This window comes from Athene cunicularia, assembly GCF_003259725.1.
Source record: "Athene cunicularia isolate RWA chromosome 1 unlocalized genomic scaffold, athCun1 chr1_part2, whole genome shotgun sequence".
NCBI lineage: Eukaryota > Metazoa > Chordata > Aves > Strigiformes > Strigidae > Athene > Athene cunicularia.
Genome location: NW_020799092.1, coordinates 49,679,354 through 49,967,711, shown reverse-complemented (window position 1 = coordinate 49,967,711; position 288,358 = coordinate 49,679,354). Strand labels below are relative to the sequence as shown.

Here is a 288,358-nt window from a genome sequence, read left to right as displayed (position 1 = left end):
ACCCAAGTCTAACTTTCTTTGTTACAATTCTGCTGACCACAGCAGACTTAAAATACACAATTGCTTCTTAAAAAGGGAAATATTAAAATTAAAAGTTTCAATGGATTTGAATTAAAATTTATTATAAAATTTCATTTAATAAAAGGCACTCAGTAAGATGAGTCTAATCGTATCTTGGTCTCTTTCTATTGTTATTTTACATTACTTGAAATGAGAACTTGAAGTACTTTTTGAAATGGATAGAAAGATTGTTGAGTTTCACTTAAACTTTTGTAAGTACCTTTAAAACCTCCATTAAAAAGCTATTTTTGTAATTTCTTACAGTACTACGCTTCTCCAAATCACAAAAGAAATCACTGCCTCCTACACTGGCAGTAATAAAAAAGGTTTTGCATTTTGCAGACATTAGGGATTGATCTTTATAGCAACTTGTGGAGATAGGTATGCTAATATGCCCCTGGTTTACAATAGAGAACTGAAGCAAAGGAAAAGGAAAAAGATTAAGCTTTCTGAGGTCAAATTAATCAGGCGTTACCCACAGCTTCCAATGAAGTTACACTGACCTTTATATTAGTGTGAATGATGACAAAAAGATTTATTTTGGGCAGCAGATTCTCAGTCTCTATGTCTTGCAGTTGAAAATGCTTTCATGCTTCTCTGGATCATGTAATTGGTGATGGAGCTGAGACAAGAGCCTGCTCTCAGCTTCGTATTGGTCCCATCGACGTTTTCCTCAAATCTTTAAGTGAAAGTGCTTTCCCTGTCTTCATTGATGGCAGTGTTCCAATAAATCTAAAATGTATCTGTGTCTGCAAAAGATACTGAGTAATTTTTTTAATGGAAAATTTAAATGGCATGTATGTGCACTGGGGATACATAAAGGTAAGGAGCTGCTCTGGGTTTTTATTCTAGGTGGTGCTTAAAGCTTATTATCAGGTTTGTCCTCACCTGTAGGTATGTGAAGGAACACTTCCAAGTGGTTGATGCCCCACACTGTGCTTCCCATTTTCCTGTCTTCAGCTGTGTATGAACCACAAAATACATGTTTTCTTCTGTGAAGGTTTGTTCTGTGCCCATTTCTGGAGACCTCTGGTCTGTCTTCTCTTGTGCTTTTCATTCCTTTTGTGTTTGTGTAACTCTAACAAAGTGATGGAGTTTATACTAATGTCTGATTGTGGAGAATCAAGGAGTGTATTCCAGTTTTCTTAAACTGAAATTAGGTGGATCTTTGATTAAATTTTTGGCTCATCTTATGATGCCACAAAAATTAGTTTTACCACACAACACCCCAATTTTATAGCAAAGGAACAACCTAAGCAGTTATTAGACAACATAATCTACTTCATAAAGGACAGAGCTCTGCCAGAAGGATTATCAGAATGAGGACACATCAGTGTAGCTGGCAAAGGTCCAGCACTCATTGAAGGTACAGCTCAAGTTACAACACTTAAGTGTTGTATTAGGCAGGCCCATACTTTTCAGACTGCAGATATATTTTGTGCACACTTCTTTTTTTATCTCTCATAGGCCTTCAGAATAGTCACAGCAAACAACAATATTTGACCCAGAGAATAAAGGTAGGATTTGTGTGACCCAGTTGTGATTTGGTCATAGGAGTGGTATGATTTACATTCAGACAGCTACAGATTTTGACCTTTTAATCTGAGCTGATTTTCTGGGCTATCTTAATCAATTGAGAGAAAAAGGCCTGCTAAGTCATTGGTGTATAGTTGACATCTAAAATGATGCAAATTAATCACACTGTAAACTCACTTATTAGTCTCCAATAGTAATAAAGGAATTGTAGGGTGATTCAGATTTAGATGTTTACACCTGAGATATTAAAGTTTTATGTGTCTGGATACAAGGGATACAAAAATGCAAGAAGTTGTCCCACAGGCTAGCAGAGTGAAAGTATGGCAAAGTTTACTGTCAGACATCCTTTGGGAACTAAGGAAGGTAAAGGAATACTTCCATAGTGGCAAGGCTTTCCTGGTGAAACATTAAAAGAACTTCACATAAAGTCTTGAGACTCATGCAGCAGTAAATAAATTAAACCATAATGAAAATAGAACATAAAGAATTCACATACACAGTAGTGTGAAATCAAGGATTGCATGGATGCTAATGGGAACAAGCTTGGCTGTGTATCCTCCAGAACTTTAATTTTTTCCTTGCAGTTAGCAATACTGTTAAGAAGAAATGTTATTTAAGTTATCTAAATTTCAAGACTCATTTCAAAGGGGGTCTCTGGGCATTTATAGATGAAAACATATGTGCGTGTGTGTGTGTGCGCCCAGATTCAGCACTGTGTCTGAGACAGGGTTTTTTTTTTGTGTTCTTTCATTACTAATACAAAACAACCTTAATCTTTACAGGGCAACTGAATATTATTAATACCAAAGTGTCCTAACTAATAATGAAAAAAATACACCTTATTTATTACTAAGCTGACCTGTGACCACAGAAAGCTTTGGCTCATTCATTTCCCCTGAATTTCCTATACTGTGGTTATTTCCAGGCATCTTATTGGCATGCCCGAAGCCAGACTGAGCCCATAACATCTACAGTGTTTATTCATGCTTTGCTAACCTACTATTTATATTGATTTAACTAATTTCCAAGGTTATCTTATGCTCTTTAGTAGACTAAGGACTATTAAATGAATTGAGGTAGCATGGAAGGCCTGAATCAGCCACATGATACTACAAGCCAGATATTTGGGAATGACTTCAGAACATATGCAATCAGTGGTTGATTATTCCTCTGTGAGGGCATGCTTCTGGCTTCTTGTGACGTCAACTGTACATCTTTCACCATTGGAAAGGCATGGAGATTTGGGAGCTGAAGATCTGGTATGGTGAGTGCTGTGTGCCACTTTAATGTTGTTGAACATTAAGTGCTGCTTCACTGTTGGGTTATTGAAGGCTTGATCGGTACTCAGTGGAATGAAGCCTTGTATTGCTAGAATGAAACCCAAATTACTAACAAGTATTACAAAATTCCAGTTATTTGACAGGAAAGGATAACAAGGAGGGTACTGAGTTGGTAGCTGTAATGTATGTTTTGTATTAAAAGCTCTGAAATCTAGCCATTGAACAATGCTGTCATAATGTTACTGCAGAAATTAGCTTTTTCCTCTTAGGTTGCTTTTTATGAACTCATCCTCTGTCATTTATGTTAAACTGTAGCTGCAAAAAGATTGTCTTTTTCTACTTTTATTTCTGTGTGTCTGTATTCTGGGATATTCCTAGTGATTCCCAAATATCTTTTATTTCAAGTTCTGCCTGTCTCCTTTCCTACCATCTTCCTTTCTGTGCACCACATACTGATATCTTAAACTCTTCAGATTTCTTTCTTTGTCATTTGCTCATTCCAAGTCTCTTGCTGAGTAGTTTTAGACTGAACAGCCTCTCAGGACACATTGAACTCCAGCTCTTTCACATGGAATTAAAAATCTGCCCACTTAATTTATGATTTCATCTATTGTACTTCAGTGTTTTGTTTTCTCTGACACCTCTATGCTGTAAAAAAAAGGCACTGGCTGTATCTTTCACTGCCTGGGGTTTTTTTTGCAAGCTGTACAATGATAAGGGTATGCTATAGTAATTGTAAACATTAGCACAAGTTGAATTTTTTAGCATTAGTACAATTGCTTCACTCTCCTCTTGTATCATGGGCAATGGAGTAAGTCCTACACCCTTGTGCATGTTGCTGTCTCCTTTGCAATGATGTAGTTTGTTTTCATGATCAGAGGGGACAGTGTACAAGCTTACAGATCTCACTGGCACAGGAGGCCATGCTTACTGTGAAGTACATATCCTCTGACATCTATGTGCTCCTCCTCAGCCCAGGAGAGACCTCTCTGTCAAATGTGTCAATAAAATGTAAATGGTTGAATACTTTTATTGAGGTTTTAATCAAAGTGGCATGGAAGACTCTATAAAAGTAACTGAAATTGGGAGATTGACAGGAATACAGCAGGGACATGACCACAGCAATGCACTAGCCAGTTCTAATGGCTATAATTTCACAACACTACTAAAGGAAATTACAGAAGAGACAGTGGGCTGAAATAACCCTAGCTGTTTACTGTTGTTGCTTAAAGTTGCTTGAGGTGGGACCTGGTGAATATGGTCCTTTTTCTGCAATTAACCTACATCTTTACACCTGCTCTTAGTAATGATACACAGATGCTGGCTGAAACACAGTTGTCTTATCTGTACTTGACTGTAAGACTCTAATGTAGGGCAGACTTGTCAGAGAAAATCCAGACTGGCATTAGAAATTTTGATTCATGAAATAAAATTAATTACTAAAAGTACAATGCATTTAAAAATTAAGTTTACAATAGCTGCAAGTTCATTTTTTATAAGAGGAGCAGATTGAATCACTTGTATTTAAATAAAAAACAATTCTAAAATGCAGTAGCACAGGAAAAATGTACTCACTTCACTGCATTAGCTTGTGTACAACTCACAAATTACATTACCAGGCAGTGAAACAACGTCTGTCTTACAGAAGCACTTAATTGACATCCATGTGGCTACAGCTTTTGAACATCTGTGCAAAGTGTCCTATCAGCAATAGTACTGAAAGTTAGGAAAACCCTTTTATTGTAGCCACAGGTTAAAAGTACTATTGGTGAGAGCCGAAGTATTTTGAAAAGAAAAAAGCCTGAATCAGCACACATGTTTATACTAATACAACTACAGCCTTATCAAAATTGGTCTGACTACAGAAGAATGATCATCCCCTAACTGATACAGTTGTATTGATATTAAAAGTGTGTGTAGGTCAAGCCCACACACCATGGAATGAGGAGGAACCCCTTAAAAGTTTTAAGAGAGCTCCCACTCCTTCTAGGCTGTAGCACTAATACCAGTTTCAGTTCACTTACAGACATTGAATACAGCCCCCACCATCATTTCACTGAGGTCACTTCAGAGAGAAATTGAATTATTCATTGTGTTTTTAAAAGTTTTTGAACTTTAGATGTTGAAGAGTTCATGGTCTATTCTATATTAAATACTGAATGACTTCAGAGAGCAATGTTGATTTTGCTCTTGGGGCTCTGCTGCTGACCATAAAGCATTCAGGCAATGTTCTTGTAGTTTATGATGTCAGAAGTGTAATCCCTTAAGTGAATTATATATATTTGGATTCATGCCAGGTCATCTTATTACCCTAAGGGTTATAGACAGTCCAGTTGCTTCCATCAGCATACAAGTTTTTGAAGTCTGGTCAGCACTTTTCTTCAATAGCACCCATATCTCAGGTAAGGATAAAGTCCCAGGCCTTAAATGTGATGCCCTGATATTATGAGAAGAGTGTTAAAAGTTCAGGCCTGTTCCATCTGATCCTAATAAATGTTTATGATAGCCTGAGCTGTTTTTCTTTCAGATGCTAACAACTCTTATCAAAGTGGGTATAATTTTTCTGAGACTGAATCTTCTATCCTTTTTAAAAAATACTCAAGGGGAAATTTTTCTGTCCATCTCAAGCACTATGATGGTTTAAATACAGAACTTTTAAGCACACTGCTTTGAATTTCCTGTTACTGTTGAGCAGTTCATTAATGTAAAAGAAAAAACACTTTATGGGAGGAGGAGAGAGAAGTGTCTTTGCTGGTGGTAAGGATCATTGTCTTTCTAGAGAAAGAACTTAAATTGCTATTACCAATAATTCTAATTCAGTGAACAGGTAGTTGGGAAGAATGACTTGAAACTCAGTTTACAATTATTTACACTGATCTCATTATAAAGTACATTTGCAATGGAGTAAATAGTCTTTTAGACTTTTTTTCTAGTCTAGGAGCAACACAGTAAGAGCAATTATAAAAGTACATTGCTTATCTTACTATTTATGTCTATTTTGTACTTACATCTGGCAATGATTATACACAGATGGCTGGTATCCAATCCATCCATCCATTTTGCAGGGTTTGGTTGGGAGGGGAGAAAGCTTATTGGGCAAGGTAAGCTAAAGGTTGAGAATTGAAGCTGGTGAGATTTACTTAGTTACCTCTCTTCTGAGTGGTAGAGTTCTCGCTGAGATTTAGCTTCTGTAAAGTTAGGTCTTCTGCATTGCTGAGCTTCTTCCCTTGGCTGACAGTTTCATTGTTCCAAGGGAGCATAGCTGTCAGAAGGTCACCACTGCAGAGGGGATGGCAGTCTCTCAAGTACATAAGGCCAGTCCCGCAGAGAGTTTTTGAGAACTGTGGCAATGACCTTCACCCAGACTCCGAAATCATGGGAGAGTTTATGTGGAGACCAGAATGCCAGGATGATGTGTTCATAGTGGCTTGTGTTGCTAAGCAGACTGGCAGCTGCTTTTTGTCGCAGCAGGAGTTTTTTCAGGATATATGTTTTTCATTCTTGGATAAAATGAGATGCAGTAATCAAGCCTGGAGGTCATACACGTGTGGATCCTTGCTGCCAAGTCTGTGTCTAATAGATGCTGGAGGGAAGTATGTTTTTCAGTACTTCATCCAGCAAAGTGTTGATATTTACAAAGGTGCCAGATATTCCTCCATTTCTTCACTGTGAACGAAGAGGAAGTAGTGGTTTGGCAGGATGTAGGAGTAGTTCTTGTACCTTGTGCACCCCATACATCCTGAGGTTACACAGGTTGTATCCTCCATGCTGGCAGACTGATGTTTAACTGTTCCCCAGTTTGCTCATAGGGTGGCAGTTGTTGACTAGATGATTAAGAATGTCCTGTTAAGAACTACAGTTCAAATTTACCTCTATAATCATATCTGTGTACCTAAGGAACAACAATTTGTCTGTAGTCTGATTGCTTTCCTTGCTTCTCCAGCATTTTCTTTAGCTTCTTATTTGCTTAAAAATAGCAACACAAAAGTATTTCCATTGAACTAATTGGTGCTTTAAGAAAAAAATATGTGCATATCCCTTTCCTAAATGTAGAAAAAGGAGACTTGGTGCTCACAAGCATGTCTGACAGCTAGACTCACTATTCTGTATGAACAGTTTTCATGTCATTGTCTTGAAATATTTTTACATAGAGCTGGTAACAAGACCTTGAAGGATTACTCAAAGTCGTGTTTCTGTTGAGCATGTATTGCCACACACAGGCACTGAAAAAAAGGAAGAAAACCCACCACTATCACCCCTAACCTTACTGTAGTATTTTATGGGTGTTCCTGCACTGACTTATCTTGGTGGCAATAAGGAAATCACTTATTTCTAAGTATTTGTGCATCTTACTGACTTTTATAAGCAGCCTAGCAACCCCTCATTCATCATACTTGTTGAAAACCAGGAGAGAGAACTTTTTGTGAAGAATGCTGGTCAGAAAGGGCTTGAAAATTGGAAGCAAGGAATCTGTCTCCTGCTGCTGTGTTCAGCAACCCACCTTGCTAACTTAAACACTTAACAACAGCACTTATGTGCAAAGCATCACCACCTTTGTGCCCCTCTCTAGACACTGGAAAGAGACTGCTAACAGTCTCTCTTCAGAGAGCAGTTCAGTCTTTCCAAGAGCTGAGTGTCCTCTGAAGATGTCTGCCTTTTCGGTTATAGAGTTGTCAAACATGGGAGTTAAATTTCTGAAGGTATGTAAGGGAAATCAAGGCTCTTGTGTGCATTATTGGTAAGTAGGAAGACATTCAAGATATACCAAAGTCTATTATTTTCATTCTAAAAGAAGTGAATGCTGAACATGCCCAAGAGGAGAATTAGCATGCACATGCCCTCACACTGTCTGCCAGGGACTCTGGGTACTGTGGGACAGGGCTGAACCCAGAAAAAGCAACAGATGGTTTGTACTTTTTTCTTATGATGTTAATCTCAGTCATTGCATTCTGTTTGGCTTCTGAGGTTAATCTGTCAGAAGCTAAGTAATTAAAATGCATGTACTGAAGAGAAATTTTTTCTTTTTCACGTCATATATTCCTTGTGCTGAAACTGATTGTTATTAAATTATTTGAGGGCTTAAATGCCCCTTGTGCTGTACAGATGTTGTGGTTTATTAAGACATCTCCATGTTTTGGTAGAATTAAGGAATGCTCAGTTTTCACATGCTGATTTTTTTACACTAGCTAGACCAAGAATTATAATCTTTTTTGTTATACCATGGCAATTCTAGTTTAGTAATTTGCCTTGAGGTCACTAAGGAAAACAACACGGACTGTTTGAGAGTAGATACATGTCTGTTACAGTAGTAGGTGCCTACCTTCCCTTCCCTTCTTTCAGAGCTAGTACAATGAATCACAATGGCTACTTGTCCCTTCACCAGTAGCAAGGTATCTCTAAGCAAGTCAGTCCCATAATGGTCCCAAAGTCTACCGAGGACAGGAGTAGGCAACCAACTACCAGAAGTGATGCAAAGCAAAGGGGATTGCTCTGGTTCCACAGGGATTGTCAGACTGTCAAACTGGATCCATGATCAATTCTTTCTGTAAGAAAATAAATTTTTCTTTCTGCCTGTTGTCCTGATTGAGCAATGGGCACAGAGCAAGTCCTCCAACAGTGAAGCAACTTCTGTTAGTTCTCTGGTGGTGCAGAACAATAATGGGCATTTTTTTCCCCAGTTCTTTAAGTTCAATTATATGTTTCTATTTTAACATAAATGGAAACTTAGAAAGGAGTCCAAGATTTGGCTTCCATTGATAAGATGAACATAATTGCTGTACATATAATTTTACTGAATTTACAGGTCTGTACTTCTCAGAAAAAGTATTTCTCGATGAGGCCTAGCAGAGGTTGTCTGTGTTGGTCTTGGACAAATGCACAGTATTTTAATGTATTTAAAATGTCTGGGAAAATTGTTAGTCAGACAGGGAAGCTTCTAGGGTTGCTCCCAGGCTTAATTTAGGCAGAGAACAGCTTGGGGGGAAAAAAGCTATTATAAAACCTGAAATATAATGTTCATATTTAATCTGCTAGAAATTGTTACTATTTATTTAGAAACTGTTGAGATGAACTGTTTAATAGTACAGAAGAAACACAGTGGGTAGAGTGTTTTTTATCATTCAATACAGACACTTTAAAGGTAAAATACAATTTGAGATGTGAACCAAAACATTATTTTAATACTACTAATAATTACTGCCTGCCTTACTAACTAAAAGGTGTTACAAGTAATGCAGGTAGCATTTTTTCCTTTAATCCGGTAATGTGCCACAAGTATATTTTGAAAAACAGGAATATGGAAGTAAGAAAACCTAGCCAGAAAACAGCTGTGTTGAATAAGAGTTATCAAAGTCACCTCATTGCATCTTGGGATTGTGTTATATTTCTGCTGCATTGTCTTGGCTTGTCTAGAAAAGTAAAGCTCAGAGACAATTAGCTGCGACTACTGAGGAGTTCAGTAATAAGCCCAGAAGAATAATAAAACTGTATTTAAGTCAATAGCTTAAAGGAAACAGCTGTGCAAGAACAATGACTTTTGAAACAGTGTATTCTGACAGAAGCTCAGATCCCATATATTTCAGCCTTGTTCATTTGTCAACATAAAGGCAAGATAAAGTCTTATGGGATTAAGTAAACTCCATAGCTAAAAATATAGTTTGACACTTCTTGTAGACATGACAAGTCTACACAAAGAATATATTGGTATTCTTTTCAGCTATAAAAGAATATGTTTTTGAGAGGGTGAATACTTTTATTGAATTTAGTTTCAAGCTGTGTAGCATTTAGTACCTTTAAATAAATTTAACCAGATGTTGTTACATTTTTCTTCTTCCCAAGTTTTACAAATACAGATGGTAAGGAAATCATGTGTGAAATATTTCTAAATAGATCCCTTAATATTTAGAAACTATTTTGCAGTTGGTATAATTTCTAAAACTGTTAAGCTAATTTCTTAAACTGTATGCCATAATTAGAACTGAATCATTTTCTTAATTTCATTCAGTGAATGCAGAATTTTTGTCATTTTAAGTTCTGTATTTCCTATGTGCTTTCCAGCCACTTTATAGCATAACTGTTTCTAAATTGACCATACCATCCACACCGATAGTAATTGTGCTATATGCATTGCATATTGTTCATGAGGAACAAGTGACAGACACCAAGAGTGTCAGATGTGTAACTTACACCAAACAGTTCTGGTGAGAGTGTAATAAACTGTGACAGGGAAGTCTGACTGCCCTGTGAAGCACTGGAATGCTAGAAGAACAGGAAAGTCTTTAAGTTAAACTCTCTTTTTCAGCTGAGACTAAACAATAATCCTTCTTGCCATACATTCACATTGATGGACTTGTCCTAAAGTTTACAGCTGTGTAATGGAGAGCAGAATTTAGCCCTTCCATCTTTTTTCAAAGTAACTTTCCACTGATTTTGGCAAGACAAAGATCCTGAGTCAGAACTGCTGTTAACCTTCAGGAATGCGCAGAAGGTATTTTGGGATCCCTGGTGAATCGTAATCTCCTCCATCTTTGTTTTGGTTTGGCAAACCCATTTCTATTGCCATGTGTAGAATGGCTGATATTTTTCTTCCACATCAAATATCACAATGTAAACTTTGCAAAGGGCAGTTCCACAGAAATATATTATGCTTTTTGTTCATGGGCAGCCTCTTGGATTTTTGTGGGAAGTGTCTCACACCAGATCACCCTCCAGTAGATATCTGGATGATCCCAAGCTGTACTTTCATTAGGTACTGTATTTACAGCAACTTGTTATTAACATCCCAACAAACAGAAGAAAAGAAATAGTCCTTGGCAAGCCATAACTTCACCTCATCAGCCCAGGTGTGTGAACCTCACTGCTAAGAGTGAGGTATTGACAATGAAGTCTGCATGTTTACAGCTGGAGCTACCACTGTAACAGGTCACCCTTTGACTGATTGATGGGAAATTGGTATGATCATGATGCCTTGAGGAGGTGGGCAAACAACCTTGATATTTAACAGCTTAAATACTGAGCCGAGTCAAATTTGAAGAGCTTTAGGAGCACAAAGGTACCAATGTGGTTTGAAGCTTTTACTGTCTTCTCATGCCCAATTCTCAGACTGGGGATCTGGGCCAAGAAGTACTGTTATCTTAGAACTTATTTAAAATGCAAGTCACATTAGACTGTTTTACACATGGAAGACAAATGTCATGTGTCTGCAAAGACAACTCCAGAAAACATAAAGCATGTCCAAAATATGCCCATAACTTGATATTTGCTGTGATGAAAAAATGCTGAAGTCTCTAGTATAGCAGACAGGCACAGCTGTCTGAGTAAGTTCATTTGAAGTCAAATAGCTAAATTTAAATGGGTTTATTTGCTGTCCTTAACATTTTGGTGTGGTTGGTACGGTTTGTCTGGTTATTTTTTGGTATCCTACAGGAGCTACAAAGCAGCATGTTCTTATTTCCATGACAATGCTGGGGTCCAACAAAAGTGTGGAAATGAAGGCAGCCATGGCCATGCAGAGCTTCCTTAAGTGGCCTCTTTGGTCCTTTTCTACCATATTTCAGCTGGGTATTACGACCACACACAGAAATCAGCAGAATGGCTCATAAGAACCCTCTCCATGTGCTTCAGTGCAAAGTCATCAGGCTTAAAATGCTGCCAAAAGCTTCATTATTTTGATCTGAGAAAGCTAACTACAGATTTTAAACTCCCTAATTTTATTCATAAGTGGGAAAGCTCACAGAACAATATAAGCCACAGGAATCTGCTGCTAGTCATGTTCCAATTGACAACTTAATCTATTTCTAATCATTATGCCATAATATTTATTGGTAGGTTTCTAATTTATAGTGCAATTAATGAGAAAGGAGTGTAGTCAGAAACCACAGGACATATTTTCAAGCTGGAATTTTGTTGCTATCAGACTACTAACAAGGAAGAAATAAATCTTTGCAAGTTATCTATAAAACTAAAAAATTACTAAAATAATTATCATTAATGGGTTTTCTCTGAAGTGAAACATGTTTGTACAATGTATACTGATAAAAATACTGCAAAAATTAAAAAGTCAGAAACTTCTTGGATCAGAAAAATATAAAAAAATCTAGAACATGAAAGAAGAGATAGGCTGGAAAAAAGGTAATTTGGAGGTTCATTCATAGCACAGAATCGACTAGGCTGGAAAGAATCTTGAAGATCATCCAGTCCAACCATTAATCTAGCACTGACAGGTCCCAACTACACCATATCCCTAAGCACTAAATTGACCTGACTTATAAATACCTCTAGGGGTGGGGACTCCACCACCTCCCTGGGCAGCCCCTTCCAATGCCTAACAACCTGTTCTGTAAAAAAAAAAAAAAAAAAGCTTCCTGACATCTAGTCTAAACTTTCCCTGTGCATCTTGAGGCCATTGCATCTTGTCCTGTCACTTACTACTAGGTTAAAGAGACTCATCCCCAGCTCTCTGCACCTTCCTTTCAGGGAGCTGTAGAGGGCGATGAGGTCTCCCCTCAGCCTCCTCTTCTCCAGACTAAACACCCCCAGTTCCCTCAGCCGCTCCCCGTACGACCTGTGCTCCAGACCCTGCACCAGCTTCGTTGCCCTTCTCTGGACACGCTCGAGTCATTCAATGTCCTTTTTGTAGTGAAATTTAGCAATTTAAGTTTTTTCTCAAAAAATTAGAATAAAAAACTTCACACTCAAACTAATCAAATAGTTAAGCGACACGAAAACAAGAATGAGGAGAGGCAGGCTGTATTTTAACTCTCTGCTTTGGGAAGATACTGCAATAATGAGTATTGTAAAAGAATTTAGTAAGAGTAACCATACATATGCTGTCTGCATTGATTGCGCATTCTGCTGTAAAAGAGTATGGATGTGTACATACCATATATTTAGGTTGTCATGTAAGAATTTTGCCACATAAATACCCTACATAAATAGGATGCTTCAGAAATATCTTTTTCAGTGCTCAAATGAGATCTTTTGCGATGCTATAACTAAAACCACATCTGTAAATATGCCTTGTTTCGCTTGGGTATGCACTTGAACCTGATACTAATTCTTCCATTTGAAGTAGCTCATTCTTTGCTTCTGTAGCATCGTAGTGTCTTCAGCTCTGCTTCATTCTCCTTTCTAGAATCACTTTCTCACTGTCCATTTTTGTTTCCTAGCATTTTGAAATTATTTCATTACTAATAATTGCAGTGGAGTTGTGACAGTGTAGAGGTAATGCAGATCGCCAGAAAGTTCCCATACTTTGAGCTTTCTCATTGACTCCCAAAGAACACTTTTAAATCATTTTGCGTAACCAGAAGAATCAATGGAGAAAATCCCTCTGGAGTGATGGAGGACAAAATTAATTCCTGAGCTTGTACTCAAAAAGTCCTGAGCCTTTAAAACATTTTTTTTTAATTTATTATATAATATTATTTCATAACAGGAATGGGAAGATACCCAGTGAGACTAATTTGGCAAGCTATTAGATGGCATGTTATTGGGACACAGGTAGCAAGCAGGAGGGTCATTCAGTAAGAGAGTGGTAGATAGTCCAGTGTAATTGACTTCCCTGTCTCAGAGATGGGCAAGAGCTTGAGCTTGGCAATGTTGACTGCATTTGACTTTGCAGTCCTTAAACTGCTGCTCATACAAAAGTCTTTGTGGAACTGGGACCTAAATTCAGTTTTCAGGCAGTTAGTCTCTGCTAGTATGATCTTAAAGGGAGCACTCTGTTCAGGCCAAAAAGGCATATGGAATATTTAATTCTAAGTTTATGCATAGAATACATGCATAGACAAAAATCCATGCAAAAAATGCAAAACAAAGTGCAGATGTATCTGTCATTTGTGTATAAACTTATTTTCTTGTACTAACATGAAACTTGTGACTATTGCTTTTTAGTGCACTATTGAAAAATTCACCATTAAAAATAAACTAATCACTAATGTCTGTCACGGATGGAGTCATGCACTTCACTGGTAAGAGAGAAGCAACGATGTATTTTATTGATATAAAACATGAGTTAACAAAGTTCAATGGTAAATGAGGCAATGGTTTAACAAGATTCAATGGCAAGGTACACTTGAATATTTACAGCATAGAGAACAGGGTCAGACAAAACTGTCAGGGACATGCTCCCATTAAGTCATGAGGCTGAGAAAGGACCCCCTTGTGCTCTAAACTCCTTCTCAGAGGGAGTTTGGGTGTAGCTGGATCCAGACTTAGTCTAGGAATTGGTCAATGGTTTATGTCTAAATGATTGTATATGCACAAACAGTGCTTTTTATATCATGTGGCTTAGATTTCAAAGTTTCAGCACTCTTATTCCCAATTCACTTACTGTCTATCTGATGTGATAAGGATTCTCTGAACCTCGAGGAGTAACCTTGAGAGGCATCTCTACTCAAGCGGAGACCCTGGTGTGCAGCCTGCTGTTGTGCAGGAGAGCTCAATCCGCCCTGGGCTGTCCACTATTTATGGAATAAGATGATTGACTTACAGACGTATTTGCACACCAGCCGTATTTCAGTTGGTGCATGCTCAACCAGCACTCAGCTGTTGAGCAAGATTTATAGCCTTTATCTATTGTGTTGTTATCTGTCTCCCCATAGTCCATCTTAAACCAGATGCAGCTATCATGACCACCACTGGGGACTATTGCTTTAAGCAGAAAGCAGAGCAAGGAGAGGGGGAAGCACACCACCACAGTCATTTTACAAATGTTAATCCCTCAAGCTATTTTTTTTCCCAAAAAGCCTTTATCCCCTTTTTCTACTTGTAAGAGGGTTTAATATAAGTATCTCCATGACATAGGAAATCAAACAATCATTTGCTGGTTTTATGCTACATTGATTGTTATACTGAAACAGCTAGCAAATTGTTATTTTTCTGATAGTTTTCATCAGTTCTATCCACCAAATTGCAAGTAACAGCTCTAAATATGTCCTGTTTACCATCACTGGTAATTGCCATCATATTTTTGGTAATTGTGTAGTCAGAATTGGAAAAAATAATTTTACGAAAAATGGCAGAAATATTACTTTCCAATACTGACTGTGAGTGTTGTGCTGTCATTAAAGAACAGACTGAAGAATGTGATTCTGCAGTCAGTCTTTCCATTGCCTGATCACTAACTTGCCTGCAAATTCTCTGTGTAAATTGTTTGAAGGATTGTCCCAGATCTTTCACAGCCTTATTTTTGTAGTGGAAATGATTGACAGTAGACACATTTTTGTGGAAAGCCGGGGATAGGTAGCTTTACAATGCAGGAATCATGACCTGTTCAAATTTATGTCCTCGATTATTGGAACACAAAAGTTTCACAGTTGCTGGGGTGGGTCTGGGCTTGGTGAAGATGCAGTGTGGGAGGTATCTTGCACAGAGAACCTACATTCAACAGTGGTAATCATGTTCCCGTTTGTACTCCTACTACAGAAGCCCCAGCAAATCAACATTTGATAGATCATCAATCAAAGCAAAGAGAAAACTCAAGTCTTCTCATGATAAAAATTTAATTGCTGTCTGCTGAATACAGGATTACAACATAGTTTAACCTGTTAGCCTATTAACTGTACAGAAAAATTCACATCATGAATCAGTTTAACTTCATTACATTTCAGTTGTCATTAGGAGAAAAATAGCAAGTGTCCCTCCAAATTCCAAATCAGTATGTGCAAACCATAGGATAAGAAGCACAAGGATGTGCAATGGATAACTGTCAATCCTGGGTCATAAGAATGAAACCTGTGTTTTGTGGTAGGACATTAAAGTTAATATGCCTGCCTCTCAGAAGGTCAAGGCATTTTAGGTCAACTGCCTGTGAACCAAAGTTAAGTACATGCGGATGGTGTTGTGGTCCACCGAGAAGGTACACTGGCTTGTTTCGGTTCCAGTTGAGAGATTTCTTTGCTGCATTCCAGCATTGCTGCATTCCGGACCAAAGGTGCTCAGAGACTCATATAAAGTCTCTTCATGTATTTATCAATTGACATAGTAAAGCTTATAATTTAGTGTCCTGTTTTCGACCAGGATGGAGTTAATTTTCGCTGGAGTATTTCACACCGTGTGGTGTCTTGCCCAGGTGGGTGGGCGCTCAGTCCCTCTCGGCGCCCCCTGGGGTTCTGGGCACCCCCTCTGCCCTCGGCCGGGTTGTTGCGGGGGGCGCGGGGGTCGGTCGCCGCACTGGGCAAGCCACTGCTGCATTTTACCTGTTTTCTTTTTGAACTCACTATTGTTACTCTTGTTCCCTTGTTATATTTAGTAAATTCTTTCTTTTTACTCAACCCACTAATTCCCTTCTTTAGCCCCTCCCCTATCTTACCAGAGTGGGAGGTGAAGGGCCAGCCGCTGCCTCTGGCTGCTGGCTGAGCTCAAACCTCCGCAATTACTAAGCAATTATTCCATTGTGTCTATAGCAGACATCGAAGAGATTCACATGACAACTCTCAATTCTGCATGTTTTGAAGATACCTTGCTTACTCATGAAAGAGAAAACTCTAGAGACTACTCTAATTAGGAGTACTTCCATAATTAAGAACTTCAGGTAGTAACTATTTTCTGCCTGTCTCTCAAGCATGTGATAACACTGGGGTCTTAGACTTGAACTTTCTGTTCCCAGAATTTGTGTCTTCAGTCTGCCTTGGCTTAGTTCTTGTCCTGTATGTCGATCTCTTGTATTACTTGAACAGCTGTTTTGGATTCTCTTGTGATCAAATGGTCAATCTGAGACGTCCTAAGAAGTATTCTAGTATCTAGCTTAAAGCAGTAGCGTTCTCTAATCTAGGGATAAGACACCTGTCAGTATCAACCTTCATTTCTGTTGAAGGAAGTGTGAACAAATACTTTTAAATTCTGAACTAGCTCTGCATTCTTTTGCAACAATACATTAGGATGTCCATTTACTGAGCTTGTTTAAACCTCACAATCTCATTTTTAGTATTTTATCATTTCCACACCTCTCTCCCTTTCTTCCATCAAGGTCTCTCTAGAACTTGTTTCAGTCATCTCTATTTTTTTCTTTATTTTCCCATCAAAAATGATCAGATTTTTCAAAGCTGATAAGGGTCTTTATTAAACTTTGGGTTTCAGTGCATAGGATTTAGGAGGTCCTATTACAAATTAAAAATGCCTGTATATACTGTATTTTTCCATGAGAAATGCTTTATACTAGACCTAAGGTCATACCAATTCTAGCTAATCTAGATCTATAATCATATGTCATTCTTCATCTGTTATAAAATGTTTTTGCCAATATACACAGAGAAGCTGCTATTTGAATAGAAATGTTTACAGATATTACTGGTTTTCGAGCACATATATATTTATATTCTTATATAAATAAACCTAACAAATTCTGTTTCGGTTTTTCAGCCAACTGCCATGGACATTTTCCAGAGATTCCTATTTATGTGACAAAATAAATCAGGGTATCTATACTGCAGCTTTATGCATTATATGTATATCAAGCATCACCACTTATATTTGTCATTTATGCTTAAAGTTTTACCACACAACTCAGCTAGATAGTAGTTAAGACAGCAGTATGCCTCCTAGGTTAATATGTACCTAGGTTACAATGCAAGTGCATCAGCACTAGTTTAGTTTTCCACAGACTGTCTTTCAAACTGGAGGTGGAATGGAGTTGTCAGGTACAAAGTTACAGTGCTCTCATAAAATCAAGCTACTCATTCCTGGGCTGAGTAATTTTAAAAAACATTTTTCTGAGCAAGAACTTATGATTATAACAATGAGAATTCAGAGGCATTGAAACTGGAGTCTAGGGACTGGTTCAAAGATGACCTATCATAGTCAAGGCAGGGAGGATGAGACTTAGGTAAAGCAGAAAGTATTTATTTGATACAGAGGTGATATAATTTAAATGCAAAGTAAATTAACTGTAAATATGTATTTACCTATTGCAATAGTGGATATCCATAAAATGTAATATCTTTATCTTTTCCCAGATAAAGTTAATTTTGTCATTTCATACGTTTGAAAATATGCAGTTATTGTTTGAGAATGCTAATAATCGATACAGTTATAAGGCAAAGGTTGTAGGTATTTTAAAGTCCTTCTGTTCATTGGAGACCTTTTTGTTTATCATTTATCAATAAAAGTGTCTAGAAAATATTAAAACAATGTGATCTGGGCTCTGGAGGGGGGACTTACATTTCCCCAAAATACGGTGTTTCCCTCCCTGTGCTAAGAGAACAAGGCAAAGAACTGGAGCTCAGCCAAATGATCTGCTCAGAAAAGCCCAGATGATCATGCTCCTGGGGTATGCTAATATCATAAGGGAAACATATATAAACATAGAGGATGAATGAAATAAGGGTAACTTTAAATTGTACATTATAGCTAACTGAAGAACACAAATATAATCTGCATTCAATTCCCTGAGAATTCTGGGGGAAAAGGCAAAATTACTTTGTCCAATAAAACCCTCACCAAACACCTGATCTGGCTGAAGAAAGAGGGTGACTTAACAAAGCAGTCAGAAGGTAAGAGATAAATATAGTACTAAAACTAGTGGGTATTTTTTTTTAGGGGCTAAAAGGTCAAGGCTTAAGGCAAAATAAGGCGGTCTTGTTACATATTCTCCATGGCATTATGCTAAATGTAGAACAGCTTATTAGCTTAATTGGAAGCTGCTTACCAATGTTATTAGTACAGAATTCTACAGTTATTGGAGAACATTCATTATTGCTTTGTAAAGAAAGACAGAATTTAAGATACTGATTATAAACCCTTCAATAGTTACATTAGAAATTACCAAAGCTTAAGTAAGATGTTGAGAAGTCAACTGGTTTTCAACTAAATACCAGCCAGACAATTTTCAACAGAAGGTGCACAATCTTATGCAAAACACTGATTAAAATGCTTAATCAAGTAAGCCGAGATGACAAACAAGACCAGCTGTAGAGCAAAGATTGTACCGTATCAGCTGTGCACACAGTATGGCTCAGCCTTGAGAAATGTCCACATAGAAAGTAGTAATTGACCAAAAATTGTTGTTCAAAAGAGAATCTGACAAAAAAAATCTGCTTTATACTATGTTGATAAAGCAACATTTTTTAATTTGTAACATCTGAACTTTTAAGAAAAGCAACTTTCCACTTCATGTAAAGTTGGTCTCCTTGAGATTTTTCTCCTTTGTTCTCTTTTAAATAATATGTTGGTTTTCTCTATAGTATGTCTTATGAATATGTATAAGGTAAAAGTATGTTTTAATGAGTGACCATTAGTTGACTTCATATGGCTTTGTGTGTAGAGAGTAGATAAAGAATAAATGTGTCAAACAAATGGCAAATAACTGTGCAAATATGATCTAATGTTATTTACTTTCTTCTAAATGATATCAATCTTGCTTCCCTGTGGGATGAATGTTTGCAGACAGATAATGATGCATATGAAGCAAGGAAAGAAAACCTGAAAAAAAACTTCATTCTTTGTTTATGTGAAAGACTCAATTTCAAATGAAAATATATCATGGGCACAGATTTTATATTGTAGAAGGCTGAATAACAACTCTGTATTAACAATTGTGTTCTCAGATGTGCTTAAAAGTAGAACAAATTTCCTTCCATTCTCTTTGAATGTTCTGTTTGCCCGGAAGTCCTGGCATTCTTTCACTCCTTACTGAACTAAAGCAACAAAAATACAAAGTTCTGCCTGTGCTCAGGTAACTAAGCATTTTTGGTAAAGACTGCTACTTTCTATAGCCCGGGGATGTGAGAAAGCGATGTTACTACCAATCATTGCTATCCATCCTAGAATTCCCATCCTGCAAAACCTGGTGTCTACTTCCTATCAAATTGGCTGTGGAACATCTTTCAACACAAGTCCAGAAGTGAGTGTAAAATCCTGCCTCTAGAGTTACAGCAGTTTATCTCAGCTCTCATCTTGCTGTACCTCCTTTTCCAAAATTCCCTCTAGCAACCCAACTAGTACTTAAGGATTCCTCACAAACCATTATCCCCTGTGTGTCTTCAATATTCTTCCCAAACAAGGGTCAGTATGAAACCTTTTCAGTTGTATCTATTAATGTTTAATAAACAGATTTCCCCTTTGGTGTTTATTATACAAAAAGATAACAATATTCTCAGTTGTTAAAAGTTGTGATATTTTGTCTTGACTCTGCAGTAGCAGGAATTTTATCTGAATGCCAAAGTTTGGAGTTTTGTGTGACTATAAGAGTGTCTTATCTTCCACTTCATTACAAGGCATCATATTTGTTGAGAAGTCTTTGAAAACACAAACCTTAAAACCTGAATGCAAATAAAAGGAAACTTGTTTATATTATTTTTCTTAATTTGGTATATCTGAGATGAGCCAAGCACACCATTTTAAGGGAATAGCAATATCACTATGCTCGATACCTTAAAGGCCTCCAATATTATGATTCTTTAATAGAGACAACTTAAGTGATGAACTCAGTTTTCTGAATAATTAATCCCGAAAGTTCCCTATTCAGGCAATAGGGACATACTTCATTTTGTGTTCCTTTTTCAGCACGGAGAATACCTTTAACAATCCCAACACAGTTTAAAAGTAATCATTATTTCTCTGCTTTCTGAAAAGATACTACATTCCTTTTGTGTATTTTTGGATGGGTATTTTTTACATTTTAATTATAATTTGAGGTGTTAAAAAGTAGACTATCTGAATGCTCTTCAAGAACACAATCTGACAGAAGAAATAATTTCCTGACTTTTTCAAAGTAATGCATTTGTTATTCAGAGTAGCAAGTGACTGCAAAAGAGTCTAGAGATTTTTCTCTGTTGAAATGGAACCTCCTTCCACTGACTACATTCCATGTACAATCTTTATTCTGCAAGTAAGACCAGTGTCATTTTTTTCTAAAGGGGATTGGACAAACTGTGACCATGCTGGCACCTCAAGTGCAGAATTGCACAAGAAATGTGAACAAATAGAAGGATTTCTAAATTGATGTTGATTATGTTCTCAGTGTGGTTGTAGCTTCAGTATAAAAGGATAATTTAAAACAATTAGTGATGTTGCCTATAAATCTGACAAAGGACTAGGAGCTAAGCAGAAAATTCTTTTAGATGTGTGATCCCCTGTAGTATGATAAAGGAAATACTGTAAAAAGCCATGAGAAGGTTTTTTGGAAGTGGTTCGTGAATTTTTTTCAGTTTGTTTTCTGTTAACAGTTTTCATTTTCAAATTAATATTTCTAGAAACTATACGAAACTTGTTTTGTGCAGAATTGTTCTCATTCTCTTCTTAGAATGAAAATATAGTCATGTAGTAGCTGTGTTTGCTATGAATGCAGAACAGAAAAGGCCATGAAAAGGAAGTTTCAAGTTCCCATTTACTTATTCTGAAGCTACGGCTTCTCTGTGCCAGTCACTGTAAGGAAGTCAAATGGATTGAAACCACTCTGAGCTGTCAGTACATCACAGCTCTGAATCAACTGGAAAAGCAGCACTGTGTCAGCAGCATGGAGATGGATTTTCATTTAATTAGGCCCTTTGCTCTGGCAAGAGGAAGCAGGCAGCTGTCTCAGCAGTGGCCTGTGTGCCTCCCGCCCATCACTGGGGACCTCCCAGTGTCAGATGGTTCTACTGTGGCTTATGTGCCTGAGTGTGAGAGAGGGGTGGAAGACAGAGGGTAAACATCAGGGCTTAAAATCATACCCTTCAATTTTATTTTAACTGATTAGTTCATTTTTACTAGATTCTGCATGATGTAGACAGCAACAGAGATTTCTGAAAGATGTGCTTATGCTACTTATGCTTACTCTAGTTAATGTTTGCTCTTGATCTAGAACATATTGTGTAAAGTGAAAGCAATTCCCAACAGTCAAGTGACAAAACACTCCCATTATATATCTCACGTTTACTCAGCCTTCTCCACAAGAAGATGCTTCCTCAGTAGTCACCAAGTGGAAGTTAAATAGAGAAAACAGCAGCCTCCGAAATGATTCATTAGTCATATGCTATTGACACGAATTATTGTCACAAATGTTTCTAATTTTTTCATTCCCTCACCTGCAGTAGAATCACCCTATGTCCTCACTGCAAGTGTTGCCTATACATTTGTTGACATACTTCTGTCATTCATTAGCTCACCAAATGTAATTAAAAGCATTAGTGGGAAAGGGAAAGGCAGGTAGAAGTGGCATATGTGTTGTCATTCATGGACACCAGCTTTTTTCTGAAGAGCGAGAACCTCAAAACTACAGTTGTCAGAACAACAAATGATGGCCTTCTAGCATGTCAAAACAGACTACACAGAAGAAGCTGCATTGACGGTTTACAAGTCTAACTGTGAGTCTCTGAGGGCATCATGATACAAATAAACATGATTCCATGCCCAAGAGTAATAGTTAATGGCCCATGCAGAAAGTTGTCTGCATCTTATGGTACATGAATACATGCAAGTCTTACCAAGAAAATTGTTAAATGGAGATGTTGAAAGAAGACGGGGCTGAAATTAAATTAGATCAGTAGAAACCTTTGTCTTGTGAACATGCCTTGCATGGGACTTCATGTCTTGAGAACTGACATTTGATTTTCTTTAAATACATGCCTAAGCTGGTAGAATGCTCCACAGCAGGTACTCTGGTAAGCTTCCTGTCTGCAAAGTCCAGAAGAACTGTCTTTAGAGACATAATTACTCCTTGTTGATGTATCTGGAACTGTAGGCAATCTAGCCAGCTCAACATTTATGTTGTATTAAGACAAATCAAACCAGATTTTTTCCCAGTTTTTCATTGTTGCTCATCGTGACCTTCAGAGCTCTACGTACTTTATGAGATCAGTCAGTTGAACTTGTCTGTGACTTGCAGGCACATTTAGACATTAACATTTTGCTAAGGTTAAGACGGTCTCAGAGAATGAATCACACCTTAATTGCTATGTGCCACCATTTGGTGTAAAGTTTAATATATGCTAAAACAAAGACTCCTGTGTTTATGTGATGTGACTATACAGCTGGGAGCCTAGAACCAGTACGTTGCTGTACTTTGGATGTAAATGGGGAAATGCTCACACTCCTACAATATTCCTAGATATTATGGATCCACCCTAACTTAAAAACTATAACTTGCATTTTGCATAAAAATTCCCTTTCACCGTGAACACATTTTGAACCTTCTATCCTTTCCATCAAGGTAGTGGAGGCTACATATATGCTAATCACTTGTTGGCTCAATTATTTCTTCAGTGCTCTGCTTTATAGCTAGATGTACAAGATTCATAGACTGAAAGAAATTTTGAAAGAGTGTGATTCTGTAGCTACGGGAGATGGATAGTCCTGAAGGCTGATTCTTAGCTTAGGCATAGGTGTGCTTTTCGCATTAAAATGAATGGGTAAAGCCTATAACACCAGTTAAAGTTAAAGCACTTAAAAGCACTGGTTATACTTAAGGACCTGAGACTGAAAACGGGCATTCCCATTTGATTGCTTTAAGCAGTCTACTGTGGAAAAGTAAAACAACACATCTTTGGCATTGTTCCCTAGAGAGCTCTGCATTTTTAATCTCAAAAATACAGAAACATGTCCTGTGGAAACCTGAGTCAGGCACCAGGCAAGTACCTCTGTATCTGTTATTTACATTGGCTGACTCTGCTCACCAAATTGGAAAACTCTTTTGTGATATGACTTGTCCATTACCTACAGTCTTTTTCTTGCTCCCCTCCAGAACCTGCCTAAGGAATTTGGATTCTGTAAGTCTGTCTGATTTAGCCTGCTGAAGGCAAAAGCCTAATTTTTAGGCATAAGAGGTGTGCATAAGGCCCTCATCCCTTATAAGCCATCACGAATTTCATTAACTGAGTTAATGACACTTCGATCAGAAACTCTAAGAAATGTAGGAAACTAGGTTGGGATTCATGTTACCAGACTTCCAGTGTCAGCAGTGTGAACATCTGAGCAGGTCCTGTTTTAAAGTGATGAGAAATAGGTACATCTTTACAACAGAAACTATTTTGAGATTAATTGCGCCCAAGAGATGACTTTTTCTTTTTGCCGACTATAAAAAGAATCTACACTGGTCTAGATGAGTGTGGCATATGTGCACCAAACATGGCATGACTTCTGTCTCTGGCCTTTTACCAAAACCACTAAGCTTCCTAAATGCATAAAGCAAGCTCTCCTGCCATGTCAGCCTAAGATGGAACTGAGTTGAATGCCTTAAATAAGAATCATGGTCACGCTTTGTCTGTAATATGTGATATTACCCAGACCTCTGCTTCAGCATTTGTAACACTGATAAGGAAACAGTAAAGAATAAAAAGTCGTCTGAAATATGGTGTCAGTAGTTGTATAAACAGCAAATGCTTGTCACATGACCACGAATATGTTTTGTAGCACATAGTGATTTGTGTGCACAGTAGGGTTTTGAAACATATCAGGAAATTAGATGGTACAGCTTAGAATTTTTTTGCAGAAGCCCTACTTCAATTGTACAATTGTTCCTAAACAGTTATTTATATTTATGAAGTGCCAAGGAATTTCCAGTTAAAAGAAAATTATTATTATTTTTTGTTTTAGATTTTTTTTTAAAACTCAAATTTTATTCAGGAATTATTTCTGCTGATATTGAAATGCAAAGTGTAATTTCCAGAATAACTTGAATAGACCTAAAATAATTTCAGATCAGATTTTTCCCTAACTTACCTTTTGATATCTAAAGGATTTTTCACCACAAATTGATTGTGGGCTAGACATTGGCTTTATGGAGCATTCTGTCCTAACTCAATTTGAAACTGGCAGGGGTGATTCTCCTAAAGTTGAGCCTAAATTGTATGTGCTTTTAGTTTTTCTTGTCTTGTAGCTGAGTTTTTATCCCTTCATGGATTGTAACTGTAGCACAAACTGCTATGATAATATTCAAAACCCTAATCAAGATCTGCTGTCTGAAAAAGAAGAGGCTTTCTGCTTCTTCAATGGGCGGAGAAATAAATTTACACGGATCACTCAGTGTTTGTACCAAAGAAGTTCTTTAACTGGTTTTGGTGGGAATTCAGATGTAAGACAGTGCATGTGTGCAAATGCTGTGGATCAGGAGAATAATAGCTCATAAGAGCAACACTCTGGAAACATTTTATTGGTGTGAAATGTGCAGATGCACAAAATAATATTGGGAGCTGTTGCAGAAGCAACAAAAGTGAACCATAATATTATTTATCATTCGTATTGATAACTGAACTGTGACAGCAAATTAATGTTGTTTTTCAGGATTTACTTACTGTTAAAACAATACGTGTTGGTAAGACAAGAACAATGTGCCAGCTCTGGTTAAAATGAGAAAACAGTTAAAGAATAGATTGAAGGGGCCATATTTTGCCTTTCTGATTGCTGTTGCTTTGAAAATGCAAATAAGAAAATAATTTCTTACAATTAAATTGAAGGAGAAATAATCTTACACAAGCTTGATTGTTTTCAGGGTAGGAATGAAACTACATTAGAAATGTTTGAAAATGTAGAAAGCAGACAAAACTACTTTAAAATCTAGCAGTGTATTTACAGCTGACTATTAATATTTAGCTTGAAGAATATCATACCCCTAGAGATCAGTCAGCCAAAGTACAAATACTTGTTGCATTTGTTTTCAAACATTTACACATTTTGCATATTCCAAAATGCAGCAGAGTGGATTAAAAAAAAATAAGTTATTTCTGAAAGATGTGTAACAAAGTTTGCTCAACTGCCAAAACAATTTCATAATTAAAGGAGATTTTACATATTATCATTGTGTAAGCTATGAAAGTGTTGAGGAATGATTCACAGGAGACAGTTTTCTCCCTAACATCCAGATGAAAGAAGCATAAAAGCATTTTCCATACAGGTTACTTCTGTACATCAAGTGAACAGCTCTGCAGTTCTTAATTATTGCAAAGAAGATTAAGACAAAAATGATGGATAGAAGTTTTTAATGACTGATTAATAGATGTTTCCCTGGTTTAATATATGACTACCATGGTGTAGTATAGTACTTGAAGACTGAGATATTATAAAGGATGATGGGGAGCAGCTGAGGGAACTGGGGTTGTTTAGTCTGGAGAGGAGGAGGCTGAGGGGAGACCTCATCGCCCTCTACAGCTACCTGAAAGGAGGGTGCAGAGAGCTGGGGATGAGCCTCTTTAACCAAGTAACAAGCGATAGGACAAGAGGGAATGGCCTCAAGTTGCACCAGGGAAGGTTTAGACTGGATATTAGGAAGCATTTCTTTACAGAACGGGTTGTTGGGTGTTGGAATGGGCTGCCCAGGGAGGTGGTGGAGTCCCCATCCCTGGAGGGGTTGGAGTCAGGTTGACCCAGTGCTGAGGGATATGGTGGAGTTGAGAACAGTAAGTGTGAGGTTAGTGATTGGACTAGATGATCTTCAAAGGTCTTTTCCAACCAAGATGATTCTGTATAGTTAGTGGGACACCTATATGTAGCTCTTACCTATAGTAGTTTGTGGAATGCCTGTATATAGCTCTTACCTAAAAGCACATAGCAACAAAGCAAAGGGAGTGTATGCACTCGGTATACATTAGCTCTCATTGACTTCACACTCTGATTTCAGGAATCATAATTACTTTAACCTGATTTAGCCACACTCACTAGAAAAAAAAAAAAGTGTACTTTTGATAAACACATAAGCAGTGCTGAGTCTTTGCAAAAGGTATCAATGGGTTCTTTTGATGAAGAACGTGGTGCTGCATAAAATCAAGCAACATGCATGTACCTGCCCTGGGAAACTGCCCTTGGACCTGCCCTAACACTATGGCATCCTTAAATTTTCTGAAAACTTTTAGAATTTATGATACTCATTCTTATCAGTTAGATTCCTCAGCTGCAAGACTGAAAATAACATTTCTTCTGTAAAGAGTTTAGGGAGAATGGAAAAGTGCTACTTATGAACTATTTAAAGGCTGAGTTTCAAATTAAATTGATTTAGTGATACTTATGAAGAGGTTTATGGTTTAAAATAGGATATTTTGAAATTGTAAAATGATAAAAATAGAAAAAATTAACACTTATAATACTTGAGTCACATACTTGACAGTTGTCGATACATGTATTTTGCCAAATGCAGAGTTATTCAGGCTACTCCACTTTCCAGCAAGAGCACCATAATGTCTTGTCCTCCTGGATGACTAGTTGCATATGAACTTCTTTACTGATACAAGATGTTGGAGTCCTACAATCCATTAGACCTTTTACTGCTCATTACTGCATCAAAATAATAAAATATTTCAGAGTTCACCATTTCTTGTGCTTTTCTTGTGGATCTTGGATTCTACTTTCTGTTAAATTCTGGAGGGCTGCTCTTACCCTGTTTCGATGTTTTATCCAAGTGTGAATAAGCAATGAATATCCTTCACTGACAGTTGTTCTCCACTTAATGAATGTTACAGCATAGATACAGTGTCTGGAGAGCTTGCCCAGAGTCCATTTCTTTTTCAGGATACAGTTTCTGCAGTTGCTTATCTGGAGAAGTGTTACTACAAAATGATTTGATGTAGTTTTATACTTCTAGGTTTCTAAAATGCAATTTGGCAGGTGAAACAGCTTGGCCAACAGCCCATGCATTAGTTTACCAGGAATGATCTGTTTGCACTCTGCAGATGACAGCATAGTTCCTTCTAGTGAAGAATTTGGAAGATACTTTGAAAGCATAACCAAAGTATTCGGTCATTTTTTTTTTCTTTTTTTTACAGAAAGTTTCACTTGCAGTTAATTTATTAATAGAAAAGATACTTAGCCTTACCTGAAACTCCTGTTGCAGACATTGCCTCTGCTGAGAAAGGATCCTGTGATGTATAGCGTAGCGTTGTTTGACATGATGGCCTAAGGAGAAGAGATCTAAAGTATGTGCAGATTATCCTGAGCAATACGCTCAAAGAACAACTACATGGAAGGAACAAATGATCCTTAAGGTGTCTTACTGCTCCACTTAGTGTATCTTAGATAGCTTAGGTATCTTACTGTTTTGCTGGGGTTTTGTTTTTTTGAAGGTTTTATGATTTTGCTGTCTGCACTTATTATCTGTATAAGTTACTTGCTCTGAATATGACTTTAAATCTCAGGTTCTTTCTTCTATGTGATATTACATAATTTTTCAAATTATTTTAGTATATCAAATGGAACAATATAATTTTCTGTAACAAAAAAGGGGAATCATAACATTTTGCTATTAATTTAATGATAGCAATATTCCTTTTTAAAAGCATTATAAGTTATCTTCATAGTTAACATAAAGTGAATAATATGAATAGTTAATAAAGTCATATTTTTATACAGCAAAGTGAAATTTAAGATTCTGTAATACATACAAGGCATACTATTTTTTACTGAAAATATTTGCTGTGGTATTTATTTAACTTAAAAAATGTGTATAATGCAGTTTTGGTTCTGAACTTTAATACCGTGTAACCGTTTCTCTCATGAGCCAGTAAATAAAATGAAAGCCTATACAGTCATTCTATCTAGGGGCCATTCCTTTCTGAATTGAAGCACTGTAATCAATTGATTGAAGTATATTGCATCTCTTAGTTCAAGAAAAAAATGCATTGCTTAATTATAAGTGGCTTTTCCTATTTTACCTTTATTTTGTAAGATGCACGCATACAGAGAATTATTGAAGTTATTCCCGGGTATCATCAGCAGTGTTTTCAAATGTATTCTAGTAAAATAGAGAGAAATGCTTGCTGGCCAGAAATTTGTGAAATACAAAGAGGGAGAAAAAAATACACACTCACACATCTCTTTATACTAAGTTGTGCAAATTAAATTAAAATTTATACTTTTTTCTGGAAGCATCATACCAAGAGCAGCAATGAGTTTTTGATGTTCCTATCTAAAACTTATTTGCACTATGACAGTGTTGAGTGCTTCTCTCCTATGAGCTGTTTTCCACAGTGACTGTCCTTGACCAAACCAGAAAATGAATTTGATTTCTCTAATGCAAAAGGTAATTGGATTTCTCTTTATGGAATGCATCCCTTTAATGACTGTCTCTGCTTCAGCCAATTTAGCTTCCACGGACCTGACATTGATCTGGTGATATAACTTTAAACAAATGCCAAAGCTGGGAGATGAAAGACCAACTGTCTGGTATCAGAAAGAACATTTCCTTCCTCATATTGCCATTTTCCTCAGAAAATGTCTCCTTCTTGAATGTCATTCTTATGAAATGTGCTACTCTAATAATTGGTCATAGAGCAGCAGATTGCATCCTTCTACTAAATACAATAAGTATTACTTAGAAAGTGTCTGGGAGAAAATATTTTGAAAATGAAATAAAAACTCTTGAAATATCTGTTCATCTTGACAAATATTCATTACTATGTAGACTCTTCCTAAGAGGAAACAGTATTTTTAAAGTAATGGATTAAATCTTTACAGAAGTCTTGTTCAGCATTAAATATTTATGGAAATATTTATTTAGATAATAGGGATCTTTAAAAAGTGCCATAGCATCTGAGAAAAGGCTTACCTACATAAAACAATTAGTAAAGATGGTATTTTGGGACACAGTCTCTTATTTATTCAGGCTAGACTTAATGCAATCTTAAAATCCTCTAATATGTTTTTCTATTTATTTAACATATTCATTATCCTTTGGACCCAGCCCTTCAGGCTGATATGCTGAGTACTTTTAACCCCAAATGGACTTGGAATCAAAATTTAGAAGTTGAATGTAGTTTACATGTAGTTTTAATTTCATCATGGGCCATGTGTTCTTTTTGATAAACACTGTTAATATTGTTGATTGAAAGTGGTAGCTCACACTCTGGATGATAAACTGGATTATAGAAACTCTGTATATGAAAATAAGAGTGGTGGAAAATAAAAACAAGAAATCTAAGTTATTTTATTTGAAATCTTATTAAGAGTTATTTTCAGACTAATCAAAACAGTGAATGATTTTCCACTGTGTACTGATAACCAATGAAAGATAGTAAGAATTTGTTATACTTATCTGTATTTTGAAGCAGGTGCTCACCCTTATTTCCTTTATCTGTTCAATTATTTCTTAATCTTTATGTGTGGGTATGTTTTCCATGCTTCTGGATCTCTTGCACAAAGGAATTGATGAGTTTACTGTAATGTAATTTTTGGTGCTTTTTAGTACAGTTAACTTGAAGTAAATGGATATAAAAACAGTTTCCCAAAGGTGCAAGCGCCTGAGGAGTGTTCACCTCCCTCATTTAGCTGAAAGTAATTTTTAATACTTTTGTGTTCCACGCAGAAGTAGTGCATGTATATGAGTCTCTGGACAGGAAACAGATGGCCTCTTTAGATAGGAATTATGAAAATGAGAATAAATATTTCATACTTTATAAATTTCGTGCAAGTTTTAAGGGATTTTTGTGTGTCTATTCCCAAGTGTGCTTTTCTTACTGATAACAGAAGGGAAAGGAGTATATAAATGGCATATAGTGCTTAATTCACAGGATTGCACTCCCTGGCTGCAATTCTGATTTCAAAAGTGGGAATTTTGCTGATGCTGCTGTCAGGGAAGTGGGACCCCTCTCCCAGCCTGGACCAGAAATCTTTGTAGCCATCAGGGAATATAGTTTTATATACTGTAGATTGCTGTAACATTTCGACTAGTTCCTCTTCTTAACTTTGGTTCTCCACAGGTTTCCTTGTTTCTCAAGGAGTTGTGTGCACTTCTAGGGGCAGCATATGTAGGCCAATAACCTTTATCTTGATTACAGATAACACGAGAGATATTGTTTTTCTACTGTCTAACTAATAAAATTATCAGAACTGAAGCAGACATGTCATCCGTAAAAGAAAGTGTTTTTAAAGTCCGTGATAGTACTTTATTTTGTGATGCCAGTTTAACTGTATATTATTTCTTCTTTCCGTGTAGGTCACTGATATGATGCTTCAGGACAAACCCTACCCAGACTGGGGAAAGTCTGCCAGAGCATTCTGGAAGAAAGGAAACATAAGGATAATTTTATTCTGGTAGGAAAACAGAAAAATCAAATTATTGTAAATGAATATTTTATAGAACATCCAAAAATGTATCTTCTATTTGTCTGTGGCTCTAAGAAATATGGTTGGAAAAAAATTAAACTTGGTCTAGCAAAAAATTAATTACAAAAGCTATACTTGAGTGAACAATTCCTAATCAAAATAGTTGGTGTAAACATATAATCCTAAAATTGATTTATAATGTTTCTTTTATCTTTGATGCTGTTTATAACTGAATTGTAAAATTTTTCCTGTATATGATAATATTTAGATGTCCCATTGTGAGTCCTTGTAGTTAAGGTAAGTATGTATGTAAGTGCCTTTTTGTGACCTTGAAATTAATTGTAGCTATTTTGAAATAACACATGAATCAGATTTCAAATGGTGAGTCAGACTCAGATTATTAAGAAAAATATTTCAAAATCATTGGGAAAAATTATGAGGGGAAGGTGTTAATTTGACCCCAAATGTAGCCTCTTCCAGGTAAGTTGTAACTGTTAAAACAGAAAACAAATTGTAGCAGGAAAAATGGAAGATGGAAAATGTATAGTCTAGGAGGCACTCTGAAGATGTTATAGCTGAAGATGAAAGAAATGGGGGTTTTTCAGCTACATCAGAAGGAGAAAACATCATTAAAATATCAGCAGACCTGCTGTTTTTTAATAAGTAGATTTAGAAGGAATTGTTACAGAGAAGTAGAAAGATTTATTTACATGGATTCTGGACGGAAATGCACTGAAATATCAATAATTTTAAAGGAGTAAAAATGAGATGTTATATTAAATTGAGGCGATTAAAGGAAATAGAAATTTAAAGACTAAAAAGAAAGCAAAATCAGATGGTTGATTAGCTACAAACAAGGTCTGTAAGGAACTGAACGGGCTGAGCTGATGTAAATTTTACTAGCACTTAATTGCCTTTTGAAAAACTGAATGTTAAAGATTGGCTATTGTTTCGGTTTTGTTGCTTTTTTTCAACAAACAATAATTATTCTACTGTCCTGTGAGTTCAGTATTAGCTAAATGGATTGAATATATCATCAGTAATAGAATTATGAGCAGAACTCTAGATCAGATTTTGCTAAAAGAAGCCAGGGTAGCTTTGCTGAAAGAAAACCACCTCTGATCTGTTAGAACTCTTTGAACATGTCATCAAAATAATGGATGAGGAAGAAATGCTTGATCTAATTTATTTGGACTTTCAATAAGCTTTTGACAAAGTTCCTTATTGAAGGCAGTTAAGAAAACTAGTAAGCCCCATGGAGTGTGCTGAACATTTAGGAATAATCTCAGAAACGTCCAGTTAAAAGTATAAAATAAAATAATAATTTTCTTCTACATTGATAAGGCAGGGGAGTCCCATTATTTTATGTTAGAAGTATTCATTATTTATATACATCATGTATATTAGTGACATGATAAAATTTAAGGATGTTGTGAATAATTTGACAAATTATATCATGGAAGAGAGATCTTAGAAAGCTAGATGAAAAAAATAAAATGATTGAAAAGTCTGAGTTATGGAGGGATGGGGGTGGGGTTCAAACAGCTCCTTGTCATCATTGTGGCGTGTGCAGAGGAAGATTCTGACTCGGTGTGCTGGGGTGGGCAAAAATGTAATGCAAATGAATAAAAAAATGCTCAGATAGGTACCTAGTGGGCTAGCAATGATCACAGTGTCATTTGGTTAAGTCAGCAAAAGCTCAGGCTAGAACATTATTGATTTTTTTACCCTTGTCTGAAGTATAGCCTTGTCTGAAAGACTGGAAAGGAGATTAATTAAGAGTAAGAAAAAACTTAATTACACCAAAAGACCGGAAGAATGGAAAAAAGGATTAAAAGCAAAGTGACATGATAGGGAGAGTTTGAATTTATATGCCAGACAGGGAGAACAATAGAAGACTATTAAAAGTACTTAAATATTATTGTGAGAGATGTTTTGACTTCTTGGAGTCCACAATGTTATAAATCCATATTCTAAATAATCTTCACATTAACAAAGCCTTCCAAAAGTTTAACGTCAAGATAAACTAATACATTTTCTTTTCATGCATGATTCTTATACTAAAGAGTATGCTTAATGGGGATTTAAAAACCTAAAGGGTGACATAAATGCTTTTATTTTTAGCTTTAAGCAGCGAAATAAAATAGCCCTGGGCAACAGTCTACATTCTGTAGAGACATTATTTAAATAGTCCACGTTAGACGTCAGTAAAAGTAGACTTTTTTTTTTCCCCTAATAAGTAGGAAAAATAGAAGGGGGAGTTAAAGAACTGATAATGTTATGCACAATAGTGTGGAGTATTTGTATTTCTTTTATTGGTGCTCAAGCAGTGTGATGTGAGCAGTCTCATTTCTGAAATGTCCTAAATGAAGCATTCTCAATAGTATGTCCTACGCAGATATTGGTATACCAAAATCCATTAATTCAGGACATTTCCTAGTGGCACACCTGTTTAGCAGAGATAGCGTAATAGAGTGCGCTGTATTTTAACTATTCCAAATATAGATGTGATGCACAGTTTAAAGTGGCTGATGAAATGAAAATTTTAGATACACCCTGGGCTTGTTTTTCCATCAATGTCATTTTTATCTTCAGGATTACTTTGTAAAATAAGAAAATGTCTATAAACATAGCAAAGGCAGATGGATTGTTATGGGGATGAAGGCGCCATCCGCTTGTTTATGGCAGTTGATCATGTGACTGCTTTGTGTTTCTCACTTGTAAATGTTTTTAGCTCTCCAGTGCAACCAATTAGCAAAGGTTTTGGTTTAGCTTATCATCTCTTGGTTTAAATCATTCCCTGGAAATATTGTTAGCAACTGGTTGTTGGGTGCTCCTGAGCATTCTGTCTGACTTTTTAATGTCTTCACAATATAATTTTCCACAAACAACTGAGCTAGCTCAAAAATATCAATTTGCTGTTTGTCTAGCCCATAACTAAGTTCATTGAAGTGCCTTGTACTTTTTTTACAGTGAGGAGTTGTCTTTTTATATATATATATAAAAAGGTCTCCATTTCGATCATTTCCAGCTCTGTTCATGGCTAATGCCATAATTCAGAGGCACCTTTGTGTAACGCTGTTATGGACTGTGCTATATTTCATAGTGATACAATGCAAACACAAACACACTTTCTTACAGATTTAAGAAAACATATTGTGAAGATGGCTTTTAGGAAGTAGTGAAGTATCTGGAACCCTGGTGGAATTACTGGGATGGTGCAGACATGTTTGTTGATTACAAAAGAAAGATACCCACAGGGAGTAAAATATCCACAGCACCTGGCAATCAGATGAGGCTGCAGTAGAGAGACAACTGTCTCCAGTGGTCTGTGGCTATCGTCAGTGTTGTGAAGTTACAAGCATGAATTGAAACAGGATAATTTATATTTTTTTGATATGTTGATAATGTGGCTGTTTTGGGAGAGACAAATTATATATGACATGGGAGTACTGGCATTTGAAAGAAGCAACAAGAAAAAAAAGGTTGTTAAATTAAGCCAAATAAAGCTCTTGGACAAGACTGACAACAAGCCAATAGCAGTAGCTAGTGATAAGTTAAATAAATAAGACAATATAGAACAGTAGATATTTTTAAAGTGGGATATTAGAGAAAGCAGAAATAGAAATACAGTGTGAGAAGACTGATTATTTTGCAAGTAAGTTTTTATTCCCCTGTAACACAGAGTAAGTCCAATGTACACCAAAGGTGTCTTTTTATAAGGAAACCACTTGTTGAGACAGAGGAAAGACAAAGACATTAAAAATTAACTACAATTGGAAGAGAATAATGTTAAGAGAATTAATGAAAAATTATTTAAAACTAATTTAGTAAATAGTTATGGGATGATTGCTTTTATAGCATTTATAGTATTTTTCCAAGAAACCTGTGCAATATTCAGCTTTCTAGATGGTTTGCAGAGGGCATGATGCTCTTACACATCTGCACAGGAGCAAGGTCTCACAAGCAGTACAGGTGACATTATTAAAGCCAGTGCACACTAACACCACAGTATATGCTCAGATTATATAGTCGTCGCCAGTGTCACCAAGGCCTGCGGTTAACCTCTGCCTAGTTTGTGCCTGAAATCACCATCCCCTCATTACATTGTCTTCCGAAGTGGCCCACCACATCTTGTGAAGAATCGAGCATGGTAGTTAGAATAAAATCATGAGAACATTTCTGGGTTATGTGCAGTTTGGTTAATAGAGGCAAGACCCAAATATTCTCTTTTGACAAACTGTTCCAATATTAATTATCCTCAAACCTTTCCTAACAGAGGATGGGGGGGATTATACTGAACAAGACTTAAAGAGTTTTTCATGTGAACTTTTAGCTGTAGGGAAAAACAAAACACCAACGAAAAGAAACAAGTTTACTGGAAGAGAGGAAAAGAGCTGCTGAGATCTGTGTTACCAGGGAAGAGAAGATTGATATTTGAAGGTAGATTATCAATATGGAGGAGTGTAGAGCTAACAGTAGATTGTGCAGCTGAATATTGATTGAAGGCAAGGTGACAGAATAATATATAGAAGATGAACATTTGAATATGCAAGTAGTAGACTGGAATCCATTTCCTTGGTGTCCCTGGCTAGACATTCGTTGTACATGTACACAGTGATCAGTCTTCATTGGTGCAATAATGTGTCTTTGTCTTATGACTCTTTCCTGAAATAACACAAAGCGCATACCAACATGGAGAAGAAATAAAGTAATATGGAGAATTGTAAATTTGTCATTCTGTTTGTTTGCTGTGTTTGACTTTGCAAACTAAATAGTCTTATCTTAGTATGTATTTCCATAAGATCACTCCAGCTTTCTTTATGAAAAATAAAACTAACATGCTCTGAAGTGTATGTTAGTAATCACAGTACTTTGATTCAGCAAGTAATACAGGTTTAAAAGCTTTTATTCAAGTTAATTGTTCAGAATTGCTACAGAGTACTAATTCATGTACATATATTTATAGAGGATTGTGTTAAATATGGGTTTGTGTAGGATTCTTAATTGGGCAATATTTTGTACCTTAGAAGTAGAAGAAGCTTCCTTATGAGATAGATAGCCATGTCTCCCACACAGAAATAAAACATAGTATCTTCAAGAGATTATGAACCTATTTGAGTGTTTGGTTTGATAAATTATATTTCCATATTCTGTGCTTTCATAATCAAGATGATAAATGCATAACAGACAGTTACGTTCTTTTCACATATATTAATGTAGTTCATACATTTGTTTAAAAAGACAGCTTCTTAAAACATCCATTCTTTTCATTATAGGCTGCTGAGAAAAACTAATTAGACATTACAGATTTGTCAACCAAAATTATATATTAACCCAAACAAAACAAACCTTTCCTTAAGTTTGAGTAAAGGTTTTTGTGATGAAGTCCCACAAATACAACCACATGAAACAACAAAATGATTATATCTGTAATATACATATATAGAGATACACATACATTATTATTCTCTATTTTGGAGGTTTTTAATTTCATCTGTTCATTCTTTCATATTTAAGTATTTTATCTTGGAATCATCTAGAAGGTGAAGCAGATTTCCTGGTAAATAGTATAAATACTATAAAAGAACATAAAAATATTTGACAATATTATTACTCTCAGTGTATCTTTTATTCTTATGTTATAACAGAAGTCAATAACTTCAATTTGGATAAGCAAGACAATAAATAAGTTCCTTCCTATTTCCTTTTTGTCTCAATGGAAAATATTCAGTAAGGTCCTCCATAGAGGTTTTATATTGATTAATCTGTCTCCTAATCTGGTCAGACATTGTTAAATATATTCTGAGAGGATAAACTGTCCACAAACAGCCATTGTTATATTTAGTCTGGCAGTCAAGAAATATGATTACTATTTGTCAAGAGATGACTAAAATATTTTTGATAGCATTTATTTAATTTCTGTGCTGGGTATTATTGGTAAACTATGCTGTGAGATTGCAGTTGGTTTACATGAAAAAAGGTTGAAAATAAATCATCATAATTCTGACAACTGGACTTTCTTTCATACAAATGTTTTTTTGTCTGAAAAAAGTTTTCTACCTATTTTTAGTTTTCATTTAACCATCCTATACTATATTTGAAAATATTGTGTGTATATATTATAATATTGTATTATATAAAATATTCATACCTGAGTTTTTCATTCAAACCTGTTTGATCCTGTACAAACTCTGGTTCATGTCCTAAGGAATATTTTTCCATTTTGATAACAAAGTGCTTTTACAGTGTCTAGTATGGAAAAGTAACAGTGGTCAAGACTCACCAGAATGGTTGAAGCTTGACAACCACCTGAGTCCAGCCCATTTTTGGGACCTCATTCTCTGATGCCTTCCCGTGACTCTTCAGTGCATGAAGACCACAGTGTCAGTAATTGGGTGTTCTCCTATCAATTTGCTCTCCTCAGTGAGCACTGTTTTCAGCTGGAAGCATTACTCAGTCCTCCTCTAAGATGCTACTGCATCCCCACTGATTACTGGTACAAGCAATCACTCCAGTCCCTGGCAGAACACATCTGTTGTTTCCCTCCCTCCCTCCCTACACAGCAATAGCCCAAAATGCTGCCCGTGTGTGCAGAATCAAGAGGGAAAGGGCAAAGCAGACCTGAGACTCTTAAGCCAGCTGTGGTGTGGTTGACTTCCAAGATGGCATTCACCACTATAACATCATGGCCTGTCTCAGCCTTTCCCTGGCTTTTCTAGGGAAAGCCAAGGAGATAGGAGCATCTTGGGAAATGCAGTCAATCCACAGGCCACCCATGTGGACACATGGGGCATGTTATTCATGGACTTGTTGTTGAGATTCAAGAGGGCTTTCTGCGAGAGAATGGACATGTGAGCAATCCTGCGTGAGAACAAGACTGATAAGAGCCTCAGCCGAGCAAGAATGCGATAAGGATGTGACCCTGAATGAGGGGGGAGAAACTCGATGAGACAAACAACCCCCGGAAGGGGTTGGGACGGAAGAGGAAGTTACACCAGGCAGGTGCCTGGCAAGGCTGATGTGGCACTTTTTATCCAATCATAAGAAGGTTTAAAGCGCGGGCTAAGTTAACTGTCCAGTCTTGAGGACTTGTACTGCATGTTACTCACGTGTGCGGGAGAACATTATAAAAGGGCTTTCTTAGTTGTAATAAAGGGGCATTGCTTGATCACATTGGTCGTGTGCGTGCTCAGCTCTCCCGCAGACTTGTAATGCACTGCATGAGAGGTAGATGCTTTGCATGACCTTACTTATATACGAGCAGAGAGAACATATCCATATGTGAGGGAGTGCATGTGAAAGTCTCCCATCTGTCTCACCTTTCATGAGAAAAAATTCTTATCTTGCCTTTGCCAGTCTATACTTGGAAAGGCTGTATCATGCATTTTTCCCTGCTATATCTGTGATAGGAAGAATAGTGAGACAAATCATTCCTTATCTCACTTTTCTTCTCAGAAGGAAAAGCATTCAAGGGAGACAAAATCAAGTTTAGGAAGCTCTACCATCTCAGATTTTTAAAAAAGTACTGTAATTGTGAAATCACTTTAGCATGAAGATTAGGTTTGTTGTTTGTCTTGTTCAAGTTACATAAAGTGGTTTCATCCTATTTTTTTTTGTTCTGATGGAGACTCCTACAGATCAAACAAAAACATATGTTGCTTCCTACTTGTATTTGAATGAATAAGAGAAGGGTTGACAGAGGGTAAGAGTGAGTGTAGCGTGGCAGCTTTCCTTTCATATGAAGTAGGACACACATGTGCACATCCACATCCACACAGGCAGCCACACCCTTGAGACAGCAATAGAGGGAAGGAAGCAAGCTCCTAACACAGCATTCCCCTAGCAAGGTCTAGTATGGAAGCATTTAATATCCTGAGGTGTAAAATAAGATACATAGAGCAATCTGGCTGAAAGATAGTTATACTGAAGAGAAAAAAGGATCATCCATTAACTACTGTGAGGTTTTGGATTGGGCCCATAGATTTGAGTTTCACCTTTTTTTTGGCTTTAAATTCCTTGAATTGCTGTAGTACTTATATATTTTTTTAGCCTACCTTTTCAGTTCCTCAGCCTGTTTAAGCTTTTGGAGTTATATTTGGTATCTGCTTGCAATTCAATAGCTGATAGCCTGTTAGAAAAAAGGCTGGTTTTATTCCTACATAATTGCTAGATTCCTAAGTATAGCCCTCATAATTGGATGGATATGACAACCCATTTTCACCTCATTTTAAAAGTACATTTTATTCTATCCCTGTTAGTGAGCAAGAGGTATATCACGAACAATTACTAAAAATATTTTATCCAGTGTGTAGCTTTAATAAAACTTCTTAAAGTGCAGTGTCTGCAGTGTTTCAGTAATAACAGTACTTCCAAATGAAAATACACAAAATCACATTTTATGCCCAAAACTGAAAAGCTCTAATTCTTAGATTAAAATTTTCCTTAGCAGGTTTCAGAAGTTCTTTTGTTTGAAATTGGCAGTTGCAATCCTCATTACAGGGACAGTGTAGAAGGGATGTTGAAGCAAGTCCTCTTTTAGCACCTTCTCTCTGCTTTCCACAGAGTTTTTTCTGAGCCGTAGACAGCTCTGCCTTCACTCAGGGCCTGTGGAAAATTTTCAAGGAGAAGAGCAGAATCACTGATGTGGTTGCTTGTTCTGTCAGTGCCCTCTTTCTGCTTTAGTGCTTTCCTTTCCTTCCTCTTTGATGGTATAAATCCATTTGCTATAAGCAAAATCATCTTTTTCTATCATTAGATTTACAGCTAGCCTAGGCCTCATTCTAGGTCCACATTAAAAGTAAGATGAGTGTAGCTGTCGCATAATAGACATTATGTGATCGTGTAGGCAGAAAAAAATGCTGAAAGTTAAATTATAACAATATATTATTGGATAATTGTGACAGCCACCCCAAGACAGAAGTTCCAAGTATTGCAATCAGTTCAACATGCACACTGTGGACTATTATTCATACAGCAGAAGGATACAGTTTAGATTATCAGGGTCGAAAGTCACTGTCTTGCATTCTTACTTCAGTATGCAGAGGCCTGGCAAAATCATAGCCCAAAATGTGGTCACTTTGACTCAAACTCAAGTCTCTTTGGGGAAGCTTTAAAGAATCCATCACACAAAGACATGCTGCATAGAGAAGATGCAGCCTCAGACAGTGGTTTTGTGGAAGACATGGAATCTGAAAGCCCACGGAGTTCAATGGAGAACAGAAAATGAGTGCTGCAGCTTTGTGCTCACAGCCAGAGTTCATAGACTTTGTCATGGCTGGATTCCAAAAATCAATTCAGTTTCGTAAAATATATGCGATGATTAAAGCAATTAAATTATTTCCCTTCCTGGAATGCTGGAGTACTTTTTTAAAATTATATTTCTCCATAATGGCATGTTTAAATTTGTGCTTTAGAATTTGCTGGTGTATTTAGCTGAAGTCCTGACTCATCTTCTTTCTCATATTCCCGTATTTCCCATTCACATTCTGGACTGGAAAGCCCATAGGAATACACAAAACTGAAAACTTTTTTTATCATGACAAAGACTGCAAGAAATGCTGATCATATCAAATGTTCTTTGGCTTTCAGATCCATGTGAAGAAGCCATTCTGAAACTGATTTATGCCCTGTGAAAATCAGTTTGGAAACTATCTGGTTTTAGGGCCTGTTGATTTCGTGTGTAACTGGAAGCACTACCACAGTGAAACTGTTCCACCAATGATAATGGGATTATTTAACAGTGGGGACTGAGAATGCTCTCCCTGGGGAAACTTTGGATGAGTTTATTAGTCTTCCACTGATTTCAGGAGGATGTAGCAGTTGTCATCCATTGAGCATCTGATTTAAAAAGTTTTATTCCTCTTCGTTTCTCAGCAGTCCTTGATGACATGACTTCTCTTGTGTCTTGGGCATCAAGAGAATTTTGCAAATAGAATTTAGCAAAACTTGCCACCCTATCAACCCATTCTGCTGGTGCAAAAAAGGCAAACAAACAGCAATACAGCAACAACGGTTCCAATGAAATAACAACTTGAGGTTCAGAGCACTGCATAGGACTAGAATGTGGCTGTACTGATGCTGAGTTACTTTCTAACTGATGATCCTTTAAAAGAAGAAAGAAATAGCTTGTTACATCTGAATTCAGTTATTTAGGGCTAACAGAAAAATTATGAGACTGTCTTTTGCAAAGACTGGACTTAAAGGTGTAGCAGGAAATTATTATTTAAATGCTGCCTGACTTCATCCCCTATGCCATTCTGTCCCTTTCTGTCCCCTTCAGATTCTTACACCCCACGGCCACTATCAGAATAGAGCCATTTCAATATAAATGAAAGCTTCAAACTAGCATTTCAGGATGTGCTTAACACAACTATAAATATGAGTGTAAATATGATTAATTAGTCCTTGTATAAAACCTCCATTTAGATGTAAGGAGCATTTGTTTTGTTTCTTACTTGCTTTTCTACTTAAAAAAATAGTAGGGTTGTAAAATTAAAAGAATTTGCTGACAGCTATCTTAATCAAGACTTTCAACATGAAAGTTGTTGGTTTTTTTTTTAGACTGGATAACATAATGAGAAGATTGTGGGTATCTTTTTATTTTAAATAATTGCAGGTTTTCTGCCTGAGACAGTAGAAAAAGCGATGCCTAAAACAAAGGGTAGATTAAATTGTCAATGCAATCACAAAAAAAAAAAGTTGTTAGCAATAGGTGCCCGTCAGGGTTCTTGGTTTCCTAATGTATGTTTTCATACTTCAGTATCTTTTCTGGAATTTTCTTTAACAACAACAAAAAAATCATGTTTGCAGTTAAGTCCTTACAATAACAGATACCAGTTATATTTCAGACCACGCATATTTGAGGTACTTTGTCTAGCAGGGAGTTATGCTGATGAACCTAATTAATTTGTGATACTGACTAATCAGAGAAGAGCTTCAGTAAACAGTGTGTAAGCAAAGATACTATTAATACAGTACTAAACTTTTCCATCTTTTCAGAATCTTTATCTACTGAAATGAATGATCTTTTCCTTGAAGAAGAAACACCTTGACAGTGCAGTTTACTGTTTGCTTTGTATTCCTGATTGTGTTGGTACATTGGTGAGCTCAGTGCTGGATTTCATTGGAATAGGCATCAGCCCTTCTTGTCTGTGATGACTGAAGGGGTAAGGCAAAGCCGGCGACAACAGCTGGAAAAAAAATGTCTATTCAGCCTTGAGAAAGGCCCATAGTTTGGGAAGCTTTATTCCTCATACTTTGGTTCACTGCTTCCCCATTTCTTTTTTATACACCTTAACGGAATTCACTAGTTCTGCCATAGAGTGATTTGAATTTAGGTTCATTAAGTAAATATCTTACAATTGGGAAGGTAGAGGACAAAGGCCAAGAAATTGTCAAAGTACTACATTAAAATGGAGGAGGCTTTCATTTCAGCTTCATGACTTGCCATGGCAGTTTTAGTTTATTCAAAGATACGCTGAAAATAAAAAGAAGATATTTCTTATTTTAAAGACACTACATAAGGCTTTGTCCCAGTGCCGAACAAACGTTCTCTTTGAGACTGTGTTAGCTCCAGTGCAGGCTCCTGGGCCTTTCTGCTTTTTCATACATTGGGGAATTGCATGACATGTAAAATGCACAGGTGGTTTTTCTCTTTTTCTTTTCTTTCTTGTTCTGCTTGGTTGCTTACATTTCATTTACATGGGTTAGTTTTAATTTTTATGTCAATTTATACATAATTGTTGGAACTTTGAATAATGAAGTGCCCTAAGCTTTCTCTACTATAAACTGAAACAGGAAATAAATTTAGAACTCTTAGTAAATTGATTTCCTTTAAACAACCACCCATGGCCTTTGTTTCAAAACAAACAGCTATTAAAAATGCACACATTTGGGCCCTCTGTTGTGCCAGCATTGTGCAGACCAAGCATAAGTGAAGCTCTGCCCTCTGCCCCAAGAAGGTTACTGTTTCGAATTCCTACTTTAAAAAGAAACATGGCACAGAGATGTGCTAAATCTCTCATCTACAAATGCATATTTACTGCTCAAAAAAGCAGCATATCAGTAGAAAATGGCCTTTGACACATGCTCAACTTCCAGTTATTTGCATCCTTTGACCTGACCTCATTTACTGAATATTCAAGGCCCATTGGCATAGCTAAGAAAACATAGTTCTTGGGCAATGAAATAAAGGCATGTTTTCAACAACAGTAAACAAGCTGGTTATATCTTATTTGACTTTTAAATGATATATTGAGTTGAAAGAGTTGGAATTTAGGTGGGAGACAATCATCTTTAACTTGAATAAATTTCATATGAAGAATGTGAAGGAAGACAGCACATGCAACGACAATGTCATTTTTAGTGCATTAGTTATCAGGACGAAACTTCTTTCAAAAGGAGGCTCAGATTTCTTGTTTAAGCTTCTCTGCAGCATTCTGTCACATGAAGTCTAACATACTCCTGCTTCTAAACTTTATAAATAAAGTATAATATAAATTTAAGTGTTTCCCAGGGATTCTTCTTATATAAGCTTGACCAAGCTGCATGAACATACCTCTGTTCTCTGTTACAAGGAATTGTATTATGAATGTAGCCATTTTTCATTCAAACTGTGATACAACTGGGTTTAGTTTTAATGTCTTAAATACTAAAGGTTTAAGAAGCCAGGCAGTGCTTATGGACATCTTCAGGATTGTTTCCTCAGGGTGGCTTACTGAAGATTTGAGTTGCTGCAATTTAATCATACCTATCTTCAATAACATGAACAGAAGAAGTTTTGATTCGTAGTAGACTAATTTATGCTTTACAACATTATCTTGGTTGGAATAAGACGTTAAAAACATTTAGCTATTCCCCTTGTGTGCAGCTGAATTGATAAAATTATCTGAACTTCTTTAGGCTTATTTTTATGGAATGTAAAAAATTTATACTTTCTCCCAAAGCAAATTAGTTTACACGTTGCAAGCACAGATGAAAGCATCTGGTATGTGATAATAATATTTTAAAGAAAGTTTGTGCTGTGTTTCAAAAAGGTAGGGCTTTGTACTTAGAATTAAACTTCTGCTTAAAGTGTTGTTTAGCAGAATTTTTCAACCCATTGTGTAATTTCCAGCTCTTCCTACCTGAAATGTTTCTGTGAAGCAGTATTTTGGTCTCTTCAGTTGGAAGTACCACTTTCTTCTTGTGCCACAAGATATTTCAGTGACTGCAATATATTTTGGCTGGTTTCAAGAAGCATACACTCTCTTTTAATCTATACACAACCTCAATTAGTGTTCAGGTCAGTAAGAGGGAAGACATTTATGGAATCAATCATTTTGGGTTAAGGAGTACACATACTGCAAGTGTACTAATGGAATGGAAATAATGCCTGGAACATCTCCAGAACAGTCACAGTCTCAATGGAGCAATTAAATATGTATGAAGAATGTTTGCAGTGAAGTTCAAATACATCAGCCTGAGGCTTATATTTTTGGTTTAATTTATTCACAGCCTCTCTGTGTACTGCTGCTTGATGGTCCAAAACCACTTCTGCACACTTACTCGTGCATCGTCTGTGTATCCACTGACTGACAGATACAGTGACAGTTGTTATTTTTAATCACCATCTCAGGAGCAAGGATTAGACTCTGTAGTAGAAAAGTGCAGTGTTAGTATTCAGGTTAACAGTTTTTATTCATTAATAGATTTGACATCATTCATGGTATGGGAAGTAGTCTTTAGAATTAATTCAGACAGTGTTTGAGTATTTAGCAAAACCTTCTAGCCTGAATGTGCTGGCATTATTAGGTCTTCAAATTAGAGTATTACATGATATGGCCTGTAATCCATATCTTCCTATCACTGCTTTTATCCTTCAAGAAAGAGATGCTTGTACTATAGCTAGAGGCCTTTTCATAAGTAAGTACAAGCCTTTTCATATCATTATGAATGCTGGAGCTCTTAAAAAAGTTAGTGCTTATGTTTCCTGATAATTACTGGGTTTTGCAAAATGTATAAAAGAACACATGCTGTTTTCAGGGTCAGTAATTCTTTGCTCTCTCTACTATTTTCAGTAATAAATAAAACCAAACTTTAGGGCTTTGTAAAGAGAGTTTGTTTCCTTTGACGGGTCTCAGTTCTACAATTTGTCACTGATCAGAGAACACCAGCATATTAGCTAGTTCATCTGTTATCAATTCATACACTATGAGTAAGTGGGATTGTCATATAACCAAGCTTAGAGCTACTGGCAAAGCAACTGAGCAAAGACAGCCTTTTAAAAGGATTACTGGTAATGCAATTACTTGTGGAAGATGTATGGATATCTCCTGTATGAAAACACCAGCATCTTAATGTGTTCTTTAGTCAATAACATTAGTAGAATGAGAGCTTGTGTTCCAGTAATGGCATACAAAGCTGGTGGATAATGGCATGGTGAAGCAAAGGCATTTGTGTAAATAAATGAAGCTAAAGCTAGAAATGTGATTTTGTTTCTTTAACTAGTTTCAAGGCTGTTATTGAAGCCAAACTTACTTTAACTGACACCATAACTATTTTACTAAATGCAATGGAGCTTTGAGGTCTTAAAGCTCCCAATAGACTTTCTTCATTTCTGGATAAAAATATCTGTTTATATCCATAGTTTAATCTATAACTGCTAATAATATCAATAAAGTTTATGAAAAAAATGTGTTGTTAATATGACCCCTATTACTGGAGATGACAGCGATATGTCATGGAAGTGCCCCCAAATCATATAATTTTCTAGAGAAGCAGAATTAATTTAGGAGCTTCAATTAAGGCAGAGGGTAAGCAATCTTGGTGGTGTTGCAATATCAAGGAAACCTCTGTGCTTGTGAACAGCTGTGGTCGTTGGCTTTTGATGCCCACTTTAACCATCAAGATGATTGACTTTTCCTAATAAAAAAGAACATCTGCATAAGTATATTGAAGTAAGCATCTGACCTTCATCTTTTTGAAATCAGTGGTAAAAGCCCAGTAGTATTCAAGGAAACTTTAATACTCTTAGATACTGACAGCTTTTTTTTCAGTTAGTAGTAGGGGAGATTTTTCCCTGAAGTATTTAATAAGCTCCGTGGCATCCATACAAATAGATTTCTGAAGAATACAATGACAGGTATGCTGTTTGATTAGTTTAGTCTTCTACACTTTTCTTTCCTCACCTTTGATAATATTTCCCTCTTGCAACTTTTATATTTCTTTCTTCACGGTGTTGGTTCATATCTTCTCATTTTTCAATAAGCAAAATTCTGGTGCTTAGTGTATGTTTCTTCTGGCTTTTTGTTTCCACGTCATCAGGCTCCTTTTTCCATTAATTTATTGAGTTTTGCTGCTGGCTTGTTGTTTTTCTTAAAGGCTTATTTTTCTGATTTTGAGTAACAATAATATTCTTAAGATTTATAACCTTATAATTTTTTGTATCAAAAACCTGATTGGGTTATTTCTTATGATAGGTGGGCAAATAATCTGGCTTTATGAATGTCAGAAGAAGTTGCATGTTTACATTTTGTACCATGGCGTTCTAAACTGCAGTGTGTCTTGTGACAGCAGGTTATGCCTCATGGTAGCAAGATCAGATTAATAAAGGAAGCCAACACTAAGGTATGTGTACTTAGAAAGTGATGCATATAAAAAATGCTTTACCCTCCCAGGAAAATGAGTCATAGCCAAACTGTTCATACCTTAACCATCTGAATTGACTATCCTATGTTTGTATTTTTAGCATCTAAAAATATAAAAATGTCCATACAATTTGACCTACAAGAGATTTGTGGAACTTGTGGTACTTCAGAAAATCAGACCATTTAAGTATAGTTGCCTTGCTATTGATTTAGGGTCCTAGCTTAAGACACAAGATAAAGTTGTATCATAAGGTCTTTCCCTGGATCATGTGAAAATTTAATGAATTTTAACTATCTTTCCATCTCGTCAAGCCATCTTAGTCTGTTCTTTTTTGTGTTTTCTCATCAATTTGAAAATAGTGACAGGTTAAACAATTTTAAGAGACATGAACCATTACTTCGTGATGCCATTATTCAATTTACCTCCTCAGTTTTATCATCTGAGTTTTTAAGATTATTCATGCTATTCGGATATCAGCAGTGAGGTGACTTGCTGCAATTGAGGTAATTCCCAGCCCAAGGACAAAACCAGAGGCAGCATTCAACTGGTGTCTCTCTCTGAATGATCAGAAAGAAAAAAGAGATGCTATTATCCCATTTGCAAAGTCTGACTGTATGGTCATGGTATAGATGATGCCATCTGAGGTCTGGGCTTTGGATTGTTGCAGGAACCTTTTGGCTTTATGACACAGCTGTGCTCATTAGAACATCCACTGCCTATTAGGGCTCAGTTTTATCATTCTCTGCAACATGAGCAAATCAGATGAGCATTAATAAGACTTTGCTTTGGCAGCAGGTGTGACTGTATTATTAAACAACCCAAAAATGAAAGAAGCATTTCAATTTGCTACATTTTATTAAATTTTTCAGTAATAAATGAACTAAAATTAAACAATTATCAGCCAGGCTTTGGGTTACAAAAAGAACAAGCTTAACAAATCATTGCTCTGTAATACAAAGTGCAGTAACATAAGTAGAAAGCTCTTGGACATGTTTTTAAACATTTCAATTTTAAAGAGCTTCTAGGGCAGAACTATTTTGAATGAAATTGATGGCAAGGTCCAAGGTAGGACAATCTATCAACACAGCAGGAACACATCACCAGCATAGTATGTTAACCAGGAGCTGAGATTTTTAAGCAGCTTTCTCCTGTGATAAGGTAATAGTTCATTCCAAACTTCTTGACATTGTGAGCTGTTCTGTTAGCATCTTTCTAAAAGAAATTTGAGGACATCTGTCCATGTAGTAAGTCCAGCTAAAAACAGTCCTGATACTTAAAACTGAATGATGAAAAGCTTTTTTCTTTTTTTTTTTTTCTTTAAGAAACCGGTGAACTATACCCTGCCTTTGAATTCTGCCTTCAGAATTCAAAGTGTTCAGTTCTTTCTGTTTGAGTAAAGCAGCAGAGCCTTTGTTTGTGTCATTCCGTTGCAGAGCCACATGTCCCGTCTTTTAAACCAATTTGATGCAAATGTAATTCCAGAAACCTAAACAGAATTATACGTGTTTCGTCCCAGCATTTAGAGTTATGGAAATTCAGGGAAACTATCATTTGATTGACAGAAAAATTGTTAACAGCATTAATTAGTGGAAGCATTGTTCAGACTTATTCTATGATGCAGCATTTTTTTGTGGGCTGTAGAAGATCCCACACTGAATGCAGCTATGGACATCTTGCTTTGAGGGCAGCTGGCTACAGAGGAGATGTTGTGGCATTCTGTAATTACTGTCCATAGCACAACTGGTGGTTGCTCCAGTCCTGTATGATCCATCTCTGAAGCCAACTTTAAATGTCAAATGACATGCATATATAAACAATCATCTGTTATAGGGTTTGTGAACACTTTTCAAAGTCAAAAACCAGGTGGTCTCACATAGTATTTTGCAATATTTTTGATTTTTTAAGTGTAAAGTCTATTCCTCACTAAATACAGTATTAAAATACTCCCAGTCATCTGTTATAGGGTTTGTGGACACTTTTCAAACTCATAAACCAGTTGGTCTCTTATAATATTTTGCAACATTTGGGGAGTTTAAAGTATAAAGTATAAATACAGCATTAAAATACCCCCACTGCAAAGTGAGGACCTGCTTTAACTTAGTGAAGGTAGCCACTGCCTCGGATGAAATATATTTCCTTTTTTTAGTAGACATTGATGGGATTGTCAAGCCAGAAATCTCTGTGATAGATTGCCAGTAATGGTTGGAAAGGTCTGGTAATGAGTGTAAGTCAAATTCATCTTTCAAGGCCTCCTAGCTAGAAATGAGTTATTTTCAAGGCTCCCAGGAAGAACATAAAGCCAAAAAACTCAGTGAAGAACTAGCCAAATTAATTTAATGTTATCTCTGTACAGTGACTGAATGACCTAGGAGAAAACTGAAGACAATACTAACAAAGTTCATCAAAATGACTAAACAAAGCTTTCTGAGAGACTATATCCAGTCCCAAAAGCTGTCCTCAGTTTTACAGCCTTTGTGAAATGGGTGTAGTTATTTGCTCTGCAGAGGTCTAAAAATTTGGCTGATTCTAGTCTCTCCAGTGGTTGTTGATCAAAGAATCCAAGTGCATCCATCTATTCCAAATGCTGATTTTTTTTCAAAGTCTCATCAACAATACAAAGGTTCCCTGTTTTGAGAGAAAGTGAGGCACTGCAATATATAGCCCTTCCAAAAGTATTCTTCTAGCTGCTCTCTGTAGGTGCTTGCTGGAGACTGATTGAGCAATCATGTAAGTGATGGGGAGGCAGCCTGTAGGCTTTTATGCTTGTCAAACACATATGTTGAAGTATTTCTCAGGAAGAAAAGGATTGTATCGCTGTAAAACTAAAGGGGGCTCAATCAGCATTTAACAGAGTATTAAACACAGAATATATATTTAACAATATTTATTAATCTCAAGGTCTCTTCAGCACTGCCTAAACTATTTTGAGCTAATCATGGAGGCAAAGCAAAACTGTTGTGGTTTGTGGGTCTCTGGAAGGTAAACTGGGTGGATACCTAACCTGACCTAAATGTGGCCCCTTGTTCTGACAGCTCACCTATTCCCTAGGCAAGAGAAAAGGGCTGTCTATAACTTGTAGCCTGGCTCTGGTGAAAGAACTACCTTGTTGGGTAGGTGTAAGAAGTGGGATATTGATTACTGTGATGGTTTAGGCCCTGCCGGGACCCGAGACCATGCCACCGTTGTCCCTCCCTCACCCTCGGACCAGGCGGGGCAGGGAGTGAGATACAAACCATGGGGTTGAGATAAGGAAACATTTAATACAACAGTGTAACAACAACAAACCGAACAACAACAATAGCAACAACAACAACAATAAACAGTAATAACAGTAAACATGACAAAAGATATACAGAGATATACCGCAAAAGACACAGCAGTCCCGTCGCGCGTGCTCTCAGGGACAAAAGCAACAAACAAACTGTTCCTGCGCTTGGGCGCCCGGACCTGGCGTCAGCATGGTATTGAATAACCCAGCTAGAGCCCCCTCCCCATTGCTGGGGAAACAACCCTATCCTAGCTGAACCAGGGCAATTACCTATTCTTTAATACTTTCTGCAAGTTTATTATAACCCCAAAGGAGATACACAACAGAGACTGTGGGGAAAGCAACAAATGCCACTGGTTATACTCTAGAAGAAATTAAAATAGACACATTTTTCCACTTGCTGTTAATCCCCACTGCCTGAACTCTGTGGTGTCATCCAGCCCTGGGCTATGCCCCTACCTTAGATCCTGCTAAGGTGTCCTTAGTCATTGGCAGGAATCCTGGATCAACAAAACACTGTCAAATCTTAAGGCCAGGAAGGCCATATTGCTGGTTACGGACCACGTAAGAATTCATGCAGAACTGAAGTCAGGTCAAGTGAACAGTTCAAAAGGAAGAAGCAGACCGAACAGGGAAGAGACCGAAAATGACAACAAACTACAAGAGTACTAATTGCCAAGTAAGAACATCAGCTAAAAGCAAATGGTAACAGAATTGCACTTTTTTAATGTACAATTACATGGGACTGAGCTGGCAAATTCTGAACATCTTCACATCTGAATCTTACTCGTTAGGACATCAGAAGCTGAAGAGACCAAGTCTGGAAAGTAAGGGATGACAATTTCAGGAGGAGAGGGACCTTCACTTACACCTTGTTGTGAATTCTGCAACAAAAGTTTGGGGTTTGGGTTTGGGGTTTTTTTTTTTTTTTTAGAAAACTGAAATATTCAGAAATGCATCACTTTTGATTAAACTTTCATTGAGAAATGTTTCTCATCTGTGGGAAGGAATTTCTGATCAAAACTAGTGAGAGGCTCAGTCTCCTCAGAGTAGCCAGTAGCATGGTGAATAAATCCACATGGATGAATGTTAATCTGAGCCCCTGCACTTCTCAATGTGGGGGAAGTTGTGGGAGAGGCTGCAGTCTGGGTTTACTTCACCTTTTCTGAGTTCCATTAATATTGCTATTTCTTTCAGGATTTATCTGTTTTCTGATTTCTGTTTACCATAACAAGCAGGAAAAGAGTGCAAATTAGTCTCAGGATAGAACACATTTCTGAAATACTGAAAAGTTTCTGTTTGAGGGGGATAACCATTTCCTGACAAGCTCAAAGTTAAATGAAATATATATATGAGAATCTTAGTGAATTCAGCCATAACAATTCTCAAGTTCTCTTGTGCTCCTTGCTTCTCAGAAGTTCCTCACTTTCATCTCTAACTGCAAAAGTGACAAGATTCATATTGTCACGGCACTGGGCATATAATTATCAGAGTAGCACTGGCCTTCAGCATGTATTCTGGTGAGTGCCTTCTTTAGTTTCTTTTTGCTCATTCTTCTTTCTAATCCTGTTCTATTCTTAGAAAGGTTAACTTTCCAGGGGATCAAAATCACAGTAACTCATATGTGATTTTTCTTTTTCTTCTAAGAAGACATGTATCAGTGTTATACTAGAACTGGCTCAACTTGTGGAAAAATACACATATTAACTTTTTTTTCCTGAGTGACTTTTGAGTTGATATAAATTCTTCTTGAATGATCTGCAAAAAATATTATACTTTGCAATTACTCTAAATGTCAAGTGCAGTTCTGAGTGCTTGGATTTGTAAAGTCTTAGTTGGAGCAACAATGTCAGCTGAAATTCAGAAGTCCTATACACACAAAAAAATCCCTTCTGTTTTGATTGCATAGATTTTTTTTTTTCAGGAGGAATTGTAATACTTTTTTTGATTTGAGGCTAGTGTCATTGCTGTTCATATAGGCAAACAGGGTTGCTTGTTGAATGGTAAGGCCATGTTTCCTTCATAAATGTTAATGATGTGTAACTTACATGCTTGTCTACTAGGATTCTTTTATTGGAAGGTAAATATCATAGGAGTATAGGATCACAGGATAATTCAGGATCTCAGGACATCTCTAGCCTCCTACTCAAAGCAGGGTCAGCTCTGAGATGAGACTAGGTTTCTCAGAGCTTTATCCAGTTCAGGGTCTCAAAAACCTGTAGAGATCGAGACTGCACAGCATCTTTGGGCAGCCTCTTTTCACTGCCTGATGGGACTCATTAGAAATAGTTTTTCCTTATATCCAGTCTCAGTCTCTCTTGTTTCAACATTTGCATTGTCATTCACTGTTGTGAAGAGTTTGGCTCCATCTTCTTGCTAACCATCCCAGAGTTAGTGGGGAGCAGCTCTTAGATGCTCCCAAATCCACCTTTTCTCCATGATGAACTTGCCCACATCCCTCAGCCTCTCCTTCACAGGGCAAGTGTTTCAGCCCCCAACCAGCCTGGGGACCTCCACTTTAGTTTATCAGTGCTATTTATGTAGTGGGGGGTACCACTGGATATGGTCTAACAAGTGCAGAGTAGAGGGAAATAATAATTTACCTTAATCTACCAGCTGTGCTCCTGTTAGTACAGCCCCGGACACTGTTGGGAGATCTTTGCTGCTGTGCACATGCTCAGCCCATGCTCAGTTTTGTGTCTACTAATGCCTTTTTCTTAATAAGGTAATTTTTATATTCTTTGAAAGATTGTTGTCATAAAAATGCATTGCTCAGGAAACAGGATTGAAGCTTTTTGGATTTTTTTTTTTAGAGTTGTTTTGGAAATACATTTAATCAAAATATAATCAACTTGTTAGATGAAAGAGCCTACATTTATTCAATATGCTTTGGAAAAAAAAACATTAAAGAGCAGTTCAAAACAATTGTAATTATATTTTACTTTGATAGGGTTTGCACAAATGTAGTTCTAAAAGGCACGACATCTTGATGAATGAGAAGTTCTACCCCGTAGATACCGTGGTGTATGAAACCTAAAATAATGAGAAATTTCTTATTCCATCAAGCTACTATATAGCTAAAATATACAGCTAGTCTAGTCCAGAACATAGAAAGCTATTAAACTGTTATGATTAGCTTATTCTAAATTTGAAGTGTATTTTTACATTTTGGTTGTGGATATAATATGTTGTCTGTAAAGCCATGAGAATATAAGTGTATACTATACAGCCCTCCTATCTACTCTTACCATAAAGCTTTATTTAATAACAGCAACGTGACAGCATCTGTGCAAGGACAACATGTTCCATATGTTCTACATGGATAAAATCAGACTCTGTTTTTATCCTTAATGCTTTGTAACTCATGATCACAAATACAGTGGAAAATGTTATGGGGTTTGTTCTTTTTTTCTTCCAAGAAATTGCAAGGATAGTTTTAAGACTGCAACATCAAAATGCTTTGAGAAATCATCTCTGTTTTCTAAAATGTCTTTTAAAAAGCAAATAAACAACAAACTTTCAGTGGCATTTTTTTTATTTGACAGCTTCTAAATAGAACTTTTCCATTATTTTATACAAAGATGAGTTTTGACAGTTCCTAAATATATTTGTTTTCCAATTCAAGCAGGATTTTAATTATTTTCTTGAAAGAAATTAAAACATTGAAAACTGACCAGTTTTGAGATTCAGCTCTGGATTCAGGTGCCTGATATTTACATCTTGATTATGGCTATTGACATGCCAGCTCTTACTACAGCCAGTGAGCTCTGACCAATGCAGATGATGGTCATTCATTTCACCTCAAGTCAAAACTTGTATTTAGTCACCTGAATAATTCCCCAGACTCCACTGACTGAATAAAGCTGGGATTCAGGTGCCTAAATGTAGGTGTTGACTATGATTCGAAATGCTTTAGGATATTGAGAAAGTCCACAAGCCTGGCAGACATGAGACAGGGCTCAGAGGAGAGACCTTCAGTTGCAGGGTTGGAGGCCAACCAAGGTACTCCACAGTGCCCCAAATCACACTAAACACATATGTTTAGACAACCAAATCTCACACTACATTTATGTCAACTCTGATGAGAGATTAGATATATTAGCTTACATATAGATTTCTACAAATGCACATCTATGTGTTGGCTAAATCTGAATTACTTATAAAATGTTTTAATTGCACTGAACTAAACCATATGTAAAAATACTCCGTGTTAAAAAAATTATCAATCAGTTGTTCACTTGTCTCTAGCCAAATTTGTATCAGACTTCACATGTGGTTGGGGAAAAAAATGGAATAATTTAAATGCAGAAAACAAGTATGAGTCTATAATATCCTGAAGAAAACATTCAGAATGCTGTCTATAAAGTAAAACTTTGATCAGGGCTAAAATTTCATTAATTATGAAATAAACTGTGAATGCAAACAGTGCTGGTAAATTTAGTAATTAGGAAATAATGAATAAATTTTTTATTTATTAAAGAATTGGTTTATTAATTCATTGATTTTTACCACCTTTCTGACATACATGTTGTTAACTGGATCCTCTGAAAATCAATTACTTTGTCTTAAATCAACTATCTAGAAATCAAAATAGTTCAGATCATAGATAGGCTTGAAAATGTGGTGTTAAAGCCATACTTACACTCTTGCTTGTTTCTAAAACTAGAATTTAATAACATGTTTCAACGCAGGAAAATCAAGGAGGCTCCTGCTATAGATCTGAAGAGCCTAATATTATGCTCTTAGAGTAGCATTTCAATTACCATCTAAATGCATTTGAAATGGGAGTTGCCTTCATAAATGTAAAGACACGTGTTTTTTTTTTCCATTTCAAAAGCTTTTTCCCATTCTACACTGCAATGAATTTAAGACTTTACTGAATACTAAATGATGACTGAGAAAAGGAAGCCAAGAATGTTTTCTTCTCATAACCAGTTTCTGTGACAGTTACTGGGGATGCTGGAAACATGGCAAGCCAAATGGTTTGACATACGAACTCATGTCTTCCTACTATGGTGAACAGCAAGCCTTTGCCTCACTCTTACCAGAACCTGAGAATAATATAAAGATTCAATAACTAGCCACTAAGACACTCAGTTGGCTGTGGGAAATCTGTGTCTAGAGTTATACTAATGTTGACTTGCTTATACAAAGTAGAGCAGCTCCAACTAGAGAATCTAGTACTGCATAGCATCCAAAAGCCTGGTTATTGTGGCATTCAGCTGGTCTCTTTAGGACTGATACTCAAATACCTGTTCTGAATCACACAGAACAGGTCTTGACCCCTGGTCTCTGCCTCATCTCATGCAGCTGAAATGCTGCTCTAACTCCTGGCTCTACAACCACAGCAAGGTGCAGGAATTGTGCCCAGTTCTGACACAGCTTCCCTCACATTACAGAAATCAGCCCTTTCACAGGTAAATTCCATGTATTGATGAACTGCCCTTGTCTGAATATAAACCATGAAAACTTTTCAGGTTTCAATGAAAACTTGCCAGGCAGGTCTATCCTAAGGCACATTCAGTGCTCTGAAAACGTTTTTGAAAACATTCTGTTTCTGTTGTTTCTTGAGCCAGCTGTCTTCCATTCCCCATTGATAGAGTAAATGATGTATCCATCTGAAAGTAAACCAGAAGAATGGGTACTCTTTACCTTATATAGAATTGAGGTTTTTTTCAAAACACTTTCTCCTGAAGTTAAGTAATTAACTTTGGAAGTTGAACATGGAGTAGAGTTCCCTGGATATAACCCATGTGAGTCCTACACTACCTTGTGTATGATACGTGTTGATTGAAAATATTTTTTACAAGCAAGACCACGAACCTTCTTAAACTGTTTTTCCTTTTCTGTGTCACAGATAGGAAATGGCATTTGAAACTTAAAGCTTACGGCTGATGAGTTTAATTTAAATGAGCTGCTGTTTGAAATAGATAACACTTTCATTTTAGTAAATTAATGGTGTGGCAAAAGGAAACTCAAAGATGCTTCTACCTGTAATAAAAAAATGCTGCTCTCTAGAATTCTAATATTTCACCGTGTGATTACATTACCTAATCTTACTCATTTTAATACATGAAACATAGTAAAATGTTTCCTCTGTGCATTAACATAAATGTAATTTCAGACTTTATACAAATCTTTTGTACAAAAATCTCAAATAGCTCTGGAATCATATTGATATACTCTAATAAAATTGCAACTGTCACAGTCAAAGGCTAGAAGTAAAGCAAGGTTTGTGGGAGAGGTGATATCCTTTCTTTGACAAACTGATATAAGTAGAAAAAATAGACCAGTGCTGTTTACGTTCACACAAATGTTTTTAATTTTCCTAAGGAAAAACAATGTATAAAAATATAGAATAAACAATTCCAGTTTTGCCACACTCAGAGCATCCTTTATACTCTGTGGCATCCAGTTTCTTCAGCTCACCAGGCAGAATGACGACAGTCATAGACTAGAAGACTTAACTGGGAATGCAGGGTTCTCAAAACATGCAATATCTGCTATTGATAAGCATTTATGAGCTAGTCCCAACATAAAGTTCCCTTTGCTGTTCCCTATTTGAAACAGAGAGTATTTCAGAACTTGCAATTTCAGAACAGATATTTCAGAAATGGCAGTTACTGGCAAATGCTGAATTACTTACCCATTCCTTCCAACTGTGGGATAGAATTCAGAAATACATTGTTATGATGAAATGTTTTTTAAAAAGACAATGCAATTCACAGTTTGAATTAAATCACATTTTCTTCTAATTGGTATTTAACTTCAGATAATTAAGTCTTTTTGATGGTAATCTACATTAATACACTTTCTCCCACTTATGTTTCTGGAGCATGCCATAGGAGGTTTGGCACCCTGAAATCTGGCAGTAGTATAATTCCATATATCTACCACATATTTGTCTCCATCAGGGGAACAAGCACTGTATTTTAACAAAAGAGATCCAGTGCAATTAATTTTTCTAATATTTGGAAATTAAATTTCCAGTATTTGATGTGTGTGACTTCTAGGGTGTGTCTGTATGAGTGGTTCACTTCAGGAGCACACTTCTGAAACGGATCTTCCAGTCGTCTCTCCACCTGCCCTTTGGTTCACAGCATGGATTGATCTTGGGGTGCAAGTGGGATTTCTTCTGGGTGCAACTGAAGTGGAATTGCTATCTGGGATCTCACCTAGTGAGCTGCAGTTATGGATGGTTGTCAGTTCAGCCCACAAGGCACAAACACTGTGAATATGGGGTCCTCAGCACCTACTGTGTCACTCTATGGCACTGCACTACCCTGTTGCACTGTAGTGGCTGCTGAGAAAAGCAGAGCTCTCAAGTCCTTGCTCTCTCTCCTTTCAGAGCACTGTCCTGCTGGGGCAGAAGAGTGATGGCCAGCTGGAGGCTTGAAGCCATGCTCCAGAGAACCCAGATGCTTTTCACCAGCAGAGCATCTGTCCCTTACACTTGCTTAATTGCAGAAGTGGTGCTGACACTAAGCAACAGGCAGACTAAATATTTTATTTTAAATGGTTTTAGAGTTGCTATTTTTGACAGATTTAATAACAGAACCCTTCTTAATTAAAACAAGTGAAATAAAAAGTGTTGGCATTTGCATATGAGCATCTGCAGTAATGTTGTTCTTTATAGTTATTGTACACTGTGGGACAGTATGTTTGGCCAGTGCTGATTCTGGGATTAAAAATTATGGAGAGTATTTAACTTGATGGATGATCTTTCTTTCCTGAGGACTGGAAAGCATATTTAAATATCGAGAGCAGTAAAATTTGTTCCTCTCTTTCTGTATCTGTTTTCACAGGCTTTTTTAACTATTTTGACACATTAATGAAAAATTGACATTATAAACCACTTCAACTGATTGCCAAGGCGATCAGCTCTGGTGTAAGCACATTCTGCAGTGGAGCAGGGGATGGCGGCACACAGTGGGTAGTTCTGAGCCAGGGAAACACCAGGAAACTGTGGAGACCTGCGGTCATGGAGAACCACAGCTGGCATCTCTCATGAGATCAGTCTGCGGTGCAGGCCTCAGGCTGCAGGAAGGGCCTGGACCTTTCTCCTGGGGCAGGGACAGGAGGCAGACCTGCCTGCAAAAGGTGTGCCCAGGTGGGGGACCTCCTGCAGCAGGTGCTGAGCTGCTGGAGGCAGTGAGAAGGCTGGTAGCATCAGGGAGGCTGCGGAGGAGTTAGACGGCTGGTTCCAAGCGCAGTCTGCAGAAGCCTAAGTCATAGAAGGCAAAGGCAGGGACTGGGAGAATGAAGAGTAGGAGAAGATCAGGTTAGAGACCATCTGAGGAATCTGAAGGTGCACAAATCCATGGGACCTGATGAGATGCATCTGTGGGTCCTGAGGGAACTGGTGGATGAAGTGACTAAGCCACTATCCATCATATTTGAGGAGTTGTAGCAGTCTGGTGAAGTTCCCAGTGACTGGAAAAGGGGAAACATAGCCCCTATTTTTAAAAAGAGAAAGAAGGAAAACCTGGGGAACTACAGGCCAGTCAGTCTCACCTCTGTGCCTGGCACGATCATGGAGCGGATCCTCCTGGAAACTCTGCTAGGGCACTTGGAAAATAAGGAGGTGATTGGTGACAGCCAACATGGCTGCACTAAGGGCAGATTTGGTGGTCTTCTATGAGGGGGATTCTACAGCATTGATGGATAAGGGAAGAGCAACTGACATCATCTACCTGGACTTGTGCAAAGCATTCGACACTGTCCCACATGACATCCTTGTCTCTAAATTGGAGACATGGATTTGATGGATAGATGGATCACTCGGGAGATAAGGAATTGGCTGGATGGTCGCACTCAAAGAGTTGCAGTCAATGGCTCCTCATCCAGGTGGAGAGCAGTGATGAGTGGCATTCCTCAGGGGTCAGTATTGGGACTGGTGCTGTTTAACATCTTTGTCAGCAACATGGAGAGTGGGACTGAATGCACCCTCAACAAGTTTGCCAATGACACCAAGCTGTGTGTGTGGTCAACACGCTGGAGGGAAGGGATGCCATCCAGAGGGACCTTGAGAGGTGGGTCCGTGTGAACCTCATGAAGTTCAGCAAGGCCAAGCGCAAGGTCCTGCACATGGATCAAGGCAATACCATGCAAAAATACAAGCTGAGTGGAGAATAGATTGAGAGCAGCTCAATCTGGGTGTTGCTTTACAAGAAGCTCAACATGACCTGGCAATGTGCATTTGCAGCCCAGAAAGCCAACCATAGCCTGGGCTGCATCAAAAGAAGTGTGGCCAGCAGGTCAAGGGAGGTGATTCTGCCACTCTACTCTGATCTTGTGAGACCCCCACCTGGAGTACTGTGTTCAGCTCTGGGGCCCCCAACATAAAGAGGGCATGCACCTGCTTGAGTGGGTTCAGAGGAGGACACGAAGATGATCAGGGGGCTGGAGCAGCTCCCTAATAGAGACAGGATGAGAGAGTTGGGGTTGTTTAGCCTGGAGAAGAGAAGGCTCCAGGGAGACCATAGCAGCCTTACAGTGCTTAAAGGGGGCCTGCAGGAAAGATGAAGAGGGACTTTTTTACAAGGGCATGTAGTGATAGGACAAGAGGTAAAGTCTTTAATCTGAAAGAGGGTAGATTTAGATTAAGTACAAGGAAGAAATTCTTTACCGTGATGGTGATGAGACACTGGCACAGGTTGCCCAGAGAAGCTGTGGCTGCCCCCTCCCAGGCACTGTTCAAGGCCAGGTTGGACGGGGCTTTGAGCAACCTGGTCTAGTGGAAGGTGTCCCTGCCCATGGCAGGGGGGTTGGAAATAGATGACCTTTAAGGGTCCCTTCCAACCCAAACCATTCTATGGTTTTATGAAAACAAAAATAGTAATTTGTAAAACATTTATTAGAATTGCATTTCTGTTTTCTACAGCACTATCAGAAGCTGAAAGTTTTGATGGATGCTGATTAACTGCTAGGTGGTTTTATTTAGAGTTTAGATATACCTAGACTATATGCTAGCTAATTTTCTTTAGTTAGTAAGTTCATATATATATATTATATATTTTATTAATGCTCATTTATATGTATGCTCATTTCCTTAATGAACAATAATAGGAATACAGAATTTATGATCTTATTTCTTTATTAATGTGATCTTCTGTCCAAAAGGAAATAGTGTTAAGCAATACCTGGGATGCTTATTAGTGTTGTTTAATGGTTTTTAAATAACCTGGACTAGTCAATTATGTGTGAAAGTGTAATGAAAAGTTCTCAAAATGCTTTGTCATACAGACCTCAGAGCTGCTTTTGACTAAGCACAGGTAGGGTTTTTTTTCCTGGAAAAGCTGTCGTCAAAGGGCAAGATACTGCTTTTTGTCTCTTGGAAAAGACAAAATGAAGATGAGGAAAATAGCCAAAGTTTGTCTTTCATCTCTTCAGTCAATCTTAGCAGAACTCTTGCTATCTGATTGTCAAAGATGTAGCTTCATAAAAGATTTGGCTGAGGGTCATGCAAGACAAGAAAATTCTAAATAGCTCTAACAGTGAGTAGCTCAAAGTTGCTGGTAATTTGAAGGTAGTAGTATCTTCCCTTTATGTATGGCTGTGTAAAGAATTGTATTTGATATTTGAGCAGTGAAATGCTTCACTTCCAGTACGTGATGGTTTGAGAAATGAGGTCTCAGCACAGACCAGGATTTGTTTTCAGAACACTTTTCCCTGCTGATTTAGACATGAAGAATCAGGAGACTCAGATTGGAAACAGTTCATTCTCAACATTAAATGTTTTGTGAACTTGTATAATTTCTTAGCTTGTCTTTATCTTTCCAGGGACAAATTCTGTTTTGTTCAGTTTTCAACTCAGCACAGACAAATAACACAGAATGTTTCCTGAAGATGTGACTGGATGGAGTCAAAAGTACTTCTGGCAGAGGTCTGAAGGGGATATGCTACTGCACTGGGCCTACAAGAGATGAGTCAGGGCCTCATGGACTCTGCCTAGGGAATTCCTGATGTGGGAGGTAGGACACACAAAACAGCAGAAGAGGAGGTCTCCAAGCATTCAGAACCTAAGATCACTGCAGTACATTGTGTCTTCTCTCAGCCAAGACTTCTGAGAATGTCAGTAATCTCATGCTTGACATACTGTTTTAATGAAGTGGCATGGACAAGCCAGCCTTCCAGTTTGAACTGCCTTCGTCATGGCCCATAATGTTACTAAGCAATTACATGCACTTGCATGAGTGCTTTACAGATATAGGCAGAAAAATCTTGTATCAGGAGGGCTAGTGGCAGTGCTGTTATTTTGGAATTAAAACAAACCTAAATGATGTGGCCCTCCCTCCCCCTGAAATAAAGCCAGAAAGTCTTAGGTTTGCATCAACACTTGACATCAGTTGTAGTAGATTGCAAAGCATGGGTATTCCCTTCCTTTCTGGCTTAGTCTCTCACAGCTCTTCCTCTAGAGCCCAACTCTGTGTTTCAGAGAAGTCCATCTGCTGCTCTGGCACACAGTGCTCTCTCAAGGCAAGGACTGCACAGGCATGGGATGGTGCTAGTGACATTTCAGATGGCAGTGGTGGGATTTCCCTTTGGGCAGACAGACTGCAAACTCCAGTATGGCAGGCAATCTGCACACAAGCTGAACAGACTCAACTGTGACATTCCCTGCCATGCTCTTCAAAAAGGAGCTTTCAAATTTCTGGCTTCTGATGGGAGAAGGCCTTTATTCCTTGCTTGTTATGGATCTAGAGAGTTATTGATGTATCTGAATGCAGTTACACATTCAGAGAACAACTGTATTGCAGATCCCAGGAATAAGTGGCTTTTTATTTTCTCCACAGACAAATTTGGGCTCAGCCCATTCATAAAGAACTTGCAGTTCATAAGCTCAGGATTGTGTAAGACAAAGGCAGAAGAGTTACAGACCAGTCAGCCAGGGCAAGAACGATGTCTGCAGTAAGATGAGGGCACTGACTAAACAGCATTGTAAGGGAGTCTGCAGAGTCTTGAGAGTCTTCAGTGCCAGCTTGATCTTAAAAATCTTCTTTGGGAATTATCTTGTTAACGCAGTTATGTCCAGCATTCAGTGTGGCAACTCCTGCTCCTTGTATCCGAGGAAGTTGAGTATCATAGGTTGTCCCTACCATTTGGAAATAGAAGTAAGACAGGCTTGATTGGAGGCAATGGGAAAAGTCATCTTCTCTTTTGTCACTGTTGAGTGATGTCACCCATGAAGTAGCCCAGAGTGTAGAAATGGAAGCACCTACTGGGGAAAGATTCGGGGAAAAAAATGGTACCAAAAAAAAAAATAAAAATTAGGGCCTCACAAGACTGACTTTTGTGGTTTTTGCTTTCTTTCACTGAACATTTAGGATGTATCTTAGACTTCTGGAAAAGCTTTTTAGGAAATCCCACCCTATCCTCAATATTTTGGAGTGGATGAAGGCAGGTAACCCTTTCACTTTAGCTTTAGAGTATTGTCTGCTGAAGAAAGGCACACCTCTGCTCCCCGAAATACACAGTATTCTCATTTTATTTTTTAGGGAATATGTTGGCCTCAATAAGCCCTATTTTGCTTCTGTTACTTTTCCTTGCTGTGATGTTGCATTGGCTTTGTGTCCTTGTTGTTTGTTATTTTTCCATTTGCACTTTGTAAGTATGTCTTATTTATTTAATGTATCCATGTTTCTGATTTAAGTTTTCCCAGTTCTTGTTCATCATTTGGCCACAGCTGTGCCAGAGTGTGGCATGCAGGGCATCTGGAAGATTGTATCTAGGTGAACAAAGGAAGTCTTTGATCTCATAGCAAAGCAGCTCAGTGCAAGCTCCATGACCATGCTGTGAAATTTATGGGCATATAAAAAGATTTTATGGACCGGGGTTCCCCAGAAACAGCAGGGAATATGCAGCACTGCCTACAGTGCAGGTCAGTACCTGTATATTGGACTGCCACAAATCAAAAATGCCCTGTTTTCTAAACATTTCATGCAAACCTGTTATCCAGCAGGGTCTTCATTGTGCTGCAGTGACAGACTTTTTCTATTCACATAACTATGACCTCCACTGAGAAAACAGAAGATTCATATATGACCAGCATCTCAGACTTTTGCAAAGTTTAAGAGATCACACAGAGCACATGTAATGGGAGTGTGTGACTGGTGACATAACACACCAGATCTGATTTTCCCCACCTTTAAGTGCTTTCCAAGCAACTTGTCTACTGGTGGGTTGTCCAGACTTCAGAGGATGATGACTATGTCCTTGAAAGCTAGGATAGCAGTGTGGAGACATTGATGGCAGGTACATGGTAGTTTTTTGAAGATGGCCCATTGCACATGAATGCTCTGTACTTACTACTGATTGTAGTAGTGTAGAGGAAAATGAGGTGTCACAGCCTTTCTCCTCCAGAAATGGCATTTCTGCAAGGTCAAAGTTATGACCTTGTCTGCTATGAGGGATTGTCTGCGGCCATTACCAATGACAAAAACCTGCTCAAGCTTCTGGCCCATGTTCTGCATCACCTGTTGTAGTGTATAATATGCTGCGTGATAGATGCCAAGTGGTTGGTCAGCTTGGTCAAAGTTTATGGTTCAAGAAAGTGCTGTTATGGGAAGGTGCAGAAGCAAAAGAAATGTGTTTGGCCCCTGCTAAGTGTGTGAGGACAAAATGAATGTTCTGTTGACAAATGAGGGCCAGCAGTGTAGATTCAGTTTGGCTCAAGTAACTTAGCTTGACAAATTCAAGACCAAACTCAGTCCTGGCTATCAAAGATTATAAAGATGCAGTCTAAAAAATTACCCGCTTCTTGAAAGGTTCCTGGCAGTGAAAAATTCTTCAAGCTTTTCCTCAGTTCAGTGTAGAACTGGGTATTTTAGATCATCACTGGCAGTAATAAACACAGTACTGACTTTTCTGGACCTACCTAATGATTCTAACTTATTAGTATGCAACTGGCCTCAACAGTGTTTTTTTTGCAGACATTTAAAAAATTTTTATCCTTCATAGCAACCTTGTATCTTGAAGAGTATGGACTAGGTTTTGAAATATGTGTTATTGTAGCTGAATGGGTGCTCAGGGTATATAATCATTCAATACAGCAAGCTAGAATTAGACGTGAAACGTAAGTGTCTTCTGTGAAGTAGAGAAAGAAGTTACATTTCTTAATGTCTGGTACAGAGAAGAGTCAATCCTCTCTTGTCTTTCCCCTCATAGCCCTTCTCTAAGCAGAAGATGGAGAGGTCCTGCCAGCCATGCTGTGAATAGTTCTTTCTCAGTAATGTGCATTGGAGAATAAAGGACAAGCTACACTGGCCTAAATATTACAGGGTAGCTCATGTTGGTTCATCTGATATAAGTTATGTCAAGTTAAATTAAATTCTCAGCTGCTTCTCTTAATCCCCAAGACACTGGGTAAATGCTGTACTTTCACAAGAAATGTAGTGAACTCTAACCCAGACAAACTCAGTTTATAATAACTCCAAAATCATGTATTGAATATCTTGCTGTGTTCCAGTATCATAAGTCAAAAATGCAACTGCATGCTAATTATGCTGTTTAATGCAACCATTTCAAAGTCTATTTCTAACCCTTTTTTATTGGTTTCACATTTTCTTATTCTATTAGCAGCCCATCTTCTGCTCCCTTCCCTCTCTATTTGACATTTCAGAATGAATAACAAAGCAGTTCTTTAAGCGCATATGTACTTTTCCTCAAGGAAATCAGGGCTTGAGCACATACATTGGTCTTTGCATGCATGCCAGTGAAGCGTGCATACAAATATGTCTGTCTTTGCTTACATACATGCCAGAGTCTGACCTTCCATGCTTTGAACTCTTGCTCCAAAACACAAATGCATAATTCAAGGGGACTCAAGCAGAACACTGTTGAGCATAACTTCTGGGTACATAGTTCCCATAGCAAACTATGCATACTTGAATTACAGTTCTAAACTGCTGTGAACCAGGAGGCGTGAATTCCTCAGAAAGAAGAAAGGAAAACAAGTGCGCTCGCAGCCAAGGCAGTCAGCACCAGCAAGCAGACAAGCGCTGAGGACTGTGTTCTTTCTGGAGAACTTCTCAGCTGAAGTGAGAACATTTATCTCCATGTGAATTTCAGATACAAAGGTGAAAATGGTGGGAAAAAACACCTTTGTGGGTCTCAAGAGACTATATGCAAGAGAGAAGCACCATGATGAATTGCCTTTCTGAAGTAAACCATTCTGGGTATGTGCCGAAGTGGAGCTTATAGAAAAAAGTCAGTCAGGTTCAAGTACTGAGAGGTGAGACAGTAGCTAAGCAGATGTTTTGGGGATAAGAAGGCTTGAATATTGCTTAGGTCTAGTTAAGTCTAATATGACTCATTCTTTTTTTTTCTTGCCCAGATGCTTATAATATGGTCAAGGGATACAGTTACGGTGCTGACCATAGTGTTTAGTATAACTGAATTCATTTATTAAGAATAAAAACAAATGTTCAAAGCTAAAGGTGGTATCAATCAAGTAATTTCGTGTCTCATTATATTGTGAAGAAGCGCAGCCCATCATGCCACAGAAGAATGTTTAGGAGACCAAATGTGTATACTGCTGCTTGTGTACATATTTGTTTTCCCTTCCTACACAGACATAGCCAAAGCTGATATATAAAAAGAAACGTGTACAGACTGGTAGCCTGTGACTACTGGTATACAGATTTTTCCTTTACTGTGCTCAGTATTTATCCTGTTTGGAAGTGTCATGGGAAATATTCTTCACATTGTTTTACAGCCCTCAGTAGCTAAAGAAAATGAGACCTCATTGCTGTAGAAAAAAACTCCACCCTGCCACAATTATTTAGCTACATGCTTGCATTCAGATATGGATATGCCCTTATTATAGCACAGATTTACTGACAGCTATGGCTACTGGGAGAAGCCTTGCTCCCCCTCAAATTACCAGTCAAATTTGCCTGCTTCCATGAAACCAGGAATTCAGTCAGTAATCACTGCCAACTCTGAAGGATATCACCAAAGTACTACTGGAAATTATGCAGAACTATTTTTGGGGGGGGGGGGGAATATCTTAGAAAGATATTTTCTTAAATACCATATAGCACAATTGTATGAATTAGCCAAATGTGCCTTCTGGAATTCTCACATCATTCATATGGAGGCTTTATTACTTTTGTAATTCACTCTTCACTGACTTCTCAGTAATGCCGTAAGATGTGCTGAAAACTCGTACAAAGGACATCATAGGAAACACAAAGCAAAATCTTTCTACAACCCACAGAATTTACTAAAGATTAATTAGTGCATCATACAGATGTGTTTCTATATAAAATCTAGACTTCACAGTTAGTGTCCTATAGCTCCTACAGCTGAGAAAAGACTTTTCAAAGGTTCTGTCTTTGGTGCCTTAGAAAATGTTCTTTCAAATTGTTAATTTGAATTTGGCCTAGATCATATAGTCCTTTAGTACGTTATTATAATTTGCTTCTTATTTTACTTAATTGGTTTGTATCTTCAGAGAATAATAGGGAATGAAGAATAAGAGTTATACACTCCAGCTACTAAATTTATTTTTACTAAGGATACAGCTGACTGCTTTCCTATTTTGAATTAAATGATTTGTTTGTACACTTAATTTTCTTCAGTCTCTTTTCATCAGCAGAAGAGTACTGATCAAGCACTAGCTGACCATTAGAAGTCAGATAAAATAGAATGATGCATCTTCATTACTATCATATTCTCTCTGAATTGTTGTGGTTTTTTTTTTCCCTTGCAGGACAGTTCTGTTTACGCTGACCTCTGTAGTTGTGCTTGTCATCACTACTGACTGGATCAGCTGGGACAAGCTGAATCGTGGATTTCTGCCAAGTGACGAGGTCTCAAGAGCCTTCTTGGCTTCTTTCATCTTGGTGTTTGACCTTCTTATTGTCATGCAGGTACACTTTCCTAATGTTTCATTCGAACTGCTGAGGCTGTGTAGTCACTCAATTTCTTCTAGAGCAAATGGTGTTTAGGTAAGACTACATAAAGGTAAATAAATGTTTAATTTGCAATTGCTAATAGTAGAGGCATTTTATAACACCATTCTCAGTGACTTTGCAAAAAGCCTGCTGGCCTTTTATTGTGAAAACATTGCTGATTTCTGTTCTTAGAGTACCAGGTAAGAACTCCATGACTTTTGGAATTAGAAGGTGCTTTCTGCAAAAATGACATCAGAAAAAGAAACAGAAGCTAGTTGTTTGGTAAATTCAAAGCTTCTGTTAGGAAAATGAGAGAAATTTGGCTAAACAAGAAAGAAATACTTCGTATTTCAAGCATTTACAGTATTAGATATAGACAAAATATAACATTTTAATAGATGAAAATTAGTATTTGCTATTAAGATTCCAGTTTTCATTTTCACATGAAGATGTGAAGACCTTTGATGACAAATCCTTATACTGCAGTCTTATGCTAGTGAGGTTAACTGGGGGAGATGATTCCCTGTAGTCTGCCTGATGTCTGCTCCTTTCAATCTAGCTGGTAAGAAAGGAATCTGGGTCACAAGTATGTGGCCAGAAGCCTCCTTCATGTGATGCTGTGCACTACCCTTTGCATTTGCCTGTGGTTTGAGCCTTGTGTGAATAATTCACCCGATGCTCTGTGAAAAATCATTTGGGCTGAGGCAAGCAAAAGGAGCCTGAAAGACTTGAGTGACTTTTGCTTATTCCTAGACATGTTAGACTGTTGAACTAAAGTTAGCAAAGACCTGAAGAACTGATGGGTCATTTCTCTCCAATATATTACTAACTCTGCTAGCAAAGACTGTTTCTGAGACACTTAGTTCTCTTTAATGAGATATCTATTGCTTGAGTAATTATCATAGAGGTGACACTGTGTTGGCACTCAGAATTTATCACTGCTGTGCTAGGACATTAAAGCGGCATAAAGTCCTATAGTTCAGTTTTATCTTCCAATGTTCATCACTGTTCAGTACTCACTGAGGTTCATGGTTCGAACAAGGAGGGTAAGAAAGGGAATACTGCTTTCCTAGTAAGATGTCTGGTGCTTTCTTTTCTCTCCCTTTGCATTTTACATTTTGTTTGCTGTTTCAAAAGGATTCAAGGGAATGTATAATAAATGATTGTACTTCACAGGGCTGTAATGAAAGCATGAATGAATATACACAATAATACTACATATAGTATCAATCTATACTGAACTTGATGGTATGCAGGGTGGAGAAACAGAGTTGTCTTCACACCAAATAATTACTAAACCATTCTTTCAACTTTGAAAAATCAAGTTCTATTACTTTGACCTTGGAGTTGCCGAATATAGGGAAGAATTTTGTTTGAAACAGCATGTCCCAAGTACTATTTCATATTTTTAGAACACAAAGCAAGAGGCAGGCTCTTTTTAATTGCATTTTTGACTGATTGTGTGATGGAGTTATTTATTTATTTAAAGTTATTTATTTGGACTGTGCAACTAAGTTGGCATGTTTTATTTACAGTGTAGTTCTAGCACCATTGCATTGCTATGGCAATAAAGTCAAGTTGAGACACCAAAGTATTAAATCACAAGTGTAGACCATCAGGATCATGATCCTTTGACTGATGTATGCTTTAAAATTACATGTGTCTAGAAATTCTTTCTAAGAGTGTTGTCTGTTTCACAGATTTTTTTCTTTTGTAACTTAACAAGCTTTAGCAACAAAACGGTAAAATTAGTAAAAAAAAAATGTTTAGTATTAAGCAATTTCTCTTTGAGGCTGATGTTAACTAAGAGCACAGAAGAAGTCTCATCCAGTTTTTGAGTACAGGCATTTTCTGTCCCTCTGAGTGGTAGCATTAATACTGCAAATGTGGCTGTGTTTAGCAAGAGAAAACCAGTTGAGTTTGGAAATCCATTCTCAATGCTATGAAAAATAATCACATCATTGGAAAGGTTGGCTTTGCCTTCCTAGTATTATTACAATTTAACATTTATCTAAGCCCTATGTAGAGCATAAGAAAGAAATAAAGGCCTGAGCAGTCCCTGCCTTAAAGAGCCACCTTTATTCGATTAGACATAACCCTGGCAGACATGTGAGGAGAACACAGACTGCTGAACCTTATACAGACAGTTATATGTGAGTAATACTTAAGGGTATGTGCACTTTTTACTTTTGGTTTCCATCCTGCAACAAACTGGCTGTGTCCCAGGCCCACTCTCCTTCTAGTGTGCAAAGGCTCCCGCAGTCCACGCAATTCACTGGATATTCAGGGACGGGTCAGGGGGACAAGCACAGATGAGAGACAGCATAGGAGACAGAGGCATGTGAAAGTTATGACCACAAAAATATTAGGACAAACTAAGAAAACAAATCATGGAAAAGGTTGCAGGACTATGACATGACCTCATGAATAGTGTGACTGGCTTCTGGCTCAAGATTGTGTTTCTACCTCTTCTGCCAACCTCACTGTGACCCAGCACTTCACATCTGTCCTCCCTGGAGTGAAGGAAGGGGACCCTGAGTGCCTGTTTTAGATGGCTGCTGTGTATACATCTCCAACTGATTTTAATCACTGTATCTTTATAGTCAATGAAGAGATGGAGGTATAGTTGGGGTGCTTTTAAACATCTACAGTAGGATGAAATGCAGCAGGCCCTAGGGGTGCACATTTCTCTCCACTGAGGACGAACAGACCCAACATGATGACCTGAAAGAAACCATCCCTTAAGCTAGACCCAGAAAAAGGGTTATGAGGGTGGCATGGCTTGAGTCAAGAGCTGCAGCTCTCCAAGGATCCTGCTCAGGTATTTCCACAGCTGGTAAAAGAGCCAAAGTAGCATTTCTCTGCTAGTGTTTTATTACAGAGACTTCTTCAGAGCATGTCTGACTCTTGGGTGCAGGGCAATCACTTCTCCCTCTGCTGCCTGGCCACGGTTTGAAAGGAATTTGTTTCACTGAGTCTAGGACATCATATCAGAGATTACACCCATTTAGGCTGTTTGAGAGGCAGCAGAGAGGCCTCTATTCCAGTTCTGGTTGTCAGGACATTTTATCCAATGTAAATACAAACACTGATTTTTTTTAATACAGATACTGCATATTTTATCTTTGAAAAAGTCAAATTCAGTCCAGTGTAGGAGAGCATTAGTTCATCTTAAAGGTCATGTGCTTGCTTATAGTAAGAAAGTAAATACCCTACAAATTTGTTATTTTTTCCGTAGTATGGAAGTGATGAAGTTAGTTATTTTTGCAATGTGATTAATTATGTCTGCCCTGATAATTGAGATGGCAAGATACCAACATCCGTACATTTCTGGCACCCGTAGCATTCAATGCTGTACATGGACATCTTTATATTTTTTATCTTCAGTTTCAGACAGAGTGCAAGACCACACATATTAAAGCTGTATATAGAATAATGCACTTATGAAATAGAACTTTTTACTGTTTCAATGAAAAATTCACATTTAGTTCTCTTTCTCAAAGCTGTTAATTAAAGGTGTAAATATGAAAAATGAAACTATAATCCTACATTCTGAATACCTTTCTTTGAGCAACAAGTAGACATTAACTCATTCATTAGCCTATATACTGCCTCTTGGGTTTTTTTTAGTGTCATGTTCTTAGTGACTTTGTTAATGGGTAGGATCCTGTGGTGTCTGGATTATCAAACCTTATGTGTCCAGGAGAGATTAATTGTTTCACCTCTGTAGTGTCTTTTGTGAGCATTTACAGGTTTCTCCAGACTTCTGAAAGACCATGGAGTATTTCAGCATCACTGTGGAGTTACACACTGTAGGTACCTTGCTGAGTGCTTTGCAAGTCCTTGCAGCCCTTAGACTTTCTGCAACTTTTTGTCTCACAGTACAATCAGATACGATATCAGTGATTTAAGTTACCTGAAAATTCTATTTGATTCCAAAAGGAGAATTTATTCTTCAATAAAGTGAAGAAATTCTGTAGCAGCTGAGAACCCAGGCAGTGCTTATATCTAAGATTCTTTGAGAAAGCTCTTCTATCTGAATATATAACCAAACTAACAAAATAATCCCATTAATATCAAATGGGAATGCAGTTGTAAATAAGGAGAATATGATTTTGTCCTTCTGGGTGACTTGAAAGAAATGAAGGTCAAAGAGAATTAGATGAATAACAGCATTCCTTATGACTAGTGCAGGATCTCTGCCATGTAGGTATTAGGATATCAGCAGACAGGGTTTTTTTTAATAATAATTTTTCAGACCTATTTTTCATAATATTTTTGTATGTAATTTGCTTTTAACATATAGCTATAGATCTCTCCTTGCCACTGCAGATGAAAATCAAAATATTTAATGGATGGCCTGTCACTTCTTTTTTTGTCTTCTTTTCTGCAGAATGTCTGGTCTTCTGTCTTTGGTAAAATTTTAGTAAGAGAATTAGAATGTTAGTTAAGAGTTTGAAGCAAATCTGTATTTTGGCTCTCCTATGTTTTTTTCCTAGTTCTTTGTATTTTCCTGGAAAAAAAAATAGTTAATTTAACTCCTTTGTAATGTTAATTATGTTTTGTATATGTCATTGTTAAAGAGTAACACAGGAATGTTATCAGCAAAATGAAACAGACTGGTCTTGTTAACAAATACATAAAGCAGGCACAGTTCTATTTATTTTCAGTTTTACGCTGATGGAGAGTCTGTTTTGATTAAAATCTAATATGATGTGTTTGCACGTTAAAAACCACCACCATCAAGTGCATACAAGGAGATATAATTTACTTGAATAGGTAAAGTAAAAGATAGGAGTAGAAATATGGTCTTATCCACACAAAGTGGGTAAACACTTGATTTTTAGAGGGTTGGGTTTTTTTAGAAAATCTATTTTAAGTTTGCAAATGTAATTTGATTGGGACTTTTAACTGGATTTACACTGTAATCTGACAGAATTAATTTACATGTATACAAATGAGAGGAGAATCCTGATTTACACTTCAGGCAGAATACACTGGTAGTTTTCCTTTGAAACAGATAAGCAAGAAATGATTTTGTATTCATAGACAAAGCAGGATATAAGCAATGATTCGTCATTCCTGAGAGCAGATCCTCTCAGCCATACATTTCATTCAAGAGTGGTGTATACATTTTTTTGTTTCCTAATAAGCAGTAGCAAAAATTACCAATGTATAGTTTGTTTCCAAGGAAGTTACCAAACTTTAAATTAAAATGTCCTTCTAAAAACTTCCTTCAGCATAATTTCTGAAGAAGTGAGCACTTGAATATCAGGTACTTTCTGTCATACCTTTATGGGGTTTTGTAACATTTGAAAACACAATAATAAAATACAAGTCAAAACCCTTGAGAAACATCTCTTAGTGAAGTCAGCACAGAAGTTTAGTATCATCTCTGACATTCGGGATTTCTGTATGTGAGGCATTACTATTTTATTCATGTACTACTTGCCCTTTCAAGATGGGAACCTAGCCATTATGGCAGGTGACCAGTGACAGGTTTTTCAATGGTGTCAGGATAGATGGGAATTCACCTTTAATAAAACTGAAGGCAGATTCAGCTCCATTACAGGTGTCCCAACCATTACCATATGGCATGGTTTTACAGGGAGGAGCCATATACCCTAGACTACATTTTTCAGGTATGATGTGGAGTGTTTCATTCTGCTCAGAGTACATTGCTGTTCACTAGCAGATTTTAGACATGACTGTCAAACAGCATTACAAAACTGAATAAGCACATTAAACACACACTTGTACTCAGCTAATTGTGCAATGTTTTTCCGAAGAACCCTACTGTGAGTGTTGGCTCTGTGGTACTGTACCCCCGCCATGGCCTGCAGATCTCTGAAGGAGAAGGGAACAAGTTCAAATGAGGTAACTTTGGGAGAAACCTTTCTGTAGAAAGTAATATATTTTTCTTCATGCAAAGTCTCTCACATAGGAGACTTTATCCTCTTCTTTTGTCCTTTCTACATCCTCATCCTTCTGTGGATTGTAGAAATGTTCCTTATTAGCATTGATGTGAAAGATTCAAAAATAATCCTGAAAAATAAAAGTGAATTAGAAGGACTAGAAGGGAACAACTCTTGATCTACAGCTTCACTTTATTTGTACTTACTACAAATTCAAGTGACAGACCCAAGTACATTCCTAAACCAACAAAATGATAATGTTTCTCATGACATTATTGGCACCATGGCATTTCTTTCTATTCAGACACAGGTCTTTCTTGCCTGTCCTAGAATTGTTCTTTTTCTTGAATCTACTTCCACAGCTGCTACTCATGGATTTATATCCATGTTTAATTACTCAGTCCCAAAGCACTTTGTTTAACTTCCCTAAGAGTCACTGGTTTGAGGGGTATCGTGTCTTTCTCCTTTCTATTTTGAACACAGGACAGTAGCTCTCCTGAGATCCATTTTCAGCCATCCCATCAGACACTGGTTTTCTGTTAGCTTTCCTGTATTTTCTCTCTGTGACTGGTATCAAGGGAGTAGGTTATTTCTGGGCTATCATGTACTGAGACAGACAAGTTAGTATGGACACAGAAATGGCCCATTTGGTGGCTCAAGAACAAACAGCTGGAAATGGAGTCAGGGTCCCACAGAGTGAAATGTCCCTGTCCCTCTCTTGGCAGGGAAGTGAGGCTCTGAGGAACCAGGGCAGGGACCCTCCACGCCTCCTTCATGTTGTTTTCTGTGGACAAGGCAAAAACAATAGAAATGTGCTATACTTATAGATCAGAGAATAAAGCATTTGAAATCCACTGCTTTTATTTTGAAGAGAAACACTTTGAGTTTGGTGGAAGTCTATGTAGGGCTTATATAAAAGGATGATGGGGGGGGAAAGTACAGCATTGTTATGTGTAGTTAAAGTCTAGAAGTTTCTGTTGGAATATTTTCAAGATCCAGCTGGATGTTTAAATCCCTTCTGAAAATCCCTGAAATGTTCCTTTGCCCCCTTGCCAGAACCCCCTATAAAGTACAGTTTATTTCTTCAACTCTGCCAGTTATTTTATGACTAAGAAAATTAGAAGAAAAATAATTTTCCCCTGACAAAATGTGGGTGTATCTTGTCCCTTATTGCACATTATATGCCCTACCTGCTTAATGAGCTGTCTGGTTTATATTGCAGAGTTTTCATTCTGTGCTTGTCTAGTCTGATAACCAGAACCATCATATTATACTGTGGATTTCATAAAAAAAGACATGTGAAGTACCGTATTTTAAAGTACATTTTATCCTTTACACTGTTTGTGGATAGCTAAAGCTTACGTGGATACGTTATATTTACTAAGACATTCAGTTCCAGGTTTTGCTTTAGCTGCTGTAACTTAGTGTATTTGTGCTGACCTGAATCCTATTGTGCCAATTTATACTGGCTGAGGGCTGGGGCCTTTTTTTAGCTATGTAACTCAGTTCCTCATTTGCTGAAAAGGAACAGCTGTAGTTCTTTTCTTTCACTGGTTGTCTGATTGTCTGCTTAGCCCCTAAGGTGCTCAGAGAAGGATGCTGTCTGACTTGGTACACCTTCTAGCATAATCAGGCACTAGTCCCAGCTGGAGCCTCTTGGCTCTAAGATGACTACACACAAAATGAATTAGCTGAAAAAGCTTCTCATTTGTCACAGTCGTTGCCTTTTACTCTGACAATGGGTATCTGCTACACATGTGGCACTGAGGTCCTTCTTTTGCAGAGCAGGTATTTGCCTGACATAATGAAGCAATTCTCCAAAAGCAGACCTAGCATTTTCACACCCTGCCTCCTGAAACCACCATATCCAGTTCAAATGCACAAAACCCATGGAATTCTAGGAACAAGAAATGCTGGAAATTGTTTGCAAGTCTTTCACAGAACTGTTTTCATCTTCAGTTGCAGAGAGTTTTTTCACAGTCTTTTCACAGATTCTGCTATAATCAGTGTGTGATAGGTTTAGTTGTTGTGGGATGTATGTCTGATGAGTGTTGCATTGCTTAAGATTATATCGCAATGATATATGTTGATATAACACTTAATGGTGAGGTTCAGATAATTTCAACTCTCCACAGCAGTGCTCTGAAATATGTTATTTTATTGTAGAGATTTGCTTTGTAATGAGCGTTGTTACACAGGTTTGTATCTAAAAATGAAAAATCTGAGATGAGATTGAACTGGTTCAGCTGTTTTCTAAGTGATAGGATTGCATGCAATTTGTAAAAGCAACCATGTGAGTTAAAAAAAGAAAGATAAACCTCAGTTTGCCATCACAAGATAGAGTATTGCCTTAAGACAAGTTTTATTCCTATCTGTATCTTACATTTAGCTACATGGCATACTGAATTTACAGGACTTTTAGTGACAGGTCATATCTGGGCATACAGATCCTCCTAGCAACAATACTGAGTTCAAGTAAGTAGAAGGAGCAAAACCAAGTTAGTTGCTCTTAATTAAACCTTAGAGGAGAACAGAAACAAGAATATGCCTGATACTTAATGGTCCAACTACATTATTTCTGCAAAGCTGGTTGAGTGACAATTGTTTATACATCCTTAGAAAGTTTGAAGCCTGTTATATGAGACATTAACAAAAAGACATCATTTCTTTTATTTCCTTTGAGTTCTTCTAATGTACTATAAAGCTGCTTCTTTTCTTCATGTAACAAAAGGGACATATGTCGTTAATCACTGAGTTTCTTGACATACTGAGTACGTTAGATATTTTTGCATCTGTTAGAATCAGACTTTATTGAACCCATCAATAAGTAATTCATTCTCATATGTATAGAAAAGGGGAAGTATTTCCTAGTGGTTTTAGTTATTTGAAATTATATTTGCAATGGCTTCTGATTTTGAACTAACATTTAATTACTCAGTTGTAATGTATGTTTGGCATCATGTCCCTGTGGGTTATAGGTGTTGTGTAAGTGTGGCCTTAAGTCTACCAGGCTTCTAGTCTCCTACAGGTCAGAAGCTAAAAAGTTTCTTTTTTTCTGGAATCTGATCTTGTTTGCCTGCCCATCTTGTAATGTTCATTAGGGAGACAAGATTCCCCAGCACAACATTTACCAGATCTGACGGACAGATTGGGGACCAGCATTGCATGACACAGTGTGAATCTGTGTTTCCCACTGGAGCAGCAAAGCAACTAAATCAACAAGCCTACAGTGTCTCCCAAATAGTCTCAGTAGTGCGCTGCAGCTGACTTTGGACTGTACTATGTCTCAGCTAGTCCCCAAATAATTAACCTCTTCTCTGTCCCTTTTTAGTACCTAGATAGTATTTGCAATATAATTTTTCATTAAGACTCCTTAGAGCCCTGCATAAGCCAACGGGTGCTGTAGGTGCATTAACACATTGTCACTATTGTTGAAATTTTACAGAGAGAACACCCAATGTTAATCAAGCTGAGAACGAGCTGTTTTTTTCACCTCCCTCCCCCAACATTTGTTCGATTGCTGCAGTAGCCAGTAATACTGAACTTGTCTTGATACCTCTGGTGGCAGAATGACGCAGCCTCAGGTAGTATGTGATGTGTACAGCTGGCTCCATGTGCCTTCATTTCCCACTTCGTTAGCAGGGAAGAGCTGCAGGCATGGAGGGAACTATCCATCATCAACCAATGCAAGGTGGAGCTGTCAGGGCCTCTGAACTTGGTGACATCAGACACTGAATCCATTTCTCCCTGGATGAGGACGATAGGCAAGTTGAAGAGCCACTTTCAGGACTGGCTCTGAGCAAGGCAGTCCATGTCCTAGAGCAGCAGGTTGCTGGGGGTGGTTTGAAGCAATCACAAGGGGTGTAAGGGAGAGAGGGGCCCTGGCCCCACAGACACAGCTGCAGCTCCATGTCTGGCCACCTCCAGCTCTAGGCTGCCATTTGCAAGTAGTTCCCTGTCTCTGAAGAAGGACTATGGTGGTAGCTGGCTGGTCCTGCCATGCAGGGTAACATGGCAGCAGAGAGAAGGACTTGAAACTGGCTTGATCCCCTGAAATCCTCTCCCCCCACCCAGCAACAGTGTACAGTGCACCCGTGGCACAGAGGTAGGCACAGAGCAAAGGCAGATGCTAGTGGTAGCACCCCACTCCCAGGATGAAGTACTCACATGGTTCCAGTGACCCAGACATTTTAGAGCTGCTTTTCTGCTGCTGCCAGCAGAATTTGGCTTACACCTTTAAGAAACTTTTATTCTGTCCTAGCCAACTCTGTTTCCATTTCCTCTTCAACAACTGTAGAAGCCTGTGAAGAATTCAGTGCATTTATGGCTTGCACCCTCACCAGTATTAATTACGTGATACAGTAATCCAGAAGACTGTGCTGTAGCTGTTCTGGCTGGTACTGGTCATTTGGGGCTGTGATTTTATTTTATCTTTCAGGATAGGCATTGTAGCTCTTCCTTTCATACAAAACCAACTTCCATTTCACTCTCCATCAGTACTCGGTGAGCACTGCTATGATGTTGTTTCCCACATCAGGTACCACATGAGGAATTAAATGATGGAAATTTGTGGCTAGGTAATCCATTTTATTGCCTGTACATGAAAATGAGAAAACAGTGTACATCCCTTTCTAATGTACCTCGTCATGGATTTAAGGATATAATCCTTCTTGGATGGCTCTTTGCTTTTAGTTTCTCGCAGGTGGTCTTTGGGCTTGACTAGATGCAATGTGCAACACACATTAGGTTTATAAAGAAATTTCATTTCTGTTTCTGGACTGTGTGCCCAAGGTAGAGAAACAAACAATCCTCAACAGCAGCAGGGATCCCATGTACAGCACATGATCTGTTTAGGAGCAGGTGGCAAAAAAGAAGTGATTAAGTGATCTGCTTTATCAGGCAGCCAGAGTTAGAGGAAGCCAGAGGGAATGTTGTCCCATCTCAATTCCACAAGTGTACTTTCTGACGGCACTGATTCAGCCCGGTTTCTGCAGACTGTGTGTTGGAGAAGGCTGATCAGATTGTCCAGACTGTGCCTTGTAGCATTTCTGAAGACAGCCTGCTTGGTGCTGCACCAGCCACCTGAATCTGCTGCCTCCCAGGTGAGAGCTGCAGCCTATTCTCTTGGCTGCAAGTTGGTACTTTTGTCCAGACCTTAAGTTGCGAAGCAACAGCTACATCTTTTGAATGAATGTTAAATACCCTTGGGGATGTTTCTGGCATCTGGGCCAAACAATTACTGCACTAATCTAAATTATACAAACTCCTACTATTCCTCAAGGTCAGGCTGCAAAGATTTGCATATCTGGACAAAGTGTTCCAAATACAGGGGATTAGAGAAAGAAAAGCATCACACAAACAAGCTGTTGTGGCCTAACCCCAGCTGGCAACTAAGCACCATGCAGCTGCTCGCTTACTCCTCCCCCCCAGTGGGATGGGGATAAGAATCAGAAAAAAAAGCCGAACTTGTGGGTTGAGATAAGAACAGTTTAATGACTAAAATTAAATATGATGTAATAACAATAATAATAATAATTATGATGGTGATGAAAATTATAATAGCAAAAGAGAGAGAGAAATAAACCATAAGAAAGACAAATTATGCAAAATGCAATTGCTCCCTACCCACTGACTGATGCACAGCCAGTCCCCAAGCAGTGATCGGCCAACGTCCCCCAGTTTATATACCGAGCATGACACCCTATCACCGTGGCTAGTTCAGGTCAGCTGTCCTGGCCTTACTCCCTCCTAGCTTCTTGTGTACCTTCTCCCTGGCAGAGCATGGGAAACTGAAAAATCCTTAATTTAGGATAGGAACTACTCAACAGCAACGAAACCATCAGTGAGTTATCAGCATTATCCGCACACTAAATCCAAAACACAGCACTGTACAAGCTACTAGGAAGAAAATTAACTCTATCCCAGCTGAAATCAGGACACAAGCCTAAGATCAGAAATGAGCTGCTGATGATTTAAACACAAATAAAGTTACACATTAAAAAATGGTTTTAAAAAAATAACACTACTGAGGCTGCAGTCATGCCCTCGGAAGCTAGGAAATGCCAGAATTAAGGTCACTAGTATAAACTTTTCACCCCTGTTGTGTGTATGCATTATGATACAAACTTTATCTAGTCACATCCCATTTTTTCACAGGACCTCTGTCTCACTTGCTTCTCTGAATGAATGGTGTTCACTTGATGACAAGCTATTCAATATTTTGGTTTACACTTTCTGTGCAGTGTGTGGCCCCAGGCCTTACTTACTGCACACTATGGAAACCTTGATATGAAGATGAAATCATTCATTTCCTCATGGGCTTTTTTGTGACACTCATCACTGTACTTCCTAAGGGCTTTTCAAGCATTAATGTATTTATCTTTGCAATGGCCTTCACAATGGGAGTATTATTGTCCATTATTGTTCACATTTTATACTGAAGCACAAAGAAATTAAAGTCAAAGGGTCTCTAATTTGAGAAGTCTGAGGACATTCTTATGAAAATTTGTGTTATTACCCCTCTTTTAGCTGAGTGGCTACCTAATTGGGGGAGGAGGGTCTAGCACATTATTTCATTAGGAACAGACAGAGCCACATATTAACTTGATGTAATCTTATATATTAATATACCGACAGCCCTATTTCCCTTGTAGAATTCAAACGGTTGTAAAAGTAGTTTTGTTGCTTGTTTTAAATGATGATTATAACTGTGTCATATATTTAGCTCATAAAAAAAGACTGATTACTTTTTATGCTGATGTTAGAGTAGTACAGGGCAGTCCTATCTAGGTAGTGCTATTCACTGCAGGACTCTTGCTATCCCTATAGCTATTTTATCAGCCCTTCCTCTTCTCCTCAGAGATATAATCAGGTCCAGCTCTTCTTGATTTCAATACCAGCCATGGGCACTTGTCACTTGAACAAATCTAAGCTTAGGTGGGATGTGGAGGCAATCAAAAAAAAAAAAAAAAAAAAAAAAAACCAAACAAAAAACCCCCCACAACAACAAAAAAAAACCCACCAACCCCAAACCAAACAATTTATAACTGCTTGGGAATAGTTTGATTTTAGAAATTCACTTATTATCTTAGACATGTCACATCGGAGTTGGCCAAATTCAGTTCCTCCTAGCAGAAGTGGCCCCCCTAACAAGAGGCAAATGTTTTCACATCTTCTGCTGTCTTGAATTTACACCCTCCTTCCCACAAGCCTTCCAGCTTGTACAGCAGATGCAGAGTGCGGGAGAGCTGCAGGGGTCTCTGTCACTATAAATTCCCACCTCATGATCACAAGTTAGATCCTCTTTAATGAAAAAGGGTTGTGTCCTCTGGAACAAACAGTGTGTGATCATATAACTAAGGATAGTACCATGCATACACACATGGTACAGATAACCTTAGTCTGACATCAAGTTCAGTCATCGTCACTGAAACCTCCAGAAAGTTCCCTTAATGCAGGACTTTCTGTGTGCATATATCCTTTACTTTTTACAAAAAGATAGCAACCTCAAAATCAAAAGTTTGCCATATGAATCATGTGTCTTATCAGAGTACTGGAACTGTCAGCTTCCCTGCATGGATGTTTGCCATGTGAGCTACCTGCTAATAGCAGCATGTGTTTTTGCTTCCTATGAGCCACTTGAGAAGGAGCACAAACACCTGCTTTGCCTCTGGGCTTCATATCTGCATGTTCACAGCAGAGGGTGGTGATGTTGAGTCATGGTGACCAGTCCAAACTCCAGAGCCAAAGAAACACTGGCAATTTCAGACCATTTCCCTAAACTTACCTTTTACCTTCCTGTCACTTCCAAACCCTCTCTCCTTGGGACCTCCTCAGCCGTGGTTCTGTGACATATCCCATTACTTCTATGCAATTCCGGTTTTCAGTCTTTGAGTCTCTCATTTCTGGTCTCCACCACCAGTGAATGCTAATCATCCACTGCAAACCTGCTGTCCAAATCAAAATCTCTCCTTTTCTCTTTTTTCTATAGTCAGCCAGTCCCAACCTCCTGCTCCCATCCCCACCATCCTTTCTAACAACTCCACCCTCTTGTACTGATTCAAGTCTGTTCCTGCCTCCTGATCCTTTTGGGTAGCCTGTTTCAATTTTTCTATCAAACCCTTCTCTGTCTGATCTCATGCCTCTTCACAGCATGGCCCAGGTGGACACAGCCTTCATTTAACTGTGTGGCTGCACACAGATATGCCAAGCATTCTGCTTGGCCTCTTACAGAGGGCTGGTGGGGAGGGAGGAGGACAGGACTTGGACCACTGTGTCCCTGCTAGACAGGCCCAGAGCCAGGAGCCCTCCCGCCCCCATCTTCCCTCAGCTCCAGGTACCCGGATCCATCTGCACTCACAGTACTTGGGATCAGTAATTGGAGGAGAGCTGGCTCTCTGTTCCTCAGCGGCTGTGTGGGGCCAGCTCAGTCCCTGTTTGAGAACAGCACAGAGTCCTGCCAGCAGTAGCAATGGAAGTGGGAGGCTAAGGGAGAATGCAGGATGCTCTGTCTCTCTTCTGAGAGTGGCAGTTTCATAGGCTGAGGATCTCTAGGAGCTGAGACACTTTGGCATGCTGAATGATGAACAGTTTGTGAAGATACTTGTTTCTGAACCTATAGCTAATTTCTTGGAACTATGAAAATTACTGACTTTTCAAAGATACCTTAAAATCTTCCAGTTTGGGGCAGATAATCACAGGGAAGCAAAATGAACATCCTTGACACAAAGTTACTCGCTTGCTAAACTGTATGTCTCTACTTCAAAGCATGAGGCAATTCTATAAAGCAAAGCAGCTTATTTTCTCTTTGGTCTCACTCTCAGAAGTGTTTGAATGGCGCTGGTTGAAAATGTCAAACCCCTAAAACAGAAACAGAACCAAACAGAAAAAAAAAAAAAATACCAGCCTGAGGCAGACACCTGGCATGGACTGTGTTCAAACCATGCAGTTAAATTTGGAAAAGTTGTAAGCAAATTAAATCAGTATATTGTACACATGCACACTTGAACAGTAAGCAGCAGTGCTGTGATTTCTGTCTGTTCTATATGGCACCTGCTGTGGCGGTAACTGGGCGCCCTTGTGGTATGGGTTATATGAATTCCTCCAGTGCCATTTCCATAGCAAAATAATCCCCTAAAGGCTCTCTTTTCATAATGTAAACAGTTTGTGGCATTTCTTTCTTTTGCACTTGTAAAACTACACCTAAGGACTGAGAAGGACAAAAATCAGCAGGGCTTCCCATACAGAGTTTTCTTGCTCTGTCATTCTGCAGTTGATAGGGGTCCAGAAGGAAGTACAGCCTGTGCCACCTTCACCTGCTGAATATCAGATCAACAGTGGTGAGGCTCTTCCCGGCTCTACAGGACTGTGCTGCAGCATCCTGGCTCCATTTTTAGCCTTCACTCAGACAGTGGCTCCAACTTGACACAACTACATTAATTTGCAGGCAAAATGCCTAATTCATACTGGTGATGATCAGAGTCCAAGCAGAGTTATTCAGTAGCCACTTCCAGGTAATAATTTCTCAACCTCATTTTCACATTCATTTTTATAGCAATGATACTCTTGCTTTTCCTTTACATGGAGCTTGTAAGTATAAGCAACTTTGAACAGTGAAAAGATTTGAAAAATGTTTTCATTCCCCATACGGAGCTTGTCAGTAAATTTCCACTGTGTACCCCAATGCAAATATATACAGTTATGATGTTTCTTCTATAAAGAATGCCTCAATGAGTACTGCTGAAAGGACTACCTGCCAGGACAGTATTATCCATCAAATGCAATTATTTACTCTATCAATTACCAATATTCTTAATTTATAAGACACAGATTGATATTGGAAATGCAGAAAAATAGTGAGAGCCTTAAAAGATAACAGTCAAATTACAGATTATCTTGGGGATGGGATAACTATGTCTGTGTAGTCACACAGAACCATACTGGCATACCGGCTAGATGGGCCTCCGGGTTGTATAAGAAAATTAAATAAAAATATTAATATATTTTATGGGGAAATTATAAACTTGTATAACATCAAAGTCAGAATGGGAACATGAACTCGGTTTTCGTCAGTTACCTAGTTCTAAAAGCTAACACATTCTGGTAGAAATCCTTGTGCAGAATCATACTTGTAAAAAGAGGAATTCAGAAATCAGATATGTGATTGGTAATCAGAGAAAGCTTTTAGTGTTGTTTTCAGGGAAGTAGAATGTTGTCATTACTGCCAGTTAAGTATCAAGTCTTGTATAACTCTGTTTTCTGTTAAAGAAACTGTTTCATGAGATTTTGCTTTTTTTAATTGACATAAGGATTTCCATGTACCTAGTAAGGATTCATATGAAACAGTTAAGTTTTTAGAATTAGGTGTGAGACAGTATAAACTGGAATGTTTATCAAGAAGGAAGTAATACTGCTTGCTTCTTAAATGGTTGCTACAAAATATACAAGGGTGACATGAGTGATATTATCCTTGTATTTTGACTCAGCATTTAGAACAAGAAGTTTGACAGCTGACTGCAGGAAAACATGCAGCATAAAATGGGAGGGGGGAAGTCATGAACACTTTAGGAAGGAACAGTTAATTCCTACCTATTTAATAAATTTATTATTTCGATTTTCTTATGAAAGATTTGGATATTCTAAATAATTGGTGAGTAGTTGATACTTTGTATTGATCAAGATTACAAGAAGACATGGAAATATTACGATGAACTTTGTATCCTCAAGCCACATGGATCCCCTGTGCTATGTTACTATAGGAGCTTCTAATCTTCCACAATGCTCACCTGAGCCATAATTTAAAAAAAAATCTGTTCTGGTCAGTGTTTTTTGTAGCCCATATCAAGGGAGTCTGTCTTTTGTGAATATCTGTGATTTGCAGTGCAAAGACTAGAAGATGGAGATCTCAGACCATTTCAGCATCTGCAAGGTCTAGCAGGGTCTTTGCCAAAGTACATTAGCAAATGTTATTTTATTAATAACTCAGCTTTTGAATTTTTGCTTGTAGAAGCCAGCAAAATTGCTTTTAGTCCTGACCAGAACATTTGGCCAACCTCTGCTGTCAGGCATGCTGATGCAGCCCAGCAGTCTTTAATTCCTAAATAGTACATTGCTGTAATAATAACCTGTGGTGTGGTTCTAAATTGCTTATCTGCATTATACCTCTTCACCTCTGATTATAGATTCTTTGAAATACTTGTTATAATCTGGTTTGCTCATATTTCTTTCATACTTGAATGCTTTGTAGCCATGGTTTGTGCATGCAAACTGGATAAGCCTCAGTAAAAATGTACTGAGTCTGAGAAGACATGAACGCAATAGTCTCTGTTTTCTTTTAAAAACATGGCAGCAGGCATATTGCCCTCTGGGCTTTAAGTGTATTTACGTATTTAATAGCAGAAGCACATGGCCAATAGTCATCACATGGTAGGTAGCACTGCTACAGACCAGAATGCCCCTAGTTATATTTTGTAGTGTGTTTCTCATACACCTAAACTGCTACATATGTGTGGTTTTTATCTATTTGTTATTTTGGTAAATGTAGATTGCCCAGGACCCTCCAATGTATAATTATTTGTTTGAATGAGCACAGCAACTTCACTAGCAGACATTTGTTCTGTAGACATGCTAGGAGAATTATAATTGATGCCTTTTTCATCACTGAAAAGTGAAAAGATAAGTGCTGCTATAAACTGGAAGTTGAAATAAATTATGTAAAATACATAATTCGCATAATGACTGTCCCTTTATAAATGTTCGTATTAAGTAACCATATCATTTGGGATAATTCCTCCTTGAGGAATGCTGTGAAAGAACAGCTCATTCATTATCTTGACTTGGTGAATTGCTTTAAAACAGCTCCTCTGATGAGAAAATTGATTTAGCATTTCTTTAAACAATTGAAAATAATGCTTGAATTCTATATTTTCCTGTCCAGAAGGTTTCAGTAACTGTCTGCATTATATGGCTTTGAATAGTTTAACTGGAACTCCCCACAAAACACATGCATCTACCTCTCCTCAATATGCATACAGACATGTAGAACCTTGCTTTAAAACCCCACCTGGTCTGTTAATCACACTGAGAGAGTAGTCACTCAGCTGTTATGTAGCTCCGTTGATTCATTGATGCCAGTAATTAAAAGTTTTGGAATCATACTTGGAAGTTTGGAAGCTACACATTTATCTACACACAGCATACTGCATCTGCTTACTGCCTTCACAACAGCATCTCTGAGAGCAGGCAACATGTCATTTCCCAATGCTTTTGTCAGGAAAGTTCTTAAAATTAAAAATATGAACTACTAAATTAAGTCTCCCACTTTCAGATGTTAAGGTGTGAAATGCTGGGGTTTCAACCCCAAGCCCCAAATTAAGGCTGACATACGGGTGATTCCCACAGCCCTTCCCAAAGGGGGGGTGAGTTTGCCTTTAGGCTTCCCTCCAGGGTGGTGCCGGCCCTGCAGGGAGAGCCATTGGGTAAATGAGCCCCAGGTGTCCCACATTAAGTAACCAAAGGTCAGGTGTCCCACTTGGGGATAAAAGCTGGGACCCCTTGCAGGAAGGGGCAGTGTCTGTCTGTGAGGTGGATGCACTTTGCAGAGTTCCCTGTTGGGGAAGGACCTCCTGCCTCCCTGGGACTGGGCTCCAGTCAGGTCTGGCTTCTGTAAATGTGGGCTGTGTAGAGATTAAGTATGTGGCTTCCTTGGTCTTATGTGTTTGATTTGTTGACTCAGTTGTCTCCTGTCCCTTCTCTGGGAGACTGCATTTCACCATTTATTCCCCCCATTGTTGGTTGTGTGGTGGTGTTGTTGGGGTCAGTGGGGTTGATGTTGGTTATGTATAATCTGACTGACTTGTTTGTACCCCTGGTGCTCACCCCTGTACTGACCCTTTTGTATCAAATACAATTTGGTTATTGGTTCATCTTTATGCTGGCTGTGTCCTTTATGCTAGGCCTAATAATTGGCAAATCAAGGAGAAAATTATGGAAAAAATACAGTAAGGGGGAAAAGCATGTAAGTACTATTGTTAGTGATGAAGATTATGGAGATGTGAAGCTATGTGAATAGGTGAAAGCCAGGTTTCTGGAGCAACAGGTAGTGGAAGAGACCATCTTCCTCTCCAAAAAGAGGTGATTGTAAAACTGTACCCAAAGAAGATCATCTGTGGAAGGAAGTTAGCAAGTTGTCTTCCAAAAGTAACATTGGCAGTGAGGGGGGGAAAAGGGATTTCTTACAGATCAAAAGTAAAGACTGAATAGAAAAGTTGCAGGAGAGCATGATTCAGAAGGTTCTGTTAGTTTGGATAAGCTTCTGCCAAGTGCTGTATATGTGGTTTCTTATCTATGCTGAATTTACAAACCTTTTGAGGTTGTCTACCCTGTCTCATCTGTCTTTTTAAAAATGATCATTCAGTCTGTCTTTGTGATCAGCACAGTTGCTATATTTAGATTCAGATCTGACTAGGAGAAAAGTTTAATTCATTGTATACCACCAGCCTCTGATTTTGTCTTTGGGATTCAAAAAGACACCTTAACAACATCCTCTCTGCTCCTAAGCTTTCTGATGGCAACAGTTTTGAAATTCAAACCAAACTCTTGTGTTTGTCAAGACCAGGGTGAGTTTGTGCAATTAGAACTTGGTTCACTGTGTTTTTGACAAGCTCTCCCAGGAGGTTTCTAAACATTGAAAACCTTTTAGGATGAAGTTCATGTTTTCTGCGTGCTCTTGGCAAAGGCGGATATATTGCTCTGGTATAAAAAGCTGAAGTTGCATTTTTCCTCTCTCAGACTCAGGAAGTAAGCTTTTGCATTGGGGTCAGAGAGGAGGCTGTAGAGAAGAGTTATCTTCCCTAATTTTTATTTGCATTGGATGCTATATTTGGGGGTTTATGATTTTGTTCATTCTTTAAGGCATGTAATTTATGTGTGCATAATGTACAGAGAGCACTGCCAGCATTTCCCCAAGGGATAAGAAAATGAACGAATTTTTGGAGAGGAGAGGGCAGATGGGAAGGGGAGAGCTTAAGTAACTAATTGCTGTAGCTATTAAGTGACATACACTCTCTGTAATAAGAGGATGTTTCATGTCACTGAACTGCAGTGCATGCCTACTGTAATGCTGTGATCTATATGAAAGATACAGTATAATAATCCAAGCAGCCCACTTGCTTCATATAGCTTCTTATTACTGAAAATAATAAAACTAGTAAAACTATACTTACATAGGGAGACTATGGTTTTCTTATTTTTCTCAAAGTCCCTTTAGTCAAATAGTGTATAATACAATGAAATAAGAGTGTCTCATTACAAAGATCTTACTGTGGTTCTTAGAAGTGAAGTTGCTGTGTGTTGATGTAGAAGAGTATGTCCGGTGTCTGATTCAGTAAATTGTTTTGTAATTAAAGAATGTCTCTTAGAAAACTATTTAATATTATGGAATAATACAGCTAGAATTTAATACACTTATTAAAACACATTGCACATCGCTCAAAGGCCTTGATCCAGTGCTCAGTTCTGTACTCACCAGAAATCATCTGAGATGGGACTGCTATTAGTGTGACAACCTCTCATTTTATCTTTCAGTCTCTTGCATTAAACTGGAGGGGAGCACCTTTATGTCCATATCCCTTTTTCCTTATTTTGATGATTGGTGAAGACCCAGTTGCTGCTCAGCATCTCAGACTAAGGGAACACCGTAAGGCAGAAAAACTCTGGGCACTACAAGCTGTTGCAGTCTCTGAGCTGGCAGTTTTAGTTCTGTGGTCAAACATGGTTTCCTGGGTCTGTTACTGAATTTGACAGTCTGTATCTGATGCACCTGACTGAGCCTCTATTTCACACCAGCACAGTTAAGGCTCTTTTGTTTTCATGGATTTGTACTTTCCAGGAATTTCTCCATTCTGCTTCTATCAGAGTGGGCCTTCCCATTCAAATTCTGCTGAAATAGGTAATGATTTATACTGAATTTTAATTTCATGGAGTGAAGGGAGATGCTCCTATTTGATGAGGATGCAGAGCAGCTTGGGGAGTGTTCTGCTGTTTAGCTTCCTGACCTGGTGAGGGAATCAAGATAAACTGTTTCATGTGATTATTTAAATTACTATGATTCATAGAAAAAATAGGTAAATCATTGCAAACACAGAAAAGAGATTCAGAGGTCCATGGACCAGCCATCATTGCCAGTTAGGGCTTATGTATTCTGAAGAACTTCAGTGTGGGGAAGGACATGTGCTTTGTAGCATATACTAACAAGGTGTGAGTGGCTTATCAGGCTTCTGGAGTGGGACCCAGCTGAAGCACCCTGGATGTGATTCAGCTTGAAGCTCAGGATCCCTAAATATAAGTGGCTACAAGGGAGCTAGCTGTATGCTAGTTCCCATCCTGGTAAATGGCAGCTTAATCCACACAAAAAATGTTAGAGACTGATTTGGCAGCATGTGTAATGCAAATAAGAATGGACAAAACAAATGCCCATATAACATATATCCATTTTTCACTTGTATTCTAAATTGTTGATGACAGTTTGAAAACATGTTCCAGAGTAATATGCAAGCAAAGTTGATTTTATTTTTACATGCATGTCTTCTAAGATATCTGTATTTATTTATATCCTTTTTTTGCTACCCATTTGTGTTTACATAATAGCTATGCAAGCGTAATATATGCATTTCCTACAACCACCCCAACTGATACCAAACAAACTGCTGTTGCTTCTGGATTCTATGTGCCTAATGGCCACGCCACAGCATTTGAAGCTAAAACCAGGGATAGAGGAGGAGTCCAGGAACAGGATATGTTGCCTTCAGGAAATGAAGGCAACTCATTAGCAAGTACAGTATGCTGCCGCTGCTAAACCTATTAGCAGGCTAAAACTCAGGACAGAGAAAATTATTTTAACTGCTACTAAAAAAACGAGAGGGAGCTGGGAAGACCAAGTATATTCTGTATTTCTGTTATTCCTGAAACAAAGGCTTAAGTGTAGATAGCTGTGTTTTGCAGGCAGCCTTTTTTCTTTCAACATTTGCATAGTTTCCTTTATCTTTTCTTGTATGGTAAAACTGGTATATTAGCACAGATTATGAGGAGGAAAATAATTTGGGAAAAGGGTCATTACTGATTTTTTTTAAAGGAAAGGGAATCTGCACTGACTTGTTTGCAAACCCTGAATTTAAATTTACGAGACATTTTTCCCTGTGTTCCATATGCATCCAGTGTTTTTACTTTGTCATGTTCTTAAGCTCTATTAATGTTCTCAGTATCAGTTAAATGCAGCATATAATCCTGTTTTTTACTTCAATAGTAAATCAATATTACTGTTTTACGACCTTAATCACAGCAAATTGAAACCTGCACAAACACACGTGTAATTTAGTTACAGCTAAACCAAAACAAGTTGGATCAAAGTTTCAGACTGAGACCATTGGTCCAGACCTTCCACTGCCAATCGTGCTTAATACCAAAGGGCAAGTTCATAGTTTTGTTTGTAACTGGCCCCAAATTTTCTTGGAACAGGTGATGGTAAAACTCTTCAGAGCAAGTATGATCTGACGGAATTTTGTCCAGAACAGCTCCTCAGTCATCCATTTCTAATGTTGAAGCATCTGATTTTCTACCTACAGTGAGCAACATATAGTATTGCCCTTGCTGCAAATACTCTTCATTTCTATAACACCATTTTTATTATGCTGCAAAGCTCATAGTGAGGAAAATACCTGCTTGGGTATTTTACTGTAAATCTTTCTTCTTGGGTTTAGGAAACCCTAAAAAACACCATTAAGATTTGAGGATCAGGCAACAAGGAAATTCATATATGGGGTATTTGGAAAGAGAAGGGGACAATATGATTTTTAATGCAGCTGAAATTAGCTGGAGACAGCTGCCTTAATGCAAAATTACTTCAGAACTCTAAGTAGAGCTTACTGTTCTCAAATAGGTACAAATAGCACTAGCAGTCTTTACAAATCCTGAAATGCTCCAGATTTCATGTTACTGTTCAGCTGTGGGTATATTTTCCACAATTCAATGGTATGTGTATTAATGCATATACACTCATATTGTTGAAGATGATTACATAGCAACATATTTAAACTTCATTTTTATTCTCCACATCATAGTCTGATATTTGGTCTTCTAGGGTACCAGAAAGATTGACACTGTCATAAGTGATTTCCCTTGATAACAAGCTTTAGTCTCAGTAAATCTGTAAATGTAAGTATTGCATATTAGTGAATGTTCATTTCTCCTGTTCACCACAGCAATGGCTTTCATAAAGTGTGTCCCTGATGTAGTTAGAAAAACCATTATGACAGACTTGCTGGTGGTTTAGGGAAATTTCATGTAGGGAACAGGACATAGTTGCTTTGCAGGAGCTGATTTCTGTTTCTTACAGGTACACACTATTGCAACATTACCACTTTATTTAGCAGCCTATCAGATTCAAGAATTAACTGGAAAAGCTCACACTGGTGTTTCTCATCCAGATGAATTACCTGATAGCTATTTATCTCAACCAAGGACAGACATGAGTGAGACAGTAAAGCAGGAGTAAAACTACAGAAATTGGAGTCACTCAGAGGCAAAATAGAATATCTACTTTTGAGCAGTTCTATTTTTAATCAGCATTTTCAGCAGTTGTGAATAGCAAATCGACAGGCTAAAGTGAGTTAAAGAGGAACCTCACAGTGTCACTGGGATGTACAAGACCTCATGTTTGCCTGATGGAGAAACTGGTGGACTTCCTCCTAGGACATCCTGAGTGTGCACAGAGACTGTACTTAAAGGTGTCTGCTGCATGTCTGGCATGGATAAAGTTGTTTCACCTTGCTCCTCTTTGACTCTTATGAATAGCTAAAACTTAAAGGGTAGCTGTAAGAAAGAACAGTCCTTGCCCTCAGTGGCAAATGGTAATTACGATTGTTCCTGATCACTGCACATCTCCACATGTGAGACTTTCTAGTGTCTGTCCTTCCTTGTGCAGTGGCTTGTTTTCAAACACAATTTGTTCCTAATGTAACAGAAGGAATGGATAGCCATTAATTCTTCACACTACTAGCAATATTTGTCTTGTCACAGAACTAGCAATAGTCAGTAAGGACTGGGGTGGTATTGTGCTAGATGACACTCAAGGTCAACCAAAATACAGCTCATTCCTAGAGCATTTCATTTCTAAAGAAAAGCTGAGTTATACCCACCTGTCTAACCAACCATAAGCAACAGTGACTTCACTGGTCAGGATTACAGGTAATCCAAGATACATAATGTGTGACATCCTTATGTTTTCTCATAACAAAGAAGTATTATAAAGGAGAATGAGGGAGGAGAAAGCTCTGCAGCTGGCAGGGAACTGCACAGGGAGAAGTTTCTTTAAATAGAGAAAAGATTCATAGTCTGGATTTATAGACTGATTGAAGGAGTAGCTGTCATAGATGGTTTGTACCTAGGATAGTGAAGGGATTTGAATATGAAAGTGGCCTGTATTTTTATTTGATCAAAGAAAAAGTGACATGGTCAAAGAAACAGGCTAGGAGATTGATCTTTGCAGCAGCATTTCTATATTGGTGGAGAGCAACTGCATTTGAGAAGGCCAGAGGGAAAGATGCTGATGTAAGTGAACAGCAGATGATGAGAGCCTTGATAAAAATTTTAGCTGTGAGGTTTGATAGGGATTGTCATATCTGTGATAAGTTATGCAGAACAGATCTGCAGTATCAAGACACTGCCAGGTTGTGAGGAGTGAATAGAAGATGATACCCAAGCTATAGTCACAGGGGAGAGAGGAGGAGTGCTGTCTATCACAAATCAGACATCTGCCAGTGAGTATAGGCATGGATACAGGTCTTTCAGTGAAATGCAGGCATTTCTTATTTGAGGTGGTCTGAAAGCTTGAGATTACTTTGAGCTTGCTCTGGAAAAGCTAATACCAATTTGGACATTTCAGTAACAGGAGTCACTGTTTTGTGGACACTGGAATACAGAGTTTTGTCTAGACTCAAAATGCATTAATGTGTAAATTCAAAGTGCAGAGACCTAGGGCTTGTTTGGGACCTGTGTGGCCTGGGAATTGTTACCTTTAAGCAGAAATGGATAATAGACTAAAGGATTCTGTAATGATTTTTTTTTTAATGGAAGAGGTCATTCAAGGCCAAGTACACACATAAAAAGAGACTGCATTGCTGCTTTAATTCTCAAGGAGGGAGTTATTGCTGTCTTATTATCATTTTCTCCAATAAGGGAGAAAATGAGACTTGCAGTGATAGTTCTAGAGAAATACCAGGAACTTGAAGATAAGCAAAGACTGAGGAGGAAAACAGCACAAAGATGATTTAGAACAACAAGCAAAGTGGTGGGTATGTCTATGTGTTACATTGTCATATAGTGCAGGGATAGCCTTTGTATACCCATGTCTGATCCTGGAAGCTGTCTTCAGTCTTACGTCTCAGCAGCTTAGAGCCCAATTGAAGCAGTGACTCCAGTGTTATATCAGATTTCCCATATTTTGAATTCTTTAAACCAAGACTAAGAGATAAAGGGTGTAGCTGTGTCTGCAATTAGGGACTTTGTGCTACGGTTCCTGGTGGAGTTTTGTGATTGTTATTGCCAATAATAATCCAGGCAAGTGAAACCAAAACAGATGAGCAGATAGAATAAAACTTTCTGGACTTGAAAAGTATGAATAGATTAGCACTGATAGTACCGACATGAAGCAGGAGGTCTTTTGAAGAATAATGTGTCATCTTTCACAGGGGGAGCTAAGTAGCTGCACTGAAGACATACATGTATACAGGTGCTCATGTTAAGAGTAGATGTATATTTTTTCATTTAGTGAGGGCTAAAAACCTCAGTCTGTCAAACTTTCTATTTAAGTAAAGGTGTTGGCAAGAAACAGAAGGCCAGAAACTGAGCAGTAGATTTGATCTCATAGGCATGAAAGTGCGTTCTAGTCACAGCTGCTGACTTCACCTCTTCTGTATGAATGAAATATTAAAATGATGTTTGTACTTTAGCAGCTCACAGCTGCAGAGATCTCAGCTGCAGAGATCACTGCAAGTTGCAGAACTGCAGTGAAGTTAGAGATAACCACAGAGGAGTTGGGCCTTTGTCTCTGAATTCCAACTGTTCATTCCTTACTTCAAACACTAGCAAAAATATATAGTCATTGCCTCTCATTAAATTTTCTCTAGCTGTCTTCCATGTTCTGAGAGCTGAAACAAAGCTGTCTAAGAAGTGCAAAGATACTGAAAATAAACATTCTTCTATCTTGTAAATTAAAAGGATTTTAATAAGTAAAAGAAAAGTTGCTATAGGCAGTTTCTGGAACAAGCACACATTCATATATGCATTTTCTCCATTCCTTCCCTCTATTTTTTTTGTTTATTACTGAGGTGTTTAAAGTACAAATGTGTTCCTAGCATTAGATATGGCATAATCATCACTACTTAAAGCAGAAATATTCAGTGTGCGTTTGTCATCTTTCATTATTATATCTGAACAGTATTTATATTATCTTTACTGTTTCATATTTACTGTGTTCCAAGCACCCTAATGAGATACAGACCAGAGGAGAGATGGAAGCATGGCATATTTATTTGCTGTTAATCATTACTGGTTTTTAATCCTGGTCCCACCTTCTCTGTGGCAGTTTTCCCTGGGTGGAAAGAGGCTGGTGACTGAGGGACGTGGGGTTGTGTGTGCATGAAATATGGGATGTGGTCTGATGAGGGCTAGCGTTGCTCTCCCAGACAGCTTATGACCCTTGCTGAATGCTGCCAACACCTGGTCCTGATCCTCTGGGATTGGGAGACACAGCCAAGAGCCTGCAATAAAAAACACCAAGCAGTAAGGAGCAATCCTGCAGCCAGCCAGGGCGCTGGGTGTTGCCAGTGTGCCCCTGGGCTGCCTCAATGGCAGCAAGCCAGCAGACCCAAGGGCAGCTGCATGTCCTGGCTCAGGGGCAGGACAAGGCTTCCCCAGGCAATGCCTTCTCCTTCAGGTGATGGCAGAGAAGGGCCAGATCATGTCAAAAGTAACTGAGCATCAAAGTCACACAATTACTAAAAATATCTTTACTTTAAAGAGAACCAAATCAGTGCTCCCAGCTCCACTGTAGGGTCTTAAACCAATACATGCCATTGCAGCATAGGATTTTGTGGATTTTTTTGGCATGGGGAACTAGAAGCATCCAGTTTCATCTGTACTTCTGGATTTAATGAGGAGGCTGATGGTACTCCCTTTGCCCATCACAACACCAGGATGAACTCCTCAGTGACTTTAAATCCATCCTCTGGATGCCCTTTCCTCATGACTAGAGTGAAATGAGGCAATAATCTCATGTGACTTGCATATCACACAAAACTTGCCGGTGAGGTTAGAGACCTCTGCAGCTGATTTAAGCCTGTTGGTTCTGGGTTGTTTCTTCTTCGTACACTGCATAGAGGTATGCTGCAGACTCACAGGGTTGGAAACTGCTGAAGTAGGTGAATATTGGAATATTGATGCTGATTTGAAGAAGAAACAGTCTGCTCATGCACTATGAGAGATACAAATATGAGCAAACAGAATGGTTGTATGACTTTATTTTTCAAACTCTGCTAGTAGTGATACATTCTAAATATGGTATTTTGGGCTCAGTTCCTAATGAGATCCCAGATATGGCAGGCATCTCAGCAATAAGAACTAAAGCTGATCAAGTGAATTTTGCATAATTATGAACTGAGATCTCAAAGAACATAGTGCATGTCACTTATGTCCCACAGGTCAGTACAAACTGATAACACAGGCAGATATCGGAGACCACAGAGAAAATATCATGTATGAAAAAGCGTGATGCAGAGCTGAGCTGTGTTCCAGAGAAGGAAGCAGTTAGATTTATGGGCTTGTACATTTGTGCTGTTAGTGTACCTATTAACAAATGAGGTAGATTATTCCTACTAGGCATCTTAAATTTCTTGGAAAAATGGTTCTCTGGATATCTGCGAAATTAAGTTGTCTTTTCCTTATCAGTAAGGAAAAATAACACAATCAAAATATTTTGGACAACACTTCTGTAGAATCTAGATAGCAAAATGGCCACTTTGAGTTTGGATTTGACAGCCTGATATTGGCATTAGCCCAGAAAGTTAAGTCATCTGCTCTTCTCCTGCTCAATACTACAGCTATGTGTCTGCACGTAATGTCCCTACAAGGACAGTAAGCACTCACACTTACGAAGCTGTGAGCCAAATGAAGCCCCAAAGGCTATTTAATTACCTAAATTCTTAAGTGCTGTGACTGATTTTCATGGAAGTCAGTAGGTTTAATTCATTATTTTAGTTTCCTTTTTTAATATTGCTTTAAACACATTTTATTGTGTTTTGTTCTATTTTCTTGATGTTTATTTCTGTATTTCCAGTTGAACTGTCCTTAAATAACAGATTTAATTCACTTAACAGATTTGATCACACCAATAAAGGTGTTACATTCAAAATGTTATTTATGGGTGAAGAAGAAACACCTTATAAAAGTCAATAATTTATTATTAGGATCATTTAATTTATATCAGTGTAATCCAGTAATCATTATTAGTTGATCTAATAATTACAAAAAATATTTCTGTGCAGAAAAATTTCAGTAGTAATAAGTGTCAAAACTGTTATACACACACTTTCTAACTTCCACTGCTTTTTTCTGGTGTTTTACCCACCCTCCTCCTGCAGGTCCTGAAATGGGCAGTTTCAGTCTGTTGGGAGTCAGTGGGGGCATTATGGCATGTCATTGGCATCTGGAGTCCTTTGAGAAGGTTATGATAGCCATAATTTTTCCTCACTCTAGGATCTACTTGGGGACACTTATGTTTAAAACACACTTTTAAACCTTGCTATTTCTTCATTGATCTGAAGCTCCACGTTGCAGCCAGGTTTACTATACATAGTGACTTTCACTTATGTTAGATACTTTGTTACCCCTAAAAGCAGTTTTGTCCAGCCCCAGATCTGCATTCCTTTAGGTGTGCACTGGTGACTTGTTTATAACTCTCTTGCAATGGCAATACCTTTTTGTGGGGCTACAGGGTAACAGAGGTCATGATACAATTCAGGCATGCTTCATACGGTATGGGGTATATATGTAGAAAATATGAAATGATGTACAACTGAAAGGTAATCATAGTTTGGAGTGTCCAATAGGTCTTTCTAGTAGGCTCTCTGCTCACTGTCTGTTATAATGTAAACAGTAGAACACTGAGGTTGGATTTCTGTTTTGCTTTTGTTTTATGAAATATTTTCCAGTTTCAGTAGTTGTTTGCTGAGACAATACAGTAAATTGCACATCTGATGGAGTTGGCATTCTAGTTCCTCAATATAAGGTAATATTCATACAGATCAGAAAAAATTATCAACTTCCTTATAAAACTCTCTTGCAAGGACACAGTCCAATACAAAATTCTGTACAGTGGAATTTTATCTGTAAATCAGGAAAAGGCACAGTAGGAGCACTGGGGCCAACAAGGCAAGGAGGCTGGATTTATAGTCTCATGTTTACTTATTTCTAATGCAGAGGCCACAGCTCACTATTTGTTTATCTTCAGGAATATGTAATGCATTTCTTCCTATCGATTGCTGGGTGAGAGTATGTATGACTTAACATGAGACACCAGTCCAGAGATGTATATTAGATACTGTGAACTGAGAGCGTAAACCATAAAATTTTTATCTTTGAGCATTTTTTGAATGTCTGCTGCCTGCAAGGGGATGGTTGCAGGTGCAGTGTAAGGGATCGTGCAGCTGGGCACTTATTACCATACCTCATGACTGGGAGTGCATGCATCACATTAGTGATAAGGCAGAGGAGAGCATCCTTATTTCCCTTATCTTCTGCATCTGTAAACAGGCACTTTCTGTATCAATGTGAACGCTGAGAACCAGGTAGGGAGGTTCAGGTTTTCCCCTTGCTTGTACTCCTGTTAATCCATTTAACTCGGTATCACAAAGAGTTAGCATAAATCAGCTGCTGTTGGTGTTTGGACCATGCTATTCCCTGCTGATAAAACTCTTCAGTTTCCCTTCTGCTGTAGAAAATGCTGGAGCACCTAGCAATTCTTGGAAGTTCTATATAGTGATTTATCTTTCAGAGATGATTCTTAGTTTTAAATAACTTCTTTTCATTACCCTGGCAGGAAACTTTCCAGCCTTACACAGCTGAAAAAAACAAATGAAACTGGTTCTCTTGGAGAGATGGCTGCGCTGGAATAATTTTTGTGTGAAGGAAGCATAAGTCACTCAGAGTTCCTCACATTTCAGATTCCTTTATCTTACTTTCAGTAATTCAAGTGCTTGTTGCACTAACCTGTGAGCTACAAATCCAGGAGTATGCATGGGAACAGGGTCAGTATGTTTTTAAGAGCAGATCACCAACAGTCTGCAGTGCACAGAGTAAGCACTCTGTCAGTAATCATACTGGTTCTAGCACTATTGCTAGACTTTCAGTTTTTGCTCTAATGAGCCATGCTATTATACCCATTTTCAAGTGGCTGATGGTGGGTGCAGATAACCAAGCAAAAAATTCCTTTAAATGCAACTCCTCCTCAGCTGGGTTATCACATGCTACCAAAATATGCGTAATGATAGGTAAAAGCTTCCACGTTTCCAGCATTACCTTGTCAGCTGAAATACTCTAGTGGAGAAAACTGCTTGGATTGATTCAGGCATATTATACTGAAGGACCTGTACTTGAAGGGTGTGTTTGTTTAAATATATTAAGGCCAAATATAGAAAACACTCTAGAATACATATATATGAAGTATTTGAAAGGGTCCAGTCGTCTTTGGCAATTTTGTACCTGTAAACTGTTTGCCAAATTAGTAACAGAAGTTGAAACTAGTATTGCAACATAGGTATTGATATGCTTAAACTATTTTGTATTATCAGCTGGTACAGTGGGTTTAATATTATCATTCTGAAGTGAACTTTTAAACACAATTATGTGGAGCAGAGTAGAAATCTTATTGTACTATGTAATATAAACAAGATACTCAATTTCAAGTGGTTTGGTCAAATTTAAAAGTAAGAAAACCCAATAATTGGAGGCTTAAAAAGAGAACTGTCCCCTTTTTTAACTTAGGCCATTTTACAAGGGAAAAAATATACTATGAAAGCTTGTATTTAGGATCTTAGTTTTCTTTTTTTAACAGGACTGGGAGTTTCCACATTTTATGGGTGATGTTGAAGTGAATCTTCCAGGCTTGCCATCTGCACATATGCAGTTCAAAGTACCTTATTTCCAAAAGATCTTCAAAGAGGAATATCACATACATATCACAGGTATGTAATCTTACAGACTGTGACACAGTCACACAGTTAACTGCTTCTGTGTAATAAATGTATGCTAACATGTTCTTAACCAATACTTTGTGTGTGTCCCAGATTACTAATTTTTTCTATCCTTTTATCTGTCCATATACATATCATCCATCCATAAACATCTCAGGGAAATGAGGAACCTGTATCTTACAAATCAGAGACCTGCTGTTTTTCATGGATTTCAGCAACTTCTTGTGACACTAAGTAATACCTAATGTAGTTTCAGAGATCTTTCATCTAAAATTACTCTCCAGGGGAATTAGCATCTTATTTCATTTTCAAATCTCTTATGCTTTCAGATGCCTTTGCTGTGATTTATGCTAATATCTTTTCATAACTTCAGTCATTCTCATCTGGCAAAGGCCACTCATAACCATACTTCCATCAGTCATCTAACCAGAAGCAGACAGTTAAATAACCTCAAATAAAATAGAATTACAGTTATCCAAATGGATGGTACATATAGATAAAAAGTACCTGATCCTTGCATACTGTGAGGTAGTAGTTTAATAACAGCAGGGAATGAAAAAGAGAAGAAGGTTAAATAGGGATAAATATTTTGGTTTTACCTTCAAGCTATGCAGAAGGAGCACAGCTCCTCTCTCCCTACATCCGGAAGAGTTGGATAATAATGGAAAGCAAAAGAATGGTGTGAATTGACAGGGGTCTTTAACTGCTAATATAAACAATCACAGCACATGATACTGTACAGGAATAAGATAGATGAGGGTATCCAGTGAGACAGCCATATGAAACTCCTGCAGAGCAGGGGCAAAAGGAGCATTCAGCAATGATACAAAGATAAGGCCAAGAGCTAGTAGGTGAGTCACAAGCTCACCAGGCAGCAAAAGGCAAGGGAAAGAAATGTGCAGAGGAAAGCATGATGAACCTAGGACTCAGTTGAGATAGGCTGAATGAGGCCTCAGAAAAGGCATTGTTAGCAGAGAATGTAGAAATGCGAGTGATCAGATTAAAAGACAGAAAAGAAGAGAAAACTACCTGCTGGATATTGAATGAGGGAAGGCAAATGGGCCAATAAGTACAGATGGAGGGATGGAAAGCTTTCTTCAAAATCGGATGTAGGTGCCCTGCTGGAATACTGAGAGAGAACAGCCAGCCAGCAAGAAGAAAGAAGTGCTGAGACAGGACTGACTGAGACTATTTGAGCCACTAGTGGTTTGTGGAAGAGGATGAAGTAAACGATCTCATGGTCAATCACTAGAAGGTGTAGGGTGAGAGAGGATAGGATGTGTACACAATGAACACATTTTTCTCTCCCAAGTGAACAAAAAGGGAAAGGGGGGGGGGGGGAAACCAGAGTATAAGCATCAAATATTTGATGTGACTTACAGGCATGGTATTCAAGGGTAGTGGAAAAAAACCCTTTTTTTCTACTTCTCAAGGTTAGAGCATGAATTTGGAGGGGCTCAGTCCCACAAGGCTCCCAGATGCCCTGTAGTTATTCCATTGTATAAGGAGAAGTAGTGAATGGGTGCACAGAGGAACTTGAACAATAGCTGAGGTGTGGTAGGGTGGGCTGCAACATCAGGTACAGAAACTCAGGGTATAATTGATGTAGATGAAAAACAATGGGTACTAAAAGGGGGACTGAAGAACAAAGAAGAGTTTTGCATTGTAGAAGAGGCAGGGATATTGCTGATAATCAGGCAAGAGCAAAGAATAATCAATATCAAAGTACATAAATTAAGGATCAGAAATACAACTGCTAGCAGTGCTGCTGTTTGAAAACAGACTAACCGAGAGAAACCAATATTTATGCATTGAGGAGTGTTCTGCAGAGAGGACTGGAGGCCTTTCTAATTTTCTGGCAAGAAGGCATTCTTTTAATGAGGGTGAGCTAATGAATAGGGGCTGAGGAATATTTTTCCCTGCTCAGCATTAACAAGATCCATTTATTAGATTCACTAGACAAATCAATCCATTTGACTGCACGTCACGTACTCTATCTACTGAGTGCCTGTTTTATCTCAGTGCTACACCACCCTTTAGGAGATCTAATAAACAGCCATAACACATGGCACAAGCACCTCCCTTTGGGTAAGTCTTGCTTGAACCATCTGTTCTTACCATCAGTTCTTGTCTTAGGTTAGGGTATCATCTTGGATCATTTTCAAGCTCCAGTTTTTGTGTGGATGTGTAGGTAACTTGTAATTTTCTATTCAAATCAAGGAGCTAATAAAAGTGGTTCAATATATATAAAACAAGATTAATGTAATCCAGTCTAAAATTAGGGTAGAGTGATGCACAGGAATGCAACTGCAGGAGATGACATGGGGGCAGGACACTGATAATGGCAGGACACCTACTGTATTTAAGCCCTGTTTAATACATGGGATCCACAAGGTTGAATTTAACCATGGGACTTCTTTTTAGTAACAAGTAGGAAAAGAAGACTAAGGCCTGAGTATCTTTCATCTTAGTACTTGCTATAGGGATAAAGGTAGGCTGTAAATCTGACCTGTGCCTTGATTTTTTTGTAGAAACTGGAAACCCTTTTCTCCCTAGTAACAAGGAGAAAGAAAGCACAGCTGAAATAACATTTACCATCTTTTTCCTGACAATTTTTTTTCTTCATAAATTCTTTTACAGTTTGTTTTGGTCACTGTTGATTATAAGAGCAGTACTAGGACTCCCCTGAGCAGCCATGTTTGGTGCTGGGTTGCTCTAATGAGCCACGGTCCCACAAAGAAGCAGCTTAAGTAAAGGGACATTCAGAGGAATAAAGGACTTTAAACTACCTTTCTGTTAGTGTGTGCTTCATGCAAGTTCTGTACAGATGAAAGATTTCAGTTACATGCTCTGTGTTGTCTTAAGACTTGAAATTAAAAACTTCCCTTTTTTTTGGGGGGGGGAGATATTTTGTCTTAAAGTCTTAGCTCCTGAATTCAATGACTACATGAGAATTTCAGCTTTCATTCAGCTTTCACAGGAATAAAGCTTATAAATGCAGAGAAAAAAAATTCCTTCTGCATAACTCCATGGCTAAAAAAGCAGATAAATAAAACAGTACTAAGCGTATTATTTTTAACCCATCTTGCCACTTTAAACTAACATGCTTTCTTCGGCCTGACTTGTGATTTCTGAATGTTGTAAGTTGGCAGTAATATTGAAATAACATCTTCAGCCTGTAGCTGATATGTTTCAATGTAATTTTAAATTTACTATCAAAAGCATATCTTATTTTTACTGGTAACTGAGTACCTCATTTTGCTCAAATTTCTTTGCATCTAGGAACTGCTAGTGAGCATCTACTCAGTATTAAATATTTTTATTCTGTTTTGATAGCTGCTTTTATCTATGAACATCAAAAATAACTTGAATTCCTGCATCTGCTTAACTCATCTGTATTTCCCTTGACAGACGGTTCATTGCAAAGTGTGTGTTTTCCTCCTTGGACTGCTGTTTATGAAAATACATAGTCTATCCCAGTTTTATAATACCCAGGGAAATCTGTAAAACTTCAAAGTAAATTTTGTTACTTCAGATTCTTTCATGGTTAAAAGGCACTAGGGGGCCTGGCTGGTACCTTTAATAGCAGCACTGGAGATCCAAGAACATCTGTCAAGTATGTGGATAAGTTCCAAATAAGAAATGTTGAGTATCAAAAGAGATGGGAGATTTTTCTGGCTGTTTATAAATATGCTTCTGTGTGTTGATCTAGCCAGAGTGCCCTTCCACCCAAAAGAAAAATCTTCAACTTCATGGCTGGTGAGTGCCTAGCATGTCTGGCTTGTGGAGTTAAACCCAAAGTGTATCTAAATTCAGGCCTAGCATCACCTACACAGGGAAGCCTGAGGGAGCCCGTGGGCAAAAATAAAAAGGTTAGAGGTAAAAACAAAGCTGTCAGTGCACACAGATGTGAAAACCTCAGAGGAATTGTAACTTAGTTCAGCTGTGTGCATGTCTGTATGCATGTGTGTACCTAATAACATGAACATGACAGAAGATAAGAAGAATGTTTTGAAGATACCAGAATGTTTTACAGAGGTGTCTGAATGCTTTTGGATGAAAATCGCAATTGAGATAAGAGTAAAGTCAACATTTCCTGCTCTAGCCTTTTGGCTGTGGTTGCACAGCATGAAGCCACTTGAGTCTAGGCTTGAGTGGAATTTTCACATTTTCTCTTGACTTCAGGAGAGAAGCTGAGGACTGGCTTCTACACAAGATCTTTCTTTTAGGACATGACTGTTCTGTTACAGAGTGGACATACAAAAAGAAAATGCTCCAGAATCAGCAGCTGATTTGGAATATTTGGACCTGCAGGATCCGCCTCAGTTGCCCAGTATATCAGTTGCATGTGGGATCGTGTACGTGTTGCTGATCTTATATACCTTATCAGCCTCTAAAAATGGCTACTGCCCAAACATTTTATTCAGCTAGGGAAGAAAGGTGCCTTTCTGAAAAAAGGGGAAAGAAAAATCCGTACTACTTTCACCATAAAAATGCCCCTGGCATTCACATATAGTGCACAGCTGTTCAGTTTCAGTAGGAAAGGGAGTGTTTCTAAGCAGAGGCCTGTGTAGGCTGGTGTTCAGAGCATGGTCCTATGATGCCATAAATGGAGATTGTTCTTGGGTCAAGGTGTCCTTTCTGGTGAGTGCCCTAGCTGTGAGGATGCAATCCTCCTCAACATCCATGCTTTCTCAGAAAACAGGGGTCAAGTTTTCATCCCCAAATAGTAGTTGTAGGCTACGATGCCTAGAAAAACATTTCCCATTTTGCATCACAGTCTCACAAGGACACCTAGTGCATGCTCTTGGCTAGCCACATACCTCCACTTTATCTTTCGGGAGATCTTTATTGCACCAAATTTCAATATTGTACCATGTTTCCAAATACACCAAACCAGATTCCTGACTCTCCAGATGTCATGTATAGCATATAAGGATGTCAGTGCTATGAAAACCAGTTATTAACCAGGTCTTTGAGACGGTGCTTTGCTGAATGATATAGCCTATTTTACCACCTGATTTTCTTCATTGTAACTTCACTGAAAAGTGTTGGTATAATTCTCTACAGTTTGCTTAAATGATTGACTAGCCTTCCAGTCTCAAGAGCTGACCTTACTACATCCTTCCATTTTAAATTCTATCTGTGAAAAATCCACCTGCTCCAAGAAGGGCTAAATAGTGCCAGATATATGCCAGTATTCTTGGCCACACACCTCACTGGAGTAGAGCTAACTCTAGAGCAGTAGTGGTACTGATCCTACAAAAATTAGTTAAGAGACAAATTAAGTTTCTTCATAGTGTGGGGGTCCATTTTTCCTTACCACTTTTTATCTCAAATGAAATTTGAAGCACTGTAAAAGAAATTACAAATATATTTTTAAAGAAAGTTAATATCCATAGCTTTATAATGTATTTATTCTGACCCTTTGCAAAACTATAAACCTGAGCTTGTTTATGCGCAAGGTGAGAGTTCAGGAGTGAATTCTAATTTACCAAGCTTATTTCCTATATGAGACTGATATATGACTTAAAGTTTGCTATAAAAAGCATTATGCTAAAATTAAGTTGCAGTAGACAATCATTTCATATACATAGATTATACACATGTATAATGTTAAAGGTTGGTCAGTATAGTAAGTCTCAAAAATTACTTGTCATGGGGAATTATCATCAAATAGATGTTTCTGAGTGGAGACTGTCAGGCCTCTTGGTTAAGTTTGCTTCAACACATTTATCACTGACCTAGAAGGGTTGCTTAGTAAAATGGACTTACTTGGCTATCACATCTGCTAGTACAACAGCAAAGTACATGTCTTGGAACTGGGATAGACAGCAGAGGACACTATATTCTAGGAAGAGGTAAATACTTTCTCTAAGTAACCAGGACAGTTCTGACTCCCAGTCATTTTGTGCCTAAGGAGATGAATGCAGCCCTTGGCTACAGGGAATACTGAGTAGGAGTAGGAAGATGTCACTGTGTTCACATATGCTTATAGCAAGGCTGTTACTCATATACAGTGTTTGGTTCTGATGACAACAGTTTTAAAAAGAAAAGGAAAAATCATAGAGCTCATCAAGCGTGACAGTGATGCAGAGGATGGAAAAATTGTCTAGAAATGAGAAATTTAAGGAGTTTTAAGAAGATCCACTATAGAACAGAACCAGGTCTCAGGCAACTAGCTGCCACTTAGACTTACAAGTTCCAGTTCATCTTAATTATCTGGGGTGTCTGCATCTAAGCTGTTTGTCTAAGCACCCTTTATAGTCCACACTGACCGAGGGATACTAGCAGCAGAGCTTAGGGCTGTGCTCCTTCCTGCCTAGCTCTGTCTAGGAGCTGAGTGAAGGAGTTTCAAGTTCATGCCTTTTATAAAACAGGAATAATTGATATGTATATCTCTCTTAGATCTGGTGAGCACTCAAATTCTTAACATAAGAGGGGGGGAGCCTTTTTTAGACAGATCCATCTGAGAAGCAATTCACCATTATGAAACCGCAGTGTAAGACAGATGCTACATGAAGCCTGAGATCAAGCACCTGGCTACCTCTATTCAGCATTTTTATTGTTTTCTGCTAGCTTCTTAGACAGCTTCTTCACCAGCAACAGGCTGCCATCTCAAGGCTTGCCCCTTAGGTGACTTGCTCTACATGTGTCACATTTAGGATAATGTGGTCACACGCAGGTGAAATCCAATTGCTGTAAAATCCACAGGGTGCCATCATGCCTAAAGAGCGGGGAGGTCATACCTCAACATTGCAATGTCTGTTTGCTCAAACCTACAATCAAGAAAACCATATTTTGGCCTTTATAAAGGCCATCTCAGTAACACCCCCATTTCATTATGCTTGGTATTTTGATCTTTCAGTTGTTTGTTTTCTCCCTACACATATTCACTCTTGCCATGTCCAGCTGAGGGGAAAGAACATTATTGGCCCTGCATGAGTTTTTCCCCTTCCTACCATCCCTAGATTCTAGCAGATCTCTCTAGAAAGTCACCTGTCTTGGCTCTACAGAAACACAAAGTACCACTGATAATATTTTGATGAAACCAATAACAGTAGAAGTGGAAGGGTTTTTTGGATGGGCTTATGATGCATTTTCCTGGGAAAAGAATATGGCTTGAGGAATTAACTTTGGGGCAATGCAGAAAGGGGTTGCTTTCAAGATGAAACACAAAGTATAATTTGATTACAAATCATTGTTTAAAAAAGTATCCAAGTGAACTACCAACACAAAGAAAGGAAGTTTAGCATGAAGTATGTGATATTCTCTCCCAAACTGACCATAGATAAACATATTTCTATATATTCTAATATTTGTTTCATTGTAGTTTGTGTTCAGCCTCCTTTCCCAAGGAAATGAGAAATGTGATCATGTTTTCAGTGTGGGTTGATCTCTCTCTATCCAACACTCAGCATCAAATAATTTCTGAACCTACGGCCAGTTTCATAAACATTTTTCAGAGGGTGGGAATCTGAAAAATAGTCACATTATCATTGTGTCCTAAAAAATGGTGGTTAGATAAAGGAGAATCATCTAAGTTAGTGCCCACCTGAGGAGAAAGCAGGGAGAAGTCAGCCATTATATATTCTGTTTGACAGCAGCCAACTGATCAGTATGTGTGTCCCAGCCAGCCCATCAACACACACTATGCAGAATATATTCTGTCCCTGTCTGTTGAAAGGCCATACATAATGGGGAAACTAGGGTTATTCTGATGAAAACACATGAAATACAGGGCAAAAATCTGCAGCAAACAGCATCAAGCTAGATTGTGTTGCTTGTTACTGTATTTCATCTTTTAGCATCACTCAGTGTCTCGGGGTTGACTTAAGAACTTTAAATATTATAAAATGTGTGGTAATCTTCTAAAACCATAATTTTCCTTAACAGGTCAATTATAATATTGATGAAAGCCTAGAAAAAAAGATAGAGTTATTCAGGAATTATGTGAACAAGACTGGCTGCAAGATCTTTTCAGTGCAGTTTGATTTCTGGATGGTGATAATAACATGAGAGAATGAACATTCCTGTTCATTTTCAGTCTTAAGTATAATCTAGACTGAAAAGGACTATTAAACACAGTTGCTGAAATACAAGGAGTTACCCTCCTTACCTTCACAGAGAATTCTGGTCTTACAATTCAAACATTTGACTTTCAGGAACTGGAATCCATTTATTCTTTACAAGCCAACAGCATAAGTAATTTGATAGATGCTCTGATGCATCCATTTTCTTTTTCACTTGAAACATACTTAAATACAATTCTAGCACAGGCCGGTATTATTCATCAACATCAGGAACATTCCTCCATGAATGTTCTTTCAGATAATGCTGACACGTAGATTCGATGGGTTCTTTGGTAGTGCCAGTCACCACTGCACAGGTAAGACCTTAACATGTATCCAGCTAGAATGTTAGAGATGTTTTGAGTATGAAAATAGTGTAATTTCTTTTGTGTATCCATAGAATAATTCAGGTTTGAAGGGACACATGGAATTCATCTGTTCCAACACCCTACTCAAAGCAGGGCCAACTTTGAAATTGCATAAGGTTATCTTTAATATCTTTTGGATGCCTGGAGGAAGCATGCAAAAGACCAATTTTAAATAATAAAAGGAGAAAGGTTTCCTCCTCCAGTATTGCAGGAGCTTAATGTTAGACTATGAGTCGCTCCTTGGAGGAGTTTCTCACTTCATGGACTGTAGGAAAAGCTAAGCTGACTAGACTCCCAAGACTACAAGCAGTCCTTGCTGTTTCTGGAGGGTATAATATCTAAATCACAGTTTATCCAGTTGCCCCCACCTGAATATGACAATGCACCATGGTTAGTATATCAAACAATATCTCTCTCTATATATATGTACTCTTTAAATTAACATAATTGCCAACCCTAAAAACTTCAGCCACTTCAGTCATTCCTAGAATATAAATAATTCCATTAAATATGGCCTTTTTGTGACAAACTTCCATGTGAATATTTTTTAATGAAATTAATACGTTTTTAGGATTATTGATCTATGCCACATCACCTGGTGGCCTGATCAACAGGCCACCTACAAATTGCAATGTGAATTCAGTTGATACACTGCTGTGGTTGTGTTAGAAATTTATTTATTATATACTATGTACCCAGACCTAATTGTGAAATGCTAGAAGATATTCAACATAAATCTGACTGTAGTGGAAGTTTTATTACAACTTTGCTTTACAGATTAATAAAAAAAAGGTGGAGGGGTTTTTTTTTCTGAGTAGCTTTTACATATAACTGCATTGGTACTATTTCTGAAATGGATGTATCAGATGACAGAACTTTCTTTTTCCAAACAGGCAAATGGTTTAACTATGGAATTATCTTCCTTGTTTTAATCTTGGATCTGAATATGTGGAAGAACCAAATATTTTACAAACCTCATGAATATGGTCAATATATCGGTCCTGGACAGAAGATCTACACAGTGAAGGACTCAGAAAGCTTGAAAGACCTTAACAGAACTAAGTTATCTTGGGAGTGGAGATCCAATAACACTAATCCGTTGACCAACCGGACCTATGCTGAAGGAGACATGTTCTTGCACAGCAGATTCACAGGCTCTAGCCTTGATGTCAAATGCCTGGCTTTTATTCCAAGTTTGTTGGCTTTTGCTTTGTTTGGTTTCTTTATCTGGTTCTTTGGGCGATTTCAGAAAACTGACCAAGGCATGGAGAATTTAGACAAATCATACACAAGAATGAAACGAAAGTCACCATCAGATATGGGAATGACACGAGAAAATACACAGGTGTTAGTAGAAGAACCATTAAGTTTTCAAGAACCACATCTCGTATCCATAAAGTCAGACTTAAGTGAAATAGTTTTTAATTCTTCTCTCCTTACTTCTGAAAACTTGAACGCACAACTGAATGAACAAGATAGCCCTTTACAGCCAGTACCAGAGTCCTCTGTCCCTAAGAGCAATCCTGTGACATAGAGGCAAATACCCAGGAAAATCAATTTAAATAAGCAGTTGCTATAAGATTTCAGTTTTACTTTTTGTAAGTTAAGATTTACATAGTGTTTAGAATAAGAAACTCAACCTATACCAGAAGGTGCTCAGCATGCTTTTTCTAGGAATTTTGGGTTTTATTTGTATTATAGTATGTGCCTACTGTATATCTAACATTCCTTTATAGATTGCTTCCCAAAATTGCTATTTATTAATACATTACTTTAACTGTATAATAGTGTATTAGATCATTACTTGCAGGTATAAAATTCTACCGTGGTGGTGCCTTGAGACATTAAACTGTTTTTTAACTCAACACCAGATGTATAGCACAGTTCTTCTAATCTCTTTTGCAAAGCTTTTTGTATATGGTTATTTCAAGTATCATTTGATGACTTGATAGAGGACATAAATATAGTTATTCCTAAAGAACGGTTTCTGTTAGGACATCACAATTTGACTTTGGTATTTACTCATTTGTGAAGCCAGTGACTTTGATGACCTGACTGCAGAGAAGCATGTTGATTACCTTTTAATTTTTACTGGCTAGCTGCGAAACACGAATACAGATTCATTATGCAGTAAACAGCAGCGTGATAATACAGCATGGGTCACTACTTGTGAAAATATGACTTTCTCCATCAGTAATAGCAATTAGGTGATAATGCCTAATTATATTTTTCCTAATTAAAGATAAACTGCTACTTGATTAAAAGTTTTACCCTTCACCTTTTAGAAACAGAGGTGAAAATGCATGGTCAAAGCAACTCTTTCCATCATCACACCAAACTTATGCAACATCAAAGAGCCAATGGAGTGATTACAGTAAAGGACAAAAAGCCCATTAAATCCAGTATTTGTGTAGTTCAGTGCAGATATGGTCTGGCCATATGTGAAACATGCATAGAAGCACACCACATATAGAAAGTCAAACTTCTCCAAATACTGAAGAAACGTTTAGGGGTTTTAATTAAAATAGTTTAATCACGGAATTTTATTTTTCCCTTTTTTCCCCTTCATTCATTATCCATGAATAAGTGTAATCTGAAACAGAAACAGAGAAACTAGGTTTTGCTTTCTTAAAGGGGTCTTTGTAATGTGAATTCTTCTGCTGTATGATCAAACTATATGCATTAGAGAAACTGCCTATCTAAAACATCAGTAAGACTCTGATTTGTCTCTAATTTATTTCTATAAATTGTTGTTACGAGTTACTAAATAATAAGTCATTTTTAAGTCTAAATTATTTCCCTGTCATTTACTGGTGTTGCTGTATTATGTCTTTGTGACTTTTTTATCTCATCTGTTTTGATCTATCTGCTTTTAAGTTTTTGGAATGCCGAATTTAGCATGCATAATAGAACTATGCATTTGTTAACTGTCACTTGAGAGCCGATTTTAATAAACATCATTCAACAATTTTTTATCATGAGGCAGGAACATATTCTGTTAGTTTTGCAATATTTTTAAACATTTTACCCATGCATTGTCCTATTTGAAATCATAAATATTTCTAACACTAAAAAAGACAGGCAGTATCACAGTAATGTCAAAATCAAATATTTTTCCTATGGAACATTTGATATTTCATCAGCAGAAAGTTCATTTATAATCAGACTAAATTTTTATCCATTAAAAATTATGACTAAAAATAAATCTATTAGCTTTTGTCTACTGCAGCCTATTTAATTGACTTAAGATATAGTCAAAGCCAAGGCATTAATTACTAATGGTAAAATGCTGTGAGATCGTGCTTTTACTGTATAAGAGGTGACTATATTGATGTTTGACTTTCAAACAGCATTTGATTTCTTAAGTAGTTACAGAAATAGCTGATTAATTTTGCAGATACATGCTTCTCTGTATGTCTTGGACACTGTAAACCCAAGTATTGAAAATCTACCGTTAACTCATTTCTCCTTTCTGTGCATAGGAGTGGTTAAATCCATTAACATGTAGGCAGAAAATGAAAGAATTACTTGAGCCTTACAGCCTGCATGATTACATGACTCTGAGAAAACTGTTATTAAGCAACTGATCCGCAGCTAAAATAATTCTGTGACCTCACATTGAGTTAATGCTTTTAAGGTCATTATAAGCCTGCATGAAAGAGAGAAAAGCATCAAATAATCCTAGATTTTGCATGAGTATTTAAATTAATGGTCAAGCAGAGAGACTGTTTATATCATATATTCAGAAGAAGTTAAAAGATAGCCACTCACCATGGTCAACTCATCAATTTAATTAAAGGAGGAAGGACTCCTCAGTCGTGTGGGAGTCTTATTTGTAAACACAGATGCAGAGGGGAGAAGGGAGGAGTATTTCCACTCTCCACTTTCAGTGTCAACTTTGAGAAACCTCAGGTGGCCAGGCTTACTCTCAGCTCCTTCTGAAGCAGGCAGAGACTTGGGAGCTGAACACCCTAAAGGTATTTCTGTACCTAACTTAGTCATTTATCTCTGCATTAGTCAGTAGTGCAACTCAGCAGGAATGGGTTTGTGTAGTGAAACAGTTGGTGCTGAGGACCCAGTGCCCACATTTTGTGCTTTTCAGGGTTTTACTTCGGTTTAGCTCTTATCTGATCCTTATAAACTGAATGCATGGTAGTGGCTGGAGGAGGTTTCAGGCAAATCTCGTACATGTGCAGAGGCGATGCAGTTTGAATTAGGGGAGAATAAGTGGGCACAATCTAAATGGAGTTCCTGAGCTGAGCTACTAATGCAGAGTCATTCTCATCTTCTCCTGAACGAACTTGCCTTCCTCCATCGAGTGTGGAAGGGTCCATGGGAGACTGGGGGGCTAAGTAGGAGGCCTAGAATTAGTTACTCAAAATGAAAATATTCCTCATCTAGGCACATTTATTGTTTTCAACTGAAGTTCATTATTAATATTCTGAAACGCTTTCTAGGCTAGTACCCATCACTGGGACCTTGATATGGATGATTGACCTTTTCCTGAAAGCCTAACTATTACACAATTTTTTTTTGTAATTTTTTCTTTTCCTAAAGAAGTTGAAGAATCCATAGAAGGGAAGAAGCTCGAGCAAGTGTCAGTTTCTTTGCACACATCTAGCAGCTGCCATCACTACAGGACTGGCCTGTGTCTGCTTTGTCAGAGTTCAGATTTGGTGCAATAGTTCTTTTTTTACCATAGATACACTGTGCAGTGATGGATGATAGATACTGCCTAAAATAGCATACATAGAAGAGACATCTCTAGGATAAGCACATAAGATCTATGAGCCCACAGGTGCCTATAAATTGCCATAGCATCCTCAACAATTACCTTTGCTGAAATGACATGAAGCAAATAGAAGGTAAAAATGTTTGTAGAAAATATGAAAATGTATATTTATGTCTAAAATCCAATTGTATAAGACATGTATATGTATGTATGTATGGAGCCTAGGGATTAGTTGATTCTGTTGGGGGAAACTGCTGAGTCTCTTAAGCAGACAATTTACTACTGCCCTCTTTAGTCTAGATTACTCCATGAGTTACTTAATCCATGTTGCTTCATCTCCTCTGCCTTTACTTCCATTGCCTAGAAAATATAAATCCCAAAAAGAATATTTATTATAATTGCATTAACTTCTTCCCCAAATAATGTTTTTGTCTAATTTATTCAGAAAGCATATTTGTTCTAAAAGATTTCTGTCCTCTCCAGCTAGTATCGTCATAGTCTGGACTACTGCACTGTATTACATTATCTGTTAAATTATTGCTTTTCCTGTGGTGAATAGCCTCCATCATGATAACCACCTGGAAGTAAAGAGCAGAGACCTCTCAAAGACTGGAAAGGCAGCAATTCAGGTACTTACTAGGCTGGCAAGCTCATTTTCCCACAAGTGAATAGGTTATGACTCACTAGTAAAAGATGTAACAGATTTTTAATACACTGTCCTTAATTTTAACAACCTCCTAGGAGGGGCTCAGTGGGAGAGGACTTTTTATCTCAGGCCATAAAGTTGAAGTAGTTATGGTCCTGCAAGCAGAGTGTTTCAGCTTTTTAGGTTACATTTAAAAGTAACCAGCTTAAACTTTGAACAGATAACAAGAACCATAAAATTAGACAGACCAAACTGTGAATAAGAGCATGGAGCTGATTCACTTGCAGCTGTCTGATGCAGGATATAGACAAAACATTTATCAGATGTTAAACTGACCCTGTGATTGAAATTATGGACAGTGACATGCAAAGATTCAAACTCGATGTTTTAACAAACAGTTGCAGTCCCTTTATCAGCAGAGATGCCACTGTAGGCACCACCAGACAGACCAGCTCTTCTGCCATACTGTCTCTCTCCTGTCCATCCATTCTAAGTTGCAAATAACAAAGGGGTTGTTCATTTCCCCATGCACTTAAAACTGTCCTGTGGGGAGCCTGGGCTCCCTGAATGTGATGTGGCATGTCACTGTGGTGCCTAATACACAAACTCCCAAGTAGGACAACCAAGGGCAGGCAAAAGGAGGAAGTCCCTGTGAGTTCCACAGCCGTGCGTTGAAGAAGAATGGCTTATGTGACCATTTCAGAAGCAAATCAATATAAATGGAAGTCCTATTTTATAGGAACATGAGAGGACAAATTAAGAGACAGCAAATCACTAGAGATCCTTTCCATACCTTTCAGATATTCAAACAGAAGCATCAAGTTCCTATTCGCAAATGCTCACAAACAATTCTCGACTTTCTGGGTGAGTAGCTCTTCTGGGTGACTAGGTTTTAACACCATCTTATTTCCCTCCTAAAACTTCCTCTACACAGGGGATATCAGCAGCTTTTCACTGTTTGGGGGAAGGGGGTAGTTTTCTGAATGAGAAGTAGGGAAGAAACTTATGAAGGAGAAACCCTATGAGGCTGTTCTCTTCACAGCAGACTCCTTATTGGAGAAAGAAAAAGCATGAATCCAGCTGTTTTGTAAGGAGGAGTGAAGTAGCATCAAATTCTTTCAGAAATATATGTTACAGCAGCAGCATAGTCACAGAGATACTTCTAATCTCATGCTTCTCCTTTGATGTGTAGTAATTGGGGTCTGCAGAAGATCATCTTATCTGATTCTTGCAGGCAGGTTATAGATCTGGGTCTCATGCTGCTTTGTGACATCTGGGGCACTTCTCTGCATATTGAATTTGTTCTACTCTTCCTTTTTTTTTTTTTTTTTTTTTTTTTTTAAAGCCTGTTTCACTCTTCTGTTTTTATTTCCAACAAATTTTTATTGTTAGTGACCTAAACCACAAATCACCCACCAAAGGCCCATAATTGCTGTTATTGATGCAGTACCATCTGCACACAGTCTCTGCCCAGCCAAGAAGATTCTGCCAAAGCAGCAACAGGTACCAGGGCTCGATCACAATCTAGGGACAGACCTAGTGTGAACATGGTTCATTACAATACTATATGGTACACCCAGAAAGGCTTTGGGTCCTTCTAACCAGTTCCCTCCATGCAACATTACAAACGAATGTTTACAGACAGTTATTTTATGACTCGATGTATTTATTCAAGAAGACACGTAACTCCTACTTCTTTAAAACAACGAGAATCCTGTCTCTCCTGTTGCAAGTAATCTGCCTGCTCTCAGCTACATTTGAAGGAGATATGAGCCACGTAAACATAATAGATGCTTTCCTCAAGTCTGCCTTCATTCTAGCTCTTCCTTCCCTGCGGACAAAGGGCTTTCAGCCTGCTCAGTGTGTCCTGTCTGGCATAGCGTCAAGGCTGAGGATTTTAAGAAAGAGTAGGCTCCTTTCTTCTCTTCAGACAGACAAGTACTGTTGGTTGTGGCTGGCTGTGGTGTAATTTCTTTCTATTGTCAGGGAAATGAGAAAGACAAGCAGAAAGGAGTCGTAGTAGCCAAAACTGAAATGCAGTATTTGTTTCTAAAAAGTCAATGCTGTCTGCTTGTTTGCTCCCTGCATTTTGCCATCTTTCCGAGAGGCAGTTTGAGATGGATCAGAATATTTCCTCAGCTATCAACCACTTTTTTTTTTTTTTTTTGTGGTTTCTTTTTCCCACTGGACCCTTTCCTGGCTGTCCCCACTTTTTAGAACTCTTTGTTTCTCGACATCCTCAGAATCATTCTGCAGTTTCCATTCAGGCTCTTCCTTTACTCTCTGCTTACCGCCCCTTCACTTTCATAGGTTCATAGGATAATTCAGGTTGGAAGGGGTTTCTAGCCAAGCTCTTGCACAAATCCAGTCAGCTCTGACCTCAAACCAGGTTGCTCAGGTCTTGAAAATATACAAGGATGGAGACTGCACAACCCCCCTGAGCAACTTGTTCCAAAACCTTCTCAGTATTGCTGTATAAATGTTGCCACTGGTAGAAATCTTCAAAAGAGATTCCCAGTAGTAGTAAGTGGGAATGATCAAACTGTGTGAAAACCATGACAAGTGACACAGAGTGAAGCCAAAGCTATCAAGATGTATGCATGACTCTGGTCAGGTACACTCTGCCCTGTGGGAGTGAATTTATGCCAGGTCTCACTAAATGCAACACAGGCATAACTGAAAGCAAAAAATGGCATGCAATCATTGAAGAAAATCAAGACAGTTTCTTTGTGATGCTGAAGTTAATTGTAATTATATTTCATACTGATGTAACTGGTATCTGTTTATTGCCTGGTACTATATTTGCATATTGAAGAAGTCAATTATCTCTTCAATTTGCAATCCTTGGCTCATGTTATCAATTACCCTGAGTGAATGTTTAAAATTACTCATGAAAGACTCATACTTTATTTTGTTTCATCTAGAAGAAGCAGTAGCACCCATTAATAGAATGATTATTAAATTTTTGGAAAACCTATTTTGGAGTGGCCAGTAGGAAACAAATTGAATAGCTGAATTTATGCATTGCCTATGTCATTAATCTATACAACCATACTGTGATCATTATTAACTGAAAAATCATTTAGATTAACAGAAGAAAATACTTCTTTCTTCTCAGACTTCCATTCATATTGACTTTCTATTACTGGCCCCGTGTATGTCTGCACACACAAGAGTGTTAGAAGTGGTCTTCAAAAAGAAAAACAAATTAGAAACCAGTGCTTGCATGTAATGTGGATAAAGGCTAGGCTGGTCAGGGGGGTTGTTTTGTTTTAATTAAGGTTTACCTAAGTGCAACTAAGGAGCCCTTCCCTCCCAGCAAGTCTAGCAGAGGCAATCAGAAGAAGGCTGGCCCCATTCAAGTTATTGTCTGGGAAAGTGGCAGATTACTTAAAGAAATGTGAAAGGGATACTGACAGCTTTGCAGAGAAGCAAGCAGTTTAAGTAGAAAAGGAGAGGATGAATGTGCAAAGATCAAACAAATCAATACCATTTAATCTACATTTGTGTCTTAAAGAAGTAGTTTATCTGAAGAGCCTGTATAATTTTAAAGGATAAAAATACAAAGGCAAAGGAGCTAGGTAATAAGAGACTATCTTCTTTAAAAATAGCTTTTAAAAAAGTATTGAAGGACTCTCCCTCCCTTTAAATAGAGATAAATGTCAATGGTGACTGCTTCTGAGACATGGTGTGCCTTACTGACCTTTCCTTTGAGAGATTTAAGGGGACATAAAGGGAGTTGATGTGCTGGTGGCTACTGTCTTTTGGACTACAAAACGCATACTCAGACATGGTCACAGTTTCATAAAATCATTTGCTGAGAGCAGGTATAGCTTGAGCCAACAGCAGCTAAAGTTATGTATTCCAGAACTGCAGCAGCTCCAACTGCTCCAAATATTTGAGGACCTTTGTGAGGTTCATTCCATATTGACTGTGGCGGCCTTGCCAGGTAACACTGCTGAGGATGCACGTATGGCTTCTTCTGTGTCAACCAGCGATAACACAAACCTGATCCCACAAGTACAGATAATTTCCAGTAATTGTTGTTTCTATGTTTCCATGGTTACTAGAAAGAGAAAAAATTTCTATTTTTGCCTCATGAAACTATACAAAACCGGAACATTTTCCAAAATCTTTGCAAGGCTAAAATTAAATTGTAAGGAAACAATTATCCATTTTCCCACTGTGTGTGCCATCTCTCTTTCCACCCCTTCCATCACTTCTGACCTGCACAAGTCCCACCAGCTCCACAGTAAAGCTACTGCTCAGAAATAAACCCAAAGAGGGCAGAGATCAAGCTCTTTCCTACGGTGTTCTGGAGAGACTTAAGGCATCATTCATTCAAAAAGAAAAAAATACATTGATTCCAAGGTCTAAAGAGTTTGTTATTTATGTCAAAACAGCTAGAGCAGATGCGGCAGAAGTTGACAGTAACCTGCTGCTCCATTTTCACAGTAAGTCTGCCTACGAGGGCAAATATAATTATTTGTTGAACCTATCAACTACGGGTAGACTTAATGTGTCATATCTAATGAAACCCCCATAGAAATACGTGCAAATGTGTGCTGTTGCACCTAAAAGAGAGGGTTTTTTCAGTCTTCATGCCCAGGCAATGCCTGTATCACGTAAGGGAGCACAGCGACGGGTCCTTAGCAACCAACCTGTGCAGGGCCATCCAAAGGTATAAGCTCAGGTCCCTGTGAGCTCTATGGCTGTCTCAGGTCACTGCACCTGAACAGTTAGCCCTGTTGTTCTGAAGGGTGTTACAAAGACACAGTGTAATACTGGTCTGACTAGACTTCAGAGGCATCTAGTACATTTGGGTGTATTTTAGTGCCTTGCAAAAGGCACATGAAGGAATAAACACAGATAGCCCAAATGTCCCTCCTGGTGTTTTGATGGATCCAACTTTACATCACAAAAATATCCACCATCTCTTTGGAGAAGTGAACCAGACAGTTGACAAGACCTTTCCTAGAGACTTTGCTGCTCCATCTTCTGTTGCCTGATGGAAAGATGTACTTTACTCAAACTACCTACTCATCATATTGCTCTTGTTACTATTTATATCACAGTAGCATGTAAACACCTTAATCAAATAAGACTAAAAAGATTGGAAAGGAACTGCTTGAAGAATTTGCAATAAAAAAGACATACAAAAGTAGAAAGTAATTAAAATGCTAAAACATGAAGTCACTTGCTGCCCAAGTTCCCAGAAGTCAGTTATCCCACTGCTTGTCTATTTTATTAGGACTTTGGCTTTTCAAGTTTGTTGCTGTCAAATATTTTCTTTTCTTCATGAGATTCATACACACACACACGGCATAAAACATCCCAGGAACAGGATTAGAAAACATCCCAGGATTAGACATATTTCACCCTGGCATACATTCCATCTGGAGAAATGAAGTTTTTGAAATCAGAAGACAGTTTTGCTAGCATCAGACACCGATTTTCTTCTGCCATGAAAATGCCTGCAGGGTGACTGTAATGAGAAGGAAATAGCTCACTTCTTTCTCAACTGCCTTCCAGAGTTTGCTGATCTCAGTCTGGGTTTAGACATTGTGAGTCTGGGAAACAGACTTCAACAGTGCTTCAGATCCAGTGAGTAACATGCAGAGAAGTTACAAAGCTGTTCTTTGTTGACATCCTATTGTTTCTTTGCAAGTGATATTTTGCAAAAAAGAAGTAGTTAAAATCCTTTTCATAGTAAATGCAAGGACAACCAGTGTTTATGTGATGGCAGCTTCAAAATTTATATGGGGTTGTGTTTTTCCTCCAGCTGTATCAGGTACCACTGAGAATCAGGGCTGGAAGTTCCAAAGACAAGCAGTGAAAAATATTCTGTTCCTGTCATATGTGTTGTGAATGCATTAATTTTTTCTTGAATGATGAAACAAGGAGACCTGTAAAACAACAATCTATTTGTAATGGGATTCTGGACATAGCATCCTGATATACAATCTCATCTGAGATCTGAAAGAGCTCTGCCAGTGTCAGTGTGATAAATGCTATTTTTAGGGACAAGATGAGGGGAAACATTACCCTGGTGAGAGCACGTGTGAGCAGCAGAACATGGCAAGTGCTGTGCCGTGTCTCAGCCTGGGCACAGCCAGGATGGGTGTTCTGTCAATCAAGGCCAATCTGTGCACACACAGGTATGGTAAAGGCAGGCGGTGGGGAAAAACGCTGCATGCCCTCGATGTGTCATGCCACATGGTGCTGGCCACGCACCTGGGCAGCTACGGAGATAGCTGTGGACATGCAAAACCCTGGGCTGCGGCTGCCTGGCAATTTGCTGCTGAAAGCATATGGGAAGTCACCACTAACAGACCTGCTGCTGCTGTAAATTGAAGTTGGACAGCGTAATTTCATTTCTAAGCAGTCCCCATGAATGGGAGGAGAAAGCCAGGGCTCTCTGCGAGCAGGGGGCCTGGTTGCAGAGCAGCACGATGTCTCTCCCAAGAGTGAGCACCTGTCACCAGGAGAAGTGACATCACCCCCATGTCTCTGCCCTGGTCTGGTGATGGGGCAAGAAGGTGGAGCAAAGCTGCACTCTGCATCTTCTATCCCATTACTTTATGAGGCACAGACAGAAAAGTTTCTTTTTCCTGTGCATTTCACCTGTGAAAACTCTGTCTCATGCCAGTGTAAGCACACTTCAGCAAGGGCAAGACACAGCATCCCCCAGCATAGGGCCTCAGTTCTGCAGGAGTAGGATGCTGGCACAGATCCTTTGCTCCCAGCCTGTCTGGTGATGGCTATTTTGGTCTGGAGACCAGGAAAGGCTTTTGGCTCTTGCCAAAAATAGCATGTCAGAAGGCAATTGTGCAAAAGTGCAGCAGGTGGGCTGGAGGTGGGGGACACTGAGATGCATACAGGTGTTTAGTGGGGCCAAGCCACAGAGGTGAATGGTGGTTTCTTGGTCCTATAAGGGCTGCTGGGTATAGGAACAGATGTAAGGAAGGTGACCCAGGGGCACCCACTGGTCTTCAGCTCATCTTCCCCACTCCTCACTGTCCTTTCTGTGGAACAAAATGTAGAGACACGGGGGTGTGGGACAAGGAGGTTCTGCTTGCGTGCAAGCGTTAGTCAAGGCCACAGCTGCACAGTTAGGTGAGACCCACCAGATGACTGCCGCAAAAGCCCTGCTGTGGGATTGAGGTTGTGCCAAGGGGTGATGGAGGCCAGCTGCCCTGCCCATGCCCCCTGGAGAGCCTGGGGACACGTGGGAGCCCTCAGGGGGCATGGGCAGGGCAGTCCTCCTTGAGTAGCACCCAATGGGACAAATCACAGCAGCAGCCTGCTGCAGGGCAAAGCTGCTCAGCTCACATGGATTAAATCACATCAGGATCAATGATTTATTCAATTAACAACACCTAACTGACCAGCAATCAGTGGGCTATACATTCAGTTTTGATACCAACAGTACAGCAGATAAACCACAGTAGTAGACACCTAGCAAAAGTTTATAAACATCCTTCTAACCCCAAAACCATCTGGTAGTTCACACTGACACACATGTGTGCATGGTTGCAGTGGGGGCTACACACACATCATGTCCCCAGGACCAGATGCTTTCGCAGCTTGCCCGGTCCCTCTGCATGGCAGGACGATTGCCTGCTGTCCCAGCCTCCCCCAGCACCACAACACCCCCCTGCTCACTGAGGGTGTGCTCTGCGTGGAGCTGTTTTCCCATGGGCAGGAGCAGGGCCACCCCTTGGGCCTGAAAAATATCCCCTCTCTGCCTGGGGCACTGCTGAGTCTCCTGCTCTTCCTTATCCAGTTATCAGGTGTAAGTTTAACAGAATTATGGGCTCCCCTTATGTGCCTTCCTGACCTTGGGCTTTGGCTTGTTCCCTTCTTGTTTTGGGAATCGCTGGAGCGTTACTGCAAAAGCAGGCTCCTCCTGTGAAAGCATACAGCGTGTGTGTGTGCAGAAAAACCTTTTATTCCATGGATCTGCTGGCAATGGCTCCTGAGTCAATCTCAGAAATGTCTCTGTGAAGACTCACCCCCTTTGAGATGGCACCTCATTTCATACAGGGTCATTGTGTTCTGCTCTGCAGAGAAATGCTCTGATGTGGCTGCTATGATGATGGGCACCCTGCCCATGATGGTGGATGTGGTACAAGAAAGGTCAGAGGCGCCTACCAGCTCATACCTGAATGCCATGATTTTATTTTCCATGAGAGGGCGGGTGACAGGCCTAGGTTTTGGCAGAACCAGCACAGCGGTAACTCTCATGGCCTCAAAAGGAGCTGTGTCTGTCTGGAACTCCAACCTTGTCACTTCACTTTGGTCTTCCAAGTAGTGGTGCTCTCCCCTGCTGCTGAAGCCACGATACAGGACAATGCAGTGTACATCAAAAACAATGTTTCTAATGTCCTGTTGGCAATATCTGTCATGAGGACAATGGTTTCTCCAGGGCAAAATATGCCCTTCTCCAGGGAAATCTGAAGGATCACAGCGCCATGGCTGAAGCAGCAGAAATAAACTACATCCTTTCTAGCTTCCACCACCACTGAGGCCTGCATGGAGAAGATGATTGGAGAGCAAAGCATGGTGAGTTCTTGTTGCTGGATACCAGGTGATTCCCAAACTCCTAACATGTGCAAACTCCTAATGCACAACAGCTGAGGCTGTTCAACTCTCCCTACAAGCCCCACCATTAACCCAGAGGACAGTCTTCCTCGCTGCACCAAACATGATATGGCTGAACTATCACAATCCTCCTGAGCATCTGTGGAAAAAATTCATCTGTACACATGTAAATATTGTCACATCTAGCTATCCATACCCAAATTTAGAGGAAGGCCACAAATTTGTTAGAATCATCATGTTCTGGCTCTATTGATGACCTTTGACTGACTGTCCCAGCCTAGGTAGTGTTCAGTGAAAAAGGCATCTCTTATTTGGTGATGCTTGCCCAAGGCTTAGACTTCAAAACAAGAGAATAACCTCCTTTTTCCCTCATCCTGGATCTCAAAGCATTCCCTGTATGTCACTCTTGAAGTCTTACAATGCAACTTGTACGCTAGAAAAGATACACCTTTGTGCAAGCACTAGGACAAAGATGACAGAATATACTGAAGTGTCATTTGGATGCTAAAAAGAGGAGGCTCAGAGCTAAAAGTTTGTGGACACTCAGTAGTGAGCAGTTACAGATCTGCATGAGAACAGGGTAAGTCTGTGTCTCCAACTCAGATAGCTTGTTCCCCTTACCTTGTCTTTCACATGCCCTCTGTGGTCACCAGCAGTTCCTTGCGACAATAAACATCTCTTTAGCTAAGACAATTTGGCGGCTGCAGCAAGTCCCTTGAAGAAAGCAGGAGATGCAGCCAATTTTGCTGGTGAATGTGGAAGGAATACTTGGAGGCAAGCAGAAGTGGAAGTCAAAGGTGTGGACCCCAGGCAGATATCTGAAAGTCAAACAACACGCTGCTATCAGAAGCCTTTTAAACATTGAGGATTTTGTACCTTATGGTAACCTTGATGTTTTGCCCAGAATGCAAGGTGTTCTCACCATCTGGTATTGCACCCAAAGTGCCATAAAGGCATGGTATAAGGTGGATTTTGCAGGTCAGAAGGCGGTATGGACCCCTACCAGTCAGAACTGAGAACTTCTAATCTGCCTCATTTTAACACAAGGTCAGCAAACCCGCAGTTCCTTGCAAACCGTTTAGGATTTTCACCTATCAAAATGGAGTGCCACAGGCGTTTAACTTTGCAGATGAGCACTAATAGGCTTTGAGGGAGTAAAGTGGTGTAATACCTCTCCTCTTATCATTGTCTACAATACTTGTGCATATGATCTGAAACTTTTGTTTCACCTGTGTAAAAGACCCCACTCACAATATTTGGCACCTTTTCTGCACAGCTGTGAGACAGGAAAGTTACGATCCACTCCTTCTAATGGTCTTTGCTTCTGTGCCACTTCCTCTTAATCAAATTTAGTTTTGTGTGGGTGAGGTCCCACTGACTGTAATGAAAGACTGTTCCACCTATGCAAGGATAAGTTTGGCCCCTTCTGACCAGACAAGACCAGCTCTAGACTCTTTTCTTCATCAAAGACCTATTTCTCTTAAACACGTTTATCTGTTGGCAGCTTTATCATCCAGACTTAAGCTTTCCTTCCTCCTATTAGATTGTGCCAAAACTTCACTTTGAACAACAATATTGGGGGATGTGAGACCGATAGAATTTTGTCCTGCTGACTGTATCCTTTTGCAGATTAATTCCACTATGCCTCAAGTTTTAATAATCTAAACTGGATGTTCTTGTTGTCAGAAGAGCCTGGACATTGTTTCCTCACAGCATGGGAGATTTACCAGATGGCGTAACAGCATTTTCAATCAGAGTTGTAACTCTGAAGAAAAGAAGAGCCTAAAACAATCTGAAAGGGAGGAAACTAAAATTCACCTGCATCTTAGATAACTGCAATATAAGAAAGTCATGTTCTTTATTCTGACAGTTTGTAGAAACCTGATATTCCCAGAGCCTTACCTCATATGATGTTGTCTTTAAGTTATTTTGGCAATGTTCCTGTTCTGTTAGAAGGAAGGACTTTGAACTGTGAGCAGATCTGCAATTTAATCTTGAAAGAAATCACTGTTCACCTCCTGGAATGATCTGCAGTTGGGCACTGGCCTGAGTGGTCTCTTTCTCAGCCCCAGCAGTGTGGGGAACTACTGAAAGAGTTCACATTTCTTAATCCCTGAAGAAGGTATGGCCTGAGAGCCTGACTTTGTGTGTAGGGCTGAAATAGGCCCTGTGGTGCAAACCTTTGCTTGCAGATACTTATTTCATTCTATATACAGATTTAACCTCACTTACTTTGACTTGTTTTGCATCACTTCTAAAGAGACCTCTTTGAACTCTGCCCACTTGCTAAACTGTGCTTAACTTTCCACACAGGTCAAAAGGACAGCAGCCTTAAACCTTGGAAGTGAGGGTGCACTCACTTTACCTTGCTCCCCATGGCTGCTGAATGTGAGCCCCATTGCACAGGAGCACCAACCTTCTCCAAAAACCTTATTCTTCTGAAACCAGGCAACAGAATTAATTCCACTGGAGAAAGTTTCCCAGCAGCTGCAGGGGTGGGAGGGTGCTCCCAAGAGTTAGCTTCCTGGAGGCACCCAGGGATACCACACACTTGGTTTTCAGCAGAACTTGGGAACTTCGGTCCCACTGAATAAAGTAACTCAATTCCAGACAATTTATTGTGTTACCTAATTCAAAAAGTGTTCCATCTTGTACTTCCCAGCAAGGGAGATGATACCTGCAGCTGTGGGGAAAGTGCGAAGAGGCTGCTGTAGGAGTGACTTGAGTGGTGGCCTTTCTATGAGGGACACAAGGGATTTCCTGGGCTGTGACTGACGGTACATAGCAGTGCTTAAGGAGTTTCAGACTGCCCATGGTGTTGTGAGTTCCTGCCTCTGGTTTGCTCGGACTGGGGGGTTTCTGTTGGTGATGAGGATAGTTATCCCTAGTAGCACTGAAACTCATCTTTTTTTTTTTTTTTTTTTTTTTTTTTTTTTCTGGATCTAATTATCCCACAGGTGTTACCAGTCACTTTCAATGAGTGCCAGGAGTCAGTTCCTCCAGCAGGCTTCCTCTCACAGAGAGATAATACTGAGTTTCTTGTGCAGTGGCAGGGCTTACCAGGGTTAAAAAGAAATATGCCAGCAGGCATCTGGATCCATGTATATACACTTCTTACACATGACCCAAGTAGGGCAAGTAAGATCAAATACCAGATAGTAACATGTTATCAAGAGCATATTAGCAGCTGAGTGTCAAAAGCTGCCACAGGCAGCAATCTGTTCAAACATACACTCCTTGTATGCCAACAGCAGTGGGGGGTACGGAGTATTCAGGGTAAGAAGGGTCAGGTCTGTATCTTCTTTCATGTTTTAAAATGGCTTTCTTGGACTTGTTAAAGCACTTCTACAGGGATGTAATCAATGCTGGAAAACGAGGAAAAAGACTGAGTTGCAGTAGTAAAAATCTGTTATTAAACTGCATTGGCAAGTCTTGATGGATGTGGGTGTTCAGCTCTTTTGAAAGATACGTGTAGGTGGCAGAACATGGATTCAAGTGTGTCTTTAAGCAACACCAAATTGAACTTTAGCCAAAAAGATCCAGAACCAAGGTGCTTTACAGGTACTTGTTCTTATAATGGCAAAAATATCTTTTCCAACACTCAGCTTTTCTCCCTCTTTTCCATCAGGGATGTAACATCTGGTAACCTACAGGAAGCATTGACATGCTGCAGTACATCAAGGCTAACAGTCTAATGCATGTGTAACTGGGAAATGACCTTTGGGTGAAACAGAGCCTTTAAGTCTGAGAGGAAATGAAGCCTGACTACTGCAGGTGGTAGCTCAGAAACACAATTTCCACACATTGGCGTACTCTAACTTCAGTACTAAACTAATATAGGGCATCAACCACCGATGATTTGTAGACTAAATTTTCGGGATTCCCGACAGACCCTAAGATAAAGGAGGTGAGAACGGGGAGTGCACCTCCTAGGAGACTTCTGTTTGCTTTCAGTATCCCCTGGAATAATTCACTGTCTGAGGTGGTCATTACATCCCACTGACTTTACTCTTTTTAATAAATTTGTATATTTTAATAATTAGCTCTGCATTTATGTGTGTGCATGTTGGGATGTATGATATCTGAAGAGAAGGTGCAAAGAAGATAGAGCCAAGCTCTTTTCAGTGACAAGAGGCAACGGGCACAAACTGAAACACAGGAGGTTTCCCTCTGAACATCAGAAAATAATTTTTCTCTGTGAAACAGGTTGCCCGGGGAGGTTGTGGTGTCTCCTTCGAGACATTGAAAAGCCATCTGGGTATTGTCTGGGGCAACAGGCTCTAGGTGGTCTTGCTTGAGCAGGGGAGGTTGGACTAGATGACGTCCAGAGTTCCCTTCCAACCTCAACAATTCTGTGATTCACTGAAATAATAACACATTTTAGTAGGTGTTTTCAGCGTATGTCTCAATGTTTTCTTGTCTCTCAGTAAAGATATAGCAGTAACTCTTAATAATACTTCAACTATAGTTGCAAATATAACAAAGCCTTTATACGCAGTGGATACTTGCTGACATATAAGTCAACAAGAACACTGTAGGCAAGCATTTTAGATGACCAAATACTACTTCAATTATGTGCTTGTAACTAAAGTTTTCCTACCTGCTGCTACACAGGTTGTGATAGATTTCTTTGTGACAAACATTCACTTCACAGATATAGCCACCAACTAATGGGGGACTGCTCACGCTCACAAATACTGCTTTCTGTGCAACACAATCATCGCAAAGCCCTGGTTGCCATATGTTGTAGTGACAGGGTGTATGCCATGGGATGGAAACAGTGCGCATGGACACTGGCAAAAGGAAGACTTCCTCCCCACTTGAAAAGATCTGAACCCACATTCCCTAGCCCAACACTAAGATGCTGTTCAGCTAACCAGTGCCTAGTTCCAGTGTTTTACCCTCTATGTAGAAAGTGATCTTTGGAGACATGGACAGCCTGGTTAGTGTAAGCCATGCTGGTGTTGTAGTCCAGTTCAGGATCATCCTCCTCAAGCCACCTCAGAAAACCTCTTCCCACAAGTTCCACCTTCTCAACAGGGTTCACCAGAGTACTCCTGAGGTTCAGAACCAATTGGCCATCTGTGTTGGAGCTGGCCAAATACACCTCAATCTCAGGCAGCACCAGGTTAATTGCTCTCACTGTTGACATGGGGGGAGAGCAGAAACTGGGTGCTGCTGGGGTCCAAAGGCTGGATTGCAAGGTTATCTTCTCCAACCATGGAAAACTTCAGGCTTAGTGAGGTCATGGCATGGGAGATGGGCACAGGGTGTCCCACAGGGAGACAGCTCAGCTCTGCAAGTTATGCCAGAGGGGATAGGAGACATTTGTCTGATTATTAGCAGCACCTAACCGGTAAGCATTCAACTACACATTTAGGATCAGTATCAACCACACAGCAGATAAACCACAATTCACAACACTTTAGCAAATATTGATAAACACATAGAAATTTCTAAGAGGCTTTCCAGGACTAATCCCCAAAACTTCTAAGCATGCACACACACGCATGCATGGTTAGGTGCAACCCCCTCCTGTGGGGTGCTGGTTACCCAACTCATGCACCTCTCCTTGGGGAGATGTGCGTGCTCTGCATGCACCCTACCCACTAATCCATCCACCAGTGAGAACACACCCCACAAGCCCCCCCCACTCCATCAATGTCAGCATGTTGGCTGCGTGCAAGCTGCTCACACCCCCGGCAGCAGTAGGCTGCTGCCGGCAGCACAAGCTCTGGGTTTGGTGGCTGATGTTTCCCTCATCCCACTCCTAGGTCTTGTCCTGGTCACAACCTTTCAAACTTCCTTGAGATTTCTTTCCAGGGTGACTCTTTCTACCCTCATAAATCTCCTGGTAATCTCCTGCCTACTGTTTAATTCAGCTGATCGTTGTCTTACAGTTCCTACTTTCCTCATGGTGTTACCACCAGTTTTGGTAAGACTGGTAACACCATGAGGAAAGACAGAATGAACAGTTTTGTGTATTGTCTTCACACCTGCTGTGCACACTCACCTCACAACTACATTAGCCATTGTTATCTGGGAATGCTAGCAAGAGAGGGCTGTGCAAACTCCCCCACAACGGACTACTAGCAGAGGGTCATAGATGTGGCAGATATAGACAGCATAAGCAGTGGCCAGAAGACTACAGCACGTGCCAGTAAGATCTGAGGACAGCAGGGCAGACAAAGAGCCACCACATCACCCCTCTTGGGATCGAGCTCCTGCAGGTCTGGCTGAACCCAGCAGGGTCTTGTTCACCAATGTAGGGTGATTGACAAGATTTCATTGTAATGTAGGAGGCTCCAGTGAACATGGCTAAAGGCAAGGGACTGAGATGAAACTCAGCCCGTTTTGTGTCCTGAGCTAATCTTTGTCATATCAGAGCAATTCCAGCTAGCTGGAGCTGCTGCATCTTGATCATAGCATTAACGGGAAAGACAAATTCCTTCCAAAAAAAACCCAAACCAAACCAAAACAAACAAAAAAACCCACCCCACTGTAAGGCTGATCTGAGATAGAACTGAAATGCTGTTGGACACTTGGACCAAACAGGTATGCCATGCTCTGACCCACATATATGTGAGAAAGGAAGAAAAAGGATGCATGGGAGGTGAGCAAGACTTCTTCAACCAGGGAAACAGGGATGAAGACAGCTACAACAAGGGCTGCAGTGAGGACAGGTCTGTGAGCACAGAGTGAAATCACTGGCACCTGCTTTTCAGAACCCAACTCCAGAGGAGCTATTCTCAGCTGCAGGTTGAGGATGAGGGCATGTACTGAGAAATACTGAAAATTAACTGATCGAGAAAGCCAACAGTTTAGGAAACAAGTCACAGCAACACACTGAATTTTAAGCCTTTCCTCCTCTGTATTAATCACTCTCTTTTTCCAGCATTGTCAAGATTCTCCCTCACAGCCTCTGTACCCCATTCTTGCTTACAGTATTTTCAGGTGTTTCTTTTTTAAGGAAAAAAGTGTTGAATTAGAATGCTGACTGCAAACTGTCACTCAGTCTTGATTCTTGACTGCTGCATCTCGTTCTCTGAGCCTCTGTTTGCCTTGCCTTGTTAAACATCTTGGGAAAAGAACTGTTCAATGCCCTGGGTTGTAGTAGAAGGAACAGTTTCTCAACTGGGCACAGAATTTCCAATAACAAAAATATCTTTCTTCTTATTTATGCTTGGCAGTTTTCAGCAGTCATCGCCTTGTGCACAAGTTGTGTGGTTTTGGGTGGAATAAATAGCTTATAGCTGCTTGCATGAGTGATGATATACCGTCAAGTAAAAAATTATAATTAGTGATAATATATGAATTGATTTCTAGTCTCCCATGGTTTGGTGCTCAGGCACTGATTTATGCTCTACAAAAATAGCTTATATCTATGATCTACATGCTGCCGTTTCACCAAACCAATATTTCATATCAATCTGTAAATCCCCTGAGAATTTTAAGTGCAATCTGGACATGCAATCGTCCAGAAAAGGAGGAAGCATTGCTTTAATGTCATGGTTTGTGCTTCTTCCTTAACTCCAATTTCTTGCTTGAAGTTAGACCAGCTACAAATGAGTTCTGCAAATATTGTTTCTTTGCACTTTGTGACATCTCTGACAAAATGATCTTTAAATTCCATTTCCAGAGGAGTAGTACAGTGTACTTTTAACAAAAGTAGGCTTCCAAAAGTACAGTGGGGAACATTATACTCTCTCTGTCTATGTTGATGCGTGATGTCATTGATTTTGAGCTTTCAATTGATACCAGCCAAACCAGAACTTTTTGTGTGAATCAGCTACACTTCAGAAGTTGCGAATGGAAGGAAAAGGGAACCATGCCTTGCTATATTTAATTCTGCAAACCAAAACCTGGCTTCAATAGCTTCCCCTCAGTCATTTAAAAAGCTTTTTGCAGTACCACTATATTTCATAGTTTTGTGCAGGCATCAGGGAAAACTGTGTCATTGCTCCTGCTTTCATTCTCTGAGACTCACATGAACATTGCCTTAGGTTTGAGCCTCCTGGTTCCAGCTGAAAATTTTGAACCTGAAAACTCAAGGGGAAATGAAGGGCCAAGCCCTTGAGCTTACAGAGTTGCACTGTACTAGAACACATTGATATAGGGTTGTGCTGACGAGGCCCCAGAGTAGCCAAACTCAGCCCAGGGGTGGGCCGTTGTCACTCTGGGTCTGCACAAGGACTGGCTTCCCCAGAGACTTTGAGGTCTGAAGGAACTGGATGTGCCAAAGCAGCGGGAAGACCCAGGCTTTTGGGTTCATCATAGAACTTGGACTGGTTTGCACTTTAAGAGGATTTAATATAAAATGTTGCACAGATCTCGTTTGTATTCTGCTGCTTTCCACCACTATACGAAGGGCCTGCATTTGCACACAAATTCCTTTTGTGAGTTGAGCTGCCTCTGTAGCTCTCCTGACGGTGACATGAGGAAAATGGAGTACCTGCATTTGAATTTTAAATTTATTGTGTTACAGGGGAATTAAGCCGTACTGATAGTGCTTTAGATGCACTAAATTCTTGAAGCCAACTTCACAACCATCTCATAGGCAGTGACACAGCTATGAAGAAACTGTTATGGAGGACTCTTCATACACTCAGCCCCCATCAATACAGAGGTCTTTCAAGAGAGCATGAATCAGGCAAATGACTGCAACTTCTTTTGGCCAAGCAATGTCTCTCTATGGAAAAAATAATGTGTAATAAGCACTGTGAGTGGGATGGCCAAGCAGAGCTAAATAGATAATTCTTCTTTGGCATTCCCTTACAATGACTGATTCACTTGGCAATCACAAGGGCCAATTATCTTTTAATACTCTTTTTGGATGTGTTTATGATATATTGTGCATACAAGTAGAAAATCAATGCTTTCACTAACAATGCTTTTAATTTTATTAGGGAGTGCATTGAAAAATACAAATTTTTTCAGCTCTCTTCTAAGTTTGAAGATGTTTTTATATCAATATTAGTATTCTCCCTAATCCTGATATCAACAATTACCTGTTATTTTAATGTGTTCCATGACATCCACAGAGCAGAATAACACATTGTTTCTACTGCCACTTGGTTCTCCACCAAAAGATATAAAGAGCTGTGCCATACAGCCATACAGGGAAACTAATTTTGTCAGAGGGAACGGAAGTGTAGTTGCCAGGTTTTTGTAAGCCAAAATCCCATGATGCTTTTTTTTTTTTTGTGAGGATCAGCATAAGTCAAGCTGACCATAAATTCAGAACATCTCCTTTATTCCTTCACTAATCTCAATATTTAGCAAGCACATGCAAAAGAACCACTTTAAGAATTTATAACTGTACTTGGCAAGTGAGGTGGAGTAAGAAATACAGCAGAGCCAGCAAGGCTTTAAAGGTCTACCATGATAGATCTTACCTGGAAAAAGTACTGCAAAGCTGTCGATAGCTGCTTGTAAACAGTAGAGCTTCAAATAGGGAAAACATGTTTCTTCCCTGTCAGAATGGCACAAGGTCTTGGCTGAAGCCCTTGCCTGGCCTATCTATCTGGTTGATGTGAGAAATGAGATATCGATTTTTCATATACCATATGATCGGAAACTTAGAGGAGCCACAAAGCTAGCAAACAACATACAGTTTATTACACGCTAAGTGAGATGTTGGAAAAATCTTGCAATACACATCTTTCTATTTACCAAATGCAACTTAATTCACATTATTAACTGAAGAAATATAGAACACACACTGCTAGATTTGCTTCTAGTGAGAATTGATGTAGCCAGGAACTGGCTTATGTGCAGCAGCTTTCCATGTTACAGATGATTTGTTCACTAAAAGGAAATAATTCCTTTCTTAAAAATAAGCTGTAAATCTGCAATTTTTCAGAATCACCACATTAAATTAGAAACACAGTTGCCACTCATTTCAAGGAAATGTGTGCATCCAAATCCATTCTGTATCCTTGGGATTATCAATCTAAACTCCCAGAATGATCTCTTGTCTAGAAAATACATGAGGAAATCACAGTGGAAAATTTTATATATTATATATTGTATAATATATATATTAAAAGAAATTACAAGGTAAAGTCAAGAGTACCTGTAGGTACTCACATGAAATTAAGTTCTCTGTATACAACAACATAAGATACTGATTTTTTTCTACGCAAAGTCACTTACCTACAAGAGCCAAAATGGAGAAGTCTGAAGATCCAGAAACATTAGTGGAAATGAGAAAGACAGGCTGCTGGCTACCATATTTGGCATCAATAGCAAGTTTGCATTATTTTACCCCTGCTAGAGAGACACAGTAATTCAAAACTTTTTTAATAAGCCAGAAAGTCCCAGAGGGCTGCAGTTTCCCATAGGAGGTCTTTTAATTATAGACCAGCACTCATATCCTAAGCATCTGTTCTGCTGACTGCCATTACTGTAAACAGCCACTGCATTAATCTGTCTGCATTTAAATAAGCAAGGGGATAAATAGGCCTATTTCGATTTCAGAGTGTTACTAGTGAGGTGGACAAAACACCAGCGGGTCAGCCACGGTGAAAAGCATGGGCGCAGGCCCACAGACCTTGCTCACCTCGTGGGCTGCATGCTGTGAGCAGCTTTGTTAGGAGCGCAGACGAAAACGTGGTGCTGTTCCTGACGAGTGGCTTGCTGGGGTTTGTTTCAAAGCAAGCCAGTTCAGAAGTTGGGAATGTTCCACAATACTCCCCATAAAAACCAAACAGAACCATAGAGTGAACCTGACTCTGCAATCATGAGAGGAGATATGAAAATCCCAAGCCCTGCAATTAACATAAACAACCTTCATAACAAAAGCACAAAAAACGAGCCTCTTCATCTACACAGGTATCTAATGTGAGGAAAACATAAAAGAGAGAGTCCAACTCTTGACTAGCACTAAGGTGAGCCTGCAGAGTGTCTGCAACCCCCTTCTCCATGCCCCAGAGGCTTTTGGTCAGGGCTGCGTACCTCATCCTGCAGCCTATGCTTCCTAACCAGGGCCTGTGGGTACCTCCCGGGCACATCATGCAAAGAGCTTCCCTCCCCTGCGATGTCGTCGGAAAGCCCACTGTCCCTGCAGAGTTACTGTGCCTTTTTGTGCTGGATGTCACAGGTATGTGCCCCACGAACGCAGATGGGGACTCCCCATGCCTGTACTGCTCTGGGAATATCCACTCATCTCTGCAGCGGTTCACAGGCAGGCGTGGGGGCTGAGGTACCTCTTCTTAGCTGGATTGCACAGTTAGAGTGGATTTTTTGGAGGTAGGTCCTCCTGTCAAAGCCAATGAAGACCAAGGGCGTTCCCAGGAAAAGGGGAATAGAGTTGCTCTGGTTTTTACCTGAAATAGTGTGTCCAAAACACTTGCTGAATTGATGAATGCCCCTTCTACTCTGTTTTTCTGTTCAGGAGAGTATAACTGTTTAGCTACAACTTTCTCTGTCCTGGAAAGCTCTTCCTTCTACAGAAGCATTTCCATTCTGCTTTAAATACTCATTTCATCAATGAGACGTACATAAGAATGTCTTGTCTGGCTAATTGTCAGTGCTATTGGTTGTCAATACAGAGTTTTTTACAACTGACTCCCAGTGAGAGCTCTTTGCTCCAGAATCCCCACTGGAAGTCCCTCTGAGCCAACAGTCACCTAGCATGCTCTTGGATAGTGGAGGGTAGGAAGTGTTGGATTGCATGACAAAATCTGCACACACACCTCCAAAAAACACCAGAGCTGGGGGAACCCCAGTGCTCCACTGCCCAGCTCTTCCTGGGACCTCATGGGGGCCACCAGCCCATGAAAGGCTCATCCCTACAGACCCAGGCATGATGGAAGGGGGGAATCCAGTGTCCCAGTCAGAGACAGGAGCCCTGGATGTGCCAGGGCCATCCTAGGGCAGCCCCAGCACCAGGAGTCAGTGGGGACATTCTCTGAGTCACCCCAAAGACCGGGGACACTGCCCAGGGATACAGGGCTTGCTGTGGTGCGCAGGGAAGAGAATTTTAGGACTGCACAGGACTTACTGTGGGATATTTAGGGGAGGTAAGGGAAAGGAGGGATCATGGTGGTTTGGGGAGGAATAATTGTGGCAAAACAGAGGGAGCAGGGGGGGAAAGGAGTGGTCCTGCGCAAAGAGGCACTGACCAAGATGCAGTCAGTCCTGAGTTCTGATTAAACTCCATATCTAGTGACTTTCCCAGGTGCAGGGCTCTCTGGGCTATGTGTATGTGTGTATGGGGATTCTGAATGCCAGTGTTGGACCAGGGGTGGGAGTCCTGTGTGCCCACGGTGCCAGCATGGGGCACAATAAGAGTTAGTTGTCAGTGCATGACCCTAGACATTTTCCAAGCATATCATCAAACATAACTGATGAGTTGTTTGTTTTGGCTCCCATCAAGGCTTCAGCAGGAGCAAGGTGCTGAGGTGTCTAGCACATCTAGTCCAACACAAGTTAACCCAGTCTATTTGTTTGGGAGGTATGCATGTGTTTGTGTGTGTCTTAGCATCCAAACAGTATATTAAAAAATACATCAGGATGGTGTAGTTTCAAATGAACATTTCAAATAATGTAAAGAAAACAAATGCCTTGCAACTCTATGACTTGTGGTCCAATTAAGGCCTGCCAGGAAGATTTCTTGGTATTTAAGGGAGCCTGTATTCCCTAGACTGTTGTTGCCTGCTTTTATTGATTTGTGATGCCATTTTTTCTCTTTTAGCTTTCAGATTTAGGCCTAGAAGTATATTTGTTCAACTAGGTTTAGGGTCATAAATAATTGAAATGCACTAAGAAGTGGTAGTTTTGGTTGGCTGATTTATATAGTGAGGAGAGAAAAGTGTCTGTGACCTTCTGGGTCTACCTTTGACAAGCATATAATTGGAAGACAAGAAAGAGGCTCAAAAACATGCCACTACATGGAAAACAAGCCACTTCTCCTGATGAAGACATGAGGTTGTTCTTCTAAAGTGCCTCTCGTTTATGCAATGCATGGTTTATATATTTGTCTTTTAACAGCCCTGTTGGCTTTTCCAGAGGTGCTGCATATTTCTGAGTGTCTTGTTTGTTTACATTTGGTTTTAGTGGTCAGAGAATACAAAAACAATGCAAGCCTAATGAGAGAAATCATCGAACCAGGAACCTCAGGAACACAGAAAAGCAAGAGCAAGGAAAGGAAAAGGGAGGAGGAAAAATGCCCAAGCTGAACCTTTGTTTTGTTTTTCTGTCTCACTAATGAAAGAAGAAAGGCAAGAAATTGTTCACACGGAAGTGAAGGGAATACCTTCCTTTGGTTTAAATATGGTGCAGAATCAGTTCCGTTCTTGGTCACTTGTGTTGCCTGTGTGTGTTCATGCCCTCTGCAGGGTTCACTGGCTTTAATTCTTCCATGACAATGTAAATCACTTGTGATCAGAAAAGGAGGACCAGGTTCCTTACCTATCTGTTATCACCTAAACACGGGAGGGACTCTACTGTACCATAATACACTGTTTCTGCTCATCTGCACTGATCTAATGCTTTCAAACAGTTCATTATTTATGGAGACAATTTTAAGTCTAGTGTAAAATACGTTGTACTTTTTGAAAAATCAAACCACAGTATATTAAGCATGAATTGTATGGAATTTTTTATATTGTTAGCTCTTGATGCATACAAGGAAGTGCACTTTGCATCAGTTCTTGCAGTCCTTAGTGTCATTTTTTTATTAATGCTTCCCTTGTATTTCTGTATTTGTTACTAGTGTAGAGGGGGATAAAATGGGAGCTCTCCAGTGACTAATATGACATTTTTGAATTTTCATGGATGTTAACAAAAGACTGTGCAGTCCAATGAATAAAAGCTACTTAGTAAGTTAAAAATGACAGTGAGATTATAACCCATGTGGATAATTGTTTTTATTAAAATAATTAAAATATTTTATTAAAATAATTAAAAGCTTGTTATTTTCCTGTAAGGCAATATTTCCAAAAAAGATTTAGCAGTCCATAAATGAAATGGGCAAGTTCATGATCAGTTGTCATTCTGTTATTTGATTAGCTCTAAATCTGTGTGGGTTATGAGCACTGACAACCTGTTATCGCCAGGCCCTTGGTCTGTAACATTCAGCTTTCTATCTCCTAAGAGGCACTCACCAAAGGACTGCAGGGCTTGGGAGCACATTGATGGTGGGTCCTTCTTCTCGCCCATCCCATGCCTTGTGGTAACTGGCCATCCAGGAATGCAAGGGTCCTGGGAAAGAATAGAGACCAAGCTAAAGACAGCATGGTAAGGCTCAAGGCTACAGCACTCAGCTAGGAAGATGGATGGCTTTTTTAGTTGGATTAAAAAGAAGCATAGGGAAAAGGTGGGGGTGAGACCAAAAAGGTGCAGAGGGTAAAGGCACTTGCTTCCTGTGCAAACGAAGAGGCAAAAAGAAAAGGGTCATACAGTCCAGGCTCCTCCATCCCAGAAGAACACTGAGACATGCCACTGCAATGAAACTCAGTTGAGTACAGCTTTTATTTAGGGAATTAATTCTTGCTTGTCCCAAGGAGCCCTTGAAATCAAGCATTCACCTGATTCATTACTGCTCTCTGAAAATTTACAGTGTTGAAGCAAACATTTCAGCAAAAATTTCTCAATTTCTATTCATTTCTTTGGGCTAAACTTTTTCTGATATATACCTTACAAATTCAGGACGTGATAAATGGCGTTCTTTAAAGACAGGCTTTGGTTTGACATACTATGTCATCATCCCCTGTCAAAAACATCACCAGTTCTAACAATACACGTTATCTAGTGAGCTTCTATGTTTTCAGTAAATACATTGAAAATATATTTGTTGCTTTAATAGTGTACATATGTAAAACTATAGCATAGGCCAAGTATGAAAGAAATACAGATTTGAGGCATTGCTACTGTGCAGAACTAAAGGTTAAAGTGATTAAGAAGAAGAAATTATATTGAGAGCTAAAAAGCAGTTTTGTCTCAGAATAAATACAAATGAGCTTTCCACTGCCTTAGGGTTTTTGTTTTTTTGTCTGGGTTTGAAGCTACTATTCTGACCATAAAGGAGGGAGGGAAATTATATGCAGTTGTACAAACAGGATCAAAAATCTGTTCCATTTGAACTTTAGCCTACGAACTAACTACATAGGGTGTGGATTATCTCAGGCTGCAAATCTGAGCAGCATTAGGAAATGTCAGCTATGTTAATGAGCAAGCGGACATTTATCAGGGAACCACTGTGAAAGTAATTTTCTTGCTAAGCCGTTGAAGATACGCCAACAAGTTGCATCTGTAATTGGGGGCACAAAGGCGCACAACTGGACAGACTGGATCCCTCTTTTCACAGCTGTGATGTTTCAGTTACACATCTGCAGGTCTTTCTTGTTCTTTGTGTCTATATTTTTTTGCATCGCTGCCTCTAATTGTTCACCCTTTGAAAAGCTGCCCTGTATTGAATGGATCGTTTCCTTTGCAGCTCTCCAAGGGACACAGCCAGGGCCTTCCTGATGTTACCAACCCAAGCTCCCTCTCAGAAACCAGAGTAACTTTAAAACAGATTTGACTTTTTTTTCTCTTTGCCTCAGTCAAATAAAATAGACTAACTTTATTTCTAGTTGACATAGTTTTCAGGTTCATATATATTTATAGCCTCTTTGAACTTCATCCCTGTGGAGAAAGGGATGGAAGAGCACATCTGCACTGTGTCAGATATGATGAGTAAGTGCTCCAACGCTACCAAAAACCATGGGTTAATAGCACTCTTTCATTTAACATGTGCATAAATATTTCAGGGCCTGAGTCCTAAGATGAAGGAAAATCTCTGCTGACTTCCCTGGGCCTATGATCCACTCCGTGATGTCTGTTTGGTGTCTTCTTGGCCAGAGGTCATCCCCCCTCAAGACAGCAAGCTAATGGTTGGCAGCGTCTTTGCCAGCTCTCCTGTGGCTGTGATGTCTCCATAACAGGAGGTTTCTTTCAAAACTGGCTGCATTTAACCTGAACTGGCACTAAAAGTATGGCTAGACAGCCATGAGTAATGACAGTAATAGGAGTTGACCACCAGCACAGTAGCTGTAATGTGCCTGCTCCTAACCCACTGTAAGGAGAGCTACAGAGGAGTCAGCTCTACCACAGCAGAGAGGAGGTGACAGCAGCATACCTAAACTTCTCCATCATCATCTCATCATGTGTTCAGGAGGCTTTAATCAGTTGTGCAACATAGATCTAAAGCACAGCACTTCTCAGTCCAGGACACCTTTTCTTCCCAGGGAAGTTTTTTAACAGCTGACCAATATCTGCACTATTCATCCAGTGCCGTCTTGTGTAGAGCAGTACAGCACTCAGTAAATACTCTATAAATTCACATCTAAGATTTCCTCTGATCTTGCTCTCACTAAACCTGGGGAAAAATTTATTACCTAATTCACTTTAAGCCATTCTGTATATTTATTTTTGTACATGAAAAGCATTTTGGTTACGGTGAAATCTCTGCTTTTCTATATTGTTACAAATGTCCATGTGTCTCAAGTTTTGATTCACACCATGCAGGCAATGGCTGCTGTTGACCTTGTACTGATTGATTGTTCAGAAATCCAGGTTTATACTTATAGACTAGATTAATGCAAAACTGCTGCAACACAGCTGAAGAATGTAATAAACCACAGAAACTATTTCAAATACTAAATCAAACAGAAGTTTGCCTTCACTATTATGTGTACTGGGCCAAAATCTTCTCTCTGTAGGATTTGGTTCTGTTGACCAGGTGTACACAAGGATATATTTCATACATGAACTTTAAATTCTAATAGCTCAAGAAAGTCAAATGCAATAGCTGAGGAAGAGTTATGTGCAAATGGATATTACCCACAAGAAGCAATTCAAATACATGAAGCATGCAAAAATCATTTGAAAGCTACACAAATGATGAAAACTTGCTATATAACAAATAAAATGATCACTTCAATGGGCTATATAAATGTCTGAATATCTATAGCTTTGCTGGGAATTGATGAAGCATTTTAAATTTTTGTGTGATTCAAGAATTTGCACCTGTGAGCATCGTGGTGCAAACTGGCCTTCTGGGCTGCAGATTTTGGAAGCTGTTAAAAAAAAAACCAAACAAAAAACAAACTGGATCCTTGGTTTGCTTTAATCCTCATTCAGAAGAAAACTAAAGATAATTAGGGTTTCAGCAATCACTTTGTCAGTCTGGTTCAAGTCCCAGAGCAATATGAAATACAGATGAGTCTGAACAATGAAAATCAGGACTAAAGTAAGAATTTGATTCCAAATTTACCTAAATTCAGTGATGATAATTTTACACCTTCCTGGGAACATATAAAATGGGAATGCATATATTTTAGATTTTACACAGAGATGGTTAACACCGGCTGAAACCTCTAAAGCAACACGAGTGATCTCTAGGAGTAGCAAATGAATAAAATACCAAGCAGAGGGTAACATATTTTAAAAACCCAGTATGTTGTCCTGCCCCCAATCTATTTTCAGCCAGAGAAAGCTAACCCAATAGTTTTGTGATGAAGGAGTGAATTTCTTATGACAGGGATGTTAAAAATAAGTGCTCTTGCTGTTGAGGCTGGAGGGCTGACCCCAGAGCAGGCAGGGACTGGTCTAGATGCCATGTGTGTTTCTGCGTAGTTGTGCTGGTTTTGGTGGGCTCACAGGCTCAGTGGGTTGCATCTCTCCTTCCTTTGAAGGCAGCAGCATCTGAGCAGCCTCTCAAGTTTACCAAGTGAGGAAAGAATTATTTCTTTCTCATCCACTGTTCTTCAGAGGAGCATCAGGACCCATCAAATGTAATTATTACCCAATGGAAACCTGAAATGGCAAAACAAAGTAATTAAAAAAAGACCATTTAAGCAATATCAATATTACCCCTCACCTTGCCACTAGCAATGTCTGCAAGGCCAAATTTTCACACCATCTGCATTACCTGGGCTTTGACATCCATTTGTCACCAGCCCGACGTGACTGGGCAAGGGAAGAGGGGCTGCCCGGTCCAGGCCATGCAGGCCCCAGCTGCACAGCGACATCCACAGGCATCTCCCTGAAATGCTGGGGTTTCAACCCCAAGCCCCAAATCAAGGTTGACATACGGGTGATTCCCACAGCCCTTCCCAAAGGGGGGGTGAGTTTGCCTTTAGGCTTCCCTCCAGGGTGGTGCCGGCCCTGCAGGGAGAGCCATTGGGTAAATGAGCCCCAGGTGTCCCACATTAAGTAACCAAAGGTCAGGTGTCCCACTTGGGGATAAAAGCTGGGACCCCTTGCAGGAAGGGGCAGTGTCTGTCTGTGAGGTGGAGGCACTTTGCAGAGTTCCCTGTTGGGGAAGGACCTCCTGCCTCCCTGGGACTGGGCTCCAGTCAGGTCTGGCTTTTGTAGATGTGGGCTGTGTAGAGATTCAGTATGTGGCTTCCTTGGTCTTATGTGTTTGATTTGTTGACTCAGTTGTCTCCTGTCCCTTCTCTGGGAGACTGCATTTCACCATTTATTCCCCCCATTGTTGGTTGTGTGGTGGTGGTGTTGGGGTCAGTGGGGTTGATGTTGATTATGCATAATCTGATGGACTTGTTTGTACCCCCAGTGCTCACCCATGTACTGACCCTTTTGTAGCAAATACAATTTGGTTATTGGTTCATCTTTATGCTGGCTGTGTCCTTTATGCTAGGCCTAATAATTGGCAAAACACTCCCCAAAAAGGTCCTTCAGAGGGAAAGATGGCTGTGGGAGGGGGCTCGCTCTTAATTGACTAGGGTAACCTCTGCAGAGCTGTATGACCACAGAACACCAAAGTGTTGGGAAGCCTGCAATTTGAGGGGTGTTTGTGAGCTCTCATGTTTTGTCAGTGGTGATGAAGTGAACACAGTACTTTTGCCTTAGAAAGCAAATAAAGGGCCTGGCTTCTTGTTTCTTCCCAGGAAAAAAATATTTTTCAGACAATAAGACCCTTTTGTTTCTGACTTGAAAGCAGACCTTACCTTTCCTGGGCTGTGGGCTGCATGCCTTGGGGTGATATGGGAGCTCCTGGGACAGTTCCAGTCCTACCCCTGCATCCCTCTGCACTGACAAACCACTTGACTTGCAAAATCCATGTAAGGCAGGCAAAAGGGGAGGTTTTGCCTTGCAAGGTTGCAAGAGGAACCTGCTGAACTGGGTCATTCTAGTCACAGCTTATGGAGGACCCCACAACACACAGCTCATAAAACAGCAGGAGTGCACACAGATACCTTCAGCTAGGGTGCTGTTCCTGCCAGGTGTGGAAGTGGTGCCTGCAGCTTGCCTGAGGGTGCAGTGCCTAGCTTCTTTGGAGTGGGCTAGTCCCAACCTTGGAAAAAAAACTGCTTGCATTGTGGTAGTCCTAAGCATTTTTTACATTTTTATCACGAACCTTAAGAACATAAACAGGAAAGGGCTGTGGCCTACTCAGTCAGATGAAATACTCAAAAGTAGCATCAATTGAGGAGCTTCTTGTAAGAACTAAGGTAGCCATGCAAAAGGCTGTATCTACCTTTTTGTTCAGACCAGAAGTCATTAAAAGAGGGACAGGACCGAGTTAACAACAATAGCATTGCTGGTTTTGAGTTTTATTCCCCTCAATGAAATAGCCCTCCCGGCCACAAAATTGCACTTGAGTCAGTACTTGGTTCTGCTGTTCTATTTAGATGGATGCTCTCTACCTGTGGTGATGCAGTTCTAGGTTTTTTTGGTTTTCAAATACAAGTCAGTCCTAAAATAAGCCCTTAAACAATTTTGGTTTATGGTTCCAAGCAATACTGCTGATACATAAATGACATCCTGGGAGTTACATTTGAAATCTAAAACAGTAAAATGAGATTACAGATAAAAACAGATTTTAAGATGAAGCATAGTTATTGAGTTTGGCTCTTTTATGGATGAAAGATTATGTGATCAGTAGATTATTATGATTTGTATTAGTTAAAGTTTCATGTTATAGAAATAATCTAGGAATAGGTTAGTAGAATATGGGTTGCAAATCCCCTGTTATAGTAAACACTGCCTGTTTGGCATTTTACAGACTGTGTAAACTCTGGCAATAAGAGAATACTGATTAGTGCAGACCTAAATGAGTAATTGATTTTAACAACTGATTTTTTTTATTTTTATCATTTTACATTAGCACCATACTGCAAAACCAAAAAAAAATTAAATACACTGATGTGCTAGTGGCCACTCACATGGCTGACGAACAGACAGAGAGATCTGCGAAGCAGGGTTTTTAACACCGTCTTTTCAGGCCCTCTCTAAGCATTTCTTACTCAAAAATCCAGTGGTATGCTTTGTATTTTCTCCGAGGACAGAGATTTGGCCACCTAAAGCAACAGGTTTTAAACTTTTAATTAGAAATTAAAATAGCAACAGAAAAGATGGCCAGGATTGTGACTTGGCAAATACAGTTGTGACTTGGGTTGAAGACATGACTGCAGTGGGCTTTACTGGTGCATTGAAGAAGAGATGCTTCTCCATGGGGTCACCCACTCAGGAGATGCCGGAGCTGCTCCCGTCTTCTTACTTGTATTACTCTGAAACATTTTCTTTATATAGTTGGCAAAAGCTATCTGATGATTTTTAAGTTATTAACTAGTTTGAGGACAAGATAAACTGCATTTGCCTGTAAGTAACTTTCACTATTAAAAAACTGATAACTGAGCCCTCCTTTAAAGCTGCTTTTTTTTTTTTTTTTTTTTTTTTTTTTTTTTTTTTTTTAAATTGCAGAAACCAAGGGAGTCCCTGCCTGTTGAGAGGCCATGTAAGCTGAGCACCATCACTGTGCTGCAGCAGGAGTCTTATCCACTGTGGTGGTGACCCATGAGTGCTGGCCCATGCAACCTACTCCACAGCTGAGCACTTCCCCACAGCAGAGACACAGGTGACCCATTCAAGGTGAGACTCACTGTGTCTGTGGAGGAGGACATGCCACCCCAGACATATCCTGCATTTGAAGTCAGTAGGATCTGAGATCTGGGCTCTCTGGTTGTGCTTCTCTGATGTGCCCCAGGGTGAATCTGCTGCAGCGCAGTTAATGGCAAAACCTCATGCTGGCACTGAAGGAGTGCAGTTTTACAGCACTCCCTGCATAAATACCCACTTTTACACATTATAGAAAAAAATAATGGCTAGTATTTCAGCTATGACTTAATGACCCTATTTCACCTGTTGCACTGTTAAAGGTGGAGCTCTCACAGAAGGCAAAGATGTCCTTAGACATAAGGAGGACTGAGGCAGCCAGCCCCCTGTACTTGTAAATTTGGGAGCACCAGAATGTGCAGCTGCACAGTTAGCTCCCTTTTCAGTACTTTACTTTTTGTAGATTTGTTTCACCATAGCACTGAATTCAGAATTGTAACTGAAGACATCTCTGCTTTTACATCTGTAAGTCTATTAATGTAGGGTAATTACTCTGCAGAGAGGTGACAATTCCTTTATGGAAGTTATTGAATTCTGCTACTGCAAACAGTGCGTCAGTAATGAAAGGCCAGTACGAGAGCACAGACGTACCTGCACCATTCAGAAATATGTATTTTTTTTTTATGGACTATACAATCTGACAGATAATTTAAGTCTGAAAATTAGACATCAATTTTTAATGTTTTTAATTTTCCTTGAAAAATAAATATTATGAGCCACAAATTACTGGATTGACTGAACAGAATGAAGATGGGGAAGAGGAGGTAAAAGGGAATGAAAACAAGGGTCATCAAGATGTCTCAATTGGAGTTTGCTGACCTTTAGAATAACTTGCAACTGATTAGTAACATTGAACATTGATAAATCAGATAATATTCAACCCATTCTTGTTTTTTATTTAGCAGAGAATTCTGGCTTTGTTCAGCAGTATGACTTCTGCTCTTTACATACATGTAACACTGACTGTCTCTTCCAAGGATTTGATTCAAGGCTTGGCTATCACGTTCTGTCTCAATTCCTGGCTTTTTAGCCTGTTTTATAGTCTATTGTACTGTGCTTCGCGAACCTACAATAGCAGAAAGATTCTATGACACTCAGTTCTGAGTAGGCAACAAAAGGAAAGACATGCTGGTTTTCCATCTATAGGCCATATTAGTTTTGATTAAAAACTGGGATTAAACACCAATATTACTCTGCCTTTGAGAAAGGATTGAGGAAAAAAGATCATTTTCCTTCCAGTTCTCATATTTGTTATAGGTCTAAATCTGATGCCAGTGGATGCACTGAACCAGATTAAGAGCAGGGACATTTACTGAACACTTATCTCTCCATGGACCCAAAATAGGGGTGCTTACCACTGTTCTGTAGATATCTGCCCTTCTCTCTATCAGTTCCATTACTTTAATTCAGCGCTTTCTACAGCCCCTGCCAGAGCCTGAGGATTCTGCCCTTAAAAAATTTTTGCTCTTTTCAAAAAAAAGAAGCCTGGTCTTCAGGTATTTCCTGTGTCTATTTTATACCTATTCTAGAATGAAATTGAAGTACAATTCTTAAATGGCAACACCTTCTGCTAAACCTTCTAGAAATAGGTATGCAGCTCCCACTGAAATCCACAGGAGATGTGCCTCTGTGTCCAAGGGGAAAACATGACCTCCTGATAATTAATAGCAGGCAAGAAAACACTATAGAGAAAGCAGCTTCTTTTTCAAGGAGCTAACACTCTTCTTTAAAAACTTTTGATTGCTCTTGCCAGGGACTAGACAATGCAGTAAAACCCTTGAGTACCTGTTATTTATGGACTTGGTGAGGGAAAAGTTTTATTTGGTCTGAAAATCTTCATAGCTTTAATGGTCCAGTGTAGCCTAGTGGTTTGGGGCATTTTGCATTTTCTTCAGATTTTTAGTTTCTTGGGTTTTTTTGTATTATTGGCGTTCAGTGGCCTGGCATGTTTTGCATTCCCTACTCCATAAATATGCCATACTCAAGCAGGCACTAGGGCTCAAGGGAATACCTACCAGATATATGCAGTTGCAGGGCATTCCTTTGATCTCCTGCTCTAAATCAAACACTGTGAAGTAACATCTGTTTGCAGGAAAATAATTCTGTTTTGTAAAAAACATATACATGGACTTCCTTATAACTTAAAAATACACAGGAGTAATATTAATGGAAGTTTAGACTATCCAGGTTGCATGATAATCTACTGAACTGGTAAGAGAGATGCTGAAGAGCAGCAAGGCACTTTGAAAAGAACATGAGTACAAAGCAGTTTTTAAAGGATGCTGTCATCTTGGGCAGTTTCCTCATCTCCTGTTTTGCCTCCACTCTTCATGATGCATTCCTTAGAAATTCAGCCTTTTCAGCCCATAATTTGCAAGTACTACTTTATTCTTTATTTCTCCTCCAGAATAACAGCTTCGGTCATGTAGCCTCTTTTATTTATTGTCCCAACACTACAGTAGTGAAACCAGGGTTTGCATACTGAAGTGATACCCATGCATTAAGATAGTTAACATAAAGAGCAAAGCAGTGGAGCTTATAGAAAGACAAACCAACCCGGGGCAGCTGGAGAGAGGAGGAATCTAGAGAAGATCCCCTGTCAATCTGAACAGATGCAAGTCACACACAAATGGCCCATACCCACTCTGAGTGACAACACCCTGCTGGCACATAGGGTCTGATCTTTAGGCACATAAATTCTCTGTTCAATCAGCTGTAATGACTCAAGATGTATGAAGTTAGTTATGTCGCAGAAGAATAACACAGGTAAGACATGATAGGCATATGTCTGCGATGGTCAGAAGCTCCCATACAGTAGAAGAGCTGGACAGACGATACTCCACCTGCCCAGCACATGGTGAAGAAGAAACAGTAACAATACACATGAAAATTACATCCTTGAAAAGGAAAGATAGCACAAACAGAAACTTAAGGTAAGAGAAATATTTATTTAAATTTGCACAATAACGAGCTTATACTGAACAAATTCAATCAAGAAATAATAGTAAGTGCAGTAAAACAAGGAAATATTGATGACTTTTCCTATCAGAAAACATTAAGAAGCCATGCCTGTGCATCACGGTTTTACGGTTTTTCTTTTTGGTTTTTTTTTTTTACAATAACTTCTATCTTTTTTTAGCGCACATACTGTACATATCACATCTTAGCTGCTAGGTTCTTTATTCCTGAAGTCTTCATCCTTTTATTCAAATATCTGCTAAATTCTGCAGTGAGCAATCAAACGCATTTTTGCAGTTCCAAATATGATTAGGTAAAAATCTCTGCATCTGGTCAAGTGTTGGGACTTTCAAAGCTTCGGAAGACCCTGTAAGAGCTCCTAGCTGATTTTGGATCTTGACATCGTTATGTACAGCATTACAATGTGTCACTTTACACTAACCTAAATATTCTGCATAATGATGTCAGACAAATAGCCAGAAGATTTGGGCCTAACCTCATATGAAGGTTTACGTATCTGAGCTTGTCTTGTGTCCCATAAATTTCACTCTGATTCAGATAACTGAGTTCATCCTATACCTGCACTTCAGATGGACAAAACCAATCTAATTTTAGTTTCAAATTTGAACAATTTTTGGTCTAAAGGGTTTTTTTTTGTGAAGGAGAATTCTTTAACCAGAAACTGCTTGTGGGAGATGGCTGTTGGTGTCACAGTTCCTGAAGGCACTGTGGGTCCACTGAGCAACAGACGTGGCCATTCTAAAGGAAGGAAAAACACAAAGGAGAATTGAAACAATTAGCATTTTGTACAAACAAAATAAATTTAACAGCCATTTGCAAACACCCATCAGATCTGAACATACAGATTTGTAAAATACATGACATGTACAGATTTTGATCGGATTTATGACATTGTCAACATCTCCTTCCTTTGTCAAAGGGAACATGCTATTACAATCCCACTAATTGCTCGGTTTGCTGTAGTCTGTATCCCAAAGCTACAAGAGTCAAACTCCAAGAAGTTGGTATCAGTGGAAGAAAAGCCCCTGACATAAAGGTATCAGGCATCTGCTCAAGTACACAAAGCTGTTGAACAAGATAAGACACTTGGGAGTTTTATTCATATCAGGCAGAAGGGACTCTGGGTTTTATTTAGCCCTGATTGCTTCAAGTTAATACGTCCTGGCAAACACCCCAGCAAACATTAATCCATAAAGTTCTTCCTAATAGTCCAGACGTTCTTCTGAGATTATCAGCAATTAAGGGAACAGATTGCCTGTGGACATCATTAAAGTACTGTAGAAATTGTTTTCTGCATCTCTACTACTTCTTAAGTCTGATTCTTACAGTGCAATTAAAAGGTGTGTATTATTTATAATAATTACTCCAAATACATTCAGTTGGCTAAACTGCCAGGATTGATTAAAGACCAAGGTCTGAATCATTCAAACATTTTCTTTCACTCTTCCTGTTACAGAGGGTTAGATAATCCTACTGTCAACCTTTTTCACTTGTGACGTGAAATGGTTTTGTGGCTAAGTCTGCTTTAGGTTTCTGAATTCTTAAAGGATTTGTGTAAACTTATTTTACTATAGCTTGCTTTGACCTTCCATGTGATGTTCTGCAAGAAAAGAGTGGGGTGACACAGGATGAATGAGGTGGAGAACTATATAAATTGAGCACAGCATTAACCTGATTGGGAGGGAGCAGGCTGCTTGTATGCAGTACTACAATATTAGAATGCTGCCAATATGAACAGATAGTGTATTTCAAACAGATAACCACTCTATAAAGAGAACTGAGTAAGATCTGGCTTGCTGAAGGATAAAGTGGTACCTCTTCACTGTAACACAGATTCACACCTGAGCCATATTAAATCTATGGGGTTTGGCAGAGTATCTGTTTTAATCTTACATACATTCACAATGCAGCAATGGATTTTATTCATCTGTGTATGTGTTTACAATGAATACAAATTAGTTGACACTTAAGGTTTAAACTTTGCTTAAGAGAAAAGGGCAGATGGGAGCAGCACACAGGTGGCCATCAGCAGAACTGATGCATAGCTTCTTCATTGCCATTGATTAGCAGTACAACAATGTGAACACATTTTCCATCACTGAATCCCAAAAGTGCTTTAGAGAAGAATCACACATAACTATTTGTTTTACAGATTGGAAAGGTGAGGCACATAAACCTCAGCAACTTGCCCAAGCAGAAAGTAACTTCTAGCATTGGAATTGCTGTATGCCACCAGCTATGGGCCCCAGAAGTACAGGTTTCTGCATGTTTCAACATCCTTTGGGCAGCAGCTGACTTTCTAACTATTATCCACTCTGTCAGGTCACACCATTTTCTTCTAATCACCAACCTGTTTTGACATCAAGACAAGTGCCTATGCTTACACAGCACATATCACTTCCCTTGTAGAAGAACTATGCCTCGATAGCAGCAACTGCTGTTGCACACAGTATTGTGTCAGGCAAAGTGGAGGATGAAGGTGGTTCTTGACAGCTTCTGCTATGTGATCTGCTATTCCCCATCTCTCCCAGAAGGAGGTGTTGAAGTTAGATTATTTTTTAGAAGCACCTTTTCAAAGTAGCTAATTGTAACATGTACTAGCGTTTGAGAAGTATCTTCCTTGAGAAGTACATAGGATAAAGATCAGAATTGACTGTGAATTTCAGTAATAATTAAAGATCTCTGGATGAATCCTGCTGTCTCTCTCTCCCTGGCTACTGCAAAAACACTCTTTGTCATTCTTCAGTACTGGATGATAGAAAATACAATTCCCCATACAGGCTTATTTTGAATGGAAAAACTTATTTCAAGGTCCTTTTCTTCTGCATCTTTAAAAAGAGATGCCAGAATTCACATAAGCCCATAGTCATTATTTTTTCTCCTCAGACAATTAATTCCTTTAACTACAAAAAATATTAATTATTCTAAACACTGTACTGTGGCATTATAAATAAGCATTGTATTAATTTTAAAGAAAGCAAGCTATGTAACCATGTAACTAGTCCTTTAATTTTCAAAACAATTGCTATTCTCAAAAAGCAATTCAAACAGTTCTGATAAAACCATAGTATCACACAAAACAAATTCCTTGAGTGATGTCTATTTGTACATACCTATTCATTACTGCATATGTTTCCAAGATAGCATGGAGCTATATAGAAAAAACTGTGATCAAAATTCAATTGAGCTATCCTGGTGGAAAAGCAAAGCCTGCTACCATACCCACAGCACACTGAGCAAGGGCTGTTGTCCTGTTTCTGCTCTGCTAGCACATTAAACCATCCTTCTAGCACATGCAAGAATAAAGTTAACTAAACTGAACACTTTTACTGTTTTAGAACAAGTGTAGACACCTACTATCCACTGACTGGAATATTTATGTGCCACACAACAAGCTGGGAAAGAAGCATCTCAGCTTAATTTTTATGCTCTTTACCTTGCACTGGCAGAGGGTGCACTCTGTGCCATGCTTAATCCAAGAAGATCCAGTGAAGCGAACAACATTGGTTTCATCCAAACAGGTTTTAGTGATGTCATTGCGAACAGTGTCTGCTTGGCAAGGGTCAGTGACACAGCGTGGGCAGCACTCGTTTTCGGGAAGGATGCTGAATTCACAATCCACCTCTGGGCATGGCAAGGGCCAGCAGTCAACTTCGCCTTGCTGTTTACAAATATGACAAGAACGACAAGAACAAAAGAAGATTATTAGCTCTTATTTTCTTCCATTACCCATTCTTCTGACTCAGCATTACATTTCTTAGCTGGCTAGTTTTATCCATCTGGTCCTATCCAGATGTCAGGGGAGAGAACACTGATATTCACTGCCTGTGGAAGACACAGCAAGTTGGACTTTTTTTTGCTTGCAATTCGGGAAGTGTATTAGATTTAACTTATTTCAACACATTCTGCATCAAGCTGCAGCTGAAAATTCTCCATAAATGTCATGCAATACAGACTATGGACATATCCTTGTGAGGTCCTACTTCTGCAAGTGACAGAAGCCATAACAGGGTTGTACTGCAAAAAATCTCTGGTTTCACCTAGTTCTTACTTCTATTTGTACTGTTGGTTCACCACAGAAAGCTTCCAGATTAGCTCTGGATGGGCTAAAGTTTCTCTTTGCCACAGTTACAAATGCACTGGCTGCACTAAAGGTATCAAGCTACCAGCGGCCCAATCCAGCAGGGAACACCAGTACACTTTCAGTGAGAGGACCTCCACTCATTCACCCTACATTTAGATGGTACAGTCAGAATACATGAACTTCCAAACTCAATCACACTTTCTGCATCATAGGTTCAGTACAGTCAGGGTATGAAAAGGTTAAAAGAGAGACTTGTCTTGGCCCAGAATATTCTTAGGAGAAGTTACTGTATGCCTGTACACAAATCTAAAGTTGTCTAATTATTTGTGTCAGTTACGAGAAGCTGGGGTCAGCTTCCCTTCAACTCTGGATAAGGCCCAAAGTTTCAGATCTATCGGTCAAAGAAAAGACTTCACGCATGTCTCTTATGGAGCAAGTCCACCTCTGACCTCCAACTTCTTCAGCTCATTTGAGTACAGACTGAGTAGTCTGGATTTAAGGAAGAAAATGAGAATAGCATTTGGCCCTAGAAAAGAAGTTTTTTCACAAATATCTGTATCTAAGGCTTTGAGAATTATTTCAATATCTCCAAAGCAAAAGCTGAAAAAAAATTCCCAAGGATTTTCCACAGCTGAAAATTTACTCCTCTTGTTATAGAAAGTATTGTGAAGTTACTTTTTTACAAAATTCTCATCTGGGTCAATTTTTGCCTTTTTCATTCACATGAGATAATAATAAAAACAATCTAAAAACCAGCCACTGATCCTGATATTTCAATTTATTTTTTGTAGTGATGGACAGTATAAGGAGTAGAAAGTATGCTGTCACCCAGAAAAATCCCTGACAACTGAAAAAAAGCAGGCTTTAGTTACAGAAGTAGCATCTTGAAAAACTGACATCTATTGAGATCCCGAGCTACAGTGGTTTTGGTTTGGTTTGAAGACTTTTAATGAAATACCTGGGAATCTGTTTCACTGGATTTTAGCAGTGGTAACACTGAAAGCACAGTGTCTACAGAAACTGGTTTCTGGCTGTTATTTCATGATACTCTGACAAGGGAAAGCTGCTAGATGGACTAGACTTTACACTTGGAGATAACCTGTGATAAAAGTTAGTTGTTTTTATCTTGGGATTTTTTTCTGTCACAGAAATTTCCTGAGTGGCATTATGCAGAATAGTTTTTTCTCAGACTCTGAAAGACATGCCTAGGAAGAAGGTCACAAGTTTTAACAGATTTTTTTTTTTCAAATCTCATTTCACTATTATGAACAATGCATCGTCTTATGATATTTTCTGTTACTTGAATGTCTGAATGAATAGACAAATTTTAGTCTATCGGCATCTTTGAAATTATCAACTGTGATAACAAATACATATTTAGAATTTCCTTATACAACTTCATCAGTCTTTGAATGCGTAAACACATGAGTGTTACTGTGTAGGTGCCATATCCAAATGACCTCCACTCTTTGCTAAAACTATCTTCATGATTAAATAATTTCTATTATGTCTATTGTGTCAAAATGCATTTTTGACTGGAACTTGACAATACTGACAAATACCCATGAAAAACAGATTTCAATTATATACATACTCCAGGGGAAATTAAATGGATGCTAATGCATGAAAATTAACTATTCATAGATCAGAGTATCTCATATCCTTTTCCCCTCCTGATTCTGCTGCTGTAATCAGAAGCTTTACCAAACAGCGACACTGCTGACAGTTCTGTATCCAGGAGTCACCACTGCTGTAGGAGAGCTCGCCGCTCTGATGTAAACATTGACTGCTGAGCCTTGGGTCACATTCAGGACAGCAAAACAGGTCAACGGTGGGATTTTCACAGTCACAGACCATTCGCCGGCACATCACATATCCACTCTGTTGTTGGAAGACAGGCATAGAGCAATGGCAGAAATGTGACCAAATCCAGCAGTACTTGTACCCAAATTTATTTTTTTGGCATGATTCTAAGCCACTAGCAGCTCACAAGCTTTTCCACTAAACAAAATCTTCTTCAAAATACAATTCAAACAGAGGCAGAAACCATACACACTCAGTAACTACCAGAAAGTTCCCCTGCTGTCTTATATACATCCTTCATACAACCAACCTTCAGACAGCTCTCACCTAAGCTGATGAGACCCAAGGGTGTCTTTTCCCAAGGGTCAATTTTTAATGGATTGCACTAAGTTTATGTCATTCTCATAAGGATGCTAGTCGAGTCTTGCTTTAAACTTCCAGATCAATCCCTCTCTTCTGTAATTGTTCACATAAGGAAGATGATAGGTAATCTGAAATTAAATTCATGCCCATTAAACTTGAGCTGCTGGAGTGCTCAGGACTTTGTCGGTAGTGTCTTGGCCTTCAATCTCCATCAGTATTTAGCTTGGGATCAAGCTTCCCACAGCAACATTTGAGAAAGTTAAGATTAATTACTCTGCAGATACATAACATACTTCTATTTACAGCCATCTGCTAGAGACACTGCTGTCAGTCACCAACCCCAATATCTGTCTAGACAGACAGTTTCTTAGCATGAAAATGCTTTTTACTCCCACCCGGAAAACATAGGTGGTATCTCTGCTAGCAAAACGGTACTATCATCCTTCTCCCAGTATCATATAATAAACATACCACAGAAGTTCTGCTCACGCAAGTTGGAGAGACAAACTCTCCCCCAAAACTCTATAGAATATGTAATTCCATTTTTCTGTAGCACCGCACGCACACCTGAGAAGGCAGCTAAAATGGGAATTTCACTTGAATCACAATGCTCTTCTCTTCATCCCTACCACCGTCTTGCAGAAGCAGCTACTTCTACTGACCTGACACGAGCAGACAGAGCATCTGTCATTCTCCAGCACCCAAATCTGACCGTTGTGCTTGATTTTGTTTTCATGGATACAGTCTCCTGTGCAGTTCTTGCCATGGGGACATCGACAGTCATACCCACCATCCAAGTTAAAGCAAACAGTGTCATTGGCACAGCTATGCCTTCCAGTTCCACATTCATCAATGTCTGCAAAAACATGCCATGTAATGCTCTTAGACCACATTCAATTAACAAAAATGTTCTTGTGGCAGTCAATATAAATGATTCTTGGCCATTACAGCCTTCAGCTGAAAATTAATTTGCAGAACAGGGAGAAATACAACTTCCAAGTTCACAAAAAATATTTTTCAAGTCACATCAACTTTTAAAACGTTATTTTGAGTTTTCTTGTACATCTTTCTAAATGAATGCTTCTATGTAATTAGAATGAAGAAATCACAGGAAACATAAGAACAAAGATAATTCTCAACTCTCTAAAGAGCATGAGTTTGTGGCAGCCATTCATGAGACATATTCAGTGAAACAAGAAAAGTTGCAGAATCTTGTTTTGAAAATGCTTGCTGTCTCTTAAATGTGCTCATTTGAGTTCACTTGCTGAGAAGTTAATGTGAAAGGTAACATCTGACCTGTAAACTCATTTAAGCAAGCACACCATGCTTTAAGTTGCATCATTTACTAGTGTGCAAACTAGAATATTTTAGTTATACAAGTTGCAGTGACAACCATAGCCCTTGTGTCTAGCACAGAAAATAAAGAAAAATTATTAACGTCTACAGTGAATAAAGGTAAATGACTTCATAACAATCATACCTCAAACAATCAAGGGTATCTTTAAAGGTCTGCTTCACCAAGGTACACACAATTATTTTGCAAGGGCAAACTAGGAGCACACACTGCCTTCTACTTGAATAGCCTTTATTTAGCTTTTTCAGCTGTCCACATGGAGGAAAGTTATCTGGGAAAAAAAGCTTTGAAAGGGCATGAAGTAAACAGCAATATGAGGTAAAATGTGGAAGACACTAGAAGAGTGAAGACTAGTTCTATGGTGATTGTAAATATCTATACACTGAGTTCAGCTCTAAATACAATTTCATAATTGTCTGGCCCAAGCTCTTAATTAGAGTTCATTAAAATGTAGTGTTGTGATATTTGACTGTCCAACAGATCAGTGTAAGACAAAATAGGCAATATGGTCATGCATGTATCTTTCACCATCAGCATAAAAATTTAATAAAACACTCAGCTTTGGGTTCAATAAGGGAAACTAAACCTCAAGCACATTTAGTTTAAAGCAAAATAACTCAATTATCATTTCAATTCCAAGTGTGGCTGCCATTCAAAAAAAGTAAACTAGTTGCTAACATGAATATGAATTGGGATGAAAACCAGCAGGGAAATTAATTGAATTCCATTGTATAAAGCAGCATTGTGGATTTCCTTCAAATACTGTACACAACAACAGTGGCACCATCTCAAAAAAAAAAAAAAAAAGGAGTATGGGAAGGATAAGGAAAATGTCATTTAAGAAGAACTGAAAAGAAATGGATTGCTCATCTCTAAAAGAACATCAGCAAGAAGGGATATAACAAAAAAATAGAATACTCCAGAGGAGACATGTTGAGAGCTTTTGTTGCCTAACACACAAGATGGGACAGTCAATGAAACTGAAAGACAACAAATTTAAGCCTGACAAAAGGAAAATAGCTTCTTCAACAATGCATAAACAAACTATGACACTCACTTCCACAGAATGTTAAGAGGGGGAAAAAAAAATGCACAGCCGGAAGTGTATAAGGCTAGCAAGAATATTCAATTTGCAATGTTAACGGATTTTGGAAGAGAGATTACATTTCATGCATAGTGTCTATGGTGCCTTTATTTATATATCAGATAATCCAGAACAGGTGAATCATCTCCATGTCTTCTACCTCAATATCTTCTGAAGCATCTGAAATCAGGCACTGTTGCAATGGGGGCAGAAGATAACTGGGATCATGAACCTAATTCAGTGTGGCTGTTCTCATGGACCTGAACAGCTGTAACGTCACAGGCACATCAGACAGGGAAACCCACCTGATGGGAAGGATACATAATTAGCAGAGCAGACAGCCCTGCAGAGGCTGTCCAGTTTCTAGCCTTGAAGGTTTTTAGATGAGTAGGTATTAGGAATGGTTTGAGGAATGCTGGTCTGGGCAGAGCAGAGGGATGTAAGAACTGCTCTCTATTTTCTCTTAAATCCATAATGAAAGTAATAAAATCTGGCAATTTAAAATTAAGATCTCCATATACTCAGTCTAACCAGTTTGAAGTTATGCAATAAAGAGAACAAAATCAAATTCTGTTTAAATATAATTATTCAGATTAACAGCAGGATTCTTTTTATCATTGAAGTAATTTTTAATAAATTATCTCTACCACTTGGGTTCATTTGTTTAAAACATTCTTTCAGAGAGCTAGTGTCATAAATGAATAATATCACTTCTCAACAACCTGACCATTTAACTGAAAGCAGCCATATTTAATGAGATACTTGGACAAAGCTCAGCTGTCATGCACGTAAGAATAGGTTCCTTTAAACAAATGGCAATCCTATAAACATTGTCTGCCTTTGGCACTTATGCACAAGTGTTATTTCACAATTTTCCCACAAGAAAAAGGCTTCTGTGGTTTGTTTTTCAACATGGAAACAGTGCACCATTACTGAAAATAAGTGAGGTTTCATCATTGACTCTGGTATTGAGCTGAGCTTATCCAACATTGAGAACTTATGAAAAATCCCAACCTTGTTTTTTTCAGTTGTTTCATTCCATTCATGCAAATAAATGTTCTGGATAGGGCAATTTAAATTATCACTGGTCAAAGCATGAAATTCCCATCTACATTATACATCCACATCCAACTTCAGGCATTATCTGCAAAGAACTTGCACACAAATCATCCATAGCAAGCAATACTTTGTTCGGCTTTTTTACTTTGGATTTGTAATGGATGGTGAATTATGTTACTGACATTTTGGTTACAGCCATAACCAGCTCTCCATTTCTATAACCATATGTAGAGGGTACACTGGCCCCTGCATCATTTGTGTCTGAAAAAGGGAGAAGATTACAGGTTGCATATTTCCAGTATATCCAGTCATAGAGGCATGTTATTATCGCTCTCATATTGGTGTTTTGAAAACAGACAACAAATAAGTCACTTTAGGCTATTTACAACACACTGCTTAGGAATCAAGCAGCATGAATGTTATAACATTCAAACATTAAGTCTCAAAAGACTTGGAGGTTTGCCTCAGAAAAAAACAGAAACAAAATGTAACTACTTATCTAGTTCTAAATTGAGGATCTGTTCTTATTTATCTAACACACACTAGTAATTACAGCAACTTTGGTATGTCACACTTTTAAGGATTTTCCTTTTCTTATCATCACCCCTGGGTACAACTTAATGTGCAAGGACAGCGGTTGAAGAAGCAGTGATACATGTTACAGAAAGCTAGGAGTTAATTGTATCACAAGAAATTTCATGTCTACACAGGAAAAATACTGGACTAAAGTCATACAAAATGGTGACTGTACCTGGAATGACTAAACTTAATTTATAATATTTGAGACACTGCAAAGGCAGAAAACTCCATAAAAATGGGAATTTCAATTACTCCACCAGGTTGTGACCAAGGCTGTATTTAACAGATTTACTGACTGTTCTTGCAACAGATAGTGAAAGAATCCCAACGAGACAAAGCATCATTTGACTTGGCCCTGAGCAGTGCGCAGGCTGGGATTCAACATGTGTCAACTGACTAAGTACTCTGTATTGGTGACCATCAGTAATCACAACGTATGAGAGTTTAATATCCTTAAAGGAATTTAAAAGGCTGCAAAAAATCTCTGTGGTAGTGCTTAGTTTCAAAGAGGGAATAATGTTAAAATGAAGTTTTAAAGATGAATTAAACCTAGCAACCAAAAGGATAAAACGTCTTCACATAGAAAGAAGATTGTTTAAAGATACTATATTATAGATTCAGAATAAATGTACACTATGCTAATTAAAAAGACTTTAAAGGGAGGATACATTTCATATGCTGTACTACTTTCATTGAAAAACTGCATGAGCTCCCTTGCATGATACATGCTCTTAAAGCAACTATGTGCCGTGAAATAAAAGAGGTCATTGACTCACAGATTAAGAGCAGGTTAATTAGTAAGTAATAAAAGGCAGCAACAAATGGTCAGGTTGTCACAATGAAGACTTGTCACAGGGAAGTCCTCAAGAATCTGTGCCAGAATGTGTGCTGCCCAATATACTTAGTCACCTGGGGGAATGGATGAACAGTGAGATCAAAAAGACTGTTGAAAGAAGTATTAAAACCCAAAAATTGACAGTGAAATATAGACTTGTTTCATGCTATTGACTGAGTAAACAATAATATGTCAGATGAGATTCAATTGTAAGGTGCATGGGGAAATACGCATTCAAAAATCGAATCAGTCTTTTAGATCTATTCTGGAAAGAGATCTTGGAGCTACTGTGGATAGCTCTAAAAAAATGACAGGTCAATAATATTTTGGACAAAAACCCACAAATACAATATTGATAATGACAGATGAGAAAGCTCCTATAAACTCACAAGGAACATGAACAAGGCACAGTTAGAAGAAAACACCCATGTACACCTTGTTAGGAAATGACAAAGGGCTCAGAGACCATTCTGATATAGCTGATGGCAAGCTGCAACTTTCCCTCCTCTGATGACTATCCAGACTTAAAGCAGGACATTCAGATAATGCCCCAAAGGTCTTCCTCAGACATGATTTCCAACCAAAATCATTCTGATACCAGTTAAGAGTGTCATCTACATAAAGAAAAGATGAATATTTGTATCGCTGAGAAATACACTGCTGAAGAGATGGGTTGGGAGGGTGGACAGTTCCTTTGCTCCGAAGCAACTGAAGTTTCTCAGTTACCTTAGCTCTGAGGAGTAGCATTAGCTCAGCAAGGTGACAGCATCAGGACACCTGAGTACTTTTGCTTAAGGCAAAAAAAGAAGGATAGCATTGATAGGGAGCCCAAGCTCTTCTGAGCAGAGTCTGGTTTCTGTTCTTCTTTGTCCTAAGGAAATCTATTGGCTGATGTAATCATTCTTCAAAGAGCAAGTGAATTGTGAATAATTTATTCGTGACTTCATGCAAGCCAGCTGTGCTTTAGCAGATGTGGAAGATGAAGAGCTTAGACTTCAGATGCCGGCAAACCAGCTTCACAAAAAAGTTGTTTCCTGATACAGTAAATGTGTTCAAATCACTGTCTTATAAAGTGTAGCAGTTGAGTTTCTGTTTTAGTTGTCCTTTTATAAAAGATGAGAAACTCTGCCAATTTGTACTCTGCCCACACTCCATAATATTTAAATACTAAAGTGTCTCCATATCTGCCTTCTGTTTGGTGATGCTTAAGTTGGGTTCCCAAACTCAATAATGAAGCCTTAATGACTATATCTCTGTTTGGAATGGATGGAAAAAAAGTCACTTTATTTGTTGACCTTTTATGATGATGAATAAAAGCAAAAGGATTTTGATGGAGCTTTGTGAGTGCTAGTAAGATTTCCTGCTGGAGAAGTGATTCTTTATTTCCTGTCTCCTTAAGTGCTATCAATAACAAAGCTTCTGTTAAACATTACCAGCACTGTAGAAAGATCTAAGTGTAGGACTCCAAACTGACAGCAGTTCTTCAACTACGAGAAATTTCATGTACTGGTTAAAATACAGGATGTACTGTGAGATAAATTCAGACAACCTGACAGCCAGCAATTCCTCTGCCTTCCAGACCCAGAGACATGGATGCTGAAGTGACCATTTTGGACGTTGTTCATTCATTAGGGCTGTGGAGGCTTGTAATATTCCTCCATCCCTCATTATCTTGGATTGTGGAAAATACTGTTCAAGTAGAAACCCAGCACTCTGTGTTGTCAGGCAGCCTGCTCTATCACACAGAGAGGGAAGCAATTCTACTTCTTGGAAGCAGGATGTCAGAAGAAAAATACAAGACATTTCAAAACATAAATCCTAAACTGTGAGTCCACATACAGATAAATCTTCCCAACCAAAAAAGATCCTGTTTGAAATGGGCATTCCAGACTGATGCTTACCAATCCTTCCATTTGCATGTCTCATTTAAAGAATATGGTACCTGCTGAGAGTGAAGGTATGTTGAGCTCATACTCTTATCAACAACAGCTGGTACCTGACAGATAGATACTCTTGGTAAGTCCTAAAGGAGCATATTAATTAGGTGAGCTATTCTTTGGACGTGGAGGTATGCAAAATGTCTAACAACTGATGAGGTATAACCTGCACTATTCTGGTACAGACCAATACAGCCTCTCTCTTCAACTGATTTTGGAAGCTTTTAAACGAAGCTTTTAAACATTGTAGGGGACAAATTCAAAGGAATCAGGATCTTACACAGAACTGCAGACCAGGTATTAACTGGGTCTGAATATTCTTATTTTAAAATTTTACCCTCAGAGGTTCCAGTTTTCTAACACAATGAAGCTTGAGACTGCGAAATCTGCTATCTTAGCCTATCTCTCTTTTATGAAATGGTACATGAGAGACAACCTTCAGAGAACCAATAAGACTGTGTAAAGAAACGATAAAGAAAAGCTGTAGGGGAACAAAGAGGAAGGTACCAGGTAATACACCATGCTGAATGATGTATTTACATATATATAAAATGTAAGACTTCCCAAATCCATGCAGTTCTCAAAGACTAAGGAGCTGGTCTTTCACTACTTTTCTGGAAATATGATGATGCATATAATAATACTATTTCCAAGGGAAAAGCAGCAAGTGCTGGTAAAAGGTTGAAGCCCTACAGCTGCATTTCTCATCATTATTCTCGGTTAATTGTTACAGAGGCCACAGGTCTACCCAGCAGTATAATGTGCAGCAAAACTAATAGCAAAAGAATCTCTAGATCTTCTATTGCTTGTAGGTACAATAATATGGGATTACGAATTTCTGTGTTCAAATACATTAGTCAAAATACTCAATATTCTCTGTCATGCCGAAGAAGCAGCAGTAACTAAGGTCAATATATGTGTAGAAGAGGCAATTCGGCAACTATTCTTTTATTACCAAGCACTGACAAAGTCTAAAGATACCAAGGAGTCCATCTCTAGCTAGGAATACTTAGTACAACATCGTAATGGGACCATTTTCTGCAAAAGGGGTAGATTCAGATTTGGTATTCTGTTAAAATAAGGTTTTTAAGGAAATGCTCCTGCGCCTCTGTGATCTTAACAGAGGTGTCTCCACCTGAATTTTTAGAATTGAAGGCTTTGCTGAAGAAAACAAGGAACTGACTAACACCGATCACGGAAGTGCTCTCTGTCGTACTATCAGCACGTGTCCAGGGGACACAGACCCAGATTTGAGGCAGACCATATATAACTGTCAAGAAAGAAAAGATTTAACCCACAATTCCTTGGATTTTAAAGGTTTTCTCCACTGAAAGAGGGAACTTTCTTGAAAGCAACTAAAACTTACAAAAGATGAGCCAAAGACAAGCCTAGTGTGCTCTCTCTATAAAACACTACTTTGAAGTAGTCCTCTTAGAAAGCAAAATGGACAAGCCCTTGAAGAACGTTTCCTTATTCTCATGAGGTTTAAATTCTTTGTTCCACTAAGACCTAAGTCAGGGCCAGTTTCTCTTCTGTGCAATTCTTCACTGTTCCTTCTACAGCTCTGCAAGCTGTAGCACTTGCACAAGCCAGAAAGCTTCAGAGCACGCTGGTCCTGAATACAGCAAGAAGCTCATACAGATGAAGGGAAGAAGTGAAGAACTAAGATTTGAAATCTGAGATTAGTATAGCCTGGAAGCTGCTTCCCCATTACAGTGAGTATCTAAAAGACTATCCACCAACAGCTCAATATAATTACATCCAACTAAGGGATACTGAAGAAGTGGCAAAAGAAATAAATTTTCTTACGTCTTTAAAACCAGTAGGTGAATCACTCACAGTGGAAAGATATGACAGCAGAGAAGCCAATTGCTTTTGTGCTACTGGAAGTTCAACTTTCCATACTGCAATGGATTTTAGGCTGTTTCTTCATACCTTTTTGGGTTTTATTTTCTGCCTGAGACACAATGTCACAGGCTTTAATCCAATAAAAAATGATGTAGTAAGACTAATAAAATATCTGACCTTCCTCACCATCTCAATTTGCTATGCATTCCAAAATTTGGAGCTGCAATCAATCAAACTGAAAATGTTCCCCTGTTAGTGACTAGGGTTATCAGCAATGAAGATAAAGTTTCCTGGCATCTGTGATTTAATTCTAATTACTTGTTATCCTCTGTGTGTGTTTAATAAAGAGCTGCCGGTGCTTTGTGGAAAAGGTCAAAACATTCTAATAATTGCCACTTCTGCATACATGTAGCAATCCTCATATTTCTTCTTCCTTTGCTTTTCACTTGCTTAGAAATTACTGCCTAATTGTTGCTTGTTTGCACACATCTTAACAGCGTCACTTTGTATCACCTCTATCTCTTGAGATACCATGTGGCAAACCACTATCTTCAACCCACGAGACAAATGTTATACTGACATTGAAGATAAAACTTGGGATATTGAGAGTATTTCCATAAATGCCTGTCTAAAGTATTACCTGTGCTGAAAGTGACAGAAGGACAGCATTATAATCAGAGATCACAACTTCTTCTTTGCACCTTCTTGTCCTAACACCTGGCCAGCTAACACTGACATTTAGTTAGTTCTTGACAAAGAAAGCTTGACTTATGAAAGCAGTGGCTGACTCAAAATGCTCATTCCTCCTGGGAATACAGGCTTTCAGCTGTGGTGAAAATGTGTTGAACTAAAGTATTGATGATGGGGATACCGAAAAGGTCATTCTTGTTCCTGGAGAACTGTCTGTGTGTCTGCCTTAGTGAAATTAATTCAATTGCTTCCCTTTGGGACCAATGCAGCCCACCAGTGTGAGTTTAAACAGCAAGGTAGGAAAGCTTACACTGTCTGAGCACTGAATATTTCAGCACTCAGAGACAGAAGGGAGAAAGACTCCTAATTTTGCCCTGAGTAGTTCATGGTGAAACAGACTGGTTTGTTCTCTTATTTAAGAGCAACAGCATGCAATATCTTAAGAGCTGAATAACATTCCATACTAAGAGGTCTGCATCTGAAAATAACTGTGCTCTTACTAACCTGCTGCTCCCTCTAACATAATTCATAAACAAAGAAAAGCTTCCCATCTCCTTGTCCACTCTGTCACTCTTTTGTCCCCTGCACCTTTCCCCAGCCCTAAACTCACTGAGCTTCCTAGTTTGTAAGGTTGTTCTTCAAACTGAAACTTTCTACAATCAGTTAGCCTATGCACAGGAGAAGCACCACAGTATTAACCCAGCTGTGGGTAAGGGTGTCAGGGTCTCATAATCATTCTTTGCAATGGGAAATATTTTAATCACAGAATATTTCAGTGTACGAGAAATTAAGTGGAGGAACTGAGGTCTGGATTGAGGCCCATTTCTACATATAAAGAATCTGACATACAAACAGGTTACTGTGGAGTGACAGATTACAGTGCATCCTATCAGCCCACAGGAAATCACTTATGCAAGGGCCATGAAAAGAAACAGATAGAGGGGCAGAGAAACTGCACTTTAAGCACCATGCCTGACTTCACATATTGTCTTAGCAAATCATAGAAATGGCCACTAATGCTCCATCCATACGTTAGGAATACCCACACTTTATTTTGCCTTTTGTTTACAATTGCTTTTGGTCAAAGTTTAACTTTCATTGATACAGTGTCCAAGACAATACTTGACCAGTACAGTCAGAGATACTAGACATTATTGCAATGCGAGTCATAACACTACCCCACCTTTTTTAGATACTGACCTTCGCAGGATTCTCCACTTGGTGAAAACATCCCATTGTCATGGTAGCCATCTCTGCATTCACAGTGGTACCAACCAGGCAGGTTAATGCAATTAGCACGGCTGTCGCACTGAACAAAGCCATCTGAGCATTCATCAATGTCTGTTTAGTGAGAACAACAAAAAAGAAGGAGAAAGTTCACACAGAGGAAACTGATATATTAATCTGATGGAAAAACAGTGTCTCTGGTATTCCTGAGTTGGGCAGAAGTATTTTTGTTACTGACACTGGAATTTCCAGAATCATTTGCAGTAAGGTTTTGAAGCATTTCCATAGAAGGACTTGGCTAACAGTGTTGGCCCTGCCAATAGTAGAAGCTATGCTGATCCCAATTTACTGTTTACATATTAGCAACTCATTCTGTCACAATACATGATAGGTAAGCTGACATCTGTGTAAGTTGCCCACAGTACAAAGAAAGGAATTGGATCCCAGTTCAAATAAGATGTTAACCCTCTGAGTAGTGCAGGCTGACTGATAAACAGAGATTGTTTCTAGGGGCATATCAAAATGTTACTCACTCTGGTCCTTGCTTATGTTCTTGGTGACACCGATTTTAGGTTAGTAGGGCTTCCCTATCTTGTGGAGTTCCTACTGACTTAAACCAGTGCCTCTGACTCTCAACATAACTGACAGCAGTCTTCTTTCTCACCACCAAAGAGAACATCTGGATTCCAAACACATGCTTAGACCCTGAAGAAGAAATACAACACATTCTCTGCCTCCTGTTAATCCCTTTGGGATGTGTGTTTCTTAAAAGATCAACTTCCACTGACTAAACTTTACAGTAACAACACACCATGGAATGGATTTCTGGATGCACTTGCTAGATCCAAAATCCACCAAAGCGTGTCCTGCAGACACCTGAACCCATGAACTTAGCAGAGATACAGAGAACTTTGTGACATGTTCACTTCCAGTGCCTTCAGTTATGCAGTAAGCAGTATTAAAGAATAGGTCCAAGAGTATAAGTGTTGTTAACAGTTAGGGAATACCGGGAGTATGGAGAAAAACAGGGTTAAAAATGTGTCCTTCCTTATCAGATTCCTCTCATTATCACTGTGTTTTATAGCAGAGGTAGCATACCTACTTGACCTGCAAAACTGACTGAGGGGTGACTATGGAATTGGCATAGAGGGAGACATAACATGTGCAAACTGTCTTCAGAAACACAAAGCTCTAAATCTCCCCACCATGAGTTTGAATAATGAATAGACCCTCAATGTACTGGCCATTCTTGCCAAAGTAGGGATTCAACCTTTCTTTAAAAGGTTGAATCTTTAAAACTAAGAATTAAACCAACAAGTTAAGACTCAAGACTCTTAAAAGTACCTCAGCAGTTGACCTAATATCCTCGAGAAGGCAGATATGAAGTACAGGTGTACCACTGAGACAAATGTAAAATATGTCAAAATTCTGACCATAGACCCTGTTAGCTCCCATTTATGTCATCTGTTATTTTCATAGGAGAAAGTAGTAACTAACTCAGAAAATCAATTGTGAGCTGCAGTAAGGTAACAAACCTCTTTTCTGAGAATACTAATGTGTGCATAAGGATATACTCACTCTAGTCTCTTATGAAATCTATTCAAACACAAACATTAAAAAAACCCAAGGCTTCCTTATCCATCGAAAACACTTTGTTCCACATTTGAAGTTAAGAAAATTATTAAGTACGTAGGGGACATCTATATACAGTATAAGGTATTGCTCAGTCACCCACATTTGGTTTTGAGTTGCATTTTTCTTATAAATGCCAGGGAGTAGGTGGAATGTGCTCTGGGTATTTTATTTACATGCCAAATAACATGACTTAGGAATCTCTTTGGAATAACCATACAACCATATCATGAATATATTTGTTTTTAAAAGCTTTACAGATACTTAATGACATTTCATTAGAAATTTTCTAATCTCTCAGTCTGATTTTCTATCAATAGTCTCTCTAACCAGGCATGCCTGGTGTACATTACCAGGATTTATGATGATGCAAATTACCATACATCACTGCTGGAATACTGCACCAAGCATGTATTTTGCCGTTTTGTGTAGCACAAATTAAGCCGTAAGTCTCTACTGGTTTAAAACACAGGATTTTCAACTCCACTATGAATTCCAGGATAATCATCTAAGTAGCCCTGCTGCAGGACAGAGAAATGAGAAACCTTTACAATCTTCTGCTGTTCAGTGTATCTCTCTCTAAATCAGTATAAACTCTGGCCTTTTTCTTGTGAGCAGCCAGGAGCCAGTGGGACCTCAGAGGTGTTTGAGAGATCAGAGGAAGATCAATGAAAATTATGTTGCTGTAGTGAGAAAAGGTTGGTTTGCAGTCTGTGCCTTATCTACTGCTATTCGCTCACATACCTGCAGATTACTTACGAAAAAGGAAAGGAAAAGAAGAAAGGTCTGCAATCTAGAAGTTCCCTTACCACTGGGGAATGTGCTGCCTGGGAGAAAGCATGCCTGGCAGAACAGAATCTAAGTGACCGTGCTAAGCACTTGGGATCGTCTGGTCAGTACAGAACAACAGCTTGGGGTTGGCCAAAGCTACAGGTCTCAGGCAATCCATGAAGCATGTAAACTCAAGAGTCTGAAAGAGAAGAGCTGTTGTTCAGCCTCAGTATGAATCTTCATACTGGCTACTTAATAATGTGCATTAAGATACTGGATGGCATATATTTCTTCTCTGGGAAAGCAGAATGTATTTATTGCTGATGAGGTGAAGAAAAGCGTTATTTAGGTCAAACTAACAGATATGAATTAAAGAAAGCCTGCGTTCCCCTCTTCAGAACAACTTATTTCTGAATCTGTAAGTCTTATTGCAGTATTGCAGGCACAGGCTGAATGCATTCTGATGAACTCAATGATTATTCAGGAAAAACAAGCCTTGAATGTCACATCAGCATTGGTAAACTGAGAACAAAAGCAGCTTTTTATTTGCAAACTAGCTGACAAACCTACATCACAAGAAATATTACTTAGCATTATATGCTTTTACAGATGCCAATAAACAAAGAAATACATTCTTCTGGTTTTGTTATGGCTGTACGCAAAGTTGAGTGGAGTTATGTAAGAAAGCCTATCATAACAAGCATGGATAGAAGCATGCTGCTGGTCTTTAAGAAGCATCTTATTCTTGACAGATTGTCTTGCCTGAAACCATTGCATTGGAACCACTGCTGCATCAATGCTGAATAACCCATCACTTCTTACATGATTTTGCAGCAAACTAAAGGAAACCAAAACAATTCTCACCACTAAGTTTTTAGGCAAACAACATTTTACAGCATGTGCCAGTGGGTTTCAAAATACAGGTATTGCTTAAGCACAGAATTCTGTGGTACATCTCCCAGCTAATGCTGTTCATTAATTTTAGTAGAGACTTGCTCTGTAACGGGACAAAATACAACTGTTGCAACTCTGTTAAACAAGAAAACACAGCGGCAATGTGTCTTGTGGAGCCAAAGCAATGATTTTATGGAAAAATTTCTTGGATAAAAGGACTTCTATTTTCAAATAGGCATAGCATGGCTCAGGAAGTGCTGCAAAATATCTACAACTGAAATTATCTTGGTATGGGAAAAGCAGCCAGAAATAATTTTTCTCTGTCCTTTGGTGAAGCCTTCTCTGATGAATCATCTTGCAGTTTCTCAGTCAGAGGTGTGAGCTGACAAGAGAAGAAAAACTGATTGAAGTTTTGCTTGGCCAGTGGCTATGGTATATCAGTGGCCTATATGGAACATTAACAGCACTAATGAAGTCCTGTTTGATGCTGCACTAGAAAGGCATAAAAAAATGAAATATTACTCTATAGAAGGAAGTTACTGAAAGACTTTATATTTTCACTTATGAAAAAATTAAACAAATGTTTAAGTACAAGGAAAGGAGGTAATGTGGATTTTTCAATAGCGGGTGATGACATTTTTAAACAAATAGACCAAACACACATTCTGAATATGCAAGTTCCACTCTTTAACAGCTATAAGAATGTGTGGCAAAATGGGGCAAGAATGAAAAAAAAAAAAAAAGAAAAAGAAAAAAAAGAAAGGATCCACATCCAAGAAATAAAATGAGTCACATACGTGTGATGGACCACAGCCAACGGTCTCAGACTGGCCTTGCTCCCATTTATGGCAGAAATCCCACTGACTATCATCACAAAGGTGACATTTTATATTTTTCCTTTTCAAAAAAAAAGAGCACAATCGTACATACCAAATCTGCCACCCCACTGATACGAGCAGCCAGGCCTGGACCAGAAAGCAATACCAAGACAGACACTGGAAGTAACCTTCACCCTAAGCTGGAGAACAGCTGCACCACTGTACTGCAGCACTTCAGCACTGCCTCCTCTGGGTGTGCTTCCATCCTAGGGCATTTGCGTGGCAAGAAGATTTGTGATTTGGGCTCTTGAAACCCTGTGGCTGCAGAACACATAAACACCTGTGAGACTGGTGAGCCCACAAAACACTAGGAACACAGGGACTCTCTCTACCCTATGTAATTCATGGATGTGCTCATGGCAATACTGTACACACCCTCCTGCCACAAAACAGGTGAAACCAGGACAACACAATCACTGATTATTACACACTTATGTTGCACATAATTTGGTTTTCAAATATTCAGGTTTTCTCCTGTGCATTTTTCTTAAACTGATATTATTCATCCTGCTTATTTCCATATTTTGGCACCCATTTTCCAAATGGAAAAAAAAATGTTGGTTTTGCTAACTGAAGCCTCACTAATAAAGTAGACATACAGTCACAGGCATTTTGAAAGTAAGTACTGTATACATCTAGCTCCCCTTGACATGAAAAATCCTCGCTCGTCCAAATCAACTTCTTTATACCTCAGAATCACTCATTTCATGAACTGTGGCAATAGTTTTAGCTATTATACCCCTTGCTCTTGGGGAGACTGAGAAAACTCTGCTCCTTGAAAAGTAAAATAAGATCATTAGCAAATTATCCTCTGGTACAGTAAGAAAAAAGGAAAGCTAGCTGTCTGATGAATATTATTAAGAGAATTTCTGTATAATAAGAGCTTTTGAAGATTGAAAGTGGGATAAAATTGTCAATTTGAAAGATAGCAGTGCTCTTTCATCCAGCAGTAGGACCAAGGTCTCTAATGTGGTCAAGCTGCACTCAACAAAGAACCATGGTGTGGGGAGAGGGGAGGTTTTCCTCCATTTTACATTACTCACTTCAAGACTGAAATATCAATCATCAAATCCTCCTCTCAGAAAAGCCTGTATGCCACTATTATGCACAAAGTTACAGAGACATAGAGTACACCTTACTCCAAAAAGCCCTTTATAAACTGCTTTATCCAGGTCAATACAAGCCAAAGCCCCAGGAGCCCTCTCCTGTCAAGAAGGGAACACCACAGATTGGCAGCTGTGAATACCTGGAATTTAGTTATTTACATCCTGAAAGTTTTTCTGGGACAGTATACTACATGGCACTCAGCTAAGACTGCCCAATTGCAATAATCTGTCCTAGTGCTAATTGTGTCATTATCACCAGATATATTTATAAAGATAATGAGAAGCCAGTAACTTCCATAATGTCCAGTCACTGCTACTGACTTAGTCTAAATTTGAGCTCTCATTTCAAAGGCAACAGCCTTTCCAGCCTAATGCTAACCTCCAGGGCCACCCACATCCCAGCTCCATATACATTATAAATAAAGGGCAAACACTGAAAGAAAAATAATTTCAGAAACAGAAAGAAATGGTTTATGGGACTATGTTTAAAAAGAAAAATCTTCCATGTTTTTTTTCATGGATACATTTGGGTCAGACTCTAATATGGCTTTGCATATGTCAATACATTTTCAAGGATATCATGTCTGGGTTGGATATAAAAGACCATGTCCCAGCTATTCAGACTTATGCTCAGATAACAGAATGCCCAGTAGGATTAAGATGATGTCTGGGTTATCTGATTTTAGTAAATACAGATGCAAGGGGGAAAAGGCCTCCTTCATTAGAACAAAACGGAAGTTCACTGTACTGCTTAAGTATCTGCTGTTAAAACTCAATTTTATGGAGTAGTTTTGAAAAGGGTTCGATATCTCTAGTGCAAGTTCTAGAGTCCCATCTCTTGAATTTAAGAAGAGAAAAGTGTTTGTGTTGGTTTCGTGTGACAGCACATTTCTAATATGATGATGCTTGAGAAGACCCTGCTCTTCAATCAGACCTTTGATTTGAGATCTCTAAAAACAGGTCCAGTGGAGAAATGTAAGAGCCTGAAACTAGTTCAATATGCTGGAGCTATCTTGTTAAAACAAAGTATCAGCTTTTGGGATTTCCATTCCACTGCATTCCCATATACCAGATGCATGTAAGTATCATACAAAGGAAGAAAAAAACCCCAAGAATACGGAAGCTGAAACTGCTGAAATAATCCAGGAAGATACCAGTTATGACAGAAAACCAAAGTTGTTTGGAATGCCTTTTAGACCTGTTCTGTAAAGTCTGATCAGCATCTTTTTTCTCAACACTGCTGCTGATTCCCAAAGGAACTTTCTTCCTTGGTCAATAAAAGTCCTAGAGCCTGGTTTTGTTTACAATCCCTGATTTGTTCAGCCTCCAGTAACTCTTCAAAGATACGATATCACTTTCTGAGTACTAGGACATGCTTTTCCACTGTATGGGTTCTCACATCAAAGTCTCCATTAAACCACAGAATATTCTTGATTTTAACTGTATTCGTGTTCCAACATCTCGTTCAGTTACAAGTTTAAGTCTGACGGGCCAGATTACAGCTGGCCTGCGGGGCAGACCAAAAAGAGTCACCCACAATTTTATCCTAGCATAACACAGTTTCATGAGCAAAAGGACTTAATCTACACAGCATTAGAAACATCAGCTATCTCAGATACAGCCTTCAGAGAAGAGTGAAGATCATGGCCTTTCCTCTCCCCGCTCCCCTGGATAATGAATTAAGCCTATGTTGGAAAAAATGCATTTTGAATGCATTTGGAGTTGCTGTTTCAATCTCCACACCTACTAGATCTAGCAGAAATTCTGGCTGAGTCACTTTAAAACCATAATCCAGCTCAAAGGGCAGGAAACTGGAGCTGGCACTATAAATGTCATGTTAAAAATTGCTTCAACAGGTTGAGTCAGTGCTGCAGAGACGTTCTTCTCTGAAAATTTCAAACTGTCATGTTGCATGAAAAAATAACTGTTGTTAAAACTGGTCTCCTTTTTGTTTTTTTTTTAAATCCTAGCAAGAGCATGATTGCATTTTTTAAAGTACCTTGTCCATGGAAAACTAATTTAGTTCCATTAATGAAAAGGAAGCAAAATGTGATTGAAGATGTAATATGGAATTATACTTCATTAATTCTTCAAGTATGTAATTTTCCAGACTCCTGATCCCCCATTGATTTCTGCACACCCCCATAGGTCCTGCTAAATGCCAGCAAAAAGAAATTCAATCGTGTTGTTATTTCATGTGTGGCAGTGGCGGTGCTCCAAAATTAGATAGAAATGTTCTGAAAGGGATTTTTCCACTGACTGCTTCACCATGCAGCCCTGTTAACAATTCTTTGTTGTCAACGACTGATCAATCACAGACCCCACCAATAACTGACACGATGACAGTCTCTCATTACACACCCAATATCATCAAAGGATGTGGTATTTGTAACAATTGAAGATGATAATTCAAAACACCTAATTAGCCATGATGAACCATGAATACTGTAAAAAAAAGATAATATTTTTTTCAACAAGATTCGGTGAAACTGATTGTGCCAATCTCCATTAGAAAGACTAATTGGGAGGTATTTGGCTTCTATTTCTAGTTGTTGACAAAGATGTGGTTTTGATTTCACTCTGTCCATCATTCTCAGTACAGCACCTCATCTTAACTGTAACACATGCTTCTGTTTCCTTGTTATCCCTATTTTGAAAAAGTAATTCTTTTCTGCAAGATAACAAAAGCACTTTTATACCTTGAAATACACTACCAAACCCATCTTAGATACCTACCAGTGTTTGAAAGTTACAGAGCTCCATTTGCACGTGTCAGAAATAGGATTAACACACTAGCGCTACTCACTAAAGGTGTCAGTTGTTGGGTAAGAGTAGCCAAGTCCTAAACAAGAGAACTAATTTGTCTGAAAAGAGCTAGTTTGGCCAGCTGTTATCTCTTTTCTAACAGGTGGGAAGGAAGGCTTTACTTGCACAATGTATTGACCAAAGATCTTGAGTTTCCTCAAGTGAGGAGTCAAGTCAGTCATAACCATGAGTTACGACTTTTACATGTATCAACCAACAATGCAACCAGCAAATTCTAGCTTAGTTTGGGTTCAGCTTTGCAAAAAGTTCTTAAAGATCAGCTCTGATATGAATTACAGTAAATTTCCAAGTCTTTAGTTCAGAGGCTATTTAAGGAAAACAACAAAAGAACCCACAAAGCAACTCAAACAAAGCTTTGGCTAGGAATTGATTTGACAGCCTGATTTGAACTTGGTCTTCTGCTGTGGTCTTCTACCCTTTCATCAGGGTATCACACATATTATACATGTGCTTAAGTTTAAAATACTCTTACCCACATTTTCTTGCCAGTGGCTTGTTACCATGACTCTCAGTCCATCGACCAGTGACCATTAATTTACACTGCTGCTCCTGAAGTGTAAAGTCATGTAGAGATTTTTACAAAATTGCTGAAGCACAAAAAAGGAAGAAAACCACACTATTCTTTTGCTTGGTCTGTAAACATATCATCGACATATATCTGAAGAGACTGCAGATTTCCTTATGTTGACAGCAAGAGGAAGGGCTCCATAGGGATATGGGGCAATGATTGGCAGTATTATAGATTTTAATTCCACTAATAGTTGAACGGCTCGTAATTCATAAAAGAGCTTACAGTGAGTGATGGAGGTCATCCCTATCTCCCTTATATAACAGAAGGAAATTCTATTATAATGCTGCCCAGATGCACTATTCACATTCTATTTATAGCCCACTGTATTTTAAGAACCTAATTGAAATTTTAGTTTTCATATTTAGTAAAAGAGGTTCTTTCCTGTAGGAAATAATAGCTAAGTAGTGGATGAATTTTGATGTTTATAACAAGTAACAAAAACCCCCTGTCTTCTCAAAGCTCTTTTGTAGCCCTCTCTCTTCCCTGGTTTCTCTCTTTTTTTCTTTTTTTTTTAAGCTGCTACATATAGGATTGTAGTGTTGCAACGAGCTAAAGAAAATATAAAGAGAAAAGGATAAGTACTAGTATGTGGCTCTTCAGCAGAGAAAAAAATCTTTTTGTTATTTAAAATTGACAAGGACACTGAGGGAGGAAAGTAATAATATGCACCCAAGAAACTGTCTCAGGCAAGGAAAATGAAGGGAGAAAAAGACACAGAAGGATGAAGCAGCAAAGTATCTTAAGCTACAAAACACGAAGAATGAGGTAAGTAGGGTTCATGCCTAAATCCAGAATGCTCACCAAACTCAGTATGGGCATTTTTTGCTTGATTTCTGTCAAAGATTTACTTTATGAATAAATATAAGTAAAAAAGTAAAGCAAAGTAAAACATTCCAAGCTTCTAAAGTCACCAGCCCTTGTCTCACTGCTCATTTTTGAGCTTATTTTTCATATATGAGAAAAATTCAGATGATAATGTGGATTAAGGTCACCTCCCTTCCAGACACTGCAGCCAAGCAAAAAGCATCTCATCTTCAGAATCCCAGCTTTCTTTTTGGCTTGCTGCAGATCTCATTTGTTTACTTTCATAGACAACTTTTAAACATTCTTCTGCAATTTAATGAGCTAGCCATTTTAGAATATGCCCTTTTTGAAAGTCAAAGGAAAAGTATTTTCTTAGGTTTTATGAATTGGCTGCACTTCCCACTCAGAAAAAATATGATATAAACCCCATCATGTCTTCTCTCAGCTACTGATGTATTTGAAGAGATGAGCAATGAGAGCAGAAATGAGATGACCTATTCCTTATCTGGACTTTTGCCACTGCCTTCTTATGTAAACCTTGTCACCTGCTAAACTTTTCCCAAGTGTTGAATTCCACACCTGTAAAATGGGGAGAAAGTAATTCTACCAGCTCTCATTTTTTTTGTAATTAAACAACTCTAGGTGAAAAAGTTTAAATAACATCTCTGATTTGGTAAATACCACATGTGATGATGCCAAGACATGATTTTGGAAACGGTAACACACTGAGAAACAGAACTACAGAGGCCAACATGTTTTGGGGAGAGGTGAAAGGAAGAGCATTTTGCTGTAGAGGTGGATGCTCCCTTGCCCTTTCTCCCTCGCCTGCTTTATTTGGTAGCACAGACAGATCATAGAAGTGACAAGGACACTCACTGATAGTAATTTAAGTCTTGCATTATTTGTTTCAAACAGATCTCACCATGCAGAACGTGAGTGTTGCTTTTTGCAAAAATATAATAGTTTCCTGTACAGTTCTTCTGCACTCTAAGGATCTTTAATTTTTATGGATATTTAAAGGACTGGTTGGATGTAACACCATCACATGTAATTCACTTCATGTGATTATACGTGTTCAGAGAAAATATTTGGAGAAAGGGAGGAGCAGGAAGCTATTTTGTACACTGGCACACTGAATTTCAGAATTTCACTTATAGCTTATCTATATTATATATGCCATGTTTGTAACCCATCTGCTGGTTGCATATGTCTATTTTTCTGTAGCCTGAATCAGCACTTGGAGCATTGTTAAAACAGAGCATTCCTTGCAGGAAAGGCTCGTTCTCCAGGGGTTAGTCAAACACATCTCTACTGCAGTTTCTGAGACTGCCAATCATGTTTTCTTTCTCTGGTATGAACTTCCTTGTAATAGTAAATGTGAAGACTTGGATTTTACTGGCACATGGTTAGCTGAAGTTTGCTGAAATTATTAATTACAATCACAATTCAAATGACAGTCATTATTTTTTTGATAGATTTTTATTGGTTTTGTGGAATATGCAGTATTATTTCTCTTCTCGGCAACAGTCCATTCTGAATCTAAAGTTATTCTTGGACTGTAAATATCACATGCCCAAGCTTCCTAAGCTTATTTATGACTACAGTTCTTCAAATCCATTGATTTTTTTCCTGGGAAAAAAACCTTATGCAGATGTTTTTGGAGAAGTTTCAGCAGAAACTCTGTACTAGAGTTTCTTGTTCTCTCTGAAAAGGATCTTCCAAATTCTTTTGGGCTGGGGAACGACAAATAAACATTAACAACTTTATACCCTTTATACAAATGAATGGAGAAATCTCAGACAAGACAAAGGCATCCAGCCAGGGTCAACCCACCACAGATGTGAGGGCAGCCTGAACAACCTGCATTTGTAACCCAGTTCCTACCAGATTATTCCTCAGATTCTACACAGGGTTTCTAGTTCATCACTTTCCCAACTGATTAAGATCCCCATCAAATCTGGGTTGTTCCTCCCACAGAATGTAAAAATTCATGAGCTTTCATCTTGTGTCTGGATGAATTGTCCTCTTCCTTCAACCTTCACCTTTTCGTTTGAGCATATTTGTTTTAGATGGAGTGAGGGACATGCCCTTTGCCACCTAGAATCTCTGGGAGCAAAGATGCTACAGCATCATGCATTCCACACAGTGCTCTCTCTCCCTTGCCTCCAGAGGACTTCAGCATTAAAGGAGAGGCCAGTTAAAAGAGAGGTACAATCAGGAGAGAGTTAAAATCTTCTGTTGGTGTTGCTCTCATCTGTCTGCCTATGTTCATAAGAGCAACTGAAGCCCAATTAAAAAAGTGGAGATTGCAGTATTTGCCTCTTTAGTGCTCAGTGTTCCTTAAGATGTAATATATCAAATGTTTTGCAATGACTTTAGACTTAGGCAAAGTCAACATATTTTTCATTAACTCATTTAAATAGCCTAGAAATATGCATCACACTTGAGATCATTCTGCATGTCCTCTTTTGAAATCAACCTGTCTTGACTTCTTCAAACCATGGTACGCCGATTACTTCCAAAGGTACACACATTAGTAGCAACTTGTTTTATTTTTACAGATGTTGGACTAGGCAGGTATTCAGCTAGAATACTAACTAGTTGTGGGGGAGGCAGATGATTTATGAATAAAGCTATGAACACATTGCATTATAGTTCCTTCAGCTGGACTCTAAGTTAATGGGATTCCTGCTCACCCAAGGCCTGACTTCAGAAATGCATTGAAGAGTGAGACTACAACAACATGGTTCATGGTTCTTGTTTTCCTTAGGGTTGGTCAGAGATACCAAAATGGTCTTGACCATCAGTGGCAGAGACATTTTTGCATCAGTACAAATGGACATTTGTGAGAGACGAAAAACCAGGCCTGCGAGAAACTAAGAAAAACAGCCTGGGAAAGCAAAAGTTGAGGCTGATCGAAGAAATGCCTCAAACACTCACAAGACAAAACTGTGAGTCACAGGGTGCACTCTGGGGGTCGAAGCTGACAACACTGCTTGAATAACACAAGATGCATCTGGAGGAGGGAGTCCTGTCAAGACAGGACAGATCTGCTCTGGGGCACCTGGGAAAATTTCAAGGGCCATCTGTCCAGTTAATGAACTTGGCTTCATTATCAACAAAATGCATATTAAAGTTAACACCCCTCAATATGCTAACGAAGGCTAACATGATCATGCTAATTACATCATCCTATGGAACACCTTACCCCTCCCCGTACATGGGATACATAGGTATGTGGGTTGACCTAGGGGATGGACCCAAGGAAAGTGGGTATAAACCAAGGTGGGGATGAAAGGGTTCTGTATCAATTTATTGAAAAATTATCATAATGACATATTAGTCTTTTTAAGTTGAATTAGCTTTTATGTTTAAAGAAGAAATAGAAGTTGACATTGTAGGATGCTTCCCATAAGTTTGCCCACAATTCTACTATCTGCTTTTCCTACATCAAGACAGCATTTAAACTGAAATAATAGAGAACAAGATGCAGCATCACTAAACATCCTAGTTATATGCATTACCTCAGTAAACTAAGGCTAGCTTAAACAGCACTGGTCTTGCCTCTGAAATCAGTAAGTGAGATGCAAAAGAGCCATCTTTGAGAAGGCCAAGACTGACACAGAATGCTCATTACTCAGCTTCTGCAAGCTGAGTAGTGACTTCACATAGCAAAGCTGCAAGTTATAACGATGTTTCAGCATACTCAGCAAAATCATTACATTATTTTTAGCAGCTGGGTCCTGTCTCTTTCTGCTGAAATGGAAACCACAGAAAATATTAATTAAATGCAGGTGCATGCAGTAATTCAGAAGTGTTCTCATTTCACAGATTCAGCTCCCGAGAATCGAAAGTAGAATTAGATATTTACTGTTAAAAGTTTAAGTTAAACCTGTTTAAACATGATACTGAGAACTCTGTCTCCACCTACATTCGAGCTATGGCTGGAAAGGCCAAACATATGAACCCAACATGTCACACTCAAACTTCCATAGGGCAGGAAGCCAGGAGAATTGACAAGTAAATGGAGAGCACTTGGAAGAACTCAGAGAGAAGAAATGACTGTGGTTCCCCAAGGCTAAGGGAGCTAAGTCCAGGGATGACCTGAGCCTGTCAACTCCAGCATCCATGCCACATCTCAACTGCTTGCAAGCCACAATTTAGCTTCTTTGGGTTTTGTTCTGGGTGATTTCTTTTTTGCTTGCACCAAGGGAAAAGTTTTGAATAGCCTACAAACTTTTGAAGTTACTAATGTTGAAATGCCAGACTCCAGTGATTCTGAAAGGCCTGTCTTTCAGAAGATGATTAATTCCTACTACACACTGGGATCTATTAAAATGTTTTACACTGCAAGTCATGCTCAAGTACTATTTGTTTGTAAAAATTTTATCCAGGCTCTCAATATTTTCTTATTTCTGTGAATTGAAGTCAGCCCTCTAATGTAATTAAAACATCTCCTGCTGAAAGTATCCTCTAAGTCTCAAACTTGGGACCCTCCCCAAAAACGGGAGCCTGAATTCTCAGGACACCAGGATCCAAGCAAGTTAGGTAGGCTGTGAAAACTAATGACCTATGGGAGTCATCCCTTCTTCCTACAGCTATTACTCTGGACAGTCCATAGCTATGTTGCCTTCATGTTTGCTCCACTTTTCTCTTGCTCCCTTCTTTTAGTTCCACCTTCACTAAAAGGCCCAGAAACCTCTTAAGGATTTCAGAATATAAAATTATTAACCCTAATACGCTCTCTGCCTAAGGAGTTTGTGTGTTATATTACTCATTTATCTCCGTACACAACCAGCTTCCCCAGGTTAGATTACAAGTACTTACTCCGTTAAGTACTTGCAACACACTATTTTTGTTTGAGCTTCCCATATGTGGGAATAAAAAAAAGGGGGAAAATACAGAGAAGAGCCAAATAGTATATTTCCCTTGCATTTGGCTATTTCTGATAAGAGATCAGATAAGAGAGGGTAATCTCACATACCTGATGTTCACCTTTTTTTCATAAATTCAGTTACACATTTAATTAAGCCAACTGTTAGTACTAATGTATGGCTGAATTAATGTAGAATCTGTAAGCTAACGTTCTTTTCAGCAGTACCTTTCAAAAGTAACAGCTTTGTGTATCAGCTATTTTCAGCAGTTTGCCACAGATTTTTTAATAACAGGTGGACATGATTCCCATGATATCAAAGGAAAGTTCATTATCAGGAAATGCAAGTTACAGCCAATCATCCATAAAAAAGCCATATACTTCCAGCCAACCTGTTAACAAGAACTACATCAAAACACTACTAGTAGCAAAACTCTGCTATTTGATCTCATGCATAATTAAAAGCGGTCCAGGGGAATAGTCAAAGCACAAAATGAGTGTGGGAACTCAAAAAAGAAGCTGACAAGCAGCAAAAATGCAGTAACCTTTTACACATGCACTAGCAGATATGCATATACAGCAGGAGAACAAATCCACTCTTCAAGCTCTGTCATCAAATTAAAGGAGATCTAACATCGAGGAGATCTAACAAAGTCATCGAGTGTGTTGGATTCTAAAATAAACCACTTTTCAAACACAATTTAAGATAGCATTTAAAAATACCCATTGAAGGATTCATGATTTTGCAAATAAGACAGTTTTAAGTCAGGTATTTGTAAAAAGTTTAACAGGTCCAAATATATTTAGATTGTCTTGACAGTCTCAGGTCTCTACATTGCAGGAGGCTGCTCTACTGGGTTAACTACTACTGTGCCTTGTAAGACCTGAAAATCTTTTCACACATAAACCCCACCTCCCTAAGACAAAAAATGCACCCCCAACATTAATAATGCCTCAATCCACATCCTTTGGGAAGAGAAATAGGGATTCTCCCACGTGTCATTTTTTGTCCTATTACCAATTTTTTTAAAAAGGTGCTGAAGGTTGATATATCTGCATTCTTAGATCTGCTTCCTCATTCCACTGATCCATTTCCACAGGGCACGGGCTATCATTAATCTAAAAGGCTTCCAACAGACCATTCTAAAATGCTGCAATAGCTCTGTTACCTGCAAGGCACTCCACAGGAAATACCTGACTAGCAGGAGCAGTTGATTCTCCTTAAGTTTCTGTGGCTCCTACTGCCAGCCCAGAAGCACCCATTTGGAGGCAAAAAATTTTATGAAAGACACAGGGCTTCGCTCTCTCTGCAAAAGCTGCCTATTTTGTTTAGGAATCTGACATAGCCTTTCCATGGCAGCTGACAGGAGTTATAGCTGTGCCCATAAATGCATGGAAGTTTCTAGTGCTAAACCATCAGAACCAGGAAAGCCACTTTTGAGTTCTGCCTGAATGGGTTTGCCCTGAAACCACGTTTCAATTTCAGGATAATTTTATCAGAAGACTTCTGACCAATCCCATCAGTAGCAGGCCGTCTGCTTCCTACTCAGCAATGCCTTATCAGTCACTGTTTCCACTCATTCCTATTCCATTGAAAGGACTGAAGAAGCTGTTAGTCCCATCACATGGAACGGCACATCTCCCCAACCAACCAAGGAAACAGTCAAAGGTCTTTGCCACACAGTAGACAGCCTCATCAAAAATTTAGGGGGATGCTCTGGACACCAACAATCCCAGCTATTTCTGCTCCGGTTTATTCTCATTCTTGGTCAATAGCTTGTTCTACAGCATGAGCCTGGCTCCACTGGCAGGACTTATGCATGGACAACATCATCCCTCTCAGGTTTTGGGAGGAATATGGCGACACCGATCACATGTGCAGGAAAGGACATGGAAAACAGTGAGGTATGCAATGCCTTCTTCATCTTGGTCTTTACTGGTAAGATTTGCCTTCAGGAGTCCCAGGTTGCCAAGACTAATGGGAAAGTCTGGAGCAAGAAAAATGTACCCTTGGTGGAGGAGAATCAATATCTAAATAAATTGGAAAAAACACAGGTCAATCAAACTTGATGGGATGCACCCAGGAGAGCTGAGGGAGCTGGCTGATGTCATTGTGAGGCCAACCTCAATTATCTTTGAAAGGTCATGATGACTGAGAGAAACTCCTGAGAACTGGAAGAAAGCAAATGTCTCTCCTATCTTTCAGAAGGGCAAGGATCCAGGGAACTACAGATCAGTCAGCCTCACCTCCATTCCTGGGAAACTGATAGTATTGTCCTGAATACCATTTCCAAACATATTAAGGACAAGAAGGTGATTTGGAATAGTCAACACTGATTTATTAAGAGGAAATCATGCCTGACCAGCCTGAGAACCTTCTAAAACAAGATAACTGTGTTGGTGAACAGGAGGAGAGCAGTGAATGTGGTTTATCCTGACTTAGTAAGGCTTTTGTTTATAGGCTCGCAACATCCTGAGACAAGCTAAAAAGTGCAGGCTAAATAAATGCACAGTGGTGTGGATTGAAAACTTACTGAACAGCTGGGCTTGGAGGACTGTGATCAGCCATACAATGTCCAGTTGGAGGCTAGACACTTAGTGGTGTATGCCTGGGTAAATTCTGGACACTGGGCCAGTATTGTTTAACACCTGGACAATAAGGCAGAGCGTACCCTCAGCATGTTGGCAGACGATACAAAATTTGGAGGAGGGATTGCTACACCAGGTAGTTGTGCTGTCATTCAGAGGAATCTCAATAGGCTGGAGAAATGGACCAATGGGAATTTCCTCAAGTGCGGAGGGAAATGCCAAGTCTTACACCTTTTAAAGAACAACTCATGCACCAGTACAGGTTAGGGACCAGCCAGTGGGAAAGTAGCTTTGCAGAAAAGGATCCAGAGGTCTTGGTGGACACCAAATTGAACATGAGCCAGCAATGTGCCCTTGCAGCAAAGGCGGCCAACAACCTCCAGGGCTGCTTTAGGAAGAACATTGCCAGCAGGTCAAGGGAGGTGATCCTTCTCCTCTATTTCATACTGTTGAAATCACATCTGGGGTTCTGGGACCAGTGCTGGGTTTCCTCGTATGAGAGAGACACGGAGCAAATCCAGTGCTGTGCTGTGAAGACGATCAAGGGACCGGAGCATCTGTCATATGAGGAGAAGCTGGTAGAGCTGAGATGTTCAGCCTGGAAATAAAAAGGCTGAGGGGGATCTTATCAATGTGTATAACCTGACGGTGTTAGGGGAAGCCAGACACTTCTCAGCCATGCCCAGGAAAGGGACTAGGGGTGTGGAAAACTGTAGTTGAACATAATTAAGTTTTTTTTACTGTGAGGGGGATTGAATACTGGAACTGATTGCCCAGAGAGCTTGTGTAGTCTCCAACCCTGAAAACACTGAAAATCTAACTGGGCACAGTCCTGAGAAACCAGCTGTATTTGACCCTGCTCTGATCAGGGGGATTAGGCAAAATGATATCCAGAAGTCCCTTCCAACCTCATCCTCTGTATGATTCTGAGAAATTATTTTAACGGAACTATTAAACCACCTTTTACAGAACAAACCAGTAAGAACTGGTGATTGTATTTTCTAGGTTATTACTGGGGTTTGGATTCAATCTCCTGTTAATTAATTCATAGGTTCAGCAGCTGCTGACAATTTCTATACAACTGTATGTTTCATTTTAACTTAAAAATGCCAAAGTTCTTCAATAAGCAGTTTTTAACTATGTGTAGCATAAACAGAAATAAGTAACATGTGACTTAAAAATAGATTTGGCATCTTTACATCAATCCTCCTCCTTCCTTGTATGTGATTGTAACTAAAAATGTCTGCCTAGAAAATATTACACCACCTCTGTAGATAGAGTGACTGTTCAAAAAGGGACACTTCCAGCATAAATTATCTGTAGTATGAATGTCCTGAATCACTTCAAGCCTAACAAGAAATACCCTCAGGAAACTGTTGCATTCACTGGGAGTGAATATGTGCTGTCTGAAACTCAGGTTTTCTTTTACGGCTGCATGCAGCACCATTTTTCTGACAATGCAGTCTCAGAATGAACCAGCTTATGCTCTTTACCGGCAGGATAGCTCTTCCATTTGCCACTCTGACAGTATTTCAGACTATGTTTCAAAGCCATGTGCAAGTAGATGACAATCCTACTCTTGCACATTAATATCCAAATGAGGTTACCAGACTTGTACCCCTGTGGCTGATCTCTAGGATTACTTATTTCAACAGTAAGAAGTGGTATGATGTCCGGTGGAGGTCCACCAGGACAGAGGGGCTGCTTCTTGCAAAGCTGACCTAGGAAATGGTTTGAGCCTGGCAAACTGGCTTCAAATCATAACAGCAATATCACTAGCTATGAGATATCAGGTCACTACTGTACTAAGCTTAAATATTAAGATTGGATATTCAGAAAGGCATCAGATCTGGTCCAAGTCTCTGTCTGCCCTCCCATATATTTCCTGAAGGGCAGGAAGGACAGGCCGTTGGGCCAGCAGTCTGGCTGCTTTCAAAGGACGTTTGGGGCTGAATGTACTTAAGCTAACTTAGTTTAAAATGTCTGAACTTTCTAAATTGGGAACAGAGTGTCCCTGGGTTCTCCTCTTAGGAAGGAAGCAGAGGCAGGACTTTGAGGGGCAATTCAGAAAAACTCTCTCTGATAGCGGCTATTAATACTGACTATACATGGAGACTAAAGCAAATATGCTTCTAGACTACACACTTCAGATAGAAGTACAAAGCTGGAAAATATGAATGTGGGCCTTGAAACGACACATGTTATATGTAGTTAATAACATCAGAATGCTGCAAGGGGTATGTAAGATAGATATTACTAAAACAAAGTAACTGGTTTAGTATTTGAACGTTATCTTAGCACACAATTTGTTCCAAGCAAAAACACAACAGTGTTACATTGAAGAGACCTTGGTATCCTGTACCATGTTATTTGCAGTCTGTGAAACAGTGAGGAATACTTGAAAACTCGCTCTTTTGACATTTTTCTAGAAGCAGATGAACAATCAGCATACTACTTTTCACACAGCATCCCTCTTGTGCACTGTGGTAATAACTGTGCAAACACAGAAGAATGAAAACAATCACATTTCTTCTCTCTCAAATGGTCCAGATAATACAGAATTCAGATCAGTCTGTGTTTTTCATTAAACTGGACATGTTTACAAGTCAGATGAAAGCAATACTTGCTCAAATGACCTCCTTTCCTCTGTTTGGAAGATTTATTGAAGGCAATATAGAACAGCAACGACAGTCAATCATAGGTGGCAGACTGCCCTTTTATTAGGCATACTGAAGCCAATTAATTTAAGCGAGCTTTCGCCCTTTACCTCCTGGAGGCATGTACGGTTATAGAATGCATTTAAGAATTCTGCAGCAATAAATAAAGGTGCTGAAGCTATTCATTTGAACTTTGAAAAATTATTTACAGGTATGTGAGATGCTAAATATTAACATTCTGCATACTCTACTCAGCAATATAATTTGGCTAGATCCAAGACTTAAAAAATAAAGTTCTAAAGCAAGGCTTTGTGGTACTGTCATCCTCAGGGGTAGCAGGAAGAGAATGGAATGCCTGTGAAAGGAGGTAGAAGCCATAGGTAGGAAGACTGAAACCTACCTTAACATTGAGTAAAGAAAGCTGAATTAAACCTAAGTCTTCAAATAAGGTTGCAAGGGAAGCTGGGCTACTGAACCTGTGACACATTTACAGCACAGAAGTAATCAATTATTGGAATTTATTTATAGATGTCAGATTATCTTCAATCTATAGGCGATACCAAAGGCCATTTGAGGTGAAAAGCAAGTCTATAATAATCTTAATAATTATGAAACATCAAAACCCAAGATGTCTTAATTCACGTTCTCATTTTTGCAGTGCATGTGCGTCTAATTAGAACTGCTGTAATATATTCTCTTGGGAGGCATATAAGAAAAGTGAGTAACTTTTTAGTAGCAGCTTTCTCTTTCAGGGTACACACTTAAATAATCCTTTATTCTTGGATACCTCAGATATCTTCCTTGGACTACCTTCATCGTAAATCAAGTTATAATCTTACCAGTTTCACAGCTGGGCCCAGTGAAGCCTTGTGGGCAGGCACACACGTTGGAAGCAATACAGGCTCCTCCGTTCCTACACCCATCTTTGCAAAATGCTGCAAAATGCAAAATCACAATATATGGGTAACAGAACTATACATTCAGCAACCACACAGGTGGCCACGGGCTGCTGGCAGGCTGATATGAAATGCAGTCCCTGCAACACTGAGTGCAGAGATTGCCTTCTGCTAAGGATAGAGGTCACAAAGAGATGGTTTATGGCCCCCCTACCTCACTGGCCAGACGGGCTGACAAGCTACAGAAGGAGATTAGAGTAAATCATCTGAAGACAACAGGTCACAAATGTGCTCCTTCACATGCACTGGGAAGCAGTGAAAGGCAGCATCTTCCCTGGGAAAAAACTTCCTAGGGCAGTGCTGGTTTTCTCTGCTGCCCAAATAAAGGCCTGGACATAACAGACACAACTGAATACTAAATTGTCTGGCTACCTTATTTAAGCAATTAGATCAAAACAATAAATATAGTAATTTTGTCTCAAGGGATTCTGAAGAACTTAAAAGCTTTTAGCATTTACAGTTTGAAGCCAATCCCTGGATTTGTTCTTTGGTACGCTGCAATCTGAGAAGCTATGCTGACATATTTCAGTGCAGAATTCTCCAGGTACAGTTGTGAATATGTGTATAGTTTAAAGAGTCACTTCTGTGGACACAGAAATGTAACCAGCTCTGGTAGAAAACACAGCAGCTATTAATTGCTTTGATTTGCATCTGCAATATGGAATCAGAAATGCTCTGGTCACAAGAAACTGTACATGAAACTAGACAGATGGAAGTTATCACCAACATAAAGAGTTGCTCCAGGGCACTCGTCTAGCCCTGCACTTGTAACCAGCCACCAGAGATGCCAGGCTTTGGTTTGCAGCTGCTCTGTGTAACAGCACCACTGATGAGGTCTTAAGGCTCATCTGAAAGAGAACATGAGTGTTATTGATTTGAGCTTTTCAGCTCTCAGTTTCCAGGCACCAGCCTTGTGGCATGAGACCCCTAGCACTGAGTGAGACATCTAAGCTTCCCAGTGCAGGATGACACCGTGCAGAGGAGCACAGCTGGCAGCACAGTGAAAGAAAAGCTGCCAAAGGCATTGGGACAAGAGGTGCATCCAGTTCTCTCTCAAGGACACTGGCATCCAAGCCAGGGTTGCAGAGAAATACATTTCTCAGACGGATACACAGGCTCAGAGCCTTCTCCTGCATACTGTCTTTTCAGTACTGAAAAGGGACGGAAGGAGGGATGTACTTTTCTTTCACAGTGGGGCTAGGTGGCCTCTGAAATATCAGATCTGCAGTCAGAGCTCTTATTCAGTGAACAGAAGAGCTGAATGCAGTGCTCTAGGGTTATGCACCTTCCCTTTGACCCAAAGAGATCTCAATTACCTTTTTTTAAGCTGAACCACCTCCAGCAGAAGTACTGGGGAATATTCCCAAGCACAGAAGAGGAGTGAGCTGTGTAGACAGAGCTTGCTTCTAAGAGGAGTGGCTCTGGGTTTGAACCTCCTCAGGATAAGACTTCTTTCCCATTCCCCAGAAGAGGGAGTCCAACATAAAAGGGTATATTTGCTGACATCTCTCCCTCTATCCATGCGTATGACTGGAAATGGACTAGGCTGCCGTGTTTTACAAAGAGCTTGTTCATGTTAGGAATATTTAGAAAAATTGTCCTGTGACACAGGTGAAGGAATAACCAGTGCTAAGGTCTTAATCAGGCTTAGCAATTAAAGAAATTCTGGGTTGCCTGGCCTTAATAATACACAGCAGCAGAACTTACAGTATAGAAGGTATAGCACAAGTGTAGTGAAGACAGGGTGGAGCGTCTTTGTGTTAGAATCAGGGGGAAGGCCAACAGGGCTGATGTCGTAGTGGGAGTCTACTATAGGCCACCCACCCAGGACAGAGAGGTGGATGAAATATTCTGTAGCCACATAGAAGAAATCTCACAATCGCTTGCCCTTGTTCTTGTGGGAGACTTTAACTTCCCAGACATCTGCTGGCAATACAGCAGAACGGGACCAGTCCCAGAGATTCCTGGAATGTGTGGGAGACAACTTCCTGATGCAGCTGGTGAGCGAACCAACCAGAGAAGGTGCCCTGCTGGATCTTCTTTTTCTGAACAGAAAAGGACTGGTAGATGATGTGGCAGTCGGAGGCCGACTAGGACACAACAATCATGAAATAATAGATTTGTCTATTCTTAGAGAGGCCAGGAGAGGGGGAAGCAGAACTGACATCCTGGACTTCCAAAGGGCTGACTTTCACTTGTTTAGGCAACTGCTTGACAGAATCCCTTAGGAGATGATCCTGAAGGGTACAGGGGTCCAGGAAGGCTGGACACTTTTTAAGAAGGAAGTGTTATTGGCTCAGGAACAGGCCATCCCCAGGTGCTGTAAGAGAAGCCAGCAGCAGAGAAGACCACCCTGGCTTAACAGGGAGCTTTGGCTGGAACTCAGGGAGAAAAGGAGAGTTTACAGCCTTTGGAAGAAGGGGCTAGCGACTCACAATGATTACAAAGATGCTGTGAGGCTATGCGGGGTGGAAATCAGGGCCTCTTGAAGTCCAGCTAGAAATTAATCTGTCTTCAGCAGTCAAAGATTACAATAAATTGTAGTCAAAGATTACAGCAAAAGAAAGACCAGGGAGAGCCTCCATCCCCTGCTAAACACGGAAAGAAACATGATAACAAGCTACAAGGAAAAGGCTGAGGTGCTTAATGCCTTTTTGCCTCAGTCTTTAAGAACAATGCTAGTTGTACTGAGGGAATCCAGCCTCCTTATCCAGAAGACAGAGACTGGGAGAACAAGCCCCCCGCAATCCAGGAGGAGACAGTCAATGACCTACTGCATCACATAGACATACACAAGTCTATGGGACCAGATGGGATACACCCGAGGGTGCTGAAGGAGCTGGCTGGGGTGCTCGTCAAACCGCTTTCCATCATTTACCAGCAGTCCTGGCTGACCGGGGAGGTCCTGACAGATTGGAAATTGGTCAATGGGACACCCATCTATAAGAAAGGTCAGAAGGATGATCTGGGAAATTACAGGCCTGTCAGCATGACTTTGGTGCCCGGGAAGCTGATGGAGCAGCTCATCCTGAGTACCATCACACAACACCTGCAGGACAACCAGATGCTCAGGCCCAGTCAGCATGGGTTTATGAAAGGCAGGTCCTGCCTGACAAACCTGATCTTTTTCTGTGACAGAGTGACCTGCTTATTAGATGAGGGAAAGGCTGCGGATATTGTCTACCTTGACTTCAGTAAGGTCTTTGACACCGTTTCTCACAGCATTCTCCTGGTGAAATCAACTGATCGTGACATGAATGGGCACACGCTTCGCTGGGTAAAAAACTGTCTGGATGGCCAGGCCCAAAGAGTTGTGGTGAACGGAGTTAAATCCAGTTGGTGGCTGGTCACGAGTGGTGTCCCCCAGGGCTCGGTGTTGAGGCCACTCCTGTTTAACATCTTTATTGATGATCTAGACAACGGGATCGAGTGCACCCTCAGTCAGTTTGCAGAGGACACCCAGTTGGGTGGGAGTGTTGATCTGCTCGAGGGTAGGGAGGCTCTGCAGAGAGACCTGGACAGGCTGGAGCCATGGGCTGAGGCCAACTGGGGGAGTTTCCATAAGGCCAAATGCCGGGGGCTGCCCTTGGGCCACAACAACCCCCAGCAGGCATTGGAATGGGCTGCCCAGGACAGTGGTAGACCTCCCCATCCCCGGAGGTGTTTAAGAGTCACACTGACATACCATTTAGGCATATGGTATAGTTGGGAGCTGTCAGTGTTAAGTTAATGGCTGGACGGATGATCTTCAAGGTCTATTCCAACATAGATGATTCTGTGATTCTGTGTCTATGGTATATTCCCAGTGTTAACTCCAGCCCCTTAGATCCTGACATGTAACAGATCAGGAGGTCTGAGGCACAATTTCAAGGAATGCTGGGTATGCTATTGCTGCAGCTGGACCACTTCTCTTGTTTGAGCCAGTTCCCCTAGAGCTATACTACTTTTATTTTCAAACGTCCTCTAAATCCCATGCTCAGAGCCTGAGGTGCTCCAAGAATTTGGGCCCAAGTACCAAGTATCATCTCCTCTGATGTGAAATGCAACAGGAAAAAAAGCAGCATTGTATCTCTGGGAAAGCATCTTTCTAAGATGAGATGTGTAACCTAATGTTTACTAGTGAATGTTAAAAAACAAGGCATCACTTCACATGCAGCAAAGGTTTTGTACATGCATATCTACTGTTCTTCTCATTTACAATAGAAAGACACAGCATACCAAACAACTTCCAGTTAATTCAAGCATAATAACAAGTGATTGACCGTGAACAATGTAGATCTGGCAACATTTTCACATCTGTAGCTGTTGGTACCTGTGAGCTTCCCTGAATAGTGTAGCATGTATAGAAACTGTTAACTTAACACAAAAATGAAACATAACTATTACAAATTTTAGAGCATGCTATCTATGCATACATCATCCTCAAATTACTGTGAACTCTGTAAAGTCAGTGTATATCTGCCTATGAAAATCTTCTTCTAGGTGTAGGACCCAGATGCCTAGCCTAGCATTTCATATGTCATCCTCAAGGCACATGACCAGATTTGCATCAACTATGACAAAGCATCTCACCCAATCCAAAGACTGCCAAACTCCAGGGTTTTCATGGCTTACCTTTGCAGATGGTACCATTTCCCGTGTAACCTGGTTTACAGACACAGTTGTGCCCACCCACAGTGTTGAAACAGAGAGCATTTTCATCACAGTTGTGCTGGTTCGTTATACATTCGTCATGCTCTGAAAAGGGAAACAAGAATGAGATAAAAGCTTTATATATGTTTCCAGATTAAAAAGAGATAAACACAATAGTAGTTACTGACAATAGAGCTATGTGAACATGTAACCACGGGATAGTCAGGGTATATATTTTTAGCATACCAGTGTATGTGATAACCGTGCTGCAGCATAATTCCACTTTCATTAACAGAGAGCCACAATCATTACACTTTCGATGTAGGCTACAGTGTTCTCATAAACGTTTGCCAAAAAGCTGGCTAGCATACAGAAAATCCATATGCTAGTTCTACTGTATAATTTATTCATGCAGGTTTATCTTGTGAGGGATTTATAGGGTTTCCTTTACAAAGATGACTAATAGTGTGAGACACATGCTTCAAACTGCAAAAGATACAGTTAGCAGAAGGCAGGACTTCAAAACATAGCCCTTCAGTGTGTACGCAGCACTTTATACAGATGAAACAAATAATCCAAAAAGAAAGGTCTGCCTGCTGTTCAAGGGACTTTTGGCATGGCACTTCCTAGCACTGGAGTGCAATGGATGAGACTCCCCAGTCTGGTGACCTGATGTAGATATACTGGGAAATACTCCTTTTGAGAATAAATGAAAAGTCTGGACAATATGATTTTGTGTTAACTTGCAATGCACTGTTTAATCTGAAACAAAAAAGTATTGTATAAATGTTTAGGTTACTGAACATTTTAATTGTTTAGTTTGTGATTTTTAATAAATAGAAAATGCAATTGCAGAATAAAATGCTCTAAAGTATAATTTCAAAATGCTACATGAAATGCTTTGCATTTTCAAAATGCAAGATCTTAGTCTGTAGGCATCAAAATGAAATGATTCTGTCTTCTGGAAATATTCCTTGCATTTTATTTAAATCAACAGTATTCATCTATCCATAAATCATTTCAGACCCCTGAAATGTTAATTTCAGGAAAACCAACTGTTTAAGGAACATGAAGGCACCTAATTTCAATCAGCACACATGGACTAACCTGCACATGAGCTTTTCACCATCATTCTGTGCAGGTTTTAGCAAAATTTATTAGGGCAGCTTATGCCAGTTCTGGCTGACACAAACCTTAAATCTGGAATTGAATGCTCTTTCTTCCCCAGATTTGCGTATGTCATACTGCTCTGAATCTTCCCCTTTATAAATAAAGAGCTGAAGTCTGCACATACCCCACAGAGTTGTCAGGAAAATTAATTTCTTAACATTTGCAAACCACTATGGATACGTTCAACTTGCTATTTCAATACTGGCCATAAACTGTAGGAGTATAAAACTGACAGAATGGCACATCTCTAAACCATCAGTAGATGTAAATTGTCCTCAAGTAATGGCAAGTACCTGGTGTTTAAAAGGGGAAAAAAAGTCACTGCAACATAACTAATCAATTTTAAACACTACACAGGTTTAGATTCTTTTTTTGGTGGGTTTGTTGCTGTTGTTATTTGTTTTTTAATAACATTAATCTAATATCCCTCTTCTAAGTAAGCACTTACGTGTCTCTCACATCACCAACAATGCTCTCAATCCGAGGCACCGAGGCACCAGCATTTACTGAGCTGGGTCTCTCACTGGATACAGCAGAATATGGGCTGCAGGCCTCTGCCCTGAAGCACGAGATTTAATTACTTTGCTCTCAGCATGAATAACTAAAATTATTATTGTACACCAAATGATCCAGCCCCTCTAAAATCCTATTACAATATTTGACTCTGACCTCCTAACATAGTGAAATCTCTTACGCTGGCTGAAACAGTATTTATGCTAAATCAGTTCATGAAATAAAAGAAAAATAATGACCATGCAAATTAGGTAAAAAATGTTATCTGTACTGTAACAATAGCCTAGCTTTCTTAGTTTGTGTTAATATTATGATATTGTTTAAATATAGTATGCTATTTAAATATTAAATATAAATTATTTTCTCATTTTTAAAGGTTCTGTATAACATACAACAGGAAAATAACTATGGAAGTGTGTAACATTATGCATTTCCCAGGACAAAATATCTTGCAGTCATTATCTTGGTATCTCAGGAGGTCTGTGCAACAATACATCACACTGGTAAACTCAGCTCAAATAACTGAATTTAACAAATTAAGCATCATCCTCAATGAGGGAGTGTAGCCATCCACCCCATGCCTTAGGAATGCAAAAGCATCCCTGGCATGTACGGCAGCTCTTTGTTAGGGCCAAGAGTACATTAGAGGAAAGCAGGTGATCACAGACTGTCACAATAAAAGGAACGGCTCTATGGATGCAGCTGGAGCAGCTCTGAAAGCCCACCAAGGCACCCACTGGCAGGGCAAGTGCTGTGGCCTCTATGCCAAGCAAACTTGCTATCAGTATTCTGCTACAACAAGGTATTAAACGTATTTCTAACACTTGCAGTACTAGGGCCTTGAAGACCATTTGCACAGATGTATGTCCTTCTTATAAAAAGATGACTGTCACACTTGAGTGTGCCTTCCTAACATTTACTCTCTGGGCTACTGAGTCTTTTGGATTTTTCTTAAAGTGTACAGTATCAATAAATTTCCATCAGCTAAGTAATGGAGCTTGGATTCAAAGATAATATGCCTGGTTTCTTACCCTACGTAAGAAAATTCAGTGTTTCTTATCATCCTGCAGGAAAGTTCATGGAGGATGCCTGCTAACATTTCAGGAAGAGGGTCCAGCACATAACCCAAACTGTCTCAAAACAGCCAGCACTTCTACTTCTGTGGTTATCTGCTCAAACTTCAGGTCTATTTTTATTTAAATCAAATATTAGTGACTCACGAGATACTCGCAGGTCTGATAAATGATTCTTGGACTGAAGTTTACATGTCATTTTTTAGGAGGAAAATGTCAGATTAAAAGGAAATTTTGATTCAGTTAAAGAAGCAGAGATTTTTAAACAATAGGGATGGAAAAAATCTACAAGAAAAGAATCAGGATGTTTTACAATCCGTCTAGATTTTTTGCTCTGCATCATCTGATCTTGGCTTCAGTAACACAATTAAAATCATTGAAACATAGTACTTCTTCGTATTCCTTCTTACAGTGGCACTTAACAGAGCAGTCAGCCTATACTTCAGGACTAGCTCTTTTATGGACTGATTACAAATGGGTTAAACTACATCCAAAAAAATGCTGTACATAAAGCATCTTACTCATTCGCTCTTCCAGCACATGGCACACTATCCACACCAACTTACAGAGACCACCAGAAACAGCTTCTTCCAGAATTCTCTATTAATAACAAGATAGACTGTCCAGCTTTGTTAAATATAGAAATATTTATTTGTAATAAAAAGGGTGGTGCTCTGTTGGTAATTCTTCATTAATTCATGCTTATCATTTTGGTTTCTTATTTTAATCAAACACTTGGAAAGTCACCTTAAATAAGGAAGACATTGCAGAGACTGAGTTCAGCAATCTTAAATATCAAACCAGGAACTGTAGAAGCAGACAGGACCGTGCATTACAAAGATGCAAAAAGGCAATTTATAAAAGAATCATTTAAAGAGACCCATTAACATGGTTTTTAAGTTCAAAAAACAGTATAGAAACATTATTTGCATATTTACAAATGTCAGTACTGCCTAAATATATTTCTGATGCTGCAAGAAGCAACACTGATTGCATTTATTTCAAGCACCTTTAGAAATCATGTGACAGACATTTATCAAAAGTTTTATACTTATTTCAATGCACACCATAATGACGATGGGGGACAGGCCAGGTACAACAGTATTACAGAGACAAAGAAATAAAAATTACTTTTGCAAAGAGATTTTAATATGTTTAACAAACCTGGATTTGCATAAACATATATAAAGACCAAATGCACTGGTTTCAATGATTACTTCTAAAGCTTTATTATCTAATACATCTGAATTTCATATTGCACTGTTCAGGACTCTATGCTCAACAGTGTTAAAATTCATAAAACCTCTGTTCTGGGAAACAACTTAAGTTTTAAACATAGTATTTATGTTGACTCAACTATCTCTGGATTAAGGTCTTTTTAGATAGAAAATAATTTTTAACTTCAAAATTTGCTATTGTTCCGTGGTAATAACAACAGTAACAGTAAGTGCTTAAATCATTATTTTGACACAGATGACTTAGAGATGCAAGAAATTATGTAACAGTGCAATTAATTCACTTATGCATATTTGTGTGTGCAGCAAATAGATTAAATACACACAAATATATATACACATACGTACACATATATATATGCACATACAGTAAGGGTGATGTACTTTATCTTACTTTGGTTCATTTTGAAATACTATTCTAGAATATTCCATATGATTTGCTTGACAAAAACGTTGTTACTTCAGAGGGCTATCTAGGGTGAAGTAGTGCATTTTAGAGAGACTGACAGTATAAACTGATCAGGACCCACTACACCCTGTGATGTACCTCAATGTAATGACAGCTGGGGATCTGTCTTATCAAGTTTATTATCTGTGCAGAGATTCTTGCAGAACTTAGTAAAATTTAACATGCTGTCCACAAGGTGTGTCACCTGCCTCACCGTCATCGTCCTAGCACTATGTAACATCAGTCCCTATCCTTCCTACTGTGTATTTCATGATTAAAAATAAACAGAAGTCCGTACATTTCCTACTTGCATACTTCAAGCCTTCCCAATATTTGCCGTGCACATCTAAATTCTGCAAATTACTAAGAAATAAACCAAATAACAGAATCCAATCCAACAGCAAAAAGGAATGATGACTGGGTTGCATCACTTACTTATGGGTAAAAGAATATTATGCGAATAGTTTTCCTCAACTATCCATTACCAACACTGGAAGGTAAGAGCTGAGATCACACTTGAGGCACAGGAATGCATAAAAGTTCACAAAACTGTAAATAAAATACACCCCTTCAATTGTAATCTTGTAACACAATGCAACAGATATCCATTTCTGAATGAGAAACTTGTGGACCGGAATTAAATTAAAATATATTAGGTATTTTCTTCTTTCGATGACTCTGCATTCTTGAACTCAAACTACTTTCAGCCTCCTGTCTCCTTCCTATTGATATGGTATAGAACTGTGGTGACCAGATAGCCATCTGATGTGGCAGTGACAACAGGTAAGAAATACTTAAATTATCAACAGATGACATACTGAAATGCCCACTTACAGTTTATTTTAATTACAAGCTTTTTTCCCCTCATATTGTTCATGTACAAGACAAACATTAGTAGTAATTATATGGGTAGTTTGGAAGACTTATTCCATTAAGATCATTTGGGAAATGACAGATGGTTAATTTCTTTAAGACTTCATATTAACTAGTTTAAACTCTAATTGGCAGGGTTACTTAAAGTCTCATTATAGGCACACTATTTCTGAATAGCGAACACTGTAAATTTATTGACTTATACTATTTGCTGGAGCATGTCCAAAGAAGGGCAACAAAGCTGGTGAAGGATCTAGAGAACAAGTCTTATGAGGAGCAGCAGAGGGAACTGGGGTTGTTTAGCCTGGAGAAAAGGATGCTCAAGGGAGACCTTATTGCTCTCTACAACTACCTGAAAGGAGGCTGTAGCAAGGTGGGTGTCAGTCTCTTCTTCCAAGTAAAAAGCAATAGGACAAATGGAAACGGACTCGAGTTGTGCCAGAGGAGGTTTAGATTGGGTATTAGGAAAAATTTCTTCCCTGAAAGGGTTATCAAGCATTTGAACAGGCTGCCCAGGGAAGTGGTAGAGTCACCATCTCTGGAGATATTTAAAAGATGTGTAGATGTGAGATGTGGTGCTTAGGGACATGGTTTAGTGGTGGACTTGGCAGTATTAGGTTAATGGTTGGACTCAATGATCTTAAAGGTCTTTTCCAACCTAAACAATTCTACGATTCTAAGTTTTCCATATATTTATGTTTAATTTGTGGATTGATATTCCCCAATTCATGTATATCCCAATTAATGTTTCAACAGATATTCCTTAATTCAAATGCAAAATGGAACCCATGTTTTAATTACTCATAGAGTTACCACCACACAGTTTACCATTAGTTAACGCTTAAGTCATTACTCACTAATTAATGACCACCAGCAGCTGTCCTCAGTTCAAAGCTGGGGATATGAAAAGCCAGGTCTCCCTAGAACAGTCCATTCACTGCTAATACTGCTACTTAATTGATTTTCACCTTCATCCATTCCCATATATACATGCCGCTCTTGGTCTTCATTTTCTAATTCTTTCTTCAGTGCAGCCATAAACAATTTCTGTAGAACTATGTCCAGAATTTTCCTGCTTTTTTCTCTTCATTATGTTGATGATAAAAATAGCTCTGGCATCTGCATTTTCTATTTTCAAGATCTGTTTAGAGACAATCCTGCTTTCTGAAATGCTGTTTCTGTCTATACTTTTTTAGTCCATTGTTGTTCTTTAGGGAGAACAGCTGTTATCATCTTCTCTTCCAGATGTTTACTTCTCTTTTTTATCTATTAGTTTATTTATTTATTCTATATTTGGTGTTAATATGATACAAAAGGAAAACCAATAAAACCTTAGGAAGAAAATCCACTTGGGGATATGACAAAAATCCAGTGTTCCTTCTCAAACTTATTATAAGAAAGCTCCAAGACTGTATCTTAGTTATACTACTAATAAAATATAACAGGAAATTTATATTACTGGCAATTATTGATGCAGGATTAAAAGCAGCTGAAAAAACCACTTGATCAAGAGAAGGAACAAGCACTCACTCTCCTTGCATCTGCCTGTAAGGCTGGGAGAGCTTTGGAGAAAGCACTGAGGTGGCTGTAGCTCTGATGAGACTCTAGACAGTCATGGACTGAGTTGGACTTTTGGAACCGATATAATTTTACAAGACAAATCCTGACACTGAATGTGATGATGAAATCCATTCCTAAAACACCTCCTATTTCCAATTGCGAAGTTATTTTCTCTCATGGAGAGCCAAAACTTTTAATGTGTGCATGTTCTTTACCAATGTGGAGAGCACAAGAAAGAACCTGGGACCAAAAATGCCTAGAAAAATACTGCATATTTATATGCAAATATAACTTCCAAAAGTACGGGAGATTGTAATCCTAGTAAACACTAGATTATCAAAAGTTTGTTCTAAGAAGATTTTCAATTTTACATTTCATTTCACAACAGACTTCCATCTAAAGAAAACTATTTCACATGCCAAAGCCAGAGAGACATATACTTTTTTTTTCTACTCTTTAATTTTAAGACTTTTGTCTTTGCACAAAATCTCTTTTCTTTATTTTTGGGTTATTCCTGATCTGGGTTTTTTCTCCTAGATTAAAGGGATACATAATTCTTAGCTGAATTGTTCACTAGTAATTCCAAATTCTGTAGCTCTAATAATGGATTTTATGGCAGGGTACACTCTCCTCAGCTTGAAAAGCTGAACACTCAATTTGAATGTTGACTGGTCCACACTTCCTGTGGTACCTGCTCACCAAGAAGCCTGTGCCAAGATCTCCTGGAACTCAGGGAAGACAAAGATATTCTCAGTCTCCATGACAACAAACAAGTTGATGGATAAAATACATATTTCAAGGCAGGCCTATCATTACTCCCTCCATCTTCCTTCACAGCACTTCAGCAAATGATTTAAACTTTCTTAAACCTACCTAAGTTTCTCATCTTAAAAAGGTATTGTAATTGTGATTTCCAATTTCATGGAACAAGACATTTTTGTAAAATACTCACACTCATCTCGTGGAGGCTTCTATTGTCATTTTAATCACTGTTACTTCATCTAACATCCTGCAAAATTTTACACTTTTAAAACAGTTAGGCAGAGGAAATATATTGAAGAATATTTAGTATGACATCTAAAGTTAAAAAAGCTTCAATTTATCCCCACTTTCCTTCATGTCTGCCATTTTCTATATTCCTTCTTGAACAGAAAAGTTTAAGGGAAGGATTTTCTAAAGCACTTAACACAGGCCTAAATGTTTCCCCTAAAGAAAATCTGTAACTCCCACTGATTTCAATGGCAGGACTGTAATGCAAATGCAAAATGATTTTGAAAATCCCACCTTAAGAGATTTCAATCTAGACATAAGGTCTATGACCTTGTCACCTACTTCTTTCTTGCCTTAATACAAACTGATCTCTTAGTATCTTGTCTCTTTTACCATTAACATTTTAAAACAAGGTTTCTATCTTTTAAAAGGTATTTCATTATGTAGACTTTCTCCAAAATTAATCTTTTTTAAAATCTTGCCAGATGCATTATTTGTTCCTAGGTAAATCTTTTTAAATTTCAACTTGCATTGTGCACAAAATCTCACAGGCACTTACTATAAACTCATGCTTTCAAAATCTTCTATTATGTTGTCAAAAGTGGCAATGATAGCAAATTCTATATCTATAGTAGTGCTCCCTACTTTATTGCTAGTAGAATTGCCAGACTAGAGTTGTATCTATGCTACTCCCATTTCCTCAGCCAAGTAAAAAGTGTTTATTTTACTACTTCTCCTAATGCAAACCCTTTTAATTTACTGCTTCCTCACTAAAAGGCTCCGTGTTATACAAGTCTGCCACCAGCAACAGATATATGCTGGATATATGGCCTCCATCCTACACACACTTCTGTCATACAAAGAAAGCAGGAAGGTGGCTCTCCAACTGCTGCTGAGGCTCTTAATTTGCTGCGTGTTCTCATATTTCACTCGTAACAACTTACAGACCATCTACATAACCAGAGGGCTACATAAAAACACCTCTGAACAACACTTTTTCAGCACAAGAGTTAACAAGACAGATATACAATGGGACAGCAGAAAGATGTCTCAGCAATCAAGTACTGGCCAAAGTTGGTTTGATTAAACATAGACGTATTCAAAGCTCTCTAGAGACAGCTGGTGCCTCTGCTATTTTGGGGGGAAAGCATTATGACCAGGGTTTGCCAACTCATTCCAGGGCCTCCTAGGAAATCACAGTACAACATGCAGCAACATTATCAAGGACACTGCTTGTCAGGTGAAGAAAACAAGAAACACCACAATGATAGATGAAATTATGCTGTTGCTTTGATCTTGGTCTTGTCTGCAGGAGTCTGGAGCAACTTACCTAATCCTAAGTATTAAGAAACAAATGGTTTTCTGTCCTCTTATGCAGCAGAGAGATTTCTTAATGCATGAGATTGTTCCTCCTATTTCCCTGGCAGTACTGTGACACAGGCACTCAGATGACTTACTGGATATCAAGTAAGACAGTACTATTTTTGATAAGACAATTGTAATGCTTGAGCTCTATGGAGCAAGGAGTCCTTCCTTCAGTGTTGCTCACCTGATTCTGAACAGGGCTCTCTACTTGAAAATGGGGACCAAAATACGTTTCCATGATGGTAAAGCAGAACAACATTGTTGCTTTGCCCTTAGGTCAGCCTTGATACCATCTCTAGTGATGCTCCAAATTTTCCCTAGGGTGCATCCTCCCTGATAGTTTATGGAGGCACACCAAAACAGCACAGCAAACGTATCCTTCACAAACCCTGCACCTAAGCTGCCTGCCCTGGAAACAAAGCACTTGAGGAGAATGGTACAGACCGTTCACACCACAGCATAGTGTCAGGGAAGAGCTAACACACATACATTGACTTGGAAGCCAGGAAGTGCTCCTGGCTTACGCAGTTCAGACATGGTACTTGATGCCACGAGATAACCTGCAGAGTTGTCTGCACTGCTTCTAACACAAAACAACACAGCACAGTAATGGAGATGCAATGAAACTAGCTTTCACCCTTCCTTTCCCACCTTGCAATGGTACGAAACTTGGCCCTGGCTAAGTTACTTGTTTCACAGGTAGATTTTCTAGCTCACACTATGCTTTTGTTGCCACAGTCCAACTGCTAGGGCAAATCAAGCCTTCAAATAATTATTTCTGTGCTTACATATATGGATAATTATGTGCAATTTATACTGATAAATAAATATTTGCATAAGCCCATCTTAGCAAACTTTACATATCTGAAAAATTCTGCCATGAAATTCGCTGTCTTATTTAAGAACACCATGAATTGCTCTAATAAGCAGAACCACGGATAACATTGTCTTCAGTATTGTTCAGGTCTCAAATACTCAAAATATGAATTTAGAATCAAACTACAGAGTTAAGAAAAAAGCAAGCCTTGAACAGATATTCAATCTTCCTAATACTACTGTTCATGAGTGTAATTCTACTTCAGAATCACAGAACCATCTAGTTTGGAAAAGACCTTGTAGTTCATCTAGTCCAACCATTAACCTAACACTGACAGTTCTCAACTACACCATATCCCTAAGCACTATTTAAGTTGAGATGCTGAGACGGAGGACTTCAAACTAAGATGAAGCCCACTCCATGGAAGGTGTACTAAGTGAATAAACACAGGGTATTTAAAGCAGATTGGAATATCTGTTCAGGCTAGCACCAACCACAGTCTTTATTTACATCCCAGACATTAAAGTGATGTCGACAGAAGTTAAGCTGAATTCTACATCCATTTTCAACTTCTGAAGACTAGGAATAAGGTAATAAATTCTTCTCACCAAGCATGTGCACACTCCAGACTTGTTAAAAACATGGGAAAAAATTAAAAGAGATTACTTTTGATGGACCCTTACTTACCCAGATATCAAGCCTCTTATCTTCAAAAGAATTGGTCATTTATGCCTGCTTTGAACAGTGTGACTGTCATTAGAAGATTCTACTACAGGTTTCTAAACCCTGAATATCAAAGTTAACACTGTGTGACAGCTGGTATGTTCCAAACTCATCGTATTTACTGGTCTGTAACAGGGTAAATGACACAATTACCTCCTGTAATTACTGTTGCTGACAATATATTCTCCCTAGTGATTGATCTGTGTGACTCAGAGCTGCTTATCTTTGTCACTCCAGTCCAAATCTCCATTTCCATGTGACTTGGACATTAACTTAGGAAGTATTTACAAATTAGCTCCAATATCTGCCAAGACAGATATTTGGGATAGCATAAATTCATCTTTTATTGCTTGATTAAACAGTCTACCACTCTAATATTCTTTTGCATTAGGAATGAAGTCTTCACAATGAAATTCTGTTCCCCATTTAAATCAAATACACATTTATTTTATTAATATATTGGAAGGGAAACACACTGAAACAGATAAATCAAATGAAGGAATAAAATGCAAATAAATAAGCACATTTTCACAAAATGCTCGTTCCCAAACCAAAACATGAGATAAAAAATATTAAGTGATAAAACATCAAGATACTTAATTCTCATTGCCTTGTTGTGACAATTTTAAAGAACACCTACAGAAGACAACAGTGACTTTTGATTTAGAACAATGTGAGTTACAGACCAATCAAGCTAGCTGACTGCAAGTGTTTCCCTGAAATATCTTTTACTTTTAAAACATAAAATAGATACAACTCCTTGCACCATTTCTCCTAAGAAAATACTTAAGATTATGTGAAAAGATTACAGCATTTAACAACAGTAGGAAACAGCTACAGCCATTTTAAGATGATTTGGAAGCTTGTCAGAAAGAAAAAATACTCCTAGAATAACTCCTACAAACCATTTAGGTAGAGCAGCCTCCTATTTTATTGCTAAGGTTGTTGACAGAGTTCTTGGTTCTCAAGAGAAACATTGAGATTTTCACAGTTTTTTGTTATTTGATGGGGATGGCCTCAATTTTTGCACATCTGACTACATAAATTGTAAAGGGTACTGCTTTCAAGAAAGTAAATTGATTACCATTTCTGAAAATAATTTCTGTTTTCAGTTTTCTACTTCAGCCTTGAAGATGCCTCAAAACCACTAGTGTTTTCTTAAAAAAAAAAAAAAAAAAAAAAAAAGGACAAGACAGAACAGTTCTGTATATTGAGAATGTCCTCAGGAAAAATATCAAGTATCTTTTATAGACACAGTAGTTTCAGAAACACTCTCACAATATGTAACCACTAAGAAAAGTGAAATTTCACCCAAGAACCTTAGGATTATGTTGTACAGGAGCGCAACACAGACAGCAATGCTGCCCTTTGTATCCGTGTGACTTTTCAAATTAATGATGATGATTTGGCCAGTCCTCCTTGGGGCATCAGCAGAACAAAACCCTAAGGATGGGTTCCAATATTTTCCCAGTAGGTAGTATTTGTTACTTCTTGTTGGCCTGCTCTTTCTGAATGCTGTAGAGAGGTCCTGCCACTCTGTCTTCTTTATTTATTTAGATGAGCTGGCAAACACACACAGAGCAAATTTGGGAACTGAAACTAGTTTTAGACAAAATTAGAAAGGCAGAAAAAGTGTGAGTTTAGCTTCCACGCTACGCATTCATGCAGGACCAGACACAGCCTGGTTGCAGAATTGTCAGCACATTTCAGCGTGAATCAGAAGTTACATGCAGAACTAAAAATATAACCCTTTCTTTGGGATAACACATAGGAACACAGACACCAGATGAGTCAGTGAAGCGGATAAGCTCAATATATTTACTTTGTGCACCAATGCATTCCAGGGTATATTTCATATATCTATGAGCAAAGAAGGACTAGCAAGGATGCAACTCCTGCTGTGGTTGAGGGGTCTGTACCACAAGGCCACTACTCAAGAAGAGTACTTGGAAGAGAGGGTTGTAACCCAAAAGGCCACTTCTAAATCATTCTGGCTGTAGAAATGAATTTCTTATTTGAAGAAGCAGTTTGATGCAGTGAAGTACATATGGTTTTGTAAATCAGTAATCATAAGTCCAAAAGACTGACAAAGGGGAGTAATATTGATAAAGATTTATCACACAGACAAACCCAGGAAGGAAGGATTTGTCAATTAAGATGACAAATACTAAATTATAGTAACTGACAGTATAAAACAGAAGTTAAGGAAACAGTCTGTCATTTAACATAAAGCAGGTTTATCTCTTATAAACATTTCATGAGAAACAAAGGACACTTCTAAGTTGTTTCAGGAGTCAACGATTATCGGACATGCCATTTGGCATGCAGTGGGAATCAATTTATAAAGAATTAAAAGTTTCCATGCTCACAGATTGTCTGAACAGAAATAATTCAGGGATTTCTATCTGTCTAAACGGGAAACTTCCATATTCATTCAAAGAAAAAACTCGCTGCTATAAAATTAAAAGGCTTCTGAAGCCCTGGACAAAATTTTAAAACATTATGTCTCCTCTTACGAGCCTTGACAGACAGCTATCTTTCTTACCATCTGCCTTTTCTTAAAACTGTGTTATCTTAAGATTGGAAATGTTTTCCAACAGTAGAATGATGATAGACAGATATTATATCCATATACTGCCAGCTGTATTCACTACCCTTAAAACCTTGCTATATTGTGCCCATAGTCACCTTGATTTTACTGTGAATGTGTAGAAAACTGCTGACTTCAATATTGCATGACCACATAACCTTAAATAACTCCACTATTCCTTTTTTAAAAACTGTCTCGCTTCATACAGTAGCTCCAGTTTCTCACTGACCTTGGCTGCAGTCCCTCGGAAAACAGGCTATGCTCTCCTGGCATGGGACAAACACCAGCTGGCGCGGACATGATAGATGTGAGCTATCCAACTTCCTTCACTTCTGGCTTGCTCAATGAAACAGCAGCAGATTCCCATCTCCTGAGCCAGAAAGATCCTTACAACTTCAAATAAACTGTTCTCAAGGCTACCTACTGTGTTTCCTGATCTTTGCAGTCTATCTTTTACAGTCTGTGATCATCCACAGAAGGATGGTCCACGGGAGGCCCAGCTGTGAAAGGATGTCATGTTGCAGTTAATTAATACCAGCCATCCTCTTGCTACCATCATCCTAATTCACACAGTCCACAACTAACATCCAGTATTGGGATGAACAGATGAAGTTTCAACCAGATAATACCCCATGTACTCTACAGTCTTTTGTACTTAAACTCTTCTAAAGAAAAAATGCAGCTGTTTGGTTTCTGGTAGTTCTGGGTGCAATTCAGCTCCAGATTACGTATCTAAATTCAGGTGTCTATGTGCACACTACTGGGCAAGATTCCACTGCATAAACATATAGCTAACTAACAAGTCACATCTGACCTGGCACCTCACGGATATCCAAGACATCAGCAAAGGTTCTAACACAGGGCTCTACAGGAAGCCTGTAACAGCAGTTGGAAAGCAAGCAGGACACACCACAGAATCTAAAAAGGGACTAGACCTATAATTAGGCAACCAGATCTTGCTATAGATATCTAAATTCCCGCTTTCATCAGTGTAACCTGCAAAACTCCGTAAGTGTAAAATAAATACCTAACATGGGATTCAGTTGCTCACAGATAAGGGGCTCAAACCTGTGGAAAGAGGTAACTTACTCCACTTCCATCTGGCAGAACTCAAAAAGTGCAAGACCCACAGCATAGGTCTTGCGTCGGATCTGCTAATTCCACAATGACAACTGCCTAGAACCTGTAAACAGACAACCGAGTTGGGTCCAGCCGAATCCTTGACCTCTGCTGATTACAATGTGAGCTTAGATGAAGACATCTACATTGGGGTGTCCCAATTGCAAATTGAATTCCACCTCCTGTGTAAAATTCTAACTTGAAGAGTCAATGTAATTAGCTATGGAAATGAATAACTCATTCAATGCTGTATGGTTTGTTAGATTGTCTACTTTTACAATATATTCAGTTAATTTTGCTTTACCCCCACCTCTCTAATTTCCAATCATATTGTACTGATACAGCACCTAACTGCACTGTAGAAGCTGTCAAGGGATGCTCCATGCTTGAAAGCCGCCCAGGGTTTCAGAACACTGAGAAATAGGAGGTACACTGGATGTCTGTCATAATACTTTAAGATAAACACTAAGCAATGCAAATGTTTGAAAGTGAAAGTACTGTAATTTCAGATTTTTTACATGAAAGAAAAATCTCGCTCTCTTCTGAGCTATTGTTTCAAACTGAGTATATTCTCAAGTTGATAACTGTACCTCTTTTATATATTGAAAAATTCCTCATCACACTAAGAATGAAAAATATATTGCTTGTAAAACAAAGTAATTCTGATATCTGCTTCTGCAGAAAAACAGACTTTAAACAGTACACAGAAACTGGAGAAATGCAAAATAGTTAGAGACTTGCCTTTGATATAATACCTTTTACCATCCTCAGGACTAAGGCCAATAAGGGAATCCAACTACGTAATGTATTCATAGATAGAGCTACACAGATACATATATACCAAATATATATACACTTAGTAAAATAATTATTTCTGCAAGAGAATTAAGCATCCAGTACTTAAGAGAGCATACATTCATGTTTGTGTCAAGGGAATACATTCCCTCTTTAACAACTCAAATCATATTGTGTCAGGGACTCTTTAAAAATGTGTTGGATTTTGATCAGCTGAGAAATCAATCTTGCTATAATTGCATATCCAGGTGAACAGTTGTTATGAACTGGGTCAGTAACCAAGGAGGAAATGGGACCTAAAAAGTATCCTCTAGAAAGTAAAAAAAAACCAAAACAAGTCTCATTCCAATTTGAAACTGCCTCAAAACTAAGTTGTCAACAATAACCCCCTTCAATTCAAATAAAGCGTAAATGAGTTCCACTGTATAAGATACAGCAGATAGATAAAAATGACTTGTGTTGTTATCTTAGTAATGCGGTCACATAGCAACAAGCTCAGTTTGAATGATCATTCCTTTATTAGCTTTGTGAATTATCTTACAGCTAGAAAGTGGATATTGAAGAGAATTTATGAAAGAGGATTGAGAGCTTCATGTAGGCTGACATACTATAAAGCAGAATGGAAACTGGGCCAAGTGATGGAAATCAGAATCAAATAGGTTTTGAGTTTAAAATGCTCTGTGCATACAAACTGACTTCTAGAGCGTTTATTCCTAACAGCAACCCTGACAGTATAGCTGGACACCACTGCCTCAGTGGAGCTAGGATTAGACTGTGTGATAATGCAGGTGCATGCATGTTACTGTTAATATAGCTGAGAGGAGATCACCAAAATCAGAGATGGAAGACACATGGTTCACCTTGCCCACATCATTACAAATCCAGAACTGAATGTTTTCTCTGGTGGTTTGCTGACTAAAACATTTCCCTTTTCAAGCCATGGTATGTCACTCCAGGGATGTCAGAACAAGCTCCTGTCAGTATGCTTGTTTATTGCTCTGTCCCTTGCACCATCCTGAATGATTATTCTGTCTTTATTCAAGCAGATTCAATGAGCTCAGCTATTCAACAAGCTGCAGAACTTGAGGAAAACTTGAAATGTTCCTAAATTCATCAAAATAAGTCAAGGGAAATAAACAGGAAGAAATTAGCTTTTTTATTGTCATAATGTCTCACATTACTGTATTTTCAAGTAACAAAGCTGGTATACTATAAGCATATGACAAATCTGAGGTCACAGACTTTTTTTTTTAACTTCTTTGCAGCAGTGAAGGGTAAACGGTATATAGCAGTGCTGAATAAAGTTGTATCTTGTGGCCATATTTAGTCACTTACTAAAATGTGGCCTCATTTACCATTGTACCAAGTACTATCAGCTCTTACAATCTTCAGGATGACTTGTGGATGCTCCCGTGTGTCTGAAAAAGCAGGCCAATTGTATACTGTTAATTAAAATGAGGACAAGCATGCAGCTTTAAACAAAGAAGCCGGATGGTTTCATTCAACTCTGGATTACATCAGCTTTACAGTAGCTTTCCTTCATGAAAACTCGGGCAACTATACCACTCTTAAAGAGGTTGGTGCAGGTGCTAAAACACAGCCCACATCCCTCACATGTAAACTAGATTTTATTCTTAATTTTAAAAAAGGAGAAGAATTCCCTTTCAGTTCTCAGAACTCATTTGTGGGAACTGAAATGTACAGTTGGAACAAAAATAACTACTATTACATGATAATGCAAAATACCCACACATCACAGCTAGCTGGAATCCTACCAATGTACACTGGTGCAAACCCATTTCCTGCCCCACATCAGAACCTATCAATGAAATTTTCCAATGAAAGGATGTACTGAAAGTCTGGAATTTTACAGAGCTTGTGCCCTAGGGATTAAAGACGGATTTTACCTTCAGCATCCTCACAAGCAACTCAGCAAAACTTTTTCTCAAGAATCCCTGCCATTAAATGTCACTTCTGCTGCACAGTATAGAAAAAGAGACTTCTTAGACTATTGATGTCCCAAACAATGGATGGATTTACAAGTCAGAAATCAACCAGTGAAATCACAGAAGCCAACAGGCAGACACACTTTTATGAACTTGAGTTTCTAGAAGTCAAGAGGAATCATTTATCGAAAGTGTGTCAGAGTACTATATTAATAAATAAAACGTGACAGGAATGTATTCCCCTGTCAAAAATATCTGTATCTTAAAGAAGCAAAGGGTAAAAACTGTGCAGCCAGCAAACCCCCTGAAAATCTGGAGATATGAATCATAAAATATCAAAGTATATGAGCTAAAATTTCAACAAAATTGCATGGCATTTCAAGTCCATCCAGATACCAGACTGGTGATTCTCACAGTGGGGGCATCTGTGCTTGAGGGATAAGGATGGGCTGCATTAGGATTGCAAAAATGCTGCCTCTGTTACTTCATAAGCATCCTCAGAAGACTTACACTAAAGAAGGAAAAAGAGGCAAGATGTGGCAAAAAGGCTGGCAAATATAACACCCATCTACAAGAAAGGAAACTATAGACCTGTCACTCTGACCTCCGTGCCAGGTAAGGTCATGAAGCAGACCATCTCAGGTGCCATTAAAAGTTATATAATGGACAACCAGATGATCAGGCCCAGTCAGTGTGGGTTTATGAAAGGCAGGTCCTGCCTGACAAACCTGATCTCCTTCTACAACAGGGTGACCTGCTTATTGGATGAGGGAAAGGCTGTGGATGTTGTCTACCTTGACTTCAGTAAGGCCTTTGACACCATTTCCCACAGCATTCTCCTGACAAAACTGCTGCTCGTGGCTTGGATGGGCACACGCTTTGCTGGGTAAAAAACTGTCTGGATGGCCGGGCCCAAAGAGTTGTGGTGAACGGAGTTAAATCCAGTTGGTGGCCGGTCACGAGTGGTGTCCCCCAGGGCTTGGCTTTGGGGCCACTCCTGTTTAACATCTTTATTGATGATCTAGACAACGGGATCGAGTGCACCCTCAGTCAGTTTGCAGAGGACACCCAGTTGGGTGGGAGTGTTGATCTGCTCGAGGGTAGGGAGGCTCTGCAGAGAGACCTGGACAGGCTGGAGCCATGGGCTGAGGCCAACTGGGGGAGTTTCCATAAGGCCAAATGCTGGGGGCTGCCCTTGGGCCACAACAACCCCCAGCAGCGCTACAGGCTTGGGGAGGAGTGGCTGGAGAGCTGCCAGTCAGAGAGGGACCTGGGGGGGTTGATTGACAGCCAGCTGAACAGGAGCCAGCAGTGTGCCCAGGGGGCCAAGAAGGCCAATGGCATCCTGGCTTGTGTCAGCAATAGCGTGGCCAGCACAGACAGGGAAGGGATCTGACCCCTGTACTCGGCACTGGTGAGGCCGCCCCTCGATTCCTGTGTTCAGTTTTGGGCCCCTCACTACAAAAAGGACATTGAATGACTCGAGCGTGTCCAGAGAAGGGCAACGGAGCTGGTGCAGGGTCTGGAGCACAGGTCGTATGGGGAGCGGCTGAGGGAACTGGGGGTGTTTAGTCTGGAGAAGAGGAGGCTGAGGGGAGACCTCATCGCCCTCTACAGCTCCCTGAAAGGAGGGTGCAGAGAGCTGGGGATGAGTCTCTTTAACCAAGTAACAAGCGATAGGACAAGAGGTAATTGCCTCAAGTTGTGCCAGGGAAGGTTTAGACTGGCTATTAGGAAGCATTTCTTTACAGAACGGGTTGTCAGGCATTGGAATGTGCTGCCCAGGGAGGTGGTGGAGTCCCCATCCCTGGAGGTGTTCAAGAGTAGAGTTGACATAGTGCTGAGGGATATGGTGTAGTTGGGAACTGTCAGTGTTAGGTTAATGGTTGGACTGTCTTTTCCAACCTAGATGATTCTGTGATTCTGTGAAGACTCAACCTTTGGCTATAGACCATACCAAAAATCACAGATGTGAGTTTATTTCCTAAGCTGATAGGATAGTGAAAACTGGGCACTAGCATATATAAGGCAGATTTTCTTATCGCAACTAATACTGAGGCTTCCAAAGATGGGGACAAAAGAGAAAGAAGCCTCTAAAGGTAACTTTATTTTCTACTGAGGACTATAACTATACTTCTAACACTTCACGTTCAAAAGCAGTGGAAGAGGTTTGGCAATTCTAAAAGAAAACAGTCCATCATTCTCTGGAGAACATCATTAGCCTGTCATCTCCTGACCCAGCACGAGCATGGATATAGAAACATTCCAGAGATGTTTCTTGAAAATCCTTCTTCATACACACACACATAAACACACACTCAAAATCCCCACCATGTATCAAAGTTTAGCAATATACCAAACTAACAGGTATCTTTCTTAAGTGGGGACCACTTCAGTGACATTAGCTGAAATTTAAGCAGGTGTGTAGTTTGTTTGGTTATCCACAAGAATGGAACCAACCAGAGGGCCTAGTAAGGACATCAGTTTGACCAAAGCAAATGTAAAATAAATCATAAAGAAATGGCCTGTTGGGAAATCAAAGTGAGAAAACATGAATGGCTGCATGGGAGTAAAAGCACAAAGATAGGTGAGAGAGTATCAGAGGCATGAGTGCTGAATGGTCTAAAGGTGACAATCAGTCTTCTATGCACTATGTTGAGGTGGATTTGTTTTGGTGACCTCACAGTATCATTAAAGATCAAAGAACATGGGTCAGACATGAAACACTAATGTCAAAAAGTACTGGCCTGAAGTGACTCAGGCCTTTCCCCTGCATTTTCCCCTTTACTATCAACGCCCCCCCCCCTCCACAAGTAATTCTTAGTTAGTCTTATTGTTATAATAATTTCTAGTTTTTGCACATTCATCATCATTATGTAGATAAATGTGTCTTTTTCTCCTTAAATCTTTAACCCACATGTCCAGTCAATCTTCCCAGACCCTTAATTATTTTAATATTGGTCTTGGAATTCCTTCCAATTTGCAGCAGATTTGTGATTTAATTTGATTTGAAAAATATGCAGATCTGCCAGTATTCCAAAGAATTAACATTTCAGGTGTCACTCAACTTGCTACCTCCACATTTCTTGGTAATTTGTGTGGAAACAATTATTAGACTTCAGTTTAGTGTGAAAGACTATTGCAGAAAAAAAAAAAATAAATGCTGCTGAATGCATTGACACCATTTTCAGAAAAATGTTGTTAGAAAAATCTCTGAGACTTAGGCTGGAGTGGAGGAGGAGGGAGGCCTAGCAAGGTCCTGTTGGATACACCTAAAGCCCAAGGAGTTCAACCCATCTCTCATTGCTTTGAGTAGGCCTTCCATACAGCCAAGTCAAAAAGTCCAAAGACCAAAGCCATTTATCTATTCCACTCAGTCCTTTTATTTCTGAAGAAGTACTCTGTATCCCTTCCATTTCTTTAGTCTCTGAAGAAAAAAACGTGCAAATGTTCCCACCAGTCATGTTGTGTTATATAAAAGTCCTTCACAATTTTATTTAGAAGTCAGAAAACAAACCCAGGAGCACGAACATGACAGTACCAGGCTGGAATGCAAAATCACAGCCTCACAAACATAGAATCTATACCTATTTTGCCATCTCCTTTGGCTTCTAAGCTATTTCTTTCTAAAAATAAGCAGCAGCAAAAAATCAGCATGACTTGGAAATGAAAAGGAAAGACAAAATTTTCTGTAATGTATTTAGCAAAATGGTTATGAAAAAAGTTACAAGGTTGGCATGCATTTAAAACATGTATGCGTGTGCCTAACTCCGCATGAGGGAGCGGCCCCACACAGTTGCAAACATTGCAGCTCACGTGGCTGGACCACCACACTTGGAAGAAGTAGGCCATGATTTGCAACATGACTGATATGCTTTTAATAATTAATCAGTTAAGAGTTCACATGTATTTTCTGCTGAAGTACAGCACAATTGTAAAACCTCACTGGTGTCAGGGTACAAAGTTGTAGATTACTCACTTCTCTCAAAACAAAAATTAAATAAAAAAAATTTTAAAAAGAAACAAATAATAGATAATTTACTAAACCCCATAGGTGACAGTGTGTACAAACATTAATTCAGAGTCTGGCTTACACACTAACACAGTTCATACTTAATATGTCTGTCTTACATTCGGTCATTTATCATCTTACCCAGACCACATGTACAGGGAGAGTCAACTGAAGACACCATCCTAGGGTACCCATGGAGAGCCCCAAGACCTCCTTCTCTAATAGCACTAAGTGTGAAACATGAAACAGCTCCCAGGGAGGAGTTCTCTGTGAGGGTAACATCAGGTGTGTTACCTTCCCCGCATCATCTTGTGGATTCCCACCCACAAGAGCAGCAGAGCACACCACTAGCATTTCCATGTCACTCCCTTTTATGCTGACTGGAAAACGAGAGAAGGTGGCCCATGAGACTGCACAGAAACAGATCTTTAAACATCATCTGGGGGTCAGAAAATCCATGGCTTCTCCAGATCATGGCATGCATCTTCCTCTGCCTTAATACAATCTAGGGAGGAAGCACTAAATCTCACAGGGTCTTCTTTCTTTTGTTCCATTTTTGATGGGTTACGTAGATAAGTGAGTGGTCCCAATGCAGGAAACTAAAGGCATCTGCTCAGACTAAACTTGATTAACCATCCACTGTGGCTAGGCACAACTCCTCAGTGTTAGAGTCAAGCATGAAAAAGAGAGAGCTCTCATCTCTCATTTCCTAACTTCTCCCTTTTCCGTTTAAAAAAAAGAAAAAAATGAATGGTGCAGGGAAGAGTATGTATTGTGCTGTTCAGAGCACAGCTACCAGCTGCAATCACACAGCAGCCCAAAAGACTGAAGGTGACACTGGTTGCATCCTTGTTCCTAGAAGGAAATATGTTTTCCAGCCAAGAAAACAGCCCATGCATTTTTTTAATCCCAAGTATTGTAAGGATGTAAGTGTTACTATCCAGAAAAATAATAAGACATTCAGATTTAATCATATCTAACAGTGATGGTGCAACATACTGCTACAACATATAAACTACCCCAGCAGAGACTCATGCCATTTTCTGCTTTCCTTCCCCCAGCGTAACACCATTACATTTCAGGTTCTGTGAAGCAAAGTGTAAGGGGAATGAGACAATACCAGTGTAGGGAAAACATGGTACCCCAGGGCATATTTTTTATGCCTTTAATTTGCAGTTTGTGCACCCATTTGGCATATGGGTGCATCTTAGGACTCATTTCTCCCCTTCTCATAGCTATGATTGATTTCTGAAGATAAAATCAGTCACGAACAACAGATTTTTGTGTAAATACGGTTGTGACTAACTCAATCTAACCCTGTGAATCTTGCTTCTAAGATGAATACAAATAACAAAATCTAAAATTGATGTCTTCATTACATCTTTTGTTGAGAAAATCAAAATGTAATTCAGATCTATTGTAAAACTTGCAATAAACATGCCAAGGAAGAAAGAGGCTGGAGCTGTTCTGGAAGCAGCTATATGCTGTCTAAATCAGTCTTTTGTGCTCAGGACTCTGACAGAGGTAGATAGCACAGATTTCTTTTCAAATGTCTCATGCAGGAGAAAAACCTTTCAATGTCACTGATTTTATGTCTCTTCTCTATCAATGACTGCTAAATTATATATGTGTGTGCAGAATGGAACAGTAAGGCATTTTATGTTACTCTGCCAGCAAGTTGCGTGGACATCACTCACATCATAACCTGCCTAATCAAGGTTCAGGTATAATTTTTCAACATCTCCTTCCTGTGCTTCAGCTATCCTGTGTAAACAATGACATATTGCACATGACATATGTAGCCATGCTACAGAACATCTTCCTCCTGCTTAGTAACATTCCCAAGGATGTGCTACCAGCTTCTGCTCCAGTTTACACTAATCAGCTATTTTATGCAAAGCTACAGTTCCATAACTGGATTCAATTATACAGCATTACAAGTACAGTGCAACCTGAAATATATTTTTAAAATTTAACATTTAGTAACACATGAGGTCAGTTGTTGATTGTTTGTCCTATTCTTGTTATTCCTGAACTGGTTTAAAAGTCTGACTCCTTTTCAGTTTCACTGATATTTCAGCCAGCGAGTTAAACACAGGATTGTCAATGAGGAGATCTGCCAAGAAATTTAAATTCTTCAATAGGCAAAAGAGGATTAAATGACTACATTTAGACGCAAACATTGGCAAAAAAACAAGTGCATCGGACTCTCTGTACATGAGTACTGAGAGGTTTGAACAGAATTGAATACCATACAATCACACCAACGTAAATCCTGGAGTCTTTGGTAGTTTTTGTACTAAGCTTGCAGTACTAAGGTGCCCCTAAAATACTCAGGATTGCCTTTGCACACAAGAGATGTGTATGAGGCTTCCACAGTCTGGCTCTTGCGAGTAGTTGGCAAGAGGTATCTTTATAATACCCTTCTGCAGTAGATGAGAACTGATACTATCAAAGCTGATGAATCCAGCTATCTCAAGGAAAATAGAAAAGAGCAATGCAGAAGTTATGTCCTACAATACCCTCTTTTCACATGATTTACATAAAAGAGAGACTATTCAATGTCATGAATGTAAACATATTTTGCATATCAGTCTTTGAATTAGTTCTAAAATACCATTCTTTTTACAGACATCTTTCCCACTTTTCATTTTTGCCAGATGTAAACATCAGGTTTTTGTACAGACTATGGAATACATCAAATATTCTGTGCAGCTTCTACAATAAATCTAGTTATTAGATCAGAAAAGAAATATGGAAAACCCTGAAAATTCTGTTAAGGACAGTGCACAGCCTTAATTTCACAGACATGCCAAGTTAAACAGGGTAATCTTCACAAAACCTTTCAAAAATATCCTTAATTTGCAGAGTTCTGTCTCTTTGGTCTACCATGACTGGTTTTCTCCTACCGTCCTGCTTTTCTGCCAGATAAAAAGGCTTGGTTTATGCCCTTGACTTCAAGAACTAGGACCGTCATGACAAGAAAATTGAGCTTAACCAAAATAAATCCCAGCTGCAGTGAATGGGCCATGAGCTTGTGATACACAGTGAGGTGTGCTGGGCACGGACAAGGTGGTATCTTGATTCTCAAAGCACAAAGATTTTTAGTTGCTGCTTTCTACAATCATAAAAGGCAGATTACATTGGTGGACTTAAATAGATCAGATGCAAGATTGGCTGAGACAGCTTGAGCTCCCTAACACACTTTACTGCCTTGATTCTCTAAACAAAACATATTTGGAAAATACTTTTCCTTCTCAAGTCCTAGAGATCATTTGTTTAGTTGAATGTCATTAAGGCATCACTTAAATTAAAAACAAACAAACACACCAAAAAAAGACAATAAATGGAAGTATAATGAGTTCCCTTGTAAACTACTTGCTTTAAAATATTGCAGTATGCTGTAAGACAAAATCATGCTTATGAAAAGTCAGCTATACTCAAGCATAACAGCCTAGACTAAAGCTCTTGGTCTGTCTGCAGGATGGAAAAGTACTGTCATTAGCATCATGAACCCCTTCCCACTGTTATTTTGCACTGATTTATTACCATACACATCTTTCACCAATGTCCTGAAAACACAGTCTCTATTTCTACTACACCAAGCTTCTGCTGGTTCTCAGAACAGAGCACACTTCTTAAGGAGAGACAACACTAAGCTATCTAGTAGCTCAAAACTTCCACAGACTCCATATTAAAGACACATCAACATGCCCTCTCTACTTGTGTTCACTTTACCTCTTAGATTTATTTCTGGGCAAACAGGTAGACATGAAAGTCTCCAAAATCAGGAGCTTTAATAGATGGCAAAACCAGCAAAGAGCAAATAATATGCTGAGGGACAGTCTCATGTACAAATATATACGCTTGCCACCTGTTTATTATTAATACAGTACTATAATGTAAATGTTCTCAATGTCACTCATATAGACTAAAACTAGCATGAAATTCCATTTACTGATCAAAGCACGTGACTTTGAATGTATCTTGTGTTTCCATCTGTTTTTACAACATAATTAAGCTTTCACTCACTAGTTGTTTGATGGAAATATCATGCAAGAGTCTCATAAGTCTATGCACTTCAGTAACTGACCAGTGCCTCCAATGGAGGTGCCTCACACTAGTTGTGGAACCAGAACAAAAATGCAACTGTTTTGTAACTAAATTATGTTATGTTGCCATTCATAGAAATTCTATCACCCAACAGGCACTGCATCCTTCTGGTTGCCTCTCAGTACCCAAAATTCACCATAGTTTTAACTTCAGAAAAACTCCAGGTCCCAAATAACAGTGAGTGGCATCACTCAGACATACAGAAAGTCACTGCATGACTTACAGTTCATCTGGCCTAGCGAGTCTTAAGATTTGAAATCTTACAAAACGATTTCACCTACTTCACTTCTTTTTCCATTAACTTTTCCCAGCTTGAACAAGAGAATGTGGAAAAGAAATAATTCATTTTGTCACCCATCAGGCTGATTTCACAGGAAACTACTATTTACAAATGTGGAGTCAAACTCAGTTTGGAATTTGACATCTGTAATGGATTTCCAGCAAGTTTTACACCAGTTTGACTGTCCAGAGCTCTTGAACTACACTGAACTTCACAACAGTACATACATCAGCAAATAGAAGGAATGCACTGTGTGGAGTGTCGAGAAATACCTTTATTACATTATAGGCACTGAATTACCATTTGCAGAGTTCAGTCAGAACAGCAAGTTAAGGGAAGCAAAGCAGAAAAAGTATCACAGTGATTTAGATAAAGCCAATCCTAAAATAATCCCAACATTCACACTCAGTAGGTAGTGAAACAATTGCTTTACTCAGCTGAGAGTGTGGGAAACATGAGAGAGTGATCAGAAACATACTGGTTGCTTCAGAAAGGACGTGCTGCAAGCAGCCTATAACTTGATGCTTCAAGAACTGGCTTACTGCAGTAAAATAGTGCTTGCCAGTGTATGTGAGGGGAATGTCAAGTACAGGTAAGACAGTATACACAAAAACCACACATATGTGGTTTCAAATCCATGCCCCTTAGTGCTGTGCATGTTTGGGCAAGCAAATTATGGCAGTTTGTGAAGACGCTGTTTCTGTACCAAGACATATCATTGATGCTCAAAAATGCCAAGACATAACGGACAGAATTAAATAAATTTAGAAGTGAACTTCTCAGTGCTGTCTCCACATTCTGAATACTCTCATCCATTTAAGCCAGCCTTACTGTTAGATAACATGAACTCCATATTTTAGTGAAGAAATATACCCTCTTATAGAAAGCTAATGCGTTCCCCTGTGCACACAAAATAGTGGTACTATTTTGTTTACACATGTTTTTCTTCACTGAGAGAATGTGCCACATCTTTGAATCCTATTTGACGTATCTGTCTAGTAGGAAAAAATACATTCCTCCCAGGAACATTTACAGTCAGTCTGGCTCTGACACAGAAGGCTGTTTTAAATGTTCAGTTTTCATTCCATAACCCTGAAGTAGTTTACAATAAAAGATGACTAGAAGACAGAAAGTCAGTATGAACCCAACTCCTCCTCTAGAGCATCCACTGGCAGTAGAGCAAAATGGAAGATATAGAGATAAGACCGCTGTTGTCCAGTGGCTCAGGGCAGGCAGAGCTCCTGCCCTCTGAACTCAGGATTCAGTTGAGGAACCTCCCTGATGCAGGAGAATTCAAAGTGAGGAAACAGTCACTTCTAATATGCAGCAAATTTAACTCCATCAAAAGTCTGCAAAAGAATCATTATACTTCAAGTGAAGTTGTATTGGTTTGCCATGTGGAAACCAAATAACCCATCGCACTATTTTTGCTCTCTTATTTTTCCCTTCAGCCTCCTCCCTTCACCTTTTTGATCAGCTCCCAAAACCAAGCAGACCTATGAGACAACCAAGACTGCCTTACAATTTCAGGCAAACAATACAACATACCCATAATCTGTAAAATGCATTGGCTTTTCTGCACTGTATTCTTGTAACTATTTTGGTGTTTATTCTGTTTAACATTTCACGTAGACGTTCTGTGACTCTAACAAAGATGAACTTTAGAAGAATCATACCAGGTGCTCCTAAATACCATCGTCCTGTTATCCCCTTTCACAAATATACAGCTCTTACCTGTACATGAATAATCATCAATTCGTATATATCCTGTTTTGCAGATGCACATAAAGGATCCTGGTGTATTTACACACATGGTATTCTCACGACAGTAATGCCGTCCTTCAGCACACTCATCAATATCTGTGAATAAAGAAAAAAGGAACACAAATCAAATTCAGCGGTGTTCTTTGCAGTCTCTCATTACGCCACTATTCACTCCCATCAGTAGTTAGACAAGTTACTTGAACAACAATGCATTTTGTAAAGTTTTTTTTGGCTTTCTCCTTTAAAAAACCTGCTTTAAGTGTTCAAACAAGAGAAGCAGCATGAGCTTTCTGTGAACAGCTGTTAGTGGAGTTACAAAGAAGATTACATTGGCTTACATCTTTCTTTTTGAAGTGCCTATGATGTTATTCCTATGACTTAAATAATAATTTAAAAAAATAACCGGGGTTCCAAATATCAGACCAACTGCCTCAGCACTGCAATTTTACCTATACAGTCACTGCAGTCATCAGTATACAAACACATTACCATATGCATACTGTATGCCTTTGATCTAACAGGTATTGCTGTTTGGGAAGAAACTGTAAGGAACATGGTAAGATCTGAAAAGACACCAAACTTATAAGTTTCTCTTAGAAATATAAAGTAGTCAATCAGTAATTTTAATAAAAACATATCTCTATATCTATGCATATCTACATACATATATATATAGATACATATACATGCATCATATCTGAAAGGAACCTGAAAATCTGATTTATATAAAGGCCTGCTCTGACAGACAAAAATTGCAACTTGATAAAATACTTGTTGGGTTGGAATACCTCCTGCAGTATAAAGTCTTAGAGCAAATTCCAGACATAAATCACTGTAAGCATGGACTTCAAAACTTGATTGGTTTTGGTACTCCCTTGGGCTGCAAAATTAGACCTATTTCTTGTAGCAGGTTGTACTTCAATGGTAAGACTGAAAAAACACCACAAGTAACAAAAAAACTTCTGCACACTATTATTATGCCACAAAGAAGGAAAGCTAATTTGGAAGTGCTTAGTAGCACACTGTTCCTGTAATACTAATGATAAAGACAGCATTACTGAGATGCTCTGTACACCTAGTTATATTGTCATCCAATGTGTCACTGAACCTTGCTACAAAAGTACGTTAAAAAACAAAAAAGGTGGATCATTGGCTTGTTTTTTCTCTGCTCATCAGTTTTGATTTCCTCTCTGTTTTTAATGATGTTTACAGCTTTCGGAGTTGAAAACAGAATCTGGATGGAAAACAGTGTTGTGTTCCAGAGTCTGATGATAGTTCAAAATGACAGACTGGATATATATACTCAAATCGGGGTGGACTTCTTAATGCTGTGATGCTAAATAACACTAGCATTAACTTCTGTACTTCTGTTCAGGTTGTATACTTACCTCCCAAAACTTCCTCTTCCCAGTGTCTTTAAATCAACAGCTACTTACTTACCAACTGCACTCTTTGCCTGCCTTTTTTTTCCCCCTTTACATTCCCAGAAGAAAATTTGCCTTCCAGCACAAAACAACGTGACACACTGAATATTAGCAATTCTGTAGTAATTTCCTAATTTCATTCAGTTTTGAAAAAAACTTCTGTTTTTCCTAGTCTCTCTGTTCAGTGCAACTGTTCTGCTGGATTCTGCTGGAAAAGCTGGGGGCGGTTGGCTACAAACCATGAAGCTGTCCACTGCAAATGCTCAGGGTGGTGAGCCCAGTCTGTTTTGCACAAATTCAGTTCCTAACAGTTTCATAGCCAATATACTTCGGCTGGTTTCCTTCCCTGCCTTCCCCCGTAAGCTCTGCAGGCGTCAAAGAATCATAGTTCTATTAGGGTGTTGGTTTAGAAAAGCTGATTTTGTAATTTTCATGCACATACACACATACACAAATAAATGTATATTTACAGTGAGCACAGTAAGCATACTAAGGCTCAAAACACATTTTGTGAAAGTCATCTGAGAAAGCAAAAAAAGAAGTGAAGCTATCACAAGACTACCACAGAAGCAGCTGGTTGAGCACAGAAAGTGGAAAATGGAACGGATCTGACGTACAGATGTTCTGCAGAAACTTAAATATGCAGTTCACAAAACCAGTTAACAGTTACAACATATGTCCCAGCTACTACCACAAATGATGCAACTTGTGTCTTTCATAATTCCAGTTCACAACTCTGTATTAAATTAATAGTGTTGATTTGTATTTAAAGAACAACATCAATCTTCAAGTAACGTTCTTGGAATCAAGAGACTGCCTAGGAGCTGCCTTTGGCACCCTCAGAAAATTCTACTTACAGATCCAAAGCCTCAAAAGCATTAAATAGAACTTTCTGAAAACTATATTAATTATTGCTTTGGTAGGTAAATAGCCACAGGAGACCCAACATGCTAATGGTTTTCATTTTGCAGTGAAAAACTTAAAGCCAGAGCTACTTTGATTCAAACCTTCTAATTTAGAAGTGTTCTAAATAAAAGCTTTCATTTTGCCAACATTCCACATATTGAGGCTTTGCAAATGTTTTATTTATAATTGCCTTTATTTCAAAACCTTGCTTGTTCAATTGGGACAAAACAAAACAAAAAAAAACCCAACTCACAACTGCTCAGGTTAACTTTGAAATGTTTTATTTGAACAAATCTGATTTTTTTTTTTCGAACTGATTTGCAAAGATAATATCCACATTTTTTAAACGGTCACTGAAAAACAAAACTCTTTTCCACCCAGCTCTCTAGAAAACCTATTCAGAATGCAAAGGAATTAAAGTTATTATTATTGCTACTATCACATTATTGTATTACGCTGGCACCTAAAGACCCTAATCAAGTGTCAAAACTCCGTTGCTCTACACCATGGGTGCACAGCTTGTAATAAGCTGCTTTTAGAAACAGTTTGCAACTTTAGCACTAAATTACATCACCACTGGATGTAAAAGATAATTAATAGAAAAAGGGTAAAATGACAACTAGTTACTCAAAGACTGACCACACTAAAACCATGCGATTCCATTCCCCCTTTATAGCACTCCATATGTAAGCTTCGTATACATTAGATTAAGGTATTACAGAACAAGGAAGACTGAACTAGGGCAGGGAAAGAGTCCAACATCTGTTCTTTTTCAAAGTTACCAAAATAAAAGCCTTTTCATCTTCCTTACTGGTCAAAACATGGGTGTAGCATTTTATTCACCTTCAGATACAAATGTACTAAGTACAACAGAAAACCTGATGCATTTCAATATCTAAGAAAGCCTACAACATTTATCTTAATTTCCCCTTTACAAAAAGCCTAGTTAGCATATTAATGTACATTAATGTCTTACTGTTCAGCCAGTAAGATGCTGAAGTCAGTTCAATAGGATGAATGCACCACTCCAATGGCTCTACACACACAACAATAAAGACTTGTGTGCTTGAAGTCTGTGATGTGATACTGAGCCACCAGCTGTGATGTACTGACAACAATGTAGTCATGGAGATCATCAACCTGCTCTATTCCCAATGGAACAGAAAAAAGAGGCATCTCTGGGAAAACTGGTTAGTGCAAAAGTGTTTGGAATCTGCACTTCAATGACTTATTTATACTTGTAAAAACATCAAAACAAACAAACAAACAAACAAAAAAAACCAAAACCGCTTTTCTTTATCTCCCCAAGCACTAAAACAAAATTTATGCAAAATATATAACCCAGGAAAAGTTTCCCTGTATCCCTTCCTCCTGCACCCTAATGAGTTTGCTTCCCCAGAGTGAAACTCCCAGTTGTGTTTTACAATTCCATTAATAAGAAGAGCATTTGACCTGCAATCTATAATTCACTGTTGACCAAAGACTCGCACTAACGAACAAAGTGTCTCCTTCGGCCTCACTATTCATCATTGCTTTTGTCCACCACAAAAGCCTGCCAGAACAAATGAGTCTGGTACTAAGTCAGTAAATCCAGGATGTAAAGAGGAGAGGCTATTTCCAGAACTGCGGATCCTTTATGGATAGTGTCCTGCCTCCAGCTATTTCCTTTAAAACTCGATGGTATCTAGCATCAGTGATCCCCTGGTCACACTTACAGAGGCATATAGTGAGCAGGGAGATGCTTTTGCAGGATTTTTGCAACAAATAATATTATGTACCTAGAAAGAGAGCAAACAGGAACATAAAAAGATTTATAAGAATTTATTTCATGTGCATCAAAAAATTACCCTGAACACAAGATCAGATTAGATTAGACCTACAAATTAAAACCAAAACAAAAAAAACCACCCTTTTTTTTTGTGTTAATGAAAGGTTCTGTCTTCACAACCCATAAATATGAAGCCCCACATTTACCTGCTGAAGAAGCTAATGCTTTTTCACCTCTCCCACATAACTTCATCAGCAAATCTCCATCCTGACCCAAGGGCTCCGCTGCTAAGAGCAAGGATATCATTTACCCACCATTCCTGTGAATCTTGGACCTCTCTGCTGAGAATCCCAAGGATGGATGCCAGTAATGATGGTCACCATAAAGGGCCTTCAGCCCCTTACTTTTATCACTACTGAACTGACTCATACAGAAATAGATAAGCTGGGAAAGGCTGAGACTTTCTCATCTGGTCCCTGACCTAGAAAAAGGGCATCACAAGATCAGCAGATGTTACTCACCAATTAAGGGACTATGAAAGAGAATGAACAGTGATCAATCACAGCAACAAATACCACTGAGAAAGGTAAATGTGGATTTAAAACCAACACAACCTGTCCTGCATCTTGGACAGGGTCACAAAGGAAAAAAGGTTCTATCCATTCTTCTTTCTCTCTGAATTGCCTCCACCAATAATACCTCTTCTTTTTGCACTTTCTCCCTCTGACATCAAGCTTCTCTGCTGTTTTCCTCCCTCCCTCACTTTCTACCTAAGTTTAGTCCTGTCTCCAGATCTTAGTCACTTTGTCTCTCCTCCTGTCTTCAACCCATCCCCTCACCAGCTCCTCCTCCTTAATAGAAAAAGGACAGACCGTAACTTTGAAGCAAGCTTACACCAGCCTATCCATCTGTGAAAGTATTGGTTTTTTTCCTTTCACCACCAAACACACTAACTCATCCTCAAACTCTTCCTTCCCAATTGCTCAAGTGATTAGTATATTAAAACTTCCCAGCCCATTGCTCCAATAAAAATGCTCTTAAATACAGTCTCTTCCACTTTCTGACCATATTTCTGAGCTCATATTATCTCCAGGCTCCCTTCACTTTCAGCTACAACCTGGTTTCATTATCTCACATACTTTGGTTTCCACACCCTTCTTGCGTATACCTTTACTCACTCTCTGAGGATGAAGTGTCTTGGGGCTCTGGCACAGCCCTTGCTCCTTCTCCTTGCACTACTACTTCCAGTTTGTTGATCACCAGGGAAGCCTTTGGTTTAACTGCTACTGTTTCTCCAGTCAGTCACAAACCAATCACTGTAATTTTGTTTTGCTTTCCTCTACCAAATCCAGTGCAGCAGTTTTTCCAACTGACATATTCCACAAAGGATTCCATCAACTTCAATCAAAATTGTGTATTTTATCACAATGTCCCATGTTACTTATTCCAGCTGACTGCACCATCATAGCTGTCATCACTCATACCCTCTATAATCTTTGATTTTTCTTCTCCTTAAATATATATAGCCCTGTGCCTTCTGTGTTACCAATAGCCACTAAAAGGCCTAGCCCCAACAGAAAAATTACCAAGTGGTCATGTGTATATGATCTACCTCTGAAACCGGGTTTTTTGTTCTTGGGTTTTTATATTTTTATTTTTGTCTACCTTTCTGCAGTTATGTGTCTCTCCTCCCTCAAAAGAGAAAAGCAGTAAAACCTAAGGAATCAAAATATAACTAACCTCGTGAACCAGCTACAACATACCCCATGTACTGAGTTACAAAAATAACCTCAAGCATACACAAAGACCAAGGAGAAAAAACAAAATAACCTTCCATCATCCCCACCATGCTGCTCCCAGCAAAGAACCTGGGCCACTAACAACTCACTGTAGCAATGCATAGGGAGGGTAAAGAAGAAATGGGCAGCTACTTAGGTCTATTGATTTTTATTGAATTATTAATGGACCTTAAGAGAAACTGGGTGAGTTGGATTATAAATGTTAGCACTGCTGTAATTGAACTAATAAGCAGTTGTTATATCTTGACTAGACTTCTAAAGCATCGATTAGACTAAAAATAAATTCTAATTATTGGATCTTCACACAAGGCATGTTCTTTCCTGGCCCATAACTAAACTGCATTGGTAACACATACACACATTGTACACATCTTGGTGCTTTTCCCTTCATATTATTTTAAATCTCTAATCTTTGCTTAAGTTCATGATTTCTCTGTGCATCTCCTGCAACCTAAGAGGAGGCTATTAGGACAAAAATAAATAGGACTTAAATAAAAGCAAAGTCACTCAAGGTCTGCATTACTTGACAGAAGCTCTATATAGCTTTCAAAGAACACTATACAACATTAAGCATTTCAAAAATATCATTTTTAAGAGTAGAAAGAGTTATCTTTATTTCAACTTTCCCTAGTTCTCGGGAGACAGACTGTTGAGATAAAACTGCCCTTGTTAAACATGCAGTAGGCGATACTGTTCAACAGTTACCTGTGCAAGTGAGAGTCTTAGAAGAAAATGAAATCTTATCTCAGCCTCATGAAAACATCACTGGACTCCACATATATTATGTAGTTTTAGATAGATAGATAGATAGATAGATAGATAGATAGATAGATAGATAGATAGATATCGCACAGGAAATTTTTGAAAACAAATATTGCCTGCCATCACATAATGTTTTTACTTGGCAAACTGCATCTTCTTACTATTTAATATCTTATAATTAATTCATATGGTAGTGTATACATGATAAAACACGTAATTATATATAGTTATCTGTCAGATATGAAAGCATCTCATGGGGCCTTTCCTTAGGCACCAAACAACTAGTCTGATATAGCTGCATACTGAGAATAAAAAGGATGTTGTATATGAGTAATTAGTGAATTCCAAAAGTCAGAACAGCTTACTGAGAGTCCAGTTCATGATCCACCCTCCTTCAGCACTGCATTCGGTTAGAAATAGGTCTTCAAATTTGAATTGCAAAATCACCTTTTTATTTCTTTTTTTAAAGTATGGTAGCTTTTCATCATTTTGAACAGTGAACGTCAAGAATTTAGAAATACTTGCCACTGTTAGTGTTTTTGTTTTCACCTACTTTAAAAGTGGAATAAGGAGCATTAATATTTTTATACAGAAACTACAAAAATATATATCAGATTCTTCTCAGGAAGAGCCGGCACAGATTGTACTGCATGTGTGTACTTTAAAATTCCTTGTCAGAAGACATGCACACATAACAGGACAGTACCTGTAAGCTGTAGTAAAGCCCCTGTGGTTGGGTTAGACTGTATTTAGAGTTTGCGTAAGGTCTACAGGATGTAGCATATTCCCACAAGCTATCCAGTAGATTACTGCCTGTTCTGCAGAAATATGTGACAATATCAGCTGTCCCTCAAATGATGCCACACTAGTTAAAGTACCACAACAGATATAATCACTGTGGCTGCTATTGCTCTGCACTCTAATGCTGAGCATTTCTGTGTCTTTGTTACAGCTCTTGGGGATACAGCCTCTACATATTTGTTAAGACCTGTCACAATTTTGGCCTGAGGTTTTGAAAGTTACAAAAGAAAACCAACCAACTGGCTGTGGTTACTTTTCAGCACAGTGACACATCTAACTCTTTCAGTAGAGACTTCCCAGCTACTAGTGAAAATTGGAGAGAAAAGAAAACAAGAATGAAATTAAGGCTTTAGTTTCTTTTGTCTTTTGCTTTGAGGTTGCAGATTTAAGCAATTTGTATGAAAAGTTTCACCTTAATTTCTCATTTAAAACCAAAACGCAACATATGCTTTTATTGCTGGTGGAAAGGGCTGCTCTCAGTACAATAAAGCATCTCCTTAACAGGCACTGGTAGCGCAGAGGAGTTTGAAAGATTTTCCATTAGACTCCCTTTTATAAATAGTTTCAGCTATTTTTTTATAGTAGTAACATCACTCAGTCCTGGCCATAGGTGGATGATAGAATCCATCTGAACATACTTCCTGTGAAAGTAATAAAAATCAAGTAACACTGAATCACATCCTGCAATTGTACATGAACAAACTATACCACTGCTACAGGTGGTGGGACTATCTATACCCCAGTATGCACCACGCTTTATGAACTGGTGTCAGGGATACTACTTGTACACTACTTTTCAGAGTTAGGAACGTGCTTTATTATTTTCCTGAATAAGAGTCATGGCAGACAAGAAGGATTTGGCCCACTCTGACACATTGATACATTAGAACTGGCCTGATAATTCTTCATATTTAGGTTTCTCAGTAACATAATGATGGAAATAAGTTGACTCTTACTGCCTTTGCTAAGAATAAATATTAATAATTTATAATTTAGTAATACTGTTGAATATTCATGTTTAATTTTAATATTAATAATGTTTAATTACTTTTTAATAGCGATTTGGGAAAAATAACATTCTGCCCTCCTAGAGCAAAAGTTTATCCTTCTGCTTGATTAGTTTTCCAGCCCAACTCAAGATGACAAGGTAATGACTCAAACACTGCCAGCTGATGGAGATGGAAATCTTTATTTCTTAGGTATAAGTGATACTATTGCCTCATTTCACTTACAGAAAACAATTTATGTATGAAGAGAGAAGCTTGGGTAACCTTCACAATTTCACAGAACTGACAGTACTTCAGAGCTCCTGAGTAGGACTCTCACCCAAAAGATATGATGCATATCACGAAGACAGCAAAGCTAGCAAATAGTACTGGTTATTAATGACCCAGAGGACTTAATATAATGTATTTTAAAACTCTGGGGTTTATCTCCATTACAGAGATCTCAATTTTACACTCTTCTCACTATCATACTTAAAGAAAAAATACGTTGTTGATTACTGTACTTGGCCAATATGATGCAACATGTATTCTACTGAAATTTTATTATTAATTTTTATCTTTTGTAAGGTAAGTCTTCACTGCAATCTATAGAAATCAGGCTCCTTCTGAAAATATACTTGATTTTTGTAATCCAGTAGTTAAAAACAAGATTAACAGTAAGATTAACAGATTGTAATAATTAGGTAAGTGAAGAAATGTAATGTTTTTGTTGTTGAAGAGGGTTGAATAATGCTTTAGTAATTTCACCTAAACACAGGGATAAATTAGTAAATCTTTCATAGCAGAATGACAACATACAACTTTGAGCTAAAGTAAACCTGATGAGGTCTAACCAAGTGGTGCTTCCGACACACTTCAGACATCTACTCTGGAAAGAGACAATTCATCTTATAAGACTACTTACTTCCCTCCACTGACAATGACCCAAATCAAGACAGCTTATTCAAAAGCAGATTTCTAAACTGAAGACTTTATCCCATGGAAGGACAATCATCAGTAAAGCTGATTTAATTCTCAAATGTAGACAAAAATCTCATAGTCTTTGGTCTCACTTCAGCTGCTACACTTGAAACCGGGACAAACATGGCAACAGCAGAGAAACTAGGATAGTTACTGAGGAAGAAGGATTAATTAGAATAAAAATGGAAAATGGTTACACAAAAATTTGTTAAATAATATTAAATGATCTGAAACTGTTGAGATAATTCAGCTAGGTTGTGTACTTATACTGTGTTCTGATATTCCCAAATATCAGAAAATAAACATTCTGGTCCACATACCCATAAGGTAAATTTGTGATGTGTGAAGCGTTGACCCTGGTCAGCAATTCAGCACCTACCAGCTGTTTGCTTGCTCCCCTCTCCAGTAGGATGGGGGAGAGAAAGTAAGAAAAAAATCATGAGGTGAGATAATGACTGTTTGATAAGTGAAGGGAATAAAAGGGGGAAAAAGTGATTCAAAAGCAATCACTCTCCAGCTCTTACCAGCAGACTGATGCCCAACCAGTCTTCACGCAACAGCCACCTTAGAAAGAGTAACCCCATTTTTACTGATGAGGAAAACATTGTATGGTCTGAAATATCCCTTTGTTGAGTTGGGCTCAGCTGTCCCAGCTGTGTCCCCTTCCAATCACTTGCCCGTCCCCAGCCTACTCACTGCAGGATAGGTGAGAAACAGAGATGGCCTTCACACGGTGCAAGCACTGTTCAGCAATAGCTAAAACATCCCTGTGTTAGCAACACTGTTCTAGTCAGGAATCTAAAACAAAGCACCATACAGGCTGCTACAAAGAAAATTAACTCCATCACGGCCAAAATCAGTACATGATATAAAACAGCCTCTGCATCAAGCAAAATCCTCTTGATAAAAGCAAATAACCTGTTTTTCTCCAATCTTGTGCAGTCCTGGTGCTTACAAAAGATTACTGCATTCTCCTGTCTTCTTTCTTGACTCTCCTCTCTAATCAGCAATCCTTGGCAAGAATTCTGAAGTGAAATCAGATTTTGCACAGAGATAGTTAGGTGGTATTATTAAATGAGAAAATCAGACTCAGGCAATCCTTCCAACTGCAGTCTCCAAAGGGTGGAAGTAACACCTTGTCCCCAAACTCATCTTTTGAGGACCGCCAAAAGCGCAGACATGGTGCATGAAAATGGCTTAGGTTCAAGGATCCGAGAAGAACACCTAAAGAGGCCACCAGCAGACTATTTGCAAACCCATCTTATTTGAAATATGGGTATATTTCGCTCCTCTACATGCATCAGATTATCTTGATAGCCGAGAGTCACAAATTTTATCCTTAAAAATTTTATCAGCGTAACTCCACCTCCACAAATGTAGTAGGCATTGAACACTATTTTAAATAGATCCCTGAGGGCTATCATCATTTTGAGAGCACTGCAGGTTGTTGCTTTGGGAAAAAACGAATTAGACTTCATGAGAACAACTGGTTTTGTAAAATGCTGATGTTAGGTGGGCTAAACACCAAGGATACTATATTCAGAAGCACCTTCACCTGGGCAGCACAGCATAATTCATACCCAACCTGCCCACAAGGTATCTCAAACTGCATAATAACCTGAGGCAGAAAATAGATTTCAGAGTACTTGAATAAAGCTTAAAGCATGTAAATGAAGAAATCCCAACTGTAAGCATTGCTTTAAAGAGTCCTTCAAGGGAAAGGTAAATGTGACATAAATATTAACAAATATTATTATAAAACAGAAAGGTATCCACCATAACAGTATCTAGAGACATCACATAACTTTGGAAAAGCACCAGTTCTTTCTAGGACAGAAGCCAAACACTTCCATTATTCAGATTAAATTTATGCAACTTTTCCAGACCTACACTGAAACCAGCTTTGAGTATTTTTATTTTTCTTCTACCTTAAGGAGAAGTTCTGCCAATGGGAGCATCATTACTTCTGTTTATTCTTTGAATTTTGACAGTGCTAAGGCACAAATCAGGATTGTATTTAGTGGTTTGGCTCTAACACAGAATCAATGACATCCAATTTTGCAGTATATTTGAACTTTAGTGAAGTGCAAACGTAGAAACAGCAATCATACCCATGAGCAGCCAATACGAAAAGCATTCTCTGAGGTTTTGTGTTAACTAGACATTTCTACACTTGGCATTGCTCATAATTAAAGCCATAATAATGGCACAGTGAAGAAACGGTACATGCTGAGAAAGGGAGGTTGGGACCATTTCAGCCTTTCAAGATGAAGAACAGGACTCTGAAAAGACTTGGTATTATACTATTGCTATTGTGCCCTTTGCTGTTACTTTGTTTAATATTAAGGCAAGAGAGTCTTTCCAGAAATAAAAAACTCAGCACTCAAAGAGGCATTTGGGCTAGAAAAAGGGATATAATACTAAACGCCCAACTCCGAAGAAACATGGGTATTTCAGTTCCCTTCCCCTCCTCTTCCACAAAAACAATCCTAAAGTTTCCATGCGTAAACTTATTTCCCCTCCTTCTAGCATATGACCTGCACACTCAGTCAGGGACAGCCAGCCAAGGCCAGGTCTGGACCCATGTACCAAGTATGCATAGTTCAAGTGTGGAGCCTACACTGCAGCTACAGTACATAACCAGCAGCAAAGATAGACTGTTTTGCCTGCTGAGTTAACATTGCCTGTGGCTGGAAGAGCCTTATCTGGCAGGGACCCAATCTCATGAGCTTTGCTCATGTGGGCACATCTTCCTAATGGAACTTACTCCCGCTATCTTCAATGTGAGCAAGTGGTCCTGGATCAGGTGATAAATCATACACATTTTTAAGAGATAATTTAATGCATCCAAACACAGTAACATGTAAAATTATGATTGTTATGTAAATAATGTGTTCAAACCTTTTATTCACTTATGCAAGTTTTTTGAAAGCACTTAAGTAGATTGATAATTACCACCAAGAAACAACGTAATTTGCCCATACAGAAGCAATCGGGCTCAAAAAATCATCATACTGAATTCAGGTACTGCACAAACCGGTAAATCCATTTATAATATGAATACATCAGTCTCACATATGAGAATCTACTGTGTCCTCATCTAAACATTTCATCACCAATGCTGATCAAAAAGCTTCTTTTGTTTTTCATTTTTGACATGCCTGGCAAATTCCACACAGAGCAACAAACGCTAATTTGAGTGATGTGGAGATCACTGAGAAAGTGTAACTTGTTTTTCTGCTTTCATTTAGCAGAGTAACAACAGAGCCGCAGAAAAAAAAAACTCCTTAAAGCACGTGATTTCTCCGTAAGTCCACTGCTCCAGTGATCCCCTCAAATAGGAAATGGCTGATGAGTTCCCAGAAATGCAGCTCTGCAGCCTATGCCTTGGCATAGTCTCCAGGGACTATGGGATAAAAAGCGGCTGATGCTGCAGAACAGAACAAGCTATATAGCAGGTCCTGATGTCAGATGCCCGCTGGGACATGTTTCTGCATGATTTTTAGTTCTACTTTTCAAAATAGGTTTCTGTCAGAAGGCTTACCATAAACAATAAGCATAGGTCTGCAAAGCTGAATTATATGCTCCTTTCATGACAACAGTGAAAAATTCTCAATTCTACATCTACAGATGAGCATTCTCACTGATGTTAATGCAGCTACTAACTCAAGTAAGCTGTAAGCATTAACTTTTGCAAAGTTCAGCCAAAGCAACAGTTTTAAAAGCCCTTGATTCATCCCATTTAGTTGTGCATCGCCAGAGAACAATCCAGTCATTAGGTGGAACTATAGAGTACCTTAGACTACTCATAGATGCTTGACTTTCAATTTAGCAGGCTAAATCTGAACCAAACTGCTTATTAGTCAAAGGCCATCCTGCTCCAACACCTAAGCTTTATTGTAAGAATTGCCTGATAGTACACAAGTATTATGTGTTTGCAGAATCACTGTTTTTATGAGGAAGAGTAACAGTTAGAACAAAAGCTAAGAGATTGTGCAGAGGACTTTGGCTCTCACTGCTACAGTCGAGATGGGGTTTTTCACAGGATTACGCCAGATTGCGAAGGCACAAATTACAGAGGCTTCTCTTCCAATTAAGTAACTTGTTGCTCCCTGATACCAAAAGAGCAGCTCAAATAATAAATCATTACTCAGTATGATTAACAATACTAATATCTAGACTATAGCATTTACTTACTTCCTGGGGAGAGAGAATGGGAACAGGCAGTTTTACTAATGCGCTATTCAAATGGTTGACTTTTAGGTTCCCTGAATATCTGAATACCATGAAAAACAAAGGAAAACTTTCCTATGGAAGCATGTTTCTAATTGAAGAACTCAGCCATACTAACTTGCCACTTCAACATTGACAAATTTTTTAAGTATTTTTTAAAGGACTTAACTGGAGAGATAATTATTTTAGTTGATTAATACGCTGCATATCTAATTCATTGCATTTAATAGGTCTGTCCCTTCGACAACCCATGAATCAATACATTCATCCCACAGTTAATTTAAGCAGCAAGAGCTAAGCATCTATACAAGGTATTACCTTCACAGTAGGCACTGTCCTCTCGAAGAGCTCGGAAGCCATCTCGGCAGCTACAGACAGCTCTGTCTTCTAGGTTTCGGCAGACAGAATGCTCCATACAATTATGTCCTTCAGTGCAAAAGTCATGGCCTGTACAGAAGCAAATATGATTGAGGGTTAAAAAGAATCCAGGGAGTATAAAACATCCCTGTCAAAGACAGTCCTATCTATACCTCAGTTAGGTCAAAGAATACATTTTGATTGTCCGTGAGATATAGAAAAAGAAATTGTACCAAGCATGAAATTGATGAAAGGAGTAGTAAAGGCCACAAGAACAGACTGTCTTTCGGTCTTTGATTGAATTTCAGGTTATGGCATTGATCTAAGGCAGCTAGATAGGAGGCTTGCTTAAATCCCCTTACTGTCTCCTTGTCATTGTTAAGTACTTTTACAGGACACTTCTTAATTTTATATTTTTCTTCATTGTCTTTTTTTTTTTTTTTTTCTTGGACATTTATAAAGGAGCTCAATAGCTTACACACTCAGTAGCTCATTTACTACAGGTATTACTTTTTTTCCTAGCACTTTTTTGTCCCCAGGTGTATTTATAAAATCCTTCCACATTTAACCAAAAGCCATTGATTAACATTGACTTGTTTTGCTCTTCTCTTCCCCCTTATCTGTTCAAGCTCCACTGACTGAATACTCTTTCCCGATTGCATCATCCTTTCTATTTCAGAGAACTTTAATTTTAAAATCTCACCTTTTAGGCATCCCTATTTCCTATTTACCTATTTTTCCTTTCCTTTTTTCCTGAGCATGACTGTTTTCCATTGCACCTTAATTACAGGTTTTTAAAATTCTGAAGTTCTTTTCCAGGCTGGAAAATTTAGGTTGAACCTTTCAACTCAGTAGGTTTTTTTAAAATTCCTTCTGTTTGCTCTCATGTAATCTAATGCTGCTATGTTGCTGAACACCATTAAAACATCCTCTTTTATGCTGAATTCAAGCTAGTTGTAGTAACTGACTTGCAGCTTCCACAATTTCCACATCTGTCTATAAAGGTGTGGAGCTTGTCTCCTTCATTGTTTTCCCAAGAATTGTTTTTGTTTAAAGTTTTCATCTTTAACTGAAGCATTAGAATTTATCAAGCAGCAGTACTTCACCGTTGCTTTCCAGTAACTATTTTCTTCTCTCAAAACCTCCCACGGGAGAACTGGGGAATGTGGTCAGGCTCAGGGGACCAGGACTGATGTAACAGCAACAGCTCCAGAATGCAAGCGGGCATCAAGCTGCAACACAGGCCTCTTACAAAATAATAACCTATTTGTTGGCAGTAAAGTTTATTATTTTTATCATTCCACCTGGTTTCTGCTTCATATTTTTCTATGAAAGAGCTTCTACCTTTAACTTCACAGAAGTTAAATGAGCACTTCAAGAAAGACAACAGCAGAATCTGCTTGGAGGTCAGGACAACGAGGTGTTTTGCACTTGGGCAGCTCATGAACAGTGTGACGCAACACAAACAAGCAAAACAAGAGAAACAGAATGTTTTAGTACTGAGACCCAGTGATATGGTCATGATGCAAACATCACAGACCTACTGTGATACGAGAGGCTGATGTTCTCCTTTCTCTCTTCCTGCTGTGCATTGTCTCCCTGTAACCTAGAGATACGCTTAGGTAATGTTACTTAAATATTATAATTCACCGTAGCGACCGCAGTGCTGTTATCTAACATAGGACATTAAGAATCAAAAAGCTTTATAAGCTTTTACTAGCATCAGAGGATCTTCAGTGCTCATTGATGACAGCAGAAATGTATGTGTCAAGAGCAACCTCTGTCCATGGTCACATCTACTCTTTGCCTTTTTTTGTCTTCCTCATCAAAGCCTGAGTTAATGACAAAAGCAAAAGTCTTATTTCTGGATTTCTTGGCCTGGATTGGTTTCTATCAGATTTTGGCACTAAATAACTAAGAACATACATGTCATTCAGAAAGGGTGGGGGTTTTTTTACTGATTTTTCATTATTCTAAAGACTCTCAGCACTTACATATCAGCTGTATTAATAAACAAAATACATGCTGCTGAATAATAGCATACAGCAACTTCCTGTTTAAAGAATAAGCTCCATAGCTCATGAGAGGCCAAGGTATCCTGGTTCAGAAAGGATTAAAAATGTTCAGAAAGCACTCATCTGACATACATTAAAATTTTCTAGCTATACCAGGTACAAGAAACACAGAATTCTTTTCTCTAAGCCACTAAAGAGTCTATAGAAAATTATCATTTAAAAAATCTGTTTTTACTGTGACAGACTTTGAAACCTATCAACTTCTCTTAAGTTCTTTTCTTCTTTCTTATCTCTCTGCTTGATGCCATTAATCATATCCTTTGTGTTTGCACACAGAAGTATACCTAAAATCAGCCGAAGAGTCTAACATCTTCTTTCATGCCAGGTACCAATTTATCTGATTTAGCTACAGAAGAAACAGACGTAGCCACTTGAAGATGCAATTGCTCATAGCTTTGAAGATAACAGTATTAGTCCAGATCAAAAGAGTGGGCTCAAGACACAAAGCACTTCCTGCACCTCTCTCCTTTGGTGAGGATCAGTCTGGGTGTAACACACAAAGGTACGCAGCATACAGAAATGTTCCCCAAAGCTTCTGTTTCTAAATGCAGACGATAAACCCAAACAGGTAAACTAGTCACTCCAGCCTTTGAACAACTATATAGCACCAAGTTCTCAGACATCTCAAAGTATCTCAGAAAGAGATACTTTGGCAAACATGGACATTTCTCCAATCTCATTTTGTTTTGACACTGGATTGGGTGAAGCGTAGAATATCACTGAGTATGTATATAATTTCTTTGACTTTTCACCCATTTTTGGCTAGAATGAAACACATAAACATGTTTCACAAAATGTACACTATTAGACATTTTACAAACAATTTTCAGATGTCACAATGCAGATGTTATCTATTCAGCTTCTCAAGATCTACAGTGTTTACCTGTTTACCATGTGTAGGAGTGTCCTATTCAAAATGATCAGAAAAAAGTCTATATAATCTATAGGAATGGACAATTACACTCAGCATGCACACATCCTGCTATTACCTTACCTTTACAGATTTTGCAGCAACTGTGAGATAAGGGGATCTGTTGAGATTCTGGGCAGTTCAAAGCTGTACAAATGTCTTTTGGAATACGCTGCATTTTGTGGTCCTATTAAATTGAGGTAATTGATTAATATTGTGAGATGAGAAATAAAGATAAATGCAACTTTAGCAGAGCTTTAGCATTCTAATGTAAAAACAATGTAACTAACGTAAAAGAAAAAAAAATGACCAAATTCCAGGTACCTTCAAAAATCATTTGAAAGGACAAGTAGCACAATAAAAGCATCAGCAATTCCCCTATACTCAAACCTTTCGAAGCAAGCAAAAGCGTGACGACAGCTCTCATTCTTCTCTTATTTTAGTGGCTGTCGAGCAACTTGCCTCAGGAGTTTCTCTTAAAATTATGCCTGAAAGAGCAACGATTATATCTCAAAAACTGAGGCAGCAGATTCCGGAATCAAGGGTAGTCATAATGAATACTCTAAAGCAGCTTGTTATTTATACAGCAAATAAAGTCAAACCTGAATGTCTCTAAGCTCAATGCTGTGGTAGTAACACTGAAGGAAACTGGCACTGATTCCGTACCAGGAAAGAGAAGGTTTCTCAGCTAAGTTTGAATCAGGTGCCTGGAAATGTCCAATATCAAAATGGTATCTGAATATCTTCAGGCACTTAGTGCAGGTCACACGCAATCACTGCAAGTATGACCACATGAAATGCCTGCCTTAGCAATACAGCTACCGCAAATGTACCACCTTTTGCCTCCCTTGGGCCCTAATTAACGTGTCTTGCAGGGCTCTAGTCATGATATGGCAGACAGAAAACAAAGCAAACAACATGTTCCTCAGAGGCATCTGCCCTAAAATCAGCAATCTGGTTAAAATGTAAGCTCACTGAACTCAGGTCTCAGGTCCCTGTATTTCTGCATGAAGGAAAAGTGCTTAAAATCATGCATATGCCATTGCACGTAGTATTATTATGGGTCAAGCATTTAATTTTAAATCCTCTTTAAACATGAAATATAAAGACGAAACATGAACACAATGGCCAATATCAAAATTGCTGCTTAAACCTTACCTTAAACAATCTTGACAGAAACCAACCCTAACCTGATAACACAATAAAACAAACCAGCCACAGATATGTTATATGCCAGAACAAGCAAAACCCAGTAATCTCATCAAAAAATAAAGAAAAAAAACCCCTTTGATAGAAATAATATCAATTAGAGTATTCTGGGTTCCTTTTAGTTCTTTTTACAAATTCTAATTTGGAAGACAATTTTTCATTCACTTGTTTTATGATATTCAAACAGAAAAATTAGTCCCTATAGCAGGCACAACTGCAGCTGCCAAACAAACCAAAAAATATACTTAGAATTACATGCAGACAAAAAGAAGGAATTCCCTACATTGGCTTGGTAACATTGTTACAAGCCTTTAAGCATGAAATCACTATTTGTGCCACTCCTATTAAGTCTCTCTTGAGCTGCAGTCATTAATTACATCATTTTATGAGAACCCTGGTAGTGATAAGATAGTGCCCACCTATGACTTCCTAAATGACCAACAGAGTATGTGGATTTTTTTCTCTGAATTATCATTCACAAGCCTGTTCAGCAGAAACCGTATGTACTTTGGTCCTCGAAAAAACAGAATTTGAAACGGACAGTCAGGCGACCCACTAGCACACAAGTATCACTGAAATACAGACTAGCACAGCCAACAGAGGCATTTTGTTCATGGAGTATCGCACTTGCCAGCTGCAAGACACATGAGGCAACATCACATAACTTTTGGTGGTTGTTAATTATATCCATTGGCTAATCACAGAATTCATGTTCCAAGTGTCATGTCGAAAACTCGAGCTCCCAGTCCTGAAAAGTGTACAACTGAATCCAAAATTATTTCTAGACAGCTTCTCCTTTCCTTTCTCAAAAGGGTTTCAAAGCACCTACTCCAGGAAATAAGATTAGAAATCGACAGCAGTAAGACAATGGTCCCCAGTTCTACCTTGTAAAACACACTTTTTCACACCCATGTGAAGATGTTTTGAGATTTCCAGAAACTGGTCCAATAGACAGCTGCAGTGTGGCCAGAGGAGTTGCTCCCTTTCTTTCTCTGCCCTAGAAATGTGCACCCAAGTTTTCAACTCCACCCGACAGCATGCAGCTCTAACCAGCTCTCCCCATCCCTCCCCCAAAGAGACAACATGGGACCCACTGCAGCAGTTTGTAATTCTGAACCTGCAGCCATCCCTGGGGTCTATTTTGCCCTTAAAGTGCATTTGTGCCCTGAAGAACAACTCTGTTCACGCAGGAGGACAAGACTGACTCAGCATCAGGCATGTTCTGCTTACAAATAAAACAATGACCCTACCCCTTTTCCATCACTAGAAATACCAGACAGCTGGTGTGCCAGCTCTTTTCCTTCTTCTTCATCTAGCTTTTCCTCTAAGAATTATCCTGAATTCCAAATTATGTACCCATCATGTTCATGCCTCTCTTGTATCTGAGCACATAATTTTGAACGATAATACTGCACGTGTCAATGGAAACATAGTCTGCTGGGTTTTTATTACTGATGATGGAGATGATACCTAAGGAGGAAAGAATGCAGCTTGACTACTGAGCTGTGTAATCAAATCTTCCAGCTATGCAAAGTGAATTTATTTGCAAAATTTGATGTGGAACTCAGTAAGACAAACACAGGACCCCTTAGATGCTTTTTCTGTTGCTACATCCTAAGGTAGTCCTGGTCTCTTACTTAAACAGTTTCAGCAGGACTTTGATATTTCTAACATGCAAGAATTTTCTTCTATCAACAGTATTCTTACCTTGCACTCAAACAGAACACAATCCCCTGAGCTTGAATACACAGTTTCTCTTTGTCCTTCAAAGTAGGTTCTGCCTTCAAATATGCACACCGCTTCAAGAGAAAAAAAAAAAAATTAAAAACTCCAATGATTTTGAAAAAAAGTGTTAGTACTCTGCTTATAGAACTGATACATTTACTAAAAAGATAACTGCATTTTAAAGTTAAAAGATTGAATCAGCTGTAAGAATATTCTAAATCTTCCAGATATCACAAGAAAAAAAGATCAGAGGAGAGAAAAAAAAAAACCACGAAAGAACCAGAAAAGCACACTTAAGTAGAAGGTGAAGGATGCTGACGCAACATGGAGTACACATAGCTACTGAGAGGGCAGAAGAGATGTGTCTCAGTCCACACCAAGGAATGTATGACTGCCTGCAACACAGCTCAGGAGCAAAAAGGGAAATGGAGCTGTGAGAGCAGTGTGAGCGACATTAATAGATAAACAGTTTCTTGAAGAGATTGCATGCTGAAGTGTAATCACTGAAGCCACGTATTTATTTGTTATCACAGCCCTTTTGATGTTTCATCATCCCACACAATTATTTAAATGTTACATATTTGTATCTTGATTATTCCAGTTATTTATCATTACTGTTGAAGTATATTAGAGCATATGCATTTTATTTTACAGGACTGTCTTGTCTTTTTTTTTTCCCCCAACAGAAGTAGGATCAAATCTCCAATGATCAAATGATAAAATGACCCCCATAGGATTGGTGTTTCTTATACCATGACCTGGCCTGTTGCCAATCTTATGCCCTGGCAGTACTGGGTTTACAGCATGGTGCTAACACAGCTCATACTGGATTGCACCCTAAAGTTCCTATCCAGTATTTAAAGGTTACATAAAATATCTTCACAGCATACTGTCTTGCTTTTTTTAAAATGGGTCCATTACTGCAATTACGTTATGCAAAGTATAAAGGCTAAGTAATGGAACTGCTAGGTATCAGAAATCAGATGTCTGTCTCTGTTGCTTAGGACACAGTCAAGGCTCATCAGGTAAGCATAATCATGAAATAACAGGAGTGGGTTACCACTTTCAAGTTCTAGATTACATGTTAAGAGGTCTAATTTGATAAACATTGATTTGGAGATGTAAATCAATCACAGAGAGATTTATCTATTCTGTTTCAAGTACAAGACTTTTTGCTGCGTGACCTATATTAATCACCATTACTGCTGTTATTTCGATTCTCTTTTACTTGTTTTTTTTTAAACTTGCAGCTCCTAGATTTTACACACTTCTTATTACTGTGTCACCATGTAAAAAGTCAAATCTTGGAACTGATGTTGAAAAAGATGTGGTGGGCATAGCGACAAAAAAGGTTTTTTCAAATTCCAAAATATGAGTTATAACATCTTATAAAATATAAAGTATCTTGTGTGATACAAGCCCGCACAGCACTTTCAAGAAGTAGTATTACAGCACACTGCAACACTCCAAATCCCCATGAATGGCAGTTTGCAGTTCAGACATAATAAAGAAAGTACAGAAAAGAGTGACAGGAGAAAGTCCAGGCAAGAGTCCTAGGGCTAACAGAATGAGAAAGTTTGTACAACATTCACAAAGGAAGGTCACAAAGAGTCAAAAAAGCTCTATACAGTGCCTCTCTCCCAGAAAATAAGCTCTTTTAGAAGGAAGCATGTGAAAAAAAATCTATATAAATCTTTAATAGGGACTAGCAGATCATGAATTCAGACAGGATGAGGCAATCATCCAGTCATATATATCATCTCCTGTATATTACGAGCCATAACACTAAACTGAAATATTCATATATTAAGCCATTTCCCTTGCCCCATACTTTTCAAGCATCTAAGAACAACTACATGCACAAAAACCCAAAGTATAGCGGTGCCTGAGGACCACAGTGGCGATGGACACATCCTCATGCTTCCAACAGGCAGACAACTGCCTGTTCAGAAGAAAGGCAAAAGACATCAAAATCACTGTCATTCTGTCTTGGAAGAAAACACTCTCCTAAAGCCAAAATACTTTTAACATATGAATAAGACCACCCAACCATCTTAAAAAAAAAAATGTATCCATACTACCCCAAAGTCCACTGAATCCAGTATCCTCATCAACGGCAAAAAACCTCTGATTCTTCAGAGAAACACAGAAAATAATGTACACAGATCAACCATCATAAGAACACATCCAGCCTAGCATGAAATCATTAAACCATCTCTTGATTCCAACAGCCTATGAAATTATTGTAATGCAGTGATGCAGTATCACAAACACTTGCTTTCAGCAAGAAAATCAAATCTTCTCCATAAAGCCTTGGGAAAAAGAAAAACTTATACATTTGGGGCTGTGAGAGATGGTTCTGCCCAGACAGCCCTTGCCCCTTTCCCGTATGCCTTCATGCACTCAAAGATTGTTTCTCAAAGGCTAGAGTGGCAGCGGAGTGCATGTTTCAAGCCACCTGCTTGTGTGGGTCCCAGAAATTTCAAGCAGTGCTCACATCTCCACCTCCACAACCTGGCCACCATGCAGCTAATTACCTTTTGTTCATTCAATTCCCCTAAATAAACATTTTCAACTAATGGATTTTGCACTGGCTTTGTCACCAAGGTTATAAAGCCCCAAGTATCAAGGGGGCCTATAAAGACCTGCCTATACAGAGTGACCAAACTATGTTTAAGAAAAGAGAGAAAACCCAACAATAAAAGCTCAATTGAAACTAAATTAAAAACCCGTTAACCTGAATAATCTGAACACAAGTCCAAGCATACCTTCTCATGGACTGCTGCTCTCACTGACTGTGTTCAAAAGGAATATTTCTTCTTAAAGTCATCAAAATCAACAGTACCTAAATTATTTCTTTCCTACTAGTGTTCTCTAAAAAATGAAGGATTCCACCATATTTAGGCAGTTCCTTCCATTAAAAAGCAGCAAGAACTAAGGTACACTCTGAAGCTCTAATTCAGAGCACTATCACTTGGTTTTTCTCACCTACGCTAATCTAGGCAAACGAGCTTACAAAAAGCACATGGGCACTTCATCTACACCAGTACCACTGGCTCCACATTTATTTAACAACAGATACCAGTGGGTTTAGTGATGATCTAAGTTTACCAGCGCACACTGTCTTTCCTTCTCCAGTACTCCCCTAAATGCTTCTGTCTCTTTCCTGTTCTCTGCCAGCCTGACTTCTTCCACTGCCCACAGAGAAGGCATCCTGCTAGACAGCAAAGGGCAGATTTTCATCAAGCTGCCTGAAGGCTTCTAAAAACTTTACCCTAAGGTTGTCTGGTTAGGTGAGCATTGAGCACACTTGTAAAGATTTCTAGAAAGACAAAAGTACTAACTTTCTTCTGCCCCACTTTCCTCCTATGACAGCAGGACCCATGTCCCAGCCAGTGTGGAACAGAAGGTTTCTCCTGCCTCCTGACAGCAACTGTCACAGCTAGTATACATCCCATGATGGTGGTCTTCCACGTCTTTATTTTCCTTCAGAAATAAAGATATTTCAACAACATGAACATCTGGACTAGAACTGTGTAATTGGAAAGTCTGGCTAAGATTTAATTTGTGCTTGGCTAGATGCTTCCCAGGATACTGTGATTAGTTTGTGATCAGTATCTCTCTGGGGAAACATACCATCTTTCATCTTCCTAAGTCCTTTCATTCAACAGACTGAGTCACAGTCAAGAAATTACCTGATGATTAGTTGTTCCAAAACTTGATAGTTATTGCCTATGTAGGATTTCATCTATAGCTGATTACATCAACCACTTCCTCTTGCCATCAAACATCCACATCCCCCCAGTACCTAAAACAACGTATACTATTCAAAACAGAGTTTTCTAAGATGAAACAGGAAGTCTACAAACCCTACTAGGCAATTTGAATACTCTTGATATATTTGTATGCAAAAGGTATCAACTATTACCATTATATTACAGAGTTTAAAAAATTATTAGCAAAATACAGAGTCTAAAAAATATAAGGTAAGCTTACATATCCACTACTAGTGTACACAGGTATAATACAACTATTCCCTGTAGCACCATTTAACACACTGTGATAATATGGCATCTTCTCCATATTCACCCAGCAAAACGAATCTTTCAGGATCCCACGGGCTGTTGTGTTCACTCTGAATTATCAAGTTTGTCAAACCATCTCTTCTCTTTCACAACCCTTTCTTCTTCCCACTGCCCTCCAAATGGCACTTTCCTTCTGCAATTCTTAAAATGTCCATGCGAAATCCATGACCCAGCTAACTCCTGCCTTCTGTTCACTGAGTTCACAGGATGTCATTTAGTACATTTTCTCATGTCTGTATTTATCACCTTTGCTATCTTGATTGTGTATGCCTTCCTCCGAGAAATGCATATACACTTCACTGTGGTATCCAAGCTGAATTTTATTCAGACTTATCACCAAGAGAAAGCAGAAATTTTAGTGAACACTGGTGAATTCCTCAAACCATTTCATTTTCTTGTATTCATAATTGCCCTATGAGTGGCAGATGTGACTTGAAATTTTTGAAATTTGTCAGCAATTATGAATATAACAATTTTAATCCAGTAATTAAGTCTATGTCACTGCATTCTTTGTTGACATATGGTGGTTTGTGGGAGGAAAAAAACCCCCAAAAATTGGCATATAAAAAAACCCCAGTCCCGTTTATTTAATTTTCCAACTTCCTCCTTGGAATCTCCTTGATTACATTTTCCACTGTTCAGAGATGAAGGCTTAGGCATTGTATAAATCCCATTAATCCTACTTTGCAAGCTTACATAGTGCAAAACCTCTGTCTGGCTTTATCCTTAGAAATATGCACAGAGATAATAATCACCTTTCATGAAGTCCTCTCGATTGTCACACCGTTATTAGGCATTGCTCTCCCCCCTTTCTCATTTATCTTTGCAAAGATTTGGGCATTATTTCTTCTTTGCTCATTTTTCTGGAGAGCACAAGTTCCTTTGCTACTGCAGTCAGTGAGACTGGAGACTTGCTTCATTTCATGCCGTCTCCCTCAACAACTCAAAATTATTCCAGACTCCAAGCTGGAAAATATATTGCTAATTTTTCCAGTCAATCACTGTTGAAAAGCTGCATATATATGCTTCTGCTTTCTCAGCTGAAAAAAGAAAATCTGATTTGAAAATTCCTAATTATAAGGAATCAATTACTATTTGTATCTTATTTCTTGTTAGCCAGAAATGCTAAATGTCTCTATTACACTGAAAATACAAAGTTGTCATTCTACAGTACTTTTATGATCATTTAACAGCATCTGCAGTTTAAGCCACCTCCAACAACCCTAACAGGTTGTTTAACCACACTGGCAAGGAGTCAATCTAAAATTCTAAATTCTTTCACCTACCTCTCATGTGTCCTATATTTCCATCAATTACTATGGGGAAATGACATAATCATCTATCCCATGTGTTCTTGCTGAGAAGTCTTCTGTAGAATTCATCTGAGCCATAGAATGAAGGCTCCTTGAGGCATCCTTAAAGACTAAAAAAGCAATCTGAACACTGAAAAAACACATCAAAATGTGTCTAAAAACTCTGCTGATAGCAATTCAGTTGAGGCAAATAGACCTGACAGATTAAGTAGAAGTTTTAAAGTAGGCTGCAGGACAAGGACTCTGGGAAAGAGTTCACAACCAATGAAAGCCAATGGACATAACATAGCACAAAGTGAGCGTCTGGCTGTCTCCAGTTAAGCAAAGATCCATCTGGACAATGTGTCTGATGTCAGCTTCTCTTAAAAATGTCATTATTGCTACCCACAGTGCAACTTCAGCTTGGTTAAATATGGCAGCCAAAATATTTTTACCAAAAGACAGGCACAACTTTGACTTTAGAGCAACGGACCATGTTCTGCTTGTCAAACAGAACTGGAATGTTCCGGACTCTAAACACTGAATTTTGAAAACTTGGGCATGACTAATGTGATCAAAATGCCCATCCACTTTATCTGGAATTAATTATGTTGGCCATCAAATAGCTTCACAGCAAAATGTCTAACAAATGCCAAGACAAAAACCTTAGAGGGTGTCAAGAGAAGAAAAGCAACTAAGGTTAATATTAATTATAGACCACTGTATTACAATGATATTAAAGTTTTATAAATAGCACAACAGTCTGCAAGACCAAAAGAACTCAAATGCAAACATTACATGACCACTTAATCTTCATGAAAGTGGGACTAGACATTATCTGATGGACTCCTTACATAAGGTATGTGGAACAGTAGTGACATAGCTGTATCTTAGTAAAGGTACAAATAGGTATTTTATGAAATGCTGGTAGCTACTAACGACAGGGAAATTTCTGCTTCAGTTCCACCTTCTCTCAGCTGGACTGCTGGGCTAACCGTAAAAGGTGTTTTTCTGAAAACTTTGTTAAGAGAAAAATGGTGCAGTGTAGAAAAAGAAAAAAACACCGTATCTTCTTGACACACTTAAACTTGTACATACATTCATCAGAGAGCCTCAAGTCACAGAGATCCATATGCAAGATGAAATCTGATTAACTGATTAGGACCGAGTGTTGGGAATTTCTGAAAGTAATGAAGAACTGCTATATACCTGCACACTTCTGAGTCACTATTTTAAATCTATGAGAGGTAAACAGTTAGCACCCATCAGCATTAATTTACTATATAAAAAGCAGGTTGTGCTCTCCATTGCTATGTTGTAAGTTAATACCACCTGTGGACATGACAAGGGAGGACACCTACTCCTGCAACAGCCCTTACACAGGGTAACCACTCCACAGAGACTTCAAACAGCGCAGGGAGGAAAATAAAGCACTTTGGGATACGACCCGTATTTTTTGCACAGATTTGCCATGAAAAAATAGTGTACACCAATTATGCATAATTATTCCACATGACTAGTGAGATAGATGCTTTCTGCAGCCTTGCGGACACAGATCGCGTGAGCATATTCAGTGAAAGGCAAGTACCTCTGAAAGTCAGTGCCTTCAGAGATTTTGACAGTATTTCATTTGACAGCATTAAAAAACATCCTATTCCAACTGCAAAACTATTCAGTTCATGCAAAATAGTAAAGTAGGCATTTATTTGGGTGAAAATAACTTGGAAACAATATTTCCATGCTCCCAAGCCATAGAAGATCCAAACAGCTTCTGCTCCAAAAATTTACCATGTTATTAAGCATCCACAGACTGCACCCATATCTGAGTGTCTATCAAGGACCCTGCTGATGCTCCCATTCTCAACCAGACTTAGCCCAGAACAATTTCCACAGACACCTTAGCTAGAAATTCTGTACTGTGACTTTGCTGCATGAGCCTCCATGGTGAAGGCACGACCTCTTGTGATCTGGCATCATGTAGCTCCATTGTACTGTATTTACTTTCCTCCCAAATCCAAGTGCTTTCACTTCCCCTACAAATGGCAGCCCCTCATTAACTTGGATGATATAGTAACAATCACATATGCCTTATTTGGATTATGGCACAGGCCATTTTAATGTGTTTAGATGTTCCTGAGAGTGGATTAGTGCACAGATGAAGCACCACATCTATTGCTTTTGTCAGACCTCTGTTCTTTCAAAGCAACTGCATCTAAGTCTGTAGAGGAACTGAACAGGGTTTAACGCTTCCAACTCCTCCTCCACCCATTTTTGCTCCCACATAAAGGAACTTCCCATCCTCCCATCCCTCTTTGGAGACCCATCACCTTCCTCCCTCACTTCAGCCAGAATGACAGGATTAGTTGGCACAATCATAAACACTCCAGAGAACTCTACTTAACATTCTTAAGCTTAGTCCTTAGGACTAGTTCAGTAAAAGGTTTTTAACACAGAAAGCAATGTAAACACATTCTTGTAAATTTTTATTAAAGTCAGTTATGCAAATTGGTTTTCCAAATTTTTTATATATTCTCAACATTATCAGATAGCATTTAATCAAAAACTAATCTTAAAAAAAACCCAGGTGCTACCAATAGTGCTGGAAATTTTCAAAAGACAACTTTAAATAGTAACCTATGTACAACTAACATCATGCCCATTTCTGAAGGCTTCTAGAAGGTACCACTACACATTGTGCATTCCCAAACAACACAACACTTCATGTCTATGTCTAAAGTCAGTTCAGGATTTGAAATAATAAAAAATGTAAAAGTAGCTGGAGCAGATGTTCAGAGATTCTGCTTTGTCACAGCTAATTTCTCCAGAGTACATCCACTGATGCTCCAACCCAGTCACAGAAAAACAGTAAGCTGGAGTTCATAGCAACTGCTAATGTGACTATTCCTTTTTTGTTTAGGAAATACATCAATGAAAGAAAGCCTCAGAGTCACTGATTAAAAAAAAAAAAAAAAAAAAAAAGTCCTATCTACCTATCTATGTTAATGCTCCTATTGTCTTCAGGGGGACCTTTCCAGGCATTAGTCTCGAACTCCGCATGCTAGTGCAACCAGGTGCATTGGCCTATATGGGGCTGTAGCACGTCACACTCTAGGAGAGCTGCAATACTTTCATCCTACTGGTATGTCAGTCAACTCACTCTTTTCCTTTTCCTTTGTCTACCACCACATTTATATGGAAACCAAGATTCAGAAAGTGCTGTTAAAAAAACCCTTCATTTGTAATTATCAGCCATTAGCATCAAACCTGCATAAGGCAAAGTATAATTCTGCAATTTCAATGGCACAGAAAATAAAAAGATACATCTTTAACAGTAATTAATTTCATTAACAAGAATCTCAGAAATTACTGGAATGGGTTAAATAGCATTACGACAAAATACTTAATGAATTTTATGAAACCACTCTCAGTGTTTTTCTTTTTTCAAACTCTTGAAAACACAAGATAAAAATAGCAGTTTGCATTGATAAATTCATCAATTTGTTATCAGTATATTATTAGCAAAGACCTTGTTTTCATTAGCTGCAGAGATCTAGTATGGATATTTAGTAAAATTATAAAGGAACAGTGGACTTATGATGAAACTTGACAGATAAGAAATTTGGGGTGTCTTCCTGGCAAGAACAAGTACTATCTTTCCTGGTTTTAACCTAGTTTTGTTAGACAAAACCCTACTGGGATTGAGAAAATTCATTCACCTCCTATTACCTCTCATCACATCACTATAATACATGGTGAATACTTCAGTATTTCCACAAGAAATGCAAGAAGCAAATAACCACAATGCTAGTAATGTGCTTTGAAGACATAAGATAACCTTATTACAATATTGAATTACATCAAAAAGTCAAATTAGCTTATCCTGCCCCCTCCATCTAAATTCTATTGTTCTAAGAGCTAAAACAAGGGGAGTAAAATATCTTGAGAGAAAGACTAAAGAAAAAATTTTCCCTTAAATCTTGAATATCAGTAACTCAATACGTCCATTTCTTGCAGGACACAATCTTCAATATGAAACCAAGACATAGCCCACAATGCCAACAGCTCCAAGTCAGCACTCATGAACACCTAGACAGAAGCACAGAGTCACACCCGAGAGAGAAGCCTGACAGGAGTGTTTTATCTCTTCTTTTACACTCTAAATTGTCAAATCCTCAAGAACAGAGGACTGTCTTTTGTGTATGCAATAACTAGACCAATGTGTCTTCATAACAGCGGGGTTTTAAAGCCACCTTAATACAAGTAATTAATAGCAATAACAAGCACAGCTCTTTAAACAGATTTGCTCACTGCATCTCCCTACTTGCAAGTCAACCGTGGTCTTCTAAGAACTGCACTCTAAAAGACAGCATCCTTTTTTTTTTTTTTTTTTTTTCAATATGACCTTCACAATTGGAGGGAAAATATGCACAGGCTATCATTCTCCAAGGGAGAGAATTTCTTCTGTTCCACAAAATATTTCAACAACTCTCTGAGGATTTTATTTAACAGATGTTGACATCTGTCCACATACATTTAGAAGAGGTTTTACTTCAAAGCATGGAATTTGATAGGAAAGAAAGGACAGGGCTCTTGCTGTCTATGATCAATTGTCAGCAAGAACGAATGACTGGGACTTGCTTTAAACAGTACTGGTAAATAGCTTCCCAGATGATGAAAGACTGCTGCAAGGTACACACAGACTAGCTTTCGGAGTACAGCAAAAGCCAAGGTGAGGATTTTTAATCTACTTGCTCACACTGTAACAATCAACCCATTACTTCAATTGAGTTTTCATGAGGTTCAAGATGCCATACTGGAAACAGGAGCAAATGTGTAAATGTGTGAATCAAGATGGTTGAACTGATGCATAAAAATGAGGCTGCAATTCCTTTATTTTTTTATAGATATATTTTAATTTTCTCTTTTTAAAATGTGTTCATTTATTTCCACATTTCTTCATAGCAACTCCAAATACTGCAAAATTAGTGCAATTAAAAATTTGTGGTTAGGTGCTTACACCATACTCCCAACTCTACACATACAGAGAGTCACTGAAGACCATGGACAAGATTTAAGCATTCTAAAATTATATGCTACTACTATTAAGAAGCCTGTCTGAGAACTTCACAATAACCATATGCAAGATTGTTAACTCTTCTATACTATACTCAGATTTGATTTCTCATTTAGGTGCCCTGAGGATCTACAAAGTTTCTGGATACAGCATGATGAAAAAATATACGAAACAAACTCCCTCTTTACAAGCTTGTAAAATTTACTTAGAGAGGATGTTGCACGTTGTGGAGTATGAATATAACCTAAAGGGACATCTTAAGGAAATAATACCTGAATTTACATCTCTTTGTCAAAGTAATATTGATATAGGGAGAATCACGCCTGTTCGTCTTCCCTACCTTCGAAGTACTTGAAGCACTCGCTTGCCAGAAAAAACATGTGCCTGTTTTCCAGATGACTTACACATATTTTCTTGCTTTGCCTTCAAGATTAAGGGTAAAAATAAAAAAAAAAAAAATCTGAAAATTGAAAGCTTATGACAATGCAAAACAGCAAACCTAACAATATCTTCATATTTTATCCATGGTAGAAAAAAAATCTACATGTCAGATAATTTTAAGGGATTTTCACCAAGTGTCACCAACTAAAAATAACGAGTCAAAATTATACTTGAAAAAATTTACATAAACTTTTTCCAAGACCAAGCAGGGGAATAACAGAATTTTCAGTTACAAGCATAAAGTAAATAATAAATAATTTCAACAAGTAGAAGGAAAAAAATATTAGTCAGCTACTCTATACAGAAAGGATTAGGATGGTCAACTACACTCCCAAACAAATGGACAGAGCTTTCTTCTTAGTGGAAACTGGTACCAAGTAAAACCCTGCAAAAAGGCAAAAATCAGTAAAAACACTCTCTATATTGGCCAAGAGGCAGAACTAACATAGGAATCACCATAGCTACAGTCCTGTGTCTGGTACGCTGACGAAAAATAGAAGGAACTCTTCAAATAAAAAGGATTGCAACAATTATTTTGAAGGGAACAGATGAGGAAACTGTAAGAAAAGACTGTTACACCACATCTGTTGAGATTTCAATTTTAAAGTTGTGTCTCACATGGGGCAAATTGGTCATTATTTGAAGCCAAATATATTTTATGAGCTGACAGATGTAGAAACAGTGATCAATAACAGCCTGGAGGTCTATAAATCACACGTCAGATATCTGCAAGTGATGGCTAAGAGAAGTAAACCAAGCACTGGAAGGGTTTATTCACTACATGCTTACACTGAAAAATTTCAAACTTCTGCAGTCTGAAGACTAAAAGCTACTTGTTTAAATCATTACCTTTACAAAAAGACAAATAAAGGATAATAGTATATATCATTTTATATTAATCTCACTGAATCAACTTCACTCATATTTTACCATCCCTTCCTTAGGGGTGGGGATCAGAAATAAGATCACATTATTGACGGTTTTGTGGTAGGGTTTTCTCAGAAATTTGCAAAATCTATAGAGGAAAAGCTCAAGGAAAAAACTAGAACATCAGCTACAAGCTGATGATTTGGCAATGTGCTCCTGGATATGGGACTGAAATAAAGAAAACAAAACCAAAACACCAAACCCCCAACAGAAACCTAACCAAAAAGAAAAAAACCTCATAATCCAATGATGCAGGTGCAGAGTGACACTAGCACATGAGTGATAAGAGCAAACATATTGAAATCAATGCACAGCCATGTGAGCACCCACATATTCTAGGTGATTTTTGTAATTATAAATAGAACAGATTATTGTTATTACTATTTCATTACCACCTGACAAAGCAAATTCTGGTGAAATCAGCATTACTAAAGTCAGGATAGTAACTTAATGAGAGACTGGAACACTGCCAATCTGTCTAATCCCAAATGTCTGAAAGCCAAAATATTCCTAACACATGTTAATGTTTTATTTGCACTGGAAATAAAACAAAATCATGTTGCAGGTATTCTACATTTTTTGAAGTCCCTAGTAAGAACATAACGAAAAAGGAATGGAAAAGTACAGGTTCTTTTCTAAGACAGCCTCAACAAAACAGGTTATAAGAAGAGCAGGGGAGAGCAGAGCACGGCCTACAGCAAAATTTCCCATGTAAAAAATGTTTTTAATTCTGTATCAGTAAAATTACCAATATTGTTTCCAATTTCTTCTTTAGTGTAGACTGCTATACACACAGTGTAATGTAGTTTAATGAATCAGGATTTTCTTATTAAGCATATTTTATTTTTTAATTCATTCCTCAGGCACACAGTAAGACTAAAACTAGATGACTTTACAATTAACTGGAATTCTCCTCACTGATACACTGCCTCCAGATCTAGAGTCTTCCAGTGGCGTTCCACAATGCAGGTGGTCCAGAATAGCTAAAATGCCACTTGCCTAGGAGGGAACCACACTTCGATGCATGAAAAGTCTGACTGAGGCACAGCACACCAACTCCTCCAGTCCTCCTCTGTTAACATGCAACAATGAAATTCAGAGGACACAGGGAAGGAGGAAAGGAAATGTAGGAGCAAAATATTCCGAGAAATCCAATTCCTGTAAGCTGTATTTTAATTTACACAGAACAACAGACATACGAGGGGTGAGTTTCCTGCTCAGAAGGGAACTACGAGCAAAAAGACTCACCATTTCCTTTCTGATGGAAGTACACTGCCCATCTTATAAAGAAAAATGGTCATTCAAGACTACAAGGCTCTGCACCAAAAAGCCCCTGACAATTCTGCCATTGGATATGACAGATGTCAACCAAATATATTGCAATGGTGTAAGAGTAGTTTGAAAAATTTCTGAAGCTTTACTATGGAAAGTATAGCAGAGACCAAGCAGCTAGGGGCCAAGGGTGAGGTTGGCCCTGCCTACCAAAGCCAAGGGGAGTCTTTCCACTACCTTCAGCTGGTTTTGAGTTCAGCACAGGAAAGGCCCCAAAACATTCTTAGAGTGTCTCAGGGCTCAGCTTCCTGAGATGGTATGCTTCTTAGAGAAGACTCTAAGGAAATCTTCCCAATGTGTGCAAATGCCTGATGGAAGGGAATGAGGAAGAGGGAGGAAGACTGCTCTCAGTGGTGCCCTATGACAGAGAAAGAGGCAACGGGCTCAAATTGAAACACATGAAAATCTATTTGGACACAATAAAGCACTTTTTTACTGTAAGGGTCACCAAGCATTGGCGTAGGTTTCCCAGAGAGGTCGTAGAGTCTCCATCTGTGTAGATATTCAAGTCGTGGGCAACCTGCTCTAGGTGGCCCTGCAACCTTTCTGTGAGACTGAGACCGAGGCTGTGTAGGAGCTATGCTGGAAATGATACATGCATCAATTACACCTTTCCACTATAGCTTTGCAAATCTAGAATAGCTCCACTGATTTTATTGACCTACTTGAGTTCCAGGATGCATTTTTCTCCCTTCAAAAATACTTCTTTAGAAAAATTATTTGTGTCCTATTTCTAAATTAATATAAATACTGCCTTCCTTTTGAAGACACAGAGTTGCTGAAGTAGTAAGATGGTATAAACAGCAGTAAAGTACAGAATAATTCATCTCAGTAGTACAAGTGTGTATAAAATGCTTTTTATCTGTCATTACAATGTGATACTATCATTGTATGTGATTTAAAAGTCTGAGAAATAAGGTTGATGTGAATCATTTCAGCATAGAAAATCCAGAAAGCAGAGGCTGAACAGACACTACTCTGCTAAATGCTTAAGAACATTCATAAGTTTTGCATGCTGACTACAGGAAGTTGTAATAAAAAACATGGCTCTAGGAGATAATCCGGTACTGGCTATATTCCAGGTATCTTTTAGTACTATTCTGAAGGAAGCTAATTTATCTGATTTTTTGTATTGAAAAAAATCTCAAAATAATGGAATTTATGCTCTATTTGCACTTGTACCTTTAAAAAGCCACATATAAATATTTATAATTAAAAAGAAAGTAATCTTTTGCTTTAGCCAGAATGTTGTTTCTTCTTTATATTCTGAAGTGTGCATTTTTTTAAAAAGCTATGAAAAATGACTAAACACTGCTAAAAACTGCCTCTTCTTCCTCCAGTGCCAATGCCTGCTCTGCCACCCTGAGCCTGCTGGCTGCCCCGCTCGCCGCCTTCAGACCTATGCCATGTCCCTTGCTGGAGCTGCAATTTGGTTTCCAGATTGCCCCTTCTTTTGATTTACTGCAGGGATAAGATGGCCTGTTCAGTCAGCGCTCACTAATCCTGTCATACAATCACTTCTCTGAGATGCAGCCTGTTCTCTGTGCCACACAATGCAGGAGGAGCTCCTCCAACACTTGGGCAAACAAGGCAGGGGCTGGCATGCCACACTTCCACTGATGGGCTTCACCGAAGCCAAGACAGTGCCACTCCTTGGGCCTGAAAAAAAGGTGACAATTCTGTGAAAAGATTAAATTAGAGAGCAGCACAGGTTTAAGTCAATCTACCTGGATAAATGATGAATTTTAGAGGAAGCTTAATCAACATTCCCTAAGTTTCTAGATAAAAATTTTGCACTCTTGCTGATGGTCAACTGCTGTGCAAATGAGAAGCAGATGGGCTTTTACAGCTCCTTCTCTCTGTGTCATGGTTTAAACCTCGCCAGCAACCAAACACCACACAATCGCTTGCTCCCTGTCCTGGGGAATGAAGGAGAGAATTGGAGGGGTAAAGGTAAGGAGAATCGTAGGTTGAGACAAAAACAATTTAATAACTGAAATAAAACAATAACAGAAAGTACAAACAAGAAACGCACAATGCAATTGCTCACTACTGCACCGACTGATGCCCAGACTGTTCCCAGCTAGCAATCCCAAAAAAACCCCACAAGATCCTGAAACCACAATTCCAAGAGCAAGAGAGAACCCCCTCCTTCTCAGCCAACCCTGCTTTATATACTAAGCATGATGCTACATGATATGAAATACTTCATTGGCCAATTTGGGACCAGTGCTCTGGCTCTGCTCCCTCCCAGCTTCTTGTACACCTGCACACGGGCAGGACCCGGGGAGCTGGAAAGTCCTTGATCTCTCTACAAAAACTGAAAACATCAGTGTTTTGTATGGCATACATTCAGTATGGCATTCTTCTCATACCAAATGCCATACTGAATCCAAAACACAGCACTATTCTAGCTTCTAAGAGGAAAAATTAACTCTATCCCACCCAAAACCAGGACACCGTGTCAGTAGGCTAAAAGTGCTGGAGCTTTCAGAACAGTGTGTAGCTTTGGGGGAAAAAATCAGTGCATCATGAAGAGCAAGAGGGGAAATCCCCTCAATTAAAAAATTAAACATTTCTGTAAACTAGCAAGACAGATCACTGCATCAGAAACCCGTGCATGTTATGAGCTACCTTTTTTTTTTTTTCAAAAATCCTTTCCAAGTTACATAACAGAAGTGTGAACTGATCCAATACAGCCCCATGCTTCTCATATATTCTTTAAAATACTTGTGTTTGAGTGTGGATTTGACTACAATGCACCAGAAAGCCATTGAATGTCCTGTTTCGGAAAAAAAACACACAGCCTGTGGATTTGAACATAATGGTTCAGACTTTAACCTCCACTGAAATCTGTTGGGACAGATTTAAACAGTTTGGGATTAGGTCTATAAGTATCTGTAGTGTCACTGGGAGGAGGAGTATAGTGATGAGAAGAGAGCAATTTCTTCCTGGAGATCAGTCTTTTTGGCGATGGGAATTATTACTGTGCCAAATACTGTTACAAATATCACTTCTGGCCTTAAAAAACTGAAAATCAGCTACTTTGTTAAAAATACACTGGCTCCATTAAAAAAAACGCCAAACATACATCTCATAGCTATTGGAAGTGATGCCTTTGTGTTAATATACCAACTAATAAAAATGTTACCATAAAAAGATTTGCTGAGCATGTACCAATTGTCTCACCTACTAAGACATTGGCAATCCTTCCACAATTCACTTAAGATAAATGAACTCGTCCTTGTTCATCTGAAGACAAGTCCACACTCTAAAGCATAGGGTTAGTAGGGGAGCTTAATCGCTCTCTGATTCCTATCAGTGACTATCATCACACGATACATTTGTCTCTGCAGAGGAGAAAAGAACTTAATGATCTTTTGCACAGACCTTCTCAGATAGGTTTAAAATTGCATTGGTAATAGAAAAGAAAGCAGTCCCTGCTTTCCATCTCCAAACAATTCTCCGCAGGAAGCTTCCACTGATTTAAGATGTATGCTTTGGTAGCTGGACTGAATTTTACATTGAGTAGTTTGTCTACAATGCCTTGGAAGATCATTGCTTCTTTTACCCCCATTACGGCTAATAGAAAACACAATTATAATTTGCATGCACTGCCATTCCTTACGCTAGCAGCATTGACCTTCACACATGACAAAACAGAACAAGTTATCTGAATGTCCTCAAACAAAGGTACAGGGTTAAGGTAGAAGGTCAGGGTTTGGGTGTTTTTTTTTTTTTCTTTTGGCTTACAAGAAGAAGCAAAGTCAAAGCAATATTGGTTTAAAAAAAGAAAAACAAACAACCTACAACATTCCTTACTAAGTGTTCTTCCCAGAACTAAACATTTAAGAAAAATATAAAGAGTCAGTTGTGCTGAAATTTCTGAAGTGTTGAAAATGTCATCAAATGAGATACAACAAAGCTGCACTGTCCAATATGTAAATGCTGGTCTGGGCTGAAGTTCAGTTCCTAGGGCTTGGCAGTGTGGTAGGCTCACACAAGTCTCTTAGCATAACTGCTTAATGTCAGAACCAGGCTTAAAAGTCCAGCACTTTCCATTCCTGACACACCTGATATTCATTACAGTAACTGATGGAAAGATGAACTTCACAGCTTTAAGCTGTCTAAAAATTCAGTATTGTATCTAATCTAATCTCCTGGACTCCCTATAAAGTCCATGGAAGAAAAAGTCTGCCTCCAGAAGGCATCCCATACCTTCCAGCCCCCTCTCAGCACCAAGTGCCCTCTGGAGGTACCAGTCTCTTTCACTGGCTATTAAGACAGCCTAACTGGTGATGTCCATCACTAGTGAATGAAACACAAGTAAATGAAACAGTAAATGACAACAGGCTTGAAAACACTTAATTACAGTCTGTAATTCTCCATGCAGTTTGAGCATTAGCACATGTCATGGCACCATTTTGCCCTGTACCAGCCAACATGCTCTGAAGCAATGCCAGGCATGACTGCAGGGACAGCGCTGATCACAGCCCAGTCTGTCAGCCATCTGGATGTAGATACTCTGTTGGGGGGAAAGGGGAAGACCGTTTAGCCATGTAGATGTGAGCCACAAGTGCCATCTAGCCCCAGGGCCACAGGACTATGTCTGCCCTATATTATTTATGAGTGTAAATGAGGCCACTTCAGATTATATTCCCAAATTTGACATGCCTAAATACAGAATGAATCCACCCTCAATCACTCAAGGGGGAAAAGCAAACAAACAATATAAAACAAAAAACCTGGGAAGCCTGCTTGCTGGTGACTGTAAAAGCCTTAAGGGCTGTACACTTTTACTCTTCTGTTCCAGCTGTCATTAAATCAGACTCCACTCCTTTCATTTTTGGTGTCTTTGTTCAAACATCTGCTGAAGAATGGGAGAAGTCTGGAGGGAAGCACTCAGCCCTGGGTGAGACAGCAACAAGGCTGCCACAGCTACCACTGCCTGGCCAGTTATAGTCACATAACAGTTTAGCAGAAACAACCCATCATCTGGCATGAAGTACCACAAATACCAGGAAGGAAACAGATATCCATACATGTTCTGTCTTGAAACAAATACTAAACACAGCTAAAGAACAGTTTATTAGCGCCGCTTTTTCTCAGCATTTATGAGTGTCCAATACTAAGAATAGTTAGTTACTCCTTGAACTACACACCCTAATTAGCTGTTTTCCCAATTATAAGCCATCTGTGTTCATTCTACATAATCTAGTCAGATGCTACATCCCCTGATACTGTTCTAAGAAATGAAAACAAATAAATTATTCTAAGAACCTATCCAAATGAAGGAACACATCTTTGACCCATCAAGCAAGAACTTGTCACTGAGCGCACTGACCTCGATCAATTTAGACCTTGTGCTGAAGAGACCAAGAAGACAGGATACAGCTGGAACATATATATATGAACTCAGTAACAACTCAGTATTTCCACCAAACTGCCCTGGAGAGTAAGTGAGGGTCCTGCAGTCTCCACTGCCTTTAACCTGCACTCTTTACACTCTTCAACCTGACTTTAAGTACCTTGTCAATGGGATTGCAATTGGCACTCTCCATCCTTTGACTCCAAGGATTTGACCACTTTAAAAGTTGCTTGATTTTTTTTTTTTTAATGAACTTCAAATAACCTAGATGAATTTAGGAATAATTTTTCAAATGTAATTTTTATTTATTTTTTTGATCTAGTAATTTTTCTAGTAGTTTGTCAAGAAAGTTATATGTGTGCATGTAAGTTGTAAACATCAAAGTAACAACACTGGAAGCTAAAAGGCTTTTGATAATATTAAGAATACCAAAAAAGGCAGTATCAGAGTAAACTGCACAGTGTGCTGTACCAGAACTGTATCTTAATTGGAAGGAGAAGTAGCATTGTTGTATGACGAGGTCAGTGTCCATATACTAACTCACATTTCTTGACCTTTGTCAAGACTCCCCATAAAAACAACTTCGTAAGAGGTCATATGAAGTGAGGTGCTTTCCCATTAACATCTCGATGGAGAATTTCCAACTCAATTCACAGGCAGTACATTACAAAAGCATACTTCACAGGATCAGGTTTTCAAACTCTGCCAACATGGTCAAAGATTCAAACAGAGGCTTGAAGTCCACATGTCTCACATCCTTGAATTAACAGTTCCCTGAGACATATAATATGCATGGAAATTCTGTGTAGCTGGTTAGAAAAAAAAAAAAGCATTTGAATTCTCATTTCCTCTCAATTAGAATTAAATCTACTTGAGTAAGTTAATAAGGTTTCATAAAATGGGATGGTTTGTGTAACTTCTAACACAATTAAATATTAATAAACTCCTGTGGGAGCAAGATCAATGGAGTACAAAACGTTTTTCTGAATTTTATCTTACAACATGTCATTTTAACCAGTTATATATTTCTTTATACTCTGTAATAAGTTTTATACAGCAGAAGAGCAATGAAACCACACAGAAAAATCTCATCATTTAAAAAATAAGTGTATTGAGCATGTCATGCTCAATTTTAAGAATGGATTCCACTGTAGCCTGAAATAAGTAGACATCACATATGTGATACACATCTGTAATCAACATATATAGTCCATCTAGATACTGATTAACCTAAAATTCCCCTTCTCTGGCCCTATGTGCAACAAAACCAATATGCTATAAACCCAAAAGGCATTCACCTATCTTAAATGATAATATTAAATTACCTCTATCCAGTTTCCTGTATAATTCTGTCTGACCTTTTGTGAAAGAACATTTCTAGGTGTCTGGTTTTTGCTGGTCTCTTGGGTCTAGTATGAGTTTTCTCTTCCCTTAATTACAGAAGAAGAATCATAAATCTGAACCTCCATTTCTAGCACTATAACATAAGGTTGAAAGTACATTACTGTGATAGAATTGTTAGAAACACTGGTCAAAACAAACACCAGGCAATCATTCTTGAATTTCTAGCAGTTTGGTCTAAAAGATAAGACTATGAATGTCTGCAGAATGTTTTTTAAATAAGTTTTTTTCTTTTTAAACACTGATAAGAAACATAGCCAAAATAAACATAACTAAAATAAAACGAATAAGCATAAAGTAAATGTAATTAAAATAAAATACCTGCACCTGAAAAATTAAAACCTTCTGGTTACCAATTCCCTAAAATATTTCAGAGAAGTCTAAATACCCCGATTCCTTGATCCAAATATTTCATTCCCTGCCCACTTTCACTGACATGTTTACAGAAAGGTTCATTTTCTTTACAGATTTCAAAATATTCATTAGAAGGAAGCACCACAGTAAAACTTACATTGACACTCTTTGCAGCACTTGCCATCCACATACGCCAGGGCAGAGTTAAGCGGGCAGTCAGAGAGGGGGCAAATTAAAGCCTCACACTGCACAGTACCATTCTAGAAGAATAAAAAGTCCTTAATTGGTAGTTATATTTACCAAGAGCAGAGATGTTCTCAAACACAGGCACTTAAAAATCTATTTTTAAATGCAATAAACTCTCTGACAACACCCAAAAAGACATTTGAACACGGTTCTTTTAATAACTACAAGAAACCATACCTTTAGAATATCATGCATACAGTATTTTAGACATGTATGATCTGTTCTTTGAGATGCTTTTTTTTTTGAGAGAGGCAAATCTATTTGGAAGTAAAACATTCTGCCAATCAGCAGCAAATTGACAGATTAGTGTGAAATAACAACCTCGCAGAACAGTATTCTGCCTTTCGATTTTTATATGAGACAATACATTTCTAAAAGGTAGTCATATAACAGCTGCAAGAAAAATCTGAGACAAAATTACATAACGCATTTAACGCTAAATTCATATAATTTTAAATAGCTATCAGCTGGATTTGATACTACAGACTAAGTCTTCTTCTCGTCAACCACAAAACACTAAAAGCAAAATTAATATCCCTCCAGAAATATAAAGATCAAAACCATACCAAGCTTAAGGAAAACTATTTAGCAAATTATAGATAGCAGCAAATCAATCTAAGGTGTCATACAGACAACAACAGTCCTTTCACCAATTTCTAATGGCCTTCGAATTAGGCATTTAATGAGTTCAAATGGAATTAATGAGTTTTACATGAATGGACAATAACAAAGATGCCATTGTTTGGTACCTGAAAGGATACTTGCAATCACGTCTAGAGTTGTGATACCTTTGGGAATCTTCTATCCACCTAACAAATCTTTTTCATTTGTGATGTAACAGAGCATGCATATGACCCTGACATTTTACTCTTTCTTACTTCCTGCGATGTAACCAAAGGCAACCAAAGGGAATCAGACACAGGGGATCTATTAAATCATTTGCTAAGAAAAAGGCTGTGTTTATAGTGACAAAAAGCAGGGAATTAATTATCCAGAAAAAACATTTCCAACTCAGGGCATGGGAATAACATTATAGCTAAGTATATTGCATAACTTCTGCGTATGGTGACATGAAATACAGGAGAGCCACACATGCTGGCCCTGATAAAACAATAGAAAAATGTATTTATTAATAGTATTGTTTAGATTTAGAAAATGTTTTCTAGCACTTTGTTGTTACTACCTAGCATACACCTGGAAGTCCTCTCATTATGTGCCTGAGTAAAACTGTAATCAGAGGAAACACTAGAGTTCCTGAGTCTCCACTCAACCTGTAGCCATACCATGCAAGTGCAGTTCTTACAGCCATCTGTCCAAGATTCAAACTCTCTGTAAGTCGTGCCTTTTATTGTGCAGGTCCTTTCACAGTAGCACTGATCCAACTTGTTCATCCTCTGCTCAGCTTGGGACAACTGTTTTTACAGTTCACAAAAAAAGTTTCAAATTTTGTAAATAGTTTACACATTAGTATAAACATAATTGAAACTGTCCCCCTTATCGTCAAGCATGAAGGTGAGAGAATACATGTAGGAAAATGAAGTCAAGGATAATAAACAATTACTGTCAAATACATCATGATCAAACCATCAGAGATAGAAATTAAGAAGCAAGATAAAATTTAATTCATCCTTCTCTAGCATCAGGGACATTATGAAACAAAGTGAGTAGGTTAAAATGGGTATGGCCCCTGGTTTCTCATGTTTCTATGTGTGAACTAAGAAACTTGTTCTACATAAACTACTTGCAGACATTAGGTTATGTGCAAAAGACCTGAATCTGAGTAGAGAGGCAAAACTGGAGGTAAAGCTCAAAATCAACATGTTAGCAATTGTTTCTCCACTTCAGCCAAGGCATTTTAACATTTATGTATCAAATCAGCCAGGTAACAGCATTCCTGCAGACATCTAAAGAACTGACATTTAAAAACGGAAGACTAGTCTATGTTGACCAGCAGACATTAATGCTTTTGGTGTGATATTCTAGAGGAAAAAAAGAAGAAAATGCTGCTTTGCATCCTTAATTCCTTGTCCTGCATAAATTTTGTCTTAACAAACCTTTGGAAGCTCAGGTCTAGAAAAGTCTTCACCAATAAGTTTTGCTGCAATAAACGCAGTAACCTATTTCATTCTAGGTTTATTGACTTGTTAGCCTAATAGATTGAGCTTGAATATTTATGAGCCTTTTCCTTGCTCAGGGATTTAGATTCTGGTCACTATTAAAAGACAGGATTCTATAAAAATATTAAAAAATAATAAAGCTCTCTGAACTGGAATTTTTATAGACAATAGGCACAGATATGTAAATACAAGCATAAACATGCCATGCAGGGACGTTCTGCACACACACACATGCAAATCCCCACATATGCACAAATAATCTAAAAAGACAGCAGTTAAAGACTTAAGAGTCCTCATTTCTCCCATTCCATGACTCCTAGTAAACATTACCTTAGCTGATGTTTTGGCTAGAATGTCTTGCAGTTCCATAATTTTCTGCACAAGTCCATGGAAGTCATTACAAGTTGGACATGCTAGAATAACAAAATATGCATATTAATTTAAAAAGTGTATTCACAACAGGTTCAATCATGTCAGAGTTGACAACCAATACACTGAAACTCAAGGTTTTAAGAAGGTTTGTAGGAGAGAAAGTAGACACAAAGCACACCTTTCATTTTACGGTATAAGAATTAATAGACTTACTGCGATTAAGATCTGGGCATTGAGAAATAAATCCTTGAGGCATGACAAGTAATTGCACATCTTGCATTATGCCCTATGTGTAAGTGGAGAGGAAAAAAAAAAGGATACATTATTTTTACCTGTCAAAATTATGTTTTCCATTCACCATGTAAAACATTAAAGCCCACACAGAAAAAGTGCCTGATAAAAACAATACTTATGAATACACAGCTTCTTGTCTAGATCCAGTGCAGTGATAGAAGAAAAAACAGAAAGTAAAATAGATAGCTGTACAAATACAGACCTACTGAATCATTTTTAAAGACATAAGATTAAATGTCAAGATGTAATTATGTGGCAAGAGTTTGGCTGTTTTGAATTGTTATTTTTAGTTAGCCATTGCAGAAAAGCTTGAAAATGACCTTTAAAAGTACTTTGAAAAACAGCTGCAGTTTCAGTCACTTTGAAACACTCTTTTAAATAAAATGCAAATTTTTTACTAAGCTATAACTGTCAAATAGAAGTGAAGATTAAAGAAACTTGAGTAAGGAAAAACACATTCACGCAAACCCTTCATGATTACAATCGGGATCTTTCTATAAAGCATGCAGAATGCCGAGAAGCTACATGTCTGTTACACAGCTGCAGAGTTGCATGTTGTCAAGAACTTAGGGGAAATTTAGCATGAAACTCAACTACGCCATCTGGAAAGGTCTGGTTTCACCCAGAAGAACAGATCCCATGCTTGAAGGCAGAATTTGCATGCATCCTTAGTCATTAAGATATAATTAGTAGCCACTTTGCTGCTCTCCAAAAGCAAAGGCCAAATAACAATTTCAAACTGAGCCATCCTATCATATTCACTCCAGATGTCTCATCCATAACTCACTCCCTGCATTTCCAAAACCCCTTCTTTGGAGGAAAAGCAAAATAATTACAACATGCTTCAGTGTGCTCATAAAGAGTGTGTTTCACGACACTAAGAACACAATGCAAACTAAATGCTGAAATCCACATTTCATCCACATACACAGAACATTCAATAAAAACGTTGCAAAGTCAAAGAACCAGAATTTTGACCTCAGGTGAATGACTTGGGGTGACTTAGCAACCTAGGTGACCTACAGAGAAGAGCGACTAAGAGGGTACTGAAGTACCATGCCTACGTTTCTCCCTTAACAACAAACCTACAATCTAGGACAACTGGACCCTCCTCCACATCGCGCAAGGAGCTGAAAAAAACTGGTGGGCCTCAGACAGAGCTCCACTTCAGGACTTCCCACAGCACATATTCAGGAAGTCCGGAGCAAAGACCTCTTTGAAGAGCACACCAAAAAGCTCAGTGTATTAATTTCTCTTCTTTTCCTTCCTCAGTGTCATCAAGTTGAAGCTTATGTCAACCCAAGTTAAGGCATTTTCATGAAAAGGAGGAATGGCAGGGTCCAACCCATTCAAGTTTAAAACACTCTTCAATGAACACACAGGCAAGTACCCAAATAATTTAGCTATTAACCAACAATAAAGCTCCTCCAACTATTTAAGGAGCTTTACTCATCATACATCAGCTATGATGTGAGCTGGACTCTGCCACTCGCCAGGAATCCAGGTTCCTTCTCATTCTCCCTGAGTAACATCAGGGAGCTGTGACACCTAGCACACCTGGGCTCCCAAATCAGAACCTCCTGACAGTACATCTGAGGCTCTGAACAGGCTTCTAAAGAACATGGTGGTTCAAATTAACACAACGCTGGATGCTGGGTACTGAGAGAATTTACATGGTACCAGAAATCAGGTAACCAGAATTGCGCTCTCAGACTTCAGATCTTAAAGTGAAACAGGTACAAATATATCCCAGTGTGAATACAACTACTGGCACATTGGTTTAGTGCAGCAATAGCAGGTTCCAAATCAAATACAGCCAAATAAAATCTTTTCAGAGTGACTAATGATTTTGAGTACCTTGACCCCTCTGGACAATCCATTTAATTCACTCAAAGGAGCCTGATTTTCAGGAGGAGCTAAGCACCTGGACTTCTCAAGATCTGATCAGCAGGAGCTGTCTCACAGTAACTGTCTAAAAATACAGGCTCTCCAAAACACTAAGCATTGAAAGTCCTCATCTTCTAAACTGATGAATCCCCTGTACCAACAGTGTCACATTTTCAGATGCAGTTTGACTCTTGGTACTATATTACACTGGTGAAATCACTTAGCACAGTATATTTTGGATATATCGATGTTCTTTTAAAAAGCTATCCATTTCTGTATTTCTCTTAAGCTGGTTTATATTTGTAACTGAGGCAAAAATCTCCAGGGATTTTGTTTAATTTTATCTTTCTTGAAAAGAAAGAAACAAAACCAAATACAGTCCACTAGTGGGGTATTTATTCTACAGCTAATGAGCAGTGACTATGAGTTGGCAAAAAATATATAATAAAGACAAAAACTGAGAAGACACAAAAAATGAAAAGGAATATTAATTCTAAGAACGTAGAATAAATGAAGCATATCAGAGATCAGTTTAAGCAATGCATTAATATTTTCTGTTATTCTTGGAGTCAACTGTTTATTTAACCCAGAAATATAATTTTGCAGCTTGTTTAGCAGACATCCTTTTAGTCTTTTGGAGGAAAAGGGAACACAAATTGAAATATAAAAACAAAGTCATGCTTCAGTTTTCAAATCTGAGTGCCCCACTGGACCCCTGTACTTCATACACTACAAGGATATAAATTATCATCTAAGTATAGCCAACAGTATTTCAACACCCAAAACATGATTTTAGCATAAAAGCACAGAACTTGCTGTGAAAACCATAGTGAAAGTGGTTTATGCTGAAAAAAAAAAAAATAAAAATTAGCAGGCCATATTTTAAAAACTGTTTAGGTCTGTGATCAACATCATCAACTCTATTTAGTAGCGCAAGTAGAGAGATGCCTGCTCGGAGGAAAATGGGAGTGAAGTGTGGAAGGCATCCACAGGGATGCCATCATTTGTTAAAGCAGCTCCAGACAAGACTGAGGCCAAACCACAGATAGCAGCTGTGACCAATAAGTGCCACATGATGGACTCACACGAATCAAAATTTACACTCCAGTTCAAAATGGCATTCACTTCTTCAGTCTTGCTGTACACCAGGTGCTTGCTATACATACACGGTAAAGCAATAAGCATGTATGCTATGAGCAAAAAGAATGTACAAATACTCTTCTTCTAAGGGCAAAAGCTTTCTCTTCACTGATGCTAGTCATCTCATTTATTTCTGAGTCAAGAAGATATTGTGAAGAAATTTAAATCCTGCAGAGGCAATGAAATTGGAGTTCTCTAGGCTGTAGTGTTCTGTGACACACAAAAACTGCATCTAGCTATGAAACAGACAATAATCTGACCACTTATTTCCTGGAATTCTGTTGCACTTAAGTCATTTACCTTTCCCTGTATTTGGGTGCTGTTGGCTCTGTCATTTGGTGACACAGAGCCCTATGCATCTGGCTCTGCAACTTAATTTAGTGAAGTCCAGTTTGATGGAAACACAGCTCACAGCATCAGATATACTGATATACAACACACCACAGCCCAGAGAACTGTGTTATAAACCAGTCTGTGTTATGAACACAGACTGGTTTATGTTGGGAGACAAGTCCTGAGACCATCTACTCCAACTCCCCTGCTTAAGCAGGATCAGCCACAGCAGGGCGCCCAGGACTGTGTTCAAATGGCTTTTGAGTATCTCCATAGTAGTCTTACTCTGACCAACCTCACAGTAGAACTGTTTTCTTATGTTCAGATGGAATTTCAGGTGTTTCAGTTTTTGCTCATTGCTTCTGTTCCTATCAGTGGGCACTACTAAGAAGAGTTCGGATCCTTCAACTTCATCCTCCTCCTGCCTGCCCCCTTTCAGGTATTTATACACATTGATGAGATCCCCCTGAGCTTTCTCTTCTCTAGGCTGAGAAATCCCAGCTCCTCATTTCAAAGATGCTCCAATCCCTTAATTGTTTTTATTTAAGTTTGCTCTTTTCCTTTCAGGGAAGACATACCTTAAAATAACCATGTGCATTATTCCTCTGTCCCAGCCAAAAGGTCGTACCCAAAGGTAAGTCCATGAAGGGCTTCTCCACAACTCTTTCATAAATTCTGAAAAGGAAGGAAAAATATAGTCCCAAGTTGTTATAATTTCACTTATTCAGAGATGGAATGTTCCAAATATGACAACTTCTTATAAAACAAGACTCTTTACTTACTTATTGCAGTCCACATGTAAAATCAAGTGAGAGGCACTGATTGCTAAGGAAAGCCTGTGCCATTTATTGTCTGCCAAAATATATGGGAATACTTCCGTGTGGGAGCGATGACTGCCTGAACGATAATGCAACCTGATTTCATTTCGATGACCGCTGCTTTCCAGCTCCAGGTACCTGTACCATAAATGCATCATCATGTCATGAACCATTCTTATCAGCACAGCAACATTTTACATAACACAACTTTTCATTATCATGCAGAAGCTATCTAAAATAGAAGGAAAGGCAAGCAAGGAGATAGAAAGATGAAAATAGACACTTTTCAGATTTGCATTGCATTCTTCTTCTCAAGAACACAAGATCCCAAATATTTTTTTCTTCTAGCAACATGATTTTCCATAACATGATCTGATTAGAAATAATTACCCTATTATGAATAATTACCTCATACCCTGAAAGCACAATAAGGATACTCTGAAGGCGTGGATGCACAAAAGACAACACCAAGTTCTGCGATAGGCACATCATTAGCCATTACCAAACAGGGAAGTAAGCAAGCAGTGAGACTGAAGACTGCTTCGTTTGCTTTCAGATGTACTGTTAACATTTCCTTTCATTTTTCATAGTCAATTTTCTCCAAAGAAATACAAAATCAAGACGTGCTAATTCTTTGGAATATGTGTACATATTTGCAATGTTAAATAGGTATGAGTATTTGCAGTGTGTGCGCATATATACACATATGTATATGTATACACATATATATATATATATATATACATGATAAAAAACCCAGCATTGCAGCTGTATGAAGATACGTGCACGATACACCAGATTTGCAGATTGCAATCACAAGCTTTGCTGGTGAAATTCCAGCACGTCAATTTAAAAAGCACCGCTTAACCAAACTTGGTACTTAGACAGGCCTCTTTCTTGCATATCAGACCTCTTCTGTAACAAGTTTGCCAAACCATTTGTCTTCTAAGTTTTGCATTTTAAAGTCTCACCCTAAGATGCTTTCAAAACAGGAAAGAAAATCAGAAACGCAGATTATCTGGTAATCATATGCAACCTACAGCTAAAGAGCAAAGAAAACAACATAGTATGTGGTGAGATGCACAACTGCAAGAATGGGCAATTAATTTTTGTCTATTTTTGCTGCTACATCTGCAATCAGGCATGACAGTGGTTTGTCATCTGAGCGCACACATGTTTTAACATGATGTTGTTTACTTTAACAGGCTATCTATATTAAAGAACAGACAAGACAATGCCTGCAGTTTTCAAGAGTGAAGATGAGACCAAATCAAAACCATCTTGTACAATCATTATCCCTAGGAGGAGGTTGGGCTCACTGCACTCTCCTTCCTTTAGGGTGGTTCACAGTGGAACATGCCTAGTAACAGCACAGAAACAACTATCCTTTTGCAAAACTGGCAAAATGAAATTTCTTCCTCGTCCTCGGTATTAACAAAGCAATTAACTAGAGTCAGCAATAAATTTTATAATCTCAGATAATTTACCTCCTCATGGCCTCAAAATAATTTTTGCATTGGCAAGAAGTGTAAAGTAATTGAAGGCCTGGCTGGAAAAAAATTGGGCAATAGTGGCAGGACATCAGTCAACATAACAACCTCCTTCATAACTCAAGCTTCAAGGATAAAAGTAAGGTCACTCTCAACCTAACAGAGAACGGGAACATTATGGAACTGGACTCCTCTAGCAAGTGTCTACACACAGTTTCAGATACAATCTGGAGAAAAAAAAATAAAAGGCATGGATATGTGGAAACATTATCTCCTGGTAGAACCAACTGTTAGCTCCAAATTCTTTTCCAAGCCAATGGCAGAACTGATGCAGGCAGGCAGGGAACAGACTATACCAGTAGACATACAGTCAGCACAGAAGGTATAAAATGAACACTCATGTTGCCCCTTATGCAGGTGAGATAATGAAATCTCTGAGAACAAAACATGGATTTCCCAATTAAAAGAAGACATCACTGTAAAAATTTCAGGAATTAAGAACTGCTGAGAGAGGATGCAGGCATTCAATGACACTGCAATAAGCAATAAGCAAGGCAATCTTCCTACACAAAGCTGTGCAAAAATTGTGGACACTTGGGATTTTGTTTTAACTGTGATTAACAGCTTTGAGATCCACAGGCAATCTCTCTTGTTCTTCCATTTGGTAAACTAACAAATATATCTACTTTCTAAAGGCTTGATGATTGTTAGAGAAAATGTGTATCAAAATTAAAAAGAAAATAATACCCATTAGGAGAATTATTAGGAGAATAATTTATACTTTACTAATAATCTATAGAGACAGTAGCAAGAAGTAATTAGAAAAGCAAGGGAAATGACAGCTGAAACAGTACTGCCTTCAGCTTGAACTAACACCATGACACAAACACAGGGAAGTGAAAGTGAGTAATTTTCACTTCATTTTTTACCATATACTGTGTTTGCTATTTCACTTTTCTAGACTTGTTTAATGTCTGGGCTTAAACGGCTCTGGCTCAGTCTTGGGAGTTTCAGAAGATTGGATAAGCCTCAGCACTGACAAACCGATAAGGGTGGAGATGCAAAATCTGACCACGGTGAGGCTTCTTGAGCTGTCTATATGAGGCTGTCCCAGAGGTTTCCAAAGGTTTGGAAGAGTCTTTGAGAAAATAAGCTAGGCATTAACAAACACACCTGGATTTTAAAAATTCATTTGTAGCAACAAAAACACTCTACACTTCTCTGTACACTTGGGATTACTAATCTTTTGAGAGAGAAAAGATGGTGATCTTGGTTCCTAAAGGACTTAGTCCCTAACTGTATCATGCTGCAGTCACCAACCAAGAATCTCATTACTGAAAAGTTTCACAGGGACCTCATCAGCTGAATCACTGGTTTCTTGTCCACACCAGTCCAGTCCATGCATCGCAAGGAGAGCAGCAGTCAAAGATGCCCTATTACTAACATCACTGCTGCTTCTCCCAACAGCTCCAAGGTGCTCATCTGTGCTACAAAAGGCAAACAGCTCTTGGAGTGAACAATAAACTGCAATGAGAAATACAGTACAACAGCAGAACCTACTTCCCCCTTTACTAACATCCATGATCTCTGTGGTTGTTTAATCAATACCAGCCTATTTTATTTTAACCCCCCAAAAAACACACATGCTTTGGGTCAAATGGATTTAACTTCACAGGGAGACGATACGTGCTTAGGTTTACTCTATTTGACATAGAGAAAAGAAAATGCCAACCTGAAAAAAAGGTTGTTACATTTCCGTAGACCACTTTGTGCATGCACAATCATTGCAAAGGCAATAGCCAGGGCCACTGTAAGATCAACCACTCTGCTTGGAAACCAGCCAGACAGCAATTCCTCATGTGCTAAGGCTGAGCCTATCTTCATAAGAGGAAGAAATTTGTCTCAAATTCCCAAGAAGAATTTGAGACAGAAAACAGCGATGTTTTTGATGTTTTCGTTGCTGCCCAGCACTGATCTATTGTAACTGCTGGATAAGAGTTAAGAGGCAGCAGATCTGCTCAACTGCAGAGCTGCTACCAACTGTCCCAGAGAAAGGCATGCACCCTGCACGAACCTGAGCAGGACCTGCTCTTCAGGCCACAACAGACCAGCGCGGGGAAGACTGTAGAAGTAGAAGTCAGGATGTACAGCAAAAAGCTGGAGATTTAGGAGGTGAAACACCAGGTGGTCCTGGTGGATGCAACAGCAGTCTTTGAGAAGAGGGAGGTACAGCCCTTCCAGCTAAAGGCCAGTGCTGGCAATGCCAAAGCCTGTCTCAGCTCTCTCGCTCATTTGGCACCCCTGCTCATGCAACAAATGCATACTGTAGCTGCCCACTCTTACTCCAGGCAACTAATACAAACCGACTTCATTTTACAACATGTAGACAAAGTTAAAGGCAAGATAACATGTCTGCTGGCTTATGAATTTATTGTAGTTTGGGGGCTTTTTAAAACTTTACTACACACATTTACAGGTATACTGTTAAAACAGTTTTGCATGACTTTGATCTGCCCTAAGAAGAAAAGGAAAAGCAATAAAATTAAAGAGGATATGTACTTAAAGAAATTAGAATCCTTATCTCCATTACATATAAAAAACTTTATCTGAAGATTTTTGATACAAAACTTCTGGCTTTTTTGTTAAGTATAATTACATGAAGGAAAAAAAAAAAAAAAAAAAGAGATCCTAATCAGTAGACCCTATTCATCGCAATCTTGACTACAATAGCAGTAAGCAATTCTGCTGGGTGTAGATTATGAAGATGTAAAAGCAATTCATGCTGCACACCCACCACATTCAGCAATGCGTTATTTGCTATTTTCCACGGTATGATGACTGGGCAGTCAGGAGTGCAAGCCTTATTTTTCTATTTGGAAGTAACACTTCAAGTGTTCTGAAACATTAACTAGGAGTTTTTACTGCTTGGTGCATACTCTAGAACAATATGGCATCAAAATATCCCCAGATGGATTCTAAATGCCAAGTAGCAACTGCACTCTAGCTGTAAAAACCTAGTCCCCACCTCTCATTTACACTACTGCTTGGTCATATTGGCTTTTCCCTGACTATCTAAAGCTCTGCCTAGGCAAGAGATGACTGGTAGTTTTATGCTAAATAAAGGGAGTGATAAATAAAAAAATACGATCTTTACTCTTCTGGGTAAATTGGTAGCACTTAGTGCACAGTGGGCAGGAAAGCCACCAGTCAGTCTCTGTCCCTTTCTTTTTCTGAATATAGTTTTAGAGCCAGACAAGAATTTTCTGACATAGGTATTTTTGTTCAAAAATGCTGATCCATTCACTAAAACCAAATCTTTTGACAGAAACACATATTCTCACAGCAAGGCTTGTGGGGTCCAGGATTAAATGCTATTTAAAATGAAAGACAGGGAGAGCAAATCTAAGACTCTCTAACAGACTTTCTCAAATACTCTTTAATGCTGCAGTTATTACCTAAGTTGAAAGCAGAGATCCCAAGTGAAGAGAGGTCAAAATCAGAAGAGAGTATTTCCTATATCAAAAGAGAGTGCACAAACAATGGGACAGTAAAACCAGTCTCTCAGGTCAACCTGATGAGGCTCTTCCATTACATAGGATTCATCAACCAAAAAGAGTAAGTCAGGTTAGGAACAACCTAAATTCAGTAAGTTGATCTCAAGTTCCATACCTATACTAACCAATAAAGCCAGCAATGCCCATTCCCTGGCTCTGAAGACAAATATTAACAGTGGTGTTCCCCTACAACTCACACTCATATGGGTGCTCTCTCCCATTTTTTCACTGAAATGGGTGTTTTTTTCCCACACTACCTGTTGAGAACAGGTCCTGGCCAATGCTAATCCACAAACAGTGTCCTGACATCACCTTCAAGGGTGCTAACTGCAGAAGACAAAAGCAAACCAAGAAAGATGCTAACAATTTTGCAGAATGGACAACAGTAAGCTAGTGTTGCAGCCTGGGCCTGGGCACTCCGTTTACTAGCATAGCCCTGTCCAGGCACTGCCAACAAAGCTGTTTTACTGCATTGGGGGGCGGGAGAGAGAGAATGGCACTCCTCAGGACACTTGTCTCAGGTGGAAAAGAACCAAGTTCAAGTCCTTGCTCCAAATCAGGCAGAGCAGAGATTAATGGGGCAAGGAAAATGCCTCTGAAGCACCCCAGCCGGCAAGCTACTGAACATTCTGGCATGTACATCTTTTCTGCTGTTTATTTTCCTCCACCACTAAAAAGGTCAACCACTTCAGTTTTGTTCCAGCATGACACTGCTCATCATACTGGACAGCTACAGAGGACAGCTGGGGGGGAAGACAGTGGATTCCTGATGTGCACATGGGTTGGAACCCCATGCTGGGACATGCACTGAGGAACACCTCCCACACTGGGATGTTCACAGGAGAGAACAGCCAGGTGACAGATGACTGGAAAGGCAGAGAGACAACATTCACACACATTCACCTGCACAAACTACAAGCTACTGCACAGCACTGCAGCTTCTATCCAGCCAGAAGGAAGCCACAGCACAAGGTAGCAGCTAGGAGAGTAAGGTTCCAATGTCCTAATGTGGAGGAGCAGGCTAAGAAACAAACGCCAAGTGAGGCTCTTCAAATCCTTTTCATCTCTGTCCCCCTCAGTGTCTGTACCTGATTCAAACTAACAAAGCATGTGAGAAAAAAATAGGTGTCAATAAGATATTGTTTGTATCAACATTTTCTACCCCCTCATCTGATTTCAGTGATCTGGAAGCCTCTGCTGGCTTTGAAGGCAAGAATTTGCCTCTCACCTGAGAGATCTCTCCGCTTACCTCCCAAAATTTGAGCTCAACTATGCACCTAAATCAGAAAGGCAAAATCTTGCCTTCCCCACCTGCAGAGTCTGCATAACTTCTGCTGAGTTTAGTGATATGATCCAAGAGCCCCTGGTCATCACAGGAGCAAGATATGCTGAACCCTCTAATGTTACTACTCCTGATGACAAGGCAAGGCTCCCAGCCAGCCTTCCCGCAGTGCTTGCTGGAGCTCAGCAGGAGCTACGAAGCAGAAGCTGAGTTCCCATCAAGCTTCTCAAAGCACTCCAAGAAGACCTATCTTCCCAAAAGGTCCTGGCTTGGTCTTGGAAAAACTCAAACCTGGTATTATGGCACATTGCCCATGCCATCCCTGTTCAAGCTGCGAATATGAAATCAAATTCCCAAACTAGGAAATACTTTTTGAAACACAATTACTGCCTTTGAGCAATTGTTCGCATTCCTCCCAACTCTCTTGATAACTCTATTTATCAACATATTTATTTCCATTTTGTTCTATCACACAGCGCCATTAATATCAATCTTGCCTTCCTGAAGCTTCTTCCTCTACTAAAAGTCAAGGAGTGAAGAACTTTTTCAGATCAAACACTGTAAAAACAAATGGCATAAACCATCCCTTTCACTCTCTTTCTTGACAAAGGTTCTCCACAGAGAGCAAAAGGACTGAAAATACAGTAAACAATTTTCCAATATATATATTCATAAAAGCAAAGGCCAGTTTCAGCCTAACTTCTGTTTCCTACCCTGACAGAATACAGCTTTCTTTGTTATGTATTTGTTAATAGAAGCCCCTTCAAATAACAGTAGAAGAATAACCATATCTGTCAAAACTCACATTTCAGCTGTTTCAGTGGTGGTTTACAGTGTCATAGGCAGGGACAAATATTTTGTCTCATATTCAAGCAGGTCTGTCACTAGTCTCAACTCAAATTACAGGATCTGGGCTCATATGAGCAACTCTGGATTTGTTGGCACTGCTATGATTTACATCAGCGGACAGGCTGGCCTCACTTGATTTAACGAAAGTTACAGGCAGATGTTTTTAAGGTGGGTGCATTACAAGAATTTACATCCTATTGGAACTTTTTTTTTCTCATCATGAAGCATAAACTAAACCAAAGCAAAAATCCCAGGCAGTAGTGACAAGGCATCAATCAATTTAATAGCATCCCTTATAATCAACACTTAAAGAAACTGGTGATTCCCAATACTATAAAGACATTAAACTGAGTATAACACAAAACTACTGCTTTACAAATATTTCCATCCAGCCACACACTCAGGAATAGTAGTTAACCTCCCAAACCAACAGAAACGGGGAACTTTTCTCTCTTTTGGGACAGAGGAAAGAGCCCAGCCAAGCTGTCAGTGTCTACACAGAGAATCCTTTGTCCCACAGAATCTTCTCACACACTAGAAAACTGGTGAATGAATGAAAGAAAATACTTTTTTTTTGACACTTTTGATGAAACATACAAACTGCATCAAAAAAAAAGAAGGCTAACAACAGAGGAGTTTTAAGTTGCTAGAGGAAGTCAATCCAAAAGTAATTGATTGTTATGAACAAATTTAGAGGGTTCATAATTATTGTCAGACTAGTAAGAAACACCAACAAAGATTAAAAACCAAAATATGGATCATTACAATCCTCTAGTCTTCCAGCAAAGAACATGAGTGGTTTAAAAATAAGCTACTACTTCTTTTGGCACAGGGAACAACCACGTACATCTTTTAACGTTTGAAAATTACTCCTATGTTATTCTTACCTAACATCTGCTCTCCAAGTTATTGATGAGGAGGGGGAGAGCACCCCTCAAACAAAACCAACATAACTCTACAGTATTGGCTTAGGTGGTAAATATTGAAAGTTTTTCTCAGCATAATGTGTTTCCAGCAGATTTTGTGGTGTCAGAGACGAGACCATGCTGCAGTCCAGAAATACTGACACTCATACATCAAAAGCAGGGAACATGCAGTTCCACCTCTATTTTAATACAATGGTCAAATGATAGAAAAAAATTCATTCACCAGGAGTTCAACTCTGGCAACTTACCCCCTTGTAAGCCTAAATCAGTAAGAGCGAAACTGTCACAGATAATTTCCTCTTAGATACTGAAAGAGGTCTGAAACTGCTGTACAGTACAACCCATTTGACAGCAGATAATCACAGAATACCAGCAGCTGTGAAAACAAATGCTAAGTAAGGCAGAAACTGAATAAATGCTTAGAGATAAACAATTAAGTGTAGGGAATGGCTGTCCATAATATTCTATTGATTTTGCTGCTCTGTTTCAGGATATAAAAAGCATTAACTGGGAGGAAAGCATGGTTAAACTACAATTCTTTAAGGGCCCTAACACACAGTATCTCAAGAGATACAAATATAACATCAGTTGCATAAAGCCATCTAACCATGACGGGAGGAAAAAGCTTTATTGCATCTCTCCACTGTTGCCAGTTAAATGAAAATATATGATGGAATAGTGAGACCAAACACATATTCCAACCCCATCGCAGATTAAAATCATCTCTCTGCTGATTCTTCCATCAAGAAGAAGGTGAGACAAATTCAGAAGTGAAATGAGGAGGAAAATACAGCTTAAACTAAAGGCTGAGAGCAAGCACACATCAGTGTTTAAGTGCTTCCACTCAGACTTCAGGTGTCACTTCACTGAACACTATTCCAAATATTTACCTTGTTATTGGAAAGTACAGTGCATTTTAGGCAGGGTGCTCTAGGTGGTCAAGGTGATACTCTCATGTATCTTTCATATATATGCCATACATAAATATGCCCATAAATACGCATTCACCTGCATGTAACTCATCTGAACCATTACTGATCTGTAATTTGGAACTCCTGACACCACAAGAGTTTTGACAGTATCACTTCCAAGCTGTAACCAAAACTACCGCTGCTTGCGCTCCCTGGCTGCTCTAGTCAGTGGGGAAAAAAAGCAATCTTTGTGGAAGAGTATATGCAAATTAGAAAGGGATAGTTACAGGTATCCTTCAGATTCTTTCATTTTAAGATCAGTTTTAAAAGATTTGAATATAGTAAATACTAGAGAAAAGCATAATCATTATAAAAGGCAAAGACAACTTTGATAACTAGGAAAAGTAAAAGCAATTAAAAGAGTAGAAAAAGATTACTGTATCTGCAGAAAATCCTTTCAGAAGCTACTTTTTGTGGTGACAGCAACAGCCCAGAGTAACCAAATGCCCAAGACTCAGATTTACATGGACAACTTCTGCATCTGCCTGATAGCCTGGGGACAGTATTCACCACATGACATTAGAGTGGAAACTTTGGGAGAGCAGTCCTGTCAACTTCTTAAGACTCAAAGCCTTAAGTAGTTACATGACTGTATCTCAGTGCAAGTATTAATTTTTGATGTTCCTCAAAAGGGAACCAGCAAAAAAGAACAAAAAAACCCTCACAAAACTAAACACAGACTGAATCAGTAAACTATTTTAAGTATCTAGTCTTAAAGAAAACTATAAAATTTAAAAAGTAACCACTATTTAGAAAACATCCTCAATTATAAAAGTTTAAACAAACTTTTTGATTTTCTTGTACCCTAGAAATTCTTTTACACTAGAACCATTAGTTGTTATGAAAACTCTGTAAAATCAAAGATATGAAAAGTTAACTTGTGTGATAACTGATTATTTTCTTCAGTTACTGCCACCTCTAGCCTTCCTCACTACCATTCCAGTCCTAACTGCAGAAATGTAAGAGCTAGTACTGACTTTTCTAAACTAACAAGGTGTGCTGCAAGGTGTGCAGCAGTTCAACACTAGCGCAACTTTTCTGACATCAGAGCTGCACAAGACTAAAGCTGGTGCAAAGGAGTGGAGTCAGATCTGGCATTGCTACTTCTCTTGCCAACTATGATGAATGCTGTGACACACAGTTCACAAGTTGTTTAATAACTAAAGGATTGTTACAGACAAGTCCCTCATGAGAAGTGGCAAGGTCAGAGAGATCGAAAACCAGCACTGAAGGAGAAGTTATTTCATGTAATCCATCCAAATGCTTCCTTTTAACTGCTAGATTCTCTTGTCTTTATTGTCATTCATCATAAAAGAAAATGAAAACCATAAAAGATACTAAAGGAGACTCAAGAGATGCTAGCCTAATTCCAGTATTATCCACACCTAGGTCAGCCTTCATTTTAGCACAATTAAATTGAGCAAACACTACCGTGGCACACAGACATCTTTCTGTACATCCTAGCACAAAACAGACCAGAATGTGTTTATTAAAAGCTTAAGAGCACATCTAAGTTAACAGTCACAAGTTCTTCCTGGCCATACTATTGTTGAGACTGATTTTACACCTGCTGAAGGTAGCAAAGGTTTTCCCTGACTGTAAGAGGATCAGATTAGGCCTAACAGTTTCAAAACAAATTCTTCAAGTTTCTTTTTAAATAGATTACATAATACTCTCCCACAGAAAGCAATGAAATATTCATAAATAGATTGCTCTTTAGCTGCTTCATCCAAAGCTGATCTGATGAGTGACTCTACTTGCCTAAACAACCTAGAAGGCTTTTTTTCTTCCTCTCTGATTATCCAAAGGCTTAGAGGGACACCCAAAACCAAACATAAAGCATAAATACCTACAGAAAAATTGTAAACATTAGGCATCACTTAAGAGAACATAGTAAAATAAGGAGGTCACACTGGCTGAAACTGTGGTAGGTTTTTTTCAGCAAGGCATGAATTGGATATTATCTTCATTTTTCACAGCTCTAACATTGTAACATTAGAGTACTAAAAATTTCCAGTTAAAGAGAAAAAGGGTCTCAAAAACACTCAGTAATGCCACAAAATTATGCATCCACAGTTAAAAGACACATAATGCAGACCTTGATTTCAGCTAGAGACCTTGACAAACGCTTTCCATCGCAGTTAAGACAGTTTAGATTCTGATACGCAAATAAACAGAAGATGGTCAAAATGTAACAATAAAACCTGCAAATATTTAAGGTATGAGGCAGATTTCTTGAAAAAGTATAAATGTTATCAATCTTTTGTTAAAAAAGCTAATCACCCATCCCTAAAAATATAATATAAAATAACAGGATTTTCAGAGTCCTGTCTGTAACCCTGTTACAACTGTATTTATAAAGGCATAGGAGATGACATGGATGAATCAGATTCAAATAAGATAAGCAACATTATGTTTGTACAGCCACATGACCTCTACACCAGGCACTGCTCTAACACTTCCTTGTCTTTGCTCTGGCTGATAAGAATCAATTGAATGCATTCTTATTCACATAAGACCAACGGCAAGTCTACTTGCCCAGCTTTACTCAATTCAAGAATTAATTACTTTCCCAAACAGTATCTCAAATTCTTCTGTAACCTGTCAATGAAAATTCACTGCACATTGTTTTTTGTACATTTATCATTCCTTATGTTCACTAAGTGGCAGTGTTTTCTCCCATCTGGCCACTCTCCAAGTTACTGTTTGCTGAGTTTTGCTCAATTATACACTATATATTTTTTTCTACTTTCTATGACATGTCTCTTTCTTCATGCCATTCCTGAGGCCAGGAAAGGCTTTCTAGCAAACACTGTCTCCTTTCGGAAAGGCTATGGCTATTCTCTTTTCCAGAGACTGAGAGTCTCACGTTGGTGACCTCTCTGTCCACCTCTGCAGCTATTTTGGCACATGAAAGTTTCACCTCTAATTTTGAAATTTCAAGTATTGTTGCATTAGCCCTACCAGTAGCCCAACCAATCCATGTTCTTCCTACAAACGTAGAAACAAGCTTTGTCAGGGCACAGCTGGTTCTGCAGACCTACTATCTCATTTGAGACAGAATAAACTTTTCCATCTGTGATTATTTGCACATATGGTGGTACCGTCTGAGTTCAAAACTTAATAATCACAGCTGCCCAGTTCTGTCCCTTGCAAATTGCTCACTTCTGCAGATAAGAAGTAGGTAACAATTAATAGAGAAGCCCCTTGGGTCTTCTATGATGCAACATCTGTAAACATCACCCAGGAGGCATTCAACCACCCTCTTGCAATGTTTAAAGATGCTTTCATAAACTTGGCATAATGATCCTTGTGAATGTTTTCCCTTTTTTAATTCCTCTACTTGCTTGATTTGTGTTTTGGTTTGGTTTTTTTCCTCTTAAATAGGTGCAGAAGTTGGGGCCTCTGGGAAATAGAATAAAAGTAGAATTGGAGCATCTTCCAGCACAAAATAATTGTTGCCATGCCTGCTAATGAAAACATGTACACTCATGTAAAAGAAACAGACATTTTGCTTTGCTTGAACATCTGCTTTACCTTTTTTTTTTTTTCCTATTTTGTAGGGAGACCATCAACAAAGAATTTTGGGACTGTACACAGGAAAATAAAAAGGACTATGAAGGTAAAACAGAGATCATCCATTGCTTGTGCTAATGACAGCTTAGAAAGTGCACATTTTAAAACTCCTTTCTACTCTGTCACAGAATCATATGGTGGTTATCTTTAATATCTATTACTCAGACAGATACATAGAGTATCTTATTTCTCTAGCAGTCATTATCTATCAAAGGTCATTATCTTATCCTTAAATGCTCCATGTCATTCACTTTAGTTTTTTTTAAGGCTGACAACATTTTGAATAAAGTGCTCTGCCATTCATGGGAGGTGTAAGACCATAAATGGAGGATATTTTTGCGGTTTTTTAAACTGTTTGCAGTGTTAAAAAACAACTGGTGAAGAAGTGGATGTACAGGGCCAGGCTTTGTGAATCAGTATAGCTATATTGACATGAGAGTTTTACACCAGTAAGCATCTGGTTCTTACAGTTATGAACAAGAGAGAACTGGCTTCTCATGCCCTTGGTGGCAAGGCACATTTAAAGAGTAGCAGCTGTTCCACTCTCCTTTGGCTGATTTGGACGTGTGAATTTTTATGAACTGCACAATACACGTACCCAAACACTATAAATATTTGCATGTCCTATGAGGGGCAGCTGAGGGAACTGGGGGTGTTTAGTCTGGAGAAGAGGAGGCTGAGGGGAGACCTCATCGCCCTCTACAGCTGCCTGAAAGGAGGGTGCAGAGAGCTGGGGATGAGTCTCTTTAACCAAGCAACAAGCGATAGGACAAGAGGTAATGGCCTCAAGTTGCGCCAGGGAAGGTTAAGACTGGCTATTAGGAAGCATTTCTTTCCAGAACGGGTTGTTGGGCGTTGGAATGGGCTGCCCAGGAAGGTGGTGGAGTCCCCATCCCTGAAGGTGTTTAAGAGTAGGGTCTACATAGCACTTAGGGATATGGTGTAGTTGGGAACTGTCAGTGCTAGGTTAATGGTTGGATTAGATGATCTTCAAGGTCTTTTCCAACCTTGATGATTCTGTGAAATGACCTGCTACACAACATTTTTGCCCTAATTTATGTTCAGTTTTTGACTTGCATTAACTAGCAGGTAGCAGTACTTACCTGTGATCTAAATGATGAATAGAGAGAATAACCCCTGAATTCAAATGGGCTTGTTTTAAGGTCACCAGGATTGTGAATTCATATTTATTTCTTAACTTCTGAAAAAAGATTTCAGCTGTTTCTGGAGATGCCTTGACACTTCTTGTAGTATCTAAAAAAAATAAATCACAGAAAAAACACTCAGTATAAAATCTTATTTTACTTTACATCCTCAACTCAAAGAGCTTACAGAATAACAAGCTACTCCTGAGTAGCACAACTGAACAGACAGGCAAAAGCAGGGTCCGAAGCATTTCGAACACTAGCTTTTACATGCAATAGCAGCCGTTTCAGTGAAAGAGAACACATTTTCTAGGACACCCATTCTACTTTGGATGGGTGGGGGGGTGTTCTGCTTTTCAGGCAAGGTCATAACTCTTCTACTTTCTCTATGGATGGCCAGATGGTACCTTCAATATCTCATCCAAAATATGGACTCACAAGCAGTAAAGCTCAGAGTGACAACACTGGATGTGAGCCTAAACTGTGAAGCACAACCTGAGCAACTTTTTAATGACTTCTACAAAAATGTTATGTTTGATAGCTATGCACAATTAATTCAAAATAAAACAAAACAAACAATAAAAAAAAAAAACCAAAACTCTGAAGAGTAGCATCTCTTTAAGGACAGTTTACTGAGCTTTAAGTAATAGTTTAAAAAATAACTTAAAAACTCACCATCTTTCAAAATATATTGTCACTAATTAATCACTATATACTCCAGTTGTGCAGTAAATTGCTGCTGCTTCTTGCACAGGATGCCACGAACATTTGTTAGAGTAATTGCACACACACACAAAGATTTTGCTTTTAAAAACCCACACACAACCAAGACTGAAGCAATGTTTCTGCTGAATTTGCATGGAACATATGTAGAAAATAAAAAGGCCCAACCTTAAGCCCTCTAGAGAGATAATTTATAAAATAAGATGTCAAATGTGAGAAAAACAATTCCCAAGGTTTTTTCCATAGTAAGTTATACTAGCAAATAATTAATATATATTTGTAATTCACAAAATCAATTAATTAGCGTGCATAATCAACTGTGTAAGAACTAAATCAATTCACAAGCTTCTTGTCATTGCAATTTGACCATCCTGCTCTAGCTCAGGGACACTAATTCAGGGACAGCAACAGCAAGCTAACTGCAGTAGAAACTGTGACTTACTTTTGGCAGCAATGGACCTGAGCTCTCAAGTAAGCTTACACTGATGTTCTTAAAAACAGGTTTATTCTTTAGGCTGTGCCTATGAAGATGCTACTCTTTAATTACAGCAAACAGTTTATTGGAACTTATGGACCAGAAATATTTTTTCATATGTGTTTAAGAAATATAACAACCTGTACAACCCCAAAGTCCTAACCAAGCTCCTGCAGAGTGTCACACCAGGCTGAATTTGATTCATTTTTTACAAAGGGGAATCCAAAAGACAAAAAATGAGGGGGAAAAATAGAAAGAAAATTTAAAGCTTCTTTTTGTGAAACATCATGTCTTTTCTACTGTGGATTGCATAACTCCCTCAATGTAGCAGACATTCATGGTATTTTAATGGAATTGTTAATAAATCATAAAGCAACTCAAATACAATTACATCAAAGCGTTCATTTTTAGCCAAGGGACGCTAACAGAGTGGAATGACATAGGTTTGCATGCTGGAAGATAGTTTTAACTGCATTAACAATTTCTAGCAATATAAACAATCTACTCCCAAGAGACAGAGCAGAGGAAGGACACACAAGGAACATATTCTCTAATCACAATCACAGCATCTTCATGCACTGCAGTCCTCAGCAGCAACTTTCCTACCAAGATACAGAAGAACACAGGAAAATACAGATGTGGAACCCACTTAGAAGCCTATAGAGTCCAATTCCAAGATGCAAAGCATGTCCTCCAGTCCTGTTTGCAGTGGGGGGAGCCAGGTTTCTCAGCTTAGAAAGCCCAGCCAATATCCTTTTCTACTTCAGGTTCATTATCAACAGAGCATTTACAGAGTGATTTTGAGCCCACAAACACATTACAAGTTTGCACTGAAACATGTTTACACTGAAATCTCATTTTGATTAATGACAGCAGATCTAAGGAGGTATCATCAAACTATATTTGTGTAGTCAAAAGAGTGTCTGCCCTGAGGGGCAGAACTCCCCTGCCTGAAGGGCTTGCAGCCTCAGAAGCCTCAGTCAGGATGAGCAGTGCAACTTAAACTGACTACAAGCAGGAGAACAAAGCCCAGAACAAGGGAAGACCACCAGAATGGAGGAAGTTATGTTGCCTGCATACTAATAATTTTTACTGCTTTGTAACAATACTCTTGTTCCTCCAACAACCTTTTATACTTCTTTAAAACTTTATTGGTAGAGACATTTCACTTTGATTTCAGTCGATGATGAGATTATAGAAACCAATATATACCATGAACACCCCATGCTTTTTCAGCCATATTAATTCATGCTGATTCCCTCTCACCTGAAACATTGCAGGAGCTGCTACGAGGAAAGGGAAGGGTGGAGAAAAAGGGCTATGAGGATGATTTCCACATCATCATCATCTCTCAGCTCCCAGCCCTGTACAGGGCTGATAAAGTACACATCCACGTGAACATGATAGTGAAGAAGCTACATAGGTCCTTCATCCAACAACTTCTGTGTCTGGTCACTCCAGTCTCACTCTGATTTAGAGAGTGAGTGCACAGGAATCCATAGAGGCATTAAGGTACTGAACAGACACCATCAATTTCCATTGAGTTGGGCACACAATATTTATGGTTTAACAGGGCAGCAGGAAAAGGTAGAAGGTATACATATCAATGTGAATTCAGTGGGAAGATAGGAGATAGGAAGAGGGTTAGAGGGGAAAGAAGTCAAGCAAGACAAAAAAGACAACATCATGTCAGAATTGTGGGAAATAGCAGAATTGCAGAAAATTTCCCGGCTGTTCTTGTTCTGCTCCCATTATCTGCAGTGCACTTCTTTCAGGTTTCCTTCAAGACAACAAAATGGTAGTAAGAAGGAAGATGAGAAACGCAGAACAACTACCTTCTTCCAGGAATCCAAATTTTCCCTGCACAGCTCTGAACCCTGTAAGATGCCAGGGTGCCTCTCTCTCCCAATTACCCTCCAGTTTATCCCTCTACATCATTCCTAGTTTTAACTACTATCACACCCTCCCAGTGGAAATCATAACAGCACTATGCTGGAAGTGGAAAACAGACCAAGGAGACTATGCTTAACAAAAATAAAGTCCACAACTTTTCAATTAGAAAGAAATATTAACTTCTACCAAATTCCTATGATAATCTCATTAGCAACCAATGAAAGAAAGTATATGCAAAACATCCCTACCATTATACCAGGTCAGTTCCAATCACATATAAATAATTATCTCCTCCTCCTATGTGCACTTTTATGCTAACTGAAGCTATTGGGATGCAAATACTGTGCTACAGATGGCCTGTGCTTTAGCAAGGAAACAAACCCTCACTGTTGCACAGAGCTCTCCAGAGCTCCCCCCCTCCCCATTCTCATTGCTGTACTGACAGGTAGGGGAAACACAGAGCTGCCTCCATGCCTGAAAGAGAGCAATCTTTTTTGAGGTCTACTCATGTCACCCCTGTGAATCATTACTGGATCGCTAGGCTGGATGAGAGTTTTCCATACTTTTATCTAGAAAACCTTAACATCATTCATCATGGCCTTAAGACTATCCTCTGGAATACAGATACAGAAGTATCAAGACCCGATAAGACCATGCTGGAAACCTATATATTATCATCACATTAACTGCTAGAATATAAAATTGCCAAAACATATGGCCATTCAGTTTTGGTATTGCAAACTGGTCAGTTCACACTTGCTGTACCAAACAGCTGCAGAGCCTTTTAAATTATTACTACTCTGATGAAGCACAGCACCCTTTGCTCAGGGCAGGCACCAGGTGGATTTCTTTAAGACCTCTGAAAGGTCCTTGATCCATTAGATCCATTCTTTTTACACTAATACAACAGTGCAAATCCCTCATTCCAATTGCCTTTGAACACTAGCAGTAGCTGCTTGACAGATCACCAGCTGTGCTCAATAAATACTGATTCAGACTTGTTCTTGACATTTGGCTTCTAGTAATCATTTTAAGACCCAAGGAAAATACTTTACTGGAACTGGACTTCTTCCATAATAGCTTAGAAAATCAAACTGGTATATCTCAGATAATAATTTGTGGTTTCTCAACAGTTACATAAAAATCTCATACTGTGAGCATTTCTAATACACAAAATCAAATGCATAAATCTTTTTATATTAGAGTGTAAAAATAAGGAGAACTATTAGTTTGAATGAGAAATTTCTCTCTAGCCATGATATCTATACATTGGATTTACTTTCCTAGAATACTGCATATGTTTGGTTTGATCACACCATGACAACTCACAAACCCATACTGTCAACACTCGGTCTTTAAATTATAGAAGAATGAAGTTCAAAGTGACAATGCAAGAAACAAAAATTCAAACTCAAAGCAAGTTCTTGTTCAAGTCAAAGGTTATAGAATGGAAATGCCCTTAGAATCATAGTATCATATAATCATAGAATCATTTAGGTTGGAAAAGACCCTTAAGATCATTGAGTCCAACCATTAACCTAGCACTGCCAAGTCCACCACTAAACCATGTCCCTAAGCACCACATCTACACATCTTTTAAATACCTCCAGAGATGGTGACTCTACCACTTCCCTGGGCAGCCTGTTCCAATGCTTGACAACCCTTTCAGGGAAGAAATTTTTCCTCACACCCAATCTAGACCTACCCCCAGCACAACCTGAGGCCATCTCCTCTCATTCTACTGCTTGTTATGTGGGAGAAGAGGCCAACATCCACCTTGCTACAAGGTCCTTTCAGGTAGTTGCAGAGAGCAACAAGGTCTCCCCTGAGCCTCCTTTTCTCCAGGCTAAACAACATCCATTCCCTCAGCCGCTCCTCATTAAGACTTGTGCTCTAGACCCTTAGCAGCTTTGTTGCCCTTCTTTGGATACACTCCTGCACCTCAATGTCCTTCTTGTAGTGAGGGGCTCAAAACTAAACACAGTATTCAAGCTGCAGCCTCACCAGTGGCGAGTACAGGGGGACAATCACTTCCCTAGTCCTGCCAGCCACACTATTTCTGATACAAGTCACAATGCTGCTGGCTAATATTCAGCTGGCTCTCAACAAACACCCCCAGGTTCCTTTCCTCCAGGCAGCTTTCAGCCACTCTTCCCCAAGCCTGTAGCACTGCATGGGGCTGTTGTAACCCAAGTGCAGGACCTGGCACTGGGCTGAGGTCAACTGTATGCAGTCCAACAAGGCCTATTGATCCAGCCTGTCCAGATGCCCCCGTAGAGCCTGCCTACTCTCAAGCAGATCAACACTCCCACCCAACTGGGTGTTGTGAAGAAATAATAATGTTCATGTGGTAACACATGTGGCTAGTTTGAGACATGCAAGTCAGCAAAAGTACTGAAAACTACAGAACAGACTGGGTGAAGGAGGCTGGAGGAAGTCAGAATTTCTAACTCATACCATGGTTGCCAACGATAACAACGATAACAAAGATAAACAGTAGGTGGTGGTGAACCTTCAGCTGCAACATCTAGTTATGAGGTGATCAGCTGGCCACAGGTGCAGAAAACCAAGTCTCTCAAGATCTAGCATTGAAAAGCAATCTGAATACCTAGTGAAGAAAATCACTAACTGTAAGACCTGCAGGAACTCAGCTCTCCAGAGGACAAACTTAGTGGCTGCCTCTACCCTGTGCTTGCAACAGCCCTCACAACTAGGACACATTTTCCCCTCTCAGAGACAACCTGCAGTCACAGCTTTGCAGCAAACACCAAAGCCACACAAGTGTTTCCTGGAGGTGTCAAGTGCAGACATTGTCATTTCAGGCATGCTCATGAGATGGTAATTTCTGCACTATAACCAAGACAATGAAGTGCCAAGGCTTGGACAACTGGCACACGCCAGAGTTGACCTGTAGATGAATCCTGTATATTTTATAACCGATAACCATTGTGCTAGTAGGTATTGTACTAAGTTATAAAAACCCACTTATGCTGATATAAAAAGTGCTAAAGCATTGAAATACTGAAGCCTGAGCAACAGGCCCCAAGCCAAAGCTGCTGACTTAGTCTGTAATCATTAACAAAGTGTGTAAGCTCGCTAGTGAAAGATGAGGCCTAGAATATAATCAGTGGTGAGGATGAAATGCTGAGAGAATGTATCCCACTTCCCTTGTTTAGCCTTGTTCAAGGCTGAGAACCCGCGTATCTGGCCTTGTTAGAAACTCCCTTGGTCTCCCCCCCTGAGCCCTGGCCAGGCTTTGGGTGGAATCCAACAGAAGAATGGAACCAGAAATTTTCTGCTCAGAACAAAGGTACCAGCTATTCTGGCTTGTCGATCTCTGGTATATAAGGCCAGACCCGCTCACAGTGACTTTGGCAGCCTCACCCATGGGTGGAGGCACCGCATAGGATTTCCCCCTCGCTGTAACCGGGGCTGCCCAGCCACTGCGGGGCTGGGTGATGGCAACATATGCAAGTGGTGATGTTTTCTTAATCTCTATTCTCTCTCTCATGTAGTAATGATTTGATGCATTACCCTGTATCCTGTTTGTTGCTTTAAGTGCACTATTCTGCATTTTCTTACTGGATGTTTTCTGTATTACACTGATACATTACTTGGTAATCACCAGTAAAATACACCTACTCTTTTCACTCTGGTGTTTAATTGGTATCCTTAATCAGCCAAATAGGCAGTAAGCCTAACCTGAAATAGGACTCACTCAACAGGTCCAAAGGCCAGCCTAAAGGGATGCTGCAGAAAGACAATTCTACCTTTTGCTCTGCCACCAGCTGTTAATTTCTTCTCATTCCTATGGTGACAACTGCATTCATGCAAACATGAGGAACTGTGAGAGAAGAAAAACCAGGCTTGCAAGAAACTAAGAAAAATAGCCTGAGAAAGTGAAAGTTGAGGCTGATCTAAGGAATGCCTCAAACACTCGCAAAACAAAACTATTAGTCACAAGGTGCACTCTGTGGAGGCCGAAAGCTGATCAGGCTGCCTGAACAGCACAGGATGCAGCTGGAGGAGGGAGCCCTGTGGAAACAGGACAGCTCTGCTCTGGTGCACCTGGTCAAATTTCAAGGGCCATCTATCCAGTGAATGACCTTTGCTTCATTATCAACAAAATGCATATTAAAGTTAACACCCATCAATATGCTAACAAAGACTAACATGATCGTGTTAATTATTATACATCATCCCATGAAACATCTTACCCCTCCCCATACATGAGATACATAGGTATGTGGGTTGACCTAGGGGATAGACCCAAGGAAAGTGGGTATAAACCAAGGAAGGGGGGGTGGGCCTAGAGAACACAGTGAAGTGAAGACGACAGCTGCCTCCTGGAACCCTCACTGGCAGGATCGACGCAGAAACCCAGACTGGTGATCTGTATTCCCCTATTCCCTCTATCTCCCTCTTTCCCTTTTCCCATTAAGAAATTCAAGGCATATTGTATTGCTTGCCACAACTTGCTATACACTTAGCTAATTATTGTGTGTTCAATTAGTACATTGTGTGTAGTTAATAAATGTTTGGACTTTGAGACTTGTCTCACCACTGTCTGCTCCACTTGGGATTTGTGAATCTGAGTCACCTGTCTCCCTCATCTGAGCAGGACTTGACAGGAACCATATCAGATAAGTGATCCAGCTTTAACCAACCCCCCCCACCAAAAAAAGGTGCTGGAAGAAGCCATAAATTACTGGAGGTGATATAGAAATTTTCCATACAGAGCACCAGCAGCATACTAAATTGCACAGTGGAAAGACTACATGCAAATAAAGTTTAGGACAAGCCATTCATTACAGATGCTTTCCAGTCCACAATAAAAACAAGCAGGTATTGGATAACTTGTCTTAAGAAAGAATGTGCTCTTAAGTTTCAGAAGTACAGCTAAAGCTAAACATACAGTATGAAATGAATTATAAAACAAACTCCTGCAGAAGAGTCTTTGAAGGAGGCATTGTAATTAATTGAGCTCCAGTTTGTTTCATGTGTACATAATCAGCTTTTAATAGCAGCATCTATAAATCAATTCTGCATCTGACTGTAGGTTTGCTGAACTCTCCAAATTAAATTATAGTGGTTTGTGAGAAAAAAAGAGAAAGGCTGCAGGCTAAAGAGTCTGGAAAATATAATAGGGCTAGTTCAATTTTGTTTCACTTTCCTACAGTAGTTGGCATCAGTGTCACAAGCCTATATGCACATCATGTCACTTCTCCATATTAAAATTTTTGGTTAATCTTTTTCTTAACTAGGGATTTCACTGAGCCTACAAAGGGCAACAATATCTGAAACTGTTTACTTTATATTGTTCTTTTATTTAAGTAACCAACATGGGCTAAGCTGCTTCCAGCAAACATGGCAGCATTCAAAGCCAATCTGAAAGCAGAATCTTTACAAGCTTGAAAGGGTGCAGCAGGTTTTTAAGCAGAGCACAGTGCATTCAAATCCAGGAGTTGCATTCCTGTAGTGAAACCTGAAGATAGAAGTAAAACAATCTTTATTAGACCAAAACCCTGCTAGATGTGTTATGCTTTAGATACTTCAGTGGGAAGGTTGATTTGTTTGCCTCTTTTTTGCATACACCTGACACATAAGATACTGGTTGATAAAACACTTTGAGCTACTTTTTGTATATGTTTCTTCATTTCATCCTCATAGATTCCCAGCTGTTTCAGGGATACTAGCAAAACAGGAGCAACTACAGTCTTCCAAACCCACATGAGCCTGACTTGGTTTCTCCAAGGCTGTAGGAAGGACCTCTGCAGGAGTCTGGGGGAAGGTACTGTAGTTCCACCTCAAGTTCAAAAGACTACAAGATATAGAGTAAATACTGACCCTGTAAGACTCCCACTGAGGCCATTCCCAAATGGTGTGTGACACCTGCAGGACCCAGGACCATTGCGCAGTTCCCAAGTCTGGGTAAACACCAGGACTATCATCTATCGTCTATGAAGATCCAAGTGGGTACATCTAGACCTTTATGTACCCAATTGCTCCTTATAAACTGGGTACAACCTGCTCTCACCAGAAAAAAAGCCTCATGAGTGCTGAAAGCAAGGACACTAGTAAATCTCCCAACTTGAATGATCAGGACCTTGGGATACCCTATAGATTGTTTAGGGTGGATACTCCATGAACTGCCCTTGTAGTTTAGACACCACTACATAGTGACTACCAATTCATGAAGCACAACAAAGACACAAGGAATACAGATGGATCAGTAACTGTGGTAACACCTGTGAAAGGCCAGTCCAGACTTAGGACCTCTAAATGCAAAATGGCACTGGGGACATCAGCCCATCTGAATCACATCTATACCAATGCACACAGCATGGGTAACAAACAGGAGGAGCTTGGAGCCATGATGCAACAGGAAAATCATGATGTCGTGGCTATCACAGAAACATGGTGGGATGTCTCCCATGACTGGAGTGCGCCAATCAATGGCTACAAACTCTTCATGAAGGACAAACAAGGAAGGAGAGAAAGTGAGGTGGCGCTGTATGTTAGAGACTGCTATGATTGCTTTGAACACACATATAGTGAAGTGGACTGTCTTTGCATTAGAATGAGGGGGAAGACCAACAGAACAGATGTCAGTGGGAGTCTATTATAGGCCACCCAACCAGGACAGAGAGGTGGATGAAATATTCTACAGGCACTTAGGAGAAATCTCACGATTGCTTGCCCTTGTTCTTCTGGGAGACTTTAACTTCCCAGAAATGTGCTGGAAATAACACACAGCAGAGTGGAACCAGTCCCAGACATTCGTGGAACAGGTGGTGAGCAAACCAACCAGTGAAAGTGCCTTCATGGACCTCCTCTTTGTGAACAGAGGACTGGTGGATGATGTGGCAGTCAGAGGCCGACTAGGTCACAGCAATCATGAAAGAATCGAGTTGTCTATTCTTAGAGAGGCCAGGAGAGGGGGCAGCAGAACTGACATCCTGGACTTCCAAAGGGTTGACTTTAACTTGTTTAGGCAACTGCTTGAAAGAATCCCTTGGGAGACGATCCTGAAGGGTATAGGGGTCCAGGAAGGCTGGACACCCTTTAAGAAGGAAGTGTTAATGGCACAGGAGCAGGTGGTCCCCAGGTGCTGTAAGAGAAGCCAGCAGCAGAGAAGGCCTGGCTAAACAGGGAGCTTTGGCTGAAACTCAGGGAGAAAAGGAGAGTTTACAGCCTTTGAAAGAAGGGGCTAGCAACTCACAATGATTACAAAGATGCTGTGAGGCTATGCAGGGTGGAAATCAGGAGGTCTAAAGCCCAACTGGAAATTAATCTGGCCTCAGCAGTCAAAGATGACATACTTACAGAAACGTTTCCTGTTAACAGCAAAAGAAAGATGAAGGAGAGCCTCCATCCCCTGCTAGATGCAGGAGGAAACATGGTAATGAGTGATGAGGAAAAGGCTGAGGTGCTTAATGCCTTCTTTGCCTCAGTCTTTAAGAACAATGCTAGTTGTACTGAGGAAATCCAGCCTCCTCAGCCAAAAGATGGAGACTGGGAGAACGACCCCCCCCACAATCCAGGAGGAGACAGTGACCTACTACATCACACAGACACACAAAAGTCTATGGGACCAGATGGGATACACTCGAGAGTGCTGAAGGAGCTGGCTGGAGTGATCACCAAGCTGCTTTCCATCATCTACCAGCAGTCCTGTCTGACTGGGGAGATCCCAACAGATTGGAAATTGGCCAATGTGACACCCATATAGAAGAAGGGTCAGAAGGATGATCCCTGTCAGCATGACTTTCATCCCCGGGAAGCTGATGGAGCAGCTCATCCTGAGTACCATCATACAACACCTGTGGGACAACCAGATGCTCAGGCCCAGTCAGCATGGGTTTATGAAAGGCAGGTCCTGCCTGACAAACCTGATCTCCTTCTACAACAGGGTGACCCCCTTATTGGATGAAGGAAAGGCTGTGGATGTTGTTTACCTTGACTTTAGTAAGGCCTTTGACACCATTTCCCACAGCATTCTCCTGGCAAAACTGGCTGCTCGAGGCTTGGATGGGCACACGCTTTGCTGGGTAAAAAACTGTCTGGATGGCTGGGCCCAGAGAGGTGTGGTGAACGGAGTTAAATCCAGTTCACAGCCGGTCACGAGTGGTGTCCCCCAGGGCTGGGTGTTGGGGCCACTCCTGTTTAACATCTTTATTGATGATCTGGACGAGGGGATCGAGTGCACCCTCAGTCAGTTTGCAGCTGACACCCAGTTGGGTGGGAGTGTTGATCTGCTCGAGGGTAGGGAGGCTCTGCAGAGAGACCTGGACAGGCTGGAGCCATGGGCTGAGGCCAACTGGGGGAGTTTCCATAAGGCCAAATGCCGGGGGCTGCCCTTGGGCCACAACAACCCCCAGCAGCGCTACAGGCTTGGGGAGGAGTGGCTGGAGAGCTGCCAGTCAGAAAGGGACCTGGGGGTGCTGACTGACAGATGGCTGAACAGGAGCCAGCAGTGTGTCCAGGGGGCCAAGAAGTCCAATGACATCCTGGCTTGTGTCAGCAATAGCGTGGCCAGCAGGGACAGGGAAGGGATCTGACCCCTGTCCTCAGCACTGGTGAGGCCGCACCTCAATTCCTGTGTTCAGTTTTGGGCCCCTCACTACAAAAAGGACATTGAATGACTCGAGCGTGTCCAGAGAAGGGCAACGGAGCTGGTGCAGGGTCTGGAGCACAGGTCGTACGGGGAGCGGCTGAGGGAACTGGGGGTGTTTAGTCTGGAGAAGAGGAGGCTGAGGGGAGACCTCATCGCCCTCTACAGCTCCCTGAAAGGAGGTTGCAGAGAGCTGGGGATGAGTCTCTTTAACCAAGGAACAAGAGACAGGACAAGAGGGAATGGCCTCAAGTTGCACCAGGGCAGGGTTAGACTGGCTATTAGGAAGCATTTCTTTACAGAACGGGTTTTAGGCGTTGGAATGGGCTGCCCAGGGCAGTGGTGGAGTCCCCATCCCTGGAGGGGTTGAAGAGACAGGTTGACATCATGCTTAGGGATAAGGTGTAGTTGGGAACTGTCAGTTAGGTTAACAGCTGGACTAGATGATCTTCAAGGTCTTTTCCAACCTAGATAATTCTATGATTTGAATTCTGTATGCTTCCCTTCCTTTTTCCCATTAAAGAAACAGCTCAACAATGATGTAAGCACAAAGAACTGCAATGGAAGGGAAGGAGGAGGAGGGCAAAACTCACTTCAGCTGAAACTAAACAATCAAAACAAAAACTGACTTGAAGCCAAATCTTTAAATCAAATGAAAACAAGGGGGAAAATGTCACAGTTTGTTCTTGCAGCATTTGGGGAGGTTCCAATTGACTTTGCTTTGTAGCTTTCCCCATTCTGAATGTCAAGTACAACTTTGGTGTGTCATCCAGCAAGGGCTTTTTCTCCAGCTCAAACCATTGCAAAATCCCACAAGTCACAAATGACTGACACAGGGACTAGAAGAAGGACTTGTCTCCAAACACAACATTTTTCCCCTAATTATATTGATTGTTCACACTTATATCCTCAAAAAGTGTTAATCATATCACTTCTGGCCAAAACTCTGGCTCACTTACAAGGTATATACTTGTGTGTTTAAAGCCATTTTGGCACAGCTGAGAACACAAATCCACAGTGAGACAATAGGAGAAAAAGGTACTGAGAGCCTGGACACATACACTTGAATACAGCTGCAATGTTTCTGATCTGAAATAGCCAAATCATTATTAAGGACCTAACTTGCTTGCATAATCAGGAGTAGTTTATGCATTTGCATACGTAATCCTGATTTCATTCAAAGTGCTTTGTAATGTTTGCTTCTCCATGGTCAAAGTCCCCAGGAGATTTTTGCTTGGTTTGTTAAGCTTGTTTGCTTTAACTTTTTTTTTTTTAAACTAAAGGAACATTAAAGATGGTCAACTATGGAAATAAAATTGAAATAGAACATATTTAATAGCAGAAAACCCTTCTACCCTATATGATAGAATGAGATAATTGAGCAGCAGCAAGCCCTCAACCATTTCTGCCAGCTCCTGGCACTATCTTGGATGACTCTTTAGAAAAGAGTTTGCAAATCCAAAACTGTCTGGGGCAAACTACAGCTGTAATACATTGTGCATTCACTGAAAATTGACAATAATACCACTGAAATCTGTCTAGAAGCATTCTGCAAAAGAGATGATACAATGTTATTTTGAGAATGATTATACTAGTGGCTGGGTTAAGCCTCTGAGCTTATATACTGGCTGCTTCTAGAAACCAAGAAAAGTCACATCAAGCTGAACCTCTCTGTAATGCTAAGCTTACTTCCCACAGCCTAAGTACTGACTTCCCCTGCTGAAACAGTCTCCTTTGAGTGCCTATGAGCCTACAAAACAGTTGTTCAGGTGCTAGCCACTAAATTACAATCAAGCTCTTTCAAAACATGGCCAAGCCCCTGAGATAATCTTGAGACTGGGGCTATGAAGTCGTTCTCCACAAAGAA

General features: G+C 39.0%; 3 protein-coding genes across 3 annotated transcripts in view; 1 reads left to right on the top strand and 2 right to left on the bottom strand.

The window, feature by feature from the left end:
* TMEM117 (transmembrane protein 117) overlaps window positions 1-109,375 on the top strand; it is a 241,730-nt gene extending 132,355 nt beyond the window's left edge. Inside the window, exons 5-8 of the mRNA XM_026841040.1 lie at window positions 30,709-30,806; window positions 66,431-66,590; window positions 97,692-97,821; window positions 107,164-109,375. Of these exons, the coding sequence (XP_026696841.1) occupies window positions 30,709-30,806; window positions 66,431-66,590; window positions 97,692-97,821; window positions 107,164-107,804 (1,029 nt within the window). The 3' untranslated portion in view covers window positions 107,805-109,375. The remainder of the gene's footprint in view (window positions 1-30,708; window positions 30,807-66,430; window positions 66,591-97,691; window positions 97,822-107,163) is intronic.
* An 11,522-nt stretch (window positions 109,376-120,897) lies between these two features.
* On the bottom strand, window positions 120,898-126,285 carry ARRDC5 (arrestin domain containing 5). Its single transcript, XM_026867986.1, has 3 exons — window positions 126,266-126,285; window positions 125,154-125,444; window positions 120,898-121,070 (listed from the first exon to the last, which is right to left on the bottom strand). Exons 1-3 carry the CDS (start codon window positions 126,283-126,285, stop codon window positions 120,899-120,901), a joined length of 483 nt encoding a protein of 160 aa, XP_026723787.1. The 3' UTR covers window position 120,898.
* Window positions 126,286-144,087: 17,802 nt separating this feature from the next.
* On the bottom strand, window positions 144,088-274,899 carry NELL2 (neural EGFL like 2; the record flags this gene model as incomplete). Its single annotated transcript, XM_026865859.1, has 18 exons — window positions 144,088-144,876; window positions 147,575-147,799; window positions 149,927-150,103; window positions 151,051-151,244; window positions 160,975-161,115; window positions 181,442-181,537; window positions 186,173-186,295; window positions 213,547-213,672; window positions 227,555-227,683; window positions 230,663-230,765; window positions 233,495-233,586; window positions 253,944-254,046; window positions 255,316-255,444; window positions 256,480-256,562; window positions 256,735-256,807; window positions 260,754-260,850; window positions 260,958-261,131; window positions 274,745-274,899. Coding segments are annotated over 18 exons (2,271 nt in total), but the record flags the coding sequence as incomplete, so codon positions are not given.
* Between the last annotated feature and the right edge of the window lie 13,459 nt (window positions 274,900-288,358).

Excerpts from the sequence above, each read along its gene's own strand:
- ARRDC5 (XM_026867986.1), bottom strand. The coding sequence starts at position 126,285 with ATGGCTAATGTAGTTGTGAG. Across the intron at positions 125,445-126,265 it reads ATGGCTAATGTAGTTGTGAG|CCTTTGGACCCCAGCAGCAC; the intron begins GTGAGTGTGCAC and ends CTTGCAATCCAG. Across the intron at positions 121,071-125,153 it reads GATCACTTTCTACATAGAGG|ATATCTGCCTGGGGTCCACA; the intron begins GTAAAACACTGG and ends TTTGACTTTCAG.